The sequence below is a fragment of the Hypanus sabinus genome, chromosome 6, assembly GCF_030144855.1.
Source record: "Hypanus sabinus isolate sHypSab1 chromosome 6, sHypSab1.hap1, whole genome shotgun sequence".
Lineage (NCBI taxonomy): Eukaryota > Metazoa > Chordata > Chondrichthyes > Myliobatiformes > Dasyatidae > Hypanus > Hypanus sabinus.
The window spans coordinates 29765585-30053942 of record NC_082711.1 but is presented as its reverse complement, the minus strand read 5'-3'; the positions used below and the strand labels follow the sequence as shown (position 1 = coordinate 30053942).

The 288358-nt window shown below is 42.1% G+C and overlaps 1 protein-coding gene across 5 annotated transcripts; it reads left to right on the top strand.

Moving 5' to 3' along the window:
- Nucleotides 1-100384: 100384 nt before the first annotated feature.
- Nucleotides 100385-249479, top strand: vipr2 (vasoactive intestinal peptide receptor 2). Of its 5 annotated transcripts, none has more exons than XM_059971891.1 (14): nt 100385-100522; nt 100864-101042; nt 103163-103268; nt 132565-132672; nt 158055-158164; nt 191741-191838; nt 199916-200051; nt 215657-215807; nt 215906-215966; nt 235573-235642; nt 236848-236939; nt 241484-241613; nt 241703-241744; nt 248299-249479. In XM_059971891.1, the coding sequence occupies exons 2-14, from the start codon at nt 100992-100994 to the stop codon at nt 248455-248457; spliced, it is 1314 nt and encodes a 437-aa protein (XP_059827874.1). In that variant the 5' UTR covers nt 100385-100522; nt 100864-100991; the 3' UTR covers nt 248458-249479. The 5 variants fall into 5 exon arrangements, with proteins under 5 accessions (XP_059827874.1, XP_059827873.1, XP_059827876.1 ...); XM_059971890.1 differs by having other exon boundaries at nt 100410-100545; XM_059971893.1 differs by having other exon boundaries at nt 100414-100522; nt 100922-101042.
- Nucleotides 249480-288358: the final 38879 nt, after the last annotated feature.

Here is a 288358-nt window from a genome sequence, read left to right as displayed (position 1 = left end):
AAATTGCAGTGCCATTTGCAAGGATGTTCCCAGGACTGGAGGGCTTGAGTTATGAGGAGAGATTAGATAGGATGGGACATCTTTTCTCTGGAGCATAGGAGGTTCAGGGGTACATAAAATCATGAGTGGTATAGATAAGATGAGTGGTCACATCTTCTTCCCAAGTATGAGAGTCTCAAGCGATAGAGTTCTGATTTAAAGTGAGGGGTGAAAGATTTAGAAGAGATTGAGGGACGAGGTTTTCATACAGAAAGTGATGGTTACATGGAATGAGCTGCTAGAAGAAGTGGAGCAGATGGGTACAATAAAGGGTTTAGGCAGCTACGTAGATATAAAAGGGAAAGAGGAATATGGCCAAATGTATGTATACGGGTTGTCCCAGGTAAGCAATTTGGTTGGCATGGACTAGTTAGGGCAAAGGACTTGTTTCTGTGCTATATGCATCTATGAGTCTATAAAAGATGGACTTCTCTGCTCTGGTAAGGTCATTACATTTCTTACCACACACTCTCACTGCTGGTTCTGGTTATAAGCAGCTGAATGACCACTGGACTGGAATATCACTCCTTGTCCTCCATCTACCATTGTTCCTGTAGCATCCTGCACATTCCCCTTCACAGCAAAGTGAGGAGCTTCAAGCTCCAAAGAAGACCATTCACAGCACCTCGCCAGCCTCAACTCTGTACATGATCAGATGGAGACAATATAGGGAATCGAGTTCTTATAGCTGCTGTAAGTATTGGAAACCTCTAGCTCTAAGCTGTTCTCTATCTCTGACAAGAAAAACTCCAAATGAAAAGCACTTCCATACACTCCTGTTATTTAAATGGATCTGGTCCAGGAAATCTTTGTACTTTAAGACGGAATGCAATGAACAGTTATTTATCTTATGTTCTGTTTCCTGACACAATGACTTGGCACTCCAAATTTTGAAAGTTCGTCGGGAAATCTGGACACAATTGATAAATTCTCCATAAACATGGTGTTATTCTCCAGTTTTTATTATTGTTTCAATTATTTTCTGGATTTACGACAGTGGAACAGAACCACGGCGCATTAGTGAACTAATTAAGAGATATGCTGTGAGATCTGAGGGGTAGGTTTTTCATGAAGAAGGTGATGACTATTTGGAATGAGCTGCCAGAGAAGATGGTAGAAGTTATTGCATTTAAAATATTTTAAAGGCATTTGAACAGGAAGGGCGTAGAGAGAAATAGTCCTATTACAGGCAAGTGGGTTTAGTATCAGGTTCGACATAGGCACAGTGTACTGAAGGGGTCTGTTTCTTTGCTGTAACACTCAATTGTTCTATGAGTCTATGTGTTTTACAAGTTCCATTGGAGAACAGGGTAGAAAAATTAGGTGCAACTGATCCCTAGAACCTTTAGCCTCAACACCATTGTCTCTCTCTCTCTCTCCCCTAGGGGGTCAGAGGAGAATCCAAGAAGCCATAGTGTGAGGGGAATAAGGTGGCACAGTAGCACAGCTGTTAACACATCACTTCACAGAGCCAGCTATAAGATTGGGGTTTGAATCCCACTGCTCTTGATCTCCCCATGACTGCGTGGGATTCCCCTGGGCTCCTCCGGTTTCCCCCTACATTGCCAAGTCTGCTGAGGGCCTGATCAGAGACCATGAAAGCTACACTTATGATCTCCGGAAAGCTATCTCATGGGCAAAGTGGAAGTTCCAGACCAAACTTGAATCGACAAGGGATACTCGACAGCGGTGACAGGGCCTGACTACTATGACCTCCTACAAAGTTAAATCAAGCGACATGGCAGATAGGAGGGCTTCACTTGCAGATGAGCTCAATACCTCGCCTTGACCATCAGAACATGGAGGAACCATCGCAAACCCCTACATCCCCTAATGGTCCTAGGTTCTCAGTCGGGAAGGTAGATCCATGGAAAGCATCTGGACCAGACAGGGTACCTAGCCACGTACTAAACACCTGAGCTGACCAACTGGCTGGTGTGTTCACTGAGATCTTTAACCTCTCGCTTTGGCAGTGAGTGGTGACCATCTGCTTCAAGCAGGTTTCAATTATACCAGTGCCCAAGAAGAGCATAGTGATCTGTCCCAATAACTATTGTCCAGTGGTGCTTACGTACACAGTGATGTTGTGTTTTGAGAGGTTTGTGATGAAGCATTTCAGCTTCTGCCTGAGAGATGACTTGGATCCTCTCCAATCTGCCTACCGGAGCAACAGGCCCATAGCAGATGCCACTTCATTGGCTCTTCACTCAAACCTGGAACAGCTGCACAGCAAAGGTGTATATATACATCAGGATTCTCTCTATCGATTACAGCTCAGCATTCAATATCATCATCCACTCAAAACTAATCAATTGCCTCCAAGACCTTGACCTCAATACCTGAATTTCCTCATTTGTAGAACCCAGACAGTTTGGATTGACAAGGATATCTCTTCCACAATGTCCATTAGCACAGGTGCACCTCAGGGCTGTTTTAGCCCCCTGCTGTACTTACATTGCCCTTTTGACTGTGTGGCTAAGCACAGCTCCACAGCCATATTTAAATTTGCTGATGATACCACTGTTGTGAGCCAAATCAAAGGTGGTGATGAATCAAGATACAGAAGGGAGGTTGAAATTTTGGCTGAGTGGTGTCATAACAACAACCTCTCACTCAATGTCAGCAAGACCAAGGAACTGACTGTAGACTTCATGAGAGGGAAAACCAGCAGTCCCTAAGACAGTCCTTATTGGAAGATCAGAGGTGGAGAGGGTCAATTTTAAATTCCTGGGTGTTACTATTTCAAAGGACCTGTCCTGGACAGCAGTGCCTCTACTTCCTCTACAAGTATGTAAAGAGCAAGAGGATAAGACATGAGAGAACAAGAGCAATCAAGTGTGACACTGAAAAAGTGTGTATGGAACTGAAGGAAATAGTGGAGGTACTTAATGAATACTTTGCTTCAGTATTCACTACAGAAAAGAATCTTGGCGATTGTAGGGATGACTCACAGTGGACTCAAAAGCTTAAGCACATAGATATTAAGAAAGAGGATGTGCTGCAGCTTTTGGGAAGCATCATTGGATAAGTCAATGACCTTTGCATCATCAATGAGGACAGGAGAGATTCCAGAGGATTGGAGGGTTGCAGATGTTGTTTCCTTGTTCAAGAAAGGGAGTAGGGATAGCCCAGGAAATTATAGACCAGTGAGTCTTATTTCAGTGGTTGGTACGTTGATGGAGAAGATCCTGAGAGGCAGGATTTATGAACATTTGGAGAGGCATAATATGATTAGGAATAGTCAGCATGGCTTTGTCAAAGGCAGGTTGTGTCTTATGAACCTGAATGAATTTTTTGAGGATGTGACTAAACACGTTAATGAAGGTAGAGCAGTAGATGTAGTGTATATGGATTTTTAGCAAGGCACTTGACAAGGTACCCCATGCAAGGCTTATTGAGAAAGTAAGGAGGCATGGGATCCAAGGGGACATTGTTTTGTGGATCCAGAAATGGCTTGTCCACAGAAGGCAAAGAGTGGTTGTAGGTGAGTCAGATTCTGCATGGAGGTCGGTGACCAGTGGTGTGCCTCAGGGATCTGTTCTGGGACCCCTACTCTTTGTGATTTTTATAAATGACCTAGGTGAGGAAATGGAAGGATGGATTAGTAAATTTTCTGATGACACAAAGATTGGGGTGTTGTGGATAGTGTGGAGGACTGTCAGAGGTTACAATGGGACTTTGATAGGATGTAAAACTGGGCTGAGAAGTGGTAGATGGAGTTCAACCCAGATCATTGTGAGGTGGTTCATTTTGGTAGGTTAAATATGATGGCAAAACATAGCATTAATGGTAAGACTCTTGGCAGTGTGGAGGAACAGAGGGATCTTGAGGTCTGAGTCCATAGTACAGTCAAAGCTGCTATGTAGGTTGACTCTGTGGTTAAGAAGGCATATGGTGCACTGGCCTTCATCAATTGTGGGATTGAGTTTAAGAGCCAAGAGGTAATGTTGCAGCTATACAGGACCCTGGTCAAACCCCACTTGGAGTACTGTGCTCAATTCTGGTCGCCTCACTAAAGTAAGGATGTGGAAACCATAGTAAGGGTGCAGAGGAGATTTACAAGGATGGTGCCTGGATTGGGAAGCATGCCTTATGAGAATAGGTTGAATGAACTTGGCCTTTTCTCCTTGGAGCAACGGCGGATGAGAGGTGTCCTGGTAGATGTGTACAAGATAATGAGAGGCATTGATCATGTGGATAGTCAGAGGCATTTTCCCAGGGCTGAAATGGCTAGCAGAAAGGGCACAGTTTTAAGGTGCTTGGAAGTAGGTACAGAGGAGATGTCAGGGGTATTTTTTTACGCAGAGAGTAGTGAGTGCATGGAATGGGCTGCAGGCAGTAATGGTGGAGGCGGAAACAATAAGGTCTTTTAAGAAACTCCTGGATGGCTATATGGAGCTTAGAAAAATAGACAGACAAACAGACAGACATAATTTATTGATCCCGAGGGAAATTGGGTTTTGTTACAGTCGCACCAACCAAGAATAGTGTAGAAATATAGCAATATAAAACCATAAGTAATTAAATAATAATAGATAAATTATGCCTATTATTAATTGGTAAATATTAGGGCTATGGGTAAAGCCTAGGTAGTTCTAAGGTAGGGACAGGTTCAGCACAGCTTTGTGGGCTGAATGACCTGTAATGTGCAATAGGTTTTCTATGTTTCTATGAGTCTGTGGAGATTCGACATGAGATCTCAAACTTTGACAAACACCTGCAGATGTGTGGTGAAGTGTGTACAGCCTGGCATATTTTTGAACAGAAATGTCAACGTCTTTGAATGGAAACTCCTACAAAAGGTAATGGATTCTGCCCAGTTCATCACGGGTAAAGCACTCCCAACCATTGACCCACCTACATGAAACATTGTTATAGGAAAACAGCATCCATCATCTGAGATCCCCACCACCCACCACCCAGATCATGCCCACTTCTCGCTGCGGCCGTCAGATTGAAGGTACAAGAGCTCTAAGACTCGTACCACCAGGTTCAGGAATAGTTACTACCCCTCAATATCGGGCTCTTGAACAAGGGTGATAACTTTGAAACGTTCCCACAACCAATGATCTCACTTTAAGAACTCTTTATATCATTAACTCATGTTCTCATTATTTTATTTATTCATGTTCTCATTATAATTTATTTATTTTTGCATTTGTACATTTACCTGTCTTCTGCACTCTGGTTGATCTTCCATTGATCTGGATATAGCTACTATTCTATGATTTGCTGAGTATGCCCGTTTGAAAATGAATCTCAGGGTTGTATATGGTGACGTATTGGTACTTTGATAATAAAGTTTACTTTGAACATTGAAGATATGTGGTTAGAGTTTGTGAGCTGTGGGCATGCTATGTTGGCGCCAGCAGCGTGACAATTCTTGCAGGCTGCCCAGCACAATCCTCACTGATTTAATTTGATCCAAACAATGCATTTCGTTTATGTTTTGATGTACATGTGACAAATAAAGCTAATTATTCATCTTTAATTTACCAATAATCTTTGTTAAAAGAATGAGATTTATGTAGGGCCGGTGCCAATGGGTGGCTGATGGTCAGAACAAGCACAATGGGTTAAAGGACCTGTTTCCATGCCTTATCTCTCTTTGACTATGACTTCAGTGACAGACTGCAGATCATGAACACAATGCCAGAAGCCTTAGTTGCCCATTGACTTGTTTCAAGTTCGGGAGTTCTAGGGATGCACGAATTTACTTGCCTGTGGCGCCCTGCTGTTTTCTTCAGCTCTGTAAATGTTGGTTCACGACTGGAACTGTGGCTGAGTAGTGGTGGGAAGCTTCTGAAGAACAGATAGATAGAAAGGGGTTTTAATTCCTATCCCCATTTCAATTGTTCATGGCCTCCACTTCTGCTATGATGAGGGAGGAGGAACACCTCGTCTTCTGTCTATGTAGTCTCCACCCCGATGGCATCATCTTTGATTTCTCCAAATTCTGGAAAACATTTAATTTATTTTAACCTTTCCCCCTTCCCTCTTCTTCATTTTCCACTCTGGTCTCTTACCTCTTCTCCTCATCTGCCTATCACTTCCCCCGATGATCCTTCTCCTTCCCCTCTTCCCATGGTCCACTCTCTTCTCTTATCAGATTCCTTCTCCTCCAACCCTTCATCTTTTTCACCAATCAACTCCCAACTTCTTCCTTCACCTCACCCCCCCCTTCCACTCACCTGTCACTTTCTAGCTTGCCTTCTTTCCCTTCTCCCCACCTTCTTATTTTGGCATCCTTCCCCTTCATTTCCAGGCCTGAAGAAGGTTCTCGGCCCAAAACATTGGTGTTTATTCATTTCCACAAACGCTGCCTGACCTGCTGAGCTCCTCCATCATTTTGCATGTGTTGCTCTGTATTTCCAGCACCTGCAGAATCTCTTGTGTCTGTGGAAAGGGAATGGGGTGGACTTGGAGTTTGGATCCCCACCCCCATAAAATAAAATGGATCTACTTGTATAATGCTGATAAGTGTGGCCCAGTATGGCCACTTAACAACAGAGGCCTATCTCTGGATCAAGATGGGAACCAAATAAGCAATGGATGCCTATTGACCTCACTACAACGCACCAGCAGTCAACACATCCTCAGAAATCATCCATGACACACGATCACAGGCATCTTGTACTGATTGCCCATCCTTCCTGTCTGTCCAATTAAGGTGGCTCGTTCAGCCGCTGGCAGCCTGTTGAAAGTCAACTACTTTGCTGTGTGTCTGGCTTTCTGCAGACTTACATAGATATTGCTGTGTAGACCTTATTGTTTAATGCGATTGTGTAATGACTTTAGGATGATACCAATTGTAAATATTTCTATTGGGACAATGTATACCCCATTCATGTACCATAGTCCTTCAATTTCCTCTTTTAATTCAGCATTTTTCTGGTGTTTCTCACTTATTGATTTCTATAAGTTATGGGTGTTTGGGATGGCTGTATCTATAAGCAAGTTGCTCTTGCTTGTTTAAGCTGTAATATTATACCTGAATGGTTATTATGGACTGTCCTACCTGTAATAACAGATCAATCATAATATAATTTTCCCACTAATTCAAAACTGAAATGTTCTGCCGCATCCTGAATTTCTGCTTCATTTGATCATGTATTACATACCACCAGGGATTTTAGCCTCATGCACAGAAACCTCAGAAACCTGTGCTGCAGGCTATCTCCTGAGAAATGTGCCGACTACTTTCTATGGTGGCTCCAATGTATCCGCAAAAACCTCACCGTTGACGAGCTCTGGATAGTCTCTGTTCTATGAAAACGCTGTCAAGTTCAGTTCTAATTTGTGCAGTTTGTGAGTTACAGACATTCCACATGGCTGAAGTGACTGCCTTAACTCAGCTGGCTGGGAGGATCATCTTGATTACTTCAATATTGGACATTCACTTTCCAGAAATATTTCTCATGTCAGCTCTGAGTCACAGATTTATAGAACATTACCGAACTATTATTCTGCCTAGTGCCATCCACCTGGATCTGGACCATGTACTTAGCCAAATTTCTCTTAAATGCTGAAATCAGTCAACCTACATCCCCCACCTCTGCTGGCAACTCGTTCCATATTCTCACCACCCTCTGAGTGAAGAGGTCCCCCTTAGGTTCCCCTTAAATATTTTATTTTTCACCCTTAACCTATGACCTCTAGTTCTCGTCTAACCCAACCTCAGTGGAAATAGCCCACTTGGGTTAACCCTCATAATTTTGTATTCAAACTTGTAGACAACCTCATCACTACTACTTCAAGGAAAATTTAGAGTAGCAAAGAAGTAAAAATTGCCTTCTGACTGTCCATGAGAAACACAGCCATACCTCACTGAAATAAAGAACAGAAGATGTGGAAATTCTTTCACTGGCACTTAAACAATCTGCTGGAGGAATTCAGCAGGTTGAGAGCAATTGTGAGGAGAAAGGAATTGATGACATTTCGGGTTGAAACCCTGCGTTCGGGACTGGGTTACCACTGTATTGCAGCCAACCTGTATTACCAGCAATTTTTCCATTTGTTGCAGATTTTAAGCATCCTGGGGATTTCAATCTGTTATGTCAGAAAGAAGATCAGTAATATGGAAACTCAGTAATTAAAAGGCAACAGTGTAGTATTTATTTTTATGATTTAAGTCAAAAGGCTGCATCCACTTTTATAGCCTTAAAAAGTAGGTAATGGATGACCTATTCATCATGGGAACAAAACACATCTTTTCCATTAAGCAGCAGTGGAAACACAATGATTTATCCAAAAAGATCAGTTCTTGAGATTAGATCTAATCTAATTCATGTTGGGATGAGTGCAACATGGCACTTTCGTCTGAAAAACATTAGGGAGAGGTTCCAAAATTTATTTCAAGTCCTCACTATGCACTTCACCAGCAGCTGGGTATGATCAGCTGTAGGAAAAAAAGCCCTGACCTTAAATCAGTCCGCAAAAGAAGTAGAAACAGGAGAAGACCATCCCACCACTGAAGGCTGCCTTGCCCTTCAGTAAGACAGTGTTTCAACTCTGCCTTCTCTATTTCTCCACCTTATCTTTAGATCCTTTGTAGCCCTCTGTGCCAAAGACCTGTCATCCCAGCAATTAAAAAAAAATGTAAAGGTAAAAGTTCTGGAAAGATGGCTCGAATGCAACGGCTTCTTCGGGGCCGACCAGAAGTGTTTTTGTCTTTTTAAACGTCCTCTTTTACGATTGCTACACACTACTGGACTTTAAGAACTTCAAGTACTGCAGGTCTTCCCCATCAGCGAGTTACTCGTTGGCGGAGGAGCTGGACTTGCTGTGGTCTGTGTTGCTGCCTGCTACAGAAAGGCGTGGGAGTCGGTGGGCCAAAGGCGGTGTGCAGTCTCACAGCGAGTGATTGCCTTGGACATTTTTCTTGTGATCGCAAGATTCTGTCAGACTTTGGCGATGTGGAACACCGCAAGTCCGGTTCACTGGCTTATTGGCGAGACCGATGGCGGGGGAGCTGTGTAACCTTGGTTGTGGCAAAGACTAGGCCTCACACCATGGTGTAACCTGTTGCAGCCACCAGGGGAGAGATGCTGGATGCGGTGTGGCGCGGCATCCATTCTGGATTGGGCGCAGGGCCCTCCTATCAGTGCTGCTCTCCAGTATTTGCTCGGGGACGACAAGCTGGATCGTGTGCATGCCTGTGTGTGTTTGTCCGTGGACTGCTCAGGTCTTGTTGTTCCCAAAAACATCTATTTGCCATCAATCTATGATATATGTCACTTAGAGACTTGGGCTATATTGTATTTCATTTGTGTGACCGTATGCTTACTGCTGTCTTGTGTGTGCTTTATGCTGTGTATGATTGTTGGTACTGGGTTTTGCACCTTGGCTCCTGAAGCCTGAAGGAGGGTGTCGGCTTGAAGCATTGACTGTGCACTTTTTTCCATAGATGCTACCTGACCTGCTGAGTTCCTCCAGCATTTTGTGTGTGTTGCTTTGGATCTCCAGCAAATGCAGATTTTCTCCTGTTCATGGTCGAATGATAGCTGAACTTGAACTTAAAAATTAAGACAAGCCAGCCCCAGTATTTTAATGGAATAAGGTAGCTCATGTTTCATTTGAGAAACAAGAGACAGCATATGCTAGAGTACAGAGCAGAACACAAAGTGCAGTCGAATCTCTCCTCTGCCATCCTTTGAGTCATTTAATTAGTCGGAGTATGGACACTCCTCTTTGTTCATTTCTCCCTCTCAAGCCCACTTTCATAGTTCTAACAAAAGCCTGACAGATTCTGCCAGGTATCTCCAACATTTGCAGTAACTTCCATTTTGGAGATGAGTTCTTGAATTGTCTGTATGACCTGACATTTTTGGGGAGTGAACTGAAGTTTCGAAAGTGCAGGGTGGTTGTGTTGAGGCATGCACAGATTGAATTGAGGTAGCGGGGCTGGGCCCGAGAGCATAGCGAAGTGGCAGGGCCTGCGTCCAAGAGCAAGGGACGACGAGATCTAAATGATTTAAGCACCAATGCCAGATCGAAAAGGTCAGGGAGTCGGTGCTGGAGGCAGACAGGCCAGTTCAGAGATTTACTTGTCTCTGCACTGAACTGGGCCTGTGGTTTACAACGAACAGGCTACTGGGTCAGCTACAGTGATGATTGGCTTCATGGCTGTGGACTCACTTTGTGGACTTCAGTTGTTCACTTGCTTTTGTTGTTTGCACTATTTTTTTTAATTCTGCACTCTGGGTGTTTGATGGTCTTCTTGTTTAATGGATACTATTGAGTTTCTTTGTTTACGGCTGCCTGTAAGGAGATGAATCTCAAAGTTGTATATAGTATACATAAGACCTTAATACATAGGAGCAGAATTAGGCTATCTGGTCCATCGAGTCTGCTCCACCATTCAATCATGTCTTTTTATTCCTGCTCCTCAACCCCAGTTCCTGACCTTAAGCCCATAACCTTTGATGCAATGTCCAATCAAGACCTTATCAATCTCTGCCTTAAATACATCCAACGACCTGACCTCCATAGCTGCATGTGGCAATAAATTCCACAAATTCACCACCCTTTGGCTAAAGAAATTTCTCTGCATCTCTGTTTTGAAAGGGCACCCCTCTATCCTGAGGCTGTGTCCTCCTGTCCTAGACTCTCCCACCATGAGTAACATCCTTTCTACACCTACTCTGTCTAGGCCTTTCAACGTTTGAAAGGTTTCAATGAGATCCCCCCTCATCCTACTGAATTCCTGCGAGTACAGAACCAGAGCCATCAAACGTTCCTCACATGATAACCCTTTCATTCCTGGAATCATCCTTGTGAACTTTCCCTGGACCCTGTCCAATGCCAGCACATCTTTTCTAAGATGAGGGGCCCAAAACTATTCACAATACTCAAGGTGAGGCCTCACCAGTGTCTTATAAAGCCTCAGCATCACATCCTTGCTCTTGTATTCTAGACCTCTTGAAATGAATGCTAACATGGCATTTGCCTTCCTCACCACCAAATCAACCTGCAAGTTAACCTTCAGGATGTTCTGCACAAGGACTCCCAAGACCTTCTGCATCTCAGATTCCTGGATTTTCTCCCCATTAAGAAAATAGTCTGCACATTTATTTCTACTACCAAAGTGCATGACCATGCATTTGCCAACATTGAATTTCATTTGCCACTTTCTTGCTAGTTCTCCTAATCTGGCTAAGTCCTCCTGCATCCTACCTGTTTCCTCAACACTACCTATCACTCCACCAATCTTTGTATCATCTGCAAAGTTGGCAACAAAGCCATCTATTCCATCATCTAAATCATTTATACGCAGCATAAAAAGAAGTGGTCCCAACACCAACCCCTGCAGAACACCATAAGTCACTGTGAGCCAACCAGAAAAGGATCCTTTTATTCCCACTCGCTGACTCCTACCAATCAGCTAATGCTCTAACCATGTTAGTAATTTTCCTGTAATACCATGGGCTCTTAACTTGGTAAGCAGCCTCATGTGTGGCACCTTGTCAAAGGCCTTCTGAAAATCCAAATATTCACCATTCACTGCATCCCCTTTATCTATCCTACTTGTAATCTCCTCAAAGAATTCCAACAGGTTTGTCAGGCAGGATTTTTCCTGAAGGAAACCATACTGACTTTGTACTATCTTGTCCTGTATCACCAAGTCCTTAACATCCTTAACAATTGACTCCAGCATCTTCCCAACCACTGAGGTCAGGCTAACTGGTCTATAATTTTCTTTCTTAAAGAGTGGAGTGACATTTGCAGTTTCCAGTCTTCTGGCACCATGCCAGAGTCCAATGATTTTTGAAAGATGATTTCTAATGCCACCACAATCTCTAACGCTACCTCTTTCAGAACCTTAGGATTCAGTTCATCTGGTCTTGGTGACTTACGTACCTTTAGGTCTTTCAGCTTTTTGAGCACCTTCTCTCTTGTAACAGTAACTGTACCCACTTCTCTTCCTTCACACACTACAACATCAGGCATACTGCTAGTGTCCTCCACAGTGAAGACTGTTGCAAAATACTCATTTAGTTCATCAGTCATCTTCTTGTCTCCCATTATTATTTCTCCTGCCTCATTTTCTAGTGGTCCTTTATCCACTCTCATTTCTCTTTTATTTTTAACATACTTGAAAAAGCTTTTACTGTCCACTTTGATATTATTTGCTAGCTTGCTTTCATATTACATCATTTCCTTTCTAATGATTCTTCTAGTTGCTCTCTGTAGGTTTTCAAAAACTTCCCAATCCTCTACCTTCCCAATAAATTTTGCTTTGTTATATGCCCTTTCTTTTGCTTTTGCAATAGCTTTGGCTTCCCTTGTCAGCCACGGTGATATTATTTTACCATTTGAGTATTTCTTCATTTTTGGAATACGCATGTCCTGCACCTTTCTCATTTCTCCCAGAAACACACACCATTGTTGCTCTGCTGACATCCCTGCCAGCATCTCCTTCCAATTTACTTTGGCCAACTCTTCTCATACCACTGTAATTTCCCTTACTCCACTGAAATACTGCTACATCAGACTTTACTTTCTCCCTATCAAATTTCAAGTTGAACTCAATCATATTGTGATCACTGGTTCCCTAATTGCCTCCAGTTCATTACATAATACCCAATCCAGCATAGCTGATCCCCTAGTAGACTCAACAACAAACTATCTCTTAGGCTTTCAACAAACTCACTCTCTTAAGATCCAATACCAACCTGATTTTTCCCAATTGACCTGCATGTTTAAATCTCCCATGACTACCATAACTTTTCCCTTTTGCCACGCCGTTTCTATTTCCTGTTGTAACTGTGATCCACCTCCCAGCCACTGTTCAGAGGTCTGTTTATAGCTGCCACCCACGTCCTTTTACCCTTGCAGTTTCTTAACTCAACCCACAAGGATTCAACATCTTCCGATCCTATGTCACATCTTTCTACTGATTTGATGCCATTCTTTGCCAGTAGAGCCACCCCACCCCCTCTACCTACCTTCCAATCCTTCTGACATAATTTGTAGCCTTGGGCATTCAGCTCCCAACTACAACCATCCTTCAGTTATGATTCAGTGATGGCCACAACATCATACCTGGCAATCTGTGATATTGCAAAGTCCATCTTATTTCTTATACTATGTGCATTTAGATGCCACACCTTGAGTACTGTATCTGCTATCCTTTTTGATTCTACATCCCTAATGTTTTGATAGTCAGCCTTTTGGCTGCGACTAAGTCCCATCACCTGCCTGCCCTTCCTGACATTCTGACTGCACACTATCTTTACCTTTTTACCATCAGTCCTACCCTGAGTCCCTTCACTTTGGTTCCCACCCCCCTGCCAAATTAGTTTAAACCCTTCGAGCCTCAGTATTTGCAGATGTCGGGAAGAGGACAGGTAGTTACTACGGTGACTTTAGGCTAGAGTCCTCATATTGCACAGAAACAGATCTTTTGGCCCACAATGTCACTGTTGACCATCAATAACTATAAAGTTCCAATTTATCTACCAGCTCTTGGTCCACTACCTTCTGTGCTTTGGAGATTCACGTGCTCTTCTAGATACTTCTCAAAAGCTGTGGGAGTACCTTTCTCCAAAATCATTCTCAGACAGTATGTTCAAGATCCCAAACACTGTCCACAGGTATAGCACGGGAAAAGGTCTTTTAGTGCACCATATCTACAGAAAGCATCAAACTCCCTACACCAAATACAAATCCCACATTAATTCCATTTTTTGCCTTCTCCTCAGATTTTTCATCAACTCCCTCCTGATCCTAGCATTCACCTACACATTAGAAGGACTTTACAGTAGTTAATTAACGTGCCAAGCCACACATCTTTGGGGTGTGGAGGGAAGATGGAGTACCCAGAGGAATCCCACTGTGCATGGGGAGGTAATGCAAACTCCACACGGACAGCAACTGAGGTCAAGACTTTACTTGGGTCTCTGGGTACCATGGGACTGTGTCTCCACTGCGAAGCCTGGGTGAAAGGGCTTTTCCTATAGATGGAACAGACAGGAGATTCTGTGGATGTGAATCTAGATGGTACGTTGCCTCCTAGGAGCCAGGGACAGGGACATCTTAGATTGCATTCACAGCATACTGGAGCAGGAAGGAGAGCAGCCAGATGTCTTGGTACATATTTGAACAAATGACGTAGGAAGGAAAAGCAAAGATGTCCTGTAGAGGGAATTTAGAGAGCTGGGCAGAGAGCTGAGAAGCAGGACCTCCCGGGTGGTAATTTCTGGATTGCTGCCTGTGCCATGTGCCTGTGAGGTAAAAACAGGATGATAGGGCAGATTAATGCGTGGTTGAGAAGCTGGTGCAGGGGGCAGGGCTTCAGGTTCTTGCATCACTGGGATCTCTTCGGGGTGGTACGACCTGTACAAAAGGGATGGGTTACTCCTGAACCCGAGATGGACCAATATTCTTGTGGGCAGTTTTGTTAAAGCTGTTGGGGATGGCTTAAACTAATTGGCAGTGGGATGGGAATCAGAATGAAGGGACGGGATAGGATGGGTGGTTAAAAAAGCAAAAACAGCATTCAGTCAGACTGTCAGGAAGGGCAGGCAGATGGTAGGACTAATTGCAGCCCGCAGGGTGAGTATCAGTGCATTAGGGATGCAGAATCAACAAGAGTAGCAAATACATTACTCAAAGTGTTATAGCTCAGTACAAGGAGTTACAAGAAATAAGGTGAATGATCTTGTTGCACTTGTACAGATTGTCGGGTACGATATTGTGGCCATCAATGAATCATGGCTGAAGGATGGTTGTAGTTGGCAGCTGAACGTTCAAGGTTACACATTGTATCAGGGGAATAGGAATGTAGGCAGAAGAGGTGGCATGGCTCTGCTGGTAAATCATGGCATCAAATCATAAGAAAGATGTGATAGAGGATCAGAAGATCTTGAATCCTTGTGGGTTGAGTTAAGAAACTGCAATGGTAAAAGGACCCTGATGGCTGTTACATATAGGCCACCGAACAATCGCTGAGATGTAGACTACAGATTACAACAGGAAATTGAAAAGGCGTATCTAAAGGGCGACATTATGATAATCATGAACAGGAGAGATCCCATCAGATTGGAAGAAGGGCCTCCTTGTGAAGCTGCCAAAATCTGGAGATCTTTCACTGTGTGGCAAGTGGAAGGGTATCACCTTGTTGTCCATTCCTAGCAAAGTTCTCACCAGGATCATCTTGGAGCGGATGAAAGACACCATTGACCAGAGACTAAGAGATGAGCAGGCAGGGTTCAGGAAAGAGAGATCATGCATTGACCAGATAGCTACACTTAGAGTCATTGTGGAGCAGACAATAGAATGGCAAACTCCACTATATGTGTGTTTTATTGATTTTGAGAAGGCATTTGACAGCCTGGACAGAAAGTCAATGTGGAGCATCTTACGACACTATGGTGTACCGGAAGAGATGGTGAATATCATCAAGCAGCTTTATGATGGCTTCTCATGCAGGGTCATCCATGATGGGAGACTGTCTGAACAGTTCCTGGTCACTACTGGAGTCAGACAGGGATGCCTGCTGTTGCCTCTACTTTTTCTTGTGGTACTCGACTGGGCTACAAGAACAGCCTATGCTGGCTCAGAGAGAGGCATCCAGTGGACGTTAACAGGGAAATTGGAAGACCTGGCATTTGCAGATGATCTCGCTCTTCTCTCACACCGGCTTCAAAATATGCAGAAGAAAGTAGATTCCTTGGGAGAGACCTCACAGCGAGTAGGCCTTAAGATCAGTCAAGAGAAGTCCACAGTTCTACGCATTAATAACAAACAAGAGGAGTCATTACGGATTGAAGGACAAATAGTTGAAGATGTAGACAAATTCACTTACCTCGGAAGCAAAATCAGTAAATCAGGAGGTACAGATGAGGACATCAGAGCAAGGATTGGAAAAGCCCAACATGCCTTCACAACCCTGAGACCTGTTTGGAGATCTACGGCCATCTCTGTCAAAACTAAGCTCCGTATATTCAGCTCCAATGTGAAAGCCATCCTGCTATATGGATCTGAAACATGGAGAATCACTAACACCAGCTGCAACAAGATCCAGACCTTTCTCAACAAATGCCTCCAGCAGATCCTCCGCCTCAAGTGGTACGACAGAGTGTCAAAACTAGACCTATGGAAGAGAGCAAACCAAGAGCCCATTGTATTCCAGATAAGGAGGAGGAAGTGGAGATGGGTTGGCCACACCTTGAGGAAGAGCCAGTCGAATGTCACTCGACAATCACTCGAATGGAATCCACAAGGGAAGAGAAGAAGAGGTCGCCCAAAGCAAACCTGGAGGCATAGGCTTTTGGATGAACTGAAAGCTGCCAGCCAAACTTGGGAGACAGCAAAAACATCTGCTAGAGATTGCAGGAAGTGGAGGACTTCTGTTGAGTCCCTATGCTCCATAAGGAGCGAAAAGGATTAAAGAAGAAGATGATAATCATGGGAGATTTCAACATGTAGGTAGATTGGGAAAATCAGGTTGGTAATGGATCTTAAGTGAATTTGTTGAATACTGACAAGATGGCTTTTTAGAGTACTTTGTCATTGAGCCTTCCAGGGAATCAGCTATACTGGATTGGGTGTTATGTAATGAACCAGAGGCAGTTAGGGAGTTTAAGGTAAAGGAACCCTTAGGAGACAATGATCACCATATAATTGAGTTCAACTTGAAATTTGATAAGAGGAAGTGTCAGTACCCTCAGTTGAACTCTGTCTTTTCATGTGTTTCCCCCTAGCTGTCAGTCTGAGGTTTAAAATTGCCATGTGCTCCTGTGCCCGCTCCTGCTCTACTCCGGCCCCTGTATTACTGAGTACTCTGTCTCTCATCTGCTTCTTATTATTACCTGTGTTGCTGCAACCTATTTCTCATTGTGCTCCACCTATCATCTGCCTCTCTGTTTATTGCTCAGTGTATTTCAGTCCTATGTTTTCAACTATTTGTTGCCAGATTGTGCCAGTGAATTTTCCTGAGCCTTTCCAGCATTCATATCTGTACTCCGTCTGTCTGAATATTGACACTGCCTGTTTCCTGATTCTGGTTTTTGGATTTTTCTGGATGTTTTGATCTCTGCCTGAACCTTGGTGCTGACTTTGCACCTTGGGATTTATTACTCAATTAATATCACTGTGTGCACAGTACTGGGTCTGCGATTGGATCCCTACTCCAGCATCCTGACAGGAAAGTAAAGTCTGACATAGCAGTATTTCAGTGGAGTAAAGGAAATTATATTGGTATGAGAGAGGAGTTGGCCGAAGGAAGTTGGAAAGAGATGCTGGCAGGGATGATAGCAGAGGAGCAATGGCGTGAGTTTCTGGGAAAAATGAAGAAGGGACAGGTTAGATGTATTCCAAAAAAGAAATACTCAAATAATGACATACTACAACCATGGCTGTCAAGGGAAGTCAAAGCTAATGCAAAAGCAAACAAGTGGATGTACAACACAGCAAAATATTAATGGGAAGACAGGACTGGCAAGCTTTTAAAAACCTACAGAAAGCAACTAAAAGGATTATTATGAGAGAAAAGATGAAACATGAAAGTAAGATAGCAAACACTATCAATGTGGATATAAAAAGCTTTTTAAGTATATAAAGAATAAGAGGTGAGAGTGGTCCAGGATGTTTCCGATCGCACCCAAGTTATCCTGCGGTGGGAAGGAGAACAGCCAGAGGTCGTGATACGTATTGGTACCAATGACATAGGTAGGAAAAGGGAAGAGGTCGAAAAAAAAGACTACAGGGAATTAGGAAGGAAGTTGAGAAGCAGGACCACAAAGGTAGTAATCTCAGGATTATTGCCTGTGCCACGCAACAGTGTGAATAGGAATAGAGTGAGGGGGAGGATAAATGCGTGGGTGAGGGATTGGAGCAGGGGGCAGGGATTCAGATTTCTGGATCATTGGGACCTCTTTAGGGGCAGGTGTGACCTGTACAAAAAGGATGGGCAGCACTTGAATCCCAGGGAGACCAATATCCTGGTGGGGAGGTTTGCTGAGGCTACTGGGGAGAGTTTAAACTACAATTATTGCGGGGTGAGAATCAAACTGGGGAAGAGGAGGATGGCTTACAAATAGAGAAAGCTTGTAGACAGTGTGTGAGGGAGGAAAGGCAGGTGATAGAGAAAGGACACGCTCAGACTGAAGTTTTGAGATGTGTCTATTTTGACACAAGGAGTGTTGTGAACAAAGCGGATGAGCTTAGAGCATGGATCAGTACTTGGAGATATGATGTGGTGGCCATTACAGAGACTTGGATGGCTCAGGGACAGGAATGGTTACTTCAAGTGCCGGGGTTCAGATGTTTCAGAAAGGACAGGGAGGGAGGCAAAAGAGGTGGAGGCATGGCACTGTTGATCAGAGATAGTGTCACGGCTGCAGAAAAGGTGAACGCCATGGAGGGATTGTCTACGGAGTCTCTGTGGGTTGAGATTAGGAACAGAAAGGGGTCAATAACTTTACTGGGTTTTTGTTATTGGCCGCCCAATAGTAACAGGGATATTGAGGAGCAGATAGGGAAACAGATCCTGGAAAGGTGTAATAATAACAGAGTTGTCATGATGGGAGATCTTAATTTCCAAAATATTGATTGCCATTTCCCTAGAGCAAGGGGTTTAGATCGGGTGGAGTTTGTTAGGTGTGTTCAGGAAAGTTTCTTGACACAGTATGTAGATAAGCCTACAAGATGGGAGGCTGTACTTGATTTGGTATTGAGAAATGAACCTGGTCAGGTGTCAGATCTCTCAGTGGGAGAGCATTTTGGAGATAGTGATCATAATTCTGTCTCCTTTACAATAACATTGGAGAGGGATAGGAACAGGCAAGTTAGAAAAGTGTTTAATTGGAGTAAGGGGAATTATGAGGCTATCAGGCAGGAAATTGGAAGCTTAAATTGGGAACAGATGTTCTCAGGGAAAATTACGGAAGAAATATGGCAAATGTTCAGGGGATATTTGTGTGGAGTTCTGTAAAGGTACATTCCAATGAGACAGGAAAGTTATTAGTAGGGTAAAGGAACCGTGGTGTACAAAGGCTGTAATATATCTAGTCAAGGAGAAAAGGAAAGCTTATAAAAGGTTCAGAGAGCTACGTAATGTTAGAAATCTAAAAGATTATAAGGCAAATAGGAAGGAGATAAGAAGGAAATTAGGAGAGCCAGAAGGGGCCATGAGAAGGCCTTGGTGGGCAGAATTAAGGAAAACCCCAAGGCATTCTACAAGTATGTGAAGAGCAAGAGGATAAGATGTGAAAGAATAGGACCTTTCAAGTGTGACAGTGGGAAAGTGTGTATGCAACCAGAGGAAATAGCAGAGGTACTTAATGAATACTTTACTTCAGTATTCACTATGGAAAAGGATCTTGGTGATTGTGGTGATGACTTGCAGCAGACTGAAAAGCTTGAAAATGTAGGTATTAAGAAAAAGAATGTGCTGGAGCTTTTGGAAAGCATCAAGTTGGATAAGTCGCCAGGACCGGATGAGATGTACCCCAGGCTACTGTGGGAGGTGAGGGAGGAGATTGTTGAGCCCCTGGCAATGATCTTTTAATCATCATTGAGGATGGGAGAGGTTCCAGAGGATTGGAGTGTTGCGAATATTGTTCCTCTATTCAAGAAAGGGAGTAGGGATAGTCCAGAAAATATAGACCAGTGAGTCTTACCTCAGTGGTTGGTAGGTTGATGGAGAAGATCCTGAGAGGCAGGATTTATGAACATTTGGAGAGGCATAATATGATTAGGAGTAGTCAGCATGGCTTTGTCAAGGGCAGGTCGTGCCTTACAAGCCTGAATGAATTTTTTGAGGATGTGACTAAACACATTGATGAAGGAAGAGCAGTAGATGTAGTGTATATGGATTTCCCAAGGCTTTTGATAAGGTACCCCATGCAAGGCTTATTGAGAAAGTAGGGAGGCATGGGATCCAAGGGAACATTCCTTTGTGGATCCAAAACTGGCTTGCCCACAGAAGGCAAAGAGTGGTTGTAGACAGGTCATATCCTGCATGGAGGTCGGTCACCAGTGGAGTGCCTCAGGGATCTGTTCTGGGACCCTTACTGTTTGTGATTTTTATAAATGACCTGGGTGAGGAAGTGGAGGGATGGGTCAGTAAGTTTGCTGATGAAACAAAGGTTGGAGATGTTGTGGATAGTGTGGAGGGCTACCAGAGGTTACAGCGGGGCATTGATAGGATGCAAAACTGGGCTGAGAAGTGGTAGATGGAGTTCAACCCAGATCATTGTGAGGTGGTTCATTTTGGTAGGTTAAATATGATGGCAGAATATAGCATTAATGGTAAGACTCTTGGCAGTGTGGAGGATCAGAGGGATCTTGGCGTCCGAGTCCTTAGAACATTCAAAGCAGCTGCACAGGTTAAGTCTGTGGTTAAGAAGGCATATGGTTTATTAGCCTTCATCAAAAGTAGAATTGAATTTTGGAGCAGACAGGTAATGTTGCAGCTATATAGGACCCTGGTCAGACCCCACTTGGAGTACTGTGCTCAGTTCTGGTCGTCTCACTACAGGAAGGATGTGGAAACCATAGAAAGGGTGCAGAGGAGATTTACAAGGATGTTGCCTGGAGTGGGGAGCATGCCTTATGAGAAAAGTTTGATTCAACTCGTCCTTTTCTCCTTGGAGTGATAGAGGATGAGAGGTGACCTGATAGAGGTGTACAAGATGATAGAAACATAGAAACATAGAAAATAGGTGCAGGAGTAGGCCATTCAGTCGTTCGAGCCTGCACCGCCATTCAGTATGATCATGGCTGATCATCCAACTCAGAACCCTGTACCTGCTTTCTCTGCATACCCCCTGATCCCTTTAGCCACAAGGGCCATATCTAACTTCCTCTTAAATATAGCCAATGAACTGGCCTCAACTGTTTCCTGTGGCAGAGAATTCCACAGATTCTCCACTCTCTGTGTGAAGAAGGTTTTCCTCATCTTGGTCCTAAAAGGCCTCCCCTTTATCCTTAAACTGTGACCCCTCGTTCTGGACTTCCCCAACATTGGAAACAATCTTCCTGCATCTAACCTGTCCAACCCCTTTAGAATTTATACGTTTCAATAAGATCCCCCCTCAATCTTCTAAATTTCAGTGAGAATAAGCCCAATCGATCCAATCTTTCTTCATATGAAAGTCCTGCCATCCCAGGAATCAATCTGGTGAACCTTCTCTATACTCCCTCTATGGCAAGAATGTCTTTCCTCAGATTAGGGGACCAAAACTACACACAATACTCTAGGTGCGGTGTTCACCAAGGCCTTGTACAACTGCAGTAGAACCTCCCTGCTCCTGTACTCAAATCCTTTTGCTATGAATGCCAACATACCATTTGCCTTTTTCACCACCTGCTGTACCTGCATGCCCACCTTCAATGACTGGTGTACAATGACACCCTGGTCTCACCCTTTTCCTAATCGGCCACCATTCAGATAATAATCTGTTTTCCTGTTCTTGCAACCAAAGTGGATAACCTCACATTTATCCACATTAAATTACATCTGCCAAGAATTTGCCCACTCACCGAACCTATCCAAGTCATCCCCTTAGCATCCTCCTCACAGCTAACACCACCGCCCAGCTTCGTGTCATCTGCAGACTTGAAGATGCTGCATTTAATTCCCTTGTCTAAATCATTAATATATATTGTAAACAACTGGGGTCCCAGCACTGAGCCTTGCGGTACCCCACTAGTCACTGCCTGCCATTCTGAAAAGGTCCCGTTTACTCCCACTCTTTGCTTCCTGTCTGCCAACCAATTCTCTATCCACATCAATACCATACCCCCAATACCATGTGCTTTAAGTTTGCACGCTAATCTCCTGTGTGGGACCTTGTCAAAAGCCTTTTGAAAATCTAAATATACCACATCCACTGGCTCTCCCCTATCCACTCTACTAGTTACATCTGCAAAAAATTCTATAAGATTCATCAGACATGATTTTCCTTTCACAAATCCATGCTGACTTTGTCCGATGATTTCACCTCTTTCCAAATGTGCTGTTATCACATCTTTGATAACCGACTCTAGCATTTTCCCCACCACCGATGTCAGACTCACCGGTCTATAACTCCCCGGTTTTTCTCTCCCTCCTTTTTTAAAAAGTGGGGTTACATTAGCCACCCTCCAATCTAAGTAACTAATCCAGAATCTAAGAAGTTTTGAAAAATTATCACTAATGCATCCACTATTTCTTCGGCTACTTCCTTAAGCACTCTGGGATGCAGACCATCTGGCCCTGGGGATTTATCTGCCTTTAATCCCTTCAATTTACCTAACACTACTTCCCTACTAACATGTATTTCCCTAAGTTCCTCCATCTCACTAGACCCTCGGTCCCTTACTATTTCCGGAAGATTATTTATGTCCTCCTTAGTGAAGACAGAACCAAAGTAATTATTCAATTGGTCTGCCATGTCTTTGTTCCCTGTGATCAATTCACCTGTTTCTGACTGTAAGGGACCTACATTTTTCTTGAACAATCTTTTTCTTTTCACATATCTATAAAAGCTTTTACAGTCAGTTTTTATGTTCCCTGCCAGCTTTCTCTCATAATCTTTTTTCCCTCTCCTAGTTAAGCCCTTTGTCCTCCTCTGCTGGTCTCGGAATTTCTCCCAGTCCTCAGGTGTGCCACCTTTTTTTTGCTAATTTATATGTTTCTTCTTTAGACTTGATAATATCCCTAATTTCCCTTGTCAGCCACGGGTGCACTACCTTCCCTGGTTTATTCTTTTGCCAAACTGGGATGAACAATTGTTGTAGTTCATCCATGCGATCTTTAAATATTTGCCATTGCATATCCACCGTCAACCCTTTAAGTATCATTTGCCAGTCTATCTTAGCTAATTCAAGTCTCATACCTTCAAAGTTACCCTTCTTTAAGCTCAGAACCTTTGTTTCTGAATTAACTATGTCACTCTCCATCTTAATGAAGAATTCCACCATATTATGGTCACTCTTACCCAAGGGGCCTCGCACGACAAGATTGCTAACTAACCCTTCCTCATTGCTCAATACCCAATCTAGAATGGCCTGCTCTCTAGTTGGTTCCTCAACATGTTGGTTCAGAAAACCATCCCACGTACATTCCAAGAAATCCTCTTCCTCAGCACCCTTACCAATTTGGTTCACCCAATTTATATGTAGATTGAAGTCACCCATTATAACTACTGTTCCTTTATTGCACGCATTTCTAACTTCCTGTTTAATGCCATCCCCAACCTCACTACTACTGTTAGGTGGCCTGTACACAACTCCCACCAGCGTTTTCTGCCCCTTAGTATTATGCAGCTCTACCCAAATCGATTCCACATCCTCCAGGCTAATGTCCTTCCTTTCAATTGCATTAATCTCCTCTCTAACCAGCAATGCCACCCCACCTCCTTTTCTTTCCTGTCTATCCCTCCTGAATATTGAATATCCCTGATGATGAGAGGTATTGATAGTGTGGATAGTCAGAGGTTTTTTCCCAGGGCTGAAATGGTTGCCACAAGAGGACATAGGTTTAAGGTGCTGGGGAGTAGGTACAGAGGAGATGACAGGGGTAAGTTTTTTTACACAGAGAGTGGTGAGTGCATGGAATGGGCTGCTGGCAACGGTGGTGGAGGTGGATACGATAGGGTCTTCTAAGAGACATTTAGATAGGTACATGGAGCTTAGTAAAATAGAGGACTACGGGCAAGCCTAGTAATTTCTAAGGTAGGGACATGTTTGGCACAAGTTTGTGGGCTGAAGTTTGTAGGTTTTCTATGTTCTATAGAACCACTAGAAAATGAAGCTGGAAAAATAATAATGGGGGATAAGCAGATGACAAATGCACTAAATGAGTATTTTGCATCAATCTTCACTGTGGAAGACACTAGCAGCATGCCGGATGTTGAAGGCTGTGAGGGAAGAGAAGTGCATGCAGAAGAAGGTGCTCAAAAAGCTGAATGATCTTAAGTTTCATAATTCATCTGGAACAATGAATTGCACCCTAGGGTTCTTGAAAGAGGCAGCAGTGGAGATTGTGGAAACATTAGCAATGATATTTCAAAAATCATTGGACTCTGGCATGTTTCCGGAGGACTGAAAAATTACAGATGTCACTCTACCCTTTAAGAAAGGAAGGAGGCAGCAGAAAGAGAGTTATAGACGTCATTGCCAAGTTTGCAGATGATATGAAGATTGGTTGAATTGCAGATAGTGTTGAGGAAACAGGAAGGCTGTAGAATGACTTAGACAGATTAGGAGAAAGGGCAAGTAAGTGGAAATGAGATACAATCTTGGAAAATGCATGGTCATGCATTTGGTAAAAGAAATAAATATGCACACTATTTTCCAAATGGGGAGAAACTCCAAAAATCTGAGATGCAAAGGGACTTTGGAGTCTTTGTGTAGAACATGCTGAAGGTTAATTTGCAGGTAGAGTTGGTGATGAGGAAAGCAGATGCAACGTTAGCATTCATTTCAAGAGGTCTAGAATTCAAGAGCAGGGATGTGATGCTGAGACTTTAAAAGGCAGTGGTGAGGACTCACCTTGAGTATTGTGAACAGTTTTGGGCTCCATACCTAAGAAGATGTGCTGACATTGGAGAGGATTTGGAGGAGGTTCACAAGGAGGATTCTGGGAATGAAAGGGTTTTTGTATGAGAAATGTTTGATGGCTCTGGGTCTGTACTCGCTGGAATTTGGAAGGATGAGGGGGGGTCTCATTGAAATCTTTTGAATGTTGAAAGGCCTAGACAGAGTAGATTTGGGAAGGATGTTTCCCTTGGTGGGGGATTCCAAGACAAGAGGGCACAGCCTCAGGACAGAGGGATGCCCTTTCAAAACAGATGCAGAGAAATTTCTTTAACCCGAGGGTGTGAATTTGTTGGCTCAGGCAGCTGTGGAGCCCAGGCCGTTAGGTGTATTTAAGGCAGAGATTGATTGGTTCTTAATTGGATATGGCATCAGGGAGAAGTCTCGGGTGTGAAGCTGAGGAAAACAAGCATCAGCTATGATTGAATGGTGGAGCAGACTAGGTGGACCAAATAGCCTATTTATGCTTCTACGTCTTATAAAGCTCAATGCTATCAGTTTAGGATAAAGGGTAAAGTGTTTAAGGGGAAGTTGAAGAAAAAGTTTTCTCCCAGCTATACTTTCTATGTCCTTCATAGCATTGTATATTTTCGTTTGGTTCCCCTCAGCACCTCTGATCTAAAGAGAATAAATCCAACTTTCCAATCTTTTGAACTGAAGAACTCATTCCTACATGGATCCAGCAATTTATTGGCCCTTCTGCACTCTCTCCTATACAATTCTGTTCTTTCTAGGGTTTGGTGACCACAAGAGTAGACAACATTCCATCTGTGACCTAACCAGCGTTAAGGAGATGAATATGCAATACTCTTCCCAAACATATCTCTATTTTGTCATCACACAGGAAGAAGTAGCAAAGTATGAACCAGATGCCAGATGTGCTGTTGATGCTGTTTCAATAATTTCTAAACAGTTATAAACACTAACTATTTGTTCAAACGACTGCCAGCACTCAAGTGCTAGTTTCCTTGTCTCAGCATCAGGAGGCTATGAGTTCAAGTTGTTTTCTCTGACATGAATCCATAATGTCCAGGCTGGTTCTGTAGTTCAGTCCTGAAGGACTGGTGCAGTGTTGGAGGGGCTGCGCTTTAAACAAAGGGTTAACCTGAAGCACTGCCTGTTTCCTGAAAAGGCAATAACAGATCTCATGGAACTGCACCGAAGATGCTGACATCAGTTTTTTTCTCAAACTTACTGCTTGATTAACACCACTGGAAAAACGTTGGTCATTGCAGTCTGTAGCAGTTTATTGTGTATGAATTAGCTGCTGTCTACCTTGCACTCTTGTTCAATGGTACTTCAATGACCATTGGAAACACTTCTGCCCGAGTTAAGGAAATAAGAATTACCACTGGCTCCCAATCATTATTTGTTTTAATAGAGAACAGCTGTCTGTGATCTAGTCAGCCAGCATCTTTGAAGCCTCACTGCTTGGGAGAAAGTTGCTTGAAGTGCTTTACGATTGGAAGCCCATTTCTGGTAATGGCACCTTACAGTAGAGGGTCGACTGTTGAATTTTATTAGCACCTGGTCATGGGACAATTTACAATAGCCAATTAACCTACCCAGTGCATCTCTGAACCGTGCGTGGGGGTGGGGGGGGGGGGGGAACCAACTCCACAGGGAGGATGTACAGAGACTCCTTACAGACAATGCCAGAATTGAACTCTGAACTCGGACACCCTGAGTTGTAATAGCATCGTGATAACCTCTATGCTAGGTTACGTTGCTTTCCAAATGAATGAAGGGGGCATCCATCTTTCTGAGAAAGGATGACAGCTATTTTGAATGCAGGACAGCCAACAAATATTGCTGAGTAGCGCTCTTCAGTACGGCTTGATATTCCTTACAAAGGTTGGTCATTCTTTTGAGTTCCCTTCATTAGTTATTATAAAAGAAAGAGTAGTTCTGGCTCTGGAATAAAGTGCATGGTGAATGGCCTGTTAGTTGTGAACAGAACATCACTTTCAGTAACCCCAACCCTAAGCTACATAGAACAAAGTTCAGTAATAAATTGTCATGCAAATACGACTAACTCCGCAGATGCTGGAAATTCAAGCAACACACGCAAGATGCTGGTGGAACACAGCAGGCCAGGCAGCATCTATAGGGAGAAGTACAGTTGAAGTTTCAGGCCGAGACCCTTCGTCAGGACTAACTGAAAGGAGAGATAGTAAGAGATTTGAAAGTGGGAGGGGGAGGGAGAAATCTGAAATAATAGGAGAAGACAGGAGGGGGAGGGATGAAGCTAAGAGCTTGAAAGTTGATTGGCAAAAGGGATACAGAGCTGGAGAAGGGAGAGGATTGTGGGACAGGAGACCTAGGGAGAAAGAAGGGGGGAGCGGAGCACTAGAGGAAGATGGAGAGCAGGCAAGGAGTTATTGTGAGAGGGACAGAGAGAGAAAAGGGGAAAAAAATAAATAAATTAATGAATACAGGATGGGGTAAGAAGGGGAGGAGGGGCATTAATAGAAGCTAGAGAAATCAATGTTCATGCCATCAGGCTGGAGGCTACCCAGACAGAATATAAGGTGTTGTTCTTCCAACCTGATTGTGGCTTCATCTTTACAGCAGAGGAGGCCATGGATTGATGTATCAGAATGGGAATGGGACTTGGAATTAAAATGTGTGGCCACTGGGAGATCCTGCTTTCTCTGGTGGACAGAGCATAGGTGTTCAGCGAAATGGTCTCCCAGTCTGCGCCGGGTCTCACCAATATATAGAAGTCCACATTGAGAGCACCGGACACAGTATATCACACCAGATGACTCACAGGTGAAGTGTCGCCTCACCTTTTTTTAAAAAATGGGCTTCCCTCCCTCCACCATCAACTTTGCTCTCAAATACATCTCTCCCATTTCATGCACTTCTGCTCTCATCCCATCCTCCCTCCACCCCACGAGGGATAGAGATCCCCCTGTCTCTGTCATACAGGGGGCATTGAGACTGGACCCAAATACAGGATGCAGACATTGAAGTACTAGGAACAGGACTGGAGAAAACTAAAGGACGGGACAGGTATCAGACAGGGCTGGGGAAACAAAACCTGGACGAGGGACTGGGAACAAGGAGCCTGGGTGGACTCAGAGATCGAGACTGGACATGGACCCAGAGCCTGGGCCTTGACTCAGGCTCAGACCCCCAAACCAGGCGAAGATGTGACATGTCCTGGGTTCTAGGAGTTGAAGACTTGGAGTTCCGGGAGTTCTGGGAGACTTGGAGTTCTTGGAGCTAGCCTCCTGGGCGGGCTGCGGGGCACAACCCGATGGAGGCAAGGGACAGGAAGGGACAGAACCAACCGCAGGGTAACGGCAATCGGCCTGGCTTACCTGACAGAGGCGAGGGACAGGATGGGAGCTCAGTCTGGGGTGGCTCCAAGGCTCGAGGCAGCCGGTAACCGTGGCAGGCTACGGAACAGCCAAATCCATAACTCACTTGAACGAGCTAGCCTTCCACCAGTGTGTTACTCCAAGCAGAGACCGACAAGACGACCCCCCAACTACACTCAATCCCAGAGTCACTTATATTCCCAGCCCACAAGATGAGCATCAGGCGCAAATGCTTGAGCCCAATCGAAACAAGAGACAGTCAGAGGACCCGGAGTCCGCGGACCGGAACGTGAACCGGAATGCGGACTTCGGACCCGACCGTGACAGTCTCTTATTTATCCATCTATCTATCTATTTGTCTATCAATCACTTTTTTCTTCTTTCTCTTTTTTCTCTTTGTCCCTCTCACAATCACTCCTTGCCTGCTCCCCATCTCTCTATGGTAGAGTCACCCACAGCGGTAAGGTCGAGGGTGAGGTCCCTGGCAAAGAACAAATCCATCAGCTCCAATCGTCGTGGTTTCCATGCCATTGGAATCAGTTGGTTGATTTGTGAAGTATCGTGTGCTTCTTGGAGTGCAACATCAAGTACATGTTAAACAATTACACGCACAGGCGTCTTCGCTCTCTGGAAACGGAACAAAGACCATCATCCTCAACCTCGAGGGATAGCCACGATAGTCATATCCTCAGAAAATTCCATCAGGCTCGTAAGGCACGTCCTGCCCTTGACAAAGCCATGCTGACTACACCTAATCATATTATACCTCTCCAAATGTTCATAAATCCTGCCTCTCAGGATCTTCTCCATCATCTTACCAACCACTGAGGCAAGACTCACTGGTATATAACTTCCTGGGCTATCTCTACTCCCTTTCTTGAATAAAGGAACAATATCCGCAGCCCTCCAATCCCCCGGACCCTCTCCCGTCCCTATTGATGATGCAAAGATCATTGCCAGAGGCTCAGCAATCTCCTCCCTCGCCTCCCACAGTAGCCTCGGGTACATCTCATCCGGTCCCGGCGACCTATCCAACTTGATGCTTTCCAAAAGCTCCAGCACATCCTCTTTCTTAATGTCTACGTGCTCAAGATACCTGCTTGAAAATGAATGATCAGCTATTCATGTGGCAGCAACTCAGTGGAAAAAAGGACGCAGCCATGGTCAAGAGGTTCAGTAGTTCAGACCAAGCGCCAGAATGGGGAAGACATGTGATCTGTGTGTCCTTGGCCTTGGAGTGATTGTTGGTGCAAGTTATGTGGTTTACTTACCTCAGAAACTGCTGATCCCTGGGACCTCCATGCCCAACAATCTCCAGAGTTTACAGAGAATTGTGCGAAAGACAAAAAGCATCCAGTGAGCGACAGTTGTGTGAGTGAAACCCCCTTGTTAATAAGGGCAGAGAAGTACAACCAGACTTGTCATACATACAAGCCAGAGTCTGACTCCAGGAATGAAAAGCATCTGGTAGCTTTGGGCCTGTACCCACTGTCATTTTTAAGAATGCAGAGGGATCTCATTGAAACCTATCGAATGTTGAAAGGACTAGATAAGGTGGATGTGGAGAGGGTGTTTCCTATGGTGGGGGTATCCAGAACTAGAGGGTACAGCCTCAAAACCGGGGGGGCTACCATTTAGAACAGAGGTACTTTTTTGCCAGAGAGTAGTGAGTCTGTGGAATGCTCTGCCACAGACTGCAGTGGAGGCCAGTTCCATGGATATATTTAAAGTGGAAGTTGATCATTTCTTGATTGGTCAGGGCATCAAAGGACATGGTGAGAAGGCAGATGTATGTGATTGAGTGGGATCCAGGATCGGTCATGATAGAATGACTGAGCAGACTTGATGGGCTGAGTGGCCTAATCCTGCTCCTATGTCTTATGGTCTTATACACTCAGTGTCCACTTCATTATGTACAGGAAATCCCTGAGAAGTAGGTGCCCAAGAACAAGATGTGCAGGTGAGTCTGGGATCAGTTTACTAGAGGAGGTGTATTCTGAGGCATCTTGAAGAGGTATTTCTAATAAAATAAAAAGATACTTTTTTGAAAAAGTTTTCAAGCTGTTAACCCAGTATTGAAAGTTCTTGAAAAATATTTTGAGTGTTTGCAAAGAAAAGCTTTCCGAAGTGTAATGAGCAATCACTGATCCAGTTTGATCCTCTAGCCCTCTGGTGGAAATTTGAAACATCATCTTGATCTGAAGGAAGGGCGTCAAATGCCCAGTGGAGATAATTGTAAGGATCAAAACAGAGGACGTAAGTATCAACTGAATGGTTCAACATAGGACATCCAGAAACATAAATAAAAGGAGTCACAGCTGTTAAACTGAGAGCAAAGTGTAAGAAGTATGGCTTTGCATTGTTACTTAAGAAGGACCCAAAAAATCCCTTATTTTTTAATACAGTACATGCATACAAAGAACGTGATTTCACTCCCAATTAGCAGTTACATTCACAAACCTAGTTCAGCAGCAGCAGAAGAATTACTTGTGCAGGCTAAATGTCAAAGCTTGTTCAGCAGCTATGGAGAATCTCCAGCCGTTCTGAAAAATGGCATATGATCTTTGTCTTCAATATTGATTAACAAGTGCTTGTCGGTAACTCGGGAGAAAGCTAAACAATAGAGAATGATGTACAATCATCTGAAAGAAGTTTCATGTGGCAGAATGGCACTTGCTCACATCTTCACTCAATGAGGTCAATCCTTTTGCACAGATTTCTTGAGAAGGTTAAGATGGACTCTTAACCCCAGTAGCTCCTGTGATGTCAGTATCCCCACAGTCCTATTAGCACTCCTGGATTTTCTCCCTGCAACAATTAATAGAAAGTTATTAATTTGACTGATGATCTAGAAAGAAATTGCACAACATTAAAGGCCTAAATATTTTAGAATGCAACATGGCAGACCAAGGTCTTTAATGTAGGAGATCACCAACGTAAAGAAGAAAACTCTGAACCAAAATAGAAAATGATAATAACTGTGCCATATTTATAGAGCATTATTTTGTTATTGGTCATTTGTTCACAGAATGTGGATGTTATTGGGAATGCTTGCATTCGCTCTCCAACCCAACTGTCCTTGAACTGCAAAGATATTTAAGAATGAAACAAACTGGTGGTTCTGGAATCATATGGAGCAGGTAGGAATGATAGATTTCCTCTTCATCTGTGATTTTACATCTGTCCAGTAGTTTGTATTTACAGAAACCTGGTTTGATCCGTTTAAGTCCAGATCTATTTAATTAACACTCCATCCCTGCCCCCCACCCCCGATGGATTTCAATGTTTAAATCCAAGGTTCAGGAACATGGCATGAGTCTTGTTGTTTAATGTTCATTTTATTGAAAGTTGATAGAACAAAAAGAAGTTGAAACAAACAGGTACAGAAATCTACTGCTTGAAGAAGGGAAACGAAAGAATAGATGGCGCCTCACACAAAACAGCTACTCTTATAGCATAGAGATAAAGAAAATCCCATTCTAATCTATAGATAATAATAATCAAACTAGAAAATGCTTATTCAAAACTGCAGTAAAATTGTGAAAGTACTAACCAATTGATGAAAGTCAAAGAAGCTAAACAGTCAGATCCAACACCCCCTCCTTACCCCAGATGTCAAGTGGTTTGCAAACTCTTGTCACTGAATAGGTTGTCCAGCCTATTGGCTCTAGTCCAGTAACAATTGGTTCACCATTGAACCTCCAGCAAGAAGCAGTCTGCTAGAGCACTCAGCGAGTTGAAAGGCATCGGTGGTAGGACTGGAACTCTTGAAGTTTCAGGTCGAAACTCCGCATCTGTTGTTCCAGATGTCAGTATCATCAGTCTCTTGTGTCATCATTGTGCCTCCATATAGAGTCAGAGAACGTACTGCAGAACACTACTGCACATTCTTAGCCACTTTACCAACTTGTGCAGTAAATTAGAAGGATCTGTGGGGACGTGAACCAAAGACTTATTATTCCTCTCAGTCCCATTCTCCTGTCTTCTCTCTGTAACGTTTGATGCCCTGACTAACCAAGAACCTTTCAATATCCACTTTAAATGTACTTGGCCTCCACAGCCGTCTACGACAATGAATTTCACAGATTCACTATCCTTGGGCTAAAAAAGTTCCTTCTCATCTCTGTTATAAATGGAAGTCCCTTTAATCTGATGCTATGCCACTGGTCCCAGACTTGCCCAATATGGGAAATGTCCCTAATACATCCACTCTATCTATGCCTTTCATATTCGATAGGTTTCAATGAGATCATTCCCTCCCCCCACCCTGTTCTTCTAAACTGCAGTGAGTACAGGTCCAGAACCTTCAAATACTCCTCGTATGTTAACCATCTCAGTCCCAGAATCATTCTCATGAGCCTCCTCTGGACCCTCTTGAATGCCAGCACATCCTTTCTTAGATACGGGGCCCAAAAATATTCACAATACTCCATGAGCAGTCTGACCAATCCTTATAAAGAGTAAGCATCACATCCTTGCTTTTATATTCTAGTCCTCTTGAAATGAATGTTAGCATTGCATTTGCCTTCTTACCAGTTAATCAACCTGTAGGTTAACCTTTAGGGAATCCTGCACAAGAACTCCCTAGTCCTTTTGCACCTCCGATCTTTGAATTTCTCCAGGTTTTAAAAATTACTCTTACCAAAGTGCATGACCATACACTTGGCTACACTATACTCTATCTGCCACTTCTTTGCCCCTCTCCCACTCTGTCCAAGTCCTTCTGCAGATTCCCTGCTTCCTCAACACTATCTGTATCTCCACCTATCTTTGTATCATCTGCAAACTTAGCCACAAAGCCATCAATTCCGTCATCCAAGTAGTTGACATACTACGTGGTCGCAAAACTGAACCATGCAGAACACCACTAGTCACTGCAGCCAACCAATTTAGGCCCCTTTATTCCCACTCCTTGACTCCTGACAGTCAGTTAGTCTTCTATTCATGCTGGTATCTTCACTGTTCTTATCTTAGTAAGCAGCCTCATGTGTACGAAAGACCTTCTGAAAATCCACCATTCACTGTCTCTCCTTTGTCTATCCTGCCTGTTATTTCCTCAAAGAGTTCCAACAGTTTTGTCAGATAAGATTTCCCCTTAACCTGACTTATCATGCACCTTCAAGTAACCTGAAACCTCATCCTCAATAATAGATTCCAGTATCTACCCAACCAATGAAGAAGGTTAACTGACATATCATTTTTTTCTTCTGCCTCCATCCCTTCTTAAAAAGTGGAGTGAGATTTGCAATTTTCCACTCCTCTGGAACATTTCAGAAATTATTGATTCTTGAAAGATAATTTCTAGTGCTTCCACAATCTCTTAAGCTACTTTCACAGAGCTAAGAGGTGTAGTCCATATGGTCCCGGTGTCGTCTCCACCTTCAGAACTTTCAGCTTCCTAAGCATCTTCTCCTTAGTAATAGCAGATACATTCGCTTTTGCCCCATGACACTCTTGAATTTCCAGCAAACTGATATTGTCTTCTACAGTGACGACTAATGCCAAATACTCATTAAATTTGCCTGCCATTTCTTCATTCCCTGTTACTAGCACTCCAAAGACATTTTCCAGTATACAATATCCATTCTCATCTCTCTTTTACTCTTCATACTGCATCTCTGAAAAAAAGTTTTATCCTCGTTGATGCTATTGTCTAGTATAGCTTTATTTTTCATCTTTCCCCCACTTAGTTGCCTTCTGTTGGTTTTTGAAAGTTTCCCAATCCTCTAAATACCCACTATATGCCCTCTCTTTTGCTTTTATGTTGGCTTTGACTTCCCTTGTCAGCCCCAGTTGCCTCATCCTCCCTTTATATTATGAGGGGTGATTGATAAGTTCATGGCCTACAGTAGGAGACAATTTTAGAAAACCCAGCACATTTATTTTTCCTGCATTTACACACTTTGTCCAGCGGTCATGGAGCATACGGATCCCATCTTTGTAGAAATCGGCATCTTGGACCTCCAGAAGTGGTCCACAGCATGGGGTGATCGATAAGTTCATGGCCAAAGGTAGAAGGAGATGAGTTATTAACTTCAAACTTTCTGCATAATCACCACTCAAAGAGTTGAACTGCACGTGCATGTAACGAGAGCCGTATAACTCATAACGAGAGGAAAAACAAGGCAGATGAGGGAAATAAAAAGAACAAGGTTTTGCAAAGTACACTGTTTATTTCATTCAGAGAGATACAACAAACCAGAAGAAGAAATATTTAGAAGGCGTATTCCCTGCTCTGTATCTCAAATATTTATACAATTGGTGGCCACCTATAAATTTGCTTGTTAATGCAAATATCTATTCAGTCAATCATGTGACAGCATCTCAATGCATAATAGCATGCTTACATGGTCAAAAGTTCAGTTCTTGTTTAGACTGGAGAAATCAGAATGGAGGAGAAACATGATCTAAATGACTTTGACTGTGGAATGATTGTTGGTGCCAGATGGGGTGGTTTGAGTATCTCAGAAACTGCTGATCTCGTGGAATATGCCTGCACAACAATCTCTAGAGTTTACAGTGACTATTTTTAAAAAACAAAAAAAAATCCAGTGAGGGTGGTTCTGTGGGTGAAAACAGCTTGCTAACAATAGACAATAGACAATAGGTGCAGAAGTAGACCATTCGGCCCTTCGAGCCTGCACCGCCATTCTGAGATCATGGCTGATTATCTACTATCAATACCCGGTTCCTGCCTTGTCCCCATATCCCTTGATTCCCCTATCCATAAGATACCTATCTAGATACTTCTTGAAAGCATTCAGAGAATTGGCCTCCACTACCTTCCAAGGCAGTGCATTCCAGACCCCCACAACTCTCTGGGAGAAGAAGTTTTTCCTTAACTCTGTCCTAAATGACCTACCCCTTATTCTCAAACCATGCCCTCTGGTACTGGACTCTCCCAGAATCTGGAACATATTTCCTGCCTCTATCTTGTCCAATCCCTTAATAATCTTATAAATTGCAATCAGATCCCCTCTCAATCTTCTTAATCCCAGCGTGTACAAGCCCAGTCTCTCTAACCTCTCTGCATAAGACAGTCCGGACATCCCAGGAATTAACCTCGTGAATCTACGCTGCACTTCCTCTATAGCCAGGATGTCCTTCCTTAACCCTGGAGACCAAAACTGTACACAATACTCCAGGTGTGGTCTCACCAGGGCTCTGTACAAATGCAAGAGGATTTCCTTGCTCTTGTACTCAATTCCCTTTGTAATAGAGGCCAACATTCCATTAGCTTTCTTCACTGCCTGCTGCACTTGCTCATTCACCTTCAGTGACTGATGAACAAGGACTCCGAGATCTCTTTGTATTTCTCTTACCTAACTCCACACCATTCAGATAATAATCTGCCTTCCTGTTCTTACTCCCAAAGTGGATAACCTCACACTTATTCACATTAAATGTCATCTGCCAAGTATCTGCCAACTCACCCAGCCTATCCAAGTCACCCTGAATTCTCCTAACATCCGCATCACATGTCACACTGCCACCCAGCTTAGTATCATCAGCAAACTTGCTGATGTTATTCTCAGTGCCTTCATCCAAATCATTGATGTAAATCGTAAACAACTGTGGTCCCAATACCAAGCCCTGTGGCACCCCACTAGTCACCACCTGCCATTCCGAGAAACACCCATTCACCGCTACCCTTAGCTTTCTATCTGCCAACCAGTTTTCTATCCATGTCAATATCTTTCCCCCCAATGCCATGAGCTCTGATTTTACCCACCAATCTCCTATGTGGGATCTTATCAAATGCCTTTGGAAAATCGAGGTACACTATATCCACTGGATCTCCCTTGTCTAACCTCCTGGTTACATCCTCGAAAAACTCCAACAGCTTAGTCAAGCATGATTTACCTTGGTAAATCCATGCTGGCTTGGCCCAATCCTATCACTGCTATCTAGATATGCCACTATTTCGTCTTTAATAATGGACTCTAGCATCTTCCCCACTACTGATGTTAGGCTGCCAGGATGATAGTTCTCTGTTTTCTCCCTCCCTCCCTCCTTTCTTAAAAAGTGGGATAACATTAGCCATTCTCCAATCCTCAGGAACTGATCCTGAATCTAAGGAACATTGGAAAATGATTACCAAATCATCCGCAATTTCCGGGGCCACCTCCTTTAGTACCCTAGGATAACATAAGAGATAGGAACAGGAGTAGGCCAATTGGCCCCTCAAGCCTGCTCCGCCATTCAACAAGATCATGGCTGATCCAATCTTAACTCTAGTTATCACCGAATCCCACAAGGCAACAGTGCCAACCAACAGGGCACCATGCCGCCCATTTTATTTTATTATTCATCCCGCCCAAACCCATGTGATCACCCAGGGGGAAAAAAAAGCCTATTTGCCAATTGAGGAGAAACAATCTGGAAAATTCCTCTCCGACCCATCCAGGCTATCGAAAACTGGCCCAGGATATCACATGGCTGATCTAAACCTAGCCTCATGTCCACTTACCTGCTCACTCACCGTATCCCCTAATGCCATTTTTATCCAGGAAAATGTCTACCTCCGTTCTGAATTTATTGAGTGTAGTAGCTTCCACAGCTCTCTAGGGCAGTAAATTCCACAGCCCCACTACCCTCTGAGTGAAGAAATTTCTCCTCATCTCAGTCCTGGAATGGCATCCCCTTATTTTAAGATTATGCCCCCTAGTCCTAGTTTCACCCATCATTGGGAACATTCTCCCCACATCCACCCGATCAAGCCCCTTCACAATCTTATATGCTTCAATAAGATCGCCTCTCATTCTTTGGAACTCCAATGAGCAGAGTCCCAAACTACTCAACCTCTCATCATACATCAACCCACCCATCCCCGGAATTAACCTAGTGAACCTTCTCTGCACTGCCTCGAGAGCCAGTATGTCGTTTCTTAAATATGGACACCAGAATTGCACGCAGTACTCCAGGTGTGGTCTCACCAATACCCGGTACAACTGCAGTAAGACCTCCCTGTTCTTATACTCCATCCCCCTAGCAATAAAAGCCAGCATTCCATTGGCCTTCTTGACCACCTGCTGCACTTGCATACTAACTTTTTGTGTTTCCTGCACAAGGACCCCCAGATCCTTTTGCACAGAAGCACTTTCCAGTTTCTCTCCATTTAGATAAGAACTTGCTCTATTATTTTTCCTGCCAAAGTGCAAGACCTCACACTTGTCAGTATTATATTTCATCTGCCAAATGTCTGCCCAATCACTCAGCCTATCTATGTCCCCCTGCAGGGTTTCAATGTCCTCCACATTCATTACACTCCCTCCCATCTTTGTGTCATCAGCAAACTTTGATACGTTGCACTTAGTCCCTTTCTCCAAATCATTAATATAGATTGTAAAGAGTTGGGGTCCCAACACCGACCCCTGCGGAACACCACTAGTCACCAAGTGCCAGTCTGAGAATAAACCATTTATCCCAACTCTCTGTTTTCTGTTAGAAAGCCAATCCTCCACCCATGCCAGAATATTATTCCCAATCCCATGATTTTTTACTTTAAGTAATAATCTTTGGTGTGGCACCTTGTCAAATGCCTTTTGGAAGTCCAAATACACCACATCCACTGGTTCCCCTTTATCTACCCTATATGTTATGTCCTCAAAGAACTCCAACAAATTTGTCAAACATGACTTCCCTTTTGTAAAGCCATGCTGACTTTGTCCTATTAAGCTATGTTTATCCAAATGCCCTGTTACTGTTTCCTTAATTATCGATTCCAACATTTTGCCAACCACGGATGTTAGGCTAACTGGCCTATAATTCCCAGCCTTCTGTCTATTGCCCTTTTTAAATAAAGGAGTTACATTAGCATTTTTCCAATCTGCCGGGACCATTGCCGAGTCCAGCGAGTTTTGAAAAATTATCACTAATGCATCCACAATCCCGACCGTCACTTCCCTTAAGACCCTAGGATGCAAAACATCCGGTCCAGGGAATCTATCCACCTTCAGTCCTATTAATTTATCAAGTACCATTTCCTTGGTGATTTGAATCGTAGTTAGCTTCTCTCCCTCTAGAGCCCCCTGTTTATCCAGTGTTGGGATATTTTGAATGTCCTCTACTGTAAAAACTGATACAAAATATTTGTTCAGCGTTTCCGCCATCTCCATGTCCCGTACCATTAATTTCCCGGTCTCATCTTCTAGGGGACCAACATTTACTTTACCCGCCCTTTTTCTTTTTATGTAACTATAAAAACTCTTACTATCTGCTTTTATGTTTTTCGCCAATTTACTTTCATAATCTATCTTCCCCTTCTTAATCAATCTTTTTGTTATTTGCTTCTGATCTTTAAAAGCTTCTCGATCTTCAATCTTCCCACTAGATTTAGCTACCTTATATAACTTTCTTTTTAGTCGTATACTTTGCTTTATTTCTTTACTTAGCCACGGATAACTATTTTTTTTCTTTTACACCCTTTTTTCTTCAGTGGAATATATTTTTCTTGATAGTTGTAAAATAACTCCTTAAATATACACCACTGATCAAGTACCAATCTACCCTTTAATCTATTTTCCCAATCCATCTTAAGCAATTCCGCTCTCATACCATCATAGTCTCCTTTAGTTAAGCTCAGTACGCTTGTTTGAGATCCAACCCTCTCATCCTCTAATTGAATATGGAATTCGACCATGTTATGGTCACTCATTCCAAGGGGATCTTTTACTAGGACATTACATTTCCTTTACATTTACATTTGGAGCCTCCTTTACATCCTTTACATTTGGAGCCCCCTTGTCGGCTCAGTAACGTATTGTTCAAGGAACCCATCCTGAATACACTCAATAAACTCTTCTTCAAGGCTGCCGTGTCCGACTTGATTAGTCCAGTCAATATGAAAGTTAAAATCCCCCATAATTATAGCTGTTCCCTTATTACAAGCCCCAACTATTTCCTGATTTATGCTCCGACCAACTGAGTTACAGCTGTTTGGAGGCCTATAGACTACTCCCACCACTGCAGACCATCGGGACCTGGGGATTTGTCAGCCTTCAGTCCCATCAGTCTACTCATCACCGTTTCCTTCCTAATGTCAATCTGTTTCATTTCCTCTGTTACCCCATGTCCTTGGCCCATCCATACATCTGGGAGATTGCTTGTGTCTTTCCTAGTGAAGACAGATCTAAAGTACTTATATGAGTCCTGATGAAGGGTCTCGGCCCGAAACGTCAACAGTGCTTCTCCCTATAGGTGCTGCCTAGCCTGCTGTGTTCTACCAGCATTTTGTGTGTGTTGTTGTTTTATTAAATTCTTCTGCCATTTCTCTGTTTCCCATAACAATTTCACCCAATTCATTCTTCAAGGGCCCAACATTGTTCTTAACTATCTTCTTTCTCTTCACATACCTAAAAAAGCTTTTGCTATCCTCCTTTATATTCCTGACTAGCTTGCGTTCGTACCTCATTTTTTCTCTCCGTATTGCCTTTTTAGTTAAGTTCTGTTGTTCCTTAAAGATTTCCCAATCATCTGTCCTCCAACTCACCTTAGCTCTGTCATATTTCCTTTTTTTTAATGCTATGCAATCTCTGACTTCCTTTGTCAACCACTGTGGCCCCTTTCCCCCCTTTGAATCCTTCCTTCTCCGGGAGATGAACTGATTTTGCACTTTGTGCATTATTCCCAAGAATACCTGCCATTGCTGTTCCACTGTCTTTTCTGCTAGGACATCCATCCAGTTAACTTTGGCCAGCTCCTCCCCCATGGCTCCATAGTTTCCCCTGTTCATCTGCAACACTGACACCTCCGATCTGCCCTTATCCTTCTCAAATTGCAGATAAAAACATCATATTATGGTCACTACCTCCTAATGGCTCCTTTACTTCAAGATCGCTTATCAAATCCTGTTCATTACATAACACTAAATCCAGAATAGCATTGTCCCTAGTCGGCTCTCGTACAAGCTGTTCCAAGAATGCATCCCTTAGGCACTCTACAAACTCCCTATCCTGGGGTCCAGCACCAACCTGATTCTCCCAGTTCACCTGCATGTTGAAATCCCCCATAACTACTGCGGCATTACCTTTGCCACATGCCAATGTTAACTCCCTATTCAACTTGCACCCAATATCCATGCTACTGTTTGGTGGCCTGTAGACAACACCCATTAGGGTCTTTTTGCCCTTCCTGTTCCTCAGTTCTATCCACACAGACTCTACTTCTCCTGATCCTATGTCCCCCCTTGCAAAGGACTGAGTCTCATTCCTCACCAACAGGGCCACCCCACCCCCTCTGCCCACATTTCTGTCCCTACGATAGCACGTATACCCTTGTACATTCATTTCCCAGGTCTGATCTCCCTGCAGCCATGTCTCCGTTATCCCAACAACATCATAGTTACCCATTCGCACCTGAGCTTCAAGCTCATCTGCCTTATTTCTGACACTTCATGCATTCAGATATAGAATTTTTAGCCCATTTTTCCTCTCTCTGTTTAAATTGCTGCCTATTGTGCTTAACCCAGCTCCCCGAACTCCCTTCAGGCTATACGCCCCTTGAATTTTGTTGTCCTTTCTAAATTTACTTATTCTTTCTGCACATTTAACTCCATGTTCCGTCAGACCATCCCTCTGTACATGTGTCCTCCTTATCACTTGTTCCGCCTCACATTTCTCTACTACACACTTAGTATTTCAGAACCGTGTAGTCCCCTCCTGTCCTTTATTCTTCATCTCGCTATCATCTCTCGCATTCTGGAGCCCTGCCCCCTGCAAATTTAGTTTAACCCCCCCCGAGAAGCACTAGCAAACTTTCCTGCAAGAATGTTAGTACCACTCCAGTTCAGGTGTAAACTGTCCCGTCGGAACAGATCCCACCTTCCCTGGAACAAAGCCCAATTATCTAAAAACCTGAAGCCCTCTCTCCTGCACCATTCTCTCAGCCACGTATTAATCTGTATAATCCTTCTGTTCCTTGCCTCACTCGCACGTGGCACAGGTAGTAATCCTGGGATTGTTACCCTGGAGGTCCTGCCCTTCAGCTTCGAACCTAACTCCCTGAACTCTCTACGCAGGGCCCCCTCACTCATCCTACCCATGTCGTTGGTCCCTACATGGACCACAACATCTGGGTTCTTGCCTTCCCTCTCGAGAATAATGAGGGAGGGCAGAGGAGAACGGCCAGACTGACTCAAGCTGTCAGGAAGGCAACAGTAACTCAAATAACCATGTGTTACAACAGTAACAGTGGATGGGCCATGAACATACACTCAGTGGCCACTTTATTAGTTTGGTACCTAATAAATTGGCCACAGAGTGTACGTTAAAAGGCAAAACTGATAAGTAATGGCAATGACAGCTCAGGGCAGAGACTATGGCTAGAAGTAATCCACAACACTTGAAGAAAATTAGTTTGACTTATTCATGAGGAGAACCCGGAGATCAAACAAGTTCTTAAGCTTAAAGCGATGGACATGTGAGTCAGACAGAAGTGGAGAAACTCTGCAGGAAGATCTGCCACGCTACTCAGAGCTGTTCCAGCTCCAGAAAGAAAATTAATCCTTTAATGCTACTTTATGATTTCTGCTGCTATTTCTGAAAGATGAAAAGATGACAGCCAATCAATAAAGCTATTAAAAACAAATTAATAAACTTATATGAAGATAGCTAATTAAGCAGGAGACTTGAAGTGAAATCTCAGCCTTTAACGTTCTGCACTGTCACTAATACCTTCAGCTTCTCATATTTATTAGTTTTTTCTGAATTACACAGCTGTGTCCTGCTTTAATTGCAAGCAGTAAAATTTTTCCCGTTGACACTTTCCTGAGATGTAGCGTTATTGATTCCCTTGCCTTTTATTTTCTTTCTTTCAGCCCACTTTATCAATCACTTCTGGTCTCCAATCCAAGGCAGACTTTCCTTCATTTTGTTCCTTCCCACCCTTCTCTGCAACTTAAAACATTATATCTCTGACATTCACTGGTTCTGAAGGAGGCTATATTGCCTTTTGGGTCCTTGTTCACTCTCAGGAGGTAAACCCAATAGTATCATTTCTCGTCTCCTTATTTCCCTGTACGCACATAATATATTCTCCATCTTCAACTCCCTTTTGATTTCTCCTGCTACACCAGCCTGGTAACAGGTTGCAGTAGGTTGAGCATTTTCAGTATTTACTGTATTAAGTTTCTAAAACCACAATTTTAGGAAAAATATTATTGTATGTCCCATTCCATTAAATATGAAGCTCTATTCTTAGTCTAGTAAGACAAATTTGAAAAAAAAATCCGGCAATCTTCCTGTCCAACTCATTCATTTACAGGTCCCTCTGGATTTTTATATTCCGTCTGCTTTAAGTTAAATTCTTTGAATTGCTCATGGTGATATCAAACTCCAATCTTCACTCTAGACAAAATAATTGCCCTTGTGTTAGGTATCAGATCTTTCTTATTAAGCCATGTACTTTCCATTTCTGATTAACAGCTCTGGACTAGAATTTTAGATGGAGAGATCCCTGGAGAAATGAGGACCATGACAGCTTCATGGTTGGTAGGCTTAATGAGATGCTGCAAGTTCCTTTTGTGGTATATGAAGCACTGTGTCCCAGTGGATTGAAAGACAGCAAATGTCATGCTGCTTTTTAAAATCTATATGTTCCGGAGACAACATAGAGACAACGTGGCTGATGGAAAAGGAGGAGGAGATAGAGCAAGACAAGAAGTTTTCAAGTAAGGGTTTTCACAGATATCTGTGCACAATGTTTACAGGCTGAAAAGATCTTTCATTGAAGCTCTGCTCCACAACATTACACTCCAATCCAGAAGTCGAGACAGGTTCTAATTCTCTTTTGCAGCCAAAAGATTCACATCACCAGGTTCAGGAACAGTTACTGCCCCTTAACCATCAGTCTTTTGAACCAAAGGGGATAAAAGGGAAGATAGAGTATGAAAGTAAATTAGCACAAAATATAAAAGCAGATAGCAAAAGTTTTAATAAATTGTTACGTACTCGTGACACATGACAGTGGTACCCTTGTCACGTGACTGGGGTTGAAGTTATACTGGACTTGAGGTAATGGTCTTGTGATGGTGGAGTGATGTCATTTTCCCACCAGTAGAGATCATGTGACAGGTTATAAAAGGAAGACCCCACCCTATGAGGAGGGGCAGTTCGTGGCTGGATTTGCCAAGTTGACTTCATGCCACTGCGTGATTTAATGTGATGAGGCAGTTTAGTTGAAAGATGAAGTTTTATCTAATGCCTAAAGTTTAAAAGGTCATTGCCAGCAGTTTCTTTACAATACTGCTAGTTCAGAAATCAGTGGAGAGTGAAGATCGGAGTTCGGGAGTTAAAGATCGAGGAGAATCGACTTACGACGGTGAAACGGGTTCGACCTTATTTAATCCTTATTCGGGAAGGAATTCGTTGACTGTTCTTATGTTAATCTCTGTGGGATAGCAGAAGATTGAGGACAGTGTGATAAAGGAAAGGTCAGTGCCTTTAAGCCGTTTCGTTTCGTAAATTCTTCGTGGGAAAAGTTTGACGTCGGGGATCGAAGCAAAATGACGTGAAAGAGAACTTAAATCATCTTATAAAGTCTCTCCTTTTAAATGGACCATGAGCATTTTGAACTTGTGGCAATCCTACTTAAAAGAATTGTTTTTGCAACATCGCTTTAAGAACTGTTTGAGCTGCATCGCTTTAAGAACTGTTTAAGCTGCCGCACAGCAGCTGATTTCCGGTTACGTTAGTGTTTGTTTACTTTTGGGGGGTTTGTTTTCAGTGTTTAATAAACGTGTTGTTTGCTATAAAAACCCTTGCCGAACTCATATATTTATTGTTGCCTGACTATGTAACATAAATATGGGGGCTTGTCCGGGATTGGATCATTTGAGTTTAAATGCTTGCTAACTTTTGAATCGGTGTTTTGGAAACGGGGAATACTCGGTTCTTTTGTGTGATTGGCTTGTGAGTGGTATTCAGCAACAATGAATATTGATGAGTTTCTGGTTTCGCCGGATGCGGAGTTGTTAGTGAAGGCGAAAAAAACTGAGGTATCTGAGATAGCTCATAGATTGCAACTTAAAGGTATTTTGACGACTACATCTAAGGCTGTAAATCAGAGAAAAATCGCGTCACACTATGTGGATTCGGGTGTTTTTGATGATTCGGTTTTAGAGTCATTTCCAATAAGTAATCTGGAGATGCAGTTGCAAATCGATCAAATAAAATTGGAGCATTGTAGATTGGAGGCTGTTCAAAATAAGAGGGAATTTGCATATGCAATGGAGGAATTAAGGTCTGGGAAACAGTCTTCTAGTTCTAGAAAACCGTTTGTTGCTAGTCAAGACATTAAATTGGTCCCTCCATTTAGTGAAACAGAAGTGGAAAGATATTTTCAACATTTTGAAACTATTGCTCGGATGTTAGAGTGGCCGAAAGATAAATGGTCAGTGTTGTTACAGAGTGTAATTAAAGGTAAAGCACAACAAGTTTACATAGCTTTAACTGCTGCGCAAGCATTTGATTATGAAATTGTGAAAATGAATATCCTAAACGCATACGAATTAGTCCCAGAAGCTTATAGGGAAAGATTCAGAAGTTTGAAAAAGTCTGTGGAAAAAACTTATGTGGAATTTGCCTATGATAAATCTATGTGTTTGAGAGATGGGTTTCTTTTAAAAATGTAAATGGGGACTATGATACATTGAGAGAGCTGATTTTAATGGAGGAATTTAAAAGAAGCATTCCTGTTGAAGTAAGGACCTACTTAAATGAGAGGGATACTGATAAATTGCAGGACTGTGCTAGATTAGCTGATGAGTATGTTTTAATCCATAAGGATAAATTTCCTCAGGGCTGAATTTTTAAATTCAGAGGAAAAATAACATGGAGACTCAAGGTAAATCAGAAATTAAATCAGATGTTAATGAGAAAGGTAAGGAGGAAGGAAAACCTGTGAAGGAAAGACAGTTTGGTCTTATTTGTAACTATTGTAAGAAGCCTGGCCATGTAATAGCTAACTGTTTCAGATTGTAAAAGAAAGAGAAGGAAGCAGTTCCAGATGCTTGTGTGCAACATACTGAAGCACCTGTAAAGTTACAGGGTTTGATAAACACAAATGAGGCTTTGTTAGAGTCTGACCAAGTTAAAAAGGGATATGATCATTTTATAACTGAAGGGTTTGTATCCTTGAAAGAAGGATCTACTCTGGTGCCAATAAAAATCCTTAGGGATACTGGTGCTTCTCAATCACTGATGTTAGACAGTGTGTTGAGGTTTAACGAAGAGTCTGATACTGGTGAGGTAAATCACCTGGTGAGGTGTTGGGAGTGATTTTATGCCTGTACATTTACATAAAGTAAATTTAAAGTCAGGGTTAGTTACAGGATTTGTTAAGGTAGGATTACAGCATAGCTTACCTGTGAACGGTATTTCTTTATTGTTAGGTAATGACTTGGCAGGTGGACAAGTTTTTCCTGAAGTGCATTTGACAATGGAGTCAGAGGAACCAGAGTTGAATTCTAACACAGATTCTTCCTGTGTTGTGACTAGAGCTATGGCTAAAAAGATTGATGCGCAGAATGAGGTTGTTATTCAGGACTGTTCAACTCAGGATTCGAGTTTTGAGGATGTGTCAGAGACTTTCTTTTCTTCATTGTTTGAACAAGATTCTTGGAGTAAGTCTGACTATGAAGATTTATCTCTGTCTTGGAAGGAGATGATAGCAGAGCAGAATAGAGACTCTGAGATTATAAAATTAAGAGAGCAAGCTTTACTAGGTAGTGAAATTGAGAAGGTGCCAGTAGGATATCACTTGGAAAAAGGAGTGTTGATGAGGAAGTGGAGATCGCCTACAATTCCTGCAAGTGAGGATTGGAATGTTGTTTACCAGGTAGTTGTCCCTAAAGTTTATCGAAATGAGATTTTGACTTTAGCTCATAGTGTGCCTTTAGGTGGACATCAAGGGGTAAGGAAAACTGTGGACAAGATATTAAAACATTTTTACTGGCCTGGTCTAAGAAAAGATGTGGCGATGTTTTGTCAAACGTGCCATACTTGTCAAATTGTGGGTAAACCAAATCAAGTTACACCAGTAGCTCCATTACAACCTATTCCAGCATTTGGTGAACCGTTTTCTAAAGTTATTGTAGATTGTGTTGGTCCATTACCAAAGACAAAAACTGGTTATTGGTATTTGTTGACTATCATGAGTACTTCGTCTAGATTTCCAGAGGCAGTACCACTTAGGAATATAAAAGCTAAAACTGTGACAAAGACTCTTATAAAATTTTTTACTTATTTTGGATTACCTAAGGAGATACAAACTGATCAAGGCAGTAATTTTATGTCTGGATTGTTTCAACAGATAGTTTATAAATTGGGAGCTAAGCAAATCACTTCGTCTGCATAACATCCAGAATCGTAAGGTGCCTTGGAGAGGTTTCATTCTACCCTCAAGAATATGATTAGGACATATTTTGTGGAAAATGAAAGTGACTGGGAATGAGGGTATAAACAAACTTACTTTTATTTGCAGTAAGGGAATCGGTACAGGAATCTTTAGGTTTTAGTCCATTTGAACTTGTGTTTGGGCATAGAGTTAGAGGACCTTTAGCTTTACTGAAAGAACAATGAACTAGTAAGGAAGTACACACTAATTTGTTGGACTATGTGTTGAAATTTAAGGACCAGTTACATAAAGCTTGTAGCTTAGCCAAGGAAAATTTAAAGTTGGCTCAGGAGAAAATGAAGACTGGGTATGATAAAGAAGCTAGGATGAGGATGTTTAAGCCTGGAGATAAGATGTTGGTTTTTTTCCCAGTGCAGACAAATCCTTTACAAGCAAGATTTCATGGTCCTTATGAAATTGTGTCTAAAATCAATGATGTGAATTAAGTGATAAAAACTCCAGATTGTAGAAGGTCAACACAACTTTGCCGTATAAATATGATAAAACCATATTTTGATAAACAATCTGATACTGTGACTGTTGTGGTTAGTGAGAATGAGTTAGATTTAACTAGGAACATGATAGATGATTCATCTGACTTTCATTCTAAATCCAACATTGTTTCTGTTAGGTTACCAAATTCAACCATTCTGGAAAATATTGATGAGAAATTAGCACATTTACAGCTAGAGCAGAAACAACAGATGAAGGAATTAATTTTTAAATATAGGGAGTTGTTTCCAGATGTTCTGAGAAGGACTACTATAGCTTCACATGATGTAGATGTTGGAGATGCCAAACCTATTAAACAACATCCATATAGGATGAACATAGAAAACTGTGAACTTGCTGAGAAAGAAATTGAATATATGTCAGAGAATAATATTATTAGACATTCTAACTCGAATTGGAGTTCGCCATGTGTTATGGTGCCAAAACCAGATGGTAGTATTAGGTTTTGTACGGACTATAGGAAGGTGAATGCTGTAACAAAAACAGATGCATATCCAAATCCTAGAGTAGATGATTGTGTAGATAAAGTTGGAAAAGCAAAGTTCCTTACAAAGATTGATTTATTGAAAGGGTATTGGTGTGTTCCATTAACAGATAGAGGTAGAGAGATTTCTGTATTTGTAACTCCATCTGGGTTATATGAGTATAATGTTCTTCCATTTGGGATGAAGAATGCCCCAGGTACTTTCCAGAGGATGATTAACTCTGAGATTCAGGGATTGAAAGATACTGATGCTTATATTGATGATTTAGTGACAGGAAATGATACTTGGGAAGCACACATTATTGCGGTGGAGAAATTGTTTGAAAGGCTTTCGAAAGCTAACTTAACTATTAATTTAGCTAAGAGTGAATTTGGACATGCCACTGTGACTTACCTTGGTTATGTTGTGGGTCAAGGTAAGTTAGCTCCTGTTCAGGCAAAAGTTCAGGCAATTTTAGAGATTCCCACTCCAATGGGGAAAAAAACTCTCAGAAGATTTTTGGGAATGGTAGGATATTATCGAAAAATTTGTAAGAATTTTGCTAATGTTGCCCTTCCATTAACTAACCTTCTGCAGAAGAATGTGAAGTTTGTGTGGACAGTGCCTTGTCAAGAAGCATTTGAAAAATTGAAAACAATGATATGTCAACAACCTGTGCTTAAGGCACCTGACTTTGAAAAATCTTTTTCATTGGCTGTGGATGCTAGTGATGAGGCTGCAGGAGCAGTATTAATGCAAAGGAATGAGGGTGATGCGGTTGATCATCCAGTAGCTTACTTTTCTAAGAAATTTAATAAGCATCAAAGAAACTATTCGGCAATAGAGAAAGGATTGTTATCTCTTGTTTTAACTTTGGAATATTTTGAGGTATATGTTGGTACAACTCAAAAACCACTTATTGTTTACACTGATCATAATCCGTTAGTTTTTCTGAGTAAGATGAAAAACAAAAACAGATTATTAAATTGGAGTTTGATGTTACAAGAGTACAATATTGTGATAACTCATATTAAAGGTAAAGATAATGTGGTTGCTGATTGTCTATCTCGATGTTGAATGTACAATGCAATTTTTTTTATGGAGTGGTTTTTTTCAATTGTAACACTCCTACTGTATTGTGAGTTATAAGCTGTTATATGATGGTATTGTATATTATGTATGTTATAAAATTTATACATTTGTTTTTCTTGTAAGTAGTTGTTAAAAATTTTTGTTCTTGTCAGACCAAAAATGTTTTTTTTTTGGAGGGAGGTGTTACGTACTCATGACACATGACAGTGGTACCCTTGTCACGTGACTGGGGTTGAAGCTATACTGGACTTGAGGTAATTGTCTTGTGATGGTGGAGTGATGTCATTTTCCCGCCAGTAGAGATCATGTGACAGGTATTTTTTACAGGTTATAAAAGGAAGACCCCGCCCTGTGAGGAGGGGCAGTTCGTGGCTGGATTTGCCAAGTTGACTTCATGCCACTGCGTGATTTAATGTGATGAGGCAGTTTAGTTGAAAGATGAAGTTTTATCTAATGCCTAAAGTTTAAAAGGTCATTGCCAGCAGTTTCTTTACAATACTGCTAGTTCAGAAATCAGTGGAGAGTGAAGATCGGAGTTCGGGAGTTAAAGATTGAGGAGAATCGATTTACGACGGTGAAACGGGTTTGACCTTATTTAATCCTTATTCGGGAAGGAATACGTTGACTGTTCTTGTGTTAATCTCTGTGGGATAGCAGAAGATTGAGGACAGTGTGATAAAGGAAAGGTCAGTGCCTTTAAACCGTTTTGTTTCGTAAATTCTTCGTGGGAAAAGTTTGACGTCGGGGATCGAAGCAAAATGACGTGAAAGAGAACTTAAATCGTCTTATAAAGTCTCTCCTTTTAAATGGACCATGAGCATTTTGAACTTGTGGCAATCCTACTTAAAAGAACTGTTTTTGCAACATCGCTTTAAGAAATGTTTGAGCTGCATCGCTTTAAGAACTGTTTAAGCTGCCGCACAGCAGCTGATTTCCGGTTACGTTAGTGTTTGTTTACTTTTGGGGGGTTTGTTTGCAGTGTTTAATAAACGTGTTGTTTGTTATAAAAACCCTTGCCAAACTCATATATTTATTGTTGCCTACTACATAACAAAATACATAAAACGGAAGAGGGTGGCTAAAGTCAACATAGGTCTCTTGGAAGGCAATAAGGGGAAATTGATATTGGGTGATAAGGAAATAGCTGAGGCATTGAACGACTATTTTGTGTCAGTCTTCACAGTGGAGGACACGTCTAATATGCCAAAGAATGATGTTATGGACGAAATGGGAGGTGAGGACCTCAATAAAATCACTGTCACTAAAGAGGTAGTGATGAGTGAACTAGAAGGTCTGAATGTAGATAAGTCCCCTGGTCCTGATGGGATGCATCCCAGGGTGCTGAGGGAATTGGCGGAGGTTATAGTAGACGTGTTGGTAATCATTTACCAAAATTCTCTGGACTCTGGCAGGTCCTGGCAGATTGGAAGACAGCAAATGTCATGCCACTTTTTAAGTAAGGATGTAAGCAAAAGACTGGCGACTATAGGCCAGTTAGCTTAACGTCTGTAGTTGGGAAAATGCTTGAAGCTGTCATTAAGGAAGAAATTGTGAAACATTTAGAAAGGAGTGGTTCCATAAGACAGACTTTCCATCAGAAAGGGCAGATCCTGTTTGACAAGCTTACTGGAGTTCTTTGAGGACATAATGAGTGCAGTGGATAGAGGGAACAGGTGGATGTCATATACTTGGATTTCCAGAAGGCATTCGATAAGGTGCCGCACAAGAGACTTATAAATAAGGTACAGATGTATGGAGTCGGAGGAAGTGTATTGGCATAGATAGTGGATTGGTTAACCAACAGAGGGCAGAGAGTTGGTGTAAATGGGTGTTTCTCCAGTTGGCTGTCAGTGGTGAGTGGGGTGCCACAGGGGTCGGTGCTGGGCCCACAGCTGTTTACTATTTACATTGATGATTTGGAAGAGGGGACTGAGTGTAGCGTAGCAAAATTTGCTGATGACACTAAACCGAGTGGAAAAGCAAATTGTACAGAGGATATGGAGAGAGATGGAATACAACATTGATAAATGTGAGATCATCTACTTTGGAAGGAATAATAGATGAGCAGATTAGTATTTAAATGGTGAAAGATGCAGCATGCTGTTGTGCAGAGGGACTTGGGAGTGCTTGTGCATGAATCACAAAAAGTTGGCTTGCAGGTGCAACAGGTTATTAAGAAGGCAAACATGATGTTGGCCTTCATTGCTAGAGGGATTAAATTCAAGAGCAGGGAGGTCATGCTGCAGCTATACAGGGTACTGGTGAGGCTGCACCTGGAGCACTGTGTGCAGTTCTGGTCTCCACTTGAGGAAAGATATACTGGCTTTGGAGGCTGTGCAGAGGAGGTTCACCAGGTTGATTCCAGGCATCAAGGGGTTAACTTATGAGGAGAGATTGAGTCGCCTGGGACTATACTCTCTGGAATTCAGAAGACAGAGAGGGGATCTTATAGAAACATATACAATTTTGAAAGGGATAGATAAGAAAGTTTTTTTTCCATTGGTAGGTGAGGCGAGAACGAGGGGACATTGTTTCAAGATTCAGGGGAGAAGATTTAGGACAGAGATGAGGAGAAACTGTTTTTCCCAGAGAGTGGTGAATCTGTGGAGTTCTCTGCCCAGGGAAGCAGTTGAGGCTTCTTCACTAAATATATTTAAGAAACAGTTAAATAGTTTTTTACATAGTAAGGGAATTAAGGGTTATGGGGAAAAGGCAGGTTGATGAAGCTGAGTTTACAGACAGATCAGTCATGATCTTATTGAATGGCGGGGCGGGCTCGATGGACCAGATGGCCTACTCCTGCTCCTATTTCTTATGTTCTTCTATTAACTTCACTCAGCTTCATTTGCCACATCTTTGAAATGTTCTCACAATCAATGGACTCACCGTCAAGAACACTTCATCTCATGTCCTCTATATGTATTGCTTATTTATTTATTATTTTTCCTTCTGTATTTATGCAATTTGTTGTCATTCGCATACTGGTTGAACACCCAAGTTGGTGAAGTCTTCCATTGATTCTATTATGGTTATTATTCTATGGATTTATTGAGTATGCCAGCAAGAAAATAAATCTGAGTTGCATATTGTGACATATGTGTAGTTTGATAATAAATGTACTTTGTACTTTGTAAAGACCAAATTCATGGTTAGAACCCCATTACAAATATAAACAATATTCCACACCCTCGTCTTTTAACAAAGTGTAATGTGTACTACTCGCAATAGCAACAGAATCTGCGAATCATACCAGCATTAGCCAAGCATTAGAAATATTCCTATTGCCACTCTTACAAACTCTATTGTTTTATACCAGTCAGTACCAACTAGCGATGGGTGTCAAGTGTCATTACTGTACTTGAGACATCTGTGTACTGTGACTGCATTGATTAAAGACTAAAACATTTTTGAAGATAAAAATTCTACCCCAAAGTTGTTCATCGGGAAAGGCAAAACAGTGTTGAAAAATATAAACACAAAGTACAATTAAGAGCAATTATTTGATCTGCCATCATGACTGTCTTTTTGGAGCTGCTTGTTATTCCCATTGGTCAAGCTGAGCACAGTGACAACAGTCACAGCACAGGGATGAATGCTACACCTGCCCCTACAACTCCTCCATTCAATACTCCTAACCGTCCTTCACCTGCAAGTCTGTGGGGGTTATCTATTGTATCCGATGCTCCTAGTTGGTCCTCCTCTACATCAATGAGACCCAATGCATATTAGGAGATCACCTTGTCAAGCACCTTCACTCTGTCTGTACAAAAGGCAGGATGTCCCAGTGGCTACCCACTTCAGTTCTACCTCCCATTCCAACATGATTTTCCTTGGCTTCCTCTACTGCCATGCTGAAACTGAGCACCAGCTGGAGGAGCAACATCTCATATACTTCGACCTGATGACATGAACGTCGATTTCCCAGACTTCTGCTCGCTTTCCCCCCCTTTCTCTCTTTTTCCGTTCCCCATTCTGGCTTCCTTCTCTTCTACTCACCTACTCATTACCCCCTTCTGGTTCCCCTCCTCCTTCCCTTTCTTCCATAGATCACTGATCTTGCCTATCAGATTCTTCAGCCCTTCATCTCTTCCACCTGTCACTTCCCAGCTTCTTACTTCATCTCCTCTCTCCCATCCATCCATCTTCCCCCTCACCTGGTCCCCTCACAATTTTCTTATTCAGCCTTCTGCCCCCTTCCTTTCCCATCCTGATGAAAGACCTTGGCCTGAAATGCTGACGTCCATAGATTGCTGTCTGACCTCCTGAGGTTGAATTTCTTTATCTTCCTCCTTTTTACAAATACTACAGTGACATTAACTACCCTTAAATCTGAGCAACTTCAGAGTCTAAGAAATGTTGAAACATTTCTACCAATGTAGCCACTACTTCTAGGGTCACTTCCTTAACTACTGTGGAATGCAGATCAAGGAAATTGCCATTAGTCCCAGCAAGTTTCCCTACACTATTTCCCCAACCATCTTGATTTCATTTAGTTCATCCTTCCCCCACCTTGCTAGGCCATTTCACTCAATCCTGTTCTTCTCAACACTTCCGGGAGGTTATTTGTATCCTTACGTATTATGTAAATAAATTATGTATAAATTATGTATTATAAATTATGTATTAAGTGTTTTCCCATTTCCTTGATTTCTACAATAAATTCCCCTACTTCTGATTTTTGTTTCTGTATTTGTCTTCATTAATCTTTGTGGTGCAGGCTTATCCTCATTACAACAATGACAACTACCTTTCAATTACTACAATTGCTGTTAATTGATGTGAGACATCCTTAAAAGGTCATTGAAGTGCAAATATTTCTTGTTGGGTAGTAATCTATGAGGTATTACAGTGTCTCAATATAGAGCGTTAAGGCAATGAGGCTGTACCTAATTTACTGTGGTCTATTTCTCACCGTCCAGTAGGTATAATTTGCTAACTGAATTGGAGGTATATGGAGATAATGATAATAAAGTTTGAATCAATGACTGACAAAATAGAACTATATAAAGCCTTCCTAAACAAAACATAGGAAAGTGTAGGAATGCCTACCAGATCAGTCAGCATCTGTGAAGAGAATGTGCAGTGTGCTACCATTTCATATCAATTCCATTTATTCAGACTTGGAAAAATTAGAAAACTAATTTTTCTTCTTTGCAGAGAGGTGACTTAAAACACACTTCAACATAACACACACCTATTTTCTCACTTGATATCTTCCTTCAGCAGTTACTTGATGGCCAATTTCATTTTAAACTGCTACTTCATTTTCTATGGAATTACTTCTCCAGCTGTCTCCACATTTTGTGAAGAGGACTTTACCAAGCAAAACAAGCAGTGACTGCTTACATTTTTCAGCCTGATGTTGTTGCACAGTGGCTGCTGCCCAGCAGGAGACATATTGAGCTGTTTCCTGAAGATCCATTTCCTGAGTCGCATGGATTCAGAAAAGGAGGAAATAACAAAAATAATAAAATCACATTAAGCTAAATGAATGAGAAACTACTAATAGATGACAATCCATCTGTGGCATGAGGTGTAACCCAGAAAATGTCATCAAGTGGCAAAACTAACTTCAAAGCACAAGGATTATATACTCAGTAGCCAATTTCATAGGTACCTCCTATACCTAATAAAGTAGCCACTGGGTGTATATTTGTGGTGTTTTGTCCATTCACTTCATTGTTCAACATGCTGTGAATTTGGAGATGCTCTTTTGCCCACCACTGTTCTAACACATGGTTATTTGAGTTACTGTTGCCTTCCTGTCAGTTTGAATCATTCTGGTCATTTTCCTCTGCCTCTCTCACTAACAAGGTGTTTTCGCCAACAGAACCGCTGCTCATTGGATGTTTTATTTTGCTCCATTCTCTGTAAACTCCAGAGACTGTCATGTGTGAAAATCCCAGGAGATCAACGGTTTCTGAGATACTCAAACCACCCCATCTGGCACCAACAATCATTCCACAGTGAGAGTCACTTAGATCAGATTTCTTCCTCATTCTGGGGTATGGGCTGAACAACACCTGAACCTCTTGACCTCACTACCCCAGGATTTCAGACTAATTCTTCTGTCTATAGGGAGCTCCAAGTCATCGTTCTTGAGTTTTAAAAGCAAAGTTTTTTTTATGTTAAAGGATGGTTTTCACTTTGCATCTATCCAAAGCTCATTCACCTTGCGATAGTCCCAATTTAAATAAAGTGAAGTGCATCTTAACAGAGCCCCTTGATTATAACGTTGTTCTATCTTTCCTTGAGAAGGTTGGAACTAGCCAAAGATTCTGTGGTATTCAGCACAGTCACAGACATGAATTATGGAATCTTTCATAATCTATTTTAGCTTGTGTCTCAAGATTCTAAAAAAAGGAGTGTGTAATGAGAGGAGGGATGCATTAGTTATAATCTGCAAGAAATCCTTAGATTCCTGAGAAATTCCAGCAAATTGGAAAATTGTCAATGTACACATCTGTTCACAAAGGGAGAGAGGCAAGAAGCAGATTAGAGTAAAATTTATTATTGAAAAAGTAATAAAATCAATTATTAAAGAATAGCAGTTTATGAAGTGGCACAGTAGTGCAGCTACCATGCAGTTCCAGTAACCCAGGTTCAATCCTGACCTTGGGTGCAGCCAGTGTGGAGTCTGGACATCTTCCTGGTTACCATATGGGGCTACCCCCATATACTCTGGTTTTCTCCAACATCCTAAAGACATCCTTGTACTTTAATTGGTGGACCTTCCCTGTTGGTGAGTATTAGTACCTGGAAGGAATGGGGGAAGAAAAGACAGCAGAGAAAATAATCGAGGGAATGGGATTTCTCTGTGAGTGGTATCAACACTGTGGGCCAAAAGACAGTGGGAAGAAAACATGGAATTCTTATGGAAATATGGGGTGTGTGAGGGATGATCTATGTGGAGGAAGACGTGTGTATGGGGAGGAGTGTGTTGGGGAGGGGTGTGAAGGTGTGTTTGGGGAAAGGGGTGTGTGTGAACATGTGTGGAGGTGTGTGGGGGAAGGTGTGAGAAGGTTTGTGCAGAGAAGGGTGTTAAGGGATGTGTAAAGTGGTCTGACTTTTTAACCTACTCTGAGGTCATTCTAACCTTCCCTCCACTTTTTCTATCATTTTTGTGCCTATCTGAGAGACTCTGACGGGCTCCTAATTTATCTGTCTGCACGCTCCACGCACCACCACCCTCTGTGTAAAAGTCTTACCTAAGACAACCCCCCTATTCTCTCCTCCAATCATACTAAAATTATGCTCCTTCATGTTAGCTAATTCTGCCCTGGGAATTAGTCACCCTGGGCTATACATTCAATCTATGCTTCTCGTTATCTTGTACACCTCTGTCAAGTCACCTCTCATTGTCCTTCTCTCCAAAGAGAAAAGCCCTAGCTTACTCAACCATTCTTCATAAAACATGCAAAGGTGGGTGTGTGGGAGAAGAGATGTAAGAGAAAGGTGTGTAAAGTGGAATGTGGGGAAATAAATGTGAATGGGTGTGTGGGGAAGGTGTGCGAAGGGTTTGGATTGATTTTAGTAAGGCATTTGTCAAAGATCCTCATGGGAGACTCATCGGGAAGATTAAGATGCATGGGAACTATGATGACTTGGTAATTAGGATCCAGAAATGACTAAGCCATAGAAGAGGAAGAATAAAAGTCAATGGGTTTTTTTGTGGTGAGATGTTTGCAACTAGTGGTGTTATACAAGGATTCCTTGGGAATGCTACTAGTCACAGACATCCAGATAGATCTGTGGTATTTATAAATAACTTAGATGCAGACATGGATGGGTAGATTAGTAAAGACTGGTGGCATTGTGGATAGTGTTGAAGACTGCCAAAGGCAACAGCAGTTTATAGATTAATTACAGAAACGGCAGATGGAGTTCAATGCAGGCAAGAATGAGCTATTGCACTTTCGGAGATCAAATATAAAGGGACTGCTCATTATTCATTGTAGTCCCATAGTTTCCTGAAAGTGGCTGCACAAATTGATAGGGTGGTAAAGAAGGCATTTGGGATGCTTGTCTTTATTAATCAAAGTGCTGAATTCAAGAACCAGGAAATCATGCTGCAGCTTTATAAAAGTCAGTTAGGCTGCATCCTAGAGAGTTCTGTAACAAGCAAGAGAAAATCTGCAATGCTGAAACACACGCAAAATGCTGGAGGAGCTCAGCAGGACAGACAGCAGCTAAGGAAAAGAGCACAGTCGATGTTTCAGACCGAAACTCATCACCAGGGCTGGAGACAAAAAGTTGAAGATTCTGGGTTAGAAGCTGGGGGGAGGAAGGGAGGGAGAAACACTAGGTAAAACCAGGAAGGGGGAGGGGTGAAGTAAAGAGATACAGGGCTGGAGAAGGTGGAATCTGATAGGAGAGGACAGAAGGCCATGGAAGAAAGGGAAGGGGGAGGAGCACCATAGGGAGGTGATGGGCAGGTAAGAAGATAAGGTGAGAAAAGAAAAAGGGGATGGGAGTTGGGGAATGGTGAAGGTAAGGGGTGGGGGAGCATTACTGGAGTTTGATAAATCAGTGTTCATACCATCAGGTTGGAGGCTAACCAGACAGAATATAAGGTCCTGCTCCTCCAACCTCAGTGTAGCCTCATCATGGCAGTAGAGTAGGCCATGGACTGACATGTTGGAATGGGATGGGAAGTATTGAGGGCCGTAAGCAGTCCTTTCAGGTGAGGTGACACTTCACTTATGGGTCAGTTGGGGTCATCAACCGTATCCATTGCTCCTGGTGTGACCTCCTATATACTGGTGAGACCCAATGTAGATTAGGAGACCGCCTCGCTGAGCACCTACACTCTGTCTGCCAGTAAAAGCGGGATCTCCCAGCGGCCACCCATTTTAATTCCACTTCCTTTTGCATTCTGACATGTCAATGTTTTTGGGAAGGGGTGCGTGGGGAAGGGTGTGTGGAGGGTTATGTAGAATGAGGTGCATGAAACAGTGTGTGAGGGAGGCTGTCTGCGAAGGAAGAGATGTGTGTGGGAGGGTATAAGATTGAATAATTTGAAATGAATGATAATGCAAAGCAATTGGGGTTCACCAATGGGACAAGTAAAGAAAGAATTGATCCGGAAAAGTTGTAAAAGAAGACAGTAAATTCATAACTAGCACTTGTTTTTAAAGAGAGGTCTGATGAAGAGGGTAATCTCTGTGTCTGTGGGATCCATTCATGAAGCCAGTGCCAGGCCCTGTAATTGTCCTTCAGTTAGTGTTCTTTAGGCTACAGGTTGCATATGTGCTCCACAGGTTCCCTGACAGGAAATTCCTTGGGCAATACATCACAGCCTACACTCGATTCCGCCTTATAGACACACCTGTTCTTTAATGCAAGGTTTTAATCAGCCAATCACGTGGCAGCAACTCATGCATAAAAGCATGCAGACATGGTCAAGAGGTTCATTTATTGTTCGGACCAAACATCAGAATGGGGAAGTGACTTTGACTGTGGAATGATCATGGTGCCAGACAGGGTGGTTAGAGTATCTCAGAGCCTGCAGATCTCTGGGGATTTTCACACACAACGGTCTGTAGAGTTTACAGAGAATGGTGTGAAAAATAAAAAATCAAAAATCCAGTGAGTGGCAGTTCTGAGGTCTTTGTCAACGGGAGAGGTCAAAGGGAGATGACCAGACCGGTTCAAACTGACAGTTGGGTAACCATGACTCCCATCGCCAGGGATTACAACAGTGGTGTGTCAAAGAGCATCTCTGAACGCACAGAACATCCAACCTTGAGGTGGATGGATTTCAGCAGCCAAAGTTCACAAAGATACACTCATACTGGGTACAGGAATAAAGTGGCCACTGCTTGAATGCACTCAGGAAGTGAGTGACTGCTGGGGGAAAGGAACTTTTCTTGTTAGTCAAAATATCTGGGAGGTAACTGAGCAAACAGCAGTCAGTTTTCAAGGTCTCCCGGTGTCATTAGTGATTCTCTTCAAATTATGATGAGAACTCCTAATTGCCCTAAGAGTGTTCTGTGATAATCATTGTGTAGAGCTTTGAACTTCACATTATATCGGTATGAGCAGAGTCATACAGTATGCAAGCAAAAATGCCATTAAATGCCTACCTTAATTATGGGAAAATATCCAGCTCACTAATTTGAATTACATGCAGCTATTTCAAGGTTGACATCGTTTCACTCAGAAATAATTGCTAGCAAGTTTGCTCTACATAAAATCAAAATGGAATAACATTGTGCTGAGCTGAAAAGATAGTACTGCATGATTCAGTTTCTCAGCTCATTATTCCTCCACAGACAAATGTCCAGAAGCTAGCAAAGCTACGGCTATTACCTTAGAACAATGTTAGGTGGTATTAACAACAAACAATGCACATTGGTGGATGCATTTGATTAGATTCTATCACCAGGAGAAATAACAATTCTCACAAGCATAAAACGTACTTCAACTGAGGCCTCTTGGATCTGAGGAAAGATAATCAAGCTTGAAAACTGTAATTTTTTTTATTTTCCTGGATTTTTCCTCTGTCCCTAACATAGTACAGGAATTAATACTCTTCTTTACAACCTTGTTGGTGTCAGCCTTGGCCTTTAGTTTGTCTTCTTTATTTGAAACCTAGGTTAAGGTTTGATTTAAATACCTCCCCAATATTATACAAAGCTCTACAGGCAATGCATTTAGAGTAGCGTGTTGTCTCTAATATTCTTCTTCTGCTTTTCATTTGTCCAGAGATAAATAGCCCAGGTTTTCTATTTCCTTCGTCCTGCATGGATAATTTTATTCTACTGTTCAATGATGCTGGCCCGTGGAATCTCACTCCCCTCTTTCCCAGCAGTGAACAGAATAATCTGAAATATTAAACCTTGATTATTTACTGAAGTTCAGCTCAAATTCTAGAAGAAAAATTATTCCACTAAATTTAATGAATCCTTCCACTTCACAAATTGTTTTTTTTCTCTTTTCCAGTTCTTTCAAGATAAATAAATTGCCAAGTCTTAATTAAGTTGAAGTATTTCCAAATATGTGGCAATTTAATCTTCCCAGGATTGTGTGATCCTTAAGTTGTTACATTATGTAGTTATGTAGTCAGGGAGCGCGAAGCACAGAATCAAATATCTCTGTGATGATTGTATGCTCTAGTATCAATTGTTTGGTGACAATAAAGTAAAATAAAGGTGTGTTAAAGTCCAGACAGCAACTAATCCGCTGCAAAGCATAATCCAATGTAGTGTCGTAGAGTCACAGTGTACTACAACACAGGAACAGGCTGTTCAGCCAATCAAGAAAACAGAATGTGTTTCTAGGATGCAAAGGGCTTCACATGGTGAACATCAAAAGCAGTACTATGGATTGGAAGTAGTACAAATGAATTATTGCTTCACATGAAAGGGCTGCTTGGGATCCGGGGTGGTTGGAGAAGAAGAGCTGAAAGGACAAGTGTCGCATCTCTTGCAGTTGTAGGAGAATGTGCTATAAGAAGGGAAGGAAGAATGGGGAGGGGGCGTGCAGGTGGTGGTGTAATCTCCTAGTTGGTTGATTTATCCACATAGGAACCTTAGTCTTGCCCTATCAGAGAGATTCCCTTTTTTCTCATCCATCTCTCCACCCAGACTGTCTGCAAGGAGTCTGCAGAAGGACTTAGACAAATAGGCAAGAAAGTGGCAAATGGAATATAGTGTAAAGAAGTGTGTGGTCATGAACATTTGCAGAAGGAATAAAAGTGTAAACTATTATCTAAACAGGGAGACTATTTAAAAATCAGAAGTGCAAAGGGAGTTGGAAGTCCTTGTGCAGGATTCCCTAAAGGTTAACCTGCAAGTTGAGTTGATGGTATGGAAGGCAAATGCAATGCTGGCATCCATTTTGAGGGGACTAAAATATGAAAACAAGGATGTAATGCTGAGGCTTTCTAAGGCATTAGTCAGACCGCACTTGGAATATTGTGAGCAGTTTTGGGCCCCTTATCTAAGGAAAAATGTGCTAGCATTGGAGAGGGTCCAGGGGAGGTACATTTGAATGATTCCAAGAATGAAAGGATTAATGTATGAGGAGTGTTTGATGACTCTGGGCTTGTTCTCTCTGATTTTTCGGAGAATAAAGGGATCTCATAGAAATTTATTGAATATTGAAAGGCCTAGATACAATGGATATGGAGAGGATGTTTTCTATAGTGTGTGAGTTTAGGACCAGCGGGCACTGACCCAGAATAGTACATCCATTTAGAGCAAAGATGAGGAGGAAGTTCTTGAGCCAGAGGGTGGTGAATCTATGGAATTCATTGCCACAGACACCTGTGGAGGCCAAATTCTTGGGTATAGTTAAAGTGAAGGGGAATAGGTTCTTGATTAGTCAGGGCATCAAAGGTTACGGGGAGAAAGTAGGAGAAGAGAGTTGAGGGGGATAATAAATCAGCCATGATGGAATGATGGAGCAGAATCAATAGGCTGTCTGGCCTTTTTCTGCCCCGATAAAAATAAGTTAATTTTCCTCTTTCTCCCAGTTCTCAGCCAGAGGTGATACGTTGAATTGTGATTTGACTGAGCAACAAAGATTATTTTCATGGGATTAAGACCCCCTGTTTCTACTGTGATAAGAATGAAAAAGCTCTCTTCAGTTCTATTGGTTCTGAGACATTCAGGCCTAGTTGGTCACACTAAATGCATTATGATGCACAATCTGATAATACCAGGATGCTTCCTTCTGTTTCAGAGACTTGGTTCCATCACTAGACAGAATGCTGAAGTGGAGTGGAACATGTTGCCACATAACAATGAATTTCTAAGATCTGTTCCTTTATATAAGAGATACCTGAAGACAGGATTTCCAGCAATGAGGAGCAACAGAGGGATCTTGGGATCCAAGTCCATAAATGCCTCCATAGAGGCAAGTTGATACGGTTGTTAAGAAGGCATGTTGGCTTTCATTAGTCAGCAGAATGAGTTCAAGAGCTGGATGGTACTGTTCTAACATTATGAAACTCTGATTAGACCACACTTAGAGTATTGTGTTTAGTTCTGGTCGCCTTGTTTTAGGAACGATGTGGAAATTCTAGAGAGGGTGTGGACAAGATTTACCAGGATGCCACCTGGAGGAAAGGTTAAAATAGTTTTTCTCTTTGGAGCAAAGGAAGTGACCTTAAGAGAGGTGAATAAGATTATAAAATAACTAGATAGAGTGGACAGCCAGGACCTTTTTCCTAGCATAGCAATGTCTAATATCTGTGGCTACCCTTTTAAGGTGAATAGAAGAAAGCTTAAGGGAGATGTCAGAGGTGTGTTTATTACACAGAGAGTGGTGGGTGTGTGAAATGTGACTCCAGGGGTGGTGGTTGAGTCAGATACATTAGGAGCATTTAAAAGGCTCTTTGATAGGCACATTAACTGAAAGAAAAATGGAAAACTATGTGGGAGGGAAGGTTAGACTGATGTTAGAGCAGTTTAAAGGGTTGGCACAACATAGTGTGCCAAATGGTCTGTACTGTGCAGTGCCATTCTATGTTCTACAGGAACTCCGGCCCATTGAGTCTGCTCCAACATTCGATCTGAGTGCTCTGATTTCCACCCAGATTCCAAAGACGTACTGGTTAGAAGGTTAACTGGTCATTATAAATTGTCCTGTGATTAAACAAGAGGTTAAATATGTGGGGTGCTGGTTGGTATGATTCATTGGGCCAGAGAGGCCTGTTTCACACTATCTCTAAATACATAAATGAATATTAATGAATATTAATGCAGTGCAATGGTTCATTGACAGCTACAAACACTGCATCTCTTCTGAACATTGTTCTTCAACTCAACCAAACCAAACAGAACTATTGCATAATTAATGCCAACAGGAGGAAATCTGCAGATGCTGGAAATTCAAGCAACACACACAAAATGCTGGTGGAATGTAGCAGGCCAGGCAGCATCTATAGGAAGAAGCATTTTGTGTGTGTTTGCATAATTAACATTGAATGTAAATATCCTAACAAGTGAGGAGCAGGATTTTTGGCCTCAGTTCATATCCCTTGAGTTAATCCTCTAATGACACATCCATGAATCAATAAATGGTGACCTTGGTAGAAACCGCCAAGACTGAACTATAAAAAAAACTTGTTTACATTTGTCATTGTCTGAAGCGTGTTTTGCTTGGCTTATTCAAAGATAAAGATTACAGTGAAGACCCAGCCTGGCTTCCAGCATTAAAACTTCACAGTGCTTAAGCAGATATTTTCCCATCCACCCAGAATACATCTGCGGAACTTCCATTTCTCATTAAAGGTTTCAACATCTGCAGATATTTTTGACATATGAATTTATGCCTTTGAAGTAAAAATAACTTTAGTTCAAAAGTAAATTTATTATCAAACTACATAAATGTCACTGTATACAACACTGATATTCATTTTCTTGCAGCCATGGCTCAGTAAATCTAAGAAAGATAATAGAATCAATGAAGGACCACATCCACCAAGAGAAACAACCAATGTGCAAAAGGCAACAAACTATGCAAATACAAAAGATTTTTTTTAATCTAACCATTAGTGTAATTGATTTACTTATTTATATTTTTCTTTCTATATCATCATGTATTGTATTGTACTGCTGCTAAGTTAAATTTCATGAAACATGCCAGTGATAATAAACCTGTTTCTGATTCTGATAACTGCACTTGCCCAGGACGGATCATCTGAAAGGATAACACTGAGGAAGTTAAGGTTGCTGACCCTCTTCACCTCTGATCCCCTGATGAGGACTGGCTCATGGACCCCCATTTCCCTGCTCCTGAATTCAATAATCAGCTCCTTGTTCTTGCTGGCATTGAGTGAGAGGTTGTTGCACCATTCTGTGCTAATGGAGGTTGTGTAAGAGAGATTAAAGAGGGAGGGGTGGTATTACTAGGCAGGGAAAACGTCACGGCCATGCTCAGTCAGGGCAGACTGGTGAACTCGTCTAGTGAGGCTTTACGGGTGGAAATGAGGAATAAGAAAAGCATGACCACATTCATAGGGCGATATTATAGACCACCAAATTCAGAGGAACAAACTTGTACAGAAATCACAGATTGTTGCAGTAAACATAAGGTTGTTATAATAACCTTATTACATATAGTCTGGGTCTCCCATACTGTGAAAGGGCTACATGGGATAGAGTTTATCAAATGTTTTCAGGAAAGTTTCCTTAATCAGTACGTCAAAGTCCCAATGAGAGAGTGTCCCATACTTGCTCTGCTATTAGGGAATAAGACTGGGCAGAAGGAAGGAGCTTTTGGAGAGAAACATTTTGCATCCAGTGATCATAAAGCCATTAGTTGAAAGTCAATATGGAAAAGAAAAGGTCTAGTCCGTGGGTTGAGATTCTAAATAGGAGAAAAGCCAATTTTTATGGTATCTGAAAGAGCTGGCAAGTGTGCATTGGGACAGGCTGTTTCTGGCAAAGGTGTCGGGGACCCTCAAACGTGAAATTTTGAGAGTACAAAGCTTGTATGTGCCCATCAGAATAAAAGGTAAAGATGACAGGTTCAGGAAACTTCAATTTTCAAGAAATATTGAGTCCAAGTTAAGAAAAAAAAGGAGGCACATAGCAGGTATAGGCAGGTAGGAACAAATGAAGTATGTGAAGAGCATTAGAAATACAAGAGAACACCTAAGAAATATGTCAGGATGGCGTGAGGTTGCCCTAGCAGCCAAGGTAAAGGTGAATCCTAAGGGATTCTACAGATATGTTAAAAGCAAAAGGATTGCGAGGGACAAAATTGGTCCTGTGGAAGATCAGAATGATAATCTATGCATCAAGCCAAAAGTGATGGGGGAGATCTTAGATGGATTTTTTTTGCATCTGTATTTACTTGGGAAATGGACACAGAATCTATACAAATGAAGCAAAGCAGCAATGGGAACATAGACAGAGATCCTGGCAGAGATATTTAAATCATTCTTAGTGACAGGTGAGGCACTAGAGGATTTGAGAGCAGCTAATGTCGTTTCACTGTTTAAGAACGATTCTAAAAATAAACCAGGAAGTTATAGGTTGGTGAGTCTGAAATCAGCAGTGGGAAAGTTATTGGAAGGTGTTCTAAGGATTATTAAGAATTTGGATAGACATGGACGAATTAAGATAGTCAGCATGACTTTGTGCATGGTATGTCAAGTCTACTCAGTCTTATAGAGTGTTTCGAGGAAGTTATCTCAAAAGTGGATAAAGGAAAGGCTTTGGGTGTTGCTCACATGAAGTTTAGCAAGGGATCTGACAAGGTCCCATGTGGGAGGTTGATCAAGAAGGTTCAGTCGTCTGGCAATCAGGATGAGGTAGTAAATTGCATTAGACATTGGCTTTGTGGGAGAATCCAGAGAATGGTAGTAGATGGTTGCCTCTCTGACTGAGAGGCCTGTGAAGCCTTGTTGTCACTTATGTTGCTTGGTTTCACTTTGTAAGAGGTAATGTCATTCCAGCCCTGCCACAACTGTTGAACATTCTTCAGTGAATCAAGTTCAGTCCAGAATTGCAACTTTGCCCATGAGATGGCTCTCTGGAGAACATAACTGGACCTCTTGTATTTTACTTGGTCACAGATCTGAATGCCACTGATCTGACCCTTAGCAGATTGCAGATCTCATGGTTCATCCAGGGCTTCTAATTGGGGAAGTCTCTGAATGGTTTTGTGGATGCACACTCATCTGCACTGTTTTTATAAAGTCCATGACAAGCATAGTGTATTCATTCAGATCCTCTTGTGAGTGCTCGAACACAACCCATTCCACCATCTCAAAGCAATCCCATAGCCACTCCTCTGCCTCCTGTGACCAGCTCGTTGTTGTTCTTATCCCTTGGTTATCTCTTATCTCTTGGTTATCTCTTGGTTATCTCTTATCTCTTGGTTATCCTTCTCCTACCTGTAGTATAGCAGCGGTCGAATGAGTTGGGAAAATTGTGCAGAGGTTTCTTCAAACAAGCCTGATTGATTTCTTGGGCTAGGATTTGAAATATGTCGGGGTGGGTTGATTGTTGATGGCAGTATTCAATATGTTAAGTTCCCGATTATCAAGGAACACACAAAATGCTGGAGGATCTCAGCAGGCCAGGTAGCATCTATGAAAAAGAGTAGTTGACATTTCGGGCCAAGACCCTTCATCAGTCCTGTAAGATATTCCAGTTTGCAGGACAAGAGTATGACAAAACTGCCACTTCATAGCACCACAAAGAGTTTATCATGGAACACAAACTTTTGCTTTCTCAGTATCAGCAGATGGTCCATCCTGCGTATAGAGAAGCCCTCGGTTCAGATTGCTAAATTCAGTCTGTCCGGAGTGAACCACGTCTCCATGAAGCACAGGACACAGCAATTCTTCATTTCCTTTCAAAACAGTAATCCTGCCCTTAGGCCCTTGGTCTTGTTCTCCAGTAACTGTACATTCGCTAACAAGATGCTGGGTAGAGGAGGTCTCCTCTTTCTCTTCCAGTCATGGTGATGTACTTGCATTCACTTAAAGGTGCCATACCTGTATGTTTGAGAGTCAAGTCTGCTGAGTCCTTCAGAAGATCGTGCAATTGCTACTTCATTAAGATGTATCAGAAGTACATTGCTTAAAGGGAAATTACAATAGAGGTATATTTATAAGTTTTGTGAGCAGTCCACTGCATGTCACCATGGTTCACCAATGCCATCTTGGCATGTTCAGTGTAATGCAACTTTTAAAGCAGTTATTGGACCAATGATTATATTTGTTTTTCCATGGTCTGTTTAATGTCTTCACATGCTTACACTACCTTGCTGCACTAACCTACTTCTCACTTCTATGGGCTAGATTGAACTTGATATCAATATGGGGAAAGGTTGAAGTAATAAAAAAGGGGAAAAAAGTGTGAAAAGTATGAAACAAAGCAGGCAGCATCTACGTAGAGCTAAAGTTTCAGATTGAAGACACTTCACCAGTTTTATCCCCTAGAGATAAGATCAGAGGGTTGTGTAAGACATAGGGGATGGAACTGAAAGGATGAGGCAAGGATTGTCATGGGGGAAGATGCAGATGAAATCATCTGGTCATAAGAGACAAAGAACTAAATATTCCAAGGCAGTTGACATTTCAGGAGGATAAGCTGAAAGGAGCTGCTCTGTTAATAAAAGATGAGATCAGTAATGAGGAATGATCTTGGCTCAGAATACCAAGATACAGAGTTAGCTTGGGTGGAGTTGAAAAATAGCAAGGGAAGTAAGTCACAAGTCGGAGTAATTTATTGGACCCCTTACAGTAAATGTGGAACACTGCTATATCAAGATAGAATGGGGGCTTTGCAAGAAAGATTATATGATGATTGTGAGGGACTTTTACCTTCAAGTCAAGTCAAGTACAGTGAGGTAGAGGTATAATGAAAACTTGCTTGCAACAGCATGATGTTACAACAGCACACAGAATGTAAATTATACAAAGATGGAGACATAAATAAAAGTCTGTACAAGAACAAAACCTTAGTGCCAAAAAAAAATGAAGACACAGTGATAAGTCCATGTGGTGCAAGAGGTGGCCTGTAGCGTTCCGTCGCTGAGGTAGAGTTAGAGTTGTGCAAGTCACTTCAAGAACTTGATGTAGGGAACTAGATGTTTCTGAACCTGGTGGTATAGGACTTCAGACCTCCGCACCTCCTGCCTGATGATAAAATTGGAAGTAAATTTTATTATCAAATTACATACAGCATATGTCACCCCGAGATTAATTTTCTTCTGGGCATACTCAGCAAATTTATAGAATAGCAACTATAACAGGATCAATGAAAGATTGACCGGAGTGTGGAAGACAACAAACTGCAAATGCAAACATAAATAAATAACAAGAGCATGAGATAATGAGATAAAGAGGTCTTGAAAGTGAGATCATTGGTTGCGGGAACATCAATGATGGGGCAAGTGAAGTTGAATGTAGTCCTCCCCTTTTATTCAAGAGCCTGATGGTTGAGGGTTAGTAACTCTTCTTGAACCTGGTGGTCCTGAGGCTCTTGTACTTTCTACCTGATGGCAGCAGTGAGTGAGCAGTTTTATGTAGATATGTTCAATGGTTGGGACAACTTTACCTGTGGTGCACTGGGCTGAATCCACTAGTTTTCATAGGATTTTCCATTCAAAGGCAGTGGTGTTTCCATACCAGGCCGTGATGCAGCCAGTCAATATCCTTTCCACTCCACATCTATAGACATTCGTCAAAATTTTAGATGTCACAACGAATCTCCATAAACTCCTAAGGAAGTAGAGGTGTTGCCGTGCTCTTTGCAAATCCACTTATGTGCTGGGTCCAGGGCAGATCCTCTGACCTTTAGCACCCGGGAATTTAGAGTTGCTAACCTTCTTCACCTCTGATCCTCTGATGAGGACTAGCTCATGGACCTCAGAGAACAGAATGTGAGCTGAATGGTAGGCATCCATAATGATAGACACTACCTTCCTGAGTAGTGCCTGCTGTAAATGCTGTCAATAGTGGAAACAACTCTACCCATGATAGACCGGGCCGAGTCCTTTATTCTTTAAAGACTCTTGCATTCTTGAGCATAGAATGCAAGAGGCTGAAGAGAGTAGTGGACAACCTGATCTCACAAAATTAGTTTGGAGAACAAGTTCTTGGAGTATAGTCAAGGAACTCTCCGAACAATACATTGTGAGCCCAACAATTGAACGGATTATTTGTTGTCTAGTTATGCGCAATGAGTCTAGATTTATTAATGATCTCATAGTAAAGAGTTTTTGGGAAGAGCTATCATAACACGGTAAGATTTTATATTCTGTTTAACAGTGAATAACGTAACTTCTTTCACATGAAGCAGAGGAAATTGACCTGCAGGTACAACAAACAGCTAGACCTTCATTGCAAAGGAAGCAAAGCATATGGTCCTGTGTATAAGAAATAATATTAAATCATTAGAAAGGGATGACATAGGATCGCAAGGTGTAGAGTCTCAATGGTTTGAGTTAAGAAATGGCAATACCCTTAGAGGACACTAATGGCAATTGTATACAGGCTCCAAACAACAGCCAATATTTGGATTACAAATTACAGCAGGAGATAGAAAAGGCGGGTCAGAAAGGCAATGTCATCATAATCATTGGGGATTTTAACATGAAAGTGGATTGGGAAAATCAGGCCAGTACTGAACCTCAAGAGGGAGAATTTGTAGAATGTCTAAGGGATGGTTTTTTAGCACAGCTTGTTGTTGAGCCCACTAGGGGATCGGCTGTGCTGTATTGGGTATTGTGCAATGATCCGGCAGTGAGAAGAGAGCTTAAGGTTAAGGAACTATTAGGAAACAGTGATCACATAATGATCGAGTTCACTTTGAAGTTTGAGAATAAGAAACTAAATTCCAATGTGTCAGTATTTCAATGGAATAAAGGAAATTATAATGGCATGAGGGGGTAGCTGGCCAAGGTTGACCGGAAAGAGACACTAGCAGGAAGGACAGCAGAGCAGCAATGGCTGGAGTTTCTGTGAAAGATGAGGGAAGTTCAAGACAGATATATTCCAAATAAGAAGAAATTTTCAAATGGAAGAAGAACACTATCGTGGCTGACAAGTGAAATCAGAGCCAAAGTAAAAGCAAAAGAGAGGGCATACAAGGAAGCCAAAGTTAGTGGGAAGATAGAGGATTGGGAAGCTTTTAAAAACTTGCAGAAGGAAACTAAGAAGGTCATTAGAAAGGAAAAGATGAATTATGAAAGGAAGCTGGTGACTAATATCAAATAAGATATTAAAAGCTTTTTTTAAGTATATAAAGGGTAAAAGAGAGTTGAGGGTAGGTATAGGACTAATAGAAATTGACACTGGAGATGGCAAAGGAACTGAATGCATATTTTGCACCAGTCTTCACAGTGGAAGACATCTGCAGTATACAAGACATTCAAGAGTGGCAGGGCAGTGAAGTATGTGCAATGAAAATTATGACTAAGAAGGTGCTCAGGAAGCTTAAATGGTCTGAGGGTGGATAAATCTCCTGGACCTGATGGAATGCTACCTTGGTTTCTGAAGAAAGTAGCTAGAGAGATTGTGGAGGCATTACCGATGATCTTTCAAGAATCAATAGATTCTGGCACTGTACTGGATGACTGGAAAATTGCAAATGTTATTCCGCTATTTAGGAAGGGCGGGAGGCAGCAGAAAGGAAACTATAGTCCTGTTAGCCTGACATCAGTGGTAGGGAAGTTGCTGGAATCAATTGTTAAGGATGAGATTACAGAATACCTGGAGGCACAAGATAGACCAAAACCAGCATGGTTTCCTGAAAGGAAGATCCTGCCTGACTAACCTAGTGCAATTTTTTGAGGAAATTACAAGCAAGGTAGACAAAGGAGATGTAGTAGATGTGGTGTACTTTGATTCTTTAGAAGGCCTTTGACAAGGTGCCGCACATGAGGCTGCTTAGCAAGATAAGAGTCCATGGAATTACGGGGAGTTACTAGCATGGGTGGAGCATTGGCTGATCCAGATAAAACAAAGAGTGGGAATAAAGCGGTCCTATTCTGGTTGGCTGCCAGTTACCAGTGGAGTTTGCACAGGGGTCAATGTTGTGACCACTGCTTTTTATGATGTATGTCAATGATTTGGACTATAGGATGAATGGATTTGTGGCAAAATTTTTCAATGATACAAAGATAGGTAAAGGAGCGGGTAGTGTTGAGGAAATAGAGAGCTTGCAGAGAGACTTAGATAGTAGGGGAATGGGCAGAGAAATGGAAAATGAAATATAATGTTGCAAAGTGTATAGTCGCACTTTGGTGGAAGAAATAAACAGGCAGACTATTACTTAGATGGGGAGAGAATTCAAAATGCAGATATGCAAAGGGACTTGGGAGTTCTTGTGCAGGATATCCTAAAAGTTAACCTCCATGTTGAATCCATGGTGAAGAAGGTGAATGCAAGATTGGCATTCATTTCTAGAGGTATAGAATATAAGAGCAGGGATGTGATATTAAGGCTGTATAAGGCACTCATGAGACCACACTTGGAGTATTATGTGCAGTTTTGAGCTCCTTATTTTAGAAAGGATATACTGACATAGGAGAGGGTTCAGAGAAGATTCACAAGAATGGTTCCAGGAATGAAAGGGTTACCATATGAGGAATGTTTGGCAGGTCTTGGGCTGTATTCCCTGGAGTTCAGAAAAATGAAGAGTGATTTCATAGAAACATTCCGAATGTTAAAAGGCCTGAACAGATTAGATATGGCAAAGTTATTTCCCATGGTAGGGGAGTCTGAGGCAAGAGGGCATGACTTCAGGATTGATGGACGTCCATTTAGAACAGAGATGCAGAGAAATTACTTTAGTCAGAGGGTGGTAAATCTGTGGAATTTGTTGTCATGAGCGGCTGTAGAGGCCAAGTCATTGGGTGCATTTAAGGCAGAGATAGATAGGTTCTTAATTTGCCAGGGCATCAAAGGGTATGTGATGAAAGCAGGGGAGTGGGGATGACCGGAAGAATTGGATCAGCCAATGATTGAACGGTGGAGCAGACTCAATGGGCCAAATGGTCTATTTCTGCTGCTATATCTTATGGTCTTATAAAGGGGAAGATTTAAATAAGGAATTGGTGACAGAAGAGCTGGTCAACTTACTTAGTCTTTGTCTCCTCACTTAAGGCATTAAAGACAACAAGGAGAAGATTGATTTTTGAGACTACCTTATGAGGACAGGTTGAATAAGTTGGAGATATATTCATTGTGATATACAATTGGAATATTCCATTTATATTCCAATATCCTCATTGGAATATATAGTATGTGATATAATTGAACATATAGCATTCTGAGGAGAATTGAGAAGGTAGTGTCATGTACCATACAGTTAGGTCTTCTAATATACAGTAACAAACTACAACAAACTCAGGGTGGATCAAATTATAAGCACATTTATTAATTGCAAAGGAAAGTGTACCTCCACACGTTAAGTTGTTGACAGCTCAAAACACACCACTTTCATACATTTAAAATCCAGTAATTCATCAACTTCATGCCTTTGAGGTAATTATATTCCATAATTCCAGTCCTTCCTTATCTGCATCCATCTTAAAAGAGTCGTGTTTGTCCTTCATTAGTCCATTTGTCTTTTGAGGCTTCTCCTACTTTCCCCCCACCCAGAACAGCTATGTCCTGTTTTTCTCTGTTGTCAGAACGCTCCCTGCTACAAAACACACACCCTTCTTGCAAGCATTCCATCCAAACCAATCAACAACCCAGCAAAGCACTCTGGGATCACGCAGGTTCCATTTTGGTTATATTACGTTTTACAAAGGTTATAAATTCATAAAGATTGCAGGGTTACAGATATATTTCCGTAGTAGAGTCTGAAAGGATATTTCCTCACGTGGTATAGAACCTACACTAAGGCAGCTTTGTTTTAGAATGAAGGGGGACACCCACTTACGGTGGAGTTAAAGAGGAATTTTTTCTCCCAGGGGATCATGAATCTTCAGAATGCTTTACCCTATGATAGAAAATTAAGCTTTAATTCATAGAATGTCAGGTGTTGCAGGGGATATACAAGAAGGTGAAGCTGAAGTCAGGATCAGACACTAGTCATTGTATTGAATAGTGGAGTCAGCTTGAAGGACCAAGTTGCCTATCCTACTCCTAATTATTTCATTCTCGTGGCTATCTGAGCCACACTTAACCACTAGTATTTGCACAGCACAGTTAAACTCCCATCGCTTATGCAGCAGAATCTGGCCGTTCAGCACGTTTAATAATAATCATTCAACACTCAACAAGTGACCCAATGTGAACCCGAAATGTCTGTAGGCTCGATTGAGCTGAAGATATTTTTTGTACTTTGCAGTCTAAAATAAAGTACAAAGGTTGTACATTTTCCACAACTCTGTATTCAGAGCAAAATTAATCCCTTCTAGGAACAATCTGGTAGGGCCTTTAAAAGACTAAAACATGATTTTGAACTGGGGTCCCCTGGTATTAGTCTTTTTTGTAGCTTTTAAAGGCATAAGGAATGGAACATTTCTGAGAGTCACTTTGACACACTCTCGCTGTTTGTGGAAATGTGATGGAATATGAAAACAGAACTCATCCATTTTACCAAGTCCTCAGGGGTGTATCTTAAACCCCATGCCTCCTAAACCAAGAATATCAAGGCTTGAGGGAGTTGTAAGACTCTTCCTAACATGATAAGATGCTTAAGGCTGAACAAAGTGTGAGCAGTTTGAAAAATCAGTGAAATTAAGCGGGATTTGCCTGTTTGTGTGACCTTATCTGAGAAGTACTGAACATGCTTGGACTACAATGAAAATGGTACTTCAGTGAGCAGGGCACCCAATGCTGAAGTGTAATTTCGAACTGTTGAAAACAAAAGTTGACCTTTCCCTGAATGTCTGCTGATGATGAACAACAGGTACTGACTGTCCCTCTTTTTTTTGTACAAATTTTTATTATTATTTATTCTTATTTTACAAAGCAGCACAGCATATCATGGAGCAGATACAGTACAGCGTATTTACACAGCCATCCCATGAAAGGAAAACATATAAAACTAAGAAACAGAAAAAAACTTCTAATTTAAGCTTAAATTAACATACAACCAAAATTGATCCCACGTGTCTTGCTCTTCTCCCTCACTGTTAATTCTATTGAATTACTGTATATTCATTCATTAGCAGTAGTGAAGACTGTAAAAGTTTTAATTGGGTTTTACTGTATCTACAGTATATATTTATAGGGCTTCCTAAAATGATGTTTAATAATTTTATATATTGACATATGAATACAAATGATAATGTTAAATATATATATATATATCAGTGATTAACACATAATTGCTAACTATTGTGAAGAACACACCAGAATGTTGCCTGGTTTAGAGATTACTAACTGTAAGTAAAAGTTGGAGAAACATGGATTGCTCCCCCTGGAGTGTTGGAGGCCAAGTGGTAACCAGATATAAGTTTATGAAATTGTAAGAGGCATAGATAGGGTAGTCGGAGGCCAGAAGAATGTACAGTAATAAGTTAGAAGGGGCGTCCACAAGGAGGAGAAGTTATGGAGAAGTGAAATAGGGTCATTAATAAAGTACAAAATTCAAAGTAAATTTACTATCAAAGTACATGTATGTCACTGTGTACTACCTTGAGAGTTATTTTCTTGCAGGCATTCACAGTAGAACAGAGAAATACAATTGAATTGATGAAAAAGTACACAGAAAGACTGACAGCAACCAATATGCAAAAGACAATGTAAATAAAAATAAATAAGTAGATAAATAATACTAAGAACATGAGTTGTAGAATCTTTGAAAGCAGGTCCATACAAAAGGTTATCAGAAAAGTTCAGTGTTGGGGTGAGTGAAGTTACCCACGCTGGTTCAGGAGCCTGATGGTTAAACTGTTCCTCAAATTTCCCCCCCTTCACCATTCCCATTTTGTTTCCCTCTCTCACCTCATATCCTTAACTGCCCATCGCCTTTCTCTAGTGCTCCTCCTCCTTCCCTTTCTTCCATGGACTTCTACCCTTTCCTACCAGATTCCCCCTTTTCTGGCCCTTTATCTCTTTCACCAATCAACTTCACTCCACCACTCCCCACCCTCCTGTTTTCACCTATCGCCCACAAACTTGGACGTCTTCCTCCCTTCCCCGACCTTCTTGTTCTAACTTCTCTCCTTTTGTTCCAGTCCTGATGAGGGATCTCAACCCAGAAGTGCTGACTGTTGACTCTTTCCCATAGATGCTGCCAGGCCTGCTGCGTTCCTCCAGCATTTTGTGTGTGCTGGTTGAGCTGTTTCTGAGCCAGCTGGTGTGGGACCTAAAGTCCCTGTAGCTCCTCCTGATGGCAGAAGTGAGAAGAGTGCATGGCCTGTCATGTAGATTTGCTCTATGTTGTGAAAGGCTTTGCCTGTGACAGACTGGGCTGTGCCCACCATTTTTTGTAGGTTTGTCCATTCATGATGTTTCCATACCAGGTGGTGTCCAGTGGTGTCCAGTACTGTCCGCTGTGCGTCTATAGAAACTTTGTCAAAGTATTAGATTACATGCCAAATCTGCTCAAACTTCTACCACAGTAGAGGTGTTGCCATGTCTTCACTGAGACGGTATTTACATGCTGATGTCAAGACAGAGCCTCTGAAATAAAGTTACTGACCCTGTCCACCTCTGATTCCCCCAATGAGAGGGGAAAGTGTAAAGAAAATTTACAAGGCAAATTTTTTACACAACAATTGTCAGCTGCCTGGAAGCACTGCCAAGGAGGTAGTGGAAGCAGATGCAATAGCAATGTTTAAGAGATATCTGGAGATGTGAACAGGCAGAGAATGAAGGGATATGCACCATGTGCATGCAGAAGGTAATATTTTAAACAGTGGTCAGCACAGGCAGTGGCCCGTTCCTGTGCTGTACTGCTCAAAGTAGAGTCTATTGCCATCCTCACACACACTTACTCGCAACAGCATCTTCAGCTCAAAGCATCATGTTAGCAGCATTCACAAATAAAATATAATTTGTACTTAAATTGCACACGATTTATACCAGAAGGGACACAACCGCAACAAAAGGGAACAAAGTCCATTTTGGTACAGGGTGATCAAAGTGTTGCGGTATTTTAGTAATTAGGGTTTTGCTTGTTAGACAAAGAATAGAATAGTTAGTTGAAGGGAAGTAGCTGTTCTTGAAGCTTCTGTCTCGTCTGCTCGTTGGCAGCTGTGAGAAAATGTCTCTGACGGTGGGGATCTGCCCGATGGGGCAACGCCTCTTGTAGAAGCTACCAATCATATGCATGTGATATATTTATTGGGTAGGGTCCATTACTCTCTGCAGCTTCTTATATTCGTGTGCATTCAAACTGCTGTAACAGACCATGATACAACCAGCCAGAATAATTGCAACAGTACATCTGTAGAATTTCTTAATATTCTACAGTTATGTAAACAGAATGAAGAATGTATCAGTCAACGGAAAGCTTCCAAGCAATTAGGACATGTAATGATACTGGAAGAAATTGTTCAATAATTATTTAATTCCGGTCTGTCATCAATTTTGGATTGATTTACTTTTAAAAATCTAAACAGATGGTACTTTTAATACAGATTTGAAAGTGATTCAGTAATTAATGGCCAAACTAATCTTTCATGCTGACAGAATCACATGATACTTCCTAATCCTGCTGTCATGCAACCCACACATTTGTACATGGGATCAATCATTGTGTGTTTGCAAACATTGAAATGTTTGTCAGAAAGATAGAGTCATAGTCATACTGCACTGAAACTGGTTCTTCAGCTCAACAGATAAATGCCACCCAAGATGATTGTTTAAGCTTGTCCCATTTACCTGCATTTGGCTCATATCCATTTAATCCTTTCCTATCCATACATCTGTTTAAGTGTCTTTTGAATGCTGTTAATCAAAGGATAACTTCTACTGGGCCACTTTACAAAGAATTCTAGCTAATACAGAGAATTTATGCATACTAAAGCAGACAAAATAGTCCGGCTTTAACAAAAAATATATCCCTGCAATCAGCATATACAAGATGCTGGAGGAATTTTATCAGGTCAGGCGTCTATGGAAATGAATAAACAGTCGATATTTTGGGCTGAGACCATGCATCAGATGCAGTGGTCTTGTCATACTCCTGTTCCTCTGACCTGCAACATCTAATGATTAAATGCCAATCATTCTACTTACCAAGAGAGTTTGTCTCTGTGATCCCGACCACAGTTTACAAACCGATGTTAAGATGGCATTCGAGATACTGCCATCAGCAAACAAGAAACAGCCCACCCTTTCAAATCATTCAGGGATTTCAATTAGACTTGTTTGAAGAAACCTCTGCCCAATTATCATCAACGTATCACCTGCAGCACCAGGGGTCCCAACATGCCAGACCACTGCTATACTCCGACAAGGAATGCTTACCATCCCATGCCTAGACTCCAATTTGGGAAATTTGATCACGGCTGTCCTTCTCCTACCTGCATACAGGCAGAAGCAAATGAGCAAGGCTCTAGGGATAAAGACATCAAGGGGGAAGTTGTGGGAGGCAGAGGAACGGCTACGGATTGCTTTGAGTTGGTGGACTGGGCCATGTTCAAGGACTCATCGGTGGATCTGAAAGGATACACCACAGTTGTCACAGTCTTTATATAAAAGCTGTAGATGAGTGCATCCCCCACAAAATGGTTGTCTTACCCAACCAGAATCCCTGGATAAATCATAAGATCCACAATCTGCCTGGATCAGTGATCACAGAGGTCCATGAGCCAGTCCTCATCAGGGAGCAGAGGTGGAGAGGGTCAGCAACTTTAAATTCCTTAGTGTTATCATTTGAGAATCCTGGGTCCAGCAGGTAAGTTGCAATTGTAAAGAAAGCACAACAGCACCTCTACTTTCTTAAGAAGTTTACCAAAAGTCGTTATGCCTTCTAAAACTTTGACAAACTTCTATAGATGTGTGGTAGACAGTAGTTTGACTGGTTGCATCACAGCCTGGTATGGAAACACCAAAGCTCTTGAATGGAAATGCTCACAAGTAATGGATATGCCAACAGTTTTGGGCCCCATATCTCAGAAAAGATGTGTGAGCATTGGAGAGAGGCCAGAGGAGGTTCACAAGAATTATTCTGGGAGTGAAAGGGTTAACATCTGAAGAGCGTTTGGCAGCTTTGGGCCTGTACTCACTGGAATTTAGAAGAATGCGGGGGGATCTCATTGAAGCCCACCCAATGTTGAAAGGACTAGATAAGGTGGATGTGGAGAGGATGTTTCCTATGGTGGGGGCACATCCTCAAAATTGAGGGACTACCCTTTAGAACAGAGGTAAAGAGGAATTTTTTTTAGCCAGAGAATAGTAAATCTGTGGAATGCTCTGACACTGACTGCCAAAACCGTCTGTATATTTAAGGTGGAAGTTGATCATTTCCTGATCAGTCAGGGCATCAAAGGATATGGTGAGAAGGCAGGTGTGTGGGGTTGAGTGGGATCCAGGATCAGCCATGATGGAATGGCAGTGCAGACTCAATGGGCTGAATGGCTTAATTCTGCTCCTATGTCTTATGGTCGAAAGTCAGCATGCTTTTAAGCAAAAATCTTGCTTGACATATCTATTGAAAACTCTTTGAGGAGATAACAAGCAGGATAGATGAAAGCAGATCTTAGATTTTCAGAAGACCTTTGACAAGGTGCTACAGATGAGACTACTTAACAAGGTATGAGCACATGGTATTACAGGAAAGATACTAGCATGGATGATTGTCAGGAGGCAATGAGTAGGAATAAAGGGAGCCTTTTTTTGGTTGGCTGCCAGTGACTGGTGATGTTTCGCAGGGGTTGGTGTTGGGAACTTTTCTTTTTACATTATATTGTATGTCGATGATTTGGATGTTGGAATCAATGGATTTGTGGCCAAGTTTGTGGATGATACGAAAATAAGGGAAGGAGCATGTAGTGTTGAGGAAGCAGAGAGGCTGCAGAAGGACTTAGACAGATTAGGAGAATAGGCAAAGAAGGGACAGACTGAATACAGTGTTGGGAAGTGTATGGTTATGTCCTTTGGTAGAAGGAACAAAAGTTATTTTCTAAATGGGAAGAAAAGTCAAAAAGCCAAGGTGCAAAGGGATTTTGGGAGTCCTTGAGCAAAATTAACTTGCAGGCTGAGTTGGTGGCGACGAAGGCAAATATTGGGAATGAAGGGGTTAACATATTAGGCGCATTTGGCAGCTTTGCACCTGTACTCACTGGAATTTAGAAGAATCCGGGGGGGGGGGGGGCGGGGGGATCACATTGAAACCTACCAAATGCTGAAAAGACTAGAAAGGGTGGATGTGGAGAGGATGCTTCCTATGGTTGAGGGCACAGCCTCAAAATTGAGGGATGACCTTGTAGAACAGAAGTGAATCGGTAGAGTGCTCTGCCACAGACTGTGGTGGAGGCCAAGTCTGTGGGTGTATTTAAGGTGGAAGTTGATCATTTCCAATTGGTCAGGGCATCAAAGAATATGACGAGAAGGCGGGGGTATGGGGTTGAGTGGGATCCAGGATCAGCCATGATGGAATGGTGGAACAGACTCGATGGGCTTAATGGCCTAATTATGCTCTTATGTCTTATGATCTTATGGCCCAATCTATCATGGGTAAAACCCTCCTCATCATTGACCACATCCACATGGAATGCTATCACAGGAAAGCTGCATCCACCGTCAAGGACCCCAGGCCATGCTCTCTTCTCATTGCTGCCATCAGGATGAAGGTACAGGAGCCTCAGAACCCACACCACTAGTTTCACAAACATCTATTATCCCTCAACCATCAGGCTCTTGTACCAGAGGGGATAACTTCACTTAACTTCACTCACCCCATCACTGACCTTTTCCCACTGCCTATGGATTCACTTTCAAAGACTCTTCATCTCATGTTCTCTATTTATTTGTTGCTGATTTATTTATTATTATTAATTCTTTTTATGTAGTTACACAGTTTGTTGTCTTTTGCACACTCATTGTTTGTCCATCAGGTTGGATGTGATATTTCATCGATTCTGTTGTGCTTTTTGTGTTTAGTGTGAAAGCTCACAAGAAAATGAATCTCAAAGTTATATATGGTGATTTATATGTACACTGATAATAAACTTGCTGCGAACTCTGAGATTTGCCTTTATTTCTTTTTATTTACTTATTAAATTTTAAAAAATTACAAGAATAAAAGAGATGATGAAATAGTGAGAAAAATAACATTAACCCTCCCCCTCCCCTTAACCCTTATCTAACGAAAGGGAAAAAAAGAGAAAGATTGCAGATTTGCCTTTAATAGCTGGGAGCTATATCTCAGTCAGCAAATGGTCCATTAGAAAATAAATTCCCTAAATTTTATAGACCTCCTCTGTAAAGTTTAATATTTGCTGACCCAGTGTACTTCATACTTCCTGTATACCTGTTATGTGAGGCAGGGTTTGGGGGTCAGCACAACATTGTGGGCCAAAGGGCCTGTAATGTGCTGTACTATTTTATTCTATGTTCTATTATAGCTTGAAAAGTCTGATAGGTTGTTAGAGGACGTAATAGAACAGAAGAGCATTCTGATTATGTCAGTGGGCACAGGAATGTAACCATCGCCCAGAAAATTAAACTCGTACATAGGATGATTAATGTTAAGATTCTTCAGGATGTTAGGAATACCAGAGAGCGTGTTTTTTTTAGGTTAGAGGGGTTAAGTTTAAAGGCAATATGGAGGGGCAAGTTTTTTTTAAATACAGAAAGTAAGTAACTGGAATGTGTACTGGGAGTACTAGTTGAAGCAGACAGCTCGTTGGCGATTGAGAGGCTTTTTGATAGGCACAGATAGATGAAGGGAATTGAGAACTATTAATAATATGGAGAAGGAGGATATTTAGTATACAGTTGGTCCTCCTTATCCGCGAACTCCGCAAGCGCGAATTCAACAAACCACGAATCGCGAAAACCCGGAAGTCTTTTCCAGCACTTGTTCGAGCATGCACAGACTTTTCTTGTCATTATTCCCTAAACAATGCAGTATAACAACTATTTACATAGCATTTACATTGTATTGGGTATTATAAGTAATCTAGAGATGATTTAAAGTGTACGGGTGGATGTGCGTGGGGTACCGTGGATCGGGATCGAAAAAAAATCAGAAGTTCTCTTACTGAGTAAGTCGGAACAGGTACATCCGGTATTATTAAGCATCAGTTAGTCAAACGTTTGCCTTAGTATATATTTTACATTTCTATGCATATAAAACACTTATAACGTATGTTTCAGCGCGGACTCGGGAAGTTCCCGAGTTCGATCCAGTGACAGACCGCTATCGAGTGCACTCTCCATCCGTGCCGGGTTGCTGTGGAGGATCAAAAACCCAAAACCCAATAATTAAACCACTGCATTGCTTAGTAATAATTGTAGCTTTCATCGGGGCAGAGCCTTTCTCACTTTATCCTTTAAAATTGTTCCGATCGTTGACCAACGTAGCCTAACGCTTTTCCAATGACCCCGATGGCATTTCGCCTCTTTCCGATCGCTTTGTTATTTCCACCTTATTTTCAATCGTGATCGTGATTATTTTCGTGAACAGAAACACTGCGCATTCAGAGCTCCAACGCCGGGTCCTAATGTCCAGCGGATTAAGACAGGTTAAATAAGGTCTGGAGTTCCGGTGGGTCCTAAGGTCCATCACAATGCGAAAGGTTGAATAAGGGACTTGAGCATCCGCGAATTTTGGTATCCGCGAGGGATCCCGGAACCAATCCCTCGCGAATAAGGAGGGCCGACTGTACTGTATATTGGCACCAGCATAGGCATAATGTTGTTGGCAAATGGTATGCCCGATGCTGTACTATTCTATGTTCTAATGTTAAATGCCTGCAAAATATAAGGAACAACACACACAAAATGCTGGTAGAACACAGCAGGCCAGGCAGCATCTATAGGGAGAAGCGATGTCGACGTTTCGGGCCAAGACCCTTCAACAGGACTAACCTAAAGGAATGATAGTAAGAGATTTGAAAGTAGTGGGGGGAGGGGGAAATGCAAAACGATAGGAGAAGACCGAAGGGGGTGGGATGAAGCTAAGAGCTGGAAAGGTGATTGGTGAAAGTGATACAGGGCTGGAGAAGGGAAAGGATCCTGGGACGGGAGGCCTCAGGAGAAAGAAAGGGGGGGGGGGGGTAAGCACCAGAGGGAGATGGAGAACAGGCAAACAACTAAATATGTCAGGGATGGGGTAAGAAGGGGAGGAGAGGCATTAACGGAAGTTAGAGAAGACAATGTTCATGCCATCAGTTTGGAGGCTACCCAGCCGGTATATAAGGTGTTGTTCCTCCAACCTGAGTTTGGATTCATTTTGACAATAGAGGCGGCCATGGATAGACATATCAGAATGGGAATGGGACGTGGAATTAAAATGTGTGGCCACTGGGAGATCCTGCTTGTTCTGGCGGACAGAGTGTAGGTGTTCAGTGAAACGGTCTCCCAGACTGCGTCGGGTCTCACCAATATATAGAAGGCCACACCAGGACCACTGGATGCAGTATACCACACCAGCCGACTCACAGGTGAAGTGTCGCCTCACCTGGAAGGACTGTCTGGGGCCCTGAATGGTGGTGAGGGAGGAAGTGTAAGGGCAGGTGTAGCACTTGTTCCGTTTACAAGGATAAGTGCCAGGAGGGAGATTGGTGGGAAGGGATGGGGGGGGAACGAGTGGACAAGGGAGTCGCGTAAGGAGTGATCCCTGCAAAAAGCAGAAGGGGGGGGGGAGGGAAAATGTGTTTGGTAGTGGGATCCCGTTGGAGGTGGCAGAAGCTACGGAGAACTATATGTTGGACCTGGAGGCTGGTGGGGTGGTAGGTAAGGACAAGGGGAACCCTATCCCGAGTGGGGTAGCGGGTGGATGGGGTGAGGGCAGATGTGCGGGAAATGGGAGAGATGCGTTTGAGAGCAGAGTTGATGGTGGACAAAGGGAAGCCCCTTTGTTTAAAAAATGAAGACATCTCCTTCGTCCTGGAATGAAAAGCCTCATCCTGAGAGCAGATGCGGCGGAGACGGAGGAATTGTGAGAAGGGGATAGCGTTTTTGCAAGAGACAGGGTGGGAAGAGGAATAGTCCAGGTAGCTGTGAGAGTCTGTAGGCTTATAGTAGATATCAGTAGATAGGCCGTCTCCAGAGATGGAGACAGAAAGATCAAGAAAGGGGAGGGAGGTGTCGGAAATGGACCAGGTAAATTTGAAGGCAGGGTGAAAGTTGGAGGTAAAGTTAATGAAGTCAACGAGCTCAGCATGCGTGCAGGAGGCAGCACCAATGCAGTCGTCGATGTAGCGAAGGAAAAGAGGGGGATGGATACCGGTATAGCTTTGGAACATGGACTGTTCCACAAAGCCAATAAAAAGGCAGGAAAAACTGGGACCCATGCGGCTGCCCATGGCTACACCCTTGGTTTGGAGGAAGTGGGAGGAGCTAAAGGAGAAATTATTGAGAGTAAGAACTAATTCCGCTAGACGGAGGAGAGTGGTGGTAGAGGGGATTTGGTTAGGTCTGGAATCCAAAAAAAAACCGAAGAGCTTCGAGATCATTTCGGTGGGGGATGGAGGTATATAGGACTGGACGTCCATGGTGAAAATAAGGCGGTGGGGGCCAGGGAACTTAAAATCATTGAAAAAATTCAAAGCATGAGAAGTGTCATGAATATAAGTGGGAAGAGATTGAACAAGGGGGGATAAGACAGATCAAGGTATGCAGAAATGAGTTCAGTGGAGCAGGACCAAGCTGAGACAATAGGTCTACCTGGACAGGCAGGTTTGTGGAACTTGGGTAGGAGGTAGAAATGGGAAGTGCGGGGTGTGGGAACTATGAGGTTTGTGGCAGTGGATGGGAGATCCCCAGAGCTGATAAGGTTGGTGATGGTATAGGAGACAATGGCCTGGTGCTCCTTAGTGGGGTCATGATCAAGGGGTAAATAAGAGGAGGTATCAGAGAGTTGTCGCTGTGCCTCGGCCAGGTAGAGGTCAGTACGCCAGACAACAACAGCTCCCCCCTTATCAGCAGGTTTTATAGTGAGGTTGGGATTGGTGCGGAGGGAGCGGAGAGCAGAGCGTTCGGAAGGAGTGAGGTTGGAATTGGAACAGGGTGTGGTGAAGTCAAGACAGTTGATGTCCCGTCGGCAATTAGCAATAAAGAGATCTAGAGCAGGTAGAAGACCAGAGCGGGGTGTCCATGAAGAGGAGGAGGGTTGAAGACAGGAGAAGGGGTCATCGGTGGGGGTAGGAGAGTCCTTGTCAAAGAAGTAAGTTCGGAGATGGAGCCGGCGGATGAAGAGTTCAGCGTCATGGCGTACGCAGAACTCACTGAGGTGTGGGCGAAGGGGGACAAAGGTGAGGCCCTTAATGAGGACAGAGCGCTCTGCCTCAGAGAGTTGAAGGTCGGAGGGAATGGTAAAGACTCCTTTGGTTAGGGCCAACCGTGGATATTGCATCCTAGCTGTCACATGCAAGTCAGTATGCAAGCCAGGCAGTATAATTTGGAGATCAAGTAGTCGCCCATGCGGTGGGCTTTCACTCTCCACAAAGCTGCTGAATCCAAAGGAATAGCGGAGATGGATATAGTTTGGCACCAGCAGCATCAGAGGAGTCGCCAGTCAGTGTTGACCTCAACATAGGACTACCTTAGAGACTCCAGCTCCAGAGCTTTCCTTGGGGTTATCTCCTGAATTCTTTCCCATGAGTGGGTGTAGCCACAAGGCAGTGGAGGTTTGAGATCAGAGTTTTCCTTCTCTTTCAACCATGGCTGGCAAACCCAATCTGCACGAAGTAACTGGTTTTAAAGTGCCAATAACCCACCTTTGCCCCTTCTCCTGCTAAATACACCTTGTAGAACAACCTAATTTAAACAGACAGAAGTTCATTCCAGATTCTACCAAAAAAAAGCTGAACAAGAACTCCATTCATAAAGAAGATCATATCAAGTATGATTCACAGGACGAACTAAATTCTTGGAAAACTCAAGGGTTAGGACTTCAAATTGAGCAAGTTGACAACTGTTGAAATTCTGAAGCAAATTTTCTGTGAGTGAACAAATTGCCATTTAAAGGCAGAAGAATTTAATGGAATTATTTTAAGGTATTAGATACTAAACTGTTATGTCCATTTCCAATGAACAATATTAGGAATACATTGTGATGTGGGAAGTCTACTGTTGGGAATTGAGCGCTGTAGCAATGTGATCAAAATAACCCGTCCTTGACTTTAAAGTCCTGTCAGGTTACCCACATTCAACACAATGTCAAAGTCATTTTCATTATAACACAGTTGAACTATGCACTTGGCCAGTCATGTTAGATCCTTACATTTTACAACTTGCTTGTAGTTTTGATTCAACTGAATTTTGAAAATGCTACAAATAATTCCATGGCCTTTAGTTCCTTACCAGAGAATGTCACCAACAAAACCTACAGTGGTTAATTATGAAGATAAACAACTTTTATATTAATATTTATTGTGGTTTTTACTGTGTTCTTTATGCTTATTGTGTTTCTTATGCTTCATCTGAACTGGATTAACAATCATTTTGTTCTCCTTTATACTTGTGTACTGAAGAATAACATTAAACATACTTGAATCTTGATCTTGAATCTAAAGAGGAGCCAAAGCTTGACGTGACTTGATCATTCTGTTCAGTTCATGCGACGCAAGCGGAGTGGTGCATTTTAGATGCAATTTCTCAACAATGCAACTCAACATTTACCGCATTCAGTGAATTGGAGAACAGGCATTTCTCTAATATTGTACGAGATATCAGTGTAACTTCGTGAGAGCTGGCTCGGTTGTATTGACAGATCCAAAAATGAGTGCATCATAAACCACAAGCTTGGAAGCGAAATCAGCCAAAGCATATTTTCAGCTAGTATAGGCACAATGGGTCAAGTAGCCTCCTTCCTTGCTATGAATGTTTATGATTCGGTACCTTGGATCTGACAATTATAAAATAATGTGGCAAACCTTCAGGACTTTGGCACCCTGTCCTTGCACTTACCTTACTAGCAGTCCAGTATTAAACATGAGGAAATCTGCAGATGCTGGAAATCCAGAGCAACTCACACAGAATGCTGGAGGAACTCAGCAAATCAGGCAGTATCTATGGAGAAGGAAAAACAGTCCAGACCATTCTTCAGGTCTGGAAAGGAAGGGGGAAGAAGCCAGAATAAAAAAGGTGGGGGGAGGGGAAGGAGGCTAGCTGGAAGGTGAAAGGTGAAGCCAGGTGGGTGGGATAGGTCAAAGGCTGAGAGAAAGGAATCTGATAGGAAAAAAAAGTGGAAAATAGGAGGAAGGAGGAGGGGATCCAGGACAAGGTGATGGGCAGCTAAGAGCCCGAGGTGGAGAGATTTTTTTTACCAGAAGTAGAAATCGATATCCATGCCACTGTTAACTAAATAACATTCCCATGGACTTTGTGTAAGCTGCAGCTCAGATAGTAATGGAAAGTCGGGAGTTCAAATCCTAGTCTGGAGACTTGAGGCAGAAATCTAGTCTAACAGTGCAATATAGGGTCCATTTTGCACTTTCACAGATAACATCTAGAGCAGGGGTTCCCAACCGTTTCTATGCCAAGGACCGAGGGGGTCCATGGACCCCAGGTTGGGAACCCCTGATCTAGGGGATGATCTGCTGGAAATCAAATACTCGGCAGATCAGAGCAGCTGCAGTGTGGGAGTCAGCTGGAGTTACAAGTTGATAACAATGCTTATAGATCTTCTTTTTGTTTAAACCTGAAGACTGCTCTCTCAGAAGCTTGTGGAATTCCTACGGAAAAACAAGAGAGTTAGCCTCAGGGTCCTGTTGAATACTCATCTACCAAAACAAATCATTGTTGCATATGGGAGCTTTGTGCATGTAAGGTTCTGTCATTTTTCCCACATTACAGCAGTGATAACATTTCAATAACTTCTTTATTAGCCTTAATATGTTTTTGGATTTTCCGCGTTCATGAAAACTTTACATTACTCGTTTACCTTCTTGGCAGTCAGAGCTAATGAATGTATTTGTAGGCTGCTAGCACCCTTTGAAATAAATATTGGATTTTGAGCAGAAATACTGAGGATGTGTTTATTGGTAGACTGATTGAATAATTCATCTTCTGAGACTGGGCAGGAAAGTGTGTACATTAACTCAGTCACCTGAGATGGGAGTGGGCTCCATTCAAATCAGAGCTACCGAGGCAGTTACAAATTGAAAACATGCCTCAGCTCAGGAGAGTCCTCTTTAAATAAACATATTCTCTAAATTGGACTACAACTTCTTGATATTGGACTTATGTATGGGCAATAAAACTGAAGCGCTTCTCTGCATAATTTACCGTGGCATGCTCGATAAATTCCTGAACTGACAGCGAGGATTCTAAACCACTGACCCAGAGTTCAAATCCCACTGTGGTACCTGGGAATTAGAATTCAATTCATAAAGTAAATCCAGATTTATTTTTTTTAAAGTAGGGAGATTAGGACAAGACTACTGGATTCCTGTACAAACCCCACTTTCGTTCACAATTGCCCTTAAGGGAGGGAAATCTCTGCCTTGAATGTGATTCAGTGCCATCAGGATGGTTGACTCTCTATTAGGAGTGGATGATAAATAAACACAAAGTTTTCTGATCAGTTTGGAAACGGCTACAGGATTCATACACCCACATGGTCACACAGCAAGGGAAAGGGCCCTGTGATCCAAATGGTCTGTGCTGACAGAAGTAAGCAAGGTGAAATAAGTTACTATCCATTTTACGGCCATAATGAGCTAGTGGTTAAGGATATCACAGTTTAGAAGAATGAATGGAGTGCCGATCTAGCAGGCTGCTTTGTTCTGTTGACTTTTTTGAGTGTTATTGCAGCTTCACTCATCCAGGCACAAAGAGAGTGTTCCGTCACACTCTTACTATTGTGAGGCACAACCTCAAACTAATCAGGATGATTATTAGAACAGAGAATTTCCTTAGCCTGAGGGTAGGGAAAGTGTGGAATTCGATAGCACAGGTCACAGGGAAGGTCGAGTTATTGGGTATATTTGAAGTGGAGATTGTTAGGTTCTTGATAGGTAAAGCTTTTATGGAGAAGGCAGGAGAATGAGGTTGAGAGGGATGATAAATCAGTCATGGTAGAATGGGGGAGCAGATTTGATGGGTTGAATGGTCTACTTTTGCTCCCATGTTTTATGGTCTTGACTTGCCCCTCAGTGACTTTGGGGTATCAGTAAATGAGCTTCTCACAGCACTCAGCATTCACAACAAACGCAGTTGACTTATCCTGAGGAGGTTCATTATAATTGCACAGGTGCACGTTGAGAAAGAGCATCTTAATTCTCCGTGCTAATTGGTGTGCATTGCCAGACTGCTTGAACCTTCCGGAAGAAGTAAGTCAAATGTGATGTGTAAGCTCTCAGCATTAGCTCAGCATTAGAGAATTTTGTCCTTCATGTTGAAGGTTATCGCTGAAGATGAAGTTTGATCTGTCAGTGAAGTGTGAAGGAAGACTACACTTCCAGAGTTACTGGAGTATTAAACCCATGGTTTGCTCAGATCATTGCTGAATGCTCCAGTAATCACATGAATTGGAATAATAATTTTCTTTCTAGTACTTATACATATCCTGTCCTATCAGATTATCTAACTTTCTATATTTGAGCTCCATTGGGCCATTGCAGATTATATTTGAGTTGTTTTACTTTCAACATACATTGTCAAAAAAAATCATGTTTTAAGCTGAGAATATCAAAAAATCCATATAAATCCAAATATACAGTCATGGGCATATTAAGCACAGCAGCAGGCCTTTTGGCCCAACAAATCAATGCTGAACCTCAAACACCCAAGTAGACTGATCCTCACTTAATCCCTTAATTTAATTCTCCCCACATTCTAATCAGCTCCTCACACCTATGCACCAGAGGCAACTTATAGTGGCAAATTAACTATCACCTCTTGTGCCTTTGAGATGTGGGAGGGGACCGAAGCATCTGGAGAAAACCGAGGGAGGACATGCAAACTCCACACAGAAAGCACTGGACTGAGTCCACTTTTCTGGTGTTGTGAGGCATTGGCTCTCTTACCTGTGCCACCTCCTTCTTGCATTCCTGGTTCCATGATTCACTGAAATTACAAATAACAGAAACATTAATATGATTGTTTTTCCCACTAGCGATATGGTTTCCATTGTTTTTCCACTCCCACTGGGTTCAATTAAACTTACAGAGCAGAAGACTGTTTCTTCTCTCAGCTACATATCTTTTCCTAAATCAAATTCCCAAATAAGATTTTAAAAATTAGAGATATAGCAGGGAATAGGCTCTTCGAGCTGCACCACCCAACAACCCCAATTTAACTCTAACCTAAGAAGCCTGATTCAATCCTAAACTAATCACGGGACAATTTACAATGATCAATTAACCTATCTGGTACATCATTGGTCTGTGTGAGCAAACCAGAGCACTTGAGGAAAACCCATGCATTCCCCAAGGAGGATGTACAGAGACTCCTTACAGGGAGCTCCAGGATTGAACTCTGAACTCTGACGCCCTAAAGCAGTAATAGTGTCACGCTTTCCGCTAGGCTACCGTGCTGTTCATTTTTCCATGACAAGATGCTGCAAGTCTTTCTTTCCTCTTTGCATGTTGAAGTATTTTGCTGTTGAATATTCACCCCTATTCCTCTATCCACAGAACTCATTGAGTTGTGGTGTGATAGTCAACATCTCCATTGTTTCTGACTGCAGAACTACAAAGCCAGGAATATAAAATCGGTCAACAGGATATTACTCAATTATTATTAGTTCATAAATGGCTGTCAATGATATGATCAGAGGACAGTTTAAATTTATTTGTTTGACATTCTTCCACTCGCAGTTCAAGCAACGACGTTCATCTGAAGTAATCCATGCAAAATGGCATGCCATGCAATTATATCTAGCAATGGCGTCCTGATGTTAGCAATAATCATTTTCAGCTTCTGCCACTCTTAAAGATGTGGATCGACAATTTGTAAAAGTCTTTCAGTTTCCTTAATTCAGTTCTCAGTCTGCAGTCACAGGTCCAGCGCTATTACAACTCTCTATGTACCTTAGAGACATCGCTGGCGAGCTACCTGCTGGGAAAGCGGAGGTTTTCCTGGCTGCACTGAACCGATGGGCACAGAGTTCCAGGATTTAGTCAAGATGTTGGTGAGGACACATTTGGAACATTGTGTTCTCAGCTGCAGGAAGGATGCCATTAATCTAGAAAGGAAGCAGAGGAGATTTATGAGGAGGTGGCCAAGACTCATGGAAATGAGTTTTTAGAGAGAGATGAGCAGGTTTGGACATTTTTCGTAGTAGCATAGGAGGATGAAGGGTGATCTTCTAGAGGGGTATAAAGTCATGAGGGTCAAAGGTAGAGTCAACGTGTACAGTTTTTTTTTTCCCCAGGCTGCACAGGCAAGACCTGGAAGGCATATTTTTAAACAGAAAAGGTGACATTTATGTAACACTTACCCACAGGCTGGTATATGTCTAGGGGAAAAAGGGATCCAGCCACTCTCCAACCCACCTCCCGTACACGCAGGTGCTGTGAGAATCGAGTTTACGCCTCGAGCCCGCCAACAGTATCAAATCCACAACAAATACCGTTATGAAATACACTTTAAAGAGTTTACTAAAATTAAAAAGAGTAGTAAGCAATACAATATATATACACAAGGAAAAAAAACAAAAGGCGCCACTTATCAAAGTTCAGTCTGTTTAGTGCACTCGTTGGAGCTCAATCAACGAACCAATCGACCCATCCGGCCGTCGCACCTGGGACCACCCCGGTGGTCTTACGAGCAGTCCAGCACACGTCCACCTTCTTCCATGTCTTCCTCGGCCTCCCCCCAAAAAACCCGCGAAAAACCCCTCCCCCAAGTTCCCAGCATCACAAGACACAATGACATTCCCCATTGATTAACAAATGAATACAATTACCATATCAGCCATTCTAAAGTGAAACAACGGCTAGAGAAACACTTATCCGACAAAGAAACATTCCTACTTGTAACAAACCAAAGAGGCCATTTTGAGTAACATACCCAGGACATTGTACATTCTCTCCCCACCAGCAAATGTCATGCCCTCATGGCATTACTAGAGGTCCCCAAAGCTTCTCGCAACACACAAAACCCAACCCAGGTGCAGAAGGCAATGACATAACTACCCATAGCAGTAGAAATCACACTCGGTTCTCCCGGTACCACATATGTCAACCGCTCCGGGGGGCGCCTAATCCTCTGAGATCTCCATACCCCTTCTGCCCCACTGGGCTCCCTCGTCACCTGCGAACCCACTGTCTCGGACACCCCAGGTCTACCTGACAGACCCGCACCCCCTTCCTCACAGGGGTCCTCCCTCACCCGAGATCTCCCCGGCTCACGCTCAGATTCCACCCTCTCTCCCACCAATGTAGTCTGCCTCTCCATCTGACCCTCAAGACCTTCCCTCCTCTCACCCAATTCAGTATGGGAAGGGCCAGGAGCCTCCTCTCCTGGTACTGGAGCACTAGCGAATGGGAACAGGACCCACTCATCTGAGTCGTCCTCCTCTGAATCGGTAGCCATTCCCGAGTGAGGGACCCGTCCCCGCTCTTCAGCAGCGGGCTCTTCCCGTTCTCCGCTCCCTCGCAGAGTCCTTGTACTGGGCGTAACCTCCCACTCGGGCTCCTTATCCACCTGCACCGCTTGACCCAGTGGCAGCAGGTGATTCCTATGGAGTACCTTGATAGGCCCTTTTCCATCCTCGGGTTTCACCCGGTAAACTGGCAGGTTCGGCATCTGGCTCTCTATTACATAGGGGCTGGCCGCCCATCGATCTGCCAACTTGTGCTTACCAGGGAGTCCCAAATTCCGTAAAAGGACCCGGTCGCCCGGTAATAATTGTACAAACTTCACCTTTCGATCATACCGCATCTTATTCCGCTGATTTTGTTTGGTAGCCGCCGCCTCGGCCAACTCGTACGCCCGCTGTAACTCCCTCTTCATGTCGGACACGTACTTTAGATGGGACTTCCCGGGAAATTCACCCACTCCACCTCCAAAACACACGTCAATGGGCAACCTCGCTTCCCGCCCAAACATCAGATAATAGGGTGAATACCCTGTAGCCTCATTGCGAGTACAATTGTAACAGTGAACCAATTGTCCAATATGACGACTCCACCTGCTTTTCTGCCCAATCTCCAGCGTCCCAAGCATATCCAACAGGGTCCTGTTGAATCTCTCTGGCTGAGGATCTCCCTGTGGGTGGTAAGGGGTAGTCCTGGATTTCTCAACCCCAAGCATAGTCAGTAATTCCTGGATAAGGCGGCTCTCAAAGTCCCTCCCCTGATCACTATGGATTCGCCTGGGAAGGCCGTAATGCACAAAGTACTTCTCCCATAGCACCTTCGCCACTGTCGTCGCCTTCTGATCCTTGGTGGGAAATGCCTGAGCATAGCGAGTGTAATGATCGGTGATGACTAATACATTCGCGGTGTTGCTGGTGTCAGGCTCAATCGACAGGAAATCCATACATATCAGGTCCAGAGGTCCCGCACTCTGCAAGTGCGACAGTGGAGCCGCCAACGCTGGCAGGGTCTTCCTCTGGATGCAACGACGGCATCCCCTACAATATTCTTCGACGTCCCCCCTCATCCGGGGCCAGTAGAACCGGTCTTTGAGTAATCCATATGTCTTTTCCACCCCCAAATGTCCAGAATCATCATGTAAGGCCTGGAGTACAGTCTGGTGATACTCCTCTGGCAGGACCAGTTGCCAACAGCGGGGTTGGTCCGGAGGCGTTGTTACCCGGTACAAGATTTTGTTCTTTAACTTCAACCGAGACCACTCCTTCAACAACAGAGGCACATATGGGTGTTTCGCCTTCTCAGCCAACGCCCCATCCCCCTTCTCGACCGCTCTCCACACTGTGCCAATGCCCGGGTCATTTTGCTGAGCAGTTGCCACTTCCCCCGGACTCAGTTCCGGCAACTGTTTAGTCCCCAGAGCGGTCAGGTCACAGTAAACTAGGGGTATGGCGTCGTCAAAAACCCCCAAATGGTCCACGGCTCGTTCCAGCCTCCCTCTTCCCTCGGCCTTCACGGTGATAACAAACTGACACATCGCCTTCACTCCAGGGGCAGGGACACTCTCCCACTCCTCGTCCTTCTCCTCCTCCCCCGGCTCCCGACGAGACAATGCATCCGCATCGATATTCTTGCTTCCGGGGCGGTACCTCAGGCTGAAATCATATACCGACAATGCCGCCAGCCACCGATGTCCTGTGGCATCCAGCTTCGCCGAAGTCAAAATATAAGTGAGAGGATTGTTATCCGTTCTCACCTCAAACTTGGCTCCGTAAAGGTAATCGCCCAGCTTGTCCACCACCGCCCACTTCAGCGCCAGGAACTCCAACTTGTGAGTGGGATAGTTTCTCTCCGATGGCGACAAGCTTCGGCTGACAAAGGCTACCGGCCTCAATGCTTTGCCATGCTCCTGGTACAGAACAGCCCCGAGACCCTCTCGGCTGGCATCCGTGTGCAGCACATATGGCTTCTGGGGATCGGCAAAAGCCAACACCGGGGCCTGGGTCAGTGCCCTTTTCAAAGATCGGAACGCCTCTTCACATTGATCATCCCATCTCGAGCCAAAAGGTTCCGCCGGGTTCCAGTATCCTCCAGCATCCTGCCTCTGGTTCCCCGTCCTCTTCTTCCCCACCGGGGGATAGCCACACAACAGCTGAGTTAACGGGTGACACACTTTGGCGTATCCTTTCACAAATCGCCGGTAATACCCACAGAACCCCAAAAATGAGCGCAGAGCACCCACTTTCTGGGGTCTCGGCCAGGTGGTCACAGCCTCTATCTTGGTTGGATCAGTAGCCACTCCCTCTCGCGAAATGATATGGCCAATGTAGTTAACCGACGACTTGCAGAACTGGCATTTGTCCAGGGAAAGCTTCAACCCTTCTTCATTAAGCCGGCCCAACACCTTCAACAGTCTCTCCTCATGTTCCTCCAAAGTCGATCCAAACACTATCAAATCGTCCAGGTACACCAGCACCTCCAACAGATTCATATCCCCCACAGTTCTCTCCATGAGCCTCTGGAAGGTGGCTGGGGCTCCGGATATGCCTTGGGGCATTCGTTCGAACTGAAAGAACCCCAGTGGGCAGATAAAAGCGGTCTTCTCTTTATCGGCCGCACTCATCGGGATCTGGTAATACCCACTTCTTAAATCCAGCACACTGAACCACTTTGCACCGCTCAGGCAGGCCAACGCATCCTCGACTCTTGGGACAGTATATTGATCAGGGACAGTTCGCCGATTCAACGTCCTGTAGTCAACACACATGCGCACTCGCCCATTCTTCTTCCGTGCCACCACTATTGGGGACGCATAAGGACTTCGAGACTCAGCTATGATTCCGGCCTCCTTCAACTTGCACAAGTGCTGTCGCACGTCCTCAACATCTGCCGGAGCCAGCCGCCGGGATCTCTCTCGGAACGGGGTGTCCTCCGTCACCCGGATGGTGTGGCGAGTGCTTTTGGAGCAGCCAACATCAAACTCGCCCCGAGAAAAAACAGCTTCCATCTTCAGCATCTTCTCCACTAGCCTGCGTTTCCACTCCGGCGACACTGGGGAATCCCCGAAGTTAAAGGCTTCAGCGGTCAGCTCCCTTCGATGCTCCGATCCCTCCCCGTTAGGGGTCCGCACTGGTGCGCTGGACATTACCGTCACCGGGAACAGATGTGCCAGCGGCATTCCCCTCTTAAAGGTGATTTCTCTTGCCGTGGTGTTCCTGACACTTATAGCTATACGCCTCGCATGTACCACCCCTGGTCTCTGCACTTCGGGCCTCACCAGCGCCCCCGCCGGAAATCGTGTCTCCCCTTCAAGATCGTCTGGGGCATCTACTAACAGGGCTTCTCCTGTCGGCACTCCTGGGAATCTGGGGGTCCCCATCACTAGTGCTACCTCCCCTGGTTGGATCACCTTGGGCCTCGCCTGCGTACACCACACCGTCCCTCGTTTACACTCCGGGTCCAGCCCTTGGGAGGCAACCCCTTCTTCGAACACTGCTCGAAACACTGGATGCACCGAGAGGGTCTCCAGAAAGTCTTCCCCCCCTTTCTCCTTACAAGCTCCCAGGAGCCGTCGCACAACTGGGGAGTTAGTCCCCACCAGGAGGGCAGCACCACCGGTTTCCACCGGGTCAGGACACACCAACACCAACGTCTCAATAGCTTCCGACACTCCCACATCGCCCTCCGAGAACTCCAATCTCACCGATAGGTACCCATCGTACGGGTAGTCACCCTCGCTCACACCCCAAATCTGCAGGGCGTCAAATGGTGTTACGGGCAAATGCTTTAGATGTTGATTGTAGAAAGACCGGTACAATAAGGTCACCTGCGATCCAGTATCAAGAACGGCTTTTGCGTAAACTCCCTCTATCCGTAGACCCACACTGGCACGGGGTCCTACCAGCCCATCCGGAACAGAGGCGTGGGCACCCGGTGGTCTTCCGGCTGATCTCTGGGAACGTGTTCCTCCAGAGGCTCCAGTCCATTCCCTCACTGAGCCTCTCCTAAGTTTCCCCGACACCTCTCCCTTCTTAGTCGCAGGGGGGCTTGTCCTCCGCGGGACTCCTTGTCTCTCACAATCCCACCTAAAGTGACCCTCTTCTCCACAGCTATAGCACACACTGCCGGCTGCCCCTCCTCTCCCAGGACGGCTCCTGCTCCCAATCCACTGCACTGATCGCCCCTGAGAGTAGGTACCTCCCCTGTCCCTCCCCTCCAAAGGGGGTTCCCTACTCCCCGGGGGTTTGTCATTCCTCCACTCAGCCACCACTTCCTGTATCGCTGAGGATCGCTCCCGTAGGCCCGTGCCCCTTTTCCGCCCCAATGCTCTCTCTTCCTCTCGCACCTCTCTAATCAGTGGCCCGAAGGATGGAGGGGGACCTTTCCTATAAGCCTGCCGGATAGTCCACGCCACCTTGTCCTCCTCCAGAGAGCCACTGAATAGCTGACTCATCCTCACGCTAGCCACGTCAGTCGCCTTCACTACCCCTCGGCGCCGCAGCCCCGAGAGCATCCCCTCCATCCTAAATATATACTCGGAGAGCTTTTCCCCTCTCCATTGTTCCAGGCGTTGAAACTCTGCTAAAAGCAGCCAGGGTTCCCCTGACAACCCAAACGCTCCCTCCAAAACTTCTAGGCAGTCTTCCACTGAGGCCCCAGGCTTCTCAGCTTTCAACTCCCGGATGGTTGTGGCTGCTAAACCCCTCAAACTTCCCAGCAATCGCTGCCTCTTCTCCTCCTCTGAACCTGGCCACTCCTCTAACATCAAAGACGTATGCTCGATCCAGGTCTCATAGTCCACCTCCCCATCCGGAGTAGGCTTGGCTCCGGAGAACACCCTCAGCTTCAGCCGTGGCCTCTCGGCCACCCCCACCAGGGAATAAAGTGCGGCTGCCAGCTCCGAGGCTTCCACCCTACCTGGGGAGCGGGGCTTAGTCACGACTCCCTCCTCCCACCTCCCTTTACTAGTGCCGGGCACCTCTCTGGGGTCCACCTCTAGCTCTAACTCCTCAGCCTCATCCTTGTAGAAGTGGAGCCCCCACGGGCCCGCCTCCCCCGGTACACTGACCGTCGCCGGCAGTTCCACCGTCCTGACTTCAGTACTCGTACGAACCAACACCCAGCTAGACCCCACCTCTTTACCACACCGTCTAGCTACCAATTCTACCTGCCCAATACCCTTCACCGAACTTAAACCCCTCACTATCACGTCTCCTGAAACTCGAAAATCCACTCCGCTCACTACGCATGCGTACTGTACCGGTACATCTTCAAACTGGCACCAACAAACAAACTTATCTCTGTCCATCTTCCTCTGCTGCCTGCGCGATTCCACAGCCCCTGACAATCCAATCCGGGACGAGCACCCCACAAATGTAACACTTACCCACAGGCTGGTATATGTCTAGGGGAAAAAGGGATCCAGCCACTCTCCAACCCACCTCCCGTACACGCAGGTGCTGTGAGAATCGAGTTTACGCCTCGAGCCCGCCAACAGTATCAAATCCACAACAAATACCGTTATGAAATACACTTTAAAGAGTTTACTAAAATTAAAAAGAGTAGTAAGCAATACAATATATATACACAAGGAAAAAAAACAAAAGGCGCCACTTATCAAAGTTCAGTCTGTTTAGTGCACTCGTTGGAGCTCAATCAACGAACCAATCGACCCATCCGGCCGTCGCACCTGGGACCACCCCGGTGGTCTTACGAGCAGTCCAGCACACGTCCACCTTCTTCCATGTCTTCCTCGGCCTCCCCCCAAAAAACCCGCGAAAAACCCCTCCCCCAAGTTCCCAGCATCACAAGACACAATGACATTCCCCATTGATTAACAAATGAATACAATTACCATATCAGCCATTCTAAAGTGAAACAACGGCTAGAGAAACACTTATCCGACAAAGAAACATTCCTACTTGTAACAAACCAAAGAGGCCATTTTGAGTAACATACCCAGGACATTGTACATTTAATAGGAACCTGAGGAGCAACCCGGAAATGGAATGAGCTACTTAAGGAAGAAGTTGAGGGAAGTAAATAATAGGAAAAACTTAGAGAGATATAGACCACTCAAACTGAGGGATAAATGCCTACAGATATTCACCCTATCATAATATCAGCCTTCATCCTTATGTATACCTCTATAAGCTCTCCCTTCATTCTCCTGCACTCTGGTCAATAAATTCCTTCTCCTGTGATCTTCTCCATTCTCCATTTCAGAAGGCAATCCTCAGTGAACCTGACAAAGGGCTTCGGCCCGAAATGTTGACTGTATGTCTTCCTATAGATGTCGCCTGGCCTGCTGCGTTCCACCAACATTTTGTGTGCGTTGCTTAAATTTCCAGCATCTGCAGATTTTCTCGTGTTTGCCTCAGTGGACCCAGTTCACTTTGTGTTATGGTTGAGAAGATTTATTGCAACTCTGGCTATCTGACTAGACAACCTCTTGGCTGGTGGGTAAAGGCTCATACACTGGAACTAGAACTGGTCACACCTCTGGTCAAGCAATTCCAGTAGGTTACAACACTGTCTCCTATCCTACAGATGGAAAGTGTCCAGGTATTTCTGTTTACAAAGAGCAAGACAAATCCAATCTATCTCATTACTACTCACCAGTCAATTCTCAACCATTTTCAAGCTAATGGAAGGTGCCATAGACAGTATTATTAAGCATGACTTATCCAATAAACCTGCACACCAAAGGTCATTTTGTGTTTCACCAGGACCGCTTCTCGCCAGAATGATTACAAATCTGATCTGAGCCTAGAGCAGAATTACAGAATTCGAATGTATGGGATCTGGGAACAGCTAACTGGGTTCATAGTTGACACAGTGGTAGGTTGAAGGCTGTGTCTTGGACTGGAGTCTTTAGTATTGTGATGTGCCATGGTGGTCAGTGCTGGGAACCTTCGTTAGTCATTATTTATGTAAACAATTTGGATGTACATGTACAAGGCATAGTTAGTAAGTTTTCAGTTGATATTAAAACAGGTAGAATCACAGAGAGTGAGTAAGTTTATTAAAAATTACAGGCGGATCTTAACCAGCAAGGGAACAGGGACAAGTATTGTCAAGTGGATTTCAATTAAGATGTGGAGGGATATGGACGATGCACAGAATGATAGTATAAATTGGCATCAATTTATTATACAACATTATAGGCCAAAAGGCTCGTCTATTGCTGTATGGTTCTATGTTCCTTAGTGTGAAGTGTTGCATTCTGGGTAATCAAATCAAGATGAATGTTAGGGCCCTGAGTTGCAGAGAGACCTGTAAGTGTCGGGGTGGGGGGGGGGGCAGAAGTGAGTGTAGTTGTGATTACTAGGGAGAAGGTACTTGGGAAGTTGAAAGGTCTGAAGGTAAGTAAATCATCTGACCAGATGGACTACACCTCAGAGTTTTGAAAGAAGTGTCTGAACAGATTGTGGAGATATTAGGAATGATCTCTCAAGAATCGCTAGTTATAAGATATAAACTGCAAATGTCACTCCACTCTTTAAGAAGGGGAAAAAAAGCAGAAAAAAAAACAGAAGTGCCTGACTTCAATGGTTGGGAAGATGTTGGAATCTATTGTTAAGGATGATGTTTTGGTGCACTTGGAGGCACGTGATAAAATAGGCAAAAGGCAGCACAGTTTTCTGAAGGGGAAATCTTGCCTTTCAAATCTAAGATAATTCTTTGAGGAAATAACTGGCAAGATAGACAAAGTCAGTGGATGTTGTTTACTTGGATTTTCAGAAGGCCTTTGAAAAGGTTGTTGTGCATGAAACTGCTAAGAGACATAGAACACTGCAGCATAGAAACAGGCCCTTCAGCCCATCTAGTCCATGGTAAACTAGGCCCTTCGACCTGCACCTGAATCATAACCCTCAATACCCCTCCCATCTGTATACAGGTTTCTCTTAAGTATTGATATCAAACCTGCATCCACCACTTCCACTTCTGCTAGCAGATCATTCCATACTTTCATGTTCCCCTTAAACATTTTATCTTTTACCCTTAACCCATGACCTCTAGTTCTAGTTTCACTCAGTCTCAGTTGAAAAAACCTAGCTTATATTTAGACAATAAGACTATAGGACATAGGAGCAGAATTAGGCCATTTGGCTGATCAAATCTGCTCCGCTATTCCATCATGGTTAAGAAATTACCCCACTCAACCCTATTCACCTGCCTTCTACTCACAGCCATTGATGCCCTGACTCATCAAGAACCTATCAACATCTGTTTTAAATATATTCAATGCTTAACAAGATAAAAGCCTATTTTGTTTCAGGAAACATACTAGCATGAATAGAAGATTGGCAACTGGAAGGAGGCAAAGTGTGTGAATAAAGGGGACCTTTTCTGGTTGGCTGCTGGTTACCAATGGTGCTCCACATGGCTCTGTGTTGGGTTCTCTTCTGTTCACATTATATGTCAATGAGTTGGATAATAGATAGGTGGAGGGGTAGGTAGTGGTGATGAAGCAGGGTGTCTGCAGAAGGACATAGACAGAATGGGGGAATGGGCAAAGAAATAGCAGGTGGAATACAGTGCAGGGAAGTGCATGGTGATGCACTTTGTAGAAGGAATAAAGGTGTGGACTATTTTCAAAAATTAGAGGTACAGGGTTCTCTGAAGGTTAACTTGCAGGTTGAGTCAAAGGTAAGGAAGGCAAATGGAATGTTGGCATTCATTTGGAGAGGACTAGAATATAAAAGCAAGGATGTAATGCTGAGGCTTTATGAAGCATTGGTCGGACTGCACTTGCAGTATTGTGAGCAGTTTTGGGCCCTTTATCTAAGAAAAATGTGCTGGCTTTGATGAGGGTCTGGAGGAGGTTCACAAGAATGATACCATGAATGAAAGGGTTAATGTATGAGAAGGTTTGATGGCTCTGGGCCTGTGCTGACTGGAGTTTTAAAGAATGAAGGAATCTCATTGAGACCTATTGAATATTGAAAGGCCAATATAGTGTGAATGTGGTGAGGATGTTTCCTACAGTGGGGGAGTCTCGGACTGGAAGACACAGCTTCAGAATAACGGGATGTCCATTTAGGACACAGATGAGGAATACCTTTAGCTGTAATGTGGTGAAGCAGTGGAATTAATCCCCATAGATAGCTATGGAAGCCATTAATTGGGTATATTTAAAGTAGAGGTTGATAGGTTCTTGATTAGTCAGGACATTAAAAGGTTATGAGGAGAGCGGGATACTACATCAACTCTTGATGGAATGGGAGGGCAGACTTTAATGGCCAAATAGCCTAATTCTGCCCCGATGTCTTACGGTCTTATATGGAACAATGTGCAGCAGAAATAGAGGAAGGCATGGATAGAAGGGTTTTAATGGTTATAGGCCAAATGCAGGCAGATGGGATCATGTTGGTGGGCATTATGATGGCATAGACGATTTGGGCCGAAAGGCCTGTTTCTGCGCTGTTCCACTGAGTCTCTCAGCCATTTTGGCAGCCTCATTATCCAACAGGATACTGTGTGTATCATTTTCCCTAACGGGACCACCTATATACTACTTCAGAAAACTTTCCTGGACACATTGAACAAATTCTGCCCCGTCTAATCCCTTAGCGCTAACTCCATTCGGGGAGTTAAAAATCATCTACTGTTACAATCAGATTGTTCCGACAGCTATCTGCGAACTACCTGCATATTTGCTTTTAATTCTTGCTGGCTGCTGGAAGGGCTTGCGGAATAACCCGTCTCTCCCGATGAAACGATAGTTGCTCGGAGTGGACAAGGGAGCCGCAGTACAGTATCCCTCTCCGTCTTTCCCAAGGCCGATGTTATTCCCGATAGTGGATGTGTTTCAGCGAGGGAGGCGCGAACGCCCGAAGACCGGCTAAGTATTGCTGTCGCGGATCCCAGCTGATCGAGTGCTGGGGTGGTGCTTGGACTGGCTTGGATGTTGACTAGCATCTCGAAGCCCACGGCGCCCCATCCTGGACAGTTCCCTCCCGCCTCTGAGACCGCAGCTGTCGAGGACTCGAGTGGACACACGCCCCGGGTTCGGGGCATGAGACTCACCGACAGATGTGTCCCCGGTGCCTGATGCCGTGGAATACAGCGCTCGGTCGAAATTGCCTGTGCTGGGGAGGACGGAACGAGCCAAGTTATTGCAAAGTGAGGGCGGCAGATCCAGAGAGGTGGGCGATGGCGGGGAGAGGGGGAATGAGGGTGGTAAGGAATAGAGGGAGTCAGGTGGAGAGGGAAACTAAGAAAATGGACTGGGAAGAGGTGGGGAGGAGGGCGAGAGGAGATGAAAAGAAAGGAAGGAGACACGAGAGGTAGAGAGAGGGGGAGGAATGGGAGGATACAGACAGGAAGAAAGAGTGCGAGGAGGCGGGGATTGGAAAAGAAAAGGGCAAGGCAGGGTGGGGTTAAGGAGCGGGGTGGGAGGGGGAAAATGAGGGCGAGCCATGAACTCACTGAATGGATCACTGCTGTACTTTCCCTTCGCGAAGTTGCCCGGGGAGAGGTGAAGCGTCGGTTCGTTTCTGCAAACTCCCTCCTTTCCAACAGAGGTCTTCCTCAGCCGTGGGGTCGGGTAGTGTTGCGGCCAAGACTGGCGAAATAGGACCGAGCCTTCGAAATGAGAGGCGTCCTGCTGCACATCTCCCTCAGTCTCAGCTCTTTTCTCTCAGTGAGTATCAGGTCGACACCGATGCACTTGTTCAGTCGTCACCCGCGCAGTGTTTAAACAGAGTTGTCACCGAAAATGAGAGAAGTTTGATCAGGAACGCGATTCCCCCCCCCCCTCCACATTGGTTAAATATATACATGGGTCTTCTTCCTGGTCGGTGTTTTCCCAAATTTAACCAAAATCTTATCCATTTGCGTTGTGGATGATATTTAAAATAAAACGGAAGAAATGCAGGAGTAAAATATCCGTTTTTTCAGCAAAAAATCACCGAAAATGTAATATTTCTCTCTTCACGCCTACGAAATATTTCAAGCGTTTGTTGATAATGTGTGTTTTTATTCCCCCGTCCCCCGATCCTGCCTTTCATACCGTTTCAATGTTGCTATATTTTGTGCGATTTCAGGTTATTTTGGGTCCCATTGTTGCAAGTAAGCTAAATAGAGAACTAATAAAGATTCCAACATCCTCGTGTCTCCAAACTAACAATATATATTTGACAATCTGCGCCACACTGTGCAGGTCACGGCGATCACTGGCGTAATTTTAGTTGAGTTCTGGAGACGCGACAGCTTGTTCCCGGCGCACAGTTAAACGCTGAGCCCGTTTTAATCAGCTCCCCGTTTCCATCCCGGTCTAACCTTATTGCACCCACGCAGCTGTTAACTGTACACAGACGGGTCACTTTATTTACAAAGCATTGTAAATTCTTAGATCACCTGCTGAATTCATATACTTGTGTGTGTAAAACAGGGGAGCGAATGCGATTATTACGGGTGAGGGGAACTAAAACTTAAACGCCAATGGAACTTCCTTTGCATATAATGAATCCCAAGTTAGGCAGATTGAAGATGAGCCGAGAGCCGCAGGGCGGTGGGCTGATGCATTGGTGTATAGATATACGGGTTAGACCATGGGACAAAGTAGGCCGTTTGGCTTCTGCTCCGCCATTCGATCACATCTGCTTTATTTTCCTTCTCAAATCTATTCTCCTTCTCCCAGTAGCCGTTCACGCCTCTACCAATCAAGAACCTATCAGTCTCAGCTTTCAATATAAGACCGTAAGACATAGGAGCAGAATTAGACCATTCGGCCCATCGAGTTTGCTCTGTCATTCCATCGAGGCTGAAGTGTTATCTCTCTCAAGGTTCAAAGCAAATTTATTATCAAAGTACATATATCTCGCCATATACAACTGAGTAATTCTCTTGTGGACATACTCATCAATTCTATAGAAAAGGAACCATAACAGGATCAATGAAAGATCAACCAGAGTGCATAGGACAACAAACTGTGCAAACGCAAATATAAATAAATAGCAATAAATAACGAGAACATGAGATGAAGATTCCTTGAAAGTGATTTCTTTCCCCATAATCTTTATGAGCTGCTCCCCATAATCTCTGACACCTTTACAAATGAGGAACCCTCTCCACACACGCAAAACGCCGGAGGAACTCAGCAAGCCAGGCAACATCTATGGGGAGAAAAAGTACAGTCGACATTTCGGGCCGAGACCTTTCGGCAGGACTCCAGCATCTGTCGACTTTCTCTTGTTTGTGAAGGACTTGGCCTCGGCCGGCACGCGTGGCAATGAAATTCACAGGTTCACTCCTTCTGGCTGAAGAAGTCCCTCCCCATCTCTGTTCTAAAGGGGAGTCCGTCTATTCTGAGGCTCTGTGCCCTCTGGCTTTAGACTCACCAACTATAGGAAACATCCTCTCCACACCCACTCCATCGAGGCCTTTCAATATTCGATAGATTTCAATGAGATTCCACCCCCCGCCCCACCTAATTCTTCCAAACTCCAGAGAGTACAAGTTCTCCTTTCGTTCCCGGAGTTATTCGTATTCCCAAAACTTGGCCTCCATAGCCATCTTTGGCAACGGATTCCACAGATTCCCCACTCTCTGGTCAAAGAAATTCATCCAGAATGTTAATAACTTGGCATATTAATCGCTTCGGAGAAAGCCTTTTGTTAACTCCGAGCCACCTGCGATATTCGTCTGATGTATAGACCCCAGACCAGACAGCCGCGGTACCCAGTTTGTGTGCGGAGTGCGGGCTTCGAACTGTTCTTACCGTGTGAGGTTTAACGATTCGTTCCCTGATCCTGTCCGCAGGTCAACGGGATCCTCAAGGATTGCCAGATAACGCTGGACATTCAGAGGGAGGAGCTTCACTGTTTGACAAGGCTGAAGAAGCACAACGTTATAGATCTCTCTGACGGTGAGGCGGTGTGTCTTTTTCGGATCTGTGCCTAATGTTGGAGAATTGATGAAAGAAATTGGAGGGAAGTCGGGAACGGGCCTTAATGTAACCCAAACGATGTAGAGTTTTACAGGAGCATTCCGAGAAGCCAAAACTGCGCCACTGTCATATCTGTACACTCGGTAATACCCAATATAACCGCAGAGATTGGTTGTAACAATTATTTTAATCATTATTAAAATATGGCCGGAGAGATAGCCGGTGATATTGAAATTTTCCCAAAGGTGGTGAGTAATGTAAAATTTTAACATGAATTAGCAGAGCAGTAATTGTGGGGGAAAAAACGCCCGCATATAAGTAGCGCCACGTGCAACCTTCAACGACTTCAATGTACTTAACAACCAGAGAAGTTTTGTTTTCCAGTCAGTGTGTACTTAACAAATAATAAACGGGCTCTTTTTTTTTAGCTGTCTTGCGTAAGGAAAGGGTGACTACTTGGATTTTAAAGGTTTTCCTGACAGGCTTAAGTGCTGAGCAGCAAACCCTTTGTCATCTTGATGACGATGTTTCTGATCTGCAGCTCAGACACTGAACACCCACACAGACTGTGAAGCTCAGGCTCCAGTGAGGGTTTGAGAGATGGCGTGGGTGTTAATTCTTCACACTTCCTCACATACCTTCCCCGGCATTCCACTCGATCTGTTTGAGCGGCACAACTCCCTTCACTTTGAACTGATCAGAGCTGAGACCTCAACACACACTCATTGCTGGAGGGACTCAGCAAGTCGGGCAGCATTTATGGACGGGAATAAACAGCCAACAATTTGGGCTCAGACCCTTCATCGGGGCTGTTTGTGATAATTACTGAGATAAAAAATATGGGTTTCAGTGGGTATTTTTAATGTCAGAGAAATGTACCCCTTGAAATTCTTTTTCTTGGCAAACATCCATGAAAACAGAGGGGTGCCCCGAAGAATGAACGGCAGTTAAATGTTAGAACCCCAAAGCCCCCCCACCCCGGCTCCCCCCTCCCACTCACAAGGCAACAACCGACCCCCATCACCACCAGCAAGAAAAGCATCAGCACCCTCCACGGAACGCTCAAACATGCAGCAAAGCATCATAAAGATACAGAGTTCCTGTGCCCCAAAAACTACTCATTTGACACACCACAGGCTCTCTCTCTGTCCCCCAGATAAGGGAAAAAGGGGCGTCCCCATTTCACAGCGAAAGGGGAGACATAAACAACTCGCTGACATAGCATGTTAGAAGTCTGTTGCGTCACTTTTTCTGAGCTCTGCGCCCGGAGAGTCAGCACCAAAAAGACGCAGATCTCCGGACGCACGACTCCCAGCAGCTAACCCGCTGCTCCCGATGTTCCGTGTTCTCCCGCAACATTTCAGTCAGAGGCACCGACTTAGTTAGGTCTAAAACTAGTGTATTATGCTTGAACAGGGGAGACTACAACGGGATGAGGGAGGAGTTGGCTAATGTGGATTGGGAGCACAGGCTATTTGGTAGGGCAGCTGAGGAACAGTGGAATAATTCCAAACAGATTTGTTACAAGGCTCAACCAAAGTATATTCCAGTCCAAACTAAGGACAATAAGTGTGGGGAAAGTCAGCCTTGGATAACTAAGGAAATAAAAGATAGTATCAAATTAAAAGCTCATGTGTACAAAGTCGCAAAGAGTAGTGGGAGACTGGAAAACTTTAAACAGCAACAGAGCAACTAGAAAAGAAATAAGGAAAGGGAAGATAGAGCATGGAAGTAAATTAAAACAAAATATAAAAACAGATAGCAAAAGTTTTTATAAATATATAAAGCAGAAGAGAGTGGCTAAAGTCGACGTAGGTCCCTTGGAAGATGAGAAGGGGAAATTGATATTGGGTGATGAGGAAGTAGCTAAGGTATTGAACGACTATTTTGTATCAGTCTTCACAGTGGAGGACACCTCTAATATGCCAAAGAATGATGTTATGGACAAAATGGGAGGTGAGGACCTCGATAAAATCACTGTCACTAAGGAGATAGTGATGAGCAAACTAGAGGGCCTGAAGGTAGGTAAGTCCCCTGGTCCTGATGAGATGCATCCCAGGGTGCTGAGGGAATTGGTGGAGGTTATAGTAGGTGCATTGGTAATCATTTACCAAAACTCTCTAGACTCTGGGCAGGTCCCGGTGGAGTGGAAGATAGCAAATGTCAGTGAAACATTTTGAAAGGAGTGGTTCAATTAGACAGATGCAGCATGAATTCAGAAAGAGCTGGAAATGTAACAATTCAGTTACACAGAATTGGTTCTTCTTTCACATGGGGGTGAGGCGAGGGGGGGAGAGAGAGAAAAAGGCAGAAAGGTAGAAAGGGTAAGAAAGGGAAAGGTAGAGATAGAGGAAGATAGAGAAACCGAGAGAAAGAGACAGACAGAGGTAGAGAGATGGGGTGGGAAGAGAGGGAGAGAAGAAATGTAGCACTTGGCCTAAATCCACAAGGGAATGTAAAAACACAGCTGCTGAAATAAATAGTCCAGAAAATGCTGGAAACACTTGGGAGGTCAGGCAGCATCTGTGTGAGAGAAATGGAGTTAACAAACGAACCGTTAAATCTGCTCCCCTCTCCACAGTTACAGCCTAACTTGAAGAGAGTTTTCTTCTTTTGTTTCAAGTTTCTGGATCTGCAGTATTCTTCTTCCAGTGCAATTAATGAATCATAAGCATTTGCTTTCTCTTGGTATGGTCTAGAATACTCTACTGCATACCCCACTGTCTTGGAGGACTCAGTACAACCAACAGTTAAGCAATTAGCATTGACCAGAGCTAAAAATCTCCCCCTACATTGATGTAATGTCTTCCTTCTCTCACAGCCAAGCATAACACAGTCTTATGCTGTCTAAGCCAGCAGCAACTGTCGGTAGAACAAATTAATCCATAAATTTGTGATTTTTGCCAGAAAATTGGCACATTTTTCCCAAACACACTCGATTCAACAGAGCTATGGAGGTCATGGAGGTGACAATAAGAGATTACAATGTCTAACCCAGTAGAGTTGGGGAGTTCCAAAGGTAAACAAAAACAGTCATAGAAATAGGGAGATAGGGTTCCTCTTGTCTTCACCTACCATCCCACTAGCCTCCATGTCACCACATAATTCTCCTTAACTTCCACCATCTCAATGAGATTCCATCACCAAGCACATCTTCTATGCCCTCTCCCTACACCTCCTCCTCTTCACTTTCCTCCTCACTATCATTCAGGGCCCCAAACAGTTCTTCTAGGTGAGGCGACACCACCTGTGAACCTGTTGAGGACATCTACTGTATCCGGTGCTTCCCATGTGACCTGTATATCGGTGAGACTGATGTATATTGGGAGACTGCTTCGTCGAGCACCGCCCACCAGAAAAAGCAGGATTTCCTGATGGCTGCCTATTTTAATTCTACTTCCCATTCCCATCCCGACATATCAGTCCATTGTGTCCTCTGCTGCCACAATGGGGCCACACTCAGGATGGAGGAGCAAACTATCCAGGTAGCCCTGTAACCTGATGGCATGAACATCGATTTTTCAAACTTCCAGTAATTGCCCCCCATGTCCTCTCCTTCACCATTCCCCAATCCTGTTTTCCTTTCTCACCTTTCTGTTGTCTCCTTACTCACCTATCACCTCCCTCTGCTGTCCCTCCTCTTCCCTTTCTTCCATCATTTTTTGCCCTCTCCTGTCAGAATGCCCCTTCACCAGCCCTCTAACTCTTTCACCAATCAACTTCTAGCTCTTTACTTCAGCCCCTCCTACTCTCCCAGATTCACCTATCCCATACCACCTTGTACTACTTCCTCCCCTCCACCTCCACCTTCTTACTCTGACTTCTCCTCTTCCTTTCCAGTCCTGATGAAGGGTCTCAGCCCGAAACATCGACTGTTTACTCTTTTCCATTGATGCTGCCGGACCTGCTGAGTTCCTCCAGCATTTTGAGTGTGTTGCATAGAAAGGAAGAGATAAGTACTTCAGGAAGAAACCCAGGAAAATCATTAGAAAAGACCAAATGAAGGTCAGTACGCTGTTAATGGCAAGATCCTTAACAGTGTTGATGTACAGAGGGATCTTGGGGTCCAAGTCCATAGCTCCCTGAAAATAGCCTCTTAGATTGTTAAGTTGTTAAAGAAGGCATATGGCGCACTTGAAGACATATGGCGCACTTGCTTTTATTAGATGAGGTACTAAGTTTGAGTCAGAATGTTATGTTGAAGCTTTACAAAACTTTTGCCCGGCATGCACCTGGAGTATTGTATTCCATTCTGGTTGCCCCATTACACGAGGGATGTGAAGGCTTTCAGAGAGAATGTAGAGGAGTTTGACCAGGAAGCTTCCTGGATTAGAGGGCATGTGTCATAGGGAGAGGTTGGACAAACTTGGATTGATTTTTCTAGAGTGGCAGAGGATGTGGGGAGACCTGATAGCAGTTTATAAGATTGAGAGGCAAAGGTAGAGAAGACAGCCAGTATCTTTCTCCCATTGTTGAAATTTCTAATACTAGGAGGTGCTCATTGAAAGTGAGAGTGTGTAAGTACAAAATATGCAGGTCGAGTTTTTTTACACGTGAAGTGCTGGAAGGCACTGCCATGAATGGTGGTGCAGGCAGATAATATAGGGGTGTTTAGGAAGCTCTGAGATAGTTAAAATTTCTAAGTAAATTTATTATTAAAGTACATATATGTCACCATATACTACACTGAGATTCATTTTCTTGTGGGTATTTCTTAGTAAATACGAAGAAATGCAATAGAATCAATGAAAAACTGCACATGACAAAGATAGACGAACAACCTGTCTGCAAAGGACAACAGATTGTGCAAATACAAACAAAAACAAATAATAAATAAGTAATAAATATTGAGAGCACGAGTTGTAGAGCTCTTGAAAGTGAGTCTGTGGGTTATAAAATCAGTTCATTGTTGGGGTGAGTGAATTTATCCTCTCTGGTTCAAGAGCCTGAGGGGTATAACTGCTCCTGAACTTGGTGGTGTGGGAACTGGGGCTCTTGTAGCACCATCCTAATGGCAGCAGTGAAAAGAGAGCATGGGCTGGGTGGTGGAGGATCCTTGATGTTGGATATTGCTTTTTTGTGACAGTGCTTTTGTGTAAGTGTGCTCAATGGTGTAGAGGGCTTTACTCATGATAGACTGGGTTGTATCCACTACATTTTGTAGGCTTATCCATTCAAGGGCTTTGGTGTTTCCGTTCTAGGCCGTGATGCAACCAGCTCGTATGCCGTTCAGCGTGCGTCTACCAGAAGTTTGTCGAAGTTTTAAATGGCATACTGAATCTTCGCAAACTTATCAGAAAGTAGGGGCGCTGCCGTGCCTTCTTTGTAATGGTAGATATCTGCAGAACCCAGGACAGATCCAATGAAATTATAACACTGACGAATTTAAAGTTGCTGACCCTCTTCATCTCTGTTAAGGACTGGCTAATGGACCTATAGTCAACAATCAGCTCTTTTGTTTAGCTGACATTGAGTGAGAGGTTGATGTTGTGGCAACATTTAGCCAGATTTGCAATCTTCCTCCTATGTACTGATTCATCACCACCTTTAATTCAGCAACCCTATGGACACATTGATGTGCAGAGAATAGAGGGATATGGACATTGTGTAGGCAGAATGGATTAGTTTAATTAGGCATTTCATTGCTAATTTAATTAGTTCAGCACAACATTGTGGGCCGACAGGCCTGTTCCAGTGCTGTACTGTTCTAAGTTCCAAGACCGAGGGAAACAAGAAGTCAAGGCAGAGTGGGAGGTTTAATAATGTGAGTAAAATTTCAGAAATTCAGCAGAAAAAGAGTGACCAATCCTTTTAAAACTGATGTTTCAAGTTGTATCTTTTCTTTGGCCAGTGCAGCACGGACATTGACCAGTTTCATTTCTCTGGCCCCAAAATAAAGATTGAACGTAAAAATTCACCAGGATGTTACAATCTGAGTGGAATGAGAAAAATGGAACAAAGGGTTTAAGATTCAAGCTTGTTAAGTTACAAATTTCTACTTGTATGTATCTGTGACAATCACCTTAATCAGTCTACAATCAGTGACTGCTTAGCGGAACCAAAATGGTTTCAATCAGGTCTTGTCCTGTCTCACAAAATCAGATTTTTGAGGAGATATATAATAAGAAAGCTGATGAAATTAGGGTGGTAGACATGGTTTACAATGACATTAGCAAGGCTTTTGATAGATTTCCACGTAGATTAGGGTACGTGGGATCTGGGGTGTGTAATCATATTGGATCTCAAGATGCATTTGATGATAGGAAGCAGAGGTTGTGATAGGTTGTGTTTTTCTAACTGGAAGCCTGTAACTAGTAGTGTACCACAGGGAAAGATGATAGGACCATGACTTTTTTTTGTCATTTATATAAGTTACTAAGATGAGAATGAAGCTAGATTGCTGACAACACAAAACTTGGTGTGTAGTAGAAAGTGAAGAAGGTTGTGAAAAGATAGGGGGATATAGACCAATTGGAAAGTTTGGCAGAACAGCAGCAGAAAAGTGTGAGTCAATGCATTGTGGGACATCAAGTATGAACAGCACATGTACAACAAATGGCAGGGACCTTAGGAGTGTTGATGTACAGAAGGACCTTGGGATGCAAGTTTATCGCTCCCTGAAACTTGCGGCATGTGTGGATAGTGTAGCAGAGAAGGTGTTGGGCGTGCTTGTCTTTGCATTCTGAGGCACTGAGTGTAAGGGTTGGGATGGGACAATATGCTGCAACTGTGTAAAAATGGTCAGTTTGCATAGGAGTGTTGTCTTCAGTTCTCCCCACTGCAGGAGGAACATGGCAGCATTAGAAAGAGTGCAGAAGAGATTCAGCCGGATGTTGCCTGGAATGGAGGGCTTTATTCTTAAGGAGAGATTGGATAGGCTGGGCTTGTGCCCACTTGAACATAAGAGGCTAAGCGGGTGACCTTATAGTGATATATAAATTTATGAAGGGCATAGATAGACAAGAAATTCATAACATTTTCATAAGGTTGGGAGTTTAACACTAGAGGGCACAGGTTTCAGATGGGAGGAGAGGAATATCAAGAAGATCTGAGTGATAAAACTTTCCATTTGGAGGGTGAGATGCCAGAGGAGGTGGTAGAGGTATATGTAACTACAAACTTTTGAAAGGCATTTCGATAGGTATTTAGATAGAAAAGGGTTTCAGAGATACTGGACTAATCATGGCCCCATCAAAGTAATGTAACAAAGAAAAATTATCTTTATTTGTCACACTTACATTGAAACATACAATGAAATGGATGTATTTGTGGCTGTCTGCGGACAGTCTGAAGATGGGTGGAAGGGCAGAGTGTGGGAATGGGCAAAGAAGTGGCAGATAGAATATAAGTAGGGAAGTGTACAGCCATGTGCTTTGGCAGAAGTAATAAAGGCATGCATTACTTTTTAAATGGGGTGAAAATTCAAAAATCAGAAATACAGAGAGGCTTGGGGGTACTCATGCAGGATTCCCTAAAGGTTAACCTGCAGGTTGAGTTGGTGGGAAGGAAGTCAAATGCAATGTTAGCATTCATTTCAAGAGGACTAGAATACAAAAGCAAGGATGTAATGTTGAAGCTTTATAAGGCATTTGCTAGACCACACTTGGAGTAAAGTGAGCCGTTTTGGGCCTTTGTCTAAGAAAGGATGTGCTGGCATTTGAGAAAGTTTAGAGGAGGTTCACCAGTGATTCCAGGAATGAAAGGGTTAACATATGAGGAGCATTTGATGGCTCTGGGCCTGTACTCACTGGAGTTTAGAAGAATGGAGGAAATCCCATTGAAACCTATTGAAAATGGAAAGGTCTGGATAGTGTGGCTGTGGAGAGGATGTTCATGTAATGGGCAAGTCTAGGACCAGAGGATAAAGCTTCAGTATTGAGGGACATCCTCTTAGAACAGAGATGAGGAAAAATGTCTCTAGCCAGAGAGTGGTGAATCTGTTGGATTCTTTGCCGCTGATCACTGTGGAGGTCAAGTAATTTAAAATGGAGGTTGGTAGGTTCGTTGGTAGTCAGGGTGTGAAAGGTTACAGGGAGAAGGCAGAAGGATGGTTGAGAGGAATAATAAATCAGTCATGATGGAATGGTGAAGCAGACTCCATGGGATGAGTGGTCAAAGAATGCTCTTGGGTCTTATGGAACTGTGCCATTTTATGTCAGCAATCAACACAGTCGGAAGATGTCACATGTACATTGAAGCATACAGTTGTTTGTGTCAAATCAAACCAGCAAGGATTGTGCTGGGAGAAGTGTTGCCACACTTCCAGTGCCAATGTAGCATGCCCACAACTCACTGATCCTAACCATATGTCTTTGGAATGTGGGAGGACGCTGGAGCTTCCAGAGGAAGCCCTCACAATCATGGGGAGCAATGGAAAAAGCCTGCTTCTGTTAACCCTATCTGTACTCCTCATAATTTTGTATACCACTATCAAATCTCTATGCATTCTCCTATGCTTCGTGGCGTAAAGACTTAACCTTTCCTTCTAACTCGTCCTGAAGTCCCTGCAATGTCCTTGTAAATTTTCTCTGTACTCCTTCAATTTTATTGATACCTTGCTGGGGGTAGGTGACCAGAACATCACACAATACTCCAAATCTGTTTTCATCAATACCTTATAGAACTTTAACATGACATCCCAGCTCTTGTAAGTCAATACTTTGATTTATGAAGATCAATATGCCAAACACTCTCCTTACGATTCTGTCCACCTGCGATGCCACCTTCAAGGAAAGTATACATTTCCTGGGTAATGAAAATATTCTTCATCCAACTCTTAATCAAGATCCTCTGACCTTCAAGAGACCCTCAGTTTCTCTGTCAAACTGTTGTACCCATAATTCACTAAGATCTGTCTTAGAAATTTTGCCTGGAACTATGAGCATATTTATTGAGCTCATAACAACTGAAATCTTTAAATCAGAATAATTGAATGCTTTCTTTTTTTTACAATATTTTTATTCAGAAGAAAAAAAACCAAGATTTACAGAGTGCAATTCATCTCAACATAAATTGTGTACATTCACCTATTGTAATAAAATTGATCAAAATGCTATAGCATAACACATAAAGATATACCACTCTGTAATCAAAAATTTAAAGATAAGTCATACATCATAAAAGAATTTTTTTATATAAAAAAAGTCAACCCCCTACCAACTAACAAAGAAAAAAGCTGATGGATGACAATGGATAATTAGAAAAAAAAGACATTCACTTAAGAAGAGAAGATAAAAATATACATAAAAGTCTGTTCACTGTTAAACTTTTTAAATTGGAAAAGTAATTTAGGAAAGGTCCCCAGATATCATAAAAAGATTGTTTCAAATTTAAGACTGATTGAAATAATTGAATGCTAAATATTATTTCCAGTTTTCAGCATCCATTGATGTTATACTTTCCACAAAGGCAGGGACAACAAACATACATGAGTGTGCACATGCACACACTCACATTCTTACATAGATGGTTGTGCAAATTTATACACACATCATATGTTCATGTGCCTGCGTGCATGTGCACACACACACACAAACATACAGAAAATAAAAATACACACTCATCCAATACACAACACAAATAGACTCATACAAACATGTTACATGTCATTAGCATATATTCATCAACCCAGCACGAACACAACAATGGCATTGATTTCAGTAACATCTTTAATATAATGAAATGTCCCAAAAGGACGTAACAAGAGCATGATCAAGTAATGTTCGTCCAAATTCGACACTGATCCATGGAGAGAGGTATCAGGCGACAATGGGCTTGGACAATCTGGGTTTCCTGAGTCAGAATCAGGTTTATTATCGCGGACTTGTGTCATGAAATCTGTTGTTTTGAGGCAGCGGTGCAGTGCAAGGAGCGAAGAGTGAGACAGACAGAGCCGGAGAACTCCAGAATACAAAGCGAAGTCTGAAATATGTGCAACCACACCATCATCTACAAAAATGAAGTTCAGAAAATCCTCCAGTTCAAATGAGCACAGTTCAAACATCCAGAAGTCTAAACCCTACATTATGGAATTGTGGAAATGAGTGGAGAATTAGAATTTGACCAAATAGACACTGACATAAAAACAACAGAACCGAGGTTTTCGTACTCTATTTTTGTCAAAACAGATGCTGCTGCAGAACTAGTCATGCCTAAGGGAGGATTTGCTCTTTGTACCCATTATTATCAAGAGATGCTGTTCAGCTGACTACGTAGACCCTCTGTGGGCTTGACCACACAGAGAATGATCCTCCTCATTAGAATTGATCAAATGGCCATGCAGTTAATATGTTTATTCATTTCTTCTTCATATATGAAAATATTACTCTTTTGGAATTATTGAACCTTTTAGTAGAATAATTCAAACATTTTAGACAATAGACAATAGGTGAAGAAGGAGACCATTTGGCCCTTCGAGCCTGCACCGCCATTTTGAGATCATGGCTGATCACCCCCCCCCACCCCCACCACAGAGTGGAAGGGTTATGGCAATGCCTGCATCTTGGATGCAGAGAAAATTGACCCTCCCCTTTGTTCGGTCCACAATTAAATTGTTGGTCTTACTGATGTTGAGTGCCAGGTTGTTGTTGCAACAGCACTCAACCAGATGATCTGTCTCTCCCCTGTATGCCTCCTCGTCGCCATCTGAAATTCTACCAACAATAGTTGCATCATCGGCAAACTTATAGATGGTGTTTGGGCTGTGCTTAGCCACACAGTCGAGGGTGTAGCGAGAGTAGAACCGTGGGCTAAGCATGCATTCTTGAGGTGCACCAATGCATTTCGTCAGCGAGGAGGAGATGTTATTTCTGATTCGCACTGACTGTGGTCTCCTGGTGAAGAAGTCAAGGATCAAGTTGCAAAGGGAGGTACAGAGGCCCGCGTTTTGGAGTTTGTTGATTAGAACTGAGGCTTTGATTATGTGGTGTGCTGAGCTGTAATCAATAAACAACAGCCTGACATAAGTGTTGCTATTGTCCAGGTTATCCAAGGCTGAGTGGAGAGCCAGTGAGATTGCATCTGCTGTAGACCAATTGTGGCAGTTGGCAAAATGCATCAGGTCAAGGTCCTGAACCCGTAACCCAGGACATGCCCTCTTCTCTTTATGAGGTACAGCAGCCTGAAGATACACAGTCAATATTTCAGAAACAGCTTTCTCCCCTCTGCCATCAGATTTATGAATGGACAATGAATTCTTGAACACTTCGTTACTATTTTCTCTTTGCTCTCTTTTTGCATCATTTATTTAATTTCGTTTTTTATATATACTTATTGTAATTCTTACTATCCTGCCAGCAAATTTTAGGAACTGGGAAAAGGGTTAATATGCAGCACCTTAGAGGTGGTAATTTCAGGATTACTCCTAATGTCACATGCTAACAAGTATAGGACATAGAATATTATAGCACAGTACAGGCCTTTTAGCCCACAGTATTATGCTGAACTTTTAACCTACTCTAAGATTAATCTAACTCTTCCCTCCTACATAGATCTCCATTTTCCTATCATCAATGTCTCATCGAAGAGTTTCTTAAATGCCCCTAATATATCTGCCTCTACCACTACCCTGGCAGAGCATTTCACAGGCTCATCACTTTCTGTGTAAAAAAAAATTACTTCTGACATTCCCCCCCCCCCCAAATACTTTGCTCAAATTGCCTATATATGTTGTCTGAGCCCTGCCGAAGGGTTTCGGCCTGAAACATCGACTGTACTCTTTTCCATAGATGCTACCTGGCCTGCTGAGTTCCTCCAGCATTTTGTGTTTGTTGCTTGGATTTCCAGCATCTGCAGATTCTCCCTTGTTTATATATGTTGTCTACCTATTAGCCATTTCTCCCCGGGGAAGAAGTCGCTTTCTATCCACTCTATCTAAGCTGCCTGTCATCTTGCACTTCTCTATCAAGTCACCTTAGATTCCAAGGTGGAATATAGCCAGAACCAATGAATTCATAGAAGATGCAGGAAGAAGTGCTTTGGATTTCTGAGATTTTCCCGTCCCCTTCTTCAGCACTTAGAACCAATATACTGTATTTCAGATGGTTAACAGCTCAGTAGGACCAGACCAATATCCTCACAGAGAGGTGGGTGTGCTCATCCCCTGGGGCAAGGGACTTGGCAGGGGAATGGGACCGTTTGAAAGCCAGGAAGGAGACAAAAGTGGAAGTGAAAGGGAATATAGGGACCAAAAATAAAGAGAGATCAGAACAAAGGCAAACAGCAAATATAGTCTGACTATAGGATAATGTCAAAAGGCCAGCTTTAAAAGCATTGTACCCGAATGTATGGTGCATCTTTAAAGAGGTGGATGAATTAATGGCACAAGTACTTGTAAATGGATGTCTAATTGTCACAGCGGAAACATGGCTTCATGGTAACCAACATGCTGGGAAACAAACATTCCAGGGCATTTGATATTTTGAAAGTAAAATAATATGAGAAAGGAGGTGCTGAAGCTCTGTTATTAAGTGATGACATTAGTGCAATAGTTAGAAAGGATTATGGCTTGGCAAATTGTAGTGCTGAATTAGGATCAGTTATTTGCAAAGCTGAGAAGCCACAGGGAACAGAAAATAGACAGAAGGGTTTATAAGCTTCCAAATGGCTGTACTATTGCAGAGTGATACAACTGATTCAATTAGAAAAGCATGTAACAGGGTAATACAGTAACTTTGGAGGACTTATATCTAAATGTATCAACTGAACATATCAAATTAATGCTGACAATGTCGGAGATTAATTCTTTGAAGGCGTACGAGATGTACTTCTGGATTAGCTACACTGAGGAACTGACTAGATAATATGTTATTTATAATTCAGTACTGAGAAAAGGATTCAATAATAATGTAAAGACGCCTCCAGGTAAAAGTAACCCTAATGTGATAGAATTTTGCACTAATTTGGAAATGATGTAGTTCGGTTCAATCTGAAATAGGATTTTCAATCTAAGTGAAGGAATCTCTGGAGACATGAAAGGCAAATTATCTGGAGTTGCTGAATGTAAAAAATAAATAGAAGAATAAATGGACTTGAAGGAAATATTATGTGATTTGCAACAAATATACTTTCCTCGAAGGCATAAGGAAAATATAAACAACGTGGGTGAACTATGCGTAACACAAAAAATCAAATCAAATCTAGAGAATAGCTTGACAAGGTCGCCAGTGAAAGCAGTATGTCTCATACTGAGAGTGCATTAGAATTCAGCAAATGATGGTCAAGAAATTAATAAACAGAAGGAAGTAGAATATGAACCAACACACACAAAATGCTGTAGGAACTCAGCAGATCTGGCAGCATCTATGGAAATGAATAGATAGTCAATGTCTTGGGACGAGACCCTCCTTCAGGACTGAGAAGGAAAGGGTAAAATGTCAGATTAAAGCATGGGGAAGGGGAGGGAGAACAGCTGCAACGTGATAGGTGAAACCAGATGGGCGTGAAAGGTCAAGGGCTGGAGAAGAAGGGATCTGATAGGAGAGGAGAGTGGGCCATGGGAGAAAGAGGAGGAGGAGGGGACCCTGGGGGCAGTAACAAGCAGGTGAGAAGAAGTGAAAAGTCAGAATAGGGAATAGATGAATGGGGGGGGGGGGCAGAATTTGTTCACCAGAAGGAGAAATCAATGTCCATGCCATCAAGTCGGAGGCTGCCTAGATGGGGTATAAGGTGTTGCTCCTCCACCCTGAGGGTGAGAATAGAGAAGAAAACCAGCAAAAAACCCAACAACAGACTTATGATGCATAGGTTTATAAAAACAAGTCTAACAATGGCCAATGCTGGGTCTCCGACTGACAGGGAATTTGGAATATAAGACCTTGAACAGAGCAGTAATGTAATGACCGTTCAGCCTACAACGTTGTGCCAAATTATTTAAACACTAAGTAAATGCCTATCTAAACTCATCACTTCTCCTGATATAATGTCCATTCACTGCATATTGGGAGAGAACTTCCTAAATGCCTCTATCTGTTTACCTCTGCCACCCCTTTGGCAGATCTTTCCTGCATGCTTGACTCACTGTGTAAAAAAAAACTTGCCTCCACTCTCTTTAAATGTGCGACCTCATAGATTTATATATTTCTACCCTGTCTGCCTATTGTTGTCTCCTGTATATTTATAAACTTCAGTCAGGTCTCCCCTTACTCTAAAATGTATAGAACATAGAATAGTACAGCACAGTACAGGCCCTTTGGCCCACAATGTTGTGCCAACCCTCAAACCCTGCCTCCCATATAACCCCCCACCTTAAATTCCTCCATATACCTGTCTAGTCGTCTCTTAAACTTCTTTATACTGATCATACAGGCACTTCATGCAGGGGCAGTCTCTGATTAAGAAGAAACATGACAAGTTGGCATTTATTGTAGTAGGAGTTCCTTTTAATCTTCATTTTTTTGTGATGAACAACATTGCCAACCAAGGCCAGAATTTATTGCCCAGCTTCATTGTGTCCATTCCAAAGGGCTTCCTTTCAGAAGTCAATAACCTGGGGTGGATATACTGTACGTCCATAAACCCATAAGACATTGGAACAGAATTAGTCTATATGGCACATCGAGACTGCTCCACCATTCAATCATGCCTGATTTATTAAATTCAAGTTCAAATTCAGCTTTAATCATGAATGAATGAATGAAATTGATTTGGTTCGGTCAGTGCAAACATAACAAAAAGCACCATTCACAACGACGATTTCATAGGACAAAATTACAACAAAGAACATAGATATTCTTTAAAACAGACCGAAAGGGTGTAGGCTGAAGCTACAGCTTATTACGCCTACCCCTCTTACTTATACAACAACATATTTGGCATCAATCATCACATCAAAAACAAAAAAATTCATAATTTCTTAACACAAAATCCAATTCCAAATATCATTTATTTACATTACTCCCATTCATTTTAAATCATGTATTTTATATTTGTTCATTAAATAATTTTTAAATAATTTTTTAAACTTGTTAAGTGTAGTGCATGTTTTTAAGTTCTTACTACAACTGTTCCATAGATTCACCCCTCTGACTGAAATACAATCATCAACAAGCATGCATGTGAATTCATCCAAACAAAACCATGTTTCTCCAGGGCTCTATGTCCTCTGATTGTGAAATATGGCAATGAATTCCTCAGACTCACCAACCCCTGGCTAAAGAAATTCCTCCTGATCTCTCTTCTAAAGGGACATCCTTGTATTCTGAGGCTGTGCCCTCTGCTCTGAGATCCCCACTGTAGGAAACATCCTTTGCATGTCCACGCTGTCTAGGCCTTTCAGTATTCGATAGGTTTCAACCAGAATCATCCTCCCCACCCCTTATTCATCTAAACTCCAGCAAGTACACACCCAGAACCATCAACACTCCTCAAACATTAATCCTTTCATTCCTGGGATCATTCATGTGAACCTACACTGAACCCTTTCCAATGCCAGCACATCCTTTCTTCGATAAATGGCCCAAAACTGCTCACAGTACTCTAAATTCAGTACGACCGGTGCCTTATAAAGCCTTAGCTTTATGGGATTACGAATTTAAAGTCCACAGTCCAAGTGGACTTGAACTTAGAATTGTAGCACAGTGATTTAACAACAACACCACCAGCATAGAAGTGAAAGATGTCTAACTATATTACAAAGGGATTGGGTAGGATCACGCCTGAATCACCAGACTGGTTCCAGCAATGTGCTTGAATAGGCTAAGCCCCAACTCTCTAGATTTACAAGAATGACATACAGTAGAACCTCACTAAAACATAGACAGGATAGAACACGTGTGCTGTGGATGTTACATTGGCTGAGGAGTCTAAGACATGAGGTCACAGTCACTAATTACCCTGCAGGTCATGTAAGGTTCAGAGAAGGTTCAAAATGGTTTTTGAAGAGGTAGACATATGAAGAGAGGTTGAGTTGGTTGGGAGTTGAGAAGACTGAGAGATGATCCATTTGACATGTATAAAATTCTAAGGGGATTGACAGGGTGAGTGCCAAGAGGAAATTTCCCATCATTATAATATCAAGAACTAGTGGCCCACTTATGGTGAATGTGGGGGTAAATTGATTTATTTTATTATTGTCACATGTACTGAGGTGCAGTAAAAAACATTGCATACTGTTCATATAACCACGTCATCACATCAAAGTAGTACAGAAGGAAGCAAGAGCAGAATACAGATTAGAGTGTTACAATTACAGGGAAGGTGCAGTGCAGGTAGACAAAGAGACTCAAGATCATAACAAGAGTCCATCTTATTGTGCAAGAGCTCAATAGTCTTTTTAACAGTGGGATAGCGGCTGTCTTTAAGCCTGGTGGTACAAGATTTGGGGTGTTTGTATCTTCTGTCAAATAGGGAGAGGGAGAAGAGAGAATGTTTGGGGTCAGTAGAGTATTTGATGATGTTGGCTGTTTTACTCAGACAGTGGGATGTATAAACTGTCCACGAGGGGAGGCTGGTTTCCGTGATGTAACGGGTGGAATACCTTCCCTTACTTGTTCTTGACTCTTCGGAATTCACCACCTCAAGGCTTGAGGGGCTGTTTGGCCTACTCCTGCTCCTGCGTGTTTTTCAATTAATTTGTTGTTCTATTAGACCAAAGATGGATTTGATTGGGTTGAGTTGTTCTCCAATCTTGGCAATTTAGATCTTGGCAATTTACTTGCAAGCTTTTCGTCGCCATACGAGGAGACATCATCAATGCACTGTTAATTGTGTCCTCCAAATGCTTTGCCTTTATATACTTTTCAATCAGCTGATTGGTCGTCGTTGCGGAAACTCAGTTGTGATGTAGGGAGGAAGTCTTGTCGCTGATGGGTTGTGTGGTGAACTTCGTGCGCTGTGGTCTGGAATTTTGTCCACATCGGTTCATAAATAGATTTGAGGTCTCTTTGGCTGAGTGTTGCAATATAAATGTATAAACTTCCCAAGGTTCAGTATACAGATTCAAAAACCAATTTAGGTGAATACTCCAGCAACAAAAACAAGGCCTGCCAGCTTCACTTACCATTATTCAGTGTCTTTCTCTTGATTAGCCTTAAACTTGGACAAAATCCTTCATATAAATAAAGGCTCCATCAACAAATTGCCACTGAGTCAGCTGGTTGGTAGTGGTAAGCATGCTACTTACATTGTAGTGTGCCTCCAAAATTCATTTTTGGAAAGGCCAGAGTATGGATAGGGATTGATAGTACAACATGGTGACATGGCTGAATGGTGCCTGGAGCACGCCAGAGCAGCAACGTTTCTAAGTTAATTGAATTCAGATGATTCCTTCCAGAGTAAAACTGAGCAACGTGGTTGCAGTGACTCAACCCCACAATAACCACAGATCAAAATGACCTTTGAGTTTATCTGATCTCGGCGCAATGGATTCTAGCCACAAGTTCAGGAATTCCCCTTCCTGAACCTTTGTTTCCTGAATTTCCTTCTTTAAGAAGAGATAGAGCAAGCTAGGGCTTTTCTCTTTGGAGTGAAGCAGGGTGAGAGATGACTTGATAGAGGCGTACGAGATAATGACAGGCATGAATCAAGTGGACAGCCAGACCTTTTCCCAGGTGGGAAATGGCTAATACAAGGGGGCATAACTTTAAGTAGATTGGAGGGAAGTATTGGGGGATGTCAGAGGTAAATTTTTACGCAGAGTGGAAGGTGCATGGAACGTACATCCTGGGATGGTGGTCGGGGCAGATACTTTAGGGGCATTTAGTAAACTCTTAGATAGGTATTATGGATGATAGAAAAATGAAGGACTATGGAAGAGATTGGGTTGAAAGGTCAGCCCAGCATCGTGAGCTGAAGCTCCTGTTCTTGTGCTGTAATGTTCTATGTTCGATGTTCTGTGTTAAGAAGTTGAAACATATCTCATGGACAAAACATCTGGGCAGTCTTCTTGATGTCTCTTGAAGTGACTGAATCTTTCCATCGTAACTCTTGGAACGTTTTCCCCTTAAAAGTGCTTTGTAAATATAAGCTGACAAAGAAAAAGCCCTACTTCACTAACGGATCACTTTGTTAATTCAACCCGTTAAGAGCATCAGTGAGGAAGAAAAAACATTTCAATAATTCAGTAGAGGTAGTTAGAATGCAGGATTGCCTGTAAACACTTCAGTGGCGACTGTTTCAATTATCATCAACAGATTATTAGTTTTGCATAATCACTTTCAAGAGTACTTCACTGCAAAGTATTTCAGACATCCTGGGGAGGAATTGAAAAGCAGTAAATGAAGGTTGTTTTAACTTCATGTTTTTTCATAATGCACAATTATAAACGGCAATTTGATTTGCACCCTGCAAGATATGTTCACATTTGTGCCCAAGCCCTGAGACCAACTTGCTGGAAAGTGCCAGCTCCAATGCCAGTGGTAAAATTCTGCACCACAACACCCCTCCGCCCCCTTGTATTTAGATTGCATCACAGGCTGGACCAGGTCTGACCCTACCTACAGTATTGCTGTCAAACATTGGACAGGGGGCTAAGCCACACCTCCTGCCTGTCAAAACAAGTGAACGTCCCTGAATCTGACATTCTGACACATGGAAATATTACAAAGTTAGTCAAACGATTTAACAATACCACTATGCTTAAATGTAAATTAAATGTAAATTAACAATTCATAAAGTGTGAAAATATTAAAATATGTATTTGGGCATGTTATATTGAGTGGGCATGCTTCTCAGGTTCCTTTTAAATCTTTCCACTCTCAACCTAAATCTCTGTCCATGTTCTGGATTCCCCTAAGTATGTTACCATCCACCTTATCTTTGCCCCTCATGATTTTATAAACCTCAATAAGGTCATCCCTTATTCTCCTACATTCCAAAGAATAAAGACCTTGGCTGCCCAACCTCTCCCTATAACTCAGGCCCTCTAACCTTGGCAACAAAGCTTGTCAAGCCTTTTAAAAATTTTGTAAGTTTTGATCTGATCTCCTATTCTTCTAACCTCTCTAGACCAAGCTGTTAAATTTGTCTACATTTGGTATGCCAGCCACCCTTGCAACTGGGCCTCAAAGCAAAGCAACTGGTTAGCACATTGCTTTACAGCACTTGCCTGATCAGTGTTCAATTCCTGCCACTGTCTATAAGGAGTCTGTACATTCTGCCCATGGCCATGTGGGTTTCCACCAAGTGCTCTGGTTTCCTCCCACAGTCCAAAGACATATGGGTTAGGGTTAGTGAGTTATGGGCTTGCTATGGGCACTGGAAGCATGGCAACATAATCCTTGCTGATTTGATTTTAAGCAAACAAATTGAATGCTTCAATGTGCACATGCCGAATAAAGTTAATCTTTAGTCTTGCCTTTGAAGAACGAGTAAAGAATCTTCCATTTTAATGTTTAGTGTTAGCTACTTAGAGTTAATTACCATGGCCTTGACTTGATGTTACAGAGGCCAGTGCACCCTCAAAATGGCAGTCATACTGTCCCTTTGAGTACAGTAATGCAATCAGTTTCAATATGAAAGGGTTTTTCTTTTGATCTACTTGTTTTGAGCAATTAGACCTGTTTAATTTTCAAAATGAGACCTGTTGACCATAATAGAGTCCTGATGTCTGTTTTTTTTTCTAAGAGCACAGTAAAGATTGTGCTTAGATGAGGTTCTTCCCCAGAAATGACATCATCTGGATAAAAGTAATGGACAAGTCCAATAAAATAAGTACAGGAAGAGTGGGAGGCATTGTGATGTGACAGCAAATTTATTGAAAACATTTCTTTGGGTTGAGTACTTGGAGAGCTGCTCTTCCACTTCCTTCTTCCTTATATTCTTGAGCAATTGCTTTTTTTTGTGACATACGCTAATGCTCTTTCTGATGAAGTTCCATCCCAGAAGATCATAAAGTTTCATAAATTCATCATTCCCTCCACCCCCAACTGAGTCATTGTCCATACTGCAATTGAGATACAAGAGACTGGAGACACTGGAATTTGGAACCGTAAACAATATTGACAAATACTCCCTCCATACAGATGTTGTTTAAGCTGCTGTTGTTCTTCCAGCAAATCGTTTGTAGTTCTTTCCCAGCCATGCTACTCTGTTGAAATCAGTGAGGAGACTCTTTATTCCAGTGATTATTCTTTGACCGGATTCTCTGGAGTAGGTGCCACAAATGACTGCTCTACCACTGGACTCCATTTTCAACAAACATTAATTCACAGGTCTGCGACTGCAGTGCATTACAAGGCTAAATCCAATCAATCAAGACTAATTGAAAAGTCCATGAAGCGAAGAATTCACCAAGTTGAAAAAGAATGCCTTGAGATCTGGAAAACTGAACACCATGGGGTCACAAAGTCATACAGCGTGGTAACAGGACCTTTGACCCAAATGGTCCTTGGTAACCAAGGTTCCCATCTAGCTAGTCCCATATGCCTATTTGGCCCAAATCCTTTGAACACTTACACGTCACTGGTTTCACGAATTCTTACACATGCAGGAGTATATAAATTGGAATAGATGCAGAATAGGAACAGAAGTAGGCTATCCAGGCATTCAAGCCTAATCTACTACCTCAGCATTTTCCAACACTGTCCCAGGACTTCTTGATTCCCTTAATGTCTCAAATCCAGTTGATCTCTTGTGGCAGATGAGACCAGTGACTAAGCCCCCATAGCAACCCTTCCACCCATGGTACAGAATCCAAAGGTTCACCATTCTGTGTGAAGACCTCTCTCATTTCTACCTCTCTCTTATTCCAAACTTGTGTCCTTGTGTCCTTGTGTCCCTAGTCGTAGAGTCACAGATTCATGGGGTAATACAGCACAGATACAGGCCCTTCAGCTAACAAGTCCATGCATACCCAGCTAGTCCCAATTTCTATGTTCAGACCACATCCCTCTAAGCCCTGCCTCTTAACGTTCCTATCCAAGTGCTTATTAAATGATAGTACAGTTGGCCCTCCTTATCCGCAAGGGATTGGTACCGGGACCCCTTGCGGATACCAAAATTCACAGATGTTCAGGTCCCTAATTCTACCAGTCTCAATGCGGTGAACCTTAGGACCCAGCAGAACCCAGGACCTTATTTAATCAGTTTTAGTGCGGTGGACGTTAGGACCCAGCATCAGATCTCTGAATTCACAGTGTTTCTGTTCACGAAAATAATCACGATCACGATTGAAAATAAGGTGGAAATAATAAAGCGATTGGAAAGAGGTGAAACGCCATCGGTCATTGGAAAAGTGTTAGGCTACATTGGTCAACAATCGGAACAATCTTAAAGGATAAAATGAGAAAGGCCCTGCCCCGATGAAAGCTACAATTATTACTAAGCAACGCAGTGGTTTAATTATAGGGTTTTGGGGTTTTGGGTTTTTGATCCTCCCAGTGTGGTGAAGAGCACACTCAGGAGCGATCTGTCACTCAGCCCGGCGCTGAAACATACGTTATTAAGTGCTTTATATGCATAGAAAGATAAATTATATAAACTTTGTACAATATATTAAGACAAAGGTTTGACTAACTGACGCTAAATAATACTGAATGTACCTGTTCCGACTTACTCAGTACGAGAACTTTCGATTTTTTTTTGATCCTGATCCATGATAATCCACACACATCCTCCCATATACTTTAAATCATCTCTAGATTACTTATAATACCTAATACAATGTAAATGCTATGTAAGATAGTTGTTATACTGCATTGTTTAGGGAATAATGACAAGAAAAAAAAGTCTATACATGCTCGAACAAGTGCTGGAAGAGCACTAACGGGTTTTCGCGATTCACGGTTGGTTGGATTCGCACATGCGGAATCCGTGGATAAGGAGGGCCGACTGTATTGTACCTACTTTAGCCTAACCACTTCCACTGGCAGCTCATTCCATATACTCACCATCGCTCCTCAGTTTCCTTTCAAATCTTTCATCTCAACTTAAATTGCTGCCACCTAGTACTGAATTCCCTAACCTGGCTAAAAGACTGTTACAATCCACCTTATCCTTGACCCTCATGATGTTATAAACCTCTATAAGGTCATTAATTATTCTCCTCTGCTTCAAGGAATGAAGACCTTGCCTGGCCAAACTCTGCCCATAACTCAGGCTGTCTAGTGCTGGCAACAAAGTTTGTCAAACCTTTTAAGAAGTTTGTAAGTTTTGATGGGAGCTCTCATTCTTCTAACCTCTAGAGAAAATATCCATAACTTATTCAAATTATTCAAATATTCAATGTTTGGCAAACTGGCCGCCCTTGCAACTAGGTGGCATGGTAGTGAAGTAGTTAGAGCCACGCCTTACAGCATCAGCATCAGCAATCAACGTACAATTCCTGCCGCTGTCTGGAAGGAGATTGCCGTATTTCTCTGTGACTGTGTGGGTTTCCTCTGGGTGCTCTGGTTTCCTCCCGCGTACCAAAGACATATGGGATAGGGTTAGTGAGTTGTGGGCATGCTATGTTGATGACAGAAGTGTGGCGACACTTACGGACTGCCCAGAATATTCCTTGCTGATTTGATTCGACATAAAGACACAGTTTTGATGTACATCTGACAAATCAAGCTAATCTTTAGTCTTGTCCGTGAAGAACAAGGAATGGTTCTTCTGTTCTATTCTTCAATGTGATCTGCTTAGAGATCATCATCAGGTCTTTGCTTGATGTTGCAGAGGCCAGCACACCCTCAAAATCAAAGGCTTACTGTCCCTTTAAGTATGCAATGCAATCAGTTACAATTTGAAAGTGGTTTCTTGTTGATCTACCTGTTTTAGGCTACTGACCATCACACTTAAAGTCATCCCCCCCCCCCACCCCACTGAGTGCATCTACATGGAGCATCGTCACAGGAAAGCAGCATCTATCTTCAGGGGCCCTCGCCACCCAGGTCATACTCTCTTCTCACTACTACCATGAGAAAGCAGATACTGGTGCCTCAGGACTCACACCACCACCAGGTTCAGGAACAGTTATTATCTCTCAGCCATTAGGCTCTTAAACCAAAGGGGAAAACTTCATTCAATTTCACTTGCCCCATCACTGAACTGCTCCCGCAATGTATGGACTCACTTTCAAGGACCCTTCATCTCATGTTCTTAATATTTATTGTTTATTTATTTGTTGTTATTATTGTTCCTTTTGTTTTGCATTTGCACAGTTTATTGTCTTTTGCACACTGGTTGTACGCCCATTGACTGTTAGTTATTAGATTTATTGAGTATGTATGCAAGAAAACGAATCTTGGGGTTGTATGTGGTGATATATATGTATTTTGGTAATAAATTTACTTTGAATTAATTTTCAGGATAAGAGCTGTTGACCAAAATAGCTCCCTAAATGACTGTCTTATGAAGACCATAATACTTAGATGAGGCCCTCCCCACCCTCTAGATAATATTGTCTGGATAAAATTATCAATAAGTAGAAGGCAAGTCCAATAAAGCAAGTACAGGAAGAGTGTTAAAGGGCTCACTGTGATGTGAGCACATATTTATTGAAAACATTTCTTTGTGCAAGTGGGTTAACTATTTGGAGTACTGATCTCCCTTTTTTGCTCTTGCCCATATTCTTGAGCAAATTTTTTTTTTCTGACATATGGCGACACTCCTGATAAAGTTCCATCCCAGAAGACCATAAACTTTCACTGATTCACCCCCCCCCACCCCCATCCCGAGTCATTGCCCATACTAAAACCAAAACATATGGCTGACTGAGCCTTTAATGAATGGTGTTGTGCCAAAAATAAAAAAAGGTGAGGCTGTATTTGACAAGGGTGGGATATGTATTCTTTCCTGGTAGTTGTCATGTTTGAGTTTAATTTCACACACTACACAGTATTTACTGAAACGTTCTGTGTTAAAGTAGAAGATCAACTTTTGCTTCTAATTTGCTGTAGAAATTCCACTGGTCTTTGATTTTTAACTTGTATATTAATTGCAGACAAAGCCAAAATTTTATTGCCTTTCCAATTACTTCCTTGAACCACTGTTATCCTTGTGACGTTGAGAAGGGAGTTATATGATCTTGTACCATGAAAGAGCATGTCTATACTTCACCAAGTAAGCATAGTATGTGATTAGAGAGGAACCTGAAGGTGGTGGTGATAGTGATCCCATGTACTCACTGTACATTGCAAACATCACAACTTTGATAGGAGCTATTTAAACCTTGGCAAGTTTAAGTCGGTATCTTACTGAATTAAACCATGAACCTTACTCACCATAAAAGGTTAATGAAAAATAATAGGAAAGGCATCAAACTCAGATATAATATCACCAGCATATTTTGTGAAATGTGTTGTGTTTGTGGTAGCAGCACGATGCAATATATAATCATAGAAAAACTGAATTATGTTAAGTGTATAAAGTAGCTAAATTAGTGCAAAAATAGAAATAAAAAAGTAGTGAGGTAGTGTTCATGGGTTCAATGCCCATTCAGAAACTGGTTGCCAGAGTGGAAGAAACTGTTCCTGAATCATTGAGTGTGTGCCTTTAGACTTCTGTACCTCCTTCCTGATGGAAGCAATGAAAACAAGGCATGACCGGGGTGATGGGGGGTCCTTAATGATAGACACCATTCTGAGGCATTACTGTGGAGGCTAGTGGCCCTGACGGAGCTCGCTAATTTCACAACTCCGTGCAGCTTACTTCGATCCTGTGCAGTAGCCACCCACCACATGCACCCCCACCCCCCCACCTTACCAGACAGTGATGCAGCCTATTGAAATGTTCTCCAAGGTACATTTGTGGAAATTTGTGAATGCTTTTGGTGGAGTTAGCAGAGTTGCTACCGACAGCTCTGGATACCTGGGTTCAATACCGACTACCGGTGCTGTTTGTATGGAGTTGTAATTCTCCCTATACAGAATCATAGAGAAACACAGCACAGATACCAGCCCTTTGGCCCATCAATTCCATGCCAACCAGGCGCCTACCCATCTGCTCCTAATTTCCTGCATTCAGCCCATATCCTTCTCAGCATGAACAAATCCAAGTACTTCTTAAACGACAATACAGGGACAAGATCTAGACACAACTCTCCACCAACAACACACACAGCTTATGGCAAGGTCTGCACACCACCGCATACTTCACAGCTAAATGCAGCGGTGTTTCCAATGTTATTGCCTCTCTCCCAGATGAGCTAAATCTTTTGTACTCTCGGTTTGATGTCGCCAACATTGAGCTCCTGAGGAACCGGCACCTTGGTCATCTCTGAGGCTGAGGTACGCAGGTGTTTCCAACGAGTGGACAATCACAAGGCCGCAGGACCGGACGGCATCCCAGGGCGAGTATTCAGAATGTGCATGGCACAACTGGCTGGTGTGTTTGCAGACATTTTTAATCTCTCCCTCTCCCAGTGTGGAGTGCCCTCCTGCTTCAAAACTTCCACCATTGTCCCTGTACCTTAAAAAGGCCAAGGTAACATGTCTGAATGTCTGGCGTCCTGTTGCACTCACCTCAATAGTAAGCAAATGCTTTGAGAGGCTGGTCAAGGACTACATCTGCAGTATGCTGCCACCCACTCTGGACCCCCTACATTCACCAGTTCGCCTACTGACACAACTGATCAACAGATGATGCAATAGCCACAGCTCTACACACCGTCCTTACACATCTGGAGAAGAAGGATGCTTATGTGAGAATGCTGTTCTTGGACTACAGCTCAGCATTCAACACCATAGTTCCATCCAGGCTCGACAAGAAGCTCAGAGGCCTCGGCCTTCACCCTGCCTTGTGCAGTTGGATCCCGGACTTCCTGTCAGATCGCCAGCAGGTAGTAAGAGTGGGCTCCCTCACCTCCAACCCTCTGACCCTCAACACAGGTGCCCCTCAGGGAGGTGACATCAATGGATCTGGGGTTGAGAGGGTGAACAGCTTTAAGTTCCTCAGCATCCACATCACTGAGGATCTCACGTGGACTGTACATACCGGCTGTGTGGTGAAAAATGCACAACAGTGCCTCTCTCACGTCAGACAGTTGAATAAGTCTGTTATGGGTCCCCAAATCCTAAGAACTTTCTATAAGGGCACAACTGAGAGCATCCTGACTGGCTGCATCACTGCCTGGTACGGGAACTGTACTTCCCTCAATCGCAGGGCTCTGCAGAGAGTGGAGCGGGCAGCCCAGCACATCTGTAGATGTGAACTTCCCACTCTTCAGGACATTCATAAAGAGCGGTGTATAAAAAGGGCCCATAGGATCATTGGGGAACTGAGTCACCCCAACCACAAGTAAACACAAAGCACATTGCAGATGCTGTTGTCAAATCAATGGATGCTTTCAATGGATGCTACCTGACCTGCTGAGTTCATCCAGCTTGTTTGTATGTGTTGATTTGACCCCAACAACAAACTGTTCCCACTGCTAACATCTGCATAAATCTTCCCTGATTTATTTCCAGTTTGACCACATTTGGGTGACCAAAGCTCTGCACAATACTCCAAGTACAACCTCAGCAATGAAACACAATGTCACAACTCCAGTCATCAGTGCCCTGACTGATGAAGGTCTGCATACTAAACACCTTTTTCAACATCCTGTCTACCCGTGATGCTGCTTTCAATAAACTGAGCTTCTAAGTCCCTCCTTTCCTAGTACTTCATCATTTATAGCATAAGTCCAACACAATTTGACTTTCCAAAATGCATCACCTTACACTTATCTGTTTTGAAATTAATTTGCCACTCCTCAGACCACTCTCCCAACTGATCAAGATCTCCTTGTAATCTACACTACCCTTCTTCACTAGCAACAACACCTCTTAGTATCATATCGTCCACAAACTTAATGATCAAGCCTTGTGCCTGATACTAATAGTGATTTAAAGCTGCGATGTTCCCATAGCAGGGAGCATTTCAATTGCACTTTTACCAGGGCATACACATCACACGTATGTGTTTTAGCAGTGATAATGATGATGAACAGAAAGGCAGAATCTGGTAACATTTTACGAATTAAATCTGTGTGGGTTTTCTTGCGGCCAAGGGTTGCCCACACTTTTTAAGCAAGGGGTCCGTGGACCCCGGGTTGGGAACCCCTGCTCTAGGTGCTCCATTTGCTTCCTGCATTCCCAAGTTCATTGTCAGCTGTAGAATCCAGAGTGATTGATGTAGATGTGGAAAAATAAAATGGGATTATTGAAGGGTTAGCTTAACTGGGCCCTTGATAGTTGACATGGACACAGTGGATTGAAGATGTATGAATCAATGATGCAGCCAATAAGACAAGTATAAATTGGTAGAAATTTGTATGCGGGCTTCGTAGGCAAGGTAAGTTTAAGGTCATGTTTACAGTTTCAGTAAATCTAGAACTTTTAATTTGGAAAGGTGGCTGTGTGGGAATAAGAAACGTACACACCGTTATTACCTGACAGGAAACATCGTGAAATCTCCTGAAGGTAGATATTGCCACCAAGCCTGATGGAGCTAATTAGCTTCTCAGCGGCTCTTTTCAATGTACTCTCGCTGTCCTGGGGATCAATTAGATGGATCTGCTGGAGTAACTTTATCACCCTGATGGCAGCAGCTTGACAAGCGTGACTCACAGACGTGTCCGGAGCGCCTGCCTTGCCAATTATAAGCTGCACTGCAGACTCCACGTGCCCCGTCTCATCGTGGTCTGATTTTAGTGCAATGCTCCCCCGGCAGTGTTATATCAGCCAGCTGCTGGAGTGTTCTATTAAAGTAAGTTTATTATCAAAGTACATACTATATATGTCATTCAAATGAGATTCATTTTCTTGCAGGCATTTACAGGAAAATAAAATACAATAACGCTCATGAAAAACTATATAAAAGCAGTGACTGACAACCATTGTGCAAAAGAAGACACATTATGCACATAAAAAGATAATGCTAAGAATATGAATCCTAGAGCCCTCGAAAGTGAGCCTGTAGGTCGCAGAATCAGTTCAGAGAATCAGTGAGTGAAGATATCTACGCCGGTACAGGAGCCTGATGGTTGTACGATAGTAACTGTTCCTGAATCCAGTGCTGTAGGCCTCTGTACCTCCTGCCTGATGGTAATAGCAAGAAGAGGCATAGCCTGGATGGTGGGGGTCTTTGATCGTCTGGATGCTGCTTTCTTTAAATGTGCTCAATGGTGGGGAAGGTTTTCCCTGTGATGGACTGGGCTGTATCTACCACTTTTGAGAGACTATTCCATTTCTGGGCATTGGTGTTTGCATACCGAGCCATTATGCAACCAGTCAGGAACTCTTCACTGTGCACATACAGAGGCTTGTCAAAGTTTTAGGTGACATGCTGAACTGATGTAAATTTCTAAGAAAGTAGAGGCATTCATTCGCAGATTAACCTGGCAAATGTATAAGAATGTTAAAAAAAAAAGTGGGAGTAGGTCACTTTGCCCCTCAAGCTTCTCCATCAATCATGGCTGATCTTGCCCAGCCATTACCTCTTATCTAGAGACAAGAAGCTACAGAGGCTGAAATCTGGAAAAACACACAAACTGCTTGAGCAACTCAATGGGTTGAACTGCGGCTGATTCAAGATCCCTAATTAAACCATGAACCATCCCAAATTTACAAGGACTTGAGGACCTGAGTTATAGGGAAAAGTTGAATAGGCTAGGACTTGATTCCCTGGAGTGTAGGAAAATAAGGGGAGATTTAATTGAGGAAAACAAAATAATGACAGGTATAAACAGGATAAATGCAAGCAGGCATTTATCCACTGAGCTTGGATGAGACTAGAACTAGACGTCATAGGTTAAGGGTGAAGGGTGGAATACTTAAGGGAAACCTGAAGTGGAAATTCTTCACTCAGAGGGTGACTCAAGTATGGAATAAGTTGCCAGCAGAAGTGGTGGATGCAGGTTCAATTGCAACATTTAAGAGAAGTTTGGTTAAATACCTAGATGGAAGGCTAGGAGTTAGTTGCAGATCAATGGGACAAGGCAAAACAATAGTTCAGCATGAAGTAGATGGGCTGAAGGGCCTGTAGTTCTCTATGAGTCTACAACTGAGCCACAGACGCTGCTTATCCTGATGAATTTTCTTATAGCAGAGACACAAGAGACCGCAAGTGCTGGAATCTGGAGCAACAAATAAGATGCTGGAGGAACTCATGGGTCAGGCAGCATCTGTAGAAAGAAATATGGATAGTTGAGGTTTTGGGTCAGGGTCTTTTATCTTTATGGACAAACTACAGTAGTTTTCTTTTTGCTATTGCCTCTTCAGTCAGACAATGAATTGAATGTTTAGAAGAGAAACTATAAATGACGTATATACTTCCTCATTGATTTTCTGTCTGTTAGTAATGAAAGATGTTGACACAAAAGAACCTTAATTGCACAATAACACTAAAGGCATGTTTGCTTTTCTTTTCGTTTCAGGATGTGCTGGGATTTGGGATAATTACACCTGCTGGATGCCAGCCAAGGTTGGAGAAACAGTCAGCTTGCCCTGTCCAATAATCTATAGGCACTTCAGCAGAGAACCAGGTCTTTATTAGAATCTGGATTGTTTCTTTTAATGCTAAAATTCTTAGGAACTGTTTTTTTTAAAGACAAGAAGGGGAAGGCATTTGTGAATGGAGAAATTCATTCTGGATGATGTTTAGCATGCTTTTTAGAGATGGATTCAAAAGGTTTGTCAAAACTGATAATAACCGGAATACTAATAGAATGTGACCAGTAAATCTATATTTTCCTCCCACTGCTCTCCAAACCACAAAGATTTTTTCCTGCAAACTTTCTGGAGTGGGCCTCTTTTAGACCAGACCTAATACCACATTAAATATAAGACCATAAAAGCTGCTAACAAACACTCCTGCACGTTAATATTGGTAATTTATAATAATAATCTGAGTAAAGAAATGACATTCTGTGAGGTACTGTACACATTGTTTTGCATGAATCATCTATTTTCTTCAGTGGGGCCTTTTGTTCTGCATTAGAGATCTGTCCAATGCTATTAATAAAAAAATGCCAAATTTCTGTTGACTTTCACCTGTGCAAACAATATTCCTGTCTATGTTGTGTTACGTACCCCGTAACTGGGTTAACAGACCAGCAGAAATGGAATGATACGTTGGAGTCTGGTGGTACTGTAACTAAAGGTGTTTATTAGTAAACTAAGCAAAACAGTATCAACAATGTAAATATACAGATAAAACAGGTTAGCAATGATAAATACAAAAGTGTAGGAATAAGAATCAAAACCAAGCTCTATCAAAGTCTAGGGGTAAATGAATTGTCATAGAAGAATATAGAGTTCAGTTCAGTTCGTGCTGAGGTAGTTGTAGTGTTGCAATTGCTAGAGAGAGAGAGAAAGGGAGTGAGCAAGAGATGAGCAGCTGCAGCAGGCAAACCTTCCGCTGTCTTCTTGTTCTGTTGTACTGTTGGGGTCACTGGTTATGACCCTTCCGTACCAGGCTAGACCGTTCTTCAGTGATGGACTCGTCACCCAGGCCAGGGCGGACACACACACAAGTCCCCACCGGTCTGCCTTCATTCACCGTGCTCCGGACCGATTCTCCTGAACTGATCCTCCAGGCCCCCACCTTCCTGTGGGTGCCCAACACTCTTTCAGTGTCCACTGGTGTGTCTGAGGGTGTCTCCCCAGACCCATCTTTTATCCCCACTGATGGGGTATCAGCCATCCATCAACTCAACATGTCCATGTCCATCAAACGAGGCCACACCCTGCTGTCTCAGCAAGAATGTTAATGTGCAAATAAGTGTACTTGTAGCAAAAGATTGTTTACCTTTCCATCAGTGAAGAAACCATAATACTAAATCATCCGACTCTCTCTCTCTCTTATCTGTAGCAGGTGACCCGACCTCTGTTCTTCATCTCTCTCTCTCTCATTAGCAGCACAGTTCCAGGGGGGGGGGGGGGGGGTGTTCAGCTCTGGATCCCATTTCCATCTGGTTTGTTCAGCACGCGTAACACCCCCACCCTTCAAAGAATTTTTACCGGGGGTGAAAAGAAAATTAACTGGTAAGGCACATTACAGAATCTAATATAATACAGAAGTGGTCCTTAATCAACAGGGTAACACAGATATGATTTCAAATTAACACCTGGATAAACAATCAGCAATTACATTGTCAGTTCCCTTTATATGTTGTATTTTAATGTCAAATTCTTGTAACATCAGACTCCAACTTAATAACTGTCTATTTTTATTCTTCATGTTAGTCAAAAATACCAATGGGTTGTGATCAGTATAAACTATCAATGGTTTCTATGCCGGACAAATGTAAACCTAAAAATGCTGTAACGCCAGGATAAGTGCCAGTAATTCTTTTTCTACAGTGAAATAATTTTTAACTTAGGTGTATATTACAGAGGTTAAACTGATACATGTGTGATTATTATTTAACACATTACAGAAGTGTATACAAATACTAATCTATATTTCACTTTTAAGCTTAACATTTAGTCAGTCAATCTACCATGACCTTGTCTTTATTATTCATATGCTTTGTTACACAAAAAAGCAGAACTAAATCTTGTAATTCAAAGAGGTGTTTTATCAACCATTATCTCTTTTCCACTTCTGCACAGAACACTTAACCCTCACGTGATCAGCGTGCTCACCAGTTTGGAATAGGCCTTCACAGACTCCCTGCTCAGGGGTTTGCTTATCACTAATGTTTTCCAAACGAAGCCCATTTGCTGAACTTTCAAACCACTCATTAATTTTATCCTCAAGATCTTTAAGTCCATTAGTTTCCAGTTTAACACCTGCAGGTGATCCCTCTTGGTCAAAACAACACTTCAAGTTCTGCCTCTCCAAATCACAAACTTGAACATCACCACAAACGTTAACATCCTTAAATTTCAAAACAAACTGTAATTGATTCGCAGGCACCTTGTTAACAAACCATTGACCCTTCAGCATGGTCAATGCTTCTGAAACCAATCCAGACTTTTCCTTATTCAAAAGTTCAGGAACAATACTTTTTCCAATATCTTCACTAACATTCCCCTCACCAGCTTTCATCTCATCACTAATTGCTGGAGCACTTCCTAACACAAATGACTGAGAATTCTCACTTTCTACTGGTGCCAAGGTTAACCCCTTACTCGCTGAACCAAGTCCATCTGACCCAAAAGGATTGCATTCCTTTTTATCCAGGTCAGATACCTCAGACCTTTCCTGAGTCTCCACACAAGGTTCAGTACCCTATGACTCCACAGGTACCTTCACAACCTGAACACAGGCAAATGGGACATCTACCTCCTCTAGGCTTCCAATACCAGTCCCCATTTCAAATTCAAATTAGCCGGTGGGCTTTCTCTACCGTCCCTACTGCCTCTCTGGTAGCTCTTATTTGGGGAAAATTTTATCTGGTGGGTTAAGGCATACTCGTCTGCTAACTTGGCAGTCGCAGACAGAGTCTCTGCCTCCTTCTCATCTAGATAGGTCCGCATACCTTCAGGGACACAACCTTTCAACTGCTCAATCAGCATTAGCTGTAGCAGTTTGTTATAATCCCCAGTGACCCCTTTCGAGGCGCTCAAATGAGTTTCCATCTGGTTTGTTCAGCACACATAACTGTTGTGTAAAATGCTTTTAAGCCTTTCAAGAATAGTATTGAATCCTGCCATACTTAATGGGAAGGCCCTGGCTGTTGTAAGCACTAAGCAGTTACCATAGCATCATGTGTGGTGATTCACTGGATTCAGTTAAGGTCCCGCTTGTAAGGCAAGTCCAGAAGGTTAAGGTATATGGAATCCAAGGCAGGCTGGCTAATGGGATCCAAAAGCGTCTTGGTGACAGGAGGCAGAGGGTAAAGGATTTTCTCATTGGGGGTATATCACAGAGACTGGTACTGGGTTATTTGTTGTAAATGGATATTTATGTAGGAGGTATGGTTACATATCATATGCAGTGGCATGCAAAAGTTTGGGCACCCCAGTCAAAATTTCTGTCACTGTGAATAGCTAAATGAGTAAAAGATGACCTGATTTCCAAAAGGCATAAAGTTAAAGACGACACAGTTCTTAAATATTTTAAACAAAGTTACTTTTTTATTTCCATCTTTTACAGTTCCAAAATAACAAAAAAGGAAAAGGGTCTGAAACAAAAGTTTGGGCACCCTGCATGTCAGTACTTAGTAGCACCCCCTTTGGCAAGTATCACAGCTTGTGAATGCTTTCTGTAGCCAGCTAAGAATCTTTCACTTCTTGTTTGGGGGATTTTTGCCCATTCTTCCTTGCAAAAGGCTTTTAGTTTTGTGAGATTCTTGGGCTGTCTTGCATGCACTGCTCTTTTGAGGTTTATCCACAGATTTTCAATGGTCAGGGGACTGTGAGGGCCATGGGAAAACCTTCAGCTTGCGCCTCTTGAGGTAGTCCATTGTGGATTTTGAGGTGCCTTTCGGATCATCATCCTGTTGTAGAAGCCATCCTCTTTCATCTTCAGCTTTTTTACAGACGGTGTGATGTTTGCTTCCAGAATTTGCTGGTATTTAATTGAATTCATTCTTCGCTCTACCAGTGAGATGTTCCCCGTGCCACTGGCTGCAACACAAGCCCAAAGCATGATCGATCCACCCCCTTGCTTAACAGTCGGAGAGGTGTGCTTTTCATGAAATTATGCACCCTTTTTTCTCCAAACATACCTTTGCTCATTGCGGCCAAAAAGTTCTATTTTAACTTCATCAGTTCACAGGACTTGTTTCCAAAATGCATCAGGCTTGTTTAGATGTTCCTTTGCAAACTTGTGACGCTGAGTTTTGCGGTGAGGATGCAGGAAAGGTTTTCTTCTGATGACTCTTCCATGAAGGTCATATTTGTGCAGGTGTCACTGCATAGTAGAACAGTGCACCACCACTCCAGAGTCTACTAAATCTTCCTGAAAGTCTTTTGCAGTCAAATGAGGGTTTTGATTTGCCTTTCTAGCAATCCTACGAGCAGTTCTCTTGGAAAGTTTTCTTGGTCTTCCAGACCTCAACTTGACCTCCACCGTTCCTGTTAACTGCCATTTCTTAATTACATTACAAACTGAGGAAACGGCTACCTGAAAATGCTTTGCTAGCTTCTTATAGCCTTCTCCTGCTTTGTGGACATCAATTATTTTCATTTTCAGAGTGCTAGGCAGCTGCTTAGAGGAGCCCATGGCTGCTGTTTGTTGGTTTGAAGAGTCAGGGTATTTGGAAAGCTTTGAAATTTGCATAACCTGGCCTTTCCTAATGATGATTGTGAACAAGCCATGGTCCTAACAAGCAAATTAAGGTCTGAGACCTTGGTAAAAGTTATCTGAGAGCTCAAATCTCTTGGGGTGACCAAGCGTTTGCATGGTGCTCCTTTCCTTTTTTCACTCTAAAATTGTACAAAACAAAAATAATACACTAATCTTGCTTAAAAGGTTGAAAATAATGTCTCGTCTTTAACTTTATGACTTTTGGAGATCAGTTCATCTTCTACTTGGTTAACTATTCACAGTAACAGAAATTTTGACCAGGGGTGCCCAAACTTTTGCATGCCACTGTAAGTAGGAGGATGACGAGGAGTTTGCATATGATGGGGATGTGGAGAGGGAGAAAGGTTGTCCATGCTGTAAGTGGTACATCACTAAAGAATCTTGACAAATTGAGTGACCTGAGGACCCAAGTCCACAGTTCACTGAAAATGGCACCATTAGTGGTGAAGAAAGCAAACGGTAGGCTTGACTTCATAGATCAGGGCACAGAATGTAAGAATTAGGACAACATATTGCAAGTTCACAAACACAGTTAGAGCACACTTGGAATATTTTCTGAGGCTGTGCCCTCTGTTTCTAGACTTGCCCACTTTTTGAAGCATCCTCTCCACATCCACTCTGTCTAGGCCTTTCAATTCTTAAAAGGTTTTGATGAGATCCCCCTTCCTTCTTGTAAACTCCAGTGAGTACAGGTGTTGAGAGGAAGAATGTGATTTCACTGAAGATTCACTGGATGTGTCCTGGATTGGAGGATTTGAGTAATGTGGACAGATTTGATAAACGGGGTTGTATTCCCTGGAGGTGAATGAGGTTGAAGGATGACCAGTTGGATGAGAGGTTTAGATAGGGTTGATATTCCCATGGTACAAACACATGTTTAAGGTGAGAGGAAAGAGCTTAAAGGGGATCTGAGGAGTAAGAGAATGGTGATAGCTGGAACATGCTGCCAGAGGAGATGGTGGAGTCAAATACAAAGAGGCATTTAGACAAATACCTAAATAGACAAGATATGGAGGGATATGGTTCTAAGTGTAGGCAAATAGGATGAGTGTACATTGTCATGGACACAGTGAATGGAAGAGCCCGTCTGCATTCTATATGACTCTGTGTATGGTTTTATATATAGATATTACGATATAATTTCAAACAAGTCTACATGCAAACTCACTTGGTAGTTAAACTTAGATCATACCCTCTCTCTGTGAACTGTGAGGAAGACAGTAATACAAATGTGTAGATTGCAGTGAGGTAAGCACAGGGTGGTGGAATGGGCAGAGAGGTGAGAGTGTAAAGATTATTGCAATTATATGGAGCTCTGATAAAGTGAATATTGTGTATATGTATGATCTCCCTGCCTAAGGAAGGATATAACTGTGATAGAGGACAAAGAATGAAGGTTTACTATACTATAAAGAGAGATTAAATAACTAAGATGATAATTCTGTGGTTTATAAGAATTATCTAATTGAAAAGTACAAATTGCTTACTGGGGCTTGAATGGGCAGATGCAGATATGAGGCTTCTTCTGCCTGTAGCTATCTGGAACCAGTGAAAACAATCTCAAAATAAAGAATCTGCTAATTGAGACTGAGTATGAGATTAAAGATGGAAGGCTGAGGTTTTACTGGCATTGGTCAGACCATGTTGGAATATTGTGAACAGTTCTGGGACCTTATCTAAGAAAGGGACATAACAAAAATGGATTTTATGGATGCGATTGGAGGTGAAGACCTCGATTCAACAGCTATCACTAATGAGGCCGTGCTGAGCAAACTCGCGGGCCTGAAGGTAGACAAGTCCCCTGGTCCTGATGGAATGAATCCCAAGGTACTGAAAGAAATGGCAGAAGTGATAGTAGAGGCTTCGGTGATAATTTACCAAAATTCTCTGGACTCTGGGCAGGTCCTAACGGATTGCAAGATTGTGAATGTCACACCACCATTCAAAAGTCGACGTGGGCAAAAGGGAGGTAACTATAGGCCAGTTAGTTTAACATCTGTCATTGGGAAAATGCTTGAAGCTATCAGTAAAGAAGAAATAGTGAGGCATCTGGAAAGAAATGGATCCGTCAACCAGATGCAGCAGGGATTCAGCAAAGGCAGGTCCTGTTTGACAAACTTACCGGAGGATATAATGAGCGCAGTGGATAGAGGGGACAGATGGATGTTATTTACTTGGATTTCCTGAAGGTGTTTGGTAAGATGCCGCATAAAAGACTTATCCATAACATAAGGATGCATAGAGTTTGGGGTGATGTATTAGCATGGACAGAGGATTGGTTAACTAATAGAAAGCAGAGAATTGGGATACATGAGTGTTACAATCAGTGGTGAGCGTTGTGCTGCAGGAGTTGATGCTGGGCCTGCATCTGTTCATGTTTTACATTAATGATCTGGAAGAGGGGACCGAGTGTCGTGCACCTAAGTTTTCTGATGATACTTAATTAAGTGGAAAAGAAAATTGTGCAGAAGATACGGAGAGTCTGCAGAGAGATATAGACAGGTTAACTGAACGGGCAAGGGTTTGGAAGGTGGAGTACAATGTTGGTAAATGTGAGGTCATTCACTTTGGAAGATAAAATGAGAGAGTAGATATTATTTAAATGGTAAAAAATTGCAGCATGCTGTTGCGCAGAGAGACTTGGGAGTGCTTGTACATGAATCATAAAAGGTTGGTTTGCAGGTGCAGCAGGCTATCAAGAAGGCAAATGGAATGTTGGCCTTCATTGCTAGAGGGATTGAATTTAAGAACAAGGAGGCTATGCTGTAAATGTACAGGGTACTGGTGAGGCCGCACCTGGAGTACTGCGTGCAGTTACGGTCTCCTTACTTGAGGAAGGATGCATTGGCTTTGGAGACAGTGCAGAAGAGGTTCACCAGGTTGATTCCAGAGATGAAGGGGTTAGACTATGAGGAGAGATTGAGTTGCCTGGGACTGTATTCACTGGAATTCAGAAGAATGAGAGGAGATTGTATAGAAACATATAAAATTATGAAAAGGATAGATAAGATAGAGGCAGGAAAGTTGTTTCCACTACCGTAGGTGAGACCAGAGCTAGGGGACATAGCCTCAAGATTCAGGGGATTAGATTTAGGATGGAGATGAAGAGGAACTGCTTTTCCCAGAGAGTGGTGAATCTGTGGAATTCTCTACCCAATGAAGCAGTGGAGGCTACCTCAGTATATATATTTAAGGCAAGTTTGGATAGATTTTGCATAGTTGGGGAATTAAAAATTATGAGGAAAAGGCAGATAGGTGGAGATGATCAGATCAGAAGAAGAAGAATAGCCCTTAACTCAGCAGTGCAGTTACCGGGGCACCGTCTTGTGATGGTATTTCCGTTGCAAGCTATTCTCGTTTTTACGAGGCCGAGTTGCTAGCTCGACGCTCAACCCGACTTGGATTCGAACTCAGGAACCTTTGCTCCAGAGTCCAGTGCTGATATTATTGTGCCACCAAGCGGGACTATGGCCAGATCAGCTGTGTTCTTATTGAATGGTGGAGCAGGCTCAACGGACCAGATGGCCTACCCTGCTCTTACTTCTTATGTTATTATGTTCTTATGAAAGGACGTGATGGCATTGGAGAGGGTTCAGAGGAGAACGTGCTTGGGGAGCAACAAGGTCAGAATGTAAATAAGTCACCCGGACCTGATGGACACCAGAGTTCTGGAAGAGGTTGCTGAAGAGATTATGGAGCCATTAGTAATGATCTTTCAATAGTCAATAGATTCTGGAATGGATCTGGAGGACACAAAAATTGCAAATGTCATTCCACTCTAAGAAGGGAAAAAGGCAGAAGAAAACAAATTATAGCCAATTAGCCTGACTTCAGTGGTGGTGGAAGATGTTGGAGTCCATTATTAATGATGGTGTTTTGAGGTACTTGGAGGCATATGGTAACAAAGGCCACATTTGTCATGGTTTCTGTAAGGGGAAGTCTTGCCTGACTAATCTGTTGGAATTCCTTGAGCAAATAACAGGCAGGATAGACAAAGGAGAGTCAGTGGATTTTCAGAACACCTTTGACCAGGTGTTGCACATGAATCCGTTTAACAAGATAAGAGCACAGATTATTTACATTAAAGATTTACTAGCATGGATAAAAGGTTGGCTTTTTCTGGTCGGCTACTCTTGACTATTGGTGTTCAGCAGGGACCACTTCTTTTCATCTTATTCTGTACATCAGTGATTTAGATGTGGCCGAGTTTGTGGGAAAGATAAGTGGAGGGGAATGGTAGTATTGAGGAAGAAGATTTTAGATAGATTGGGAGAATGGACAAATGTGGCAAATGGAATATAGTATAGGGAAGTGTATAGTCATTCATGTTGGTAGAAGGAATAAAGGCTAGACTATTTTATAAATGTGGAGAAAATTCAGAAATCAGAGGTGCAAAGGGAATTGGTAGCTCTGGTGCCGAATTGCCTAAAGGTTAATTTGATGGTAAGGGAGCCAAATGTAATGTTAGCATTCATTTCAAGGGCACTAGAACATAAAAGCTAGGATGTAATGCTGAGAGTTTATAAGTTATTGGTCAGGCTGCGCTTGGAGTATTGTGAGCAGCTTGGACCCCTTATCTAGGAAGAGATGTGCTTGCATTGGTGATGGTCAGAGAAGGTTCACAAGAATGAAAGGGTTGACGTTAAGGAGGTTTTGATAGCTCTAGATCTGTACTCAATGGCATTTAGAAGAATGAAGGGGGATCTCATTGAAAAATATTGAATGTCCTGGGTTAAATGGATGTCGAGAGTATATTTGCAACAGTGGAGAGCCTCTGACCAGAGGACACAGCCTGAGAATAGAGGGACATCCATTTAGAACAGAGATGAGAAGGGATTTCTTTATCCAGAGGGTAGAGAATCTGTAAAATTCATTGCCACAGACAGTTAAGTCATTGGATATACTTAAAGCTGGGGTTGATAGGTTCTTTATCAGTCTGGGCAAAAAAGGATACAGAGAAAAGGCAGGAGAATGGGGTTGAGAGGAATAATAAGTAAGCCCTGATGGAATGGCCGAGCAGACTTAATGGACCAAATAGCCTTATTCTACTCCTTTGTCTTAAGGTCTTATGGTCTATTTATGCTAGGCTAAGGTTTTTTTGTCTAAAAGTAATCTAAGGGATTTTAATTAGTTATTATTTAATTAAAGAACATAGATTACAGAACATAGAACAGTATGACACAGGGACAGGCCCTTTGGCTAGCAACGTGGACCATAAGATATAGATGCAGTGGCAGGTGGAGGTCTACTTTGGAAAGTCAAATTTGAAAGCAGAATACAGGACTTACTTCAGCATTCTCCACAGTGTGGAGGAGCAGAGGGATCCTGGGGTCCAATTCCATTGATCACTCAAAGATGCTTTGCAAGTTGGTAAGGTTGTTAAGAAGGCATATGGTGTGTCGGTCTTCATTAGTCGTGGAATTGAGCTCAAGAGCCGTGGGGTAATATTGCAGCTCTATAAATGACACTTGGAATATTGAGTTCAGTTCAGGTCACTTTATTATAGGGAGGATGTAGAAGCTTTAGAGACAGCACTGGGGAGATTTACCAGAATGCTGTCTCGATTAGAGAGCATGTTTTATGAGCAAGCTAGAGCTTTTCTCTCTGGAGCGAAGAAGAATGAGAGGTGTCTTGACAAAGGTGATTTGACAGAGGCGAGATAATAAGAGCATAGATCAAATGGATTTTCAGGGAATTTTTCGCAGGGCAGAAATGGATAGTATCTAAAGCATAATTTTAAGGTGATTCAAAGAAAGTATACGTGGACATTAAGGGTATGTTATTCACAGAGAGTGGTGGGTGCATAGAATGTGCTGACAGGTGTGGTAGTAGAGCCAGATACATTAAGCTTCCAACACCTACCCTGGCTGAGGCCTAATGTGGTGGGCCTTAGACAATCACTTAATAGGCACATGGATGATAGGAAAATGGAGTGCTCTATGGGACGGAGGCGGTGGATTATGTGAAAGTTCTTCACATTATTGTGGGCTGATTTGCCTGTGCAATGCTTTAATGTTCTTTGTTTTATTTCTGCATCAGATACCGTGTCAAATTGAACTAAATCTCTTTATTAGGGGTACTTTATGGGTAATTAGGGGTATTTAAGAGCCTCTTGGACAGGCACATGGATGAAAGGAAAATGGAGGGTTATGGGGTAGTGTAGGTTTAGTACTTTTTTTAAAGGATTATATGGGTCGGCACAACATGGAGGGCTGAAGGGACTGTACTGTGCTGTAATATTCTACAATTCTATGGTTCTCCTACCAGCACCAAGGTCCATATCTCTCCATTTCCTGCATACTTATACCCTCTTAAACACCATTATTGGAGCTACTTCCACCACTACCACTGACAACCAATTCTAGACACATTTGCCACAAACATCTCCTTTAAACATTGCCCTTCTCATCTTTCTCAATCTTTTTTATTAAGTTTCAAATAGATAAACATAACAATAGTAATGATTCAAAGAGATGGGGATTGCATTAATAACGGTTCACGTATGCAGAAACAGACTCCGAGTAACGTGTGTAATCTAAGCCTCTCAATCTCTTAATAACTGAACATGAAAAAGATTCAAAAAAATTTTATACAGAGAAAAAAAGTCCTCCTAAACTTAAAACAAAAAACAAAATAAAAACAAAACAAAAGCAGGGCTGCCATATTTCATTGGTTAAAATCATTATTTGTCATTAACTCCGCTCTTCTATACCCTAACAAAAAGTTATTGAAAAGGGTTCAGAAAAGGTCAGCTTACATCACATGAAAATGGTGAATAAATGACCTCCAAGTTTCTTCAAATTTAACCGAAGGGTTGATAGTGCCACTCCTAATTTTTTCTATGTTTAAACATGTTATAGTTTGGGAAAACCATTAAAATGTAGTTAATCTTTCCATTTAAATAAAACGGATCTTCTGGCTATTAATGTAACAAATTCCCTTCTCATCTTAAATGTATATATTCTGGGTCTTAGCATTCGAAGATGGAAATAAAATTTTGCTTCTCTATCCTGTCTATGCCTCTCCTCACTTTAAAAATATTTTGTCAGGTCTCCCTTCAGACACTGCCACTCTAAACAACCCAGGTTTGTCCACCCTTATAGCTCATATTCTTCAATCAAGACAGCTTCCTGAGAACCTCTTCTACTCCTTTGCCAAACTTCCATTTCCTTTCTATTATTGGGCAACTAGAATTGGACACAATATTCCAAGTATGATCTAACCAAAGTTTTATACAGCTGCAACATGATTTCCTTACTCTTCTATTCAATACCCTATCCGATAAAGGTACTGGGGAGAGTCAGAGGAGGTTCATGAGAATGATTTTGGGACTGAATGCAAAGAAATGGTGGATGAACTTAATAAATATTTTATCTCAGTCTTCACTGGAGGAGACATTGGCAATGTGCCAGAAATTCAAGATTGCCAGAAGACAGAAGTGAGTATAGTTGCTGTTACTAAGAAGAAGGAGCTTGGGAACTAGAAAGGAGTGAAGATAGATCAGAATCAGAATCAGATTTAATATAATTGGCCTGGCATTTCTCATGATTCTTTTTGTTTTGCGGCATTACATAATAATAAAAAATATAAATTACTCAAACATTTATCCAGTCTTTTATATATACAATGTACAGTGCCTATAAAAAGTATTCACACTCCTCCCCAGAAGTTTTCATGTTTTATTATTTTACAACATTGAATCACAGTGGATTTAATTAGGTTTTTGACACTGATCAACAGAAAAAGACTCTTCCATGTCAAAGTGAAAACAGATCTCTACAAAGTGATCTAAATTCATTACAAATATAAAACACAAAATAATTGATTGCATAAGTATTCACCCCCCCCCCTTTAATATGACACACCAAATCATGACTGCTGCAGCCAATTGGTTTTAGAAGTCACATGGTTAGTTAAATGAAGATCTGTTTTTGGAGACCTGTGTGCACACAAATTGTTTCAGTCGTTTGTAGTAAAAATAAATTTCTATCTGGAAGGCCCAACAGCTGGTGAGTCAGTATCCTGGCAAAAATTACATCATGCAGACAAAAGAATGCTCCAAGCAACTCCAAAGAAAAGTTCTTGAAAAGCACAAGTCAGGAGATGGATACAAGAAAATTTCCAAGTCACTGACTATCCCTTGGAGTACAGTTAAGTCTATCATCAACAAATGGAAAGAATATGGCACAGCTGCACATCTGCCTAGAGCAGGCTGTCCTCAAAAACTGAGTGACCATGCAAGAAGAGGACAAGTGAGTGAGGCCACCAAGAGACCTATGACAGGAGGTACAAGCTTCAGTGACTAAGATGGGAAAGACTGCACATACAACTGTTGCCTGGATATTTCACCAGTCGCAGTTTTATGGGAGAGTGGCAAAGAGAAATCCACTGTCGAAAAAAAACACATGAAATCTCGGCTAGAGTTCCCCTGAAGGCACGTAAGAGACTCTGAAGTCAGCTGGAAGAAGGTTCTATTGTATGATGAAACCAAAATTGAGCCTTTTTGGCCATCAGACTAAATGCTATGTCCCTTACAGGTGAATTGATCATAGGGAACAAGGACATGGCAGACCAGTTGAATAACTACTTTGGTTCTGTCTTCACTAAGGAGGACATAAATAATCTTCCAGAAATAGTAGGGGATCAAGGGTCTACTGAGATGGAGGAACTGAGGAAAATACATGTTAGTAGGGAAGTGGTGTTAGGTAAATTGAAGGAATTAAAGGCAGATAAATCCCCAGGGCCAGATGGTCTGCATCCCAGAGTGCTTAAGGAAGTAGCCCAAGAAATAGTGGATGCATTAGTGATAATTTTTCAAAACTCCTTAGATTCTGGATTAGTTCCTGAGGATTGGAGGGTGGCTAATGTAACCCCACTTTTTAAAAAAGGAGGGAGAGAAAAACTGGGGAATTATAGACAGGTGAGTCTGACATCAATGGTGGGGAAAATGCTAGAGTCGGTTATCAAAGATGTGATAACAGCACATTTGGAAAGAGGTGAAATCATCGGACAAAGTTAGCATGGATTTGTGAAAGGAAAATCATATCTGATGAATCTTATAGAATTTTTTGAAGATGTATCTAGTAGAGTGGATAGGGGAGAGCCAGTGGATGTGGTATATTTAGATTTTAAAAAGGCTTTTGACAAGGTGCACACAGGAGATTAGTGTGCAAACTTAAAGCGCACGGTATTGGGGGTATGGTATTGATGTGGGTAGAGAATTGGTTGGCAGACAGGAAGCAAAGAGTGGGAGTAAACGGGACCTTTTCAGAATGGCAGGCAGTGACTAGTGGGGTACCGCAAGGCTCAGTGCTGGGACCCCAGTTGTTTACAATATATATTAATGATTTAGACGAGGGAATTAACTGCGGCATCTCCAAGTTTGCGGATGACACAAAGCTGGGCAGTGGTGTTAGCTGTGAGGAGGATGCTAAGAGGATGTAGGGTGACTTGGATAGGTTAGGTGAGTGGGCAAATTCATGGCAGATACAATTTATTGTGGATAAATGTGAGGTTATCCACTTTGGTTGTAAGAACAGGAAAACAGATTATTATCTGAACGGTGGCCGATTAGGAAAAGGGGAGGTGCAGCGAGACCTGGGTGTCAATGTACACCAGTCATTGAAGGTGGGCATGCAGGTACAGTAGGCGGTGAAAAAGGCAAATGATATATTGGCATTCATAGCAAAAGGATTTGAGTATAGGAGCAGGAGGTTCTACTGCAGTTGTACAAGGCCTTGGTGAGACCACACCTAGAATATTGTGTGCAGTTTTGGTCCCCTAATCTGAGGAAAGACATTCTTGCCATAGAGGGAGTACAGAGAAGGTTCACCAGATTGATTCCTGGGATGGCAGGACTTTCATATGAAGAAAGACTGGATCGACTAGGCTTATACTCACAGGAATTTAGAAGATTGAGGGGGGATCTTATTGAAACATATAAAATTCTAAAGGGATTGGACAGGCTAGATGCAGGAAGATTGTTTCTGATGTTGGGGAAGTCCAGAACGAGGGGTCACAGTTTAAGGATAAAGGGGAAGCCTTTTAGGACCGAGATGAGGAAAAACTTCTTCACACAGAGAGTGGAGAATCTGTGGAATTCTCTGCCACGGTAAACAGTTGAGGCCGGTTTGTTGACTGTATTTAAGAGGAAGTTAGATATGGCCCTTGTGGCTAAAGGGATCAGGGGGTATGGAGAGAAAGCAGGTACAGGGTTCTGAGTTGGATGATCAGCCATGATCATACTGAATGGCGGTGCAGGCTCGAAGGGCCGAATGGCCTACTCCTGCACCTATTTTCTATGTTTGTATGTTTGGCATAAGCCAAACACCGCACATTTTCAAAAAAACACCTTTCCATTGTGAAGCACGGTGGTGGCTGCATCACGCTGTGCGGATGGTTCACTGCAGCAGGACCTGGAAGGCTTGTGAAGGTAGAGGGTAAAATGAATGTAGCACAATGCAGGGAAATCCTGGAGGAAGCTTGATGCAGTCTGCAAGGGAACTGCAACTTGGAAGAAGATTTGTTTTCCAGCAAGACAGTGACACCAAGCACAAACCAAAGTTACACAGGAATGGCTTAAAAACAACAAAGTTAATGTCCTGGAGTGGCCAAATCACAGTCCAGACCTCAATCCAATTGAAAATTTGTGGCTGGACTTGAAAAGGGCTGTTCCCTTATGATCCCCATTCAACTTGACAGAGCTTGAGCTGTTTTGTAAAGAAGAATGGGGGGAAATTGCAGTGTCCAGATATGCAAAGCTGATAGAGACTTAACCACACAGACTGTAATTGCTGCCAAAGGTGTATCTACTAAATACTGACTTGAAAGGGGTGAGTACTCGTGCAATCAATTATTACTTGTTTAATAAATGTAATTAAGTTAGATCAGTTTGTAGAGATCTGTTTTCACTTTGACATGCAAGTCTTTTTCTGTTAAACAGTGTCAAAAAAGGCAAATTAAATCCACTGTCATTCAATGTTGTAAAACAATAAAACATGGAAACTTCCAAGGGAGGTGAATACTTTTTATAGGCACTATATACATATAGAAGTGTGTGTGTATATATATATATTTGTTTCCCTTCTCTTTTGACTACTTATTTAAATAAGAGGGGAAACAAATACTGAGGTCATGTTTATGGGTTCATTGTCCATTTAGAAATCTGATGGTGGAGGGGAAGAAGCTGCTCCTGAAACTTGAGTGTGTCTCTAGGTTCCTATACCTCTTCTTTGATGGCAGCAACAAGAAGAGAGCATGTCCTGGGTGATGGGGGTCCTTATTGATGATGCATGCCACCTTTTTGAAGCATCACCTTTCGAAGGGGTCCAGGATGCTGGGGAGGCTGTTGCCCATGATGGAACTGGCTGAGTTTATAACTTCCCGCACCTTTTGCCAATCCTGTGCAGTGGCCCCTCCATACCATACGGTGACGCAACCAGTTAGAATGCTGCCCATCGTACATCTGTAGAAATTTGCGAGTGTCTCCTCCAAGTCCTAATGAAATATTGCCTTTGTAATTGCTTCAATGTGTTGGGCCCAGTTTTGATCCTCACAGATGTTGACAGCCAGGAGATTGAAACTGCTCACCCTTTCCACTTCTGATCACTCAAAGAACACTGGTGTGTGTTCCCTTGACTTTTCCTTCCTGAAGTCCACAATCAATTCAATGTGTTAACGATGTTGAGTGCATGGTTATTACCGCGACACCACCCAACCAGCTGATCTATGGTGCTCTTGTATGCCTCCTGGTCACCGTCTGAAACTCTGCCTATAATAGTTGTGTGGACAACATATTTATAGATGGCATTTGAGCTGCGTCTAGGCACACAGTTGTGGGTGTAGAAAGAGTAGAACAGTTGACTAAGCACATATCCTTGAGGTACATTAACATAGATTGTCAAGAAGGAGATGTTATTTCTGATCCCATGTTTTGCAGCTTGTTGTTTAGAACTGAAGGTATGGTTGTGTTGAAAACTGAGCTACAGTCAATAAACAGCAGCCTGACATATTACTATTGTCCAAGTGATCCAAGACCAAGTGGAGAGCCAGTGAGTTTGTGTCCGCTGTTGTTCTATTATGGCAATATGGAAATTGCAGTGGGTCCAGGTACTTGCTTAGGCTCGAGTTGAATCTATCCATGACCAACCTCTCAGAGCACTTGATCACAGTAGACCTGAATGGCACTGAGCTACCTTTCTTGTGCACTGGTATGATTGTTAAGCAGGTGGGAACCTCCAACTATAGAAGTGAGAAATTGAAAATGTCCTTGAACAGTACAGCACAGGTTTTCAGAGCCCTACCAGGCACACCATCAGGGCCTGACGCCTTGTGATGGTTAACCTTCTTGAAAGATGATCTGACATTCTCTAAGACAGAGATCACAGGGTCACCAAATGCTACAGGGATGCCCATTATGTTCTCGAAGGCCCACACTCATCTATAAAGCTCTTGGAGACAACTGTGGAGTATTCATTCAGACTTGAAGATAAATCCATAAATATTGTTCTGTTGCCCAGTCCACCAACTCTAAGCAGTCCTGGAAGCACTCCTCTACGTCTCTTTACCATAGCTTCTTGTTCTTTATCACTGGTCCTACAGTCTTTAGTCTCTGCCTATATGCTGGAAATAGAAGCACAGCTGATGACTTTCAAAGTTGTGGGTGTGAGATGGTATGGTCAAGTGTGTTGGCTCCTCTGGTTGCACAGGTGATATGTTGGCGGTAGTTGTTCACTTCTTCAAGCTGGCCTGGCTGAAGTCTGCCACAATGATAGAGAAGGCATCAGGATGCCTGCTTCATGCCTGCTGATTACGTTGCTCAGCTCCTCCAGTGGGTGCCTGAGGTGGGATATACACCGCTACCAGAATGATAGCAGAAAATTCCCTGGGTGGATAAAATGGATGACGTTTGATTGCTAGATGTTCCAGGTCATATGAACAGGGCTGAGATAGAACCTCCACATTTGTGCATCATGATGAGAATACTCAACATCCTCTGCCTTTAAAAGACTGAGCTGTCCTGTCTTTGCAGAGAACAGTGAAGCCATCAGCTGCATCCAAGTTGCTGGGGGTGGAGGTCAGCCAGGTTTCCATAAGACCATAAGACACAGGAAGAGAATCAGGCCATTCTGCTCCTCAAGTCTGGTCTGATATTTCATCTTGATTGATTCAGCTTCCCTTTCAACCCTGTTCTCCTGTGCTCTTCTCCCCATAACCTTTGATGCCCTGACTAAACAAGAACCTATCAACCTATCAACCTATGCTTTAAACCTGTGCTTTAAACTCCAAAGCATTCCATGACAGTGAATTCCACGGATTCACCACCTTCTGATGAAAGAAATTTCTTCTCACCTGTGTCCTAAATGTATGTCTTTCTATTCTGAGGCTGTGCCCTCTGGTCCTAGACTCACCCAATACAGGAAACATCTTCTCCACATCCACTCTGCCCAGGCATTTCAATATTTGATAGGTTTCAATGAAACCCCCCTTCCTTCTTCTAAACTTCAGCAAGTACAGGCCAAAAGCCATCAAACACTCCTCATATAAAAACATATGGTAGCATCTATAGAAAAAAGTATAGTCTATAGAAAAAAGTATAGTCGACATCTTGGGCAGAAACCCGTCAGCAGGACTAGGCCCGAAAATTTCGAAAGCTTGAAACATGGACTGTACTTTTTTCCATAGACCCTGGCTGGCCTGCTGAGTTCCTCCAGCACTTTGTGTGTGTTGCTTGGAATTCCAGCATCTGCAGGTTTTCTCTTGTTTGTCAAATGTAAAACCTTTCATTTCCTGAATCATTTCTGTGAACTTTGCTGGACTGTCTCCAGTGTCAGCACATCTTAGATAAGGGGCCCAAAACTGCTCACAATGCCCAAGTGTTGTCTGACCAACGCCTTATAAAGCCTCAGCATCACGTCCTTGCTCTTATATTCTAGTCCTCTGAAAATGAACACTAATATTTGCCTTCCTTAAAACAGACTCAACCTACAAGTTAATCTTTAGAGAATCCTGCACAAGGGACTCTCAAGCACAAGAAGAGAGAAAAAAATACAGAAATTAGAAAAAAGGGGTGAAGAAAAGAAAAAAGTATAATAAAATAAATAAATATAAAAAGAAGGAAAAATAGATCGGCAATTAAACTGTGAACCAACAAACAGGAAGGCCTTCACTGAAGACTTCAAACCTCCAAAACAAGTTAAGGTCAGTTGTAGAACTCTGTAGATAAAGTTGTACAACAATAAAAGATAGATTTCACACACACCAAATCCAGGGAGAGATTGTCAACAGCCCTTAGAGTTTCGATGAATAATGTCTGAATGATTCAAGTAAAGTCTGAGTCCAGAAAAAGTAATTTTACTATGAGAAGTACTTATCCACCATTTTAAGAGGTCTGATCGGGTTCCGAAGATGGCTGGATAGCCGGAAGACTTGCCACAAATGCTTCAGCTTCCTTGGCTGACTTAAACCATTTGTATTTCCCAGTGTTAAGTTTGATTGGTAGATCAGCAGGGGAACGAAGAGAGGGTTTAAAACCACGATCAAAAAGCACTTTCATTGCGCCTTTAAACTCAGCGCACATCTTTAAGGTCTGGGGTGCAAAATCTTCCACAAAGCGAATGGTTGTATCCTGGAAAATAAAAGAACCTCTGCGACGTGCCTCTACGATCAGACGGTGTTTTACCTGGTATTGATGGAAGCACAAGATTACTGGTCGTGGGCGGTTGCCCAGAATTCCAGCGGGAACATGGACCCGGTGTGCCCGTTCGAGCTCAGGCGGGTCCGGGAGCAAATCTTTCCCGAATATCTCACAGAGAAACTCGGCGAAAAACTTCACTGTTGATCCCTGTTTGGTGGCCTCTGGCAATCCAAGAATTCTAAGATTGCAGCGTCTGCTGTGATTTTCGAGATCCACCTTTTTGAAAAGGAGTTTGTTACACTTTTCCTCCAAGCTGGAACAGAGAGTCTCCAAGTATCGAACACGACTTTCTAAATCTTCAGAAGTCGAATCGATGCGGGATAAGTGTTGGGCATGCTTGTCCACCTTGTCGATGATTTGATCAATCTTGACCTCCAACTGTTTGAAAGCGGTTTTGAATTCCTTTAAAATTTCGTCTCGGAGCTGACCGAGCGCAGCCAGGGTCTCGTCTGAGAGAGCCGGAGCTTCCCTTCTCCCGGATTTAGAGCTCTTGCTAGACATTGTAAGTTAGACGTGTTCACAGGCAAGTAAGAGGTACCGAAAAAGTTCCCGACTAAGGTTTAAAAAATGGAGACATTTAGTGCAAAGATAGCGACAGTAACGGAACAAAAGTTCGGAGCAGCTAAGCAATCGCCATCTTACCGGAAGTCCCCATCATCCAAATCATATAACGTGAAAATAAGTGGTCCCAATACTGACCCCTCTGGATATCCATTTCTCACCAACAGCCAAAAAGAAACGGCCCCTTTATTCTGATTATTTGCCTTCTGTAAATCAGCCAAACTTCCATCCATTATATATCTTCCCTGTAATACCATAGGCTCTTATCTTATTAAGCATTCTCATGTGTGGCACCATGCCAATGGCTTTCTGAAAATCAAAGTAAACAGCACACATTGACTCTCTCCTTTGCTATTCTGCCTGTTATTTCCCCCTCAAGGAACCCATTCTGGCTTTGGCACCTCTGATCATAAGATATAGGAGCTGAATTAGGCCACTTAGCCCATTGAGTCTGCTCCACCATTTCATCATGGCTGATCCAATATTCCTCTCAGACCCAGTCTCCTGCTTTCTCCCCATATCCCTTCATGCCTTGACCAATCAATCTCTACCTTAAATATACATAAAGATTTGGCCTCCACAGCTGCCTGTGGCAAAGAATTTCACAGATTCATCAGCCTCTGGCTAAAGAAATTCCTCCTCATCTCTGTTCTAATAGACGGCCCTCTATTCTGACGCTGTGTCCTCTGGTCTTAGAGTCTCCCACCGTAGGAACCATCCTCTCCACATCCACTCTATCGAGGCCTTTCACTATTTAATAGGTTTTAATGAGGTCACCCCTCATTATTTTGAATTCTAGTGAATTCAGGCCCAGAGTCATCAGACACTCTTCATATAACAAACCGTTTAATCCTGGAATCATTTTTGTGAACCTCCTTTGAACCCTCTCTAGTTTCAGCACATCCTTTCCAAGATAAGATGCCCAAACCTGCTCACAACACTCCAAGTGAGACCTCACCAGTGCTGTATAAAGTTTCAACATTATAAGCTTGCTTTTATATTCTAGTCCCCTTAAAATGAATGCTAACATTGCATTTGCCTTGCTCACCACAGACTCAACCTGCAAATTAACCTTTCAGGGAATCCTGCACAAAGACACACAAACCCATTTTCATTTCATAGAAATCTACAGCACAATACAGGCCCTTCGGTCCACAATGTTGTGCTGACCATGTAACCTCCTCTAGAAACTGCCTAGAATTACCCTACTATCTAGCCCTCTATTTTTCTAAGCTCCATGCACCTATCTAAGAGTCTCTTAAAAGATTTTATTGTATCCACCTCTACCACTGTTGCTGGCAGTGCATTCCACACACCCTCCACTGTCTGTGTAAAAAAAGTTACCTCTGACATCCCCCTTGTACCTTCTTCCAAGCACCTCAAAACTATACCCCCTCATGTTAGCTATTTCAGCCCTGGGAAAAAGCCTCTGGCTATCCAGATGATCAATGCCTCTCATCATCTAATGTGACCTATCAGGTCACATCTCATCCTCCTTCGCTCTAAGGAGAAAAGGTCAAGTTCACACAACCTATTCTCATAAGGCATGCTCTCCAATCCAGGCAACATCCTTGTAAATCTCCTCTGCACTCTCTCTATAGTATCCACGTCCTTCCTATAGTGAGGTGACCTGAACTGAACACAACACTCCAAGTGGGGTCTTATATATAGCTGTAACATTACCTCACAGCTCTTGAACTCAATGCCATGCTTGATGAATGCCATCATACCATACGTCTTCTTAACACCATTGTCAACCTGTGCAGCAGCTTTGAGTGTCCTATGGACAGGGACCCCAAGATCTCACTGATCCTCCACACTGCCAAGAGTCTTACCATTAATATTATATTCTGTCTTCAAATTTGACCTACCAAAATTACCACATCTGGCTTGAAGTCCACCTGTCACTTGTTAGCATCCTATCGATGTCCTGCTGTAAACTCTGATCATCTTCAAGACTATCCACAGCACCCCCAACTTTTTGTCTCAATTGTTTGTACTTACTCTCCATTTAGAAAATAGTCAACTGTTTAATTGTTTCTACCATGACCATACACTTCCCAACACAATATTCCATCTGCCATTTCATTGCCCATTCTCCAAATCTGTCTGAATCCTTCTGAAGCCTGTCTACTTCCTCAAAACTACTAGCCCCTTTACTTATCTTCATATCCTCTGCAAACTTTGCGACAAAGCCATCAATTCCATCAACCAAATTATTAACATATAATGTAAAAGGATCAGTCCCAACACAGAACCCTATGGAACACACTCGTCTATCCTGCTTGTAACTTCTTCAAAGCATTCCAACAGATCTTTTAGTCAAGATTTTCCCTTGAGGAAACCGTGCTGACTACAGCCTATTTTATCATATGCCTCCAAATACCCTGAAACCTCATCCTTAATAATTGACTCCAACATCTTCCCAACCACTGAGGTCAGACCAACCGGCCTATAGTTTCCTTTCTTCTGCCACTCTCCCTTCTTGAAGATTGGAGTGACATTTGCAATTTTCCTGTCCTCTGGAACCATTCCAGAATCTAATAATTCTTGAAAAATCATTACTAATATCACCGTAGTCTCTTCAGCTAACTCATTCAGACAACTTACCTACTGTATCTTCAGATCTTTCAGTTTTCCAAGTACCTTCTCCCTACTAACAGCAACTACACTCACCTCTGCTCACCGACATCCTTGAATTTCTGGCGTACTGCTAGAGTCTTCTACAGTGAAGACTTATGCAAAATACTGATTAAGTTTGTCAGGCGTATCTCTGCCCTCCATTACAACCTCTCCAGCATTATTTCCAGTTGTCCAATATCCACTCACATCTCTCTTTTACTCTTTATATATTTCAGGTATATATATCTGTATCCTCTTTTATATTATTGGCTAGCTTACCTTTATATTTTCTGTTTTTTTTTTATGTAATTCACATCAGGGTCTAATAACCATAAAGCAGAATGCACAGCCATCCCTGAAGCCCCTCTGGTTAAGCAATCCTGTTCTGAGGCCTTCAGTTTTATTTTTCAAGGACTGTACATCCACCAGCATGACAGTCAGGAGTGAAAGTGTGAAGCCTCTACTTTACACTTGGACTAGGCGGACTGCACGTCAGAGTTCTGAAAGAGGTAGATAAAGAGATTGTGGAAGTATAGTTATGATCTTGCAAGAATCACTAGATTCTGGAATGGTTCTGGAGGACTGGAACATTGCAAATGTTACTCCTCTCTTTAAGAAGGGAGGGAGGCAGAAGAAAGGAAATTATAGGCCAGTTAACCTGATGTTAATGGTTGGGAAGATTTTAGAGTCCATTATTAAGGATGAGATTTTTGGGTACTTGAAGGCACGTGATAAAGTAGGCCGAAGTCAGCATGGTTTCCTTTAAGGGGAAGATCTTGCCTGAGGAAATGACATGCAGGAAAGACAAAGAAGAATGAGTGGGAAAATATCCTTGTATTTTCAGAAGGCCTCTGACAAGGTACCAGACCTGAGGTTGCTTAACAAGTTAAGAGCCCATGGTTTTACAGGAAAGATACAAACATGGCAAGAAGATGGGCTAACTAAGCAAAGGGCACAGAGTGGGAATAAACGGGGCCCTTGCTGGTGGTCTGGCGCTGGTGTTCTGCAGGGGTCAGTCTTAGGACTGCTTCTTTTTATATTGTACGTCAGTGATTTGAATGAAGGAACAGATAGTTTTGTGGCCAGGTTTGTGGATGATATGGAGATAGGTGGAGATAATGTTGAAGATGGGAGGAGTCAGCAGAAGGTGTTAGATAGATTGGGATAATGGGCAAAGAAATGGCAGATAGAATATAGTGCAGGGAAATGTATGGTCATGCACTTTGATAGAAGGAATAAAGGCATGGGGAGAAAACTCAGAAACCAGAGGTTCAAAGGGACTTGGAAGTCCTTGGGCAGGATTCCTTAAAGGTTAATTTGAAAGTTGAATCAGTGGTAAGGAAGGCAAATGCAATATTGGCATTCATTTTGAGAGAACTAGGATATTAAAGCAAGGATATAATGCTGAGGCTTTATAGGGCATTGGTCATATTTAGAGTATTGGTCATATTTAGGGTATTATATTTAGAGTATTGTGAGCAATTTTGGGCCCCTTTACTAAAAAAGATGTGTTGGCATTGCTGAAGGTCCAGAGGAAGTTCATAATAATGATTCTAGAAATGAAAGAGTTAAGACATGAAGAGTGTTTGATGCCTCTGGGCCTTTATTCACTGGACTTTAGAAGAATGAGGTGGATCCCATTGAACCTATTCAATATTAAAATACCTAGATGGAGTGGATATGGAGTGGATGTTTCCTATTGTGGAGGTGTGTAGAACCATAGGGCACAGCCTTAGAATGGAGGGGCATCCCTTAAGAACAGAGATGAGGAGGAACTCCTTTAGACAAGGGGTGGTAAATCTGTGCAATTCATTCCTACAGACACCTGTGGAGACCAACTCATTGGATATGTTTATAGCAGATGTTGGGAAATTCTTGATGAGTCAGGGCATCAAAGGTTATGGGGGGAAGGCAGGAGAATGGTACTGAGAGGGATAATAAACCAGCCACGATGGAGTGTAGGAGCATACTGGATGGGCCGAAAGGCTTAATTCTACTCTGCTCCTCTATCTATCTTGCCATTCTAGTCACCTTCTTTCCACAGTATCCACTTATGAGACTGCTTTCAAGGAACTATGGACTGTACCTTAAGATTCCTCCTCTGTTAACGGTCCTGCCATTAACTGCATATTTTCCCCTGACATTTGACATCCAATACTTGCCCAGATTGAACTTCATCTGCCATTTCTCTGCTCATATCTGGCTACATCATTTGGCAACCCCCTACGCCGTCCACAACTCCATGAATCGTTTAGTCATTTGCAAACTTAACCACCCACCTATCTATACTTTCATCTAAGTCATTCATATGTAACACAAACAAAAGTGGCTGCAGCACCATCGCTGCATAACAGCACAACTCATAAGCCAAATTAACACTCTTGTACTACTACTCTCTGCCGCAATGGAGTCGCAAGGTGCATCTGTATAATTTATTAAGAGGGTAGACCAATACAAGATCGACTGTTGTATCTACATCGACTAAGCTTGAGATTATCTTGCACTTGCAATTATTTAACACTGAAACCAAAAGGTAATATTGTAGTATATGACTCCCGGTCCGGAACATCATTCAATGGAAAGTCCTTTAAGAATCAGATTAAAGAATTTTGTGGAGGATCTTTACATACTTTTGCATGAAAATCATTTTCAAGCGTGAATTTATTGCAATGTTTCAAAGTAAAAACTCTAAAATAAAATCTGAAGAAAATGTACAATTTATTTACTCCACTTGGTATTGGTTCCAATCACCATGAGCAGGAATAAATCCATTAATCTTTCTCTTCAAGGCAATGTAAGCAAGAAATGCACAGCTGACGGGTGGACAGATACGTTTCCAGATTATGATGAAGCATGTGTATTATCCACTGAATATAACATCACTGAGAAAACTGAAAGGGTAAGCACACAAACCTATGTTTCTCACCTCCTTCAGTAGGCATCCATATCTGGACCTACCCCTCCATCAGCTTCTGTCTTTACTGCATCCCACTGTGGGGTGAACTTTGTCCTCATTCACTCAAGGACTCTTTAAAGTTGTCCTTTTGTTTTGACAGAAAACAGAATAGAAATGTTATTTCCTATTTTCTTATTTCATAACTGTTTAACCAGCTCTGTGGGAAAAAAATGAAACTAAAATAATGTCTCATCAAAACTGATATATCATCAGACTGATGAAGGGTCTTGGCCTGAAGCATCGGCTGTTTATTCCTTTCCACAGATGCTGCCTGACCTGCTGAGCTCCTCCAGTATTTTGTGTGTGTTACTGTAGATCAGGGATTCACAACAATTAATTGGAGGGGTCCATTGCATAAAAGAAGATCTTGACTCCCTGATCTAGGTCATAACTCTGAAATTTTAATTGTGCTTCTCTTCACTAACCCGCTAAAAGCTTCCAGCTTTCTTTTGATGTTTTTTTTTTAAATTTTGGATTACCTGCATTTCTGTTTTTGTGTTTATTTCAGAGTTTGAGTTAAATATTTCAGTAAAACTAGGGTCTACCTTGAGTAACTGAAGTTCACAGAAAGGTAGAATGTGATTGGGAATGGCTCCAGTTTGAGCAGTTCATGTAAAGGCAGAAAATGGTTGAGAAACAGATAAACAATTGAAGTGTATGGTGAAAGGGTCTCTGCCCAAAGCACTGACTGTTTATTCCTCTCCATAGATGCTGCCAGACCAGCTGAGTTCCTCCAGCACTTTGTGTATACACTAGAAATGGTTTTGTTACTTGGGAGAATGTGTTTGGTTGCTGGGGTTCCTTAGTTTACTACTGTTTTACATACAAATCAACTCCTAAGATTATAAATGGATATTAGTTGTATCAACTGTATTTCTGTATGCCTTACTAAACTGTTGTCTCTTGCCACAACAGGTACAAGGTAAAAGGCAAAAAAGTAACAGGTTTATGGATAGGAAAGGTTTAGAGAGATCTGGATGAAATTGAGGCAAATGGGATTAGCTTGGATGGGAATCTTCATCAACATGGGTCATTTGGACAAAGGGCCTGTTTCAATTCTGTATAACCTCTAATTACTGCCTAATGTCCCTTGCTCCTGCAGTACTTGACATAGAAGCCTATCTTCCAGTGCATCAGACTGAGTGGCACAGCCAACACGTAGGCAGTGTATTTCAGAGTCTCCAGCTGAGAGATATCAACAAAAACTTTGACAGTCTGTGACACCCCACCTTCACCTATGGTTTTCTGAATTTTCCAATGGTCAGCGATATTAAAACTTAATCAAATTGAAATAACTATTAGAAAACTAAAAGTTAGGCAAATGTTTTAAGACATAAAGTTTTGTCCAAAACACCATAAACATAAATCATTTAAAATATTAATGCAAAGCAAATCATTCAAAGAATATAACATTCATTTTGCTTTAGTTCCCAATTCACACTTAAAAATCCACATTGAGATCAATAGGTTTGTGGACCCTGCACCAGATCTGACTTGGTCCACAGAACTGGTCAAGGTGCCTGCATTCAATAGGGCTGAGTCTTAACTCACTGCTTTTCACATAGCGAAACACCAATGGTTCTCTTTAGAAACATCGGTATTAACCAACCAATACCAGCCCAACCTACATCTGTACTGAAGTAAAATGAACAAAGTTAATTTTTATGAAAAGGAACATACTAAAACTTCTCAAATCTCAGCAGCAACTGGTGAGTGAAGCCCTTTCAAATCATGTGCCAACATTTTAATGCAGTTACAGTTTACAATCTTTTCTATAACATTTAAGGTTCATTTACTTATTATGTGTACATTGAAACATATAGTGAAATGTATCATTTGCGTTGACAAACCAGGGGTGTACTGGGAGCAGCCTGAAGGTGGTGTCACACATTCAGACACCAACATAGCCCACAATTTATTAAAGTTCAGTCAAAATTAAACCTGAATTAAGACATAATTAGATAGTCAGAGCCAAACTCCCAAATTAATCAAAACAATTAATGAAACATTAAGGCTGAAAATCAAACAAAACTTCTTAAATTGCAATTTTTGGATGGATTTGTTGAACCTGTTGGTTTTTGTTTGTCATTGTTGTATGGTCTCTGTTACGCTAATCCCAGCATACAGGCCGCTCGCCAGGCACCCCAGACCATTTCGGAAGCAGGTGAAAACCTGGCCAGCAGGAGCCATCTCTGCTCTTCAAGACTGCTTTGAGCACATTGACTGGCACATGTTCAGGGAGGCTGCAACCGATGGTGACTCTACCAGTTTAGAGGAGTACACAGCATCAATGACCAGCTACATCAGCAAGTGCATCAATGATGTCACTGTGTCCAAGACCATCACTATACACGCTAACCAGAAGCCATGGGTGACAGCGGAGGTGCGTGCACTGTTGCGGTCCCGCGACTCCGCCTTCAGAGCAAGCGACAAGGCAGCCCTAACAACAGCAAGGGCCAAACTGCCCCTGGCCATCTGAGGGGCAAAGTGTGCACACACCCAGCGAATCCACAGCCACTTCCACAGCGGCGCATATGGAAGATCATCCAGGACATCACCAACTACAGGACAACATCACCTGACTGTGCGGGTGATGCCTCCCTCCCAGATGCGCTGAATAACTTCTACACTCGTTTTGAGGTAGAAAATGATTTGGCAGTGAGGAAGTCCACCCCTCCTCCAAATGACCAGGTGCTGTGTCTCACCGTGGCCGATGTGAGAAGAACCCTGTGCAGGGTCAACCCACGGAAGGCTGCTGCACCAGACAACATTCCTGGTAGAGTGCTCAGAGGATGTGCAGACCAGCTAGCAGATGTTTTCACTGACATCTTCAACATCTCCCTGAGCAGCGCCACCATTCCAACGTGCTTCAAGGCCGCCACCATCGTCCCCGTGCCGAAGAAATCTTCAGTGTCCTGCCTAAATGACTACCATCCCGTTGCACTCACATCCATCATCATGAAGTGTTTCGAGAGGCTCGTTATGAGGCATATCAAGACCCTGCTGCCCACCTCACTGGACCCCCTGTAGTTTGTGTACCATCCCAACCGCTCAACAGATGACAACATTGCCACAACCCTCCACCTGGCCCTAACCCACCTGGGCAAAAAAGACACATAAGTTTGGATGCTGTTCATAGACTTTAGTTCAGCATTCAACACAATCATCCCTCAGAAACTGACTGGAAAGCTGAGCCTACTGGGCCTGAACACCTCCCTCTGCAACTGGATCCTAGACTTCCTGACTGGGAGACCTCAGTCAGTCCGGATCGGGAGCAGCATCTCCAACACCATCACACTGAGCACGGGGGCCCCCGGGGCTGTGTGCTCAGTCCACTGCTATTCACTCTGCTAAACCACGACTGTGTTGCAACACACAGCTGGAACCACATCATCAAGTTCACCGATGACAAGACCGTGGTGGGTCTCATCAGCAACAACAATGAGTCAGCTTACAGAGAGGAGGTGCAGTGGCTAACGGACTGGTGCAGAGCCAACAACCTGTCTCTGAAAGTGAACAAAACAAAAGAGATGGTTGTTGACATCAAGAGGGCACAGAGCGACCACTCCCCGCTGAACATCGACGGCTCCTCGGTAGAGATTGTTAAGAGCACCAAATTTCTTGGTGTTCACCTGACAGAGAATCTCACCTGGTTCCTCAACACCAGCTCCATAGTAACGAAAGCCCAGCAGTGTCTATACTTTCTGTGAAGGCTGAGGAAAGTCCATCTCCCACCCCCTATCCTCATCACATTCTACAGGGGTTGTATTGAGAGCATCCTGAGCAGCTGCATCACTGCCTGGTTTGGAAATTGCACCATCTCGGATCGCAAGACCCTGCAGCGGATAGTGAGGTCAGCTGAGAAGATCATCGGGGTCTCTCTTCCCGCCATTATGGACATTTACAGTACACGCTGCATCCGCAAGGCGAACAGCATTATGAAGGACCCCACATACTCCTCATACAAACTCTTCTTCCTCCTGCCATCTGGGAAAAGGCACCGGAGCATTCGGGCTCTCACGACCAGACTTTGTAACAGTTTCTTCCCCCAAGGCATCAGACTCCTCAAAACCCAGAGTCTGGACTGACACCAACTTACTGCCCTCTACTGAGTCTATTGTCTTGTTTATTACTTATTGTAATGTCTGCACTGTTTTGTGCACTTTATACAGTCCTGGGTGGGTCTGTAGTCTAGTGTAGTTTTTTTCTGTGTTGTTTTCATGTAGTTCAGTGTAGTTTTTGTACTGTTTCATGTAGCACCATGGTCCTGAAAAACGTTGTCTCGTTTTTACTGTGTACTGTACCAGCAGTTGTGGTCAAAATGACAATAAAAAGTGACTTGACTTGACTTGATGGTGCTTGGCCCAGAGCTGTCTTGAGAAGATGGTTCTGAGCCTTCTTCTTAAACCACTACTGCTTTATGGTAACTTCTAGGGTTTCAGTGAGATTTTCTCTTGTACTTTTACACACAAGAGAATATCCTGTAGATCTAGTCCACTCGATTTCTTCTCATAAGTACATCAGTCTTCCCTGGTAGTAGTCTAGTAAATCTTTAGCCCACTGCCCCCATAGCAAATATACACTTTCTTTGAAAATAAGCCCAAAACGGAACGATATTGCAGATGCAATCTCACCAATACCCTATATAGTTGCAGGAAGGTATCTTTACTTCTCTCCTTGATACCCTATTGCAATAAAGGCAGCATGATAGTTGTCTTTCTAAACATTTGCAGCACCTTCATACTGGATTTCAGTAACTCGTGTACAAGGATACATCGGTAAGTTTGATCCTCAAAATTACCTAATTTCTCACCATTTAGTATATACTTTCCTTTTCGCTTTGTGCACCAAAATGGATAACTTCACAATTTCCACATAATATTGCACTTTCTCGCCTATTGCTCATCTTGTCCACATCCTCTTGAAGCTTCTTTACATCCACTGTAGTATATTTCTTTCCTTCAGGAAGGGTGACCATGCGAGTCCCAGTACCCTGATTATAGGAGCACAAAGGCCCTGTCATAGATCTAGAGGCCTGGGCTACAGCTTTAACGTTTGACAAAATCCCGTTGCTTAAATTGAATTAAACTTGACTCTGGAATTAGGAGCTAGTGTTGTTAGAGGTGAACGTGAAACTAATAGTTGGTTGCAGAAGCACCTCATTCACCAACATCTTTCAGGAAGGTGATCTTTCATTCTCAAAGAATTTGCCCTATTTGCCATTACAAAGCCGTAATTACGGCAGACTCTGAAATGGCCTGAATTTCAGAATAAGACATTTAGGACTGAAATGAGGAGAAATGTCTTTTTGTGGAGATTGGTGAAACTTTTTAACCCTCTAACAAAGATTATCTGGATGTTATGGGAATCAAGAGAGGTGGGAAAGTGTCAATGATCTAGGTCTTGCGGAATGATGGAGCAGGCTTGCAGTCCGAATGGGTCCTTTTTAAAGAAACATTCTTACATTCCGGTATTGAGAGGTTCTTCTGCACAGTAACGACCTTAATTCTAAAGTAGTTAATATTATTGACATGTGTCATTAAATTTTTGTTGTGCCGCAGCAGTACAGTGCAATACATTAAAAAAGCTATAAATTACAATAAGAAATATACTATATGTTTATATATACATATATGATATATGGTACATCTGCAGAAATTTGCTAGAGCCTTTGGTGATATGGTATGCTCCTCATGAAATATAGCCCCTGGCATGCCTTCTTCGTAATTGCATTAATATGTTGTGCCAGAATAGATCTTCAGAGATGTTGACATCCAGGGCTTCGAAACAGCTCACCCCTTCCACTGCTCGATGTTTTAAAAACAGTTTCTTACATTGTATACAAAAATGAGTAGTGAGGTGGTGTTCATAGGTACATGGATTGTTCAGAAATCAGGTGGCAAAGGGGGAAGAAACTGTTTCTAAAATATCGAGTGTGTGCTTTTAGGCTCTGGCACCTCCGCCCTGATGGTATCAATGTGAAGATGGCAAATGAACTGCAGAATATTGTTGATATGGGACTTTTGTTATAATATGGCCATCATGACATATACATTATACATTATAAACACACACACACACACACACACACACACACACACCTCAAGCTGAGTATTCTGCAGTGGGTTACTCTCTTCCCTTCTACCATCTACAAAATACAATTTAATGGTGTGATGGAATACTTTCCACTTGTCTGGATGACTGCCACTCCATTATCACTTAAAAGCTTGAAACAAAAATAACTATGATTCTTTGAGTCATGGTGTTTTTATGACTGAGTGGAATCCCAGAGAGAGTAGCTCACCAAACCGTTATCCTTTCCACCATTTTAAACATTAATTCTCTCCATCAACCCTACCCATGGCCGCAGTGTCCACTTTCAAAATGTGATACGCCAGGCAGCTATCAAACCTATAATCTCTGTCACCAATATGAATGAGGGCAGCAGGCTCATGGAAACACTATGACCCCCTTGCTCCTCACAGTCTCACACCATCCTTGTTGAAAATTCTTCACTATTGCTGTCCATTTGAAGTCCCAGAATTCCCTCTCCTACAACAGAATGGGATTACCTTCACTAGGAAGATGACAGCAGGTGGAGGCTCATCGTCACCTTATTGAAAAAAAAACAGGGATAGCTGATACTTCCTGGCCTTGCCTATAATCCCAGCGAGTGTAGAAAAAGAAAATGATATTTCAACATCATTGGCGGCTCGGTAGCACAAGACTTTACGGTACAAGCAGCCCAGGTTCAATTCCCGCCACTGTCTGTAAGAAACATAGAAAACCTGCAGCACAATACAGGCACTTTGGCCCACAATGTTACGCCAAACATATACTTACTTTAGAAATTCCCTAAGGTTACCCATAGCCCTCTATTTTTCTGAGCTCCATGTACCTATCCAGGAGTCTCTTAAAAGACCCTATCATTTCCACCTCCACCACCGCCGCAGGCAGCCCATTCCACTCACTCACCGCTCTCTGAGTAAAAAACTTACCCCTGACGTCTCCTCCGTACCTACTTCCAAGCACCTTAAAACTGCCCTCTCGTGTTAGCCCAGCAGGTTATACATTCTCCCCATAACCATGTGGGTTTCCTCTGGGTGCTCCAGTGTCCTCCCATCTTCCCAAGGGTTAGTAGGTTAATTGGTCACATGGGTGTCAATAGGACAGCAAGGGCTGGTTAGGCCAGATGGGCCTGTTGCCGTGCCATATCTCCAACTAAATAAAATAACTGATGCCTAGAATCCCATATAAAAAGTCAGCGATGTTTCAGTTTGACTGCTGAACAGTTTTAATGAAAGTCATCAATCTAAAATACCAACAGTCCCTCTCTCCAAGGCTACTACCTGATCTGATATTTCCAGCACCGTGTAGTTTTTTTTCCTTTACAAGTAAGCTCCTTAGATAATTGTCTTGTAAACGCTGTTCACCTCACTGGCTCATTTCAGCAGCAGGTCACTGCACAGACCGTTGTCATCCACAGAACAAAATTGAGTCAGCACATCAGCGATTCAAACTCATTGAGGCATGCACAGGAGGTCACCTGAAAGGTGAAACAACATCAGATAGAATGAGAGTCACATTATTTCACCTCATGATCAAAATTCAGACTTATTATCAGTAGACCAGAGACAATCCCCTCCTGTTCAGTGATGAAATCCAAGCAACACACACAAAACGCTGGAGGAACTCAGCAGGCTGGGCAGCATCTATGGAAAAGAGTAAACAGTTGATGTTTTGGGCCAAGACCTTACATCAGGACTGGAGAAAAAGATGGAGAGTTAGAGCAACAAAAGGTGGGAGGAAGGAAGGATTAAGTACTAGGTGGTAGGTGATAGGTGAAACTGGGAGAGAAGGAGGGGTGAAGTAAAGAGTTGGGGAGTTGATAGATGAAAGGGCTGGATAGGAGGAATCTGATAGGAGAGGGCTGAAGGCCATGGAAGAAAGGGAAGTGTTGGGCAGGTAAGGTGATGAGGTAAGAGGGGAAATGGTGAAGGGGAGACAATTACCAGAAGTTTGAGAAATTGATGTTCATGCCATCAGGTTGGAGGCTACCCAAATGGAATATAAAGTGTTGCTCCTCCAACCTGGGTGTGGTTTCATCGTGACAGTAGAGGAGGCCATGGACTGACGTGTCAGAATGTGATTGAGAAGTGGAATTAAAGTGTGTGACCACCAGGAGATTCCGTCTTTTCTTGCAGATGGAGTATAGGTGCTTGGTGAAGTGGTCTCCTAATCCAAGAGTGGTCTCACCGAGGGGGAGAGAATTTAATAGAAGCAAACAGGGGCAGTCGGTAGATTTTGCTCACCACGGTTCCTGAGGAGACATCATATTGCACAGAGGGAGAGTTTAAAAGAAGAGAGCAGGGGCAGTTGACGCATTTTATGTACCACAGAACTGAAATAGACATCGGATTGCGTAGAGGGAGAGAGAATTAGTTTTAAAGTAGTAGTGCGTACCACAGTTCCTGAGGAGACACAGGATTGCGCACAATTTGGTACTGCATAGGTGAGCGAGTAGGCCAGTGTTAGAGAGGGAGTTGAGGCTTTAGCTCATCGAATCTTCGGCAAGAAGAGGCGAGCTGTAGTGATAGGGGATTCATTGGCTAGTGGAACAGAAAGAAAGTTCTGTGGATGAGAATGAGGCTCCTGTTGCCTCTTGTGTGCCAGGGTCAGGGAGCACATTCATAAATAGGAGGGTGAGTAGTCAGAGGTAGTGATCCACATCACTATCAGAGATATGGGTAGGAGGGGTGACGACATCCTACAAAGTGAGCTCAGGGAGATAGGTGCTAAGCTAAAGGACAAGACCTCCAGGACTGTGACCTCAGGACTGCCACCCATGCCACAGGTAGGCAAGACCAGAAATAAGGTTATAAAGCTTAACACGTGGCTAAGGAGTTGGTGTAGGAGGGAGCACTACAGGCTTTTGGATCATTTGGCTCTCCTCCATAGAAGGTGGGACCTGTACAGAAGAGACTGTTTGCACCTGAACTGGAGGGGGATCAATATCCTAGCACAAAGGTTTGCTAGTGCTGCACTGGGAGGGAGGTGGTGAAGGGGTTGCAGAGGATGGGAACCAGAATACCAGAACAGATAGTGGAGTGGTTGAAAGATGTTAGTGAGCCTACACACAAAGTCAGGAATCATAAGGATGAGCATGGCATGGCTACTGCTCTGAGCTGCATATATTTCAATGAAAGGAGTATTGCAGGAAAGAGGAATGAGATTAGGGCATGGTTCAGCACTTGGAATTATGACATTGTAGTCATTAGTGAGAATTGGTTGCAGGAGGGGCAGGACTGGCAGCTCAATATTCTGGGGTTACATTGATTTAGACATGATAGAGCAGGAAGGACTAAATGGAGATGGGTGGCGTTACTAGTCAGGGAAAATGTTGTGGCAGTGCTCAGACGGGACAGACTGGAGTGCTCGTGTAGTGAGGCATTATAGAAAGGTATTACCATATTAAAGGGATTATATTATAGACCACCCAACAGTCTGTGTGACTTGGAGGAGCAAATTTGGAGAGAGATGGCAGACTGTTGCAAGAAACACAAGGTTGTGATAGTAGGTGATTTTAACTTTTCACATATTGACTGTAAAAGGGCTGAATGGGAAAGATTTGGTCAAATGTGTCCAGTAAAACTTCCTTAATCAGTATATAGATGTTCCAATTAGGAAGAATAAGATTCGAGATCTTCTATTAGGGAATGAGACAGGACAGGTGACAGAAGTTTGTGTAGGGGAACACTTTGCAGCCAGTGACCATAATACCATTAGTTTTATGGAAAAGGAAAGGTCTGGTCCTCAGGTTGAGATTCTAAATTGGAGAAAGGCTAATTTTGTTGATATCAGAAAGGATTTGGCAAGAGTGGATCGGGACAGATTGTTTTCTGGCAAAAGTGAACTTGGTAAGAGAGAGGGCTTCAAAAGTGAAATTTTGAGAGTAGGGTTGCATATTCTTGGCAGAATAAAAGGAAAGCACTGAAACTTTAGAGTTTTCAAAAGATATTGAAGCCATGTTTAAAAAAAAGGAGTATTGCAGGTACAAGTAGGTAGGAACAAATGAGGTACTTGAGTATAAGAACTGCAAGAGAACACTTAAGGAAGTCAGGAGGGCTAAGAAATGACGTGAGATTGCACTGGCAGACAAGGTGGAGAAGAATCCTAACAGCTTCTACAGATAATATTAAGAGCAAAAGGATTGTGAGGGTCAAAATTGGCCCTCTGGAAGATCAGAGTGGCCATTTATACGTGGAACTGAAAGAGATGGGGGAGATCTTAAATGGATTTTTTCCACTTGTATTTATTTGGGAGATGAAGTAGTCCATAGAAGTGACATAAAGCAGCAGTGAGGTCTATACAGATTACAGGAGGAGAGGGTGTTTGCTGTCTTGAGGCAAATTGGTGTGGATAAATCCCCAGGGCCTGACAAAGTGTTCCCTCAGACCCTGTGGGAGGCTAGTGGAGAAATTGCAAAGATACTTAAAACATCCTTAGCCACAGGTAAGGTGCTGGAGCAATCGAGGATAGCTAATATTGTTCCAATGTTTAAGAACGGCTCTAGGAATAAACCAGAAAATTGTAGGCTGGTGAGCCTGTAATCTGAAAGTTATTGGAAAGTAGTCAAAGGGACAGCATATACAAGTATTTGGATAGACAGGGACTGATTAGGGATAATCAACATGGCTTTGTGCATGGCAGGTCATATCTAACCAACCTTACAGAGATTTACAAGGAAGTTATCATGAAAGTTGGTGAAGGCAAGGCAAAGTTGATGATGTTGTCTACATGGACTTTAGCAAGGTCCCACATGGGAGGTTGGTCAAGAAAGTTCAGTCACTTGGCATTCAAGATGGGGTAGTAAATTGGATTAGACATTTGATTTGTAGGAGAAGCCAGAGAGTGATAGATGGTTACCTCTCCAAATGGAAACCTGTGACTAGTGGAGTGCCTCAGGGATTGGTGCTGGGTCCATTGTTGTTTGTCATCTATATCAACTATCTGGAATGATAATCTGGTAAACTGGATCAGCAAATTTGCGGATGACAGCAAGATTGGGGGTGTAGTGGACAGTGATAAAGACTATCAAAGCTTGCTGCGGACCAGCTGGAAAATCGGATGAAAAATGGTACATGGAGTTTAATGCCAGCAAGTAGGGAGTGTTGCACTTTTAGAGGATCATGTGGGTCTTACATGGTGAGCGGTAGGGAACTGAGGGGTGCAGTAGGACAAAGGGATCTGGAAATCTGGATCCTTGAAAGTGTTCCTTGAAATATTCCTTGAAAGTGGCGCTACAGGTAGGGTTGAAAGGAAAGCTTTTTGCACGTTGGCCTTCATATATCAAAATACCGAGTACAGAGTTGATGTTATGTTGGAGTTGTAGAAGGCATTGATGGGGCCTAATTTGGAGTATTGCATGCAGTTTTGGTCACCAACCTACAGGAAAGAAGTGAATCAGGTTGAAAGAGTGCAGAAAAAAATTACAAGGATGTTGTCAGGACTTGAGGACCTGAGTTATAAGGAACTGTTGAGTAGATAGGGCTGTATTCCACAGAAGGTAGAAGGTTGAGGAGAGATTTGATAGAAGCATATAAAATTGAGGAATAGCATTATGCAAGCAGGCTTTTCTCCCCCACAGATTACAACTAGTAATAATGGGTTAAGGGTGAAAAGTGAAATGTTTAAGAGCAACATGAGGAAACATGACTCTATAACACAACATGTATCAAAATAATAACAATAAAACACCTCTCTACCACCCACCCACACCAACGTAGATATTCCTCCAACCCCAGGACAGGCCTCCGGGTCTCCAGCAAACTAAAGGAAAACAGACCTTTAACAGTGAACTTCAGATTCAGAGCCTGGGCTTTCACTACCAAACTTCTGATCAACCTTGTTGTCAAGGCTAAGGTTCAGACTTCCAGGATTCTCCATAGGCTAGGCCTGTAGGTGGAAAGGATGCACTGGGAGTATCTGCCCTATGTTGTGAGCAGTTTGATAGAAGCTCAACCTCTGATAGATTGCGCGCTGGTGACCTCCAATGGTGTCACAGCAAAAGTCAACATGAGGATGGTGGAGGGTGGGGAAGGAATGGGACAAAAATCAGTCTGAGAGCTATTGTGGAGCCCGAGAGTCTGGAAGGTTTGGAAAAGAATTTATCATGGTCAGCTTAGCAGAGATTTAATGGGGCTTCAACTGAGTGAGAAAAAGATACTATTCCCATTGACAGGAGGATTGGCAAGTATCAAAGTTTTTAAATAATCAAGGAAAAGAATTAAATGGAACTTACAAATTTCGAGTTCTCTGGGAATGCTTTGGCTGGAAGTTTGCTGGGAACTCATTCAATCTCAACATTTCGGAGGAGAGCTGGATATAAATTACAAAGTAATGACACTAATTGGATAGATAAGAGCTGTCAAAAATCATGATGGGTTGAACAACCTTCTTTGGTGCTCTATGTTTCTATTTAAACACTCAAGGACACAAGATTGTTTTAGGAAAGTATTTCACTGGGCAATATATCAGATCTGTGTTAGTTAGATTTCCCAGAGAAACTACACTTCACTATACTTCTGTCAAATTTGCCTTGGGCAGGCAGGATAACTCCCATAGATGCTCAGTCCCTTTTATCTCAATGTGCTTATGCCAACTATAACTGAATTTCTTTTGCTTCATTGTCTATTTTATTTCAGGAAGCATCAGCATTTAATAGACTGATTCAATTTTTATTTGGGCTCTAATATTTTCAAATGGTTATTTTTGCTGCAAGGGCATAACCCAACATATGACCCTAGATGAGATGGGAAAATATGAGGGGGAGAGGAGGGTTGAATCAAAGGATCTATTTTGGCTCCAAAATGCACTAATAGAAGATAAAATCTGTTTTTCTGAACAGCCAGGTTCACAGGCTTGGTGAAAGGAAAAAGCAGGAATTTTTATCTTTGGATCTAAACAATCAACCTGTTCAATATTCCCAGTTATACTAATTTTTGATCCATCAGTAAAAATAGTGAATATATCATAATTTTCATTAACATATGATGAGCCTCAGGCATATCAGGATCCTTAGACTTTATTAAATCACGTAGCCCAAAATCAACTGAAGTCATTCGGAAGAAAAGATGGGATTACTGAGAAAGCTACAATGGGACATATTATGTAATCCAGTAAACCCATATTCCTAGCGTGATAAGAACCCAGCCACCCAAAACTAAAAGCACTCTTCTTGTGATCTTCCCAACAGTCTTCCAACACACTTAACAGGGTGATCATTTCACTGCTCCCTCAAATTTAAATGATTAATTCAGTATCTGAATATCAACTTCAACCTCTGCAATTGTAAAGGCAATTGCCCCATTTCCATCAGTATAGGCAAAACAGACTATTTTACTTCACCACAATACAGTCTCAAAGCCTGTACTTGTACCACATCCAAACATTTTAACTTTGAAGATGAAGCAGGTATTTAGTGCTCCTTTATGTTTATCAATTATTTTACTGATATGGTGCTTCCATATCAGTTTATTATCCAGCCATATGCTGAGAAATCTTACCACTGACATCTCAAGAGTTTGACCGTACAATTTCTAGGTCTATTGATCCTCTTTGTAAAACACGGAACTTGTGTTTTAGCTTCTGAAAGTTTAAAACCCCACTGTTTAACCTGATTGATCCTATATACAGTTAAATTGAAATTTCTACATTGAATCCATAAAGCTCCATTATCTACAAAAAGTGATTTACCCAGCCCAGTACCTATCTCAAAGAAAATATCATTAATCATAATATTAAGCAACAAAGGGCTACAAATACTGCCTTGCAGGGTCCCATAGAAGCCCATATATACATGTAGCTTACCCATCCTTACCTGCATAGACCGTCCAAATAATAAGTTCAAAATTATATAGCCTTCCTCTCACTCCCAATTTCTTTAATTTAAGGTGAAGACCTTCCCTCCATAGCATATCCTATGCTTTTTCAATATCACAGTTACTGCTATTACAACTTATTTACCTGATTACCCTAATATCATCTTCCAAACACAAAACTGAATCCAATGTCATTCTATCTCTCCGAAATCTGCTCTGATATATCGCTGTATCACCTCTCTTTTCCAAATATAATTCAACTGCTCTATTTCCATACATTCCATAAGTTTACACAAATGGGACATTAATGATATTGGTCTATAACTAAATGGATCTGATGGGAGTTTCCCATATTTTAAAATAGGTAGTACTACTGCATTTTCCCATGAGGGGGAAAGATGGTTTAAATTCCAAATATGAATCAAAAAATTTATTAACTTGAGAGTTGTCACATATGTTTAACCATATAATAAAATATATCATCATTTCCTGGAGCCATGTAACCTGTACTATCAATAGCTTTCTTAAATTCACACAAAGAAAATGCTACAACACTGATACTATCATTGCTAAAGCAGCTTCCAACACATCAGGGTATTCACTTAGAACCTTATTCCTACATTGTTTAACCTCTTCACTTAAATTGTCTTGATTATGAATTACAGCAAATGTCCAAGCTAGTAACTCAACCTTCTCTATTTCAGTAACAATTGTATTACCATCTTTTATCAATACTGGAATGTAATTACCCTAAGAATCCTATCCCCCCCAGACAGCTCCAAGTTTAATATCCCTGCTAATACTATCACAATATGACCTCCAGGAAACCTTTCTCACAATCTTCACCACTTTCCTTACCACTGCCTGTGTCCATTTATACACAATAAGGTCATACCTCTTAACTTTCCTGAATGCCTTATTTCTCTCCTTAATTGCCTCTGCACACCCCCCATACCACCATGGTACAACCTTTCTCCTATTAATGCCATTTTTAATAGGAATCACATCCGATGCAGTTTGATGAATAATGTGACATAACCTTTCATTACAGAAATTCACATCTTCCTCAACATTCACCCTGACAGACATTCATCCCATAAAATCTTAAAATTCGCCCAATTTGCATTACCAAAATTCCACCTCCCAAAAGTAGCCTCCTCCTGGCCTCTAAATAAATCCAAACCCAAGTTTATAAATATAGGAAAATGATCACTCCTGGATGTTTCATCCCCCATGACAATCTGCTCATTCACACCAGAATGTTCGAAACTAAAGTTACATCTACAACAATTTCAGAACTATTATGAACACTAAATCTCATACCCCTCCCATCATTAAGACAATATGAGAATTATCTAAAAATTCTTTGACAATCAAAACATTACCGTCATTTTGCAAACAGCCCCACAGTGAATTGTGTTAAAATCACCACACCATACAGCCCTGAGTGAGCTAGAGCTACATATATTTTCTAACAAAGTAAAAAGCTTTCCACAAGGGTTGTGAAAATTTACCACTTTAATACCCCTACCTGTTGAATGGAATATTTACTACAAGTGCCTCATGCACTTCATTCACATCCACAACTCTTATCCCTTTGCAACACCACCCCCTTTACCAACTAACTTATCATGCCTAATTACAATATAATCCTGCAAAGAAAAATAAATGTGGCAACACCCAGGTTTCCTGAATACATATAATAACAGGAGGATTTGATAAACCAAAAACAAACTTGAAGTCTTAACCATTGGGAATCAGGCTTCTGGCATTCCACTGCAATATTCTTAATCCCATTATGTACCTTCACAAGGAGACTGAAACACAGATACCCCACCCATCAAAGCTTCATTTGTAGCTTTCTCCCTGACTAGTTATACCAAGATACTTATCGGTAGCTTTCACAATAGTTTTAATTTTCTCAGTATGACCAGTACAATTCACCACATTGTACGAGGGCTGATTGATAAGTTCATGGCCTACGGTAGGAGTAGTCAATTTTAGAAAACCTAGCACATTGATTTTTCCACATAGTCCCCTCCTACATTTACACACTTAGTCCATCAGTCATGGAGCACACGGATCTTGGACCTCCAGGTGGTCCACAGCAGGGGTGATTGATAAGTTTGTGGCCTAAGGTAGAAGGAGATGAGTTATACAGCTCTCGTTACATGCACATGCAGTTCAACTCTGAGTGATCATGAAGAAAGTTTGAAGTTAATAACTCATCGGTTAATAATACAACACGGGTGATTGATAAGTTCGTGGCCTAAGATAGAAGCCCACAAAATTATCAATCACCCATCTGTGGACACATTCTGGAGGTCCAAGATCCGTATGCTCCACAATCGCTGGACTAAGTGTGTAAATGTAGGAGGGGACTACGTTGAAAAATATATGTGCTAGGTTTTCTAAAATTGACTCCTACCCACATCCCCCTCCGCCCACTCAATCTACACTTCTTAAACTGTTGTCTATAGTTCACTACAATCAAACTGGTTTTTCGGTCGGACCAGGGCCTTATTTTAAGTCATTCACACAGTTTGGGACACGTTGTAGCAGGTGTTAAATGGCAGCAGGTTTACTTAACAGCCTTTTTACACATCTGATCCCTCGGTTAGTCTCCCTGGCCCAGTGACACAATCTGTCTTGCATCATGGCTTTGTGATTATTGTGGCTGGAATACATACAGCCCTTTACTGAAAGTTTGGCTGACATTCTCATGATAGTATGGGATTCTCGGTTAAAAAAAGCTTTGGCAGACATTAGAATCTAGACCTCCATTGGTTTGGACAAACACTGGGTTGCTTTGAAATGCATCGTTAATTGGTTTTCAGCAGATACCATCACAGACTGGAAAATCTGGCCTTCATCATTTATAGTAGTTGCAGTTGCACAATACAAGAAACTAAAAAAAATAGTATCAGGAGTTGATGCCTCATTCTGCTTGCTATTTCATCATATCATTATCTTTTACCTCAGCTCCACTTTCCTGCACAAACTCCATATCCCTCATTCCCTTTATTTCTAAATATGTATTGATCATCCATTTTCAGTGTACTCACTTAACAAGCTTTCACAGTCCTTCTGGGTAAAGACTTAGAAAATTCACCCAGCCTTGGAGGAAGCTTCTTATTTGTTTCAAATGGCCAACCACTTATTTTTCAACTTTCTATATAATGGCAGCAGAGCCCTGTGCTCAATTAATAAACATAGATCCTATTACCTTTATTTGAATTGAATTATGCACTGTGGAATGGACAATGGAGATGGTGGCCATATTTTCAATGATCGGAGCTTAATCGTTTGCCCTTTTTTGTTCATTTTTTTCCATTTTCTGTTATTATTTAGAAATTTTTGCATCAGAGGTGCCTGAGTTTCAGTTAAATTGAAGAAGTAATAATAATTGCAGGTTTGTTATGGACCTTCATTAATCACGTCTGTGACAAATCAATATTTTTACTTTGGTGATTATGATCACCGTATGCCCATACCGAGCAGAGAACAAAGTGGTCTTTGCATTCTTGTGCATGAATTCCAAAAATTAGCATGTAAGTGCAGCAGGTATTTAGCAATGCAAGTGGAATTTTGGGGTTTGTTTGGAGTTTAGAAATGGAGGATGGAATCAGGCAGGTTAATAGTTTGGCATGGACTAGATGGGCTGAAGGGCCTGTTTATGTGCCATCATGTTCTATGACTCTATGAGGAGTCCATAACAATTGGACCAGGGGTTGATGAAGTTGTACAAAAAAATAGTGTGCATAGTTTTTGAAACTCAAATGATCCTATGGGGGCTTGACTAAATAGATATTGCAATATTTCTCCCTCTGGGAAAGTCTCAGACAAAAGGACATACAGAACTGTGTAAAACTCTTAGGCACCTTAGATTTTTTTACAGGATTTCAGATGGTACGGCCTCCACTGAAACCTGATCTCAACATCACTGAGGCTGTCTGGGATTACCTGGAGAAAAAGAAGCAAGCGAGACAGCCAAAGTCTACAGAAGAACTGTGCAAGTTCTCCAAGATGTTTGGAACAGCTGATTTTCTTATAGAACTGCATGATAGTTGCTGCACCATCAATAACTCTCTCAGAGTGAATGGTAGGCTTTTATTAGCAGCAAAAAGGAGCACAGCATCTCGGAGACTGAGGGAGGAGCAGTGCCTCCAATCGCCTTTATACAGGGGTCTGTGGGAGGAGCCACAGGAGCAGTCAGCAGAGGGGCGTGTCCAGACAGGTATATGTAGTTCACCACACTAGTGTACCTAAGAGAATTGATGCAAGTTTAAAGCAAATGGTGGTCTCACCAAATAATGATTTGATTTAGTTTTTCTTACTGTTTACAGCTCCTTATTGTAATTTTTTGATACTTAGTAACTTTAAATTTCATTATTTTTGAAAGCATCTTCACTTTACTGTATTTTTATAACACCTGCATAGGACTTTTACCAAATACTGTAGTTACAAGATAAGGGGTTGGATAAGTGAGGTAAATCTCTGAAATTCTCTGGATTTGTGAAGGCAAGACCTTTTGGTGTATTTAAACTTAAAATTTCTGAACGATTTCAGAATTAAGGGCTACTTTGAACTGGCACAGAAGAGGTGAGGCCTGCGGAAGATCAGCCAGCTAAGTAGCTGAGCATGTTTGAGGGATCTGGTGACCCTACTCCTGCTCCTATTTTTTTATTCCTGGGGTTTACGCTTCTTCCTTCTGTACTGTTTATTTTAATCCAGTCTTTTCCACCTCTGATACGTGACTGACATTGACATCCCACAAACAGTGCTCTCTAAGAACACTTTAAAAGATCAAAGTTCAAAGTAAATTTATTATTAAAGTGTTTGTGCATCATTCCTTAAGCACAATGACTGAAAACATAAATTCTGTACAGCTGGAGTATATTATCAGCAGTTTCATTGGTGAAAATAATTTTAAAATATTTTCAAGTTAGGATTTGAGAGATCATTCGAAGTTTATATTTGTTAAAAGGGAAACTAACAAACCTATCAATGTGCTAGTTTAATGTCAATGGGAGGATAAATGCTAAACTCCTTAATGAGAATGTAACAAAAGAACACCCTTCTTTAAAGATTAGCAAGTAGATGCAGTGCTTAGAGTCGCAGAGTCACTGAAACACGCTTTGGTCCATCTCGTCCACGCTGAAACACTTAAACTGCATTCTCCCATCGATCTGCACTCAGATCTTAGCCTGCTATATACCTGCCATTTATGTACCTAGGCAAATTTCAGGTAAATGTCAAGATCAAGCTCGCATGCACCACTTGTGCTGGCAGCTCGTTCTACACTCTCGCAACCCTCTGAATGAAGAAGTTTCCACTCATGTTCCCCTTAAACTTTTCATCTTTCACCCTTAATTCATTGCCTCTAGTTTCAGTCCCACCCAACCTCAGTAGAAAAAGCATGCTTGCTTTTACCCTGTCTACCTTGATTTTACCCTTTTACACCTCATTTACCTCTATCAAACTCCCTCTCAATCTTCTACGGTCCGGGGAAAAATGTTCTACCGTATTCAATCTTTCTTTAATACTCAGGTCCTCCAGTCCTGGTAACATCCTTGTAAATTTTCTCTGTACTCTTTCAACCTTATTTATATCTTTGTTGTAGGTGGATGACCAAAAGTGCACATAATACTCCAAATCAGGCCTCGCCAACATCTTATACACCACATCTCTTGTACTCAATACTGTGATTTATGAAGGCCAATGCCCAAAAGCTTTCTTTGTGACCCTATGCCACCACTTTCAATGAATTGTGGACCTATATTTGTCAATGCCCTACCATTCACTGTCTGGACCTACCCGGGTTGGTCCTACCAAAGTGCAATGCCTTGCACTTGTCTGCATTAAGTTCCATCTGCCATTTTCCAATCTATTTCTCCAGCTGGTCCAGAACCTACTGCAAGCTCTGATGGTCTTCCTTGCTGTGCTCTACGCCCCCAATCTTGCTGCCAATCTTACTGTATTTGGATGTCCAGAAGGTTGATTAGCAAGGGTAGAGTGGCATGGACAGAGAAGTGGGTTATTAGTCAGGGTTCCAGGCTGCAACTAGTGAGTTATCATTGTGATCAGTGCTGAGGACCTAGCTATTTATGATCTATTTTAAGGATTTGTCTGAGGGGATGAAATGTCAGAATACCAAGTTTGCTGACAATATTAGATTGAGTGGGATTGTAAATAGTGAGGAAGGTGTAAGAGATTTCGAAAGGTGAAAAAATGTGAGGTCATTCACTTTGGTGCATGTAAATGTAAAATACTTGCTAAACAGTGGGAGATTGGTAGTGCTGATTGTTAAAGGAATCTGAGTATGATTATATACACGTCACATGAGGTGAGGTAAGCAATTATGGAAAGAGACAGTGGAACGCTATGGTACTGAAGCAGGCCCTTCAGCCCATCTAGCCTTTGCCGATCTGCCCCATCGACCCACACCTGTACCTGGGATATCCTCCATATCCCACCGATCGATGCAGTTATCCAAACTTCTCAATCAAATCACATCCACACCTTCGTTCCACACTTGAAGAACCCTCTGAGTAAAGGAGTTCCCCCTGAGGTTTCCCTTAAATATTTTACCTTTCACCTTTAACTTATGACCTCTAGTTCTAGTCTCACCTAACCTCAGTGGAAAAAGCCTGCTTGCATTTACCCTATCTGTACCCCTCATAATATTGTATACTACTATCAAATCTCTCCTCATTCACCTGCTCTCTTGAGAATGAACTATCAACCCATTGAACCTTTCCCTTTAATTCAGATACTTGTAAATTTTCCACATCTCTTACAATCTTATTGATATCTTTCCTCTAAGTAAGTGGCTGGAATTTTACACAATACTTCAAATTTGGCCTCACTAATGTCTTATACAAGATCAGCCTAACATCCCAACTCCTGTACTCAATGCCTTGATTTAGGAAGCCTGATGTGCCAAAAGCTCTCTTTGTCACCCTATCTGTCTACACTTTCAAGGAATTATGGATCTATATTCCCAGATCCCTTTGTTCTTCTGCACTCTTCAGTGCCTGACCATTCATTGTGCAAATTCTACCCTGATTGGCTCTTTTCACGTGCAACACCTCACACTGGTCTGCAGAAAATTCCATCTGCTATTTTTCAGCCCTTTTTTCCAGCTGGTCCAGATCGTGCTGCAGGCTTTGAAAACCATTCTTGCTATCTACTACATCCTCAATCTTAGCGTCACCCCCAAATTTGCTGCTCTGGTCAACCACATAATCATCCAGATAGTTAATATAGTCGATAAATGACAGCAGACCCAGCACCAATCCCTCTGGCACTCCACTAGTCACAGCCTGCAGTCAGAGAGACAACCATCTACTACCACGCTATGGCTTCTCCTGCTAAGCTAATCTGGAATCTAATTTACCACAACATCCCGAAGTGATATGTTAGCCTTCATTGTGAGAGGAACGATAGAAGGAGGGAGGAAATTTTGTATTTGCATATTGCCTTGGTGAAACTACATATGGAATAGTTTTGATCTCCTTACCTAAAAGAAGGGAGCAACTGCCATAAGGGGAGGGCAGTGAAGGTTCACATGACTGGGTCCAGGGATGACAGTTTTGCAGATGAGCAGAGGTTACACGGATTGCACTCATTATAATTTTAGAAGGATAGAGTAGATATGTATGGTGTTTACAAGAATATGGGGAGAAATCTCATAGAAACTTACAAAACTTTTCACTTCCTCACCTATTCCATTCACGTACTCAACCCAATGGGTCCCCTATCTCCTTCCCCATTGTTCCTATCTAGAACCCATTCTTCCATTTCCACCTCCCAGCCTCAGTAACTCTTCCAACACCCACCTTACTCCGTCTGTCGACCTAGCTTTCCTCACAGGGATCCACCTGTCCCTTGCCTTACCCCATTCCTCCTCACCTTTTTACAGTGATTACCTCCCCTTTACAGTCACGATCCTGACCCAAAGCATCAGCTATCCCTTTGCCTCCACAGATGCTGCCTGACTGGCTGGGTTCCTCTAGTAGCTTGTTTCAGAGTCATACAGAAATGGAGCTATTTAGCACAGAAGCAGGCCCTTCGGTCCAACTCACCCAAACCGACCGAGTTTCCTACCTGAGCTTCATGATCCCTCAATGGGAGAATGATTAATGACCCAGGTGTCAGTGCTTGTACTTCTGGATGTTGCCTTGACGTCTTGTGCTTGTACCTCTGAAGAAAAAGGAAGCCCATTATAAGTCTGTGATCAAGGGTAGAAGCCCATTTGAGTTGGTTTTCCCAACTTATCCCTTGCCAACCTCACCATATATCCTTTCCAACCTGGCACTGATGCCAACAAGGGCAATCAGTTTGTCGCTTTTCATCAAGGTAGGGGTGGGTCAGGGGTTTCCAATCTTCTTTATGCCATAGATCAACACCATTAAGCAAGGAGTCTGTGGACCTCAGACTGGGAAGCCCTGGAGTTCACCTTGGCCTCCGCTGAAGCTGGCAGTGTTCTAACATTTTGTGACATTTTCTGCATTGGGGGTGCAATACAAAGGCAAGTTATCATTGCATCTGGAAATCTGAAATCCCTCCCCATAACTATCTGATGACTGAAGGAGTTTTAAATATTTGGAAATGGTTCATAAATTAAAAGCATTCTTTGAAAAAAGATCACTCAAACTGTAAGTAAATGAATGGATTTATTACAGGATGCCCACACAAGAGAAAGTAAGAGTCACACACTGCTAGAACTACTCAGAGTTAATCCAAGTTCACTGGAGACGTAAGTCAGCTGACTCAATGTAAGAATGTATAGTAGGTTCTATTTAGAACACAAAAAACTAGAAGGGAACAGCACAGGAATGCAGAATGTGGTGCCCCTAAATAAAAAACGTTGTCCTGCTCCTTGCATCATTTATGCTGTTTGAACTCTTAACTGAGAATAAATTGAAATAACTGGCCTACATGTTTAATGTAGTGAAAAAAATGGACAAAAAGAAATTGAGCTCCTTGCATAATCTTGGAACGTTCAAAAGTGCTTTGCAACCAGCAGAGTGTTTCATTGAAGTTTAGATTGTGTTGTAATCGAGGAAATGCAGCAGCCAATTGGATGAGAACAAGATCCCAATGTGGCCTAGCAGCAAACTCATGACGTTTGTGAAATAAATACTGGCTTGGATATAAACATTCAATATAAATTTATTAAGACATAAAATCCATCGAGTCTATCCCAGCTCCCTGAAGTAGACCATATATTCTCTTTTCCACACTCTGCATAAAGCCCTGTAAATTATTTTCGGTTTTGTTTATTCAGTTTCTGGAATGTAAGCGTTGCTAGAAAAGCCAGCACTTTTGTCTCTACTGATTGTAAATGAAGTGGTGGTGAACTGCCTCCTTGAACCATTGGCTCCCTGTGATGCATTAACTCAAACAATGCACCTGAGAGAAATAGAGCACCTGGCCCCTCCGGCCTGTACCACTACTCAGTATCACCACGGCTGATCTGCTTCACCCTAAACCTCAACTCCTCCTCTTTATCTGACCACCATGTTCTTCAATCCCCCCCCCCCCCCCAACCTTTTAAAAATACACCCATCTTTACTTTAAATGCTTCTAATGAGCTAAGACCCTGCGGTAAAAAAAATTCCAGTAAATGCAATCCTCAACCCTAAAACTTCATGGACCATCTAATAATATTGGCAGTTCCAAATAGAGATCATCTTGGTAGGGTTGTTCGCTGAGCCTGGGGAGTGGGTCGTAAACATGATGCCACCAGTCGAGGTGACATCATCAGTGCGTATTTGAGTTTTGTTCCTGCCAAGTGCTCATGTAATCCCTACAACTTTCTACAGGGGCACAGTTGAAAGCACACTGACTGGCTGCATCGCTGCCTGGTATGGGAGCTGTACCTCCCTCAGTCACAGGACACTAACCACAGCAAAGCGCGATAACAGTCTGCGCAGTGACACAAAACATCGAGGAAGTAATTACTCAGAGCAGCTACTCCAAGTCATTTTATTTCAAAGCCACACAAAAGTACTGAAAGCACCCCACAGGTTTAAGGAGAGGGAATCAGAGTTAATGTTGCAGATGGTAATCTGGCATCAAAACATTAACCAGAAATATTAATATTGTACCTCACTTCACAGAAGCTACATCACTTTTATATTAGATTTCCATCACTTGCAGTAGACTGGTATGCATTCTAAATTTCACATGCAGCAGTCTTTGAAAGCTTACGTTGCGAAGACAGCAGATTGTCACAGAATATGAATAGAAATTTATTTCTTGACACAGAACACCCGAAGGGTGACAAAGGCAATGGCACAGGATGGGCAGCAAATGTCACAACTGCATTGACCCTCAATTTAAGGTGTATCAAAATATTCAGACTAAAAGTCTTTGGTAAAGCAATGAACAGAAGTTTATGAATGCGTATATTGCCAGCATCAATCCAAAATGTGCCATTAGTGATGGATAGAAACAACAGTTAGAAAATCCTCCAGCTTAGATGTTGGATAAGAGCTTTGCAATTTGTTGGACTGGAGCCCAGGAAAAGGAAATTGCCACTTTATGCAGCATTTACAAAATTTGCCATGAATGATAATTTATCAAAAGATATAGAATCTTGGCATTTGTTTCCATTTTCATCAGGAATGTGGATGCCAAATGTCAAGACAAATGTAAGTGGTATCAGAAGTGAAAGACGATGGAATGCCCTGTGTGTGTGTTCTAAACCACACATTGGATAATGTTAGAAAATGCCCAAACAAGTCAAAATGGTTTGTGACTTTAATACTTTTACCAACAAGATAATCTATCTGTAAAAACCTTTATATAACAAGTAATGCGTAGGTTTATGAAAGAAAATGAAAGCAGTGTTATCAATATGACTTGGAGATATATGGACTTCATCATTGCTGGATCTGAAGAACAATATCTTTGTAGACAGGTTTGCTAGAGCTGCAGGGGAGGGTTTAAACTGACTTGGTGGAGGATGGGAACCAGACTGATAGAGACAGTGTGTAGTTAGACTGTGAGGAAAGACAGGCAAATGATAGGGCAAAATTACAGTCAAAGGGATGAGCTGAAAGGTAAAGAAGTGGGACAAGACTGAAAAAGAGTGATGAATACAGGACTGAAGGTGTTACATTTCATTGCATACAGTATGCAGAATAAGGCAGATGAATTTGTAGCACAGTTACGGATTGCCGTATATGATTTTGTGGGATCTCTGAGCTATGGCTGAAGGAAGATCATAGCTGGAAGCTTAATGTCCAAGGATACAGATTGTATTGAATGGACAGGCAGGTAGGCAGAGGGGTTGGCGTAGCTCTGTTGATAAATAATGAAATCAAATCCTTAAAAAAAAGGTAATATAGGATCAGAAGGTGTAGAATCCTTGTGGGTAGAGTTAAGAAACTGCAAGGGTAAAAAGACCTTGATGGGAGTTCCATACAGGCCTCTGATAGTAGCCAGGATGTGGGGTACAAATTACAATGAAGATGGAAAATTCAGGTCAAAAAAGCAATATTACAATAGTCATGGGGATTTCAATGTGCAGGTAGATCGGGAGAATCAGGTTGATGTTGAATCCCAAGAGACGGAATTTGTAGAATGCCTGCAAGATAGTTTTTTAGAGCAGTTTGTGGTTGAAGCCACCAGGATATTGATGGTTCTGTTGTGTAATGAAATGGATTCAACTGGGGAGCTTAAAGTAAAGGAACCCTAAGGAGACAGTGATCATAAGATGGTAGAATTCACCCTGCAATTTGAGAGGGAGCAGGCAAAGTCAGATGTAACAGTATTGCTGTGGAGTAAGAGGAATTACAGAAGCATCAGAGAGGAGCTGGCCACAGTTGATTGGAAGGGAATGTTAGCAGGGATGATGGTAGAGCAACAATGGCTGGAGTTCAAGGGAGAAACTCGAATGGTGTAGGGCAGCCACATCCCAAAAAAGTAGTATTCTAAAGGCAGGATGATGTAACTGTACCTGACAAGGGAAGTCAAAGCCAACATAAAAGCAAAAGGGAGGGCATGTAATAGAACAAAACTTAATGGGAAGTTAGAGGATTGGGAAACTTTTAAACACCAATAAAAGGCAAGTGAAAAGCCATAAAGGGGGAAAAGATGAAATATTAAGATAAGCTAATCAATAATTAAAAGACGATACCAAAAGATGTTTCAGATATACAAAGAATAAAAGAGAGGCAAGGATAGTTATTGGACTGCTGGAACATGACCCTGGAGAAGTGATATTGGGGGACAAGGAAACAGAAAAAAGGATCTAGTGCTTTCCAGTGAAGATGACGAAAAGACTCTTCTTGGGCTTCCAGCCGGGTACAGCTATCAATTATAACCGACGTTTCAATGACAGACTCTGCCATCTTCATTATGGAAATGGCAGATGAACTAAATAAGGATTTTGTTTCAGTCTTCATTGTGGAAGGCATTAACAGTATGCTGGAAGGTGGAGAGTGACAGGGAACAGAAGAGAGTGCAGTTTCTATTACTAGGGAGAAGGTGCTGGGGAAACTGAAAGGTCTTAAGGTAGATAAGTCATTTGATCCAGATGGACTAGACCCAGGTTCTGAAAGAGGTAGCTGAAGTGATTGGAGGAATTAGTAATGATCTTTCAAGAAACAATAGATACTGGCATAATTCTGGAGGTCTAAACAATTGTAAATGTCACTCCACTCTTCAAGAAAGGAGGAAGGAAGATGAAAGGAAATTATTGTCCAGTTAGCCTGACCTCAGTGGTTGGGAAGATGTTGCAGTCGAATGTTAAGGATGTGGTTCAGGGGTACCTGGAGGCACATGATAAACTAGGCCAAAATCAGCATGGTTTCCTCAAGGGAAAATCTTGCTGACAAATCTCTTGGGATTCTTTGAAGAAATAGCAGGTAGGATAAACAAAGGAGAATCAGTGGATGATGTGTACTTGGATTTTCAGAATGCCTTTGACAAGGTGACGGACATGAGGCTGCTTAAAAATATCTGGAAAGATACTAGCATAGATGAAGGGTTGGCTGATTGGCAGGAGACAAAAAGTGGGAATAAAGAGAGCCATCTCTGATGGTACCTCAGATTTTACTAGCTGAAGAAAAATAAAAATTCAAAAATATGTATAATAATAAACAAACAAACAAATAAATAAATATATTGAGAATAGGAGTTTTAGTGTCCTTGAGAGTGAGTCCATAGGTTGTGTAGCCAGTTCAGAGATGAGGTAAGTGAAGTTATCCACGCTGGTTCAAGAGCCTGATAGTTGAATGGTGATGACTATTCCTGAACCTGGTGGTGTGGGAACTAAGGCTCCTGTACTTCCTTCACAGTGGTGGCAGGGAGAAGGGAGCATGGCCTGGATGGTGGGTGTTCTTGATGATGGGAGCTACTTTGTTGTGGCAGCACTCCTTGTAGGTGGTGGGGAGGGCTTTTCCCATGATGGGCCTATTTTTTGTAGGCTTTTCCATTCCTGGGCATTGTTGTTTCTATACCAGGATGTGACGTAAGCAGTCAGGATACTCTATAGAAGTTTGTTAAAGTTTTAGATGACATGTCAAATCTGTGTAAACCTCTAAGAAAGTCTTGCCTTCTTAGTGATGGCACTTCTGTACTGGTCCCAGGACCTATCTTCTGCTATGATAACAAGGAATTTAACATAACTGACACTAGTGTTGTACTAGTAGTATAATTGAATAGTGCCAATGCAGCCCCATAGTGTAGAATGAACCATTATATTTATGTTGTCCAGTTAATTATGCCTTATTAACAAAGCTTAAATTAAACTACACAAACAAATTTTGCACTGTACTATTTATGTTCAATTATTTACACATGCTGACATTTGTTTAGTTGAAGCATTACATTTGCAAGCCACCATGATTGCTGACAATCAAAGAAAACTGTAGATGCTGGAAGTCAGAATTAAAGGCAGAACATGTTGGAAACACCCAGACTGTGGAAAGAGAAACAGGGCTGCAAAATGTCACCAAAACAGACTTCTGATATGTTGGAACAATGCAAGACTGGTTCATGATAAATTTCAACAAAGCTTTTCTGAACCACACACCTAGAAAAATCTAGGGATGCAACTGCACATTGAAGAAATGATATTTGGTTCAGAGAGTGTTGGCAGTACTATACCTGACCAGAGCACAACAGCCGGAGAGTGTACTGGCTATAGCTTGACTCGCAGATTTCTCCTTACTGCCTGGTTTGCTTAAGATAATAACAAAGCATCTCCAAGAAGAACAAGAATGGGTTTGAATTAGTCTTTAAAGTTGCTGTCAAGTGAATCACTTCAAGACATTTCTGAGAATTGAGTTAATTCATTAGATGTTGATAATATTTTATTACAAACTAATCGAACAGCCAATCCATCCAATGGAAATGATTTGTCCTGACAGACTGGTATCTGCATGAACAAGAAGCTTCTACTGGATGGCAGGGTGTCTCCACATTAAACAAAACTTGAGGACAGTACTAAGTGAGAGTTAAGCAACTCCACTTTTCCTCAGTTGGGAACTCCTACACTGAGCATTGATTCTTTGAGTATCTTCCTGAGTGTATTAGAAAGCTTTCTGACTGAAACATTCTCATGTCACTCAAAATGCAGTTATTTTGCTGTAGTGCGTCAGTATCCACATGATCCCCGGATTAGATCTGATCATCTAAAAAAATAGACTTCCTGGATTTAACTACCCTAGTTGACCCGAATTCATTCATTCTTTTGCCCCTCCAAGACTAGTCTGGAGTGGCGAGTGTCTGTGCTGTCACGTATCACAGCTTTGAAGGCCAGGCTGGATGGAATTGTTGGTATGTTCTGTAGTGTTATGAAGCTTTCCTTATCAATGAGACCATAAGTTACAGGAGCAGAAATAGGCCATTTGGCCCATTGAGTCTGCTCCTCAAGATGTTAGCTTATTAAATTGTATGAACCTATGTCAAGTGACATGTCCATGCAAAGAAATAAAATATTGTCACAAGCTGTATGTACAAAAATCAAACTATTCTTTGGTTCCCCCATTCCACTCATTAAGTGTGAACTGAATCACTGAGGCCACCTTTAACAATCCCAATAAATAAAATCAAAAGAATGGTTTCTTAATAAGACGGAAGATTCCAGCTGTTCTCTTGAGCCAAGCACATGTATTGTAAAATGTAAGGGGTGGCTAGAGTTTAGAAGTGGGAAAATAATATTATAGTTATGCAAGGCATTAGTGAGCTTATGTAGAGTTTGCTCCCCCTTTTTAAGAAAGGGGATAATTGCATTCAAGGTAGTCCAGAATAAGCTCATTAGATAATTCCTGGAAAGATTGGTTTTCAAAGTTAGATCAATGTTCTTTTGGAATTGAGAAGAATGAAGGATAATCTTTTTGAAATCTACAAGATCCCAACTATGATGATCTAAGAAAAAATAATCTTTAGTACCTCTTACTTACGATTATATTATGCTTTGCAAGTTGGTGCTGGCACATTTAGCACAACGTCAATTCATCGCAGACTTTACTGATGAGCAAGTTTCAATGTAAATTCTATCTATGCTGTTAAGTGATTCATTGTTTATCTTGATATCAAAAAGAGCAGAGGAGAAAGATTGAGGTGCTGTAGTTATTTACCCCATTATACCCTGTGAATGTTGACAGGGTATTTAATTCTAAAATAAAAACAGAAAATGCTAGAGATACTTGGCAGGTCAGGCAACATCAGAGAAAAAAGTGAACAAATATCAATGATCTTTCATCAATTCAGGAATAATGAGGAAAAAACGTGTTTTAATTTGCAGAGAGCAGAGGGGAAGAAAATGTCTGTGAAATGGTGCAGACCAAGTAAATTCTCATGGTAGAATCATCCAAGAGAGGGTAATGAATTCTCATTAGTTCAATCTGATCTGTATGAAGTGTAAATAGTGGGAGGTGATATTACAAGCATAGAATTAATGGAGAATGTCAGCATATAACCAAATATTATTACCATCACAATCACAAAAGTAACAGTAACACGCAAACTGGTGAGGTTCAAGGTTTATAACTTCCCTGGCTGGCCTCAATGGTTTACAGCCTAGGACTCTAAAAGAAGTGGATACGTGAAAGTTGATACTGTATATAGAAAACATACAGTACAATACGGGCCTTTCAGCCCACAAAGCTGTGCCAAACATATCCCTACCTTAGAACTACCTAGGCTTTACCCATAGCCCTCTATTTTTCTAAGCTCCATGTACCTATCCAGGAGTCTCTTAAAAGACCCTACCGTTTCCATCTCCACCACTGCCACTGGCAGCCCATTCCATGCACTCACCACTCTGCATAAAAAAAACTTACCCCTGACATCTCCTCTGTACCTACTTCCAAGCACCTTAAAACTATGCCCTCTTGTGCTAGCCGTTCCAGTCCTGGGGAAAAGCCTCTGACTATCCACATGATCAATGCCTCTCATTATTTTGTACCTCTATCAGGTCACCTCTCGCACTCCATTGCTCCAAGGAGAAAAGGCCGAGTTCACTCAACCTATTCTCATAAGGCATGCTCCCCAATCCAGGCAACATCCTTGTAAATATCCTCTGCACCCTTTCTATAGTTTCCACATCCTTCCTGTAGTGAGGCACAAATTGAGCACAGTGCTCCAAGAAGGGTCTGACCAGGGTCCCATATAGCTGCAACATTACCTCTCTGCTCTTAAACTCAGTCCCACGATTGATGAAGGCCAATGCACCATATGCCTTCATAACCACAGAGTCAACCTTCATAGCAGCTTTCAGTGACCTATGGACTTGGACCCCAAGATCCCTCTGATCTCTTCACACTGCCAAGAGTCTTACCATTAATACTATATTCTGCCATCATATTTGACCTACCAAAATGAACCTCACACTTATCTGGGTTGAACTCCATCTGCCACTTCTCAGCCCACTTTTTCATCCTATCAATATCCCGTTGTAACCTTTAAAAGCCCTCCACACTATCCACAACACCCCCAACTTTTGTGTCATCAGCAAATTTACTAATGCATCCCTCCACTTCCTCATCCAGGTCATTTATAAAAATCACAAAGAGCAGGAGTCCCAGAACAGATCAGATATTAGTTATAATCTAGCAGAAAATCTTCAGATACCTGAGAAGTGCTAGGAGATCAGAAGAAGAAGATAATTCTGGTTACCAAAGTAACATCTATAGTTAGAAATTATTAAGGAAATAATGTCAACAACTATGGAAATTCACAATCTTATCGAACAGGATCAGCATGGCTTAATGAAGGGGAAATAGTTTCTGAAGAATTTATTAGTGTTTTTGTTCAGGACTCATAGAGTTTTGCAGCAAGGAATTAAGCCCTTTGGCCCAACTTTCTTTGTCAACCTTAAGATGGCCTACAGGTAACAGGATTTGGTATTGGTGACTGAGTCAGACTGCTCTTTGTTGCCTGTAATTACTGTACTTTAAAGATGTCCAGCTTTTTTTTGATTAACCTGTGCATCAATTTTAAAAAGGCACCACTGAAATTCAAACGTAAGAGGATAAAAAGTGTATGTTTGGGTTATCTGGCCAATGGAGTCTTCTTCATCACTCATTAACATTGTGGCTGATCTGACCAGATAAAGTCAGTGTTTTATCTAAGCAAGTATCACTTGATATTCACATTGGGAAACTGTTGTGACTCACCTTACCTCTGCTGCATCTCCCACAAGATCAGCTTAATAAACGATATCTGTAACACAATCATTGGCTGTTTGCTCATTTACGTGGATGCTGCCTGTCTTGCTGTGTTCTCCCGGTATCTTGTGGGCGTTGTTTTGATTTCCAGCATCTGCAATCTTTCTTGTGTTTATCTATAACAGCTGTTTTTTTGAGTTTATGTAATACACAGATGAAGTACTGGAATTACAAATCTGTTTGTGATGATGCTGGAGATAATGTGAGGCACTGGGTTGAAAGGAACACCAAAAAAGCACATTGGTTTACCATTTAATGCTGTGAACAGTGCTTCATAGTGGCATAATGATTATTTGGGTCTGTGCTGCTCCTTTTCAGGCAATCTATTTAATTATGTAACCCATAATTCGAGGCAGATCTGCAAATTATTCTCTCTCAAATGCTTGACCTTTGGTCCCCTCACTGCCCTTAAAGGCTATGAATTCCTCATGGTAACTGCCCTTTGCTCAAAAGGTTTTTCCTGCATTCCCCATAAAATCCTTGCCTTTCACTTTAGATCTTGGCTCTTGAATCATATGAAATTTTTTATATATTGATTCATCTTCTAGAATGCGGGTACCATTGGTAAGGCCACCATTTATTACTCATCCCCAGCTGCACGGCATTCCTTCTTATGAAGGTGTTCCCACAATGCTATTGAGGAGAGAGTTTCGGGATTGAGTTTCAGTGTTACTTAATTCTGGTACCTTTCCCAGTTCAGGATGGAGTGTGACTTGAAGGGGAACCTGCCAATGTAAGTGTGCCATGTCCCTGAAGCCCTATCCTTCTGGGTGATAGGGATTATTGGAATGGAAAGTCCTGGTCAAGTAACCTAGGGAAACAAAAGTGCATGTGGAACAGTCTTTTATACTTACCCTTTAATCTTTTCAAAATCTCGGAAATTTCTATCAGCTCTCCTCTCACTATTGTTTACCAATAAACCAAACCTGTATCAGACCAATGGATGGTTTGCCAACCAGAATAGATCATTTTGCAGTCACAGTAAGTTCAGAGCCTGAAACCATTCTGAGTTTTGTTCTAATACAGGTACCAACTGGTGAGTTATATAGGATAGAAGTGTTGTTATTCATAACTACCTGCAGTCATCCCATTAGTCTGCATTAATTTCAAACCCCTCTATGCCTTGTTCATTTAAGTACCTGTCAAAGTGCTTTTTAAAGCAATTTGCTTCCACCTGACATTTTATAGCAAATACCAGTAACTGTGTATGCATTGGCCTCCCTGAGGTGTTGTAACATCAACTAGACAGTCAGCCAATTCCATTCAAAATGGACATGAGAGTCAGGGTACAGCGGCCTGTCTCCTTGGTTTTATTGCAGACTCAACGGCATAGGGACTGAAAATGTAAACAAGCAAAATACAGTGCAATTGCCACATTGTTCCATGCGCACAAGTAAATATACACAGCTAAGTAAGAACTTAGCTAAGTTTCCTGCAAGTAATTGTTATGTGTAAACCATTTACATCTAGGTTAGTGTCTAATAAACTCAAAAACAACATACTAATTCATCAAAATCTTCTTGATACATTTAAATTAACTAAACAATATAACATCAACTTACAAGCAATGCTTCTGATGGCTTTAGATAGTAACGTCTTTTACTCCTAACGTAAATCTCTGGCCTACTGCCAGCCAATGTGCTTTTCTACTGACTTCCTGGAAGTGACCAAATACAGATCTGCAACTTCTCATTAAAACAAAAGCGTAATGTGCTTAACATAAATCAATTGCCTGAAAAGCAAAACAATGTGAAAAATTACCCCTGCAGATCACATTTAAAACCTCCTCCCTGAAACCTTAAATATATGCCTTCAAGTTTTAGGCTCTGACTATCTATCTTATCTAGTCCTCTAATGTTTTTATATACTTATATGACTAGTGATGACATTGTTCCTTTACATTTGGCTATTATTTTTCAATTTATCTCTGAATTCTTTTGTTTCAATAGACTGATTTTTACATGTCGGTGAAGATTATTTACACTCTGGGACACAGTTTCTCCTTGGTTGCCCTCACGATTGGATCAGCAATCCTGTGCTTCTGTAGGTGAGAAACGTTTATTCACAATAATTGCTTTCACAGTCAATGGGGGGAGGTGGGAGGAAGTGGGGTGAGTGAATGGGGATGGACATCTTCAACAGAAGTACCTTTCTTGAGTTTGATGTGTCAAGCTTCCTTATACTCAACAAATTCATTTCCTCTTTGTTGTAGAACCCCTCCTTGCAACACAGATGTTTCATGTGTACTGTTTTGATCGACTAACACATGGTTTTAATAATCAAGTGAAACACCTCGACCTAATGTTCAGCGGTTCTAGAGGTAGATACATTAGGGGCATTTAAGGAACTATTGGATAGCCACATGAATGACAGGAAAATGGCGGGTTACGCAGAATGGAAAGGTTAGATTTATTTTAGAGTAGGTTAACAGGCCAGCACACCGAAGGGGCTACACTGTGCTGTAATGTTCTCTGTGTTCTATGCATCTATAAATTATCCAAAAAAATATACATTGGGATAAATGTGATTGGCCACTTCTTTCAACGAATAGGGAGTAGGAGTGGGTGTGAGTACTTAATTGATTCAATCGTTATCCTAATGGGAGAGAAAGGTCATTTTATTGGGAGACAATATGCAGTAATGCTTTAACAGCTACTGAAAATAGCCAAGGTTACTATGTTCCACATTTCAAAAGGTGAACGTTGAACCTGCTGCCAAACAAGAAAATTATAGCTATGAATGTGAATTTATGCTATGAACTGGAAAGGAAGAAATAAAATAATAAAAGTAAGGATTAGAACAAATTTTCTCTAGTATCCCAATTTCCACCAAGCCCTGTTAGCAACTAGTGATGTAAATAAAGTTAGATCCTACAGGAAACTATTACTGTTCACTGCCTACAGTGGGACATCAATATACAGTATTGTGCTAAAGTCTTAGACACACACACACACACACACTCACTCACTCACTTACTCACTCACTCACACTCACACTCACAGATATAGCTAAGGTTCTTAAGATTTTTGCATAATGCTGTAATTCCTGGAAAAATTGTTGTGAACTTCCTCTGGACCCTCTCCAATGCCAGTACATTCTTTCTTAGATAAGGGGCCCAAAACAACTCACAATACTCCAAGTGCAGTCTGACCAATGCATTATAAAGCCTCAGCATCACATCCTTGCTCTTTCCTTCTAGTACACTGGAAATGAATGCTAACATTTTATTTGCCTTCCTTACCACTGACTCAACCTGCAAGTTAATCTTCAGGGAATTCTGCACAAAGACTTCCAAGTCCAATGGCACCTCTAATTTTTGAATTTTCTTCTTATTTAGAAAATAGTCTATACCTTTATTCCTTCTACCAAAGTGCATGACCATACACTTCTCTACTATATATTCCATCTGCCAATACCTTGCCCATTCTCTCAATCTGTCTAAGTCATTCTGCATTCTCCCTTCTTCCTTAAAAGTACCTTCCCCTCCTCCTAACTTCATATCATCTGCAAACTTGGCCACAAAGTCATCAATTCCATCATTCAAATCATTGACATATAACATGAAAAGAAGCAATCCCAATATCAACCCCTGTGGAACTTCACTAGTTTCTGGCAGCCAAGCAGAATAGACCCTCTTTATTCCTGCTCTTTGCCTCCTGCTAGTCAACCAATCTTCTATCTATGCTAGTATCTTTCCAGGAATTCCGTGGGTTCTTCTTTTGCTAAGCAGAATTCCAATAGATTTGTCAAGCAAGATTTCCCCTGATGGAAACCATGCTGATTTTGTTATCGTGTACCTCCTAGTTCCCTGAAACCCTCTACTTCCTCAATAATGGATTATAACATCTTCTCAACCACTGCATTCAGGCTAACTGGCCTGTAATTTCCTTTCTTCTGCCTCCTTCCCTTCTTAAAGAGTGGAGTTACATTTGTAATTTTTCTTTTCCTCTGGCACCATTCCAGAATCTTGTGACTCATGAAAGATCATTGCCAATCCCTTCACAATCTCTTCAACTAGCTCTTTCAGAACCCTATGGTGTAGTCCATCTGGTGGACTTACCTATCGTCAGATCTTGCAACTTCCCAAGCAACTTCTCCTTGATAATAGTAGTTATACTCACTTCTGCCCCCAACACTCTAGAATTTCCGGAATACCATAATGAAGATTGATGAAAAATACTTACAAAGTTCATCCACCATTTGTTTGTCCCAGCATCATTTTCCAGTGGTCCAATATCTACTCTTTCCCCTTTTTTATATCTTTACACATCTGAAAAGACTTTTCATATCCTCTTTGATATACTTAGCTTCATAGTTTATGTTTCCTCTCCTTTTTTTTTAGTTGCCTTCTGCTGGTTTTTGAAAGCTTCCCGACCCTCTAACTTTCCACTAATTTTTGCCCTCTCTTTAGCTTTTGTGCTGCTTTTGACTTAACTTGGCACCCACGGTTACCTCATCTTTCCTTTAGAGTACTTCATTTATGGAATGGATTTATCCTGCACCTTCCGAATTGGCCCCAGAAATTCCAGCCATTGCTGCCCTGACGTCATCCCTGCTAGAGTCCCCTTCCAATCAACTTTGGCCAGCTCCTCTCTCATACCCCTGTAATTACTTTTACTCCAATATTAGACTGATACATCTGATCTGAAGTTTGCTGATGATACTAAAATTGAATGGAAAAGCAAATTGTGCAGAGGATACGGAGAGTCTGCAGAGAGATATAGGTAGCTCAAGTGGGTGGGCAAGAGTCTGGTAGATGGAGTGCAATGTCAGTAAATGTGAGGTCATCCAATTTGGAAGGAAAATGAGAGTGCAGATTATTATTTAAATGGTAAAAAATTACAGTATGCTGTTTTGCAGAGGGACTTGGGAGTGCTTGTACATGAATCACAAAAGGTTGGTTTGCAGGTGCAGCAGGCTATCAAGAAGGCAAATGGAATGTTGGCCTTCATTGCTAGAGGGATTGAACTTAAGAGCAAGGAAATTATGCAGTAGCTCTATAGGGTACTGGTGAGGCCATATCTGGAGTACTGCATGCAGTTCTGGTCTCCTTAATGAGGAAGGATATTCTGGCTTTGAAGGCAGTGCAGAGGAGGTTCAGCAGGTTGACTCCAGAGATGAGGAGGTTCGACTTTGAGGAGAGATTGAGTCATTTGGAACTGTACTGGCTGGAATTTGGAAGGTTGAGGGGAGGTTTTATAGAAACATATAAAATTATGAAAAGGGATAGATAAGACAGAGGCAGAAATGTTGTTTCCACTGGTAGGTGAGACTAGAAGTAGGGGACAGAGCCTCAAGAGTTAGGGGAGTAAGTTTAGGATGGAGATGAGGAGGAACTGCTTTTCCCAAGGAATGGTAAATTTGTGGAATTCTCTGCCCAATGAAGCAGTGGAGGCTACCTCAGTAAGACAATGTTGGATAAATTTTTGCATAGTAGGGGAATTAGGGTTATGGGGAAAAGGCAGGTAGGTGGAGATGAGTCCATGGCCGGATCAGCCATGATCTTGTTGAATGGTGGAGCAGACTCAATGGGCCAGATGGCCTACTCTTGCTTTTATTTCTTATGTTCTTATCATCCAGTCGAAGGAAATATGGAGAGTTTAGCGTCTTGCGGTAGCAAAAATTATTTTATGCGTCTTAATCATCTGGTCATTAACTTTAGAACAGCTCTTTTGATGGCAATGCGTTTTATTTCAGAAATGGCCGTGAGCTGCTTTAACTTCCAACATCTAGAGCACATAATTTTATTTAGTCTAGATATCCATCACCAGGCAAACCGACTTCATCATCTGTTGAAAGAAAATCAGTCCTTTGATCAAAAAGTCTCAATCCATGCCAGGCCTTCAGAGCAAAATCACAGAGAATTTTTCTTAGTGGTGCATTCAGCAAGAAAATTTTTTTAATTCCTAGAAATGAATTTTATAAAGTGAAAGAAATACCACAAAGCAGAGAAGCTTTGCAGATGCTGGAAATCCAAAGCAACACACACAAAATGCTGGAGGAACTCAGCAGGCCAAGCAGCATCTATGGGAAAAAGTTTCAGGCCAAAACCGTTCAGCAGGACTGGAGAAATAAAGATGTGGAGTAGCTTGAAAAGGTGGGGAGGGGGAGGGAGAAACACAAGATGATAGGTGAAACTGACAGGGGAGGGCTGAAGTACAGAGGTGAGAAGTTGATCGGTGAAAGAGATCCAGGGCAGGAGAAGGGGGAATATAATAGAAGAGGACAGAAGGCCATGGGGAAAAGAAAAAGGGGGAGGAGCACCGGAGGGAGGTGATGAGCAGTTAAGGAGATAAGGTGAGAGAGGGAAACAAGAATGGGGAGGGTTGTAATAGACAAAAGTTCGAAAAATCATCTCAACTTCTGTCTCCAATCACCAAACTAATTTTGGATCCAATTAGGCAGTTTGGCTTGGACCTCTTTTGCTTAACCATCAGGGCAGACCTACATGTTGTACCACGTAGAATTCCTTATTAATATCAATGAAAATGTTTACCACCTTGCTTTCATCAACCTTCTTAGTTACTTGCTCAAAAAATCTCAGAGAAATAGTTGGAACAGGATTTCCAAACCCAACCTCCCATATGCTGAGTGTTCCCGATTAGCCCCTACTTTTCCAAATGAACATATGTTCTATCCCTTAGTATCTTCTCCAATAAGTTCCCTATCTTGATGAAATGCTCACTAGCCCAAGTTATCTGGTTTATCAGAATCAAAGTCAGGTTTAGTATCACTGGCATATGTTGTGAAATTTGTTGACTTTGTGGCATGTATTACATACAAAGCAATACATATTTTTTTTAAATCTGTGAATTACAGGGTCTGTTTGTGTGTGTGTGTGTGTGTGTGTGTGTGTATAAAATAGTTAAATAAGTAGGTCAAAAATAGAGATAAAATAGTCATGAGGTAGTGTTCATGTGTTCAATATCCATTCGGAAAATCTGATGGCAGAGGGGAAGAAGCTGTTCCTGATTCATTGACTGTGTGCCTTTAGGCTTCTGTACCTCCTTCCTGATGGTTGCAATGAGAACAAGGCATGACCTGGGTGATGGGTGCCCTTAATGATGGATGCCTCCTTTTTGAGGCATCGCTCCTTGAAGATGTCCTGGATACTATGGAGGCTAGTGCCCAAGATGGAGCTGACCAAGTTTACAACTTGCTGCAGCTTTTTCCAATCCTGTCCAGTAGCACACCCACCAACTACCCCCCTCCCCCCACCCACCATACCAGACAGTGATGCAGCCGGTTAGAATGCTGTCCACGGTACATCTGTAGAAATTTTCAAATGTTTTTGGAGATGTACCAAATCTTCTCAAACTCCTAATAAAATATAGCTGCTGTTGTGCCTTCTTTGTAGCTGCATCGATATGTTCAGTCCAAGTTAGATCCTCAGAGATATTGACACTCAGGAACTTAAAATTGCTCTCTCTTTCCACTTCTGATCCCTCTATGAGGACTGATGTATAATCCCTTATCTTACCTGTTCTGAAGTCCACAATCAATTCTTTGGTCTTACTGACATTGAGTGCAAGGTTGTTGCTATGACACCCCTCAACTAGCTGATCTACCTTACTCCTATATGCCCTCTCACCACCATCTGAAATTCTGCCAACAATGGTTGTATCAACAGCAAATTTATAGATAGCATTTGAGGTGTGCCTAGCCACACAGTCAAGGATTTAGAGAGAGTAGAGCAGCAGGATATGTACATATCCCTGAGCTGTGTCAGTGAGGAAGAGCTATTACAGTCGGCCCTGCTTATCCGCGAATTCCGCATCCGCGAATTCAACCAACCACAAATCGCGAAAACCCGGAAGTTTCTTGTCATTATTCCCTAAACAATGCAGTATAACAACTATTTTACATAACATTTACATTGTATTAGCTGTTATAAGTAATCTAGAGATGATTTAAAGTATATGGGAGGATGTACGTGGGTTATCGTGGATCAGGATCGAAAAAAATCTGAAGTTCTCTTACTAAGTAAGTCAGAACAGGTACATCCGGTATTATTTAGCGTAAGTTAGTCAAATGTTTGCATTCGTATATTGTATATATTTTACCTTTCTATGCATATAAAACACTTAAGAAGGTATGTTTCAGCGCTGGGCTTGGGAAGTTCCTGTGTTCGATCTAGTGACAGACCGCTATGGAGTGTGCTCTCCACCGTGCCGGCTTGATGTGGAGGATCAAAAACCCAAATCCCCAAAACCCAATAATTAAACCACTGTGTTGCTTAGTAATAATTGTAGCTTTCATCAGGGCAGAGCCTTTCACATGCTCCATTAAAATTGTTCCGATTGTTCACCGACTGTAGCCTGACACTTTTCCAATGACCGATGGCGTTTCCCCTCTTTCTGATCGCTTTATTATTTCCCCTTATTTTCAATAGCAATCGTGATTATTTTCATGAACAGGAACACTGCAGATTCAGAGCTATGCTGGGTCCTAATGCCTGCCGCTCTGACCGTGTTAAATAAAGTCCAGGGTTCCGCTGGGTCCTAAAGGCCACCACACTGATTCAGGTTAAATAAGGGACTTGAGCATCTGTGATTTTTGATATCTGTGGGGGGTCTCAGAACCAATCCCCCGTGGATAAGGAAGGCCGACTGTATTTCCAATCCACACAGATTGTGGCCTTCCAGTTACGAAGTTGACGATCCTGTTGCAGAGGGAGCTAGAGAGGTCCAGGTTCTGGAGTGTTTTGATCAGAATCAAAGGAATAATTGTATTAAATACTGAGCTGTGTCCTGCTGCCCTTCTTATATAAAGGACATTCATTTTGATACCTCATTACAAAACTCCTCATTAGCATCCCGGGTATCTCCCTCCTTGCTCCCATAATAACCCAGTACTTAAACCACTGGTTTGTGGTTTGTTCATGGACGGTGCTACTCAAATGCAGGATCAATTTCCTTGTTTTTTTGAGATTGATTAAAAAATGACAATTTTGTTGCATCATTTGTAACCTATTTAGGTAATTCCTGTACCTAATAAAGTGGGCTTTGAGTGTACGCTCTTGAAATTCTGCTGATGTAGCCCATCCACTTCAAGGTTCGATGTGTTGTGCATTCACAGATGCTATTTTGCACGTCACTGTTGTAATGCTCAGTCATTTGAGTTACTGTCACCTTCCTGTCAGCTTAAAGCAGTCTGGCCATTCTCATCTGACCTCTCTCATTAACAAGGCATTTTCACCTACAGAACAGCTACTCACTGGTTTTTTTAAAAATATATTTTCCACACCATTCTCTGTAAACTCTGGAGACCGCTGTGCATGAAAACCCCAGGAGATCAGCAGTTTCAGGGATACTCATTTCACGGTCAAAGTCACTTAGATCATATCTCTGCCCCATTCTCTTGTCTGGTCTGAACAACAACTGAACCTTTTCAGCATGTCTGCGTGCTTTTGTGCATCGAGTTGCTGCCATGCGATTAGGTATTTGCATTAACGAGCAGGTGTATTTAATAAACTGACCACTGAATGTATGTAAGTTTGTTGTACGGAGATATTGGCTCCCAATTCTCCTGTTTAGAAAGATCCTTAAAGTATGCTTTGGTGTTTCTAATATGCTCTGGCACATCCTGAAGTCATGGAAGGTGCTACTCAAATGCAGGATCAATTTCCTTGTTTTTTTGAGATTGATTAAAAAATGACAATTTTGTTGGGTCATTTGTAACCTATTTAATGTAAATTGGCTAAAACCTCAGTTAAAATAAAATACAAATGAATGGCACATAAAGTGTTAAGTGTTAGCTCATTACTGTGGCAGTTAATAATTTCGGTCAATGATTTATGTAACATAATTCTCCCATTTAAACCTGATTTATAAGCAACACTACAGAGTACTAAAAAGCTACCAAAGCAGTTTTGCTGTTTATTTCCCAAGTTAAAATAGTACTTGCTGAAGATAATCAAAATTATGGCTGTTGCTGTTCATCATGTAATATCAAATGTTGTAGATCTGTATTAATAGAGTCTTCTTAGCACCACAAATCTCAGTGACAATTATTTTAATTTTGGCAGTAATAACCTTAAATGTAATTGCCATTGGAAAAACAAGGTGAAAGGAATACCCTTCGGCTAACCAATTTCTTTTTGCATTTTCTGCCCTTCAATACAGGAAACTTCATTGCACACGGAATTACATCCACCTGAATATGTTTTTATCATTCATTTTGCGGGCAGTGTTTGTTTTATTGAAGGACAGGATACTGTATTCGGAAGTTGGTACTGATCAGTGCAATGAAATAATACTGGTGAGTCACAGCAAATCTTTGTTAACATTCTTTTAAGTTTAATGGGTGAGAAACTCTCTACGATGTGGGAAAATCTCTCTATGGGGCAATGAGCTAATTGGTAGAATTTTTCCATGGATCTTGATGCAAACCATGCTCATTAACTTCCCACATGCATGCTTCATGGAAGTGCACCAGAATTCTGCTGATATATGATTGCCTACCTACAGAATTCTGGAAGGCCTAAATAGGAAGAATGTGGAGAGGATGTTTCCAAGAGTGGCAGTCTTGGACAAGAGGACACAGCCTCAGAATAGAATGACATCCCTTTAGAGTAGATAAGGAGGTATTTGTTTAGCCAGAGGGTGGTGAATCTGTGAAATTCATTGCCACAGATGACTATGAAGGCCAAATCATTGAGTATACTTAAAATGAAGGTTGATAGGTTCTTGATTAGTAAGGGCATCAAAGATTATGGGGAGAAACCAGGAGAGTGGGGTTGAGAGTGAAAATAAATCAGCTCTGATTGAATGGCAGAGCAGACTCGATGGGTCAAATGGTCTAATTCTGCTCCTATGTATTATGGTCTTTCGGACTTTCTCTATATGGAGCCTGCTGTTTGTGTGCACCAATGATGTCAAGCACCTTGGAAGACATGTTGATGCCTAAGGCCAACACTATATTTTTGCCTATGGCATGGGACTCAAATAGAGAATGAAGATCCTGATCCAGTCTTATTCAGACTGCACGTCCCTTCCCAGTTAAGCAACAGCAATTGAGTCCATCACCATCTATAGGGGTCACTTCTGATCTCTGTTGCAGGTCAAGGTTCAGTCATCATGATCCCAACCCTCGGGTGCTCACCTCCAATGTTACATTGTCCTCTCAAACTTCACAGGCACCATCATTCTCTCTTTCTTTGAGAGCATCTCTGCCCAAAGCAGAGTCCTCCTGCACTCTGAGGTCATGCTATAGTGGAGCAAAAGTTGCCAGTACAGTGAGTGCAAGGCTTTAAAGATTGCTATTAAGTTACAATAATAAATAAATTAATAGTTCAAAAGCTAAATGGCGCATTAGTGTCTGTGGGTTCATGGACCTTCCAGGGGAAAGAAGCTGTTCCTAAAACATTGAGTATGCGTCTTCAGGTTCCTGTGCGTCCAGGTTCCTGTACCTTCTACGAGTGATATGTTGATCTAACCTTGGCCCAACATATTGATACAATTACAAAGAAGGCACGCCAATTACTGTATTTCATTAGGTGTTTGAGAAGAATTGATATGTCACCAAAGACACTTGCAAGTTTCTACAGATGTACCATGGAGCGTCCCCTACCAGGGGAAGCCACCGCAACAAGTTCTCTGGTACTGTGTCTAGCTCTGAGGCACGGAAGGGAAAGGAGGGAGAAGAGGAGTGCCGTAGTGGTAGAGGATTCCATAATCAGAGGAGCAGAAAGGAGCTTCTGTAGACATGAAAGAGATACCCGGATGGTATATTGCCTCCCAGGTGCCAGGGTCAGGGATGTCTCAGATCAGATCCACAACATTCTAAAGGGGGAGGATGACCAGCTGGAAATCGTGGTACATATCGGTACCACTGACATAGGTAGGAAAAGGGAGGAGGTCCTGAAGAGAGAATATAGGGAGTTGGGTAGAAATCTGAAGAACAGAACCTCCAGGGTAGTAAGCTCTGGCCTGTGCAAGTGAGAGTAAGAATAGGATGACTTGGCAGATGAATATGTGGTTGAAGAACTGGCTCAGGGCACAGGGTTTCAGATTTCTGAAATATTGGGATCTCTTCTGGGGAAGGTATGACATCTACAAAAAGCATGGGTTGCACCTTAACCCAAGGGGGTCCAGTATCATTGTGGGCATGTTTACTAGAGCTGTTTGGGACAGTTTAAACTAATTTAGCAGTGGGATGCAAACAGGAGTGATACAGCTGAGAATGGGGCAATTGGAATACAACTACAGTAGATGCAGTGTGTAGTGATACTGTGAGGAAGGACAGGCAGATAATAGGGCAAAATTGCAGTCGGTCGGATGGGTTAAACTGTAACATGGGGCCAAAATCGCAAAGGGTGATGAATACAGGACGAAAGGTGTTACATTTGAATGCATGCAGTATACAGAATAAGGTAGATGATCTTCTAGCACAGTTAGAGAAATTGACAAGTATGATGCTGTGGGCATCTCTAATTCGTAGCTAAAAGAAGATAATAGTTGGAGCTTAACATCCAAGGATACACCTTGTACTGAAAGGACAGGCAGGTAGGCAGAGGGGGTGGGGTGGCTCTTTTGTTAAAAATTCAAATCCTTAGAAAGAGATGACATAGGATTAGAAGATGTAGAACCCTCCAAACAGTAGCCAGGATGTGGACCAGAAATTACAACAGGAGTTAGAAAGGCATATAAAAAGGGAGATGTTGCAATAATCATGGAGGGTATCAATATTCAGGTAGATTGGGAAAATCAGTTTGGTGCTGGACCCCAAGAGAGGGAATGTGTAAAATGCCTACAAGATTGCTTTTTAGAGCAGCCTACTAGGGGAATGGCAATGCTGGATTGGATGTTATGAAATGACCGAGATTTGATTTGTGAGATTAAGGTAAAGGAACCCTTAGGGGACAGTGATCATATAATGATAGGATTCACCCTGTAGTCTGAGAAGGAGAAACTAAAATTGAATGTATCAGTATTAAGTGGAGTAAAGGACATCACAGAAGCATGAAAGAGGAGCTGGCCAAAGTTGACTGGAAGGGGACACTAGTGGGAATGACAGTAGAATAGCAATGGCTGGAGTTTCTGGAGTAAGTTCAGAAGGCACAGGAAAGATACATCCCAAAGAGTTCTAAAGGAGGATGAGGCTACGGTGGCTGACAAGGGAAGTCAAAACAGCACAAAAGCCAAAGAAAGGTCATATAACAATAATAGTTGGAAGGAGGATGATTGGAAATCTTTTAAAAAACAACAAAAGGCAGCTAAAAAGCCATTAGGAGAGAAAAGATTAAATATGAAAGTAACCTAGCCAATAATATAAAAGAGGATACAAAAAAAATCTGATATATACAGAGAGCCAAAAGTGGATATCAGATCGCTGGAAAATTACGCTGGAGAGGTAGTACAGGGAGGCAAGGAAATGGCGGACAAAATGAAAAAGTATTTTGCATCTGTCTTCATTGTGGAAGACACTAGCAGTATGTCAGAAATGTGGAAGTGTCAGGGTGCAGAAGTGAGCGTCGTTGTTATTAATAAAGAGAACGTGCTTGGGAAGCTGAAAATTCTGAAGGTAGGTAAGTCACCTGGATCAGATGGACTACACCCCAGGGTTCTGACACAGAAAGCTGAAGAGATTGTTGTGTCATTAATAATGATCATTCAAGAATCACTAGATTCTGGAATGGTTCCAAAAGATTGGGAAATAATACATGTCACTCCACTCAACAAAAGAAAGAAATCATAGGCAAGTTCGCCTGACTTCAGTGGTTGGAAAGGTTCTGGAGTCAATTATTAAGGATGGGGTTTCAGGGTACTCAGAGTCCCATGATAATATAGGCCAAAGTCCACATGGTTTTCTAAAGGGGAAAACTTGCCTGACAAATCTGTTGGAATTCTTTGAGGAAATAACAGGCAGGATAGACAAAGGAGAGTCAGTTGATGTTTATTTGGATTTTCAGAAGGCCTTTGACAAGGTGCCACGCATACCGTATAAGTCTACTTAGCAACATCTTGTGAGATGCCCATTTAGAAAAGAGATGAGGAAAATTTTCCTTTACCAGAGGATGGTGAGTTTGTGAAATTCATAGCCACAGATGTCTGTGCATGCCAAGTCATAGCAAATATTTAAGGCTGAGGTTGATAGGTTTTTGATTAATCAGGGCATCAAAGGTGACAGAGAGCAGGCAGGAGAATGGGGTTGAGAGAGCCATGGTGGAATAGCGAAGCGGACACTATGGGCCATACAGCCTAATTCTGCTGCAATGTCCTATGGTCTTTTGGAGCTTTCTAACTGTTTGCTATGGAGAAACCACTTCACAGGATCAGGAAAAGCTGCGGGAAGTTGTAAACTCTGCTAGCTCCATCATTGGTACTAGCCTCCCGAGGATTCAGGACAGCTTCAAAAGGTGATGCATCAAAAAGGCAGCATCCATCACTAAGGACCTCCATAACCCAGGACATTCCCTCTTCTCACTGGTACTATCAAGGAGGAGGTACAGGAGCCTGAAGACACACACTCAATGTTTCAGGAACAGCTTCTTCCCCTCTGCCATCAGATTTCTGAATGGGCAACGAACCAATGAATACTACATCATTATTTTTGTGTCTTCCCTGGTGATAATAAGACAGTATGTCCCAGATGGCGAGATTCCTTATTGATGGAAGCCGCCTTCTTATTCGAGGAACCCTTGCTTTTTGCCCGTAATCGATCTGTCTGAGTCTGCTGCCTCTTACCATCCTGTGCATTAGCTACTCCATACTAGGCAGTGACACACTTAGAATGCTCTCCATAGTACATCTTGCTAGAGGGATTGCTGACATACGAAATCTCTTTGACATTACATGACCTTTAAGCTCTATTTTGTACAGTCGATCTGGGAATAACACATGCTGCATTGTACTACATGTATATTAGCATAGCATTACTTGCAACATCCATGGAAATTAGCGTAAGTCCCCCACACAACACCATTTTAATATGTAAGTTAATAAGGAAGGTAAACTTATAAAGTGACTATGCACATGTTATTAGCAGAAGAAATGAGCAGAGGGTTTTACTGTTAGTAAAACTCTGCAGCTGAGACAGCTAAATTACATTGAAATACTCCCAAGTTCTTTATATATAATGAATTAATTTGATATGAAATGATAGATGTGTAAACTTGACCTACACTGCAGAGTTGAAATGCTATGCTTAAAAAAAAAATTTGGCACACTTTAGTAAGTTACTTGCATTCCAAAAGGAATAAATATTTATCTATGTATCTTAATCAGCTTAAAAACTGCATTTAGAAATTAGTTCTGAGCCAAATTACCCTCGCTGTGCTGAGGTTATCTATAACATTGGCAATGTAAGTCTCTGCTGGTTATTCATTTTCTAGGTCAGAACAATCCCCTGTGGGACTTTATGTCCACAGCAGCCCAGCTCTCTGGTCTGGAGTTCTCTGGTAAACTCAGCAACAGAACATAACCGCTGATGTGACAACTGGCAGGTCCCGTGGAGAGTAATGACTTAACTGAACACTTCCGATCTTCACTTTGGAGTTTTATTTAAAAGTGGGGTGCTGGGAACTGCTTACATTTATTCAGTTCCAGGTGTATGTTCCACTGAACAGCTAGACAGGATTTAACACCTTCTTTGAAAGAGAAATACACCAACAGCGAAACAAACAAACAGAGAGTACAAAGAAGGTTCACTAGATTGATTCCTGGGATGACAGGACTTTCATATGAAGGAAGACTGGATCAACTAGGCCTATACTCACTGGAATTTAGAAGATTGAGGGGGGATCTTATTGAAACATATAAAATTCTAAAGGGATTGGACAGGCTAGATGCAGGAAGATTGCTTCCGATGTTGGGGAAGTCCAGAACGAGGGGTCACAGTTTAAGAATGAAGGGGAAGCCTTTTAGGACCGAGATGAGGAAAAACTTCTTCACACAGAGAGTGGTGAATCTGTGGAATTCTCTGCCACAGGAAACAGTTGAGGCCGATTCATTGGCTATATTTAAGAGGGAGTTAGATATAGCACTTGTGGCTAAAGGGATCAGGGGGTATGGAGAGAAAGCAGGTACAGGGTTCTGAGTTGGATGATCAGCCATGATCATACTGAATGGTGGTGTAGGCTCGAAGGGCCGAATGGCCTACTCCTGCACCTATTTTCTATGTTTCTATGTTTAAGCTCATTATGAAATTTTGAAGAATCAGGCCTCTCAAATCTATTCAGCAAATTGAGTCCTGCCGAAGGGTTTTGGCCCGTAACGTCAACTGTACTAATTTCCATTGATGCTGCCTGCCCTGCTGAGCTCCTCCAGCATTTTGTGTGTGCTGCTCAGATTTCCAGCAACTGCAGACTTCCTCTTGTCACAGATTATTTACTTAATGGGCTATAGAAAAGAAGGTACAGAATACAAGCACCAAAGTGAAGAGGTGTAAGACTTTAAATAGACCTCGTTTGGAGTATTGCACAAAGTTTGTTACCTCCTCTTACGAAGGTCTCTAATTACCAAGGCTTGAAAAGTGGGAGGTTTTCTACAAGAGGTGAGGGATGTGAGAATGTCAGAGCGCAGGAAACAAGAATGGAAGTGAGCCAAATGACCCTTTGTTCCTGATATATATTAAATTAAATTAAGTAAGTCGTGCAAAAAGAGAACAAAAAATTAGTGAGGTGATGTTGTTACGTACCCCGTAACTGGGTTGTCAAACCAGCAGAAATGGAACACCCGTTGGAGTCTGTAATCTCTAGAAACTAATAACGTTTATTAGTAAATTAAGTAATACAGTACACTAGATGCAAGGATATAAATGTAACAGGTTAGCAATGATAATATACACATATACACAGAAATATGGGAATAGGAATCAACCAAGCTCTTTCGAAGTCTAGGGGTAAATGATCAGTCTTTAAGTGAAGCAGAGTTCAGTTCAGTTTAGAGTAGTTCGAGGTAGTTGTTGTGGTACTGTTGGCGAGAGAGAGTGAGAGATACAGCTGAGATTTCAGGCAAACCTTCCGTTGTCTTCTTGTCCTGTTGTGGTCACCGACTGTGACCCCTCCATTCTAGATGCGACCGTTCTTCCCTGGTGAACCCGTCACCCAGCCAAGGGTGGACACACAACAGGTCCCCACCGGTCGTACCTTTACACCCTGAGCGCCTCTGGCCGAGTCCCGCAAATCGGTCCTCCAAACTCCAACCGACTTGTGGGGGCACAATGCTCTCTCCAGGGTCTCGTGGCGTGTCTGCGGTGCCTTAGCAAACCCGCTGTTTTATTCCCCCCCCCCCATGGGGTATCACTTGTCCATCAAACTTCACCACTTTCTTTTGTCTCAGCAGGAGTGTTAATGAGCAATTCATGTTCAAAGCAAAGTGGCGGTATCACTGCAGACGCCAAAATACTAAAATACTGAATTATGTGTCTGTCTCTCTCCTTACCTCTCTCTCATTAGCATTTTTGAATGGCTCGCCCTTATCAGCAGCATCCGTTCTGCAGCTCTGCTTGGCTTCACACATCGCAGTGTTCATTCAGAAATCTGAGGGCAGCATTGAGGGTAGTACAAGGGAAAGGCAGTAACGGAATGCAGAACACAATTGCAGAGAAAGTGCAGTTCAGGCAGAATGTAAGATGCAAGGTCATGGCAGGGTATGCTTTGAGGTTAAGAGTTCATCATTCAGCTTTACTCTACTAGAGTTCCATTCAATAGTCTTAGGACAGTGGGATATAAACTTGAGCCTAGTGGGGTTTCAAGCTTTTGTAGCTTCTGCCAGGGGAGGAAGGGGGTTGGGGAGAACAAAGAATGCTGCGTGGGAGGAGACTTTGATTATGTTGGCTGTTTTTCTAAGTCAGAGGGAGGTGTAGGCAGAGTCCCTGGAGGGGACTGTGGTGTCTGTGATGCACTAGGCTGTGTCCACAACTCTCCGCAATTTCTTGCAGTATTGGGGGGAGCAGCTTTCATACCAAGCCAACATCAAAATGAGAATCAGGTTCATTATCGCTGACATATGTCATGAAATTTATTGTTTGGCAGCAGCAAGACATACAATTAACATAAGTTACAAAAATAATCGGCCACAACATGGGTTCAGGAACTGTTCAGGCATCTGATGGAAGAAGCTATACTTAAAAGGTTGCTGTGTGTCTTCAGCCTCATATACCTCTATCCTAATGGTGGAGGTACTTCTATTTCCTGAGGAGACTGAGGTCCTTTTACATCTGCCGGACGATGCTGAGGATGTTCTATGAGTCTGTGGTGGCCAGTGCTATCATGTTTGCTGTTGTGTGCTGGGGCAGCAGGCTGAGGGTAGCGGACACCAACAGAATCAACAAACTCATTCGTAAGGCCAGTGATGTTGTGGGGGTGGAACTGGACTCTCTGACGGTGGTGTCTGAAAAGAGGATGCTGTCCAAGTTGCATGCCATCTTGGACAATGTCTCCCAACCACTCCATAATGTACTGGTTAGGCACAGGAGTACATTCAGCCAGAGACTCATTCCACCGAGATGTAACACTGAGCGTCATAGGAAGTCATTCCTGCCTGTGCCCATCAAACTTCACAACTCCTCCCTCGGAGTGTCAGACACCCTGAGCCAATAGGATGGTCCTGGACTTATTTCCACTGGGCATGATTAACTTATTATTATTTAATTATTTATGGTTTTATATTGCTATATTTCTTCACTGTTCTTGGTTGGTGCAGCTGTAACGAAACCCAATTTCCCTCGGGATCAATAAAGTATGTCTGTCTGTCTGTAAGGCAAATGGGGTTCAATCAGATCCTCCCTCATCTATTAAGTTCCAATAAGTACAGGCCCAGAGCCATCAAACATTCCTCATATAACACTTTTATTCACAAAATATCCTTGAGAACCTCCTCTGAATCCTCTCCAATGCCAGCATATCTTTTCTTAGATAAGGAGCTCAAAACTGTTCACAATACTCAAGGTGAGCCCTCACCAGTGTCTTATAAAGCCTCAGCATCACATCCTTGCTCTTATATTCTAGACCTCTTGAAATGAATTCTAACATTGTATTTGCCTTCCTCACCACCGACTCAACCTGCAAATTAACCTTTAGGGTGTTGGGCACAAGGGCTCCCAAGTCCCTCGGCATCTTAAAAATAATGATGGGCGTGTTTAATTTAGGCAGCTCATTTGGAGAAAACATGATGGACAGGTAAGTGAGTTCTAAGTCACATGTTAATTTGTTCAACACTTAATCTTCAGACTCGAGGTCAAAAATAATGCAATATCAATCTTGAGAAGTTATGCTTATTGTTAGAAGTACAAAATACTTCAAAATCAGAAATGAATACAGTTGAAAAGATTTTGATCAAGTCTTCCAAAGGAGACAAATGGAGTACATACAGAATCTGAATCAGGTTTCATATTCCTGACATATGTCATGAAATGCGTTGTTTTGTGGCAGCTGTACATGGCCATTCATAAAAATACCACAAGTTGCAATAAGATATATAAAAAAATCAATAAGTAGTGTGAAAAGAGTGCAAAATAGTGACCCATTCTGAAATCTAATGGTGAGGGGGAGGAAGCTGTTCCGAAAATGTCAAGTGTGCATCTTCATGCATCTGTGCCTCCCTGAGATTGTAATAAGAAGAGGGCATGTCCTCAATGGTCCTGGAGGGTCTTCAGTGATGGATGCCATGTTCTTGAGGCATCAGCTTTTGACGATGTCCTCGGTGGTGCAGAGGCTAGTGCCCATAGTGCAGCTGGCTGAGTCTACAACCGTCTGCAGCTTCAAATTATTTTAAAATTGCTAGTAAGGGATGTTTACACAATACACTGTGTTAAAAGGAGACATTGGAAGTCTTAAAATCTATCCTCATGACTGTTTATTCAGCTTCTGCAAAGGATGATGAGTGACTTTAGCTAGAGAATGAATACAAAGCAGTTTATCACCATCAAAGTGACGGTGAGAATCATTCAGCTCAATCCCATAGGAAGTGAGTCTGCATCTATCATGCACAGTTCAAATGCATGAACCTTGACCTTTTCAGTTTTTAATGATTTTAAATCTTTTAATTGCTAAATCCATTATGTGGTGGATAGTTCTAATATTTAATCAACTTCAATGCTAAAATCTGCACTTTCAGACTACCTCTATAAATCGGACATTTATCACTATGAAGTGGATTAAAGACCCACTGGAGCTTTAGGATTATGGGAGATATTAATGTGGGTGAACAAAACTAAGCTGAACAGATTGTGAAGGGTTTGGAGTTTAAGAATAGGGAGGTTTTGTTTGAAGTTGCAGAGGGTGTTTAGAATGAGGTCACACCTGGAATAATGTGCTCAGCTTTGGTCCCTGTACCTAACGAAGTATATAGTAGTCTTGAAGAAATTCCAAAGAAGATTCACCAGGGTAATTCATGGGAGGAGAGAGCTATCTCATCAAAGAAAGCTAGAATAGAGTTTGGGCCTGCATTCGTTGGAGTTTAGAAGAATGATTATTCAGACATATTGCATCCCAACAGGGCTTGACAAGGTAAATGGCTAGGCATTCTCCAATTCCATCACATCTTTTCCAGAATTGTACATAATATATCAGGCGCAGTCACAACAACATCTTGTACAGCTGTAACATAACATTCCAACTGCTGTACTCAGTTCCCTGTCCAAAGGAGGCAAGCATGTCATACACTGTATTCACAATTTTCTCTACCTCTGTTTCCATTACAGGGTCCTATGTACTTGTGACCCCACGTCTCTCTGTTCTTTAAAGTCACATTCCCCTTCCATCCATTGTGCAAGTCCTGTCCTAGAATAATTTCCCAAAATACATAAATTCCCATTTATCCAAGCTAAATTCCATTTGTCATTCCTTGGTCCACTTTCTCAGTTGATCTAGATTCCGGCCTAGATCCTAGAACATTGTCCTAGAGCCTTAATCTCCACTGTCTCCCACAGCACCAATTGTGGAGCCATTTGTCAACTTACTAACTTGTCTGTGCCCTTGTGAACTTGCAGTGATTATTTTCTTGGTATACAAGATTTTTTTTTTGGGTTTGTTTTTCTGGAAAGCTAATGTCACATGCAAGCTGATGTTGTGTTGCATATGAGCTGATACACTGCATAGATCTTTTCCTTGATCTCTGTGTTTGTTTTTGTAGTGGCTTAGACCAAGTTAATTTCATTGGTTTACACTGGGTAGCTTGTATCCTTTAATAGTCACAGAAAAAACATGGGCTGCCCCACACACGCTACATGTTTGCAAGGAGCCAATAGAGTTTATGCTATGCTCTGCTAGAACCAAAAAAGAACAATAACCTTTAAAGAGTGAAAGCTGGTAAATGGCTTTATTGCAGAGAAAATTGACAGAGAAATGTGTAGACAGTTTACTATAATGTCAGTGTTAAATCATTTATGGAAGTAACCTCTCAGATTGATGAGGGGCCCTTCCGTTAATCATAGTGTGAATAATCATTGAATGCACTCCCAACCTGTCAAACACATGACAGGACAGTCTGCCATGTTGGTCACTGAGCTAGACCATAGCAGTGATATGGCATTAAAACCAAACCTAAAATGGTCTTGACTACAGCATTAAAACCAAAGGCAACTGATGCTCAAAGTGTAGTTTTTCATTGATTGTATTGTATTTCTTTGGTCTACTGTGATTGCCTGAAAGAAAATGAATCTCAGTATAATACTTGTGACATGTATGTACTTGGAAAATAAATTTACTTTGTACTTCATACTTATCGATGGTGATCAGCAAGTATTTATCTACAGTATACCAATATCGGTTCCCAGCTGGCACTCCATAGCCTTTCACGTCGTAGCATTTCAAATTCTCATAAAAATAATTCTTAAAATAATTAGGGACCCTGAAGACGTACAAAATGATGGAGGCCTGGGGTAGTTCTAGTTCGAGACAGTAATTCCTTTGGTCTGCCACAGATGTAAACAATGCATCTGAAATGACAGCAGAAGGTGCTGGAAATATTCAGCCACTGTCTGTGGTGAGAACATTCTCTTGTGTGGTCTGGGAGTTATGGGATCGTACAGCACAGAATCATGTCCTTCATCTTGCCCACTCACTGCCATTACTCAAACACATGTTGATGCTAATCCTGCATTAATCCCACTTTTTTCTCCCCACCCTATCACTATCACTAATACTTATATCAACCAGACCCTATGGGCAAGCTACATTGACTATTAGTCATAGATTGGTATAGCACAGAAAATAGGCCCTTTAGCCCCATTCGTGCAAGTCAACCAAGTGGTTTAACTGAGCTAGTCCCACTTGCTTACATTTGACCCATGTCTCTTTAAACTTGTCCAAATGTCTTTTAAATGTACCCACCTCTGCCAGCTCATTCCAAATGCACACCACTCCATGCCTGACTGGTTGCATCACAGCCTTGTCTGGAAACACCAATGCCCTAGCATGGAAAAGCCTACAAAGAGTAGTAGGTGCTGCCCAGTCCATCACAGGACAAGCCCTCTCCGCTATTGAGCACATCGTTGCCACAAGAAAGCAGCATCTGTCATCAAGGGCCGTCACCATCCGGGTAATGCTCGCTTCACACTGCAGCCATCAGGCAGGAGATACAGGAGCCTCAGGTTCTCACAACACTGCTCAACAGCAATTATTACCCCTCAACCACGAGTTTCCTAAACCAGCATGGATAACTTCACTCGCCCCAACATTGAGCTGATTCCACAGGCGAGAGACTCACTTTGAAGGACTCTTACCACTCATGTTCTCAGTGTTTGTCTCTCTGTCTATCTATTTATTTGTTTATTTATTTATTGTATTTGCACAGTTTGTCTTCTTTTGCACACTGGTTGTCTGTCAGTCTTTGTGTGTAGTTTTACATTGATTCTATTGTATTTCTTTGTTCCTGAGAACACCTACAAGAAAATAAACCTCAAGCAGTATGTGGTGACATGTAGGTACTTTAATAATATGTACTTTGAATTTTGAACATTGATCTAATAGATTTACTTTGAACCCTCTGTGTGAAAAAGTTGTCCCTCATATCCCTTTTAAATCTTTCCCTTTGACTTAAAGACGTATCTTCTTGTGTCAGACTCCCTTCTCCTGGGGAAAAGACTGTGGCTAGTCATTTTCATATCATTGGCATGTAGAACATAGGACAATGCAGCACAGTACAGGCCATTCATCCCAAATGTTGTGCTGACCCTTAAACCCTGCCTCCCATATAACCCTTCACCTTAAATTCCTCCATATACCTGTCTAGTAGTCTCTTAAATTTCACTAGTGTATCTGCCTCCACCACTGACTCAGACAGTGCATTCCACGGACCAACCACTCTGAGTAAAAAAAACCTTCCTCTAATATCCCCCTTGAACTTTCCTCCCCTTAACTTAAAGCCATGTCCTCTTGTATTGAGCAGTGGTGCCCTGGGGAAGAGGAGCTGGCTATCACTCTATCTATTCCTCTTAATATCTTGCATACCTCTATCATGTCTCCTCTCATCCTACTTCTCTCCAAAGAGATCATAATGCATACCCTCTAAACCAGGCAGCATCCTGGTAAATCTCCTCTGTACCCTTTCCAATGCTTCCACATCCTTCCTATAGTGAGGCAACCAGAAATGGACACAGTGTGGCCTAACCAGATTTTATAGAGCTGCATCATTACCTTATGACTCTTAAACTCTATCCCTTGACTTATGAAAGCTAACACTCCATAATCTTTCTTAACTACCCTATCTACCTGTGAGGCAACTTTCAGGGATCTGTGGACATGTACCCCCAAATCCCTCTGCTCCTCCACACTCCCAAGTAATCTGCCATTTACTTTGTACTCTGCCTTGGAGTTTGTCCTTCCAAAGTGTATGCAGGGAACGGGCTAAGAGGGTAGCGTGATATTAATACGCAGCAGCCTCTCCGGACTCTGGATTTGGGGATTGCCAAACATTATGTGGATTTTCTGGTGTAGTCTGTTTTGTTGTGTGCTTTTGTGATATAATTCTGGAGGAACATTGTTTCATTTTTTAACTGCATTGCAGTTGTGGTTTCTAAATGACAATAAACCAAAATTCAATTCAATTCAATTCAATCACCTCACTCTTCTCCGGGTTGAACTCCATCTGCCACTTCTCAGCCCACTTCTGCATCCTATCAATGCCTCTCTGCAATCTTCAACAATTCTCTACACTATCTACAACACCACCAACCTTTGTGTCATCTGCAAACTTGCTAACCCACCCTTCTACCCCCACATCCAGGTCATTAATAAAAATCACTAAAAGTAGAGGTCCCAGAACTGATCCTTGTGGGACACCACTAGTCACAACCCTCCAATCCAAATGTACTCCCTCCACCATGACCTTCTGCTTTCTGCAGGCAAGCTAATTCTGAATCCACCTGGCCAAACTTCCCTGGATCCCATGCCTTCTGACTTTCTGAATAAGCCTACCATGTGGAACTTGCAAATGCCTTACTAAAAATGATCCCTTACTAAAACTGATACAGACAGTGATGTGTTGTAAAATATGTTATTTTGCAGCAGCAGTACATAGCAATACATAATAAAAACTATGAATTATGATACAAAGTATATATATAAAAAAAGAAAATTAAATTAAGTAAGTGGTGCATATAGAGAGGAAAAAATACTGAGGTAGTGTTAATAGATTAAATCTCTATTCAGAAATCTGATGGTGGAAGGGAAGAAGCAGTTCCTGAAATGTTGAGTGTATGTCTTCAGGCTTTTGTACTTCCTCCTTGATGACGGCAATGAGAAGAGGGCATGTCCTGGGTGAGGGGGCTCCTTAATGATGGATGCTGCCATTTTGAGGCTGTAGCTTTTGAAGGCGTCCTGGATGCTGGGGAGGCTGCTGCCCATGATGGAGCTCACTGAGTTTATAACTTGGAAGAGTTTTTTTTCCAATACCATGCAGTGGCTCTTCCACACCAGACAGTGATGCAGCCAGTCAGAATGCTCTGCATGGTGTGTGGCCTCGTTGGTCGTGGTCGACCATGGGTACTGCACCTCTGGTAGTCACTGGGAGTGGCCTCTCCAGGGTGCAAGCCAGGGCAGAGTTGATATAGAGATCCGTCTGTTGCCCATGCAGTGGGACCCCCCCCCCCCCAACGCTGATGACGGGTCCAAAGGAACGACGGAACTCGATACAGTTTGGTGTCAGCAGCATCGCAGGAGTTGCCGTGCCGGTGCTGGGTACAGCAGTCAGCCCCTTCGGGACTCCGACTCCAGATTTTTCCTCGGGGTTTACTCCCGAAGCCTTTCCCGTGAGCGGGTATAGCCACAAGGCAGCGGAGGTTTAAAGTCGGAGTTTACCCTCTCCTAGACGAGCTACCATCTGTGGTTAATGAGCCCCATCTGCCCGGAGCAACTGGTTTTAAGGTGCCAGTGGCCCACCTTTGCCCCTTCTCCTGTCAGTGGGAACAGCTCCGCCAGGCATCAGAGTTATGCCACACGTGAAGGCCAGGAGTTGGACTTGGTTGTCAGAGGCTGTCTGAGACACACGCCATGAAAAGCATTTGTTTAGCAGTGGGAGCTCGTCCCCACTGCCACCCTTCGGCTATGACTACCCTTGGAGCCTCCATGGTACACTTGTGGAATACCAGTAAGATTCTCATTAAAAAGCAATCCACCTACCTATACTTCTCTATCACTCCGAAAGAAACCAGAGCAATTGGAGGAAACCAAAAAGTTTACAGTGAGAACAAACAAACTGCAGAGCAGAAGTTGGAATGGAACTGTGAGACAGGAGCTCTGTTAGCAGCAGTTCTGGGTCTTTGAGATGAAGCTATAACTCTCTTTATCTCTCTCCATGGATGTGACCTGACTTAAGAAGCATGCCATTTCCAGCATGCACAATGTAATTTTAATTATACATGTTTAAAAAGTATCTTTTTCTGATCGCAGCTCAGTGTGATACCTATCTGTTTCATTATAGGTTGGCTGTAAGGTTATTCTGGTTTTTTTCAATTACTTCATCACAGCAAACTTCTACTGGTTGATGGTGGAAGGTTTGTACCTGCACACACTGCTCATGGTCTTTTTCTCTGAAAACAAATATTTTGTACTCTACATGCTGATCGGCTGGGGTAAGTCATTTTCTGAAATGATTAGAAAACATTGTCAACTGATGAAATCCGTCTTCAACCTATTTCGACCTTAATTCAATGGATGGTATCTTCTGCAGGTATGCCAATTTTCATCGTAATTACATGGATTATTCTGAGAATCTACTTGGATGATGTTCAGTGAGTATGAACTGTGGTAAAGAAAAAAAATGATTGACTGCTGTCAGGTTTCTGCTTAAGTTCCAAACTTTGCTCTTGATCTAAGCAGAGTATCATATAAGGAAATGAAAATGCATCTCTCTCTCTCACAATCAGTCCATCTATCCATCTCTATCTATCTATCCAATATATCTATCTATCCATCTATCTGTCTATTTGTCTATCTGTCTCTCTGCCTATCTGATCTCTTCATTCCTCTCTCTGTCTTTCACAAGCTCTCTGTCTCTCCTCCTCTCTCCCCCATATCTCTCTCTCTCACACACACACACACACACACACACACACGCATGTGTGCGCGTGACAGCTTTTTCTTTTTACTACTTGTATTTATTTAGTTGGTTAGTTAGTTAACTAACTATCAGGTTAAGAAGAAAAGAAAAGGTGTGTTCAGCCTCTCACAAGCAAATGTAATTGATCCTTGTAACTAGGGAAAGGAAGACTTGTATTTAAATTATAGTTTATTGCAGGCAACTGGGTTCTTTTTTTTGGTTTTTTGAAGACCTTGCATCCACTTAGGAGGAAGAGTGGGCTTCAGATTAACATTATACCCATAATGCAACAGCTCCAACAATACAGCACAGCCTTTACACTGCACTGTCAACCAAGGTTATATACTATGGACTTGAGAATGGGTCTTGATTTCACAATATTACAACTCAAAGGCAAGTATACCAACCACAGGGCCAGGTGCCTTAGCTTGTTTTATTCTGGATTGGCCAGGTGTTTGCAGTAATATTAATCCCCATACCATAAAAGGCAACAGGAATTCCATCAGAGACTTTCAGAAACAGGCTTATTATCACTGATATGTCATTAAATGTGTAATTCCATAGCAACAGTATAGTGCAACACATGACAATTACAATAAGTTATAAAAAATAAATTAATATTCAAAAGACAAATAGCAAGGAAGTGTTTACAGATTTATGGACTGTTCAGAAATCTGATGAAAGAGGGGAAGAGCTTTTCCTAATAAACTCAAAGTACACTGCATATGCTGTGGTCAAAGCAACACGTACAAAACGCTGGAGGAACTCAGCAGATCGGGCAGCATCCATGGAAACGAACAGTCAACATTTCAGGCTGAGACCTTTCGTCAGGACTGAAGAGGGAGGGGGAAGGGGCTCTTTAAAGAAGGTGGAGGGAGGGTGCGAAGGAGAAGGCTGGTAGGTGCCAGGTGAAAAACCAATCAGAGGAAAGATCAAGGGGTGGGGGAGGGGAAGCAGGGAGGGGATAGGGAACAGTTATTACCCCTTAACCATCATTGCTCTTAAACAACTTTACTCAACTTCACTTACACCATCATTGAAATGTTCCCACAACCTGTAGACTCACTTTCTAAGACTCTTCATCTCATGCTCTCTATTTATTACTTATTTATTTATGATTATTATTTCTTTCTTTTGTATTTGTGTAGTTGTCTTTTGCACACTGGTTGAACTCTCAAGCTGGTATGTCTTTCATTGGTTCCGTTGTGCTTATTATTCAACAAATTTATTGAGTATGCCCATAAAGAAAATGAATCTCAGTGTTGTATATGGTGATGTATATGTACTTTGAACTTTGAACTTAAAACCCCTGCCTTGGCACAGCCCAGAATGGTAGAGTATAAGTTACTTATACCGGATACATCTAGCCCAGATAAATTACTTGACCTTTAACAAGGGGCATGGGTAACCAAACTAGACACTAGTTCAAATCCTGTTGTTGCAGGTAGAATTTTATATTAAAGTAATTAATACCATCTGGAATGTTAAAAAGCTTGTCTCAGAAATATGAATATGAAATTACTGGATTGTTGTTAAAGACTAATGGGATTTTTATGGCTTCATGGAAGGAAATGTATGTCATTACTCATCGAGCCTACATGTGACTCAACTCTCATGGCAGTCTGGGTTTCTCTTAACAGAAGACCGGCAAGAGACTTAATTTAGGATTAATTAGGAGTGGGCAGCATTAATCATAACAGTGAATAATTTAGTTGTTTTTCCACTTTGCAAAGTAACAGGACCTACTGGGTCTACAAGCCCCAGCTTCCCATTTACACCCACGTGAACAATTAGCCTATGGACCCATATGCCATTGGCATGTGAGAAGAAAGCAGAGCACCATGTGGTCTCAGGGAGAATGTACCTACTCCTTACAGTGGCAGGAATTGAACCCAGGTCGCTAGCACCATAATAGCATTATGCTAACTGCTTCTTTACCATGTGCCCAAGAAAAAGAAACTGCTCAGAGTTGATGGAAACTTAATCTCTGAGACTTCATTTGATATTGAATTACAGTAGGAGCTGACAGTGTGCTCTTGCCCTGCTCCCTGTTGGGTTGAAGGTCCGAGCTTCACTTCCTCTAAAAGATCCTGCGACATAAATGGAGTGTGAAATAAAGCAAGTGCTTCAGGTCCAGGTTGACTCTGTGGTTAAGAAAGCATACTGTGCATTGGCCTTCATCAATCGTGGGACTGAGTTTAAGAGGAGAGAGGTAAAGTTACAGCTATCTAGGACCTTGGTCAGACCCCACTTGGAGTACTGCGCTCAGTTCTGGTCGCCTCACTACAGAAAGGATGTGGAAACCATAGAAAGGGTGCAGAGGAGATTTACAAGGATGTTGCCTGGATTGGGGAGCATGCCTTATGAAAACAGGTTGAGTGAACTTGACCTTTTCTCCTTTGAGCGACAGAGGATGAATGGTGACCTGATAGAGGCGTACAAGATAATCAGAGGCATTGATTGTGTGGATAGTCAGAGGCTTTTTCCCAGGGCTGAAATGGCTAGCACAAGAGGGCATAGTTTTAACGTGCTTGGAAGTAGGTACAGAGGAGATGTCAGGGATAAGTTTTTAACACAGAGAGTGGTGAGAGCATGGAATGGGCTGCCGGCGATGGTGATGGAGGCGGAAAAGATAGGGTCTTTTAAGAAACTCCTGGATAGGTACATGGAGTTTAGAAAAATAGTAGGGCTATGGGTAACCCTAGGTAATTTCTAAGGTAAGGACATGTACAGCACAGCTTTGTGGGCCAAAGGGCCTGTATTGTGCTGTAGGTTTTCTATGTTTCTAAGATGTTTTTAGAGCAGCTCATAGTTGTGGTCACTCACAGATCAGCTATTCTGGATTGGGTGTTCTGCAATAAACCGGTATTAAATAAAAGAGCTTAAAGCAAAGGAACCTTTAGGAGTCAGTGATCGTTCTATGATAGAATTCACCTGCTTGAGAAGGAGAAGTTAAAATCAAATTACAGTGGAATAAAATCTCTTTCAGGCATGAGAGAGGAGCTGGCCAAAATGGATTGAAAGAGAACAGTAGCGAGCAACGAAGGCCAGAGTTTCGGGGAGCAATTCATAAAGTTCCTAAAGATGAATTCTAAAGGGAGGATGAGGCAACCATGGCTGACAAGAGAAATCACACCCAACTTAAAAGCCAAAGACAGGGCATATAATAGAACAAAAATTGGAGGGAACTTAATGGATTGGAAAGTTTTTAAAAATGAACAGAAGGCAACTAAAAAAGTCAGAAAGTCAGAGAAGATGGAATATGAAAGTAAGTTAGCCAATAATATTTAAGAGGATACAAAAAGTTTATTCTTATATACAAAGTGTAAAAGAGAGGCAAGAGTAGATATCAACACTGGAAAATGTTGTTGGAGAGGTAGTACTGGGGGACAAGGAAATGGCAAAAAAACTGAATGAGTATTTTACATCTGTCTTCACTATGGAAGACACTAGCAGTATGCCAGACGTTTGAGAGTTTTAGGGGGCAGAAGTGCGTGAAATTGCCATTACTAGGGAGAAGGAGCTTGGGAAAGTGAAAGGTCTGAAATCACCTGGACCAGATGATGTACTCCACAGGGTTCTGAAAGAGATGGCTGAAGAGATTGTGGAGGCATTATTAATGATCTTTCAACAATTAATGGATTCTGGCATGGTTTTGGAGGACTGGAAAATTGCAAAAGTCACTTCACTCTTCAAGAAGGGAGAGAAGCAGAAGAAAGGGAATTATTGGCTAGTTAGTATGACCTCAGTGGTTAGAAAGATGTTGGAGTTGATTGTTAAGGGTGTGGTTTTGGGACTTGGAGGCACATAATAAAATAGGCTGTGGTCAGCACAGTTTCCTTAAGGGAAAATCTTGCACACAAATCTGTTGGAATTCTTTGAAGAAATAACAAGCAGGACGGACAATGGAGATTTGGTGGACATTATGTGCTTGGATTTTCAGAAGGCCTTTGACAAGATGCCACACGTATGGCCACTTAACATGTTAAGGGTCCATGGCATGAAGGAAAGATACTAGCATAGATAAAGCAATGACTGATTGGCAGGAGGCAAAGAGTGGGAATAAAGCAAGTCATTTCTGGTTGGCTGAGGGTGACTAGTGGGTTCCACAGGGGTCTTTGTTGGGACAGCTTCTTTTTACGTTATATATCAAAGATTTAGACGATGGATTAATGGCCAAGTTTGTGGACGATACAAAGATAGGTGAAGAGGGAAGTAGTTTTGAGGAAATAGAGAGGCTACAGAGGGACTTAGATTAAGAGAATGGGCAAAGAAGTGGCAGGAAGTCATGCACCTTGGTAGAAGAAATAAAAGTATGAACTATTTTCTGAATGGAGAGAAAATTCAAAAATCTGAGAAGCAAAGGCACTTGGAGGTCTTGTGCAGGATTCCCTAAAGATTAAATTGCAGCTTTAGTCAGTGGTAAAGAAGGCAAATGCAATGTCAGCATTCATTTTAAGAGGACTAGAATATAAAAGCAAGGATGTAATGTCGAGGCTCTTTAAGCACTGGTGAGGCCTCACTTGGAGTATTGTGAACAGTTTTGGGCCCCTTACCTAAGAAAGGATGTGCTGGCATTCGAGAGGGTTCAAAGGAGGTTCACGAAAATGATTCCAGGATTGAAAGACTGTCACATGAGAAGCATTTGACGGCTCTGGCCTGTACTCACTGGAATTCAGAAGAATGAGAAGTGACCTCGTTGAAAACTATCAAAAATTGAAGGGCCTCGATAGAGTGGATATGGAAAGAATGTTTCCTGTGGTAGGGAAGTTTAAGAACAGAAAACACAGCCTCAAAATAGGGGGCCACCTCTTAGAGTGGAGATGAGGAAGAACATCTTTACCCAGAGAGTGGTGAATCTGTGGAATTCATTGCCCCAGGCAGCCGTGGAGGCCAAGTCACTGGGTATATGTAAGGCAGAGGATGGTAGATTCTTGATTATTCCAGGCATGAATAACGGAGAAGGCAGGAGATTGGATCTGAGAGAGATGATAGATCAGCTAAGATGGTGGAGCAGACTCAATGGGCCAAATGGCCTAATTCTGCTCCTTTATCTTACGGTCTTTAAATTCTTCGAGCCAACCGCTATTGGAAACAATGTTTCTACCTACACTTCTCAACCATTTATGTTCTTGTGCACTTCTCACCTTCAGTGAAACCACTTTTCCAGTCATGGAACCTCTCCCATGGTCCAATATCCCTAAGGGGAGAAGGCAAGGGTCTGGGGCTGAAAGGGAAATGGATGAGCCATGATGAAATGGTGGAGCAGACCTGATGGGCTAAATAGCCTAATTTTGCTCCTATGCCTTATGGTCTCATGGAGTACATTGAGGGGAGGTTGATTTCTGTAATATGCTGAAGGGTGCCCACCACTCTGTGCAGTTTCTTGCAGTCAAGTACAGAGCAGTTGCCATTCAAAGGTGTTGTGTGTTCTAAGCACAAGGGATTCTGCAGATGCTGGAAATCCAGTGCAACACACACAAGTTGTTGGAGGAACTCAGCAGGTTTGGCACCATCTATGGAAAGGAATAAAGAGTTGGCGATTCAGGCAGAGAGCCTTCATTGGGATGGTCAACTCTTCATTCCTTTCTGTAGATGCTGCCTGACCTGATGAGTTGCTCTAGCATTTTGTGTGTGTTGTTATGCACCCTGGTAGGGTGCTTTCTATGGTGCATCGATAATAAATGGCAGGAAGTGGGTGAGAGGAAATACCCATAATGAGGATGTTTGGAAATGGGTGGTAAGGGACAAGAAAAGAAATGAAAGATGGGTCCAGAGAAACTCTCGTGATTGAAACAGAATAATTAACATGAAATAGCAGCAGCAATTCTCTCCTAAGTTGTTGAGCTCAATGTTAAGTTCCAAAAGCTGTAAACTGAGTATTTGAGAAATGAAGTGTCTTTCCTCATGCTTTCCTTCAGCTTTGTTTCTTTTCCATTAGTTAATTGATAAAATCCCATCAATCCAGTAAATAAAAGACAACATGAATTAAGCTAAAACAAACTCATGGCCCATTACTTCTAAAGGCTATGTGGCCGTCCATCAACTACTAGACCCAGAGTTAGAAATGAGGTCAGTGTCAGGGTAGTAAGAATTGATGGAAATAATATGCTGATCTTTCTGAAGACAGATATTGACAGGGTCACTCAGAGAGCACCATAGAGATTGAATACAACCAGCTTTTCTCATCAGTTTAAGCACTGCTGAGCCTTAGCAAAGAGATGATCCTTTGCTATGTGAATGTTACTCAGCATAATGGGCTCAGTATAACAGCAAAAGATCTAACTGGCTACAAATGGAGCAGTTGATGGCTAAAGTTAAAATAGTAAGGCAGAATAACAGAACTAGTTGGCAATCTCACTCCAGCTTGTCAGATACCAGGTACAGAGGGGCTGCTGCTAGGCTGGTACCATAATAGGACATTTCTGTCTCTTAAGTTAGAAATGAACACTTTTAAAAATTTTATTAGGTGTTAAACTGATGTTTCTATGTTGCTGTTTGTTCAGATAGAGACTAATCCTATGTGCTGGATTAACTTCCACTTTCATTAGTTGGCAAAATGCCATCTGCAGTGGTAATAAGACCATGAGACACAGGAGCAGAATTAGGCCACTCGGTCCATTGAGTCTGCACCACCATTCCATCATGGCCGATTTATTATCCCTCTCAACTGCATTCACCTGCCTCCTCCCTGTAAACCCTGATGCCCTGACTAACCAATATCCTATCAACCTCTGCTTTAAATATACCCAATGACTTTCCATCCACAAAGTCTGTGGCAGAGAATTCTACAGATTCACCACCCTCTCTCTATTTTGAGGGCATGCCCTCTGGTCCTACACTCAATAACGATAGGAAACATCGTCTCCACATCCACTCTGTCTAGATTTTTCAATAGTCGATAGGTTTCAATGAGACCTCCCCTCAGGTTCTTCTAAATCCCAGAGAGGACAGGCCCAGAGCCTGTCCTCATATGATAACTCTTTCATTCCCAAAATCATTCTCGTGAACCTCCTCTAGATTCTCTCCAATGCCAGTATATCTTTTTTTAAGATAAGGGGCCCAAAACAGTTCGCAGTACTCCAGATGTAGTCTGACCAGTGCCTCATTAAGACATAGCATCACATCCTTACTCTTATATTCTAGTTCTCTCAAAATGAATGCTAACATTGCATTTATCTTCCTTAACACTGACTCAACCTAGAAGTTAACCTTTAGGGAATCCTACACAAGGACTCCCAATTCCCTTTGCACCTCTGATTCTTGAATTTTCTTACCATTCAGAAAATAGTCCATGCTTTTATTCCTTCTACCAAAGTGCATGACCATACAATTCCCGACTCTATATTCTATCTGCCACTTCTTTGCTCATTTTCCCATCAAGGTCCTTCTGCAGACTCCCTGCTTCCTCAAAACTGCCCCCCCACCTATCTTCGTATCATCTGCAAACTTGACCACAAAGCCACCAATTCTGTCATCCAAATCATTGATATATAACATGACAAAAAGTGATCCCAATACCAACCCCAGTGGCACACCAGTTGTCAATGGCAGTCAACCAGGACAGGCCCCCTTTATTCCAACTCTTTGCCTCCTGCCAATCAGCTAGTCTTCCAGTATTTTTCCTATAATGGCATGGGCGCTTATCTTGTTAACTAGCCTCACGTGCGGCATCTTGTCAACGCCTTCTGAAAACCCAAGGAAGCATCTTCCAAGCACTCTCCTTGCTTTATCCTGCCTATTATTTCCTCAAAGAATTCCAACAGATATATCAAGCAAGATTTCCCCTTAAGGAAACAATGCTAACTTTGGCCTGCTTTATCATGCACATATAAATATCCTGAAATCTTATACTTAATAATGGACTCCAACATCCTCCCAACCGCTGAAGTCAGGATAATTGGCTTAAAATTTCCTTTCTTCTGCCTCCTTCTTTTCTTAAAGAGTGGAGTGACATTTGTAATTTCCAGCCCTTCAGAAACATTCCAGAATCTGGTGATTCTTGAAAGATCATTACCAATATCTCCACAATTTTTACAGCAACCTCCTTCAGAACTCTGGGGTGTAGTCCATCTAGTCGAGGTGACTTATCTGCCTTCAGACCTTTCAGCTTTCCAAGCTCCTTCTCCTTAGTAATTGCAACTACACTCACTTCTGCCCACTTACATTGGAATTTCTGGCATACTGCATTCTGTTGGTGTCTTCCACAGTGAAGAACGATACAAAATACTTTCTGTCTACCACTTCTTTGTCCCCATTATTAACCCTCCAGCATCATTTCTCAGCAGTCCGATATCCACTTCCACCTCTTTTACTCTTTGCATATCTGAAAAATGTTTTGGTATCTTCGTTAATATTTTTATGTAGCGTACCTACATATTTAATCTTCTCTCACCTTACAGCTTTCTTTTAGTTACCTTCTGTTGCCTTTTAAAAGCTTCCCTATCCTCTAACTTCCTACTAAATTTTGATATGTTATCTGCCCTCTCTTTTGCTTTCATGTGTCTTTGACTTACCTTGTCATCCATGGTTACCTCATCCTTGCTTTAGAATACTTCATCTTTGGAATGTGTCTATCCTGTGACTTCCGAGTTGCCCCAGAAAACTCCTGACATTGCTGTTCTGCCTACAGCTCTGCTCATGACCCCTTCCAATCAGCATTGGCCAGCTCCTCTCTCATGACTCCATAATTCCTTTTACCCCACTGTAATACTGATTTGTTTGACTTTAACTTCTCCTTCTCAAACAGCAAAGTGCGTTCTATCATATTATCACCACCTTTCAGGGGCTCCTTTAACTTAAGCTCCATAATCAAATCTGGTTCATTACACAACATGCAGCCCAGAATTGCCTTTCCCCTTATGGGTTCAACCGCAAGCTGCTCTAAAAAGCTGCCCCATTGGCATTCCCTCTCTTTGAATCCAGTTTCAATCGATTTTCCCAATAAACATGCTAAATAAAATCTCCCATGATTGTCATAATGATGCACTTATTACATGCCTTTTCTATTTCCCATTGAAATTTATATTCAACATTCTGGCTAATGTTTGGGGACCTGTATATAACACCCTTCAGTTTCTTAGCTCTACCCACAAGGATTCTACATCTTTTGATCCTTTGTCACCCCCTTCTAAGGATTTGATTTCGTTTTTTACCAATAGATCCACTACACCCCCTCCTCTTACAGGATCATCTACATTATTCCGTACACTGTGTGCATGATATATAAGATCTTCAGTCCTGATTTCGTCACCTTTTTCGATTTTGGCCCCATGTTACCCTTCACCCCTCATCCCACTGACTGCAATTTTGCTGTATCGTCCCTCCTCACTGTCTCATTACACACTACATTGACTTGTATACCAACTGCTCCATCCTCAGTCCTCTCACCCTGGTTCCCAACCCCTGCCAAATTAGTTTAAACCCTCCCCAACAGCTCTGGCAAACCTGCCAGCTAGTATGTTAGCCTCCCCCCCTTGGGTTCAGGTGTAACCCATCCTATTTGTACAGGGCATACTTTCCCTAGAGGAGATCCTAATGATCCGGAAATCTGAAACGCTGCCCCCTGCATCACTTCCTCAGCCACTCATTAATTTCAACCATCATCCTATCCCTGCCCTGACTAGCACATGGCACTGGGAGTAATGCAGAGATTACTACCTTGGAGGACATGTTCTCCTGCCTTTTCCCTAACACCTTATACTCACTGAGCAAGATCTCTATCCCCTTTCTACCTGTCTCATTGGTGCCAATGTACACCATGACATCTGACTGCTCACCTTCCCTCTTGGGAATCTTCTGCAGGTGGTCTGAGACATCCTAGACCCTAGCGCTTGGGAGGCTTCCTTTCACAACCACAGAACCTCCTGTCTGTACCCCTAACTATCAAGTCTCCTATCACGACTGCTCTGCTGTCTTTACTCTTCCCAGCTGAGCCTCAGAGCTGGCCATACTGTCACCGGCCTGTCTGCTATTGCTGGGTCCTGGTGGGTCATATCCCAGCCATATCCAAAGAGATATACTTGTTGCTGAGGGGAATGGTCCCAGGGGAACCATACACTGTTTGTAATAGTGGGTATCATTTTTCATTGGAGCAATCACACGAGAAGAGCAAATGGGGCAGGTGTGATGTAACAATGGTTACCAAATATAAGCAGTTTTGCCAATGTGAAAACCAGTGTCACAAATAGAACATATAAACATTTCTAACAGCAGTACCTAGTCAGTGGACCAAAAGCCAAAATTCCAGAAATAATGACACGGAAGAAGAGATGAAACAGAAAGTAGCTGCTAGAAGGAACTGAGCTCGGGGTTTATACCCATCAGCAACTAGGGTCAGAGGATACTTCCGCCTCTTGCCTTAAATCAGTACAAGCTGAGGTCCCAGAGGGAAAGTCATAACTGGTTGTTTTACAACCTGGATGGTCAGCGGACTGCGTGTTGCTCCTTACCTTTAGCCAACAGGTTAAAACATACCACATATGTGCTTCTAGACTGCGGGGGGTGGGGGCAAAAGGTGAACGAAAAGCAAATAGAATAGAGAGTGTAACAGGTCCAACAAACTGTTCAGTTTGATGCATTGGAATTTATATAATTTACCTTGAATTTATAGCTTGGCTCAAAACTTGGAATGTGTAATGTGCAGCAGTGGGTGTTCAGACATTCCTTTCCACTGACTTGTTGAATACAGTGTATATAGAGAAACATGAAGTGTCATGGAAAGCTGCTGGAATGTTTAGAACTGATTTATCCCAATCTCCAAATTCAAGGTGGATATTTGCAGGTATTTGCAGGATATTTCCTCCTTTCAAAGACGGTGGTTCATGTACTCACCTCACGACAGACATAACATACTCAGATTTCTTTGACATTCCCTAAGGAGCATATCATTAGCATAGTGTTTACATCTTGAATAAGGTTTAACTGCTTGACTCTGTTTAGTTATCCTTGTGTAATTTCTTCCACAGTGTCTACAGGATCAACTTCAAAATGCACTCATTATTCCATAAGTTTTTGATATTTTCTTCCACATTTCTTGCAGGAATTTAGTAAACACTTCTAAGTATATCCTATTTCCACATGACATCCCTTTGTACCACAGGCTCCAGCTATCATTCTGACATTCCAGCTACCCGTCAGGCGACATTAGCATGCAAACTTGCTCACATCGTTTAAATGTCTTCTCTCCATAGCTTGAATCCTAATTTCCTTTCTCTGTCAGCTGCCCTTTTCTCCTAACCTCCACAATATTTTACTGAACTACAACTGTGCTCTGAATCTTTCACGCCTTAGTAAATCAGCAGGAATAATTGTGGAATGTGGAATTGTGCTGCATGTTAGCAAGAAGTTTACTGATTGATATCTTACTGTTAAGCTTTTCTAATCGGTAATACCTATTTGTTTTATCATTTCATTGACTCTTTAACTGTTTTCCCCATTTTCTCAACCACACCAGTAAATAGTGAATAATGCAAGGTTTTCTGCTGCTGTACCTATTCACTTTAAGGTTCAACGGGTCGTGCATTCTGCACACCACTGTTGTAATGCATGATTTGAGTTAGATTCCTGTCAGATTGAACCAGTCTGGCCATTCTCCTCTGATCTCTCTTATAAACAAGGTGTTTTTGCCCACAGAACTGCTGCTCACTGGAAATTTTTTTTGTTTTTTGCACCATTCTCTGTAAATTCTAGATATTTTTGTGTATGAAAACTCCTTGGAGATGAGCACTTTCTGAGATACTCGAACCACCCTATCTGGCACCAACAATCATTCCATGGCCAAAGTCACTACGATCACATTTCTTCCCTATTTTGATGTTTAGTGTGAACAATAACAAACCTCTTGACCATGTCTGCATGCTTTTTCATGATCAGCAATCATGTATTGCTGCCACACGATTGGCTGATTAGAAATTTGCAGTAACAAGCAGATGTACAGGTGTACCTAATAAAATGGCCACTGAGTGTACGTCCCATCGTACACATTGGCTTCAATAGTGCAGAAATGTCCTTTATGTGTGTGGCTCCTTACCATGAAAACTTCGTTTCTATGGAAAACGACACCATGAGAAATACTTTATTTCATTATCTTGGTGTTATTCTTGCACGCTGAGGAAATACATCCTTTTTCTGGAAATTAAGATGTGTTGCCTTTTCATAAATTGGCATTCATGTGGATGACTTCCTTTAGATGTACAGCAGATCTAAACAACTGGCCTCATTTTCAATGTGGGACATTTTCAATGTTGCTTTCCACCATTTCAGACATTGTGAGTTGTTCCAATTCACCATACAAGTCCTCTTTTGTATTACATGGCACTTGATTTGTCACTCTGAAGTACATTTGGAACCATTTCAGTTAAGATAGTATTTGTTTCTTTACGAGATAGCTACACCATTAGTGTCACTTATGAAAAGCAATTCCATGTTTTCTTTCTATGAACTGAAAAGCTTACATACACAATCAGGGATTCCTGTGTAATTGGTACATATTTGGTCCTACCCCCCCCCCCCCACAATCGTTCAATTTGAGAAATATTTTCCCAGCAGGAGATAGAAGTCATCACTCGCTCCACACTATGAACCCCTGTAAAGAAAACAGTGCATTTTTCATCTCTTCATCTTCTATTAATCTAGAGGGCATAGACCCAGTCTAGTTACATTCTCCTCATGTATCCTTGATCGTTTTTGTAGCACTCAAACTACTAGAAGCCCTCAAGAAGGTGTCAAATGATGTGTGTGTGTGTGTGTCTGTCTGTCTGTCTGTCTGTCTGTCTGTCTATGTGGGCAGGGATGGATGGTGACGGGAGAGCAATGGATTCTGAGGATGTGAACTTTTATAAAGTTCTAGACAGAAAACAAGATAGTGTGCACGGAAGCAAAATGAACCATTTTAACCAGCGTCTTTCAGAAAAAAGATCTGAGCAGATATTTTCAAGTCAATAGTAAAATGAAAAAAATTAAAGGCTCATTATCTAACTGCATGCAATGTTCATAGCAAGGCAGACAAATTAATAGCATAAATATAAATGGGTATAATTAAAAAGACAATTTGCAAGGTTGGAAATTAAATTCCCAGGGTACTTTTAGATGAGATAGGCCAAATGGAAAAGTGCAAGGACTATTCTTTATAATAACAGATTAGATAAAGGCAATAAAGAAGGTCTTAGCTTGGAAAATCAAAATGTAGAATCAGTTTAAGTGGAGTTGAAAAGTAGCAAGGTTCAGAAAGCAATAGTGAGAGTTGTATATAAGTCACCAAATAGAAATAGTAATGCACACTATCAATCAGGAAATATGAAGTGCATCTAGCAAGGATAGAAGATTTTAATCTGTTTCATAGACAGGGCAAATAAAATGAACAAGAATGGTATGAAGGATCAGCTTATGGAACTTTTGAGAGATGGCCTGTCTCTTCTCTGCATTGAGGAACCAACAAGAGAACAGGCCATTTTAGAGCTCATATTGTATAATAGGAAATAGCTAAATTGGTAAATTAAGGGGATTATAAGGAAGAATGATGATAATACAATAGGGGCTTATGTAACCTTCAATCTGAAATGATGTTTACTCCAAATCCGATGCAGCATGGACAATAAGCATAAAGAACACAACAAAAATATATAAATACATAAGATTAGCTTATATACATAATCTGAATATGCAGAAAGTGACACTAGGTACAGGAGTATCTGTACATAAGGTGAGTCTGACAGGAAATGATAAAGAGGTGGTGCTGGGGTGGGTTCATGGAGAGAGCTGTTTATCAGCCAGATGGCCTGTGGGAAGTATCTAAAGAAACAGGAATAATAAGTTGGTGCAGATTCCAACAACCAAGGTGGCTATCAAAAGGAAACGGTAGTTAAACATCAAGAGATTGAACTTCACCCTCTTTAGGCAGAGTATGTGTGTATTTTATTCAAGATTCAAGATTGCTTCATTCCCTGTACAAGCGTAAAGGAGAACAAAATGATTGCTACTCTGGGTCTGATGCAACATGAAAAAGCTCCACAAAAGATAAAGAACACAGTAATAATTTTAAGAGTACAATAAATATGAATACAGAAGATACCTTATATACATAGTTTGTCTTTAACTGAGGCTAGGCTGCACATAGCTGACTGACAGGAAATAATAAAGTAATGGTGGAGTTAGTGGGTGGAGGCATTGACTGGCCTTACTGCTTGGGGAAAGTAACTGTTTTTGGGTGGTCCTGACGGAGTTGCTACATAGCCTGATCCACGGTGGGAGTGGGAATCAGACCATGAATAAGGTGGCTGGGGTCCTTCATGATGTTAATTGCTCCCTTTCCAGCACCTTTCTGTATATATGTCCTTGATGATGGGTAGGCTGGTGCCAGTGATATGTTGGGTAGTTTGGACTGCCCGTTGTAGAGCCTTCCTGTCTGCCACAGTGCAGCTTCCATGCCAGGCAGTGATGCATCTCATTAGGATACTCGCTACTGCCAGTCTGTAGAATGTTGTGAGTATGGATGTGCAAAGTCCAGCTCTCTTCAGCCTCCTCAGAAAGCAGAAGCATCGGTGACTGTGTAGGATGTGTTCTGAGACCATGAGAGGTTGTGTGAAGATGTGCACTCCTAGGAGTTTGAAACTGCTTTCAGTTTCCTCCGTTGTGTCGCCGACTTAAAGTGGAGTATGAGTGGCACAAGTTCTCCTGAAGTCAATAACCATCTCCTGTGTCTTGTTGACATTGAGGAAGAGGCTATTTGCCTGGTGCCAGGACTTGAGCTCCTCCGCGTCTGCTTTGTAGGCCATCTCATCATTGTTGGTCCACCACAGTCGTATCACCAGAGAACCTGATTATGTGATTGCTTGGGTGTTTGGCCGTGCACCCATGTGTGAGCAGAGTGTACAGCAGTGGGTTCAGCACACAGCCCTGGGGGGGGGGGGGTGCACCAATTTTGAGGATGATGGGAAGGGAGGAGTGGTTGTGCATTCTGGCTTTCCGAGGTCTATTTGTTAAGAAGTCCAACACATACAATAGTGTATTTGGACCAAGGAGTAGCAGTTTGTTCTCGAAGCTCTGTGGGGTAATACTGTTGAATGCCAAACTGAATGCAGAAACAGCATTCTCACGTAAGTGTCCTTATTTTCTAGGTGTGTCAGGGCCAGGTACATGACAGATGCTATGGCATCTGTTGTAAAGTGGTCCTGTTGGTAAGCATATTGATGAGTATCCAATATGTCAAGAATGGAGTTTTTCATATGTGCCACTATCAGCCATACAAAACTCTTCAGGATGATTGGCATCAGTGCCACTGGCGGTAGTTGTTTAGTTCTGAAGGTGTAAGGTTCTTCAGTGCCGTGATGATGGTGGTTGATTTGAAGCTTGTGGGGACTGCAGCCTGGATGAGTGTTGAAGATGTCCATGAAGATGTCACAGAGCTGGCATTCCCTGAGTACTCAGCCTGCGATATTGTCTGGCCCAGCAGCTTTATGGGGATGTCTTTCTGTGGACACCTTCTCATGTATGCTGCTGTTGCAGACAGTGGTTGCACACCGGGCGGCAGGGGAGTGGTTGGGACAGCTTTGATGGCTGGCGATGTGTTGCATGCCTCAAAGTGTGCATAAACGTTGTTCAGAGTGTCAAGGGGGGGGGGGTCACTCCACCATCCCCATCATCCTCAACATTGGTGCCCCCCACCCCCCAAGAGCTGTGCCTAGGCTGTCTTTGCCCTTTTAACACCTAAGATGAGGTGTCTTCTGGTTTCTTTGAGAGCTGTTTTGGTCACCAGACTGAAGGCAATATCCCAGCCTCTGGACTCAGCAGTGCTTCTGGTTTTTTTGTGAATGGCACTTCCCAGCTGCAAATACCACTTGCACTATAGCTATGATCCCACAACAATATTTTATTTTTATTTGTTCATGGGATGCAAATGTTTCTGGCAACGCCAGTATTGATTTCTCATTCTTACATGCTCCTGAACTAAGGAGATATTTTGGAATCTACTATACTACCACACTTGTACTCCTGGAGTCAATTATAGGCTAAGGAGGTCTTATTTCCTACCCGGAAGAACATTTTAATTCTGATTCTGACATATTGGTCCATGGCCTCCTCTTTTGCCAAGGTGAAGCTACCCTCAGGGTAGAAGAACAACATCTTATTTTCCATTTGGTACTCTCAAATCTAATGGTATAAATATCACTCTCTTCTCCTAATAGATTCCTTTTTCTTCAGCCCTTGATCTTTCCCACCCAATTGGCTTCAGCTATCACCTTCCAGCTATCCTCCTTCCCCTCCCCCCCACCTTTTCATTCTGGTACCATCCCTCTTTCTTTCCAATCCTGAAGAAGGGTCACTACACAAAACATTGACTATTTATTCCTTTCATAGAAGCTGCCTGAGCTGCTGAGTTCCTCCAGAATTTTGTGTGTGTTCCATTCCTTAATCTGTTGGGATTTTATATCAATTTTATGGTTTGTGGTTATAGTAAATGAAACTAGCCTTTTCCTAAATGCTTATTTTTAGTTCATTCCTCAAATTTAAATTACCAAGCACCATGTCAGACTTCAAACACAATTCACTGGATCAATGGTCCAGAATCCTAGCTGGTAGTCCAGAAGTTTAAACATTCTGGAATGTCCTAAGATGCAAAAGGCATTAAGTAAATCCAACTTATTTCCCCTTTAGTTTCTTGTCCTCGCTTTCATGTTCAAACCATGGAGACACCTTCACAGCCCCTGATGACCCTGTGACTTCAGTCTCTGAAGTAGACCTGAGGGTATACTTCTGGAGGGTGAACCCATGGAAGTCATCTGTCCCAGATGGAGTGAGTACTAAGTACCTGTGCAGATCAAATGGCTGGAATGTTCACCAATATCTTTAACTCTCGCTTCAGCACTCTGAGGTACCCACCTGCTTCAGACAGGCTTGAATTATACCAGTGCCTAAGAAGAACGTGGTAACTTGCCTCAGTTACTATTGTCCAGTAGCACTTACAACCACTGTGATGAAGTGCTTTGAGAGGCAGGTGATGAAACATATCAACTCCTTCCTGAGAAGTGGCTTGGATCTGCTCCAGTTTTCCTACCATCACAACGCCTCAACAGTGCATGCCATTTCATTAGCTTTTCACTCAACCCTGGAACATCTGGACAGTAAAGACGCATACATCAGGATGCTCTTTATCGAGTACAGCTCGGCATTCACTACCATCATCCCTTCAAAACTGATCAATAAGCTTCAGGACCTTGGCCTCAGTACCTCCTTGTAAAACGGGATCCTCAATTTCCTCACTTGCAGACTCCAGTTAGGTTGGATTGACAACATCTCCTCCACGATCTCCAAAAGTACAGATGCACCATAAGGCTGTGTGCTTAGCCCTCACTTCATTCGCTTTATAGTTATGACCAAGAGTCTAAGCACAGCTCCAATGCCACATTTAAGGTTGCTGATGACACCAGTGCCGTGGACCAAATCAAAGGTGGTGATGAAATAGTAGGGAGATTGAAAACCTGGCTGAGTAGTGCTACAAAAACATTCTCTTACTCAACATCAGCAAGACCTAAAGCTGATTATTGACTTCGAGGGAAAGAAAGAAAAGGTCTATGAGCCAGTCTTCATTGGGGGATCAGAAAGTGCAGAGGGCCAGCAACTTTAAATTTCTAGGTGTTATCATTTCAGAGGATCTATAATGGATCGAGTATGTAAGTGCCATTACAAAAAAAGAGCACACCAGCACCTCTACTTCCTTAGAAGTTTGCAAAGATTCAGAATGTAATTTAAAACATTGAAAATTTTCTATAGAGGTGTGGTGCAGAGTGTATTGACATCATGGGCTGGTATGGAAACACCAATACCCTTGAACAGAATATCCTACAAAGTGAAGTGGATATGGTACAGTCCATCACAGGTAAAGCCCTCCCTGCTATTGAGCACATCTATGTGGAGTCCTTTCACAAGAAAGCAGCGTCCATCATCAGGGACCTCCACCATCCAGGCAAGGCCCTCTTCTTGATGCTGCCATCAGGAAGAAGGTACAGGAGCCTCAGGACCCACAGCAGCAGGTTCAGAAACGGTTATTGCCCTTCAACCATCAGACTCTTGAATCAGAGGGGATAACTTCATTCAACTTCACTCACCCCATCTCTGAACTGTTCCCACACCCTATGGGCTTCAAGGGCTCGTCATCTCATGTTCTCAATATTTTTTGTTTAATTATTCAGAATCAGGTTTATTATCACTTGCCTGTGTCATGAAATTTCTTATTATTATGATTTTTTTTCTTTTTATATTTGCACAATTTGTTGTCTTGTTGTTTATCTGCCCTATTGGGTGCGGTCTTTCATTGATTTTATTGTGTTTCTTTGTTTTACTGTGTATGCCCGCAAGAAAATGTATCTCAGTATTGTATATGTTGACATACACATACTTTGACAATGAATTTACTTTGAACTTTGACCTTTGGTGGACCTTTGTAACAAATGTGAAATATACTTATCAGGAACTGACCCATTTTTAAAGTAATGCTTAATTATCCATATGTTGGCATAGAAAGACCAGTCATGTGAGTATATAACCTGATTTTGCCAATAAGAAGTTCTTTCCTAAGTAACAAGAGGGCAATTCACTCCGGGCAGTCTCAACTTTGTAAGTTAATCTTTCTGTTCAGATAAATGTGAGTAGACCCTCTGATGTGTGCTTCTTAGTTTATTCCCATTGAGGTCAAAATAACTTATGAATGTGACTATGTTCTATTCCATGCCCAATCAAATTTCGATTGATCTGAGTCTGATGTGAAAGAAATTCTGAGGGATCTTGATACAGTAAACAGGAAGGAATTGTTTTCGCCTCATGGGTGAGGTCAAACTTTAGGGGGGCACTTGGTCATTTATAAATGAACTTGTAGAATGAGAGGTGGGGAGAAACGTTCAGTCATTGGGTGATGGATTGGGAACTCACTCCCCGTCAGGCTGGTAGAGCTAGAGCGCAGCAGATAGCATAGCGCATTAGCAGCACTCTCGACACTAATGGAATCCACTCCTGGTCTTTAAGGAGTTTATTCATTCTCCCTATGACCACAAGGGTTTCTTCCAGGGGCTCCAGCTTCCTCCCACATTCCAAAGACGTAGGGGTTAGTAGGTTAATTGGGTGTAATCGGGCAGTGTGGGCTCATTGGGCCAGAAGGCATCCTGCTGCAGATGCTGTGCATAGGATTGGAACTGGACTGGGTAACTCTTTCTTGACTGGCAAATACATAATGAGCAGAATGGCATAACTCCATTGTAAATGTTGTACCATTCTTCTATAAAATGCACGTATTTCTTTGTATTTAGATGCTGGGATACAAATGATCACCCCATTCCATGGACAACACTCCGAGTAGCCATCGTGATATCGATCGCAGTAAGTTCATAAATTAACTCTCGCATCTAGTCAAACAATCTTACCTTTGGCTGATTCAGTTCGCATCACTGTATGCCACTGATTGTTCTAAGGATAATACAGAATGATATAGTCTTTATGGCATTGTATCTTGAGGCCCAGTGCTAAAATATAGGTTAAAAATTGAACAAAAATTATCAATACCACGTTCTCACCATCTGTGATTTACTGTATAATATAGCACATGGTGACAATCTGGTGTTGAGATGGCATTTACTATAAACTTGCCTCAGATTGGTAGAAAGATTGTAGTAAGGACGCAGACCATTGGTCCTTGTACTCTTCTACTGCCACAACGAGGCCACCCTCAGGCTGGAGGAGCAACATCTCATATCCGCCTAGATAGCCTCCAACTTGATGGCGTGAACATTGATTTCTTTTATTCCCCCCCCCTTCAATTCCCCACTCTGGTTCCCTCTTTACCTCTTCCCTTCTCCTCACCTGCCTATCACCACCTCGTGGTTCCCTTCCTCTCTCGCTTTTTCCCACCTACTCACCTCTTCTCCAGCTCTTTACATTTTCCACTGTCACTTCTCAGCTTCGTGCTTAACTTTCCCTTCCCCACCCACTTGGCTTCACCTATCACCTTGTATCTTGTGTTCCTTCCCCTCTGCCCATCTTCTTATTCTGGTTTCTACCTCCTTCCATTCCAGTCCTGATAAAGGATCTCAGCCTGAAACATGGACTGTTTATTCATTTTCAGCGATGCTGCCTAACCTGCTGAGTTCCTTCAGCATTTTTTTACTATAATCATTATTTGTCTTTTTCTGTATTTGCACCATTTGTCTTCTTTTGCACACTGGTTGCTTGCCAGTCTTTGAGTGTAGTGTTTCATTGATTCTACTGGTATTTCTTTGTTCTACTGTGAATGCCGGCAAAAAAAGAATTGCAGGGTAGTATTTGGTGCCCTTCGCATTCGTTGATAATAAATTCACTTGGAACTTTTGGACTTTGAACTTTTAAATTGCAAGTTTGAAGTACAAGTGAGTTCAATGTATGCTGGGTGTTAAATGTAGCAATGTCAGAGCATTTTGTTGTACAAGCTTAATACTGTGAAGTATTAAATAACATGCTTTACATTTAAAGTTAGAAAAAGCAAAAAAAAAGCACCTTTACGTCCTTGGGAGTGAATGCAGTTCATCTGTCATTTCTTATTTAATTCACAGATAACCTTCCTCCTGTTTATTAATATTACACGAATACTGATGCAGAAGCTCAAGTCACCGGATGTTAGTAGCAAGAGCAACTCACAGTACACGTAAGAAAGTTATCTGATTTTCCATTCTAAGATTGAGTAGAAAATATTGAACTGCACATTCTAGGTTTGTACCTCAGGTTCAGGTTCAGCAGCTGTGCTAGATGAGGTCGACCTCCGCTGTGCCACAGAGCACAAGCTGCAGCTGTGCAAAGAGAGACCGAACAATCAAAAGTTCCAACCACTAACCACAGTTCCCACTTTCTCTTGACCACACTGCACCAGAATATGTTCAAAGTTCAAAGTACATTTATTATCAAAGTACGTATGAGATTTGCCTTCCCACAGACAGCCATGAAACAATCTGGATCCTGGATCAGCCTCTGCAGCCACTTGAGGACCCACCAATAAAAAATCCCTTAGGAGAACATCATCCTTGACTCGAGTGATTACATTACAACTGTCACTGTTTTACATGGCGTGACATTTGTTGTTTGGTGGCAAAGTACAGTGCAAAGACTTGAAGTTACTAAAAACTGCAAAATAGTTAGATAGCGCAAAATAAAAAGGACTAATGAGGTATTGGTAATAGGTTCATGGACCATTCAGAAATCAGGAGTCAGAGAGTAAGACACACTATTCTTCAAGATAAAAAAAAAATCCATGGACTAACAAAGCATCCTTTTATTGTATTGGCTGTGTCAAAATTAGTTGTTGTCATGACATTATTGGAAAATTAAATGCAATATTCTAGTATTCTGGTAAACAAATCTGTTCTTGGCTAGAGGTGCCTTATTCAGTTGCCCGGTGGGTTTAGGACTACTGTTGGCTGTACCATTAACTTCAGACGATGGGACGCAAGGACAGAGCGTGTACTCCGGCTCCCAGTGAAGGTGCTAGCATTCAATAGTGTTTCAAAGTTTCCAGTCAGGCATTTCAGTCACCTAGCACCCCACGAATACAGCGCTGCTGAACTTCTAGACAAAGTTCCAATTAGTCCTCTGGCAGCAGAGACAATGGTGGTGCTCAGTGACCGGGAGGGAATGACCTGCCTGAAATGGCTCAGCAGAAAAGGTGGCAGATGCAGGCAGTGAGAGAGGAAGCAGAAACGTGGAAGTGAGCTGGGTCACTAGCTAGGCTGAGAGCTAACCTGACTGGGCTGGTAGGACCATCACGTCTCCTGGCACAACATCCGCTCACTAGTAATTAAAATGGATTCACTGAGACCGAGAATGAATGCACAGGAAGAGGTGAGAAACTGCTGCACTCTGGCTTCCACTGAGGCGTGATTAAACAGCAACACACCCGACTCAGCGTTTCGATTCGACGGGGTGACACAGACAAGAACTCCCGGTCGGGGAAATCCAAAGAAGGCGGACTCTGTGTGTACATTAACAACGACTGGTGCACAAACTCATCTGTAGCTAGCAGTCACTGTTCTGGGGCAGTTGAACATCTTACAGTTAAATGCCGGCCACATTACCTGCTCGGTGAGTTTACTGTTGTGCTCATCACCACTGACGACATCCCTCCAAGCACGAATGCCAAGGATGCACTGGTAGAGCTTTACACTATCATCACCTCTCTACAAAACAAGCATCCAAATGGTCTCTTCATAATTGCAGGAGACTTTAATCATGTTAACCTGCAGGGCATTTTACCCAAATTCCAGCAAAACGTCACCATGGTCACCAGGGGAGAAAGCAGACTGGACCATGCATATACAATCAGACGTGGTACTTGCAAAGCCATCCCATGCCCTCTCCTTGACCTCTCTGACCATATCTCCACAATGCTAATCCTAGCATACTGACCGCTAATGAAAACGGAGAAACCAGTCGAGTGGACCATCACTGTACGGCTTAATGAGGCATTCTCTAAGCTTCAGGTCTGCTTTTGAAAGGACGAGCCGGCAGATATTCAAAGAGGCCGCCACAAATGGAGTAGACACAGATCTTGAGGAAAATGCCTCATCTGTCATTGGCTACCTCAGTAAGTAGACAACACTGGTACCTCAAGACCAGTCATCTCATAGCCCAACCGGAAGCGCTGGCTGGACTCAGTGGTACATTCCGTACTAAAAGCCGAGACACTGCCTTCAATCCAGTTACAGAACAGAGCAGCCAGGCGAAACCTCATTTTAGGCATCAAGAGGGCAAAGACTGCCGACAGACAAAAAAATCCCAAGAACACCTATCTGATAATGATCCCTGGTATCTGTGGCTGGGCATCAAGCACATTACTGACCAGGCAAGGGGAAAGAGCGTCGACTGTACCAGTGATGCCTCCTGATGCTATCTGGAAGAGCGGCAGATGTGAGAAGGACTCTGCAGAGAGTCGAACCCCATAAGGTAGCCGGGCCAGGCAAAATCCCAGGCCGAGCACCTCGGGAATGTGCACACCAGCTTACTGCCGTCTTCATGGACATCTTCAACACGTTACTCATCTAGGCTTTTGTTCTCAAATAAGCCACCATCAACCCTGTACCAAAGAACTCCACACCTTCAGAATTAACCGACTCTGCCCAGTGGCGGCGACACCAATCATCATGAAGTGCTTTGAAAGGCCAATGATAATCAAAAACTCCATTCCATAAGATATGGGAGCAGAAGCAGGCCATTTGGCCCATCGAGTCTGCTCCATCATTCAATCATGGGCTGATCCAATTCTTCCAGTCATCCACCCTCCTTTGCCTTCTCCCTGTACCCTTTGATGCCCTGGCTAATCAAGAACCTATCTATCTCTGCTTTAAATGCACCCAATGACTTGGCCTCCACAGCCACTCGTGGCAACAAATTCCACAGATTTACCACCCTCTGACTAAAGCAATTTCTCCGCATCTCAGTTCTAAATAGACGTCCTTCAATCCTGAAGTTGTGCCCTCTTGTCCAAGACTCCCTTACCATGGGAAATAACTTCAGCCACACTGGACGGTATGCTTACTGACAGAACAGCTCCATGCCAGATGCTCCAACTGGTTGTATCACCGTCTGGTATGGAGGGGTCACTGCAGAGAATTGAAAAAAGCTGCAGAAAGTTGTAAACTCAGCCAGCTCCATCATGGGATCTAGCCTCCCCAGCATTGATGATGCCTTCAAAAGCAGATGCCTCGAAATGGTGGCATCCATTGTTAAGTACCCCCATCACCCAGGATAGGTTTCAAATTTCACAACGTATGCCTGTGATAGCAAACCTGATTCTGACTATAGGAACAACCCAGACAGAAAAATTAGGTCTTTGGTGTGGTCGCAAGCACACAGATGATCGGTATAGTCTTCAGACCTGAGTAACAACCCGTAGAAGAGAATACTAATTTGTTATTAATACTAATTTGTCTAATACTAATTTGTCACATCAGGGAGGAGGCTACGTAACTCCATACCAGGACCACCCGACTTAAAAACTGTTACTTTTCCCAAGTCGGCAGGCTGATCAACACCTCCACCTGTAACCCACCCCTCCACTGCTACTTTATCATGTCCTGTCAGAGTCACCTTACGTACAGACATTCGTATGCCTAGCATCACTTTATGGATATACAATTAATCTATGTATATAAGCTATCTTATATATTTATATTTATTGGGTATTGGGTTTTTTCCTGCTGCATCAGATTCAGAGTAACAATTATTTTGTTCTTTGCATTTATGTACTGAAAATGACATTTAAGCGATCTTGAGTCTTATTCATCTTTAAACAAATTAAAACAGAATGCCAATATCAACCGAGTCACTATTGATTGCCATCCATCAAAGTATTAATGTTTTACTTGATTGCAGAAGTATATGGATTAATCTTGAAAAAATATTGGAACAGTTTGTGCTCCTGCTCTGTGCAAATGAATTAACCTGTAAATTTAGGGTAGTGCCCAAAAACCAGAAGCAGGCCAGATCAAAGATCATATCTGAATCATTCTTTCCTTTGTTGTGGCTAACTCAAAGACTGTTCTTATCTGCTGATCAGTTAGTAAATGTTGGTCTTGCATAAATCCCCTCCCAACTAACAGTCAAGCAACAGACCATGTTGGAGAGGATTCGCAATCATTCCATTGCAACAGCAACCTGGTGATAAGGGACTTCAATTAAAGTATTTTCCTTTCCCACAGTGATCTCTGCATGGCCCCTCAAGTTAGGTTTAAATGGATTATGTTTCACAGACAATTGTGTGTGAATAAGTGTTGATATTATTGCAGAAATTGGAGTGATTCTCCATGAAACAATGCAAAATATTGCACTGTTGTCTCAACTGTCCAGCCCCCACAACAACTCCTCTTGTTATTCCCGTGGGCAGACAGAGCCTGGCTGGAAGTGAAGCAGACCAGTCTTGGAGAGGTGCCCAAAGACAGTTGTTAGGGACGGAGTGCTCGACTACACTATTTAAGGTCTTCTCTCTCTGCAGCAGCTACCTGTTCTACCAGCTGATGTAACATTCCCAGTAGAATATTTGATTATCAGCCGATTTATTTACCTTAGTCCTGAAGATTTATAACAGTGAACGAGCATTTGCTGTTTCTCTGCAGTGAGTAAGTCTTTTCCTAAAGTGTAACACTGCTGCCAGTTTAACCTTCGTTAAACCAATGATTGTTTCTCTTCTCCCCAATTAACCAGGAGACTTGCCAAATCCTTGCTGCTCCTGATCCTCTTACTAGGAATCCATTACATCGTATTTGCCTTTATCCCAGAGGAAATTAATAAGAAGATAAGGATCATATTTGATTTATGTCTTGGATCTTTTCAGGTAAAAATCATTTCTTTCCTCTTCTATTATTTAAATTATTATGTCAACAGTATTCATATGTTTTTAAAACTAATTTGTTCCTTTTGCAGGGCTTTTTTGTTGCTGTTTGGTACTGCTTTTTAAATAGTGAGGTGAGTTAACCTGCTGATTTGAGATATTGCTGCTCTAAAATTTCTCAGTAATTCATTTGAAGAATCTACTCTCAAAGATACAGAAGATGTCAATGACAGAGCCTTAAGTCATTGGCTTATTGAATATCTTGAAGAGATAGCAATCTCAAACAAAACATGACATTTTAATGTTTAGGTTGGGTATGTTTTTAGTAGTTATTGCTCTTTTCAATGAACTATACGAATCATTCAAAGTTCAAAGTAAGCTTATTGTCAAAGTACATATATACTACCTGAGATTCATTTTTATTTATTTGTTTGTTTATTTATTTATTAATTATTGAGATACAGTGCACAATAGGAGCCATGCTGCCCAGCAATCCCCCAATTTAATCCTAGCCTAATCATGGGACAATTTACAATGATCAATTAACCTACCAATTAGTACACCTTTGGACTGTGGGAGGAAACCAGAGCACCCAGAGGAAACCCACATGGTCATGGGAAGAACATACAAACTCCTTACACGCAGCAGCAGTAATTTACTGTAGAACAAAGAAATACAATAGAAACAATGGAAAATTACATATAAATAAAGACAGACAAACAACCAGTGTGCAAATACAAAACAATAATAATAGTAATATACAAAAATGTAAATAAATATGAGCTGTAGAGTCTTTGAAAGAGAGTCTATAGGTTATGGAATCAGTTCAGTGTGGAGATGAGTCAAGTTAGTCCTTGAAAGTTAGTTCATAAAAGGAAGATAAATGATTTCATAGAAGTTTGAATATTGTTATTTCAGTCCAGCAATCAGGACTTAATTCTCCACCAATACCAAATCTGGGATATCATATTGATACACTAATTTTCCCAGGCAGTGCCCCCAGCCTGGATCCACACAATAAAGTAGTAAGAAATGTAAAGTAGGATGCGCATTATGTGATACTCTGTCCCCTGAATTTCATAGTCTTCAGGACCTCCTCCATAATCACCAGTCTGCGCTGGAGGTTCTGCGTTGTTGAATTGTGCCCAAGAATTCCTCCTAAATATAACTATAAATTTTTTACCAGTTTCATATTCGTGATTAATTATACAGATTGGCTGTTGAGCACAGTATTAAACACCGGCTTTCCTTTGCGGCTATACCCTTGACAAAGGGCTTGCTCAGAATTATACATGGTCTCAGAGAAAAAGAATTACAGAGTGCTCTTAAAAGAGTAATATGAAAACATACCGTAACAAAAATATATCTTAAGAACTCCACAGACAATTCACTTTACAAAAATGAACACTATTGATAAATTGGTAGCATACTTAATTCCAACATTTTGATTCAAAGAAACAGCAACCTATATATGAATTAGTAGCATATCCTCTTTCAATTAAGCCAATATTCCTGTCGCATTAATGGTTCAAGTTCTTCTACCGAAATAAGTTATTTCAGGATATTAACTCAATTTCTCTGTTTATCTCTCAGTGATGCTCTACAACTACTGACTATTTCTAACTTTTTTTTCAGATTCTCTGCTTATAATATGTAACTTTCTACCGTTCATTGAATTTTCCTAAGCAAATCGCCCTGCATTTCCTGAAGAAATTTGGTGTAGTTTCTCTTCCTCCCTGTTCATGAAATACATGCTGCTTTCCAAATAAATTGATTGTTGTTCACTAACGGGCATTTTGCTGGATATTGTACATCCCGACCCACCTTCAGCAAGTTAGCAAGAATGGTTTTGTCAACAAAAATAAACAAATTTACCAAATTACCAATTTTAGTGAACAGTTTGGTAAATATGTCTACTTTTGTCACATGTATCGAGGTGCAGGGAAAGGCTCTGCTTTGCATGCCACCCATGCTGATCATCAATTACAATGATCCATTGAGGTAGTTTATGGGCAAGCAACAGCAGAATGCAGAATAAAGTGTGATGCAGGCAGGCAATCAATAAGGTGCAAAATCCATAACAGGTGATTGTGTGATCAAGAATCCATCCTCATTACACTAGGGTGTCATTCAATAGCCTTATAACAGTGGAACTGAAGCTGTCCATGAGCCTGGTTGTACATGCTTTCAGGTTTCCTGTGTTGTGCAGACCTAAATCCACAATTCTCTGCAGTTTCTTGAGGTCCCATGTAGAGCCTTAAGTAGCAAATATTGTACCTGTATATGAGTTTCAGAAAGAGCTGTTAAATTGGAAATGAAATTGGTCTATCATTGTTGCATGTGCTGAGGTACAGTGAGTTTGCCTTGCGTACTATTCACTCGGGTCAGACAATTACACAATGCATCCAGGCAATGCAAGGTAAAACAATAATGGAATGCAGAATAAAGTGTAAGAGCTAGAGGAAAAGTGCAGTGCAGATGGACAGTAAGGTGCAAGATTATAACGAGGTAGACTGTGAAGTCCAGAGTCTCACCTTATCATATTGGGGAACTGTTCAATAGCTTCATTACAGTGGGATAGAAGGTGCCCCTGAGCCTACTGGTACAAACTGTCGGACTTTTGTATCTTCTGCCTGATGGAAGATGGGAGAAGAGGGAATGTTCACAGTGAATGGTGTCTTTGATTATGCTTGACTGCTTTAGTGAGGTGGCAATAGGCAAGGCCAGAGTCCACAGAGGGAAGGATGGCTCGTGTGATATGCTGAGCTAAGCCTACAGCTCTCTGCAGTTTCATGCAGTTGCACGCAATTGATAGGGGTGAACACTGATATGCCAGATTTCTTTATGCCCCTGAGCAGGCAGAGGCATTGATGAGCTTTCTTAATAAATATCACCTCTCTCAATAAATATCAACTCCCTCACTAAATATCACCACCCTACAAATTCAAATATAAAACTGGTGTAATCCCTAAAGGATGTTATCTACTCATTTCGAGTTTTACAATACTCCATCAAGTCCTCTAGTAAAAAGAGAAAATGGTGGAAGTGCTCAACAGGTCAAGCAATATCTGCTAAAAGCTAAATAGAATTGTCATTGAAGACCAATATTTTCTATATCTATTTCGGATTTCCAGCATCTACTGATCTTTTTTCCTTGATTTTCACAGTCACAACTTGTATTCCACTCTCTCCGGCCCACCCAATCTAATACAATCCAGGATTTGAAGTTATGGTTTCAAAATACAAAATGCAGTGAAGGGGGAGGGGGTGATGATTTTAGAAAGGTGACATTAGAGCAGGAAGTGCAAAGGGAAGAGTTAATATAGGGGTGTGCTGCAGCAAGGGCATGGGATGGAATGGCAACACCGTTAGAAAAGATGAGTTTTAGCATTGCTCATGGCTTCTACTAGTGCTCAGTGAGCGCAGAGTTAATATGGTGATCTAAAATGGGCAAGGTAAGGCAGAAACCGGTGAATTCAGGATGAGGGAGCTTTGGTGGCTGGTGCAGACAATGTCATCCCAAGAAACAGTGGCTATCAGCTTCACTTCTAGGAATAATAACAAATGTGTTGTACAGACCTGTAAACTGACTGAACCATGTGAATTTCAGCCCTAATCTCCTCAGACTTTTTTTCTTCTGTGTCTATAATTGGGTCATCCCAGTGTGGTGATTTGAAATGATTTGTCCTATTCCAAAAGCTCTTATGTATTTAGTTAGAGATTCAGGATGGAATGGGCCCTTCCAGCCCAATGAGCCGCAGTACCCAGCAACCCACCTACTTAACCCGAGCCTAATCACAGAACAATTTACAATGGCCAATTAACCTACCAACCGGTATATTATTGGACTGTCAGGTGAAACCAGAACACCACGTTCTCCTCGTGAACTCCCAGGCAGAACGTATAAACTCCTTTCAGACAGCGCCAAAGGCCAATGAGCCAAAGCTGCCTTTATAACCCTATCTACCTGTGATGCCACTTACAAGAAATTATGGATCTATATTCCCAAGTACCTTTGGTCAATGGCACACCTAAATGCCCAACCATTCACTGTGTATATCTTAAATCCAAAAGATTCTCCAGATGCTGCAAATCCAGAGCAACACACCTGCTTGAATTCAGTAGGTCAAGCAGCATCCATGGAAATGGATAAACAGTCAACGTTTCAGGCTGAGTCCTGATGAGTCTCTGGTGAGGAAGGCAAATGCAATATTAGGATTCATTTCAAGAGGACTAGAATATGAAAGAAAGGATGTAATGTTGAGATTTGTAAAGCATTGGTGAGGCCTCACTTGGAGTGTTGTGAGCAGTTTTGGGTCCCTTACCTCAGAAAGAATGTGTTGACATTGGAGAGAATTCAAAGAAGGTTCACAAAAATGCTTCCAGGATTGAATGGCTTGTCATATGAAGAGCGTTTGATGGCTCTGGGCCGTATTCACTAGAATTTAGATGAATAAAGGGTAACCTCATTGAAACCTATCGAATGATGAAAGGCCTTGACAGAGTGGATGTGGAGAGGATGTTTCCTATGGTGGGAGAGTCTAAGACCAGAGGACACAGCCTCAGAATAAAAGTGTGTTTTTTTAGAATGGAGATGAGGAGGAGTTTCTTTAGCTAGAGAATAGTCAATCTGTGGAATTCATTGCCACAGGCAGCTGCGGAGGCTAAATCTTTATGTATATTTAAGGCAGAGGTTGATAGGTTCTTGATTGACCAGCACGTGAAGGGATATGGGGAGAAAGCAGGAGATTGGGGATGAGAGGAAAAATAGATCAGCCATGATGAAATGGCGGAGTAGACTCAAGGAGCCAAATGGCCTAATTCTGCTCCTATGTCTTATGGTGTAAGACCTACCCTGGTTTGTCCTTTCAAAATGTAACGTCTCACATTTGTTTGCATTAAATTCTATCTGCTATTTCTCAGCCCGATTTCCCAGCTAATCAAAATCACCTTGCAAGCTTTGATAGACTCAATTACTGTCCACAATACTCCCAATATAGTGTCATCCACAACTTTGCTGTTCCAATTTAGCATAATACTAACTAAATAACTAATATAAGTAATAAAGAGCTATAGACCCAGCACTGATCCCTGAAACGTAACCCTCCAATCAAAGAGACAACCATCGCCTATTGCTATTCTCTGGTAAGTCAATGTTGAATTCAGTTGACACACACAAAATGCTGGTGGAACACAGCAGGCCAGGCAGCATCTATAGGAAGAAGCACTATTGACGTTTCGGGCCGAGACCCTTCGTCAGTGCTTCTTCCTAGAGATGCTGCCTGGTCTGCTGCGTTCCACCAGCATTTTGTATGTGTTGCTCGAATTTCCAGCATCTGCAGATTTCCTTGTGGTTGAATTCAGTTGACTACTTTATCCTGAAGATCAAGTGAGTTAACCTTCTGCACCAGAATCCTATGTGTGATTTTGTCAAAGGCCTTGTAGACAACATGCACCACCTTTCCTTCACCAACCCTCTTGGTAACCTCCTTGAAATACTCTACAAGATTGGTTAGATATGACCAACCATGCCCGAAGCCATGTTGACTATCACTAATCATGCCTTCTCTGTCCAAATACTTATATATCCTGTCCCTTAGTATATCTTCCAATAATTTAGCTACAACTGACATCAGTCTCACCAGCCCATAATTTCCTGGTTTATTCGGAGAGACTTTCTTGAACAATGGAAAGACATTAGCTATACTCCATTCCTCTGGCACATCACACGTGGCTAAGGACACTTTAAAAATCTCTGCAGCACTCCTGCAATTCCTGCACCAGCCTCCCACAACTTCGAAGTGGACACTTTGTCAATCCCTGGGGATTTATGCACCCTAATTCTTCTCAATAAAGCCAGTATCTACTCTTCTGCAATCTGGATATGCTCAATGACCTCGTTATTCTTCTGCCTCATTTCCATAGTCTCTGTGTCTTCCTCCCACAGCTAAAAGACTATTTCAGTTCTGATTTGAAGTTATAATTGAGCATTTTGACACTGGAGTCAGTTCAATTGGTGCCTTTGGAAATATTGTTCTCGGTATGAGCTCCTGTAAAGTCAGGCAACTAAGCTTCACCTAGAACTGTTTTTCACTAAACTGAGGAAGATTGTTAAAGTTGACGGATGTACAAATAATAACTGTTTAAACAGGGTACCGCAGTAGTTAGCGTAAAACTGTTACAGCACCTGCAAGTTCAATTCCTGCCACCGTCTGCAAGGAGTTTGTAGTTCTTCCCGCAAACACATGAGTTTCCTCTGGGTGCTCCAGTTTTCTCCCATGTCCCAAATACGTATGGGTTCGCAGCTTAATTGGTCGCATGGATATAATTACAGTAAGTAGTTTGGGTTCTTTGGGACAGAAGGACCTGTTACTGTGCTTCATCTCCAAAAAAAAAAGACAAATATTGAGAGAGAAGATAAGGATTCATCCGGTTTCCTCCCACAGTCCAAAGACTGCGTTAGGTTAATTGGTCATAGTATATTGTCCTGTGATTAGGCAAAGATTAAATCGGAGCTTTGCTGAGTGGTGAGGCTCAAAGGGCCAGAATGGCCTATTTCAATAACTAATTGAACATATGTATTTGTATTTATTTAAATACATAGTATATTCATTGCTATATTAAGAAGCATGAAAATAGGTGTACAGTATTGTATTGTATCAAGAAATTCTCCATTCTTCATCTACAGGTTCAGGTTGAACTGAAAAAGAAATGGCGAATTCTGACTTCATGTAGTCAACTAAGATCCAATTACAGTCTGCACAGTGGGTCACTATCTGGGAATGGTACCACCCACAGGAATACCCGAGCACAGTCCATCCTCCAGACAGAAACGTCTTTGGTATAAATGACCATGTGGAATCCAGAAGCTTGCTATATCTGTGTTGTTTGTCGGGAAGCTCGTGGGAAACTCTGGCGCATTTTTTTCTAGAGTCGCAGCATTTGCATTTTGGATCATGTCTGTTTATGAGAAGTATATCAAAAGGTTTACAGCTAAGCAAGTTGTCTTCAAATGTAATGCCTTTTAAGGATTTCTTGAAAGCAGTTTTAATATGCTTTTGTGTATGCCTAATAAGCTGCTTGAACATTGCATTTGCTACGTCCTTCAAGTTCAGGTTCTAGTTCAAGATCAAGTCATTCAACTGTATACATGTATTCCCCAAATAAAACAACTCTCCTCCAGACCACGGTTTACAACACAGTACATATAACTCACACACAACATATAAAGTAATATTTACACAAATAAATTAACAAATAATAACATATATTCCAGAAGATTGACATTTAGCAAAAGGTGTATTTATGACTCAAGTAAGAATGTAAACACTGCTGACACTTCATATGTGGTGGTAGGGAGTTCTGTAGTCCCCTGGTCTGGGGGTAGGAAGTTGTTTCCCATCCAAAGAGTTCTTGTCCTAATGCTGCTGTGATGTTGACTGACTTTGGCACCCTAGAAAATAGCAATAGATCACCAGTTCCTAGAAGCCATAGCTTCCTGGCGTCAGAAACCCTAAGCACTCATAACTTTGAATATGACTTTCACTGATCCCTATCAATTTCACTCAATGGAATTCTGCCACGTTGCATGTATTAAATATGTGGGATTTTTTCAAACATGCCCATATTTCAAGTTGGTTAAAGTTGTATTCTACTGCTGCAGTAACTTGTTGTTTCTGTAAGTGTATTTTGAGCAATAAAACTGTGCAGATCTGTGTTGCAATGAGAGGTGCTGACTTCCCTGAGAGTTTAGTACTGGGCAGGGAACTTAAGATGGAAATAATTGTGGCCTTATGAGAATAGGTTGAGTGAACTTGGCCTTTTCTCCTTGGAGCGAAGGAGGATAAGAGGTGACCTGATGAAGGCGTATAAGAGGCATTGATTTAGTTTTTTAATTTAATCTAATTTTAATTAAAATTAAATTTTAAGTCACAATTAGGGTTTAGAGCAATGGATAACAGAGTGACTATCTACCATCACTAGTTACTGCTACAACACAGAGATTGCCCAAAAACAAACCTTTATGAAAATCTGCTGGATAGATTGCGCGACCTCGGCTTGCTGACGGAATCGGGCCTGCAGTCCTCGGAGTCGCCTGATGCTGGTGGCCAGAGGTAGGGACTGTGTAAGTGGTGTTCGAGGAAGCTGAAGTGAGGCGGGCGGGCAGGAGTCCGTGCCAGGAGAAAAGGAAGCCCCAGCCGGCCAGCCCTCCCGTCCATTCTGTTCTCCAATGGACATTAAATTGGACTATATCTATGGCAACGATATACTTGGCGGGAGTACAGAAATAGATGGAATCCTGGACACAGCCATTCAGCTGTTTATTTATGTAACAGAATTTCCCCCGAGCCATCGGACTACCAACCTACTGCCCTCTGCTGTGCCTATTGTCTTGTTTATTATTTATTGTAATGCCTGCGTTGCTCTGTGTACTTTATTCAGTCCTGGGTAGGTCTGCAGTCCAGTGTAGTTTTTGCGTTGGTTTACATAGTTCAGTATAGTTTTTGTATTGTTCATGTAGCACCATGGTCCGGATAAACATTGTCTCGTTCTTACTGTGTACTGTACCAGCAGTTATGGTCGAAATGACAATAAAAGCAACTTGACTTGACATGATCATGTCGATAGACAGAGGCTTTTTCCCAGGGATGAAATGGCTAACATAAGAGAGCACATTTTTTAGTTGCTTGGAAGCAGGTACGGAGGAGATGTCAGGGATAATTTTTTTATGCAGAGAGTGGTGAGTGAGTGCAGGCGACGGAGGTGGAGGCGGATATGATAGGGTCTTTTAAGAGACTGCTGGACGGGTAATGGAGCTCAGAAAAATATAGGGCTATGGGGAACCCTAGGTAATTTTTAAAGTAAGTTACCATATGGCACAACATCGTGGGCCAGCAGGCCTGTATTGTGCTGTAGGTTTTCTATGTTTCTAATGGTATGCAGAAGAACATCTCTGAACACACAGCATTTCAAACCTCGAAGTGAATGGGCTACAGCAGTAGAAGATCACAAACATACACTCAGTGGGTCGGAGTTTCGGAATTTTTGTGAATAGAGCCAAGGAACTGCAAGAGTAAAACTTCCCTGATGGGAGTTATATACAGTAGTAAGGATATGGTGTACAAGTTTCAACAGGAGATAGAAAATGTATGTCAAAAGGGCAATGTTACAATAGCCATGGGGAATTTCAATATGCAGGTAGACTGGGAAAATCAGGTTGGTGTGGGATTCTAAAGGGAGAATTTCTATAATGCCTATGAGATCGCTTTTTAGAGTAGCTCATGGTTGAGACAGCTAGGGGATCAGCTATTCTGAACGGGGTGTTGTGCAATGAACTGGAATTGAGTAGAGAGCTCAAGGTAAAAGAACCCTTAGGGGAAAGTGATCATAATATGATCAAATTCACACTGAAATCTGAGAAGGAGAAACTAAAGTCAGATGTATCAGTATTACAGAGGAGTAAAGGGAATTACAAAGGCCTGAGAGAGGAGTTGGCCAGAATTGATTGGAAAAGAACACTGGCAGAGATGACTGAAGAGCAGCAATGGCTGGAATTTCTGGAAGCAATTCAGAAGACACAAGATATATACATTCCAAAGAGGAAGAAGTATTCTAAAAGCAAGATGACACAGCCATGGCTAACAAGGGAACTCAAAGCTAACATAAACACCTAAATATGGACATATAATAGAGCAAAAATTAGAGAGAAGTTGGGGGATTGGGAAGCTTTTAAATACCAGCAGAAGGCAGCTAAAAATGTCATTAAAAAGGACAAGATGGAATACAAAATTAAGCTAGCCAATGATAAACTAGCGAAGATCTGCAGATGCTGGGAATCCAAGCAACAAGCACAAAATACTGGAGGAACTCAGCAGGCCAGGCAGCATCTATGGAAAAGAGTACAGTTGACATTTTAGGCAAATAATATTAAAGATACTAAAAGTGTCTTCTGATATATGAAGTATGAAAGAGAAGTGAGAGTGGATATTGGACCACTGGGAAATGATGCTAATTAGATCATAATGAGGAACAGTTAAATGGCGGACAAACTGAATAACTATTTTACATTGTTCTTCACTGTGGAAGGCACTAGTGGAATGGTGGATGTTCCAGGTGTCAGGGGTCATGAAGTGTGTGAAGCTACCATTACTAGGGAGAAGGTTCTTGGGAAATTGCAAGGTCTGAAGGTAGGTAGGTCATCTGGACCAGATGGTGGACACCCCAGGGTTCTGAAAGCAGTGGCAGAAAAGATTGTTAGGTATTAGCATTGATCTTTCAAGAATCACTAGAATCTCGAATGGCTGTAGAAGATTGGAAAATTGCAAATGTTACTGTACTCTTTAAGAAAGAAAACTATAGGCCAGTTAGTCTGACCTCAGTGATTGGGATCATGTTGCAGTCAATTGTTAAGGATGTAGTTTTGGAGAACTTCGAGACACATGATAAAGGATTAGTCGGGAGGGTTTCCTCAAGGGGAAGTCTTGCCTTACAAACCTGTTGGAATTCTTTGAAGAAGTAGCAAGCTGGATAGACAAAGGAGAATTGGTTGATGTTGTGTACTTGGACTTTCAGAAGGGCTTTGACAAGGCGCCACATATGAGACTGCTTAACAAGCGACAAGCCCATGGTATTACAGGAAAGATTCTAGCATGGATAAAGCAGTGGCTGATTGGTAGGAAGCAAAGAGTGGGAATAAAGAGAGCCTTTTCTGGTTAGCTGCCAGTATAAAGGGCAGTATAAAAATAAAAGAGAAGTATAACATAGCAAAGATGAGTGGGAAACCAGAGGACTGGGAAGCTTTTAAAGAGCAACAAAAAAGGCAATACACCAAGAAAAAATGAGGTACGAAGGTAAACTAGCCAAGAATATAAAGGAGGATAGTAAAAACTTCTTTAGGTATGTGAATAGCAAAAAAATAGTTAAGACCAAAATTGGACCATTGAAGACAGAAACGGGTGAATTTATTATGAGGAACAAGGAAATGGCAGATGAGTTGAACAAGTACTTTGGATCTGTCTTCACTAGGGAAGACACAAACAATCTCCCAGATGTAATAATGGTCAAAGGAACTAGGGTAAAGGATGAACTGAAGGAAATTTATATTAGGCAAGAAACGGTGTTGGACAGACTGTTGAGTCTGAAGGCTGATAAGTCCCCAGGACCTGATGGTCTGCATCCCAGGGTACTTAAAGAGGTGGCTCTAGAAATCGTAGACACATTGGTAATCATTTTCCAATGTTCTATAGATTCAGGAACAGCTCCTGCTGACTGGAGGGTGGCTAACATTATCCCACTTTTTAAGAAAGGAGGGAGAGAGAAAACAAGGAATTATAGACCGGTTAGCCTGACGTCAGTGGTGGGAAAGATGCTGGATGAAAATAAAAGATATAAAAGATGAATTTACGACACATTTGGATAGCAGTAGAAGGATCAGTCCGAGTAATCTTGGATTTATGAAGGGAAAATCATGCTTGACTAATCTTCTGGAGTTTTTTGAGGATGTAACTATGAAAATGGACAAGGGAGAGCCAGTGGATATAGTGTACCTGGACTTCCAGAAAGCTTTTGATGAAGTCCCACATAGGAGATTAGTGGGCAAAATTAGGGCACATGGTATTGAGGGCAGAGTACTGACATGGATTGAAAATTGGCTGGCTGACAAGAAACAAAGAGTAGCAATTAACAGGTCCCTTTCAGAATGGCAGGCTGTCACCAGTGGGGTACCGCAAGGTTCGGTGCTGTGACCGCAGCTGAATAGGAGTAAAGAGGTCCTTCTGCAGCTGTACAGGGCCCTGGTGAGACCCCACCTGGAGTATTGTGTGAAGTTTTGGTCTCCAAATTTGAGGAAGCACATTCTTGATATTGAGGGAGTGCAGCGTAGGTTCACAAGGTTAATTCCCGGAATGGCGGGACTGTCATATGTTGAAAGATTGGAGCGACTGGGCTTGTATACACTGGAATTTAGAAGGATGAGAGGGGATCTGATTGAGACATATAAGATTATTAAGGGATTGGTCACGCTGGAGGCAGGAAGCATGTTCCCACTGATGGGTGTCCAGAACTAGAGGCCACAGTTTAAGAATAAGAATTTAGAACAGAGATGCGGAAAAACTTTTTCATCCAGAGAGTGGTGGATATGTGGAATGCTCTGCCCCAGAAGGCAGTGGAGGCCAAGTCTCTGGATGCATTCAAGAGAGAGTTAGATTGAGCTCTTATAGATAGCGGGGTCAAGGGATATGGGGAGAGGACAGGAACAGGGTACCAATTGTGTATGATCATCCATGATCACAGTGAATGACGGTGCTGGCTAGAAGGGCTGAATGGCCTACTCCTGCACTTATTGTCTATTGTCAGTGACTAATGGTATTCTACAGGGGTTTGTGTTTGGACCGATTCTTTTTACATTATATGTCAATGATTTGAATGATGGAATTGATGGCTTTGTTACAGTCTGCAGATGATCTGAAGATATGTGGAGGGGCAGATAGCTTTGAGGAATTAGAGAGGCAATGGGGGACTTTGATGGATTAGGACAATGGGCAAAGAAGTGACGGATGGATACAATGTTGGGAAGTGTATGCTCTTGCACTTTGGTAGAAGAGATGAAAGGGTTGGCTATTTTATAAATGGAGAGCAAATAAAAAGGGATGTGGGAGTCCTTGTACAGGATTCCCTAAAGGTTAATTTGCAGGTTGAGGCTTTGGTGAGGAACGCAAATGTGATGTCTAGAAATGTGAGGACTGGAATATAAATGCAAGGGTGTAATTTTGAGATGTGTGAGGCCTCACTTGGGGTATTCTGAGGAGTTTTGGGCCCCTTATCTTAGAAAGGATGTGTTGAAACTGGAGAGGGTTCAACGAATGTTCACGAAAATGATTCCAGGATTGAATGGCTTGTCATATAAAGAGCGTTTGATGGCACTGAGCCTGTATTCACTAGCATTGAGAAGAATAAGGGGTGACCTCATTGAAACCTTTTGAATAGTGAAAAGCCTTGATAGAATGGATGTGGAGAAGTTTCCAATGCGTCTAAGAGTGTCTAAGACTCAAAATAGAGGGGCGTCCTTTTAGAATGCAGTTGAGGAGGAATTTCATTAGCCAGAGAATGGTGAATCTGTAAAATTCATTGCCATAGGCAGCTGTGAAGGCCACGTATATTTAAGGCTGAGTTTGATAGATTCTTCATTGGTCAGGGCATGTCATGGGGCAGGGGTTGGGGTGGGTAAGACAGGAGACTAGGACTGAAAGGAAAAATGGATCAGCTATAAAGAAATGTTGGAGCAGACACAATGAGCCAATTGGCCTAATTCTGCTCCTATATCTTGTGGTCTTACGGCCACTTTATTAAAGTGGCACCTGAGTGTACATTTCATCAATTATGTCCTCTGGAATAAAATTGCAATGAGCAACCTGAAGCTTCTGAGTTTCTGGATTCGGTAATGTCTTTTAGAAAAGGAAATCCACCATCCTTTCCAGCCTAGCTTTAGGCTACCACTGATCTTGTGCCAGACTCTCAGTTGCACTTTGAAATGGCCCACTAGATTATTCACTTCAACGGCAATCAGGAAGGGCAACAAACCAGAGACATGAAGGGAAATGGAGAGAAGGCAGGAGATCAGGGCTGAGATGGAAATGGCAGATCAGACACAATAGGCCAATGGTTTAATTCTGCTCCTATATCTTATGGTTTTATAGACATATCTAACCACCCCCATGGAATCTAAAATTCCAAGTAGTCTGACTTCGTACCTCCCACAGCACTCTCTCTGTGCCTGTGCGGTTTCATTTCCTAAGCTGAATTGAATTAGAGCTGCTTCTATGATAGGATTATCGACATATTGACTCACAGAAATGACAAAATATAATTTGGCATCCATAGCCATTTGTAATCCTGAATTCCACAGATTCACCACCTCACTTCTCCACATCTCAGTCCTAAATGTTTTGTGCTGACTCCTCGAATATATTCCTGGTTCTGAGCACCTCCAATCTAAAAAAGTATCCTCCTCATATTCAGCCTGGTGAACCCAGTCAGAATTTTGCACATTTCCATTTAGGGCCTGTGGTGAACTACATATACCTGTCTGGACACCCCCCCCCCCCCCCGCTGACTGCTCCTGTGACTCCTCCCACTGACCGTGGCTCCTCCCACAGACCCCGGTATAAAGGCCATTGCAGGCACAGCCCCTTCCTCAGTCTCCAGGATGTTGTCTGGTGGTCACTTGCTGCTTGTTCTTTCTTCCAGCACATAAAAGCCTATATCTCGCCTCACGTCTCCGAGAGTTATTGATGGTGCATCAGGGCCATGCACGTTTCAGCCAAATACTTTTGTCCTGACAATATGATTCTTAGTTCTGTTCTAAGTGAAACTACTTGTCAATAGTTATCCTAAAACGCCATCAATTTGCCATTATGTTACATTACCATCCTGAGAGTGTACAAGCCGTCCTTGGGGGTAAGAACTCCTGACTGGTTGGCACTTCCACACGCAAATAGGATCCTATAATATTATTCAAATATTTAACATATTTGCATACATTTGTTCCATAATTAGTTTCCTCTCTCACCCCACTTTTGGTAATTATTTTTTCTTAACAATCATATGCCTTTTAATGCATTTTATTACAACATTGCGGAAATATAGACAGGCCACTTTATTAACTATACCTGTACAGCTGTTCATTAATGCAGATACTAATCAGCCAATCATGTGGCAGCAATTCAATGCATAAAAATCATGCAGATATGACCCAGAGGTTCAGTTGGTGTTCAGACCAAGCGTCAGAATGGGGAAGAAATGTGATCTAAGTGACTTTGACCGTGGATTGATTGCTGGTGTTAGACGGGGTGGTTTGAGTATCTCAGAAACTGCTGACCTCCTGGGATTTTGTGCACTACAGTTGACAGAAACGTGTGAGAGACAAAAATCCCATGAGTGGCAGTTCTGTGGGTGAAAACACCCTGTCAACGAGAGAGGTCAAAGGAGAATGGCCAGACTGGCTCTAGCAGACAGGAAGGTAACTATAGCTCAAATATCCATGCATTGTGACAGTGGTGTGCATCTCTGAACACACGACATATTGAACCTTGAAGCGAATGGGCTACAGCAGCAGAAAACCACAAGCAGACACTCAGTGGTGACTTACTATGTACAGGAGGTATCTACTTAAGTGGCTTCTTTAACATCCCAAGTGATTTTTGTGTTTTATGCAAAAGATCTCCTTAGGGACGCCTGTGAAAATGTAACCCATTCATCAACTGGGAATATCCTATATAATGTTTTTTTCTTCGGCAGCATTGTTACAGTCCATGTCTTTGATTAGAGCTAAACAGTGACCTAATGAAGTGTTGTTTCTCTATGATTACATTTATTTCTTTCATAAATTATCTAAAATGACTCCTACTACCATTCCATTCCAAGGACATCCCAGCAAAACAGAATTTGAAATGATAATCCTGTTTTAATTAGAAGTTCTTGAAACATTTCCAGGCAGCCCAACCATTCCTAAAAAGGTGACTGAAATGTATTAAAGCTGTTTCCTGGAAGGATATTTACCAAAAGTTTATTTAGATAGTGGGAACCTTTTATTGGACTGCAAAATGGAAAATATAATTTGAACAGATAAAAACTGATTTTCCTTGTGTCTATAACGTAGTTCCTTGCAATTAAGAGATTTTATACAGAATTGCAATTAAGAGATTTTATACAGAATTAAGTAACATAATGCTAGAACTTAATTTCATAGAGACAGAAAATATGAATTGTCAACATACTGTTCACACATTATACAGAGATTGTTAATCTTTGTGAGTTGGTTGCCCAGCTGAAATATAACATTAAACAAATGAACAGGCCTCCTCTGATGATCATAGAATAAAATGGAGTGGCTGTGTTAAATGGGAAGTAAGTTCAATAGCTTTAATTAGACTATCACCTGATCTAAGTATTTACAGTTGTCAAATAAATCACAGACATAGATATAAAGAGTTTGGGACCATAAATGAAAGTAGTATTTTATTCATCAGCAGGAAAGGGTCAATCATCCTGCAATGTTGTGTCGAACCGATTAAATCAGTGATCAAATGATCAGCTAAACTACGCAACACACACAAAATACTGGAGGAGCTCAGAATTTTGTGGGTGTTGCTCAGAATTCCAGCATCTGCAGATTTTTTCTTGTTTGTAATCAGCTGATCTTTTTTGCCTCCCAAATGTCCATATCCATCCATTTCCTTCACATTCATGTGCCTATCTAAATGTCCCTTAAAAATCCCTGATGAATCTGCCTCCGCCACCACTCCAGGCAACACATCCCAGGCACCCACCACATTCTATGTCAAAAAACCTGCCCCTTACATCCCCTTTCAATTTACCCCCACTCACCTTAAATGCATGCCCTCTGGTATTAGACATTTCAATTGAATCAGATTAACATTTATCAACCTTTCCTTCCTCCGTGTGCATCTCCAGCCCTGAAGGACCGCAAGATACCTTCTTCTCCATCTCTGGAAGATCTGGCCCTGATATTGCATTAGTATGTTACATTAGTTCCAAAATGTAATTCTCTAAAAAGCCAAGGAGAAGGATGTGGGGACAAGGAACACGATTAAGGGAAACCATCTGTTCCTTCAACCCTGTTCCATTAACCCTGTTCCACCATTCAGCAAGATTATAGGTGATCTTCTACCTCATTTTCCTATACCATCCACACATCCCTTGACTTACTCAAAATCTATCTAGCGTTTGATGGCTCCAGGCCTGTAGTCACTGGAGTTTAGGAGAACGTAGGGGGAGGGGGGGAAGGAATCTCATTGAAAGCTATCAAATATTGAAAGGCCTAGATGTGGAGAGCAACTTTAAAATAGAAGAATTTCCCTTTAGAATAGTGATGAGGAAGAATTTCTTTAGCCAGATGTTGGTGAATCTCTGGAATTCATTTGCACAGATGGCTGTGGAGGCAACTTATCCAACTTGATGCTTTCCAAAAGCTCCAGCACATCCTCTTCCTTAATATCTACATGCTCAAGCTTATCAGTCTGCTGCAAATCATCACTACAATTACTAAGATCCTTTTCCATAGTGAATACTGAAGTAAAGTATTCATTAAGTACCTCTGTTATTTCCTCTGATTCCATACACACTTTCCCCCTGTCACACTTGATAGGTCCTATTCTTTCACGTCTTATCCTCTTGCTCTTCACATACTTGTAGAGTACCTTGGGGTTTTCCTTAATTCTGCCTGCCAAGGCCTTCTCATGGCCCCTTCTGGCTCTCCTAATTTCCTTCTTAAGCTCCTTCCTAGTAGCCTTATAATCTTCTAGATCTCTAACATTACCTAGCTCTCTGAACCTTTTGTAAGCTTTTCTTTTCTTCTTGCCTAGATTTCTTACAGCCTTTGTACACCACGGTTCCTGTACCCTCCCATAACTTCCCTGTCTCATTGGAACGTATCTATGCAGAACTCCACACAAATATCCCCTGACTATTTGCCACATTTCTTCTGTACTTTACCCTGAGAACATCTGTTTCCAATTTAAGCCTCCAATTTCCTGCCTGATAGCCTCATTAACTGATAACCCCTTTCTCCAATTAAACACTTCACTAACTTGTCTGTTCCTATCTCTCTCCAATGCTATTGTAAAGGAGACACAATTATGATCATTTTCTCCAAAATGCTCTCCCACTGAGAGATCTGACACCTGACCAGGTTCATTTCGGAATACCAGATCAAGTACAGCCTCTCTTCTTGTAGGCTAATCACAGTAGGCTACTGTGTCAAGAAATCTTCTTGAACATACCTAACAAACTCCACCCCATCTAAACCCCTCGCTCTAGGGAGATGCCAATCGATATCTGGGAAATTAAAATCTCCCATCACGAGAGCTCTGTTGTTATTACACCTTTCCAGGATCTGTTTCCCTATCTGCTCCTCAATATCCCTGTTACTATTAGATGGCCTATAAAAAACACTCTGTAAAGTTATTGACCCCTTCCTGTTCCTAACCTTCACCCACAGAGACTCCGCAGACAATCCCTCCATGGCGTCCACCGTTTCTGCAGCTGTGACACTATCTCTGATCAACAGTGCCACGCCTCCACCTCTTTTGCCTCCCTCCCTGTCCTTTCTGAAACATCTAAAACCCAGCACTTGAAGTAACCATTCCTGTCCCTGAGCCATCCAAGTCTCTGTAATGACCACCACATCATATCTCCAAGTACTGATCCACGCTCTAAGCTCATCCGCTTTATTCACACCACTCCTTGCGTTAAAATAGACACATCTCAAGCCTTCGGTCTGAGCATGTCTCTTCTCTATCACCTGCCTATCCTCCCTCTCGCACTGTCTACAAGCTTTCTCTATTTGTGAGCCAACCTCCTCTTCCCCAGTCTCTTCAGTTCGGTTCCCACCCCCCAACGATTCTAGTTTAAACTCTCCCCAGTAGCCTTAGCAAATCTCCCCACCAGGATATTGGTCCCCCAGGATTCAAGTGCAACCTGTCCTTTTTGTGCAGGTCATACCTGCCCCAAAAGAGGTCCCAATGATCCAGAAATCGAAATCCCTGCCCCCTGTTCCAATCCCTCAGCCATGCATTATCCTCCACCTCATCCTATTCCTATTCTCATTGTCACATGGCACAAGCAGTAATCCTGAGATTACCAACCTTTGCAGTCCTGCTTCTCAACTTCCTTCCTAACTCCCTGTAGTCTTCTTTCAGGATCTCTTCCCTTTTCCCACCTATGTCATTGGTACCAATATGTACCATGACCTCTGGCTGTTCTCCTTCCCACCGCAGGATATCTTGGACACGATCCGAAACATCCCTGACCCTGGCACCTGAGAGGCAAACTACCATCCGAGCTTCTTTCCTGTGTCCACAGAATCGCCTGTCTGACACCCTGACTATAGAGTCCCCTATCACTACTGCCTTCCTCTTCCCTTCCCTACCCTTCTCAGCCACAGGGCCAGACTCTGTGTCAGAGGCACGGCCTCTGCAGCTTCCCCCAGCTAGGCTGTCACCCCCACCAACAGCACTCAAACAGGAGTACTTATTGTCAATGGGTACAGTCACAGGGGTACTCTCTAGTACCTGACTCTTCCCCTACCCCTCCTGACTGTGACCCACTTGTTTGTCTCCCCCGTGGTCCCGGAGTGACCACCTGCTTGTAACTCCTCTCTATCACCTCCTCACTCTCCCTGACCAGGCGAAGGTCATCCAGCTGCATCTCCAGTTCCCTAACTCGGTCCCTCAGGAGCTGCAGCTCAACACACCTGATGCAGTTATGGCCTCCGGGAGGCTGGGAGACTCCAGGACCCCTCACATCTGGCCTCACACACATACTTCCTACCTCGCCTCATCCCGCTACCGCCAAAGCCCTGTCACTCTGCTGCCTCTCACTCCTCTGCCCGCTGGATATGGCTGCCTTCTTTTTAAACCTTTCGCGCTCTACTGGCTGACGTCACGCGCCTGTGCAGTCTCGCCTCTCTTTAACCCTGGTAGTAAAAAACTCCCTTCGCTCCAAAAAACCAGCAGTTCACTCACAGCCTTCTTGCTCCGAATGTGGGAAGGCAGGGAGACTTCCTATGTCCCTGACGACTACAACTGCAAGTAGTGCAGTATTTAAACGCACGTGGCATTTGGAATTAAGGTGGACGAACTCGAGGCACAATTAATAATTGGTTTGTATGACATTGTGGGCATCACTGAGTCATAGCTGAAAGAAGGCCATTGCTGGGAGCCTAACATCAAAGGTACACTCTGTATCGAAAGAACTGGCAGGAAGGCATAGGCGATGGTGTGGTTCTGTTGGCAAAAGATGGAATTACATCTTCAGAAAGAGGTGACATAGGGCCAGAGAATGTCAAATCTTTGTGGGTGGAGTTAAGAAATTGCAAGGGTGAGAAAAGCCATTATGGGAATCATATATAGGCCTCCAAGTAGTAGCTAACATACAGGGTTGAGATTGCAAAGGGAGCTGGAAAAAGCATGTAATAAGGGTAACGACACAATTGTAATGGGGACTTCAATATGCAAGGGGATTGGGAAAATCAGGTTGGCGTTGGATCTCAAGAGAGGGAATTTGTTGAATGCCTATGTGATGGCTTTTTAGACCAGCTTGTGCTTGAGCCGAACCAGGGAAAGAATATCTTAGATTGGGTGTTGTGCATTAACCCAGATGTAACGAGGAAGCTTAACGTAAAGGAACCCTTAGGTTCAGTGATCATAATATGATTGAATTCCTACTGCAATTTGAGGGGGAGAAGTATAAGTCACATGTATCAGTATCGCAATGGAATAAAGGGAATTACAGAGGCATGAGAGAGGGGAGCTTGCCCAGGAGGATTGGAGGAGGACACTGGCAGGGATGACGGCAGAGCAGAGATGGCAGATGTTTCTGGAAATAGTTCACAAGGTGCAGGATAGATACGTCCCACAGAGGAAGAAGCTCTCAAATGCCAGGGGTGGGCAACCGTGGCTGACAAAGGACATTAAGAACTGCACAAAAGCCAAGGAAAGGGCATATGAGGTAGCATAAGTGAGTAGGATGATTGAGAAGCTCTTAAATCCAACAAAATGCAACTAAGAAAGCTATAAGGGAAAAGATGAAATATTAAGTCAAGTCAAGTCAACTTTTATTGTCATTTCAACCATAACTGCTGGTACGGTGCATAGTAAAAATGAGACAACGTTTTTCAGGACCATGGTGTTACATGACACTGAACAAAAAAGCTAGACTGAACTACATAATAAAAAAAAACACAGAGGAAGCTACACTAGACTACAGACCTACACTGGACTGCATAAAGTGCACAAAAACAGTGCAGGCACTTACAATAAATAACAAACAGGACAATAGGGCAAGGGGTCAGTCCAGGCTTTTGGGTATTGAGGATTCTGATAGCTTGGGGGAAGAAACTGTTACATAGTCTGGTCGTGAGAGCCCAAATGCTTCGGAGCCTTTTCCCAGACGGCAGGAGGGAGAAGAGATTGTATGAGGGGTGCATGGGGTCCTTCATAATGCTGTTTCCTCTGTGGATGCATATGAAGGCAGACTAGCCAATAATATAAAGCAGGATACCAAAAGTTTTTTCAGAGCAAAAGGGAGATGAGAGTTGATATTGGACCACCGGAAAATGATGCTGGTGAGGTAGTAATGGGGGACAAAGAAAAGGGAGATGAACTTAATGGGTACTTTGCATCTGTCTTCACTGTGGAAGACACTAGCAGTGTGCCAGTGGTCTGTGAGTGTCAGGAAACAGAAGTGAGTGCCATTGCTATTACAAAGGAAAAAGTGCTCGGCAAACTCAAAGATCTTAAGGTGGAGAAGTCACCTGGACTACCTCCCTGAGTCCTGAGAGAGGTTGTTGAAGAGATAATGGATGCATTGGTCATGATCTTTCAAGAATCATTTGATTCTGGTATGGTCTCGAAGAACAGGAAAATAGCACTCTTTAAGAAGATAGGAAGGGAAAAGAAAGGAAATATAGGCCTGTTAGTCTAAAACCTCAGTGGTTGGGAAAATGTTGGTTATCTATCATTAAGGATGAGGTTTTGAGGTACTTAGAGACTAATGATAAAATAAGTCAAAGTTAGCATGGTTTCAGTAAAGGGAAATCTTGCCTGACAGATCAGTTTTTTGAGGAAGTAGAAGCAGGCTGAACAAAGGAGAGGCAATGGATGTCATTTACTTGCATAAGGTGCCACACATGAGGCTGCCTAACAAGACAGAATCCTCTGGCATTACAGGAAAGATACTGGCATGGATAGCGAAATAGCTGACAGGCAGAAGGCAGTGAGTGGGAATAAAAGGGGTATTTTCTGGTTGGCTGCCAGTGACTAGTGGCGTTGCTCAGGGGTCAGTATTGGGACTGCTGCCTTTTACTTTTTTTGTCAATGGAATTGTTGGCTTTGTGGCAAAGTTTGCGGATGATATAAAGATAGGTGGAGAGGTAGGTAGTGCTGAGGAAGCAATGCGATTGCAGCAGGTTTTAGACAAATTAGAAGAGTGGGAAAAAAAGTGGCAGATGGAATACAGTGTTGGGAAATGTATGATAATGCATTTTGGTAAAAGGAACTATAGTGCAGACTATTATCTAAATGGGGAGAATGTTCAAACATTAGAGATGCAGAGGGACTTGGGAGTCCTCGTGCAAGACTCCCACAAGGTTAATTTACAGGTTGAGTCTGTGATAAAGAAGGCAAATGCAATGTTAGCATTTATTTCAAGGGGAATAGAATATAAAAGTAAGGAGATAATGCTGAGCCTTTATCAGACACTAGTCAGGCCGCACTTGGAGTGTTGTCAACAGTTTTGTGCCCCATTTCTCAGAAAGGATGTGTTGTCATTGGGGAATCCAGAGGAGGTTCATGAGGATGATTCCAGGAATGAAGGGGTTAATGTATGAGGAGCATTTGGCAGCTTTGGGCCTGTACTCACTGGAATTTAGAAGAATGTGTGGGGATCTCATTGAAACCTACCAAATGTTGAAAGGACTAGATAGGGTGGATGTGGAGAGGATGTTCCCTATGGTGGGGGTATCCAGAACTAGAGGGCATGCCTCAATATTGAGGGACAACCCTTTAGAACAGAAGTAAGAAGGAATTTTTTTAGCCTGAGAGTAGTAAATCTGTGGTATGCTCTAACACAGACTGTGGTGGAGGCCAAGTCTGTGTGTATATTTAAGGCAAAAGTTGATCATTCCTGATTGGCCAGGGCATTAAAGGATATGGCAAGAAGACAGGTGTATGGGATTGAGTGGGATCTGCAATCATGCTGGAATGGCAGAGCAGACTCGATGGGCTGAATGGCCTAATTCTGCTCCTGTGTCTGTGTCTTATGGTCTAAGGGCGTCCAATTGCAGCTTCAAACATTCCGCTTGAAGAAGTTGGAGCTGGAACTGAATGGACTCAGGATCATTCAGGAGGCTCAGGCAGTGATAGATAGGACATATCGAGAAGTAGTTACTGCCAGAGTGCAGGACCCACGAGACTGTCAGGAAGGGGAAAGGGTTTAAGGGGCCAGTGTAGAGTACCCCTGTGGCCATCCCCCTCAACAACAGGTATAACACTTCGGATACTGTCAGGGGAAATGACTGAACAGTGGACAGTCACAGTGGTCAGGTCTCTGGCACTGCATCTGCGTCTGTGACTCAAAAGGAAGGTGGGGTGAAAAGGCACGCTGTGGTGATAGGTGATTCGTTAGGGGAGCGGACAGGTTCTGTGGCTGAGGACTAGATTCCCAGATGGTATATTGCCTCCAGGGTGCCAGGGTCTGGGATATCTCCAATTGAGTCCTAAACATTCTTAAGTGGGAGGGTGAACAGCCAGAAATTGTGGTCCACGTAGGACCACATGGGTAGGACGAGTGATGAAGTTCTGCATAGGAAGTTCAGGGAGTTAGGTAGAAAGTTAAAGGGCAGGACTTTCAGGGTGGTGATCTCAGGATTGCGACCCGTGCCACGTTAGTGAGGCCAGATTATCTGAATCTGTTTATATTATGTTAAACAGACATACAGTTTAATATCTGATGAAGGAGGGAGGCAAAATATTTTAGAACCATTGGGCTCTTTTCCAGGGAAGGTGGGACCTGTACAGAAGGGACGGTTTGCACCTGAACTGGAGGGGAACTAATATCCTAGTGGGAAGGTTTGTTAATGCTGCACAGTGGAGTTTAAACTGGAGTTGCAGGGGGATGGGAACCGGGCGCAGAACAATTAGTGGAGAGTTTGTGGAGACGGGTCTGTGGTAAGACCTCAGGCAAAGTTAGGAATCAAAAGGTTGAGCAGGGTGTGACTGGTGTCCTGAGCTGCATATATTTCAATGCAAGAAGTGTTGTAGAAAAGGTGGATAATAGTGCTGAAGATGAGATAGCTGGTTTACAAGCAGAGGCAATGTGTTTGAGAGGAGAGGCTGTCTATAGGGCAAAATTGCAGTCAACAGGAGTGTGAAGGCTGAGGAATTGCAGATTGAAAACATTTATAAACTAATTTTGATCATTGTTGTTGTGGTAAACTACATATACCTGTCTGGACACGCCCCCTGCTGACTGCTCCTGTGGCTCCTCCCACAGACCCCTGTATAAAGGCGATCAAGGCCTGAGCCCGGCCTCTCAGTCTCCAGGATGTAGTATGGTGGTCACTCACTGCTTGTTCCTTCTTCCAGTCAATAAAAGCCGATATCTCGCCTTACGTCTCAGAGTGAGTTATTAATGGTGCATCAGTTGTATGATATAATAATTAGTTTTTAATATGCTGTAGAAGTACTACATTTTAATCTGTACAATCAAAAGACTTGAATGAAGTGTAAAAAGCATAGATGTGCTGTTCAGTTTTGGCCATAGGTCAGTGAGAGGCAGTGACAGTCCCCTTAGACAGGAGCCTGGCTTACAGGGTGTGCGCTTTCAAATAGGACTAAATTGGGGGTGCAGCGGATAGTATAATGCTATTACATCGCCAGCGACCTGATTCAATTCCTGTCACTCCCTGTAAGGAGTTTGTACATTCTCCCCGTGACCAAATGAGTTTCCTCCCACAGTCCAAAAATGTACAGGTTGGTAGGTTAATTGGCCATTTTTTAAAAATTGTACCATGATTAGGCTCAAATTAAATCAGGAGATTGCTGGCGGCTTGGCTCAAAGAGCCAGAATGGCCTATCTCAATTAACAATAAGTAAATTACAGTGTTTTATCATTAAAAAAAATAAATCAGAGCCAAATAATCTATCAGTCTGACATCCACCATTGAGAGGGAGCTTGAAGGTAGTTGAAATCCCCTTCATTAAAATGGAGAGGAAGATTTTAAGTTTCCAGACAGGAAGATTGACTGAAGTATTTGAGAAGTAGTTGGTATAGTCGATGAGGGGGAAAAAAAAATAATCCTTTAATATGACGCCTCAATCTATGCTACTTCACAAGGTCCTTATGGTATTAGCGGGAGCTGATAGCTATTGGATTCAAACCACCACTGGAACATTTCAATCAACAGCTACAGTTAGCAGAAGACAGGTTAAGCAAGCTACTATTCCCTGTTATTATTAATGACCAGGACAGTTAAGTTGGAAGCATTTTAAAAGGCTTAACAATGAACAATGATATTAACATTGTGCAAGCTTGAAGACCTTGGATGCAATATACTGTATATATATGTATGCATGTGTGTGTGCTTGTCTGTATATACATAAATACAAAAAGACTTCTATGCATTATGAGATTAGGCCAATCAATGACAAGTTGGATTTAACCTACCTAAATATAGGGTAATGGAATTTGGGGCAGCCAACTCAGAATGAGACTAATCGTTTACAGAAAGCAGCTGCAAGGGGAATGGTTCTTGGTTTCACTTCGCGTTGATCAGCGAAGATTCATGAGCAATCCAAAGGAGTATTAAGTACAGGACTCAGAACCAGAGTCATGTTTAATATCACTGGCATATGCCATGAAATGTGTTGTTTTGCAGCAGCAGTGCATTGCAATACATCATGATAACAACAGTAAATTACTATTAGAATATATATTATTCAGTTACACCTGAACCCAAAGGGGTCCAATTTCCTAGCCGGTAGGTTTAAGAGGGCTGTTAGGGAAGGTTTAAGCTAATTTGGCAGGGGGATGGGAACCAGAGCGATAGGGCTGAGGGAGGGAATAACAGAAATAAGTCAAAGGTAGCGTGCAACAGAGATGATAGAAAGGACAGGCGGGAGATGAGGCTTAATCACAGCCAGCGGGGTGAGTTACAGGGCAATAGAGGCATGGGCCAGTCAAAACAGAAAGCAACAAATACTGGACTGAAAGTGTTATATTTGAATGCACGCTGGATAGGAAATAAAATGGACGATCTTGAAATTCAGCTACAGATCGGCAATTAAGATGTTGTGGCCATCTCTGAAACTTGGCTAAAGGATGGCTGCCATTGGGAGCTGAATGCCAAGGATATATGATGTATTGGAAAGATAGGATAGTAGGCAGAGAGGGTGGTGTGGCCATGTGCATGAAAGGGATAACATAGGATCAGAAGGACTGTATAGTCTCTATGGGTTGAGTTAAAAAATGGCAAGGGTAAAAGGATCCTAATGGCAGTTGTATACAGGCCTCCAAACAGCAGCCAGGATGTGGATTACAAATTACAGCTGGTGATAGAAAAGGCGTGTCAGAAGGGCAATGTCATGATAAACATTGCCGATTTTAACATGAAAGTGGATTAGAAAAACCAGGTCAGTGCCGGAACTCAAGAGAGAGAATTTGTAGAATGTCTAAAAGATGTTGTTGAATCCACTAGGGTACTGAATTGGGTGTTGTGCAATGGTCCGGAGGTGATAAGGAAGCTTATGGTAAAGGAATCCTTAGGGAACAGTGAGCACAATATGATTGAGTTCACATTGAAATTTGAGAAGGAGAAACTAAAATCCAATGTGGCAGTATTTTAGTGGAATAAAGTAAATTACAATGGCATGAGAGGGGAACTGGCCAAAGTTGACTGGAAAGGGACACTAGCAGGAAGGACAGTAGAGCAGCAATGGCTGGAGTTTCTTTGAAAATGAGGGGAGTGCAAGACAGATATATTCCAATTAAGAAGAAATTTTTGAATGGAAGAAGGACACTACTGTGGCTGACAGGTGAAGTCAGAACCAAAGTAAAAGCAAAAGAGAGGGCATACAAGGAAGCCAAAGCTAGTGGGAAGATAGAGGATTTGGGAAGCTTTTAAAAACTTGCAGAAGGAAACTAAGAAGGTCATTAGGAAGGAAAATATGAAGTATGAAATGAAGCTGGCGACTAATATCAAAGAAGATACTAAAAGCTATTTTAAGTATACAAAGGTTAAAAGAAAGTCGAGGGTAGATATAGGACCAATAGAAAATGACGCTGGAGATATTGTAATGAGTGATGCAGAGGAACTGAAAGTGTATTTCGCATGAATCTTCACAGTGGAAGACATCTGCAGTATAAAAGACATTCAAGAGTGTCAGGGAAGTGAAGTATGTGCTGTGAAAATTACAACTGACAAGGTGCTCGGGAAGCTTAATGGTATGAGGGTGGATAAATCTCCTGGACCTGATGGAATGCACCCTCGGGTTCTGAAGGAAGTAGCTGGAGAGATTGTGGAGGCATTAACAATGATCTTTCAAGAATCGATAAGATTCCTGCACTGTACCGGATGACTGGAAAATTGCAAATGTTACTCCGCTATATAAGATGGGTGAGAGGCAGCAGAAAGAAAATTATAGACCTGTTAGCCTGACATCAGTGGTTGGGAAATTGTTGGAATCGATGGTTAGGGATGAGATTATGGAGTACCTGGAGGCCAGAGCCAGCATAGTTTCCTGAAAGGAAAATCCTGCCTGACTAACCTACTGTAATTTTTTTAATGAAATGACAAGCAGAATAGACAAAGGAGAAGCAGTTGATGTGGTGTACTTGGATTTTCAGATGGTCTTTGACAAGGTGCCACACGTGAGGCTGCTTTGTAAAATAAGAGCCCGTGGAATTACAGGGGAGTTACTAGCATGGGTGGAGCATTGACTAATTGGCAAAAGGCAGAAAATGGAAATAAAGGTATCCTATTCTGGCTGGCTGCTGGTTACCAGTGGAGTTCCACAGGGGTTGCTATTGGAACAGCTGCTTTTTATGATGTATGTCAATGATTTGGACTATGGGATTAATGGATTTGTGGCTAAATTTGCTGATGATATAAAGATAGGTGGAGGAGCAGGTAGTGTTGAGGAAACAGAGACCCTGCAGAAAGGTATAGATTGTTTAGGGGAATGGGCAAACAAGTGGCAAATGAAATACAATGTTAGAAAGTGTATGGTCGTGCACTTTGGTGGAAGAAATAAATGGGCAGACTATTATTTAGATGGAGAGAGTATTCAAAATGCAGAGATGCAAAGGGACTTGGGAGTCCTTGTTCAGGATACCCTAAAAGTTAACCTGCAGGTTGAGTCGGTTGTGAGGAAGGCAAATGCAATGTTGGCATTCATTTCTAGAGGTATAGAATACAAGAGCAGGGATGTGAGGTTGAGGCTCGCTAAGGCACTTGTGAGACCACACTTGGAGTGTTGCGTGCAGTTTTGGGCTCCTTATTTTAGAAAGGATATACTGACATTGGAAAAGGTTCAGGGAAGATTCACGGGGAATGATTCCAGGAATGAAAGGGTTACTGTATGAGAAATGTCTGGCAGCTCTTGGGCTGTATTCCCTGGAGTTCAGGAGAATGAGCGGGGATCTCATAGAAACATTCCAAATGTTAGAAGGCCTGAACAGATTAGATATAGCAAAGTTATTGCCCATAGTAGGTGATTCTAGGACAACAGAGCACAACTTTGGGATTGAAGAACATCCATTTAGAACAGAGATGTGAAGAAATTACTTTAGTCAGTTGGGTGGTAAATCTATGGAATTTGTTGTCACAAGAGGCTGTGGAGGCCAAATCAGTGAATGTAATTAAGGCAGAGTTAGATAGGTTCTTGATTAGCCAGGGCATCAGAGGGTATGGGGACGACTGGAAGAATTGGATCAGCCTATGATTAAATGGTGGAGTAGACTCAATGGGCTGAATGGCCTACTTCTGCTCCCATATCTTTTGGTCTTATGGTCTATGGTCTTGAAACAATTAAATTAAATAAATAGTACAAAAAGAGAAAGGAAAATACTAAGGTAAAGTTTAAGGGTTCATTGTCTGTTCAGAAATTTGAAAGCAGACAGGAAGAAGTTGTTCCTAGCATATTCCGTGTGTGTCTTCTGGCTCCTGTTCCTCCTCCTTGATGGTAGCAATGAGAAGAGGGTATGTCCTGGGTGATGGAGGTCCTTAATGATGGATGCTGCCTTTTTGAGGCATTGCCTTTTGAGGGTGTCCTGGATGCTGGTGGGGCTAGTGCCCACGATGAAGCAGGTTGAGTTTACAATCTTGTGCTGCTTTTTTGACCCCTTCATAGCAGATAGTGATGCAACTAGTTAGCAAGTTCTCCACCATACAACTATAGAGATGTGCGAGTGTCCTTTGTGACATACCAGTTCTCCTCAAATTGCTGATGAAATATAGCCAGTATCATGCCCTCTTTGTAATTGCATCAATATGTTGGGCCCAGAAGAGATCCTCAGAGGTGTTGATACACAGGAACTTGAAACTGCTCACCCTTTCACTTTTGATTCCTTGATGAGAACTAGTGTGTGTACCTTTAACTTCTCCTTTGTGTCGTCCACAACCAATTCTTTGGTCTTACTGATGCTGCGTGCAAGGTTTTTGCTGCAACACTACTCAACTAGCTGATCTATCTCGGTCTTTTTCGCCTCCTCGTCACCATCTGATATTCTGTCAGCAAAGGTACTATCGTCGGCGACTTTATAGATGGCATTTGAGCTGTGCCCAGCACACAATTGTGGGTGTGGAGAGAGCAGAGCAGTGGGCTAAGCGCACATCCTCAAGGTGCACTAACGTTCATTGTCAGCGAGGAGGAGATGTTGTTTCTGATCCACACAGAGAACAATGTTGCATTAATAAAAAGATCAAGCACAAATTGGAGCATTGTTGGTGCATATATCAATCATTAAAGCAATGCTGGAGGACTGCACCCTGTTTTTCTCTTGCACCTGATAGTTCAGATAGGAGCTGTACAAATGACTGCTAAACTAAAGATCTTCAGTCCAATTGGCTTCAAAAGCTAGGTTTATTTCCTGAAACATAAAAGAGGTGTGGAGTCATATAAATGAAATAGAAGGACTGGTAGTATGCCAACGGACAGCTGGTCCTGGTATGCTGTCTACACAAAAGCTAGAGTGGACCAGATAACAAGTGGGCCTGAAGTCAAGGGAATCAAACGGTAATTGAGACTTTTAAATAATCATCCGTGTCAGCGGATTGCGCAGTCTAAATAGAGAAGGCTCTCGTCCTGAAACGCCTGCTCTTTATTATTCTCCATAGATTCTGCCTGACGTGCTGAGTTCCTCCAGCATTCTGTATGTGTTAATCTGGATTTCCAGCTTCAGCAGAATCTGTCATGTTTAAAATTAGTTTCTTCTTTTGTTGAGGCCTTGTTTGAGTGAGTAATGATCCAAGGAATCGTCAGACACTGGAATCTGCAATTTCGATGTGAGAAAGGATGGAATGTCCCACAGTGCTTTCACACTGCCTGAGATGCTTGTAGATGGATTGCAGTTCAACAAATTGACAATTCAGTGTTCTTGGGTGTAGCAATCAGAGCAGAGTTTTGCTGAAGAGACATACTACTATAGATTTTTATGGATGTTAGTTGAGTTCATTCTGGTTCACTATATGAGCTTATTCGAGGCTGTTTTAGTTTCCTCCCATATATTTCTTTCTAAAGGCTCATTCATTAGGGCTGAATAAACAACTTTGGACTCCTGTTTAAATCTCACTGCTAATTTTGCCTTCCTTTAAATGAAGAAAGTAGGAAATAAGGTAGAAATGGAAAAAGCAACACATACAAAATGCTGGAGGAACTCAGCAGGACAGGCTGCGTCTATGGAAAAGAATATTGTCAACGTTTTGGGCCGAGCCCCTTCAGCAGGACTGGAGAAAAAAAGATGAGGAGTCGATGAGAGAGGGAAGAAGAGAGAATATCTGGGGTAGGTGGAGTCTTTGACTATGCTGCCTGCTTTACTGGGTCAGAAGGGAGAGTTATAGTTAGAATTTAAAGAATATAATATGATCAGCTGTGTCCATAACTCTGGGTAGTTTTTTGTGGTCACTTGCAGAACAGTTGCCATACCAAGCTGTTTTGCATCCAGATGGGATGCTTTCTATGGTGCGATAAAAATTGAGAACATTGGGGAGTACCAACAAGGACATGGCAAATTTCTTTAGCCTTCTGAGGAGGTAAAGGTTTCTTGACCTTGACATCTACATGGTTGGTCCAGGGCAAGGTATTGATGATATTCACTACTGGGAACTTGAAGCTCTCAACCTCAACACTTTACATGAATACTGCCCCCTTTCCTGAAGTCAATAGCCAACTCTTTTGTTGACATTGAGAAAAAGGTTGTTGTCATGACACCATGTTACTAAACTCTCTATCTCCTTCCTGTAGTCCAACTCATCCTTATTTGAGATGTGGCCCATTACACTAGTACCATCTGGAGCTAATTCTGGTCACCCAGTCATTAGCAAACAAGGAGGAGAGCTGAGGGCTGAGGATACAGTGGAGGGCCAGTGTTTGGAATAATTATGGCAGGAATGTTAATGAAGTTAATGCTTAACAAGCATTATATTTGCAGCAGAAGAGTGTTATATTTCCATTCATCCAACTAAACTGAATGAATTTTGCACCATGAAGAAAATTAAGATTGCTTACCCTGAAAAAGTTTGCAGTAGAAAGTGAAAACAGTGTGTTTCCATTTGTTTTTTTTTTAATGCAAGATTGATTGTATAGCAGTACTCCAGTGATCTAGAATGATTAAATGGTCACTTGCCAAAGCTGCGAAGCTGATGGCTTCAAGTTCCAGGGGTGTCAACATCCCTGAGGATCTATCCTGGGCCCAGTATATTGATTCAAGTGCAAAGAAGGTATGACAGTGGCTATATTTCATTTGGAGTTTGAAGAGAATTGGTATGGCACCAAAGACACTCGCAAATTTTGACAGATATACCGTGGAGAGCATTCTAACATCATTGCCTGGTATGGAGGGACCACTGCACAGGATCAAAAAAATATGTAGGAAGTTGGAAACTCTGCCAGCTTCATCATGGGCACTAGCCTCCACAGCATCAAGGACACCTTCAAAACCAATGCTTCAAAAAGGTGACATCCATCATTAAGGACTCCCATCATTCAGAACATGCCCTCGTCTCCTTGATACCTTCAAGGAGGAGGTAAAAGAGCGTGAAGACACACACTCAACAGCTTCTTCTCCTCCATCATGAAATTCCTGAATAGACAGTGAACCCATGAATATTTCCTCAGAATTTTTTCTTTGCTTCTTGCACTACTTATTTAATTTACTTTTCTTTTTATATATGTTTTCTTCCTACTTTAATATAGTTTTTATTATTACGTTTTGCAATGTACTGTTGTTGCATAACAACAAATATCTCCATATATGCCAGTGATATTAAATCTGACTCGAATTCTGACCTTGAATATCCCAGAGAGGCTTCTTAATGAGGAGTACCATCACCTCATCAAACGTCATTATCTTGAAATGTTCACTGAAGATGGCACTAAAGACTCTTGACTATTGTGTTTCGTTGGGAAGGTCAGAATGAATCATGGAAAGAGTCTCATAAACAAATAGTGTTGACTATCAACTTTGTCTCTATACGTTTTATGTATGGCCTTTTTATGCTCATTGGTCACATATATTCATGTTGCAACTGCTTCACTAACGGAAGCAGAAGCGAGGCAAGCGGGCAGGAGTCCGTGGCAGGAAAAAAGCTAGCCCTGGCCAGCTGACTCTCCCGTCCATTCTGCTCTCCAATGGACATTAAATTGGACTACATCTGTGGCAACGAAATACAGAAACAGACGGAATCCCAGACACCACCATTCAGCTGATTATTGATGTAACATCGGACTACCAACCTACTGACCTCTGTTGTGCCTATTGTCTTGTTTATTATTTATGGTAAGGCCTGCACTGTTCTGTGTACTTTATGCAGTTCTGTGTAGGTCTGTAGTCTAGTGTAGTTTTTGTGTTGGTTTACGTAGTTCAGTGTAGTTTCTGTATTGTTCATGTAGCACCATGGTCTTGAAAAACATTGTCTCATTTTTACTGTGTACTGTACCAGCAGTTATGGTCGAAATGACAATAAAAACAACTTGTCTTGACTTGACTTGACTTGACAGAGCATAAAGTTAATTTGTCTATTTCTATCCATAACATTGTACATTATTCTGTTACTTGACCAATTCTTTTGAGGATAATGATGAGATTTGGTCTCCATTATAGATTTACCTGCAAATTTAAAAACTTTACCTTAAGTTGGAAGTGAAATGCTGTTCAAATACTTAATTGAAATTGTTTCAAATCTGGAATTATAAATTTGGACAGTGACCATAGTGTGTATCAATGTTCCCTCTAATTTGCAATGACCAGTGTACACAAAAATCTTGTGCTGTGCAATTTTTTTTTGGTCAGTGACAACAACCTGTGCACACTGAATTTGAAATGTAGAGGTATTCATTTAACAGCGAACAAAACACTGTCAATAAGAACTTTGATCTCCTCTGGGTTTGATCATTTTCACTCTTGTTCAGCTGCCCTCACAAAACATAAGAAACAGGCCTGTAGTGGGTAATGTAGGATTTTCTCGCTGGAGCTTTTGTCCATATGTGATTTGCATGCTAAATGGCACTTCAAAAGTTCAAGTTTTCAAATATCACTCCACTTCTTCCCACTTGCAAATTCTTCAGCAACTTTTCCATCATGACAATACACACAGGTAGCACCAGCTTCTCTATTGTGCATAAATATATATCATATTGGTGCGGCTGTAATGAAACCCAATTTCCCTCGGGATCAATAAATTATGTCTGTCTGAATGTCTGTCATGGCTGCATGTTCCTGACCTCATGAGCTTTCGGTGTAGCAGTTTCTACTGTTTTATTAAGCCATTCTGCTTTAAGCAACTGGTAGTTCTTTTGCACTTCACGCCCTTTGCCTCTTTGGAATTCACCATAGTGAATCAATAATTTCTTCAATTAAAACACTATAAATAAGCCAATTATAAAATCTGCAGACAAATCATCACAAACTCCATATTGTCAACACAATCCACATCAGAAACTGGAAGAGGAAATGTGATGGTGTACAGTTGTGAAATACAGCTTGTTACGTACCTGTGGGTATCTTGTGCCTGTCGCATGACCATGATGTAATTGAGGCTATGCTGGCCGTGATATAATGGTCTTGTGATGGTGGAATGATGTCATTTTCCCGCCAGTAGGAGGTCATTTAATAGTTTTTTCAATAGGGTATAAAAGGAGAACCCTTCACTGTGACGTGGAGCAGTTCATGGCTGAATTCGCCAGTGACTCCATGTTGCTGCGTATTCGATGTTATGACACAGTTTAATTTTAAAGTGGAGTTTTACTTTCTGCCTTAAGTCAAAGGTTATTGCCAGCAGTTTTGCTACAATACTGCCAGTTAAAGTGCAGTTGGAGAGTGAAGAGTTGTCGAAGTTCAGGAAGCTGAAAGGTTGAGGAAAGTTGATGTTGGCTGTGAAGCAGATTCGACCTTTATTTAATCTTTGTACAAGGAATTAATACCTTGTGTCCATGTTAACTCCTGCTTTGCCAAAAGAGCAGGAAGAGTTGGATGCAGAGTTTCGCCAAGGAAAAGTCAGTGCCTTTAAGCCGTTTTATTTCCTTCAATCGTAAATCCCTCGGCAAAGCATACTTTATCTAGGATCAGCAGTAACGTCGTGAAAGAGAATCTAATTACTTCAAGGAAAGTCTCTCCTTTAATTGACTGTAACTCATTTTGGACTTTTTGCAATACTACTTTAAAGAACTGAGTTCGCATTTCTCACTTTAAGAACTGTTCGAGCTGCCGTATTGCAGCTGACTTCCGGTTAAGTTAGTTGTTTGTTTACTTTTGGGTGTTTTTTTAGCCGTGGTTAATAAATGTTTTATATGTTATTAAAAAAAAACCTGTCTCAATCATATATTCATTGTTGCTGGATCATAACAATTGGGGGCTAGTGGGATGAATCATTTTTGAGTTTAAGTACTTGTTTAATATTTGCTCAGTGTTTTGGAAAAAGGGAATACCTGATTCTTTTGTTTGATTGGCTTGTGAGTGGTATTCAGCAACAATGAGTACTGATGACTTCCTGGCTTCACCAGATGCAGAGTTATTAGCGAAGGCAAAAAAAAAAATGATGTATTTGAAATTGCTAGTAGGTTGGAACTTAAAGGTATTTTGAAAGATACAACAAAGCCTGTGATTCAAAGAAAAATCACAGAACACTATATAGAGTCAGGTGTGTTTGATGTATCAACTTTAGATCGGTTTCCTGTGAGTAAAGCAGTGATTCGATTGCATTTGGAACAAGTAGCGTTAGAAAAGCTTAAAATAGAAGCTGAATTAAAACAGAAGGAATTGGAAGCTAACTTGGAACTAAATCGATTAGAAGCTGAAAATAAAAAGAAACAGTTGGAAGCTAACTTGGAATTACGTAGGTTAGAAGCTGAGAATAAACAGAGGGAATTTGAATTTAAGATGCCGGAACATAATCAGTCTTCTGGTTCTAGAAAAATGTTTTTTGTTAGTCAGGAAATTAAATTGGTCCCTCCATTTAGTGAAACAGAAGTAGAGAAATATTTTCAACATTTTGAACGATTGCTCTGATTTCAGAGTGGCCGAAAGAGAAATGGTCAGTGTTGTTACAGCGTAATTAAAGGCAAAGCACAACAGGTTAATACAGCTTTAACTGCTGAGCAAGCGCTTGATTATGATACTGCAAAACTACACATATTGAAAGCGTACGAGTTAGTCCCAAAAGCATATAGAGAAAGATTTAGAAATTTGAAGAATTATGTGGAATTTGCCTATGTGTGTTTTGAGAGATGGGTTTCCTCTAAAAATGTAAATGGGGACTATAATAAATTGAAAGAGCTGATTTTAATGGAGGAATTTAAAAGGAACGTTCCTGTTGAAATAAGGACGTACTTAAATGAGAAAGGCATTGTTACATTGCAGGACTGTGCTAAATTAGCTGATGAGTATGCTTTAATCCATAAGAATAAATTTCCTCAGGGCAGAACTTTTAAAAGGAAAAATAACACACTCAAGGTAAACCAGAGATTAAATCAGAAGTTAGTGAAAAAGGTAGGGAGGAAGGAAAACCTGTGAAGGAAAGACAGTTTGGTCCCATTTGTAATTATTGTAAGAAACCTGGTCACGTAATAGCTAACTGTTTCCAATTGAAAAAGAAAGAAAAGGAAGCAGTCCCAGATGCTTGTGTGCAACACACTGAAACGCCTGTAAATCCACAGGGTTTGATGAACACAAATGAAGTTTTGTTAGAGTCTGACCAAGTTAGGAAGGGATATGGTCATTTTATAACTGAAGGGTTTGTATCCTTGGAAGAAGGATCTACTCCGGTGCCAATAAAAATCCTTATGGATACTGGAGCTTCTCAATCATTGATGTTAGACAGTGTGTTAAAGTTTAATGATGAGTCTGACACTGGTGAGGTAAATTATATATGAGGTGTTGGCCCTTATGCCTGTACATTTGCATAAAGTGAATTTAAGGTCAGGGTTAGTTACAGGACTTGTTAAAGTAGGACTACAACCTAACTTACCTGTGAAGGATATTTCATTATTGTTAGGTAATGATTTGGCAGGTGGACAAGTTTTTCCTAAAGTGCATTTGACAATAGAGTCAGAGGAACCACGGATGGATTCTAACATATATTCTTCCTGTGTTGTAACTCGAGCTATGGATAAAAAGCTTGATGTGCAGAATGAGGTTGTTACCCATGATTGTTCAACTCAGGATTCAAGTTTTGAGGATGTGTCAGAAACTTTCTTACCTTCATTGTTTGAACAAGATTCTTGGAGTAAGTCTGACCATGAAGATTTGTCTCTATCTCGGAAGGAGCAGAGTAGAGTAGAGACCCTGAGATTATCAAATTAAAAGAACAAACTCTTCTGGATAGTGAAATTGATAAGGTGCCAGTAGGATATCATTTTGAGAAAGGTGTATTGATGAGGAAGTGGAGATCACCTACAATTCCTGCAAGCGATGAATGGAATATTGTTCACCAGGTAGTTGTTCCTAAAGTTTATTGAAATGAGATTTTAACTTCAGCCCATAGAGTCCCCTTGGGTGGACATCAAGGGGTAAGGAAAACTGTGGATAAGATTTTAAAACATTTTTATTGGCCTGGTTTGAGAAAAGATGTGGCGACGTTTTGCAGAACGTACCATACTTGTCAAATTGTGGGTAAACCAAATCAAGTTACACCAGTGGCTCCATTGCAACCTATTCCAGCATTTGGTGAACCTTTTTCTAAAATTATTATAGATTGTGTAGGTCCATTACCAAAGACAAAAACTGGTTATCAGTATTTGCTGACTATTATGTGCACTGCGTCTAGGTTTCCAGAGGCAGTACTACTTAGGAATATAACAACTAAAACTGTAACAAAGACTCTTATAAAATTCTTTACTTATTTTGGGTTGCTAAGGAAATACAATCTGATCAAGGCAGTAACTTTATGTCTGGTTTATTTCAACAGATAGTTTATAAATTGGGAGCTAGGCAAATCACTTCGTATGCATACTATCCAGAATCGCAAGGTGCCTTAGAGAGGTTTCATTCTACCCTCAAGACTATGATTAGGACATATTGTGTGGAAAATAAAAATGATTGGGATGAGGGTATATACTTACTTCTATTTACAGAAAGGGAGTCGGTCCAAGAATCATTAGGTTTCAGTCCATTTGAACTTGTATTTGGGCATAGAGTTAGAGGACCTTTAGCTTTATTAAAAGAACAATAGATTAATAAAGAGGCACACACTAATTTGTTGGACTATGTTCTAAATTTAAGGACAGATTATATAAAGCTTGTAGCTTAGCCAGGGAAAATTTAAAATTTGCTCAGGAGAAAATGAAAACCTGGTACGATAAAGAAGCTAGAATAAGGACGTTTAAGCCTGGAGATAAGGTGTTGATTCTTTTCCCAGTGCAAATGAATCCTTTACAAGTTAAATTTCATGGTCCTTATGAAATTGTGTCTAAAATCAATAATGTGGATTACGTGATAAAAACTCCAGATCACAGAAGGCCAACTCAACTTTGCCATATAAATATAAACCGTATTATGGGAAACAGTCTGCTACTGTGACTGTTGTGATTAATGATAATGTCTCTGATCTCACTAAGAACATAATAGATGATTCATCTGAAACTCATTCTAAACCCAACGTTGTTTCTGTCAGATTACCAAACTCAACCATTCTGGAAAATATTGATGAGAAATTAACACATTTACAGCCAGAACAGAAGCAGCAGATGAAGCAATTAATTTTTAAATATAAGGATTTGTTTACAGATGTTCCTAGAAAAACCACTGTAGCTTCACATGATTTAAATATTGGAGATGCCAAACCCATTAAACAACATCCATATAGGATGAACATGGAAAAGTATGAACTTGCTGAGAAATGTTAGAGAATAATATTATTCGACCTTCTAAGTCCAATTGGAGTTCACCTTGTGTTATGGTGCCTAAGTCAGACAGTAGTATTAGGTTTTGTACAGACAATAGGAAAGTGAATTCTGTAACAAAAACAGATGGATATCCAATTCCTAGAGTAGATGATTGTGTAGATAAAGTTGGAAAAGCAAAGTTCCTTACAAAGATTGATTTATTAAAAGGGTATTGGTGTGTTCCATTAACGGATAGAGGTAGAGAGATTTCTGCATTTGTAACTCCATCTGGGCTATATGAATATAATGTGCTTCCGTTTGGGATGAAGAATGCCCCAGGTACTTTCCAGTGGATGATTAACTCTGTGATTCAGGGACTGAAAGATACAGATGCTTATATTGACAATTTATACTTTAAATTATACTTGGGAAATTATACTTGGGAAGCACACATAACTGCGGTGGAGAAATTATTTGAAATGCTTTCAAAAGATAACTCAACTATTAACTTAGTGTCATGGTTCTGGTTGGCTGTTCCCCTTTAACACTTCTTTCTCCCCAATTATGCCCCAATTTCAGTCAATAGCTGCTAGTTACCCAATTACCGTACATCTGGCTTGCTTCAGAGACTGGGAAATAAATACGATGGCAACTCTGTCACAGGTTGCCAGTTTGTTGGTCAATTCTCGTGTGATACTTCGTTCCCTGTTCCGATTAGAACCTGCTTTCTCCCTCACCTATCGTCCAGGGTCCAAGAACAGGAAGCCCGATGCCCTCTCCCGCCAATACATTTTCGAGGAGGTCCAGCCCTGAGACCATTCTTCCACCATCCTGTGTAGTGCCTGCCCTCACCTGGGAGATCAAGTCCGAAGTCAAAGAGGCCCAGAGGACGCAACCTGACTCAGGCACTGAATGTCCCAATCACCTCTTTGTACCCGATGCTGTTCGATCACAGGTCCTACAGTGGGGGCATACTTCTCACTTCGCCTGCCACCCCAGAGTCGATCGGACCCTGACCCTCCTGAAGAGGCATTTCTGGTGGCCCTCCATGGACGCTGACACCCATTCCTATGTTTCAGCATGTTCCGTCTGCACCTGGAGAAAAGCCTCCCATCAGCCACCTGTGAGATTACTCTGTCCCCTACCTGTACCTGGGCGTCCCTGGTCCCACATCGCTTTAGATTTCATCACCGGTCTAGCCTCTTCACGTGGAAACACTGCCGTACTCACTATGGTGGATCGTTTCTCCAGGTCAGTGCATTCTGTGGCCCTCCCTAAACTACCTTATGCACAGGAGACCGCAGAGCTTCTCGTCTGCCACGTCTTCTGCCTCCACGGAATCCTTGTGGACATCATCTCCGATCGAGGTCCCCAGTTTGTCTCACAGGTATAGAAGGCCTTCTGTCAAGCCTTAGGTGCAACGGTCAGCCTGTCGTCTGGCTTCCACCACCAGACGAACAGGCAGACGGAACAGGTCAGCCAAGACCTGGAGGCGATGTTACGTTGTGTAATGGCAAACCGCCCATCAACCTGGAGCAACCATCTCCCATGGATTGAGTACGCCCACAACTCCCTGGTGAGCTCTGCCATTGGGAGGTCCCCGTTCGAGTGCTCCCTTGGGTACCAACCCGCGCTGTTCACCGCACAGGAAGAAGAGATCACGGTACCGATGGTTCGGGACCATGTTGATCGGTGCCGGAAGGTTTGACAGGAGACTTGCACGGCCCTACTGAGATCAACAAAACGAAATAGGAAAACCGCCGACCGACACCGGACTCCAGCGCCAGAGTACCAACCGAGGCAGATGGTGTGGCTATCCTCTAGGGACATCCCACTCAAATGCAAACACAGGAAACTTGCCCCCCCCCCCCCGCTTCCTGGGAACATTCAAAGTCAATAGGATTATCAATCCCACAGCGGTCCACCTCACGCTGCCAAAGTCCATGCGTATTCACCCAACCTTCCATGTGTCTCAGTTGAAACTAGTCTCCGTCAGCCCTTTGTGTCCCCCAGCTGAGACTCCTCCCCCTGCCCGGCTCATCGACAACCATCCAGCATACACCGTCTGATGACTGCTAGACGTGTGCAGTCAGGGCAGAGGCCTCCAATACCTAGTGGACTGGGAGGGGTATGGTCCTGAAGAGCGTTCCTGGGTCCCCCGCTTCTTTATCCTAGACCCTTCCCTCATCCAGGACTTCCATCGGGACCATCCAGACAGGCCTGGAGGAATGCCGGGAGGCTCCTATTGAGGGGGGGAGGTACTGTCATGGTTCCGGTTGGCTATTCCCCTTTAACACTTCTTTCTCCCCGATTATGCCCCAATTTCAGTCAATTGCTGCTAGTTACCCAATTACCGTACATCTGGCTTTCATCAGAGACCGGGAAATAAATACGAGGACGACTCTCTCACAGATTGCCAGTTCGTTGGTCAATCCTCATGTGATACTTCGTTCCCTGTTCCGATTAGAACCGTTAGTTCTAAGTTCTGCTCTAGTTTCTAGAGAGTCCCTGTGAATCCCGTCTCTTTGTCAAGATCCCTCTGGTTTCCTGCTCTACGTTCAGGTCTACACCAGCCTCCTCAACTGAGTCGACGTGCCAGTGTCCTGCACTTGGGTTCTCCTCTGTCACCCCCATGTAGCACTTAGCTAAAAGTGAATTCGGAAATGCCACTGTGACTTACCTTGGTTATGTTGTGGATCAAGGTAAGGTAGCTCCTGGTCAAGCAAAAGTTTGAGCAATTTTAGAGACTTCCACTCCAACTGGGAAAAAAACTCTCAGAAGATTCCTGGGAATGGTAAGATATTACCAAAAATTTTGTAAGAATTTTGCTAATATTGCCCTTCCATTAACTAACCTCTTGTAGAAGAATGAGAAGTTTGTATGGACAGTGCCTTGTTAAGAAGCTTTTACAAAATTGAAAACTATGATACGTCAACACCCTGTGCTTAAGGCACCTGACTTTGAAAAACCTTTTTCATTAGCTGTAGATACTAGCGATGAAGCTGCAGGAGCAGTATTAATGCAAAGGGATGAGGTTGATCATCCAGTAGCTTACTTTTCTAAGAAATTTAATGAGCATCAAAGAAACTATTCAACAATAGAGAAGGAATTGTTATCTCTTGTTTTAGCCTTAGAACAATTTTAATGTATATGTTGGTACAACTCAAAAGCCACTCATAGTCTATACTGATCATAATCCATTAGTGTTTCTGAGTATGATGAAAAACAAAAATAGAAGGTTATTAAATAGGAATTTAATGTTACAGGAATACAATATTTTAATAACTCATATTAAAGGCAAAGATAACATAATTGCTGATTGTCTATCTGGATGTTGAATATACAATGTAATTTTTTTTAATGAGTGATATTTTAACATTTGTAACACTCCTGTGAAATAATTTGTCAGTTGATGTATGATAATACTATATACTGTGTATGTTGTAAATTTTATACATTTGTATTTTTTCTTTTATGAATAATTAATTGTAAAAATTTTGATCAGTCAAGAACAAAAATTTTTTAGAGGGAGGTGTTATGTACCCATGGGTATCTTGTGCCTGTCACATGACCATGTAATTGAGGCTATGCTGGCCATAATGTAATGGTCTTGTGATGGTGGAGTGATGTCATTTTCCCGCAAGTGGGAGGTCATGTGATAGTTTTTACAACAGAGTATAAAAGGAGAACCCCCCCCCCACTGTAACGTGGGGCAGTTCGTGGCTGAATTCACCAGTGACTCCATGTTGCTGTGTATTCAATGTTATAACACAGTTTTATTTTAAAGTGGAGTTTTACTTTCTGCCTTAAGTCAAAGGTTATTGCCAGCAGTTTAGCTACAATACTGCCAGTTAAAATCCAGTCAGAGAGTGAAGAGTTGTCGAAATTCGGGAAGCTGAAAGGTTGAGGAAAGTTGATGTTGGCTGTGAAGCAGATTCGACCTTTATTTAATCTTCGTACAAGGAATTAATAACTTGTGTCCATGTTAACTCCTGCTTTGCCAAAAGAGCAGAAAGAGTTGGATGCAGAGTTTTGCCAAGGAAAGGTCAGTGCCTTTAAGCCGTTTTATTTCCTTCAATCGTAAATCCCTCAGCAAAGCATACTTCAGCTGGGATCAGCAGTAATGTCGTGAAAGAGAATCTAATTACTTCAAGGAAAGTCTCTCCTTTAATTAACAGTAACTCATTTTGGACTTTTTGCAATACTACTTTAAAGAACTGAGTTCGCATTTCTTGCTTTAAGAACTGTTCTGTTATGAATGCACCACAGCTCTGAGGGGCCGAAGGGGCGGGGGAGCCCCCTCCTTTGTGAGAATCGCAAGAGTATTATTGGGTTGGCTCAGAGAACCCAGGAAATGAGAGAGACCTGGCCATTGTCTCCTGGAGACCACGTTTGTGGATTGGGGACTATGCTACGTGCAAGCCCTCGGGCAAAGTGGGCTGGTTGAGAGAGTGAGAGAGGGATTGCATCATCCCATCCTGATTGACATCTGAGACCTCATAAGGAAGTATAAAAGAGAGTCTGGGGGAACAACCCCCTTCAGATGCACCAGAAAAAACGCTAGCGATCCCGCAATAGTGGGAAGCCATTTGAAGGAAGCCACGTGCGTTCGGTTCCCTTGCCTGGGAGCTGGTGGCTGGTACCACGGAAAATGACTTGGAACTAACAACGGGGAACCAACTCCCCCGACGCAACGGATTGGCCTCATAAAAGTCCCAGGCAAGTTTAAAACCGTCTCTTAAACCCAAAAAGCTGCAGCTTGAAAGGACAGTGACTTTTATCTTTCCATCGGACAATACAATATCCCCTAGACAAACGATAGAGCTATTGCTTAATTGATGATTATTATTATACCCACGTGTTTAGATTGAGTACTGATGACGTATTTTATCTGAATGTCTGTATTAAACTTATTTTTGTGCCCCTTTACAAATAAAGACTTTTAAAAATAGTACCATCAGACTTCAACGGACCTCTCTATCTTTGCTGGTAAGTGATCCAGTTATGGGATTACGTAACAGTTCGAGCTGTCGTATCGCAGCTGACTTCCGGTTAAGTTAGTCGTTTGTTTACTTTTGGGGTTTTTTTAGCAGCGTTTAATAAGTGTTTTATTTGTTATAAAAAACGTGTCTCAATCAAATATTCATTGTTGCTGGATCATAACAAGTTGAAGTCAGAAGCTTACATTCACCTTAGCCAAATACATTTAAACTCAGTTTTTCACAATTCCTGACATTTAATCCTAGAAAACGTTCCTTGTCTTAGGTCAGTTAGGATCACAACTTTATTTTAAGAATGTGAAATGTCAGAATAATAGAAGAGAGAATGATTTATTTCAGCTTTTATTTCTTTCATCACATTCCCAGTGGGTTAGAAGTTTACATACACTTTGTCAGCATTTGGTAGCATTGCCCTTAAATTGTTTAACTTGGATCAAACATTTTGGGTAGCCTTCCACAAGCTTCTCACAATAAGTTGCTGGAATTTTGTTCCATTCCTCCAGACAGAACTGGTGTAACTGAATCAGGTGTTGTAAGCCTCCTTGCTTGCACACACTTTTCCAGTTCTGCCCACAAATTTTCCATTGGATTGAAGTCAGGGCTTTGTGATGGCCACTCCAATACCTTGAGTTTGTCACCATTAAACAATTTTGCCACAATTTTGGAGGAATGCTTGGGGGTCATTGTCCATTTGGAAGACCCATTTGCGACCAAGCTTTAACTTCCTGGCTGATGTTTTGAGATGTTGCTTCAATATATCCGGATAATTTTCCTTCCTCATGATGCCATCTATTTTGTGAAGTGCACCAGTCCCTCCTGAAGCAAAGCACCCCCATAACATGAAGCTGCCACCCCCATGCTTCACGGTTGGAATGGTGTTCTTCGGCTTGCAAGCCTCACTCTTTTTCCTCCAAACATAACAATGATCATTATGGACAAACAGTTCAATTTTTGTTTCATCAGATCAGAGGACCTTTCTCCAAAAAGTAAATTCTTTGCCCCCATGTGCACTTGCAAACTGTAGTCTGGTTTTTTTATGGTGATTTTGGAGCTGCCTTTCAGGTTATGTCGATATAGGACTCGTTTTACAGTGGATATAGATACTTGTCTACCTGTTTCCTTCAGCATCTTCACAAGGTCCTTAGCTGTTGTTCTCGGATTGATTTGCACTTTTTGCACCAAAGTTCATTCACCTCTAGGAGACAGAATGCATCTCCTTCCTGCGTGGTCCCATGGTGTTTATACAGGTACTTGAGTTCTATTGGTTGTACAGATGAACGTGGTACCTTCACGTGTTTGGAAATTGCTCCAAAGGATGAACCAGACTTGAGGAGGTCCACAACTTTTTTTCTGAGGTCTTGGATGATTTCTTTTGATTTTGTTTGTAAACTTCTGACCCGTTGGAATTGAGATGTAGTCAATTAAATGTGAAATAATCTGTCTGTAAACAATTGTTGGAAAAATTACTCATGTCATGCACAAAGTAGATATCCTCAACATCTTGCCAAAACTATAGTTTGCTAATATGAAATCTGTGGAGAAGTTTAAACAATGTGTTTTAATGACTTCAACCTAAGTGTATGTAAACTTCTGACTTCAACTGTATACTTAACATGCTAACGAGGTAGAGGGTGACAAACTTCCTTTGCGCTCTAGTAGCTAAAGATGTGTACGTGTGCGCATGTGCACACCTCAGAGGGAACACTGGTGTGTAAATCTGGAACAATACTAATTAGAACCATTTGAGATTTATTTTCCTAAGAATTGCAATAGAACCGGGCATTTGGGGTTCTGAACTCATCTGCATCAGATTTTAATATTGTCCTACACAGGAAAAATCTAGCTTGCATTTGCAAGGGTATTTGTACTCAAGGTCCAATTATGCTCAAAGTTTGAAATAAATCTATTTTTAAAGTACACGTATGTCACCATATACTATCCTCAGATTTATTTTCTTGCAGGCATTCACAGTAGATACAAAGAAACACAATAGAATCAATGAAAAACTGCACACAAAGATGAACAGATAGCCAATATGATAAGATGACAAACTATGCAATTACAAAAATAATCAATAAACAAATAATTAATATTGGGAGTTGTAGAGCCCTTGAAAGACAGTCCATACAGTAAATTGTGGAACCAAGTCAATGTTGAGGTGAGCTAAGTTATCCTTGTTGGTTCAGGAACCTGGTGGTTGAAGGGTAATAACTGTTCCTGAGCCTGGTGGTGTGGGAACTAAGGCTCCTGTACATCCTTCCCATTGGCAGCAGCAAGAAGAGAGCACAGCCTGAATGATGGGGGACCTTGTGAATGTGCTCAGTGTGGTAAACTATGTATACCTCTCTGGACACGCCCCTCTGCTGACTGCTCCTGTGGCTCCTCCCACAGACCCCGGTATAAAGGCGATTGGAGCACTGCTCCTCCCTCAGTCTTCAAGATGTCGTGCTCCCTTTTTGCTGTTAATAAAAGCCTATCGTTCACTTCCAGTCTCCAAGAGTTATTGATGGTGCATCACTCAGTGGTGGGGAAGGGTCTTCCTGTAATGGTCTGAGTAAATAAATGCACACTTTTAAATTAACCAAGTGTGACCTTTTGAAAGATTCGGGAGGAAAACAAGCACCATTTAAGCTCTATTTCACTTACAGCCAATGAACTATGAGTTAGTACTTTGAGAGAAGAAATCTTTTGAACTGACATGAAATCCAAACAGAAAGCAATACATAAATATCCTACAGTTCTTCATGCCAATCAGTAACCCACAAGAAAAACAATTTGTTTGTAAAAACTATTTGAGTTGCCCACCCAATCAGACTGTTTATAGAAACCGAGCAAGGATAAAAAAAATTATGAAGCACATAAACATGAGATTGGATGTGTCCCTATTGTAAACACACTTTTCAGATTACTGAGACATGAGAGAAACTGCAGATGCTGGAAATCTGGATTAACACACACACAAAATACTGGAGAAACTCAGTGAGTCAGGCAGAATCAATGAAAGCAAACAAATAGATAATGTTTTAGACCAAGGTGCTTCATCAGACTGGAAATGAAGAGAGTAAAAGGCAGAATAGGAGAAGGGGGAGGAGTAGGAGGTTGTTGAGTATTTAATATTTCAGTAATACTGTAAATATGTTGTTTGATTAAGCATTCCTTCGTGTTTACATAATGCATTGCTGGTTATCTGGAGAAGTACGTAATGGCATATGTCATCACGCCCCCATATGACACAGGCTCACCTCGCTTAAAGTAAACACAAAGTCTCATATCTCTGAGTTCTCTTGATTAGCTTTCAATTATATTCAATGTTCTGGAGTTACAAAGCATAACAGAGGCGACAAGGCATTTTTAAAGTGAACCCAAGACGGCCACTGACCTGTTAAAATACAGCGAGACGGTCGAATTTTTTAAAAGGCATAGTTAAGTTGAAAAAAACAGCGTACAGGTGCAGAGACAGCCACGTTTTTAAAAAAGGTGGAAAATGGACAAATTCACAGGTTCATAAATCAAGTAATAATAATCAAAGAAAGAGCAAAAACAGCTGACTACATCAGAATGACTGACCTATTTGATTACACAACAGATAACTGGATTTTGTATACTGAATGGATTGAGTAGTATTTTAAAGCAAATG

Bases quoted from the DNA above. Each gene is read 5' to 3' on its own strand.
- vipr2 (XM_059971889.1), top strand. From the start codon at position 100,433: ATGTGTCCCCGGTGCCTGATGCCGTGGAATACAGCGCTCGGTCGAAAT. The intron at 191,839-199,915 runs GTGAGAAACGTT...CCTTCAATACAG, and splicing joins GCAATCCTGTGCTTCTGTAG to GAAACTTCATTGCACACGGA. The intron at 215,808-215,905 runs GTAAGTCATTTT...TATCTTCTGCAG, and splicing joins CTACATGCTGATCGGCTGGG to GTATGCCAATTTTCATCGTA.